Source organism: Lissotriton helveticus, chromosome 11 (genome assembly GCF_964261635.1).
Source record: "Lissotriton helveticus chromosome 11, aLisHel1.1, whole genome shotgun sequence".
Taxonomy (NCBI): domain Eukaryota; kingdom Metazoa; phylum Chordata; class Amphibia; order Caudata; family Salamandridae; genus Lissotriton; species Lissotriton helveticus.
The window spans coordinates 927,790,581-928,078,938 of record NC_136072.1 but is presented as its reverse complement, the minus strand read 5'-3'; the positions used below and the strand labels follow the sequence as shown (position 1 = coordinate 928,078,938).

The 288,358-nt window shown below is 45.3% G+C and overlaps 1 protein-coding gene across 2 annotated transcripts; it reads left to right on the top strand.

Moving 5' to 3' along the window:
- Positions 1–54,898: 54,898 nt before the first annotated feature.
- Positions 54,899–200,605, top strand: CASTOR1 (cytosolic arginine sensor for mTORC1 subunit 1). Of its 2 annotated transcripts, XM_078667238.1 has the most exons (9): positions 54,899–55,188; positions 97,525–97,595; positions 123,398–123,591; positions 123,719–123,851; positions 156,660–156,780; positions 162,272–162,382; positions 163,930–164,012; positions 164,310–164,404; positions 198,695–200,605. In XM_078667238.1, the coding sequence occupies exons 1-9, from the start codon at positions 55,076–55,078 to the stop codon at positions 198,758–198,760; spliced, it is 987 nt and encodes a 328-aa protein (XP_078523364.1). In that variant the 5' UTR covers positions 54,899–55,075; the 3' UTR covers positions 198,761–200,605. The 2 variants fall into 2 exon arrangements, with proteins under 2 accessions (XP_078523364.1, XP_078523365.1); XM_078667239.1 differs by lacking the exons at positions 54,899–55,188; positions 97,525–97,595 and adding an exon at positions 99,156–99,261 and having other exon boundaries at positions 198,695–198,907.
- The last annotated feature ends 87,753 nt before the right edge of the window (positions 200,606–288,358 follow it).

The following is a 288,358-nucleotide window of genomic DNA, read 5'->3' as shown; positions in this document are numbered from 1 at the left end:
ATAGTCCAGACAGCAAGCCAATAGCTGGAGGAGTGGGAAGCAAAGCACATACCTACACCCTGACCCGGCACAGCCCGTCTCAGGGTCGAAAACGGCATCTGCCTACTCTCACCAAATAAGTAAATGACATGGGTCGCCAAAGTGCCACGGGAACGAAACAAGCACCGGTCGGCCCCCGATCAACCACCACGGAACTAAAACCCACCCAGTCAAATGGGGAGTCATCCCACTCTGATTTCATGTTGGCTAAATTAGATAAAGTACTAGTGGCAATTGAAAAATTATGGGTGTCCATGGAGCACAAATTTGGAGAGCTAGCCACCGATTTAAATCTGCTCCGGGATGACCACAGAAAATTGGCGGACAAGGTCAAGCAAGGGGGAAAGACACTCCAAACGCTAGAGCCGCAAGTACAATTCCAACAAAAGACTATGAAAGAGCTTCAAACATGGATGAATATCCTGGAAAACAAGGCGGATGACTTAGAAGGGCACTCCCGCAAAAGCCATATTCGTATCCTGAATATGCGGGGAGGAGTTGAAGGATCTGATCCAATTGGGTACATCGAACTGTGGCTGAAAACGTTTACACCAGAACCAGACCTCACCCCCTTCTTCACAGTAGAGCGAGCGCATCGGATTCCGGCCTGAAAACCGCCTCCAGGATCACCACCGCGACCTTTCCTACTGAAGTTGCTCCACTATCAGGATAAGGACACAGTCTTGCGGGTGGCACGTCAGCGAGGGCCATTACGAATCGAGGATAAGCATGTCATGCTATTCCCAGACTACTCCAGGGCAGTACAGCGACAAAGAGCCACTTTTATGACTGTTAAACGCACACTGTGCCAACAAAAATGTCCAATATGCCCTCTTGTTCCTGGCCCGCTTCAAAATCATCCAGGATGGCACCACATACTTCTTCTTGGAGCCCACGGAAGCAAGTGACTGGGTGTAGCAACGACTGGGGGCCCTCAGCAATAATGAGACAAGACACAGCCAATGATTTCCCAGAACTCAAAGGCGGCAATACCGAAAAGTCTTCCTCAAGCAATTGAGTCCAAGACCCGCCCCCTCTGCAGAGAATTTCCCTAACCTCGAGCAGATTATAGCAGAACACAGAAGAGTACTGAAAGCGGTTGAACAGTTAGGTCAATCCCGGAGCGACACTGATGATGAAAGAACCCCGCACATCTTTACGTCTGAGGAGGAGAACAACGATACAGGTACCTTCCATGAAGGTTCTGTCACCCTGCCGATAGTGACCCCACAAACTGCGGACACAATAGTGTGAACACCGAGTTGACAGGAGACAGTCCGGAGAGGAAACAACCATCAAGGCATTGGGTCCTCAACCATGACATTTCTAGCCTAGTACGGCACCGAGTCGAGGTATCTCGAACATTACCGAACGCTCTGCTGGTCTGGAGAGCTGTGGGAGGGAGGCGAGGGGAGGATGCTCCTTGACATCATTAATGTATCCTTCTTATGGCGGGTAGCTGCAACACCCAAGACTAGTGGAACAATAGGAAACCCCTCCCCCTACGAAGTACGAGTTAAAGACACTACCAGATGGTTAGTTTGGAGGTGAAGCCTTGCGCTTCAGCTCCTTCTACAGTTGGGATTATAAACCTTTGTTTAGTTATACCTTTTTCCAATATCCCTTCGTCCCCTACAAATCCCAGTAGGAAACATGAGCAGCAACACAAACCGAGGGGTTGGCGAGAGGCAGAGGGGGGGAAGACATGGAGACTAGACCAGACAACAAGACACATAATTCACTGCTAAGCGTCAGACAGCATGGTCACCAAGATTCCTAACACAGATATAACAATTTTAACACTGAACGTTTGGGGTATGCACACCACTAGTAAGCATTATGCTGTATATGCATATATAAAAAGACAACAGGCACAAATAGTTCTCCTGCAGGAGACGCACCTGACGACATCTGAGGTGGAACGCTTACGCAGAATATGGAGAGGTACCATATGTGCCATGACATACTCGGCATTCGCCATAGGCACTCTCATATGGGGTACGACCCGGGATTCCTTTTAAAGAACAGGAAAGAGTGGTAGACAAAGAAGGACGGTATACTCTGCTAGCCGGACTGCTAGAGGGTCAGTTAATTCTAGTAGGAAGCATATATGCCCCCAACATAGAGCAGGACAAATTTTGGAATCACCTCACGAAAGTATTGCCCCAATACACTACATACCCATGACTTCTAGGGGTGACGACAACTGCAAGTTAGATATACATCTTGATCGATCCCACCCCCCACCAGCACGGTTGCCTGCGCATCGGCTGACAGAGCGGTATCGTACTTGGGTGCAGCATTGGGCACTAGCGGGCGCCTGGAGGGAACGGAACCCCACCACTAAAATATACTCCTTCCATTCCATCCCTCACAATCTGAGAGTTCGCCTTGATAGATTCCTGTGCACAGCAGCTATACGCCAAACAGTTCAACACACAGACTACCTCAGTAGGATCCTCTTGGATCACGATGCACACATAATAACGCTCCAATGGAGGCCACCTCAGCCCCCAGTGCTTACCTGGAAATTGCCGCGTGAGTGCCTCACAGACCAGGTGTTCCATCACGAGCATGAGACGTATATCGGCATCCAGACTGGTAGAATGGGATGCATTCAAGGTGGTTGCCAGAGGACACTGCAATGAACAAATGGTGGGGGTACGTCACACTAGAGAAATAACTAAAACATGCAGAAACAAGATTAGCAACACTGACGTAAAAAGCAGACGCGGCCGAGGCAACCCCAGCCCAGGTGGTGGAAGCCAGGACAGCCCATGCAGAGATACTGAGGGATCTGCGTAAATATAACTTTAGAGAGTATGCGGCCAAGGTACATAGAGAGGGTAACAGGGCTGGGACACTCCTGGCATAGTTAGCCAAACAGGAAATGGATGTAAAGCCTGCCACGGAACTCCTGGACAAAACCGGGAGCCCCCAGCATGCGCAGATCGATATCCTGAACAATTTCTATGACTATTACACGCACCTATATCAGACACCGGCGCAGGATGTGCACAGGGAAATATCTCAATGTTTGCATCCCATACCATCGCCTTGTATACCGAAAGCGGACAAGATCACCTTGGAGGACAAAATTAAATCCCCAGACGTCGTCCGGGCCATTACAGCATTAGCGCATAACAAAGCACCCGGAATAGACGGTTTCCCCCTAGAATACTAAGCTACCTTCTCAACACACTTGACTCCCTGCATGGTAATGATGTACGACACAGCATTAGAGAAGGGCGTGCTCCCGGGCTCGCTCAGGGAATCCATCCAGGTCACCTTCCCTACCGCATAGAGACCCCACGCTCCCAGCCTCCTACCGACCCATAACGCTGCTAAACACAGACTGTAAGATTTTGGGGGAAATATTGGCAGACCGCTATGTCAAGGTGCTCCCACCCCTGATACACCCAGATCAAAATGGTTTTGTTCTGGGACGCAATACCTCCCAGAACCTGCGCCGGTTGTTCCATATTCAAGATAGAGCGAGGGCCCCATTTCCTAACGCAGCATGCCTCATCTTAGACCTAGAAAAGGCCTTCGATACTATCTATTCGCTGTCCTTCGCAAGATAGAAGTGGGACCCATCCTGATGTCCTACACTCAACTTTTATGCAAGGGTCTCACCTCAAGAGTCCGGATGGGCAATTACATCTCGGCCCCATTCCCGATAGAGCATGGCACTAGACAGGGGTGCCCCCTACCGCCAATCTTGTTCGTGCTGGCGGTGGAGCCCCTAGCAGCACGCCTGCGTCAGGGAGGCGAAGATTGGGGGATTCCGATAGCAAATACTATACATTGTGTCTCCCTGTATGCAGATGACCTCTTGGTCTATGTCTGGGACATCACTAGTGACTTGACCCCGATCTGGACAACACTGCAGGACTTTGCGAGAGTTTCCGGCCTGCGTGTTAACAGGAAGAATCGATGATTTACCCACTCAGTTCCCACTTGGCGCCACTGGATATCTCCATCGGAGCTCAGCAGCTGACCTGGAGTGCTGCTGCGCCCAGATATCTAAGACTATATCACACCCCGGAGGACATATACGAGGGGAATCACCGCAGAACACTAGCGGGGTTAAGACCGGTGGTAAACTTTTGGAGAACACTGCCCCTAGCCCAGGTAGCACTTTCGAAAATGATCATGGTCCCCAGACTACTCTACCACTTTGCCAACCCACCAGTAATACCACTGCGCCCTTTTTTCCGGGAACTGAACACAATCCTCACCTCCCTGATATGGGGCGGAGGGAGACATAGGGTCGCCCTGACCACCCTGTGCTTATCGACAGACCAAGAGGGACTGGGAGCCCTGGCTTTTGAAGCATATTTCCTAGCTACCCAGCTTCAATGGTTATCACACTGGACAGCGGAGCGACACGTGGGGGGGACAATAACATGTGACGGACAAATACCCCTTCCGGATCTGCGGCGGTTACTAATGCCGGGTACCAAGCCCGTGCAAACCTATCCATTACAGGTAGCTATTGCTCTACAGTGTATGCAAAAAAAAAAACGCATGTCCAGAGGTACACCTATGTACTCTCCCCTGTTACCGTTGGTGGGATTACCCAGACAAGAAAAATATTTCATGTCCCCCACTTTGCAGGTATGGACGGAACACTCAATTATTGAGATGGAATCCCTATTCATAGATGGCCAACTTAGAACATATGACCAATTAGCAGAGGAGTATGCCCTTCCGCCGGGACAGTTCCTGCTACATCGACAACTGTTAGATAGTGGCCGCCGATTCTGGGCCATAGACGAAGGAGATCCCCCGACACACCAAGTGTTGCACGCAATTCTACTCATGGGAGCAGGTAGACATTTAGTCACCTGGCTCTACAAAGCTGTCAGGACACTACTTCTGCAACCACTGTACACATTAGGTCAAACATGGGAAGAAGACGCTGTGAGAAAGGGGCTCTATATATACTGGACCAAAGTAAGGTACAGTGTGTATAGAGACCACAAACCCCAGAGGTATAACAGAGGTTAAAGTCAGGGCTGACCTTACTCTCAAAAGGGTAGCTTGGTCGAGCAGTAAGGCAGTACCAGTGGACAGTGTAAATCATTTGTTGTACACACTCAGTCAGCAAAAGGTTTCACACACTCAAGGACTGAACTCCAGGCAATTGTTTTTATATCAAAAGATATAGTTGTTTTATTTTTAGAACCAACGGGTATCAAAATATACTTTTCTCAATTATGAGTGATCTCAGGTAAGTACTTTGCAGAAAGGTAATAACTTTGTAAACACAATAGGTACAGGGATGCATTAGGCAACACAATTCTAAACACAATCTAACATTGATCTCAAAGGGTTTTTCTACAAAAATGCAGTTAATTACTTTGTAGATTACTTTTGTAATTCCAGGACTGGATCCTAGATTCAGTCCTGGGGTGTAAGCTGAAAACAGTTTAGTAAAAACATTTTGGTTATTGCAATGTTTTTTAAGGAATATAAAGGTATTTTAAAAGTTCACACTTAGAAACTTTTCAGTGAAAATCTAGCAATGATATCCAATGGGAGAAAATTCAGGTTACAGGTAAAGTACGTTCTCGTTACTTTTGTAATCCAGTACTGGGCTCCTAGGTCCAGCACTGGGATCTCTACTTAAGACAGGTAAGTAATTACATTTCAGTAGTTGGTATGATTTTTAATGAATATTTCAAGCTTTCAAAAGTAGACACTGAAGAAATTTCACATAAAAGCAGACAATGGATTCATATGGAGAAAATTCAGGTTACTAGCAAACCGGGCTAGGATTACTTTTGCGGTTCAGTACTGGGCTATAAGGTACTGTACTGGCTTCTCTCCTGATCACAGGTGAGTACTTTGGAATTCGGTATTCGGCTGATTTTATAGGAATATTTTAGAGTTTCAACACTTCACACTTAGAAGATTTTTCGAGTCAAACCAGTCAATGTTATCCTATGGCAGGAAAGTGAGTTATCGGTTTCCAGGAGAGTACTCGACCAGTGATGTTAAGGTCCTGGGCATAGACTCAGGGGTCCCCCAGGGTTAGGTAGGTACAGTTGGTACACCCTCAGTGGCACAGGGGCAGCCGGGTGCAGAGGTAGTTAGGCCCAATGTTATCCAATGAGAGGCAGGGGCCTTTGGTCGGTGGCTGTTTGCCTGCAGGCCACGCGGCTGTGGGAGCTGGGCTCCTGGTCACTTGCTCAGGGCAAATGGGGAAGTAGGATAGGATACAGGGTGCACGGCCAGAGGCACTCAGGCGGCTGGGTGCAGGGTGCTTTTGAGCAGTCGGGTGCTCAGTGTTATTCAACAGGAAAGGTAAAAAGGGAACAAAGGCTGCAGACTCGGGGACGGTGATTCTTCAGGTGCGACCACCACTTTGAGAGGTAAGTTGGGATCTTGGAGAAGAGTTAGGTACCCCAAAGGAAGGCACAGGGCGCCGGGTGCAGGGGTGTCTTTGGACGCTGGGAAATCTTACCCTCGGCTGGTCGCGGTTGGAGTGGTCCCTGGTTCTGAGGCTGCAGGCGTCATCTGGTTTGTCGAGAAGGGTCTTTGGGCACTGGACTCTGGGTCCCAGTTGCCGGGGGGTCATCCTCGTGGTCTTGGATCACTCGGGCATGGGCCGGGCTCGGCAGGTGCAGAGTGGGTTGGTCTGGTGCTTCCTGACTGGCAACAGGGGTATAGTTGTTGAAGCGGAGCCTCTGCTTATGGGAGTCCCAGTCTTCAAGAGGGTCAAGGCAGGCAGGTCCTCCGGGGGTCCCAAGAATGCTGTCCGCAGGAGTCGCTGGTATTAAGCAGGTTACAGGATCGACAGGCCGGTAGGGCTGGGGCCAAGTCAGTGGGTGTCGTCCTGTTGTTAGCAGCTGCACGGCAGGTCTTCTCCTTCTTGATCTTCTTTTTTCTTTTTTTATCGGGATCTGAGGAAGGAAGGTTCAGGGAGCCCCGAAATACTGAATTTAGGGGCGTTACATGTGGGGAAAGGGCAGGGACCAATAGGTCCCTGTCCTGGGACCAATAGGTCCCTGTCCTGGGTACACCCCCTAGTCTGTTCCTCTCCGGTGGGAGGGGGGCAGGATCCTAGCTGTGATTGGGCAGGGCTCCCCATCCTCAAGATGGCCAGAGCCCGGGGTCGTGCTTCACCTCGCCTCTCCCACCTGAGCACATGCTGGCACCCCCCCTTCCTGATAAAGGGTTTCCCGCCAGTCTTCCCGCCAGAGTGGGGGTCAGAACCGGTGGGGGCCAGTTGCTGGGTACAGCAAATGGTCTGGAGAAGCTCACAGAGGTGGCAGGCCTTTGAAGCTTCCCCCTGCCCATCCTGGGGGAGGAGACCTAGCACCTCGCCCAGGATGTGCATTGTTGCAGGCCCAGGAGAGTGGGGGGCTCTCCACCTAGGGGTCCAGCAACATGTCTGCTGTGTGGCAGCCTAGGCAGCCTCTCAGTCCAGATGTGGATTGTAGGTTAGGTTTCAGGGGGCATCTCTAAGATGCCCTCTGGTGTATTTTACATTAAATCTCACACTGGCATCAGTGTGGGTTTAATGTGCTGAGATGTTTGATACCAAACTTCTCAGTCTTCAGTGAGGCCATCATGGTGCTATGGAGTTCGTAATGTCGACCTCCCAGCACCATATCCACTTAATGGCAGTGATCCAGCGCTCCTATTGAAAAACTGTCTCAATAACACAACCTATCACCTCAATACTCACCATTAATCATGAAACACATACAAAGGCCCATACTACCTATGAGACAATTTCCGAGAGACTGAATCAGGTGGTATGATTAACTAAACTACTCATATATTATTTACAAAATTATTTACAACTGCAGTTTATCGATTTTTACCATGGTTTAAACATTTATCATTTATTAATCAGACCACCAAGGCGATTGAATCAACTGATGGTAACTAGATCATGAATAAACAAGACCAGCTTGTCATTTCAAATCTAATTTTATTAACTTTATTTTTCATAAAGAAAAAGCATTTACGTTTAGAATCCTTATTTTATGAGCAAATAAGAAAGCAGCATTTTAATATGGAAATGAATGAATAAACTGACATTATCAAAGCAAGCTCAGAAACATGAAATATTAGCAGAATAATAGTTCCCATTCCCTAAATCGATTTCCCTGTCTAATTCTCACTTCACCTAGAAAGGAAAAAATCATTTAAAGTCTGCTGTCCTTACGTGCGCCAAAAGTCCAACAGCATCTCACATCAATCAGGAATCGGAAAGAAGAGAGTTTTTTCCCTGCTCCAAGTGTCAGGTTTTATACCTTTCTTTCTAGCTAAACTTTCTACATTTTACATTCTTTAGAACTAATCCGAGCTTTTCATTGGCTGTCCTGTGTCAGTCCATGATAAAACATAATGTCATCTCCGTTTTCTTGACCAAGTCCAGGCTTCACATAAGCCCTATTGTCTTTTCATTTCCACATCTTTCTGCTTCCTCAAAAAGTAACTTTTCCTTGAGTTTCGAACATTTACTTCCTAGCCTTGGCAGACACTTTAAGTTTCTGTCCTTGAGCCTTTTCTCCGAGAGCACGTTCAACTCAGTCAAAGAACTGCTTTTTAGGTTTCGCCTGGCGTCGGAGACCCTGGCTCCGCCCAGAAGAAATCTTATGTCCCTACAGTGTAGGGCTTAGTCCCGCCCTCTGTTCCATTGGCTAGCTCCATAAATGGAGGCTAGCCATTGGAACAGAGATCTGTCCGTCATGGCCGGACCAGATTCGTGGGCGTTCCCGAGATTTTTACGCTCTCCGCCTCTGCGATGTCGTCATCGCGGCGGTGGGCGGAGTTTCGTTTTTTTTTTTTAGGGTTTGTTTTTGTCATTCCATGCCGACCACGGCTGCCGGAGGAAGCCCAGGTGAGTGCTTGTTTTTAAATCTTGCCTTCCCGCCCCCTCCTCCCGCTGTCCGTGTGTCTGTTCCGCCCCCCTCCCCGTGTGTCCGCTCCGCCCCCCTCCCCGTGTGCCCATTCCCACCCCCCCTCCCCTTTCACTCTCCGTTGCTTGTTTTTAGCATACCATAGTTACACAGACGTGTGCACAAACGTTTGTGAGTAGTGCATCGGTTAGTCGATTTTTGTACTATAGTATGCCCAGATGTGTGCCCAAACTACTTGTACTACAGTTATTTAGATTGCACATCACCGATAATGTCTTATGTCTGGAATATCTTGTCTTCCCACTCACAAAAGATGCTGATTAGCAGACTTGGATGGGCTGCAAAATGGAGTGGCATGCCTCGAGAGGAGCGCCTTACATTTGAGCATCAGGGACAATTTCTTAATTCTTGCCTTCCCGCCCCCCCTCCTCCCGCTGTCCGTGTGTCTGTCCCGCCCCCCTCCCCGTGTGTCTGTTCCGCCCCCCTCCCCGTGTGCCCGTTCCCGCCCCCCTCTCCTTTCACTCTCCGTTGCTTGTTTTTCGCATACCATAGTTACACAGACGTGTGCACAAACGTTTGTGAGTAGTGCATCGGTTAGTCGATTTTTGTACTATAGTATGCCCAGATGTGTGCCCAAACTGCTTGTACTACAGTTATTTAGATTGCACATCACCGATAATGTCTTATGTCTGGAATATCTTGTCTTCCCACTCACAAAAGATGCTGATTAGCAGACTTGGATGGGCTGCAAAAGGGAGTGGCATGCCTCGAGAGGAGCGCCTTACATTTGAGCATCAGGGACAATTTCTTAATAAGTGCAGAGGGCTCCTAGATGGGAGTAAGGAGTCACTTCTCTGCGACTCGGCAGCCCATGAAAAAGTGCTCCCAGAATGAGAAGACGTGCACACATTGGCAGACTTGTCAACTCACCCGCATCTGACCTGTGCCAAGGTTTTTTCACCGCCTAACAAACAAAATGTTTCCAAAGACTTCACTAGAGTTGCCTGCTATTCAAGTCAATATCACCCTTCAAAAAAGTGTCTATCCTCCGTCGACCTTAAAGGGAACACGCATCACTCTCTGAAATGCCTGACTTCACCTGCATTTTTGAGGCAAGAGGTTGACAGGGGTGTGTGAAGCTCCCAAAATAACGTCGCATCTTTCTTCTGCACCACACCACCAGCCTGATCTGCCTGGTCGGCACCGGCTCGCGCAGCTTCCGGTGTGTTGTCAAGCACTGTCAATTCACGCAAAAGTTTTCTGGAGTTCATGGCAGCACCTAAGAGGTTTTAAGAACACAAAGCCACAGAGGGCGCTCAGCTTTGACTTGCTGCTACCTCGTACCCCGACCTTCAGCAAGCTCTGTCCTACTCAACCCTTTATTTCTGGCTGTTTCAGGGGAATTACTTTCTTTCTCTGAGTTAATGTATATACTGTCAATTCTGCGATTAATGTTAGCAAAGTGTTGTTATGTTTCTCAGTGAATGTGTGGGGGGACGCCCCCCCCCCCTGCTCCACATCACGAGGGAGCGCACGTTGCTTCTGGTATGCTGCAGCACATGCGGGTTCACACCGACACCTTGCAGTGTTCGGTTCAAGGCACTCAGATAAGGCTGCAGGAGCACGCTGGTACTCAGGGACAGTGGCGTCACTAGGGTTGGTGTCACCCGGTGCAGGTAACTCATGGTGTCACCCCATCACGACTTACCACATGGACCTCCTCCGCTCCGAGTCCGCCAATTTCCATTTGTGTTTACACTATCAATTCTTTCTGAGAATTTTAATCTTGGTGTAAATCAAATAAACCATTTTCACTATCACACCTAAAAATTGTGAGGAAAAGTCCAGAACTGGAAAAGTTATGTTGTTGTGGCATTGGATAATATAGCACTGCACTCTGTGTGCCTGGTCTTATTTTCTCTCATAGCGCAAAATCCTCTCAAGCATAGTGTTATGAAATAGTGTAACATCGCCTGTGCCTTTTTAAAATGTTGCCAACATGCCTAACATGCCTAAGTAATGTCCCAGAATCCTCTGCTGCGAGTTACAAGTTTAACGCGTGTTTGCCCACAAACAGCAAAAGCCACAGCAGCTCCTACATCTGTAACAACCGGTACATGCCAGGCACTTTAAGAAAAGGGTGCGCCCTTGGTCCACATTGCATAGAATTTGAATCTGACCCCTAGTCCAAGAGAACCAACTAAAAACTCCCTCTATGCACAATGCTGCGACATGAAAGTCCAGAACACGGTGATCCGATTAGCCAGGGTTTTAAGTGTGATGAAAAAACTGGAGGGTCTCTCAAAGGGGAGGGAGTGGTCGATATAATGAAGGGTGTGGCTTAAAAACACCTGAGCTAAAAATCTTTGCTGAGCATAGTGTGCCACCGCACTGGTATTTTGATTTTTGCTGTCACTGCAGTGCATCCAGATATATGACACACCAAGAAACATTACACAACAAGCCAGGACTATTGGCATTGTCAATTGTTGTTAGTTGCATAAGATAAATACGCAAAAACGATGGCTTTGTCCTTTGTTGTATATAACTTTGACAATGCTTCAGTTCTGAAATGATGAGACTGTGCATAACGAGTCTCTTTGAAGTTACATCAAAGGTTGTGAAGGATAGCACTGCTGCAGAGTTTGGATTTATTTTTCATCCTAAGTGTGAGGGTAAAAAAGGAGAGCCCGATAGGGACCCGTTTTTTGGCACCGCACCTGCTATTTAGAATCGACGGTGCTGAGCACCAGCAGGACCCGGCTGACTTAAAGCCATGCGATTAGCGCATGTGTTACATTAGGATCATATTTCTCGTCAGACCGTATATCACATTTAGAAATACCAATACCAAGCCAAGCAGATGAATGATTAACTGTAGCTGTGATGACATTTTACAGCGTGCTTTCTTAATGCTGCTTTAAGAGATTTCTTCTGAAGGGTTGCGGGGACGGCCGGGTTGGGCAGCAATTTACGACACAGGCGTACTTCTGCTTCCTGAGGTGGCGTGTCAGGTGTGTGTGTGTTTGTGCTCTGTGTGTGTGTGCAAATGCAATAGGTCTCGCATTTGTGAGAGATTAAGGTATTGGCATTGTAAATGACAATGCCATTTATTTATCTGTTTTCAAAACCAAAACATAAATACAAAATTTGTCATTTACAATGCCAATAGCTCTAACTTTTACAAAGACGAAACCGTTGCATTGTAAATGCTTGTTTATTAATGATGACTGTGCAGTAAAAATCTTCACAGCTACGCATGTGCAAGACATCGCTCTGGACAAGCTTTCGCGTCTGCAGTTCAGTCAGCCATGTTTTCCGAACCACCTTTAGGCCTCACTTTGGAAACTATTATTAAACAAACACAAGACATCAATTAATTAAAGAATTGAGACCCATTCTGTTACCCACCCCCTTTACTAATTAATTATGTTACCTAGCAGAAGCACAAACAAGCAGCATTATATTTACTTCTCCTTTGGGAACTGCACGAACTCCTAGAGCCTTTGTCACAGAATAGACATAACATAAGCACACAAAATAAGGATATGCCATTAGTTAAACAGCCGCATTTAATACTGACAAAGACAACAGACAAGGTTAGTTTATTATTTTTTTTGCATTTGCATTTGCAACATAAAGCACATTAGTTTATCCCTCATGTATTTATGAATGTATTCTTAAACTAAGTTGATTAGTATTTTCACCACAAGCTTAATAATTCAATTATTATTATGGGAGATTAACTTCACAAGTTTGAACAAAATCTTGTTCATCACCTTGCTCCATCAACTTCCTCATCTGGTGATTTCAAAATCACCAAACAATACCCAAAAATGTATACATTTTCAACCCTTGAACATGTTTTGGACTTTCTTAATATTAGTATTTCTAAACTTTAGTTTCATCTGTTTTTCTGCATTTATCATATTGAGTTCTCCGAAACTCTTCTAATTCTATTTCTTTTTCTTTCTCTTTTCTAAGTTTGCAAATTCTTTTCTTTTCTACTACATATTTTCTTCTCTTGTGTAACATGCAAATAATTTTTAACAAAAGTATTACTATAGCTATGACTATAATTGAACTACCAATCTCTTGAAACCAGTGTTTGATTGCTGCAAATCTTTTACTTAAACGTTCTGAAAAACTATCATCTTCTAAGGGTTCTACTTCATTATGTAATTCAGTGATATTTCTAATGTACATTTCTATATTCTGACTTTTGTCAGGTATGTAAGTACAACAATGTTGAACATGCAAAATTTCACAGACTCCACCCTCTTTTGCTAGCAAAATGTCTAGAGCAAGACGATTTTGCATTACCATAGTTCTCATAGCAATAAGCTTTATATTCACTAATTGAAATCCACTTGCAGTATCAGTTGACAATCTATCAACAATTGTAGACATTTTTCTGATTTTGTTTGCATTCAAGGTTATTCTTACCATAGGTATTAATGCACCAAATATGTCTCCCATTATTTCTGAAATGCTTTCTCTTCTAAATCTATTCAAGTGATTGCTAATTTCAAATGAACCTTTTGCATTTCTATCTACATGAAAAAATTTTGGAAAAACTAAACCTACATAACATGTCCCATACCAGTGGTCTGGGAGATTGTAATAAGCTTTATTCCCACAAACAAAATAAATTCCAGGAAAAATTGGATCTTTGCCTCCTTTAAATCCCCAACCCCATATAATACGATAAGTGTCTTCACATTGACTTGCACCAACAAAATAATTATCAAACAAAGTATTATCTCTTCTTATACAGAATTTTCCACTAACAGGTTTATCTATGTGAATTGCAACATTTTCATTTCTACCATTGAGCTTTTCACCTTCCATCTGCCAAAATTTTGACTTAGTATGTTTCATCATCTCATTTCGCTTATAAATTGCCCTTCTCTCTTCTACCATATTCAAGAACGTTTTCTCTTCTGTTCTCAATTTACATGTTAAATTATTTCTAAAAGCATACTCATAAGTGAGTTCACTAGTCACTAGGAAAAATTCCCTCATCTGTTTAGCATGTTTCACTTTATTCAGGCTATCTACAACTTTTAAATTTGCAAAAATTTCATCATAATTTGAATAATATTATTCAAAGCGTCCAGTTTGATAAAACAAACTAGCTATCACACTACATGTAATGCCATAAGTAAGAGGAAGCATATTATATGTAACACCTTCAGACACTGAAGTAGGTAAGTTTACACAAATGTAGCAATCTTTTACATCCATCACCTTAACATATTCAGATAAAAGTCTTGAAAACGTATTACTAGAAAAATCTCCAACAGATCTATCTTGATGAATCTCTGGTTTGTGTACAATAATGTTATCAGTCTTACCAACTTTATCATGATTAACCACAACTTTACTAGTCATGTTAGTTTTATACATCTCTTTATCTATTCCAAAAAGAAAAATGACAGCTAAAATTAACCAAACTAAAATTATCAAGATTACACATATTGAAGACAATTTGCAACATCTTTTAAAAATTGAGCATCTCGAATTATTATTAGTATAAGGCATCTTTTCTTTCAAACAAGAGCCCTAAAAATAAAAATTAAAAATTAAAAATTCCTAAATATACTCCCCTCTTTTTCAACTAACAGATAACTTTATTTTCTAACAGTTTTTCTTCGACCGTATGTCATACAATGATATGTTTCCAGCTAACACAATTTCTTCGACCTTGTGTCACCTAACACAATTTCTTCAACCTTGTGTCACCTAATGAACAAAATCAATCATTATCACTTGCATCATCAAAATTTCTTTGACTACTGTTTACCTCTACCACCGGTGGAATAATGATGTAGGTCCACTCAGGTGATTTGTACTTCTGATTTGGCTTTATTACTCTTTTTGCTCTCCTGTCTATCACTTCTATTTTCTTTCCTGCTTGTTTTTTCTGATTTGTGCTTTCCTCCTTTTGACTTGAGATCTCATTTACCTGCTCCTTTGCTTTATTCACTAATTTAAATTTTAGGCCTGTGTTTTCATTTGGCCAATTATCTCCTTTTCTTGATAATTTTCTTTTTGGTTCCGCTAGATTATACTCCACTCTCCAAGCTCTTTTCCTTGATCTTTTCACTTTTGATTCATCTCCACTTTCATCTGTTTCACTTTCTGTGTTATCAGCTGATTCATTGATAATCAACTTTACTGTATCAGATTCTTCTTTAGATTCAGGAACTTCTTTACTCAGCAGTTTTACTCTGTTAGGAACATCATCCTTATAGCTGGTACTTGGTAATTCTTCTTCTTCTTCCTCAATTACTTCCAATTCACCAGTTTCAGAATTTTCGTTCCTTCTTCCAGAGCTTCCAATCTGCTTTTCAATACTCTTCTGATCTTGATCTTGAATCACTACTTGTTCAGTTTCCTTTTATGCTTCTTGGTCTAGCAGATCTTAATCGTTTTCATTTTCTTGAGAATCTTGTATCACAACTTCTTCATTTTCTTCATTCAATGCCTCATTCGCAATTGAATTTTCCAGATGTCGACTTTCTTGTCGATCTTCAGGATCTGGATTTCTTTCAGGTTCTTCTTCTGAATCTGAATCAGCTGTTGTATCACCTTCGGCGGGATTCTCAGGTGCTGGAACTCATATGGTGTAGCTAGCATGAATCCATCTCTTCAATCCCCTACAGTTTGCTGCATTTGTTGTTACTAATATCACCTGTCTTGCCTTCTGTCACCTTGGTACTAGGCAGTTTCTTCTTCGATGTACTTTTGTCCTCACCCAGTCTCCTGGTAACAGATCATGAGCTTGTTCTTTCTCTTTTGTAATTACTTCAGTTCCCACCTGATGGAACACAGAAGTCACCACATCAGATAGATTTTTGCAGTAATCTATAATGATGCTATCATTAATGCTCAACAGTTTATCAACTGGAATAAATGCTTGCCTCATGACCCTACCCATAAGAATCTCGTGAGGGCTCAAACCTGTTTTTCTATCTGGAATGCTTCTCAAAGACATCAAAACAAGTGGAAGTGCATCTGTCCACTTCATTCCTGTTGCTAAGCACATCTTTGCTATTCTGTTTTTTATTGTACCATTCACTTGCTCAACAACACCTGATGCTTCTGGTCTGTAAGCAAAATGCAGTTTTTGTTTTATATCCAGAGCTTCACAAACCAATTGTAGCAATCTGTTTTCAAAATGTGTGCCACGATCTGTCTCGACCTTGGTATGATTTCTCTCAAAAGCAATTTTGCCACAGTAATTGAATCATTGTGGCGTGTTGGGAATGCTTCTACCCATCTTGAAAACAAACAGATTATCACCAAGACATATCTGAGTTTGTTGTGAGGTGGCATGTTAATAAGGTCAAGCTGTATTCTGGTAAATGGACCACCCTCCCGTCCTATGGTCCCCATGCTGACAATAATTTTTTCTGTTTGGGTTGATCTGCTGGCAGATAAGACATCTCTGACAAAGAGACTCTGCAATTATTCTGAATTTTGGAATGTACCATGTTTGTCTGGTAATCTAATCATTGAATCTCTGCCAATATGTCCTGGACCATGGTACATGCGTGCCATGTCAAAAATCATACTGTCTGGCATTACTGGTCTGTCATCTTTGTAAACCCAAACCTCAATTTCTTCTCTCTGTCTGCATCCTGCTTTTAACCATGTGTTCTTCTCCTCATCATTTGCCTCATCTTGTAGCTGTTTTACTCCCTGCCAAGTCTCAACTACAGATGTTAGCATAAGCGAGTTCAAAACATGTTCATTTTCTTTTTCCCGATTAACAGACACATTTTCTTTTGCACAGAATTTTGCTATTGTGTCAGCATATGAGTTTCCTTTTGTTATGTAATCCTCACCTTTTTTATGTGCTGTGCAGTTTACCACTGCAATTTTTTCTGGCAGCTGAATTCCATCAATCAATCTTTTGATCAATTGTGCATTTCTTATTGGTGATCCAGCAGAAGTTAAATAACCTCTTTGAGACCAGAGCTGACCATAGTCATGGACTACGCCATATCCATACTGACTATCAGTCACTATGGTAATCTTTAACTCTTTTCCCAATTCACATGCACGAATCAAAGCAATCAATTCTGCTACTTGAGCTGAACGAATTCCTTTGAGACAGGAAGCCTCAATCACATCTGCAACTGTACACACCGAATATGCTGCACTCAGAACACCTTCATCTGTTCTCAATCATGAACCATTAACAAATAAAACATAATCTGATTCAGCCAATGGGGCATCTTTTATGTCCTGTCTAGGTTTAGTACAATATTCTAATACATCCAGGCATTCATGATCAACAGCCTCATCCCTGATTTCTGATTCAGAAGTGTCAGGTAATAATGTAGAAGGATTTAAATTCACACATCTCGCAATTGAAACATTGTCCGAGCCAAGGATAACCTTTTCATATTTTGTTAGCCTACTATTTGTCAAATGCTGTGTTCTGCTTCTTGTGAGGAGAATATCAACTGAATGTGGTACATATACGTTTACAGGAAATCCCATTATTATTCCTTCACTTTGTTCCAAACTTACATTGGTTGCAGCTACTGATTTTAAGCAACCTGGTAATGCCTTTGCAACTAGGTCAAGAACAGCTGAGAAATATGCTATTGGCTTTCTCAGTTTTCCATGTCTTTGAATCAGAACTGATAATGCACATCCTTCTCTTTCACTGCAATACAGCTCAAACTCTTTTTCATAGTCAGGCATTCCCAATGCTGGAGCTTCACACAAACTTTTTTTTAACTGTTCAAAAGCTTGTAATTCAGTTTCTGTTAGGCTAATCGGATCTTTTATGTCTGCTTTTGTCAGTCTCTGCAGTGGCTTTGCAATTACTGAAAATCCACTAATCCATTGACGACAATAACCTACCATTCCTAGAAACATTCTAACCTGTCCCTGTGTTTTTGGAGGTTGTATTGCTTGAATCATTTTTATTCTTTCTGTTGTCACTTGTCTGACTCCCTTTGCAATTCTGTGACCAAGATATTTTACTTCTTGTTTGCAAAACTGTAATTTTGCAGGAGATACTTTGTCCCTCATCTGCCAGATGATTTAAAAGAGTAATGATATCTGTTACGCAATTATCTCTTGTTTTTGCAGCCACAAGGAGATCATCAATATACTGCACCAATGTAGATTTTCCAGGTAAATCTAGATTTTCCAAGGATTACTTTAGCAATTGATGAAAAATAGATGGACTTTCGGTGTACCCTTGAGGGATTCAACACCATGCTAAAATACGCTCTTTGAACCAGAACGCAAAAATTTGTTGGCTTTCTGGATGCAATGGAACAGTAAAGAATGCATTACATAAATCAATAACTGTATACCATTCTGCACCATGCGGAATCTGATATAAAATTACCGCTGGGTTTGGTACAATTGGGCAACATGGAACCACAATTTTATTAACCTTTCTCAGGTCTTGAACAATCCTGAAAGTTCCGTTTGGCTTTTTAATTCCCGTAATCGGTGAATTACATGGACTACTCTCAATTTCTGTTAGAACACCTTGTTTTATGAATTTGTCTATTACAGGAGTTACTCCTTAAATCACTTCTGCTTTCATTTTATACTGAGGAATGTTTGGAAAATCTGCTCCTTGCTTTACTGTTATTTTTACTGGATCTACATTTTTCATCAAACCCATTTCATCTCCAGTGAAATCCCAAATTTTTACATTCACTGTGTCTTTTAATTCTTCAGGTAGATTATTCTTATCAGACACGGGAAATAATTTACTTTCCTCTGCCTCAATCATTGACATTGTTAATTTGTAAAGCCCATCTTCTTCTGGAGTTTGAAGCTCAATACCATCCGGTGAGCAATATATTGCACAGTTCATCTTACAAAGGATATCCCTACCTAAAAGATTTACAGGACTACTATCACAAACTACAAATCTATGCTTATCCTTAAATATACCTATTTCAACTTCAACTGGTTCAGTTAAATCTGTTTTTATTTGTTGATTAGCTACACCTACTACTTGGATTTTATCTCCAGAAAGAGGAATGTTTTCTATTTCCACTGATCTAACAGTAAAACGGGTAGCACCTGTATCCATTAGGAAAGTAATTTCTACATCATTCACTTTACCATTTACAAATGGACCAGTTGGATCTACCTCAAGAGTGGCTCCAAGCACACACTCTTCCTCCTCTCTCAAGAACCGTCAGAAGTAATCATCAGATTCACTCCCACCATCTTCTTTCAACCAAAATTGTTGTGACACATTCGACACATTCACTCTTGGTGATCTATTTACCTGTTCACCTCTGCTGAATCCTGTTTCTGCACTGTATCTCTGCACATTTACACAGTTTGGAAGTGGCGGTTGTGGTAACTGACTTTGCTGATTCACTGCCTGTCGCTGTAGCTGTTGCTGCTGATTTAACTCATTCTGCATCTGTGGATTTAATGATGCATTTTTTAAATAATTTCTGGGCGGATTCTTGCATTCACACTTCCAGTGTCCAATTTCGCCACAATTAAAACATGGGAGTTTCTGCTTTAACTCTTCTATATTTCCCATCAATTTTGGTTTATTATAATTACCTTTAAATTTTCCTTGATTCTGGTCAACATTTTTGTTTCCTAAAGTTGCTAATTGCTGTTCAGCCACTTTTACCTGTGCCCACATAGCCTTTTCTTTTAGCTTCTTTTGTTTAGCATCTATTTCATCTCTACAGTATTTCGCTTTTCTCAAGATTTCATCTACTGTGTTTGATTGCCATCCATCTATTCCAGTTCTTACCATTTCACTAATTTCAGGTTTTAAGCCATATACAAATCTGTATATAAAATGACTCATGTCTTTTTCACTTAAATTTTCATAACCACTGTATTGTTTAAATACCAGCAGTAATTTTTCATAAAATGAATGTACTGAGTCTTTTGGCTCTTGGGTAGTTTTATCTATTTTAACCCAATCTATCTCTTTTGGGGGAATCTTGTTTTTCAAAAACACAATTACCTGATCGTACTTTCTCATTACCTCTGGTGAAGGAGCACCTGTTACTTTATGTCGAGGGTATTCTTCACTAGGCCAATTTATAGTAATTTTACATTCTGCCCAAAGATCTGATGGGACAACTATGTCAAAAAATCCATCAAGATCAATCCACAAAAGTTTTGAAACTTTCACAAATCTGTCTATCTGTCGATACCATTCTACAGGTTTTTCTCTTAATCGAGGAAAATCATTTGTGAACATTAAAATGTCCTGTCTTGTCCATGGGACATGCACATACCCTCCTCCCGGTATTTCTCTCATTGGAAATTCGTTTACTACTTCTTCCTTCTTTTCTCTGATAGGAAAAGCTAAGCTTGTTCTGTCTTCATCTCTTTTCTTTGTCCATTTCACTCTCCATTTACTTAATTCGCCCCATTTTCTCAAAATCACAATTAAGTCTTTTATATGAATTATTCTTCCTGTGCTATTCAAATTTTCAATATCTTTTTCAGAGAAATCCACCCTGTAAGTTTTCTGCAAATTCTTTTGCTTACTCAAATCTACTTCTAATTCAGCAGCCATCTCCTCTAATTGATCATATTTATTTTTCGTTTTCCATGTTATGCTTTTGCAAATAAATAATAATTATTCATCGTGATATTCCTTCAAACTGTCAGTTCCAATCGTTCCAATTATTAACATCAAGTAATTTACATTCGGGGGTTTGTGTTAAATTTATTTTACTCTGACTCTTTTCCGGAGTTCCAGAGTCAGATTCTGCACCAGATGGAGTTTTACTTGACAAACTTTGATTAAAAGTTAAGTCAGGCATCATTAATTTTTCTCGATGTATTTCAGACAAGTCTGAATAAAAATTTTCAGTCACTTTTTGTATTTCTGAATTTAATGGAACAGTCAAAGCTGAATGTCTAATTTCTTTTTGATGAAATACTGGAAGAACAGGTCCAATCGTTACAGGTACTGTTACTGCTTCCATGCTTTTAGTTAACTGCTGTATTAAATCATTCGTTGAACGAATATTTTCTGAAGTATTTGGTAATTCCTCATACCTTTCTGTTCTAATTCCATTTCTTAGGGTTTCATTTCTTTGGACAGGGGTTTCTATATAATTTGTACTTTCTCCTGATATATTTGAATTACATCTTGTTTCTACTCTTTCAGGTGTTTTTCTATGATCCGGATTTGTTTTAGGAGATATCTCATCAATAATATCTCATGGAGGGGCACTTGGAGAAGACCATGAACAAACTGGTTGATAAGGTGGCGGTTTTCTAGTATAAATCTCTTCTAATACCACATCTTCTGAATCACTTTCTTCACTAATATTATTTTTCTTTTGGGCACTCTTTTGTCCAGTTACCTCATCAATTAGTCTCACTGGGTACAAACCATCACACATGTCTCCACTTCTCCATCGACGCATTCTATCCTCATGTGTTTCTCTATTAAGACCTAATCCTGTTCTCCTTGATATTCCTCTACTCTCTCGTTGTAATTCAAACATTTCATCCTCCCATTCAACTAGAGCTTCAAATTGAGTAGGTCTAGGCTTTGGTACAAGTTTCATCATTTTTTCTCTTAAGTTTTTCAAAACTGCCATGTTAAAAGATCCATCTTCCGGCCATGCTAACACACCATCGTTCTCAGTATACTTTATCCAATTCTCAATCCAAAGACAAGTATGATAACCATATTCACCCAACATATATGCTGCAGGTGTTTTGTACTTATGAATTAATCTTCCACCTCGTGTTGCAATTTTCTTGTCAGGTTTAAGTTTGTTTTTCAATTTCTGAAACCATGAAAGCTTCTTTTTCTCCTTCATGTAATAATAATCCATGTTTTTAAAAGATTTCCCTTACTTCGGTAAAGTTCGTAACAACTTCCTTGTTATTCCGCAACACCAACCAATCCGTGCGCGAAACTCACCAACAAACCAATCAAGTTATGCTACGTCACTATTTTGCTCAACCAATAGGATTACTGTTTTTCAGGATGAGCCAATCAGCTGTAAGCTTGCCTTAGTCACGTGAACCAATCTATGCGCGAACACTGTGACGTATATTAGCCAATCACAGCGCGACGCTTGTGACGTATGCTGCCGCTGCAGCTTCTCTGTCCCTCGCTCCACTCCTTAAACTAACACCTCCTTTACAAAATTTTCAAAGCGCCATATTTACAAATCTTTCAATTGAATTCTGTTAATAACTCCACAAAAAACAAACCATTTGCCTGGTTCTCTAAATAAAGTGATAGCTTTCCCAGTCATTCAAGTATTCTTTTCACGTGAAATAGACAACGCTATTTTCACAGAATATTTAAATTCGTCGATAAAGTAAGGCTACTCTACCCTTCTAGCAGGTGATAACAAACTCGTTTCTCTCTAAATGCACTTTGACAATTTAACTCAATCGTGTATTACAAATTCATTTACACACATCCATACGGAAAATCCCTAACCATGCATACAGAAAATCTTTAGTAGGACTTTAACCCACCAAATGAAATCCTCACTCGCCAATAAGATAGACGACGCTTCCTTACCCTTCACACAAGCTTAGATAAATTCTACTACTCTTTTCACAGTGAGTTTTAAAACAGGCTCCAAGTCCCTATACTCGAAAGCTACGATTTCATAGACAATCCTCACTATGCATTCTACCGTACACACCTAAAATCCCTAAACTTGTGCTGTACGTCCACAACACTGATATACGGCGATACCACTATTTTGAAACAGAACAAATGCACTGTGTAACTTCACCTGTCACACTTCTCATGCCGGCACAAACCAGGAATTTTCACACTGCTGGAAAAAACCTTTCGACTACATATAACAACTGAACAAACTTAACATGTTTTAGACATTAATCCTATGTATTACCATGTAACATACCAGTTACCATAGTAACCGAACTCTGCTACCAAGGAATTGATCCAGCGCTGAGGTACTGGGTTTTTAAGAACCGGCACAGAACCGGTAACCCAGCGGTGTCAGGGAATCAACACCCAGAGACCTCGGGTTCTCCTGAGTCAGACCTACAGAAACTCAGAGTCTTCGAGGTGAAGTCAAAGATTAGTTTATTGGCTGCAACCAAGGTAACAGGGTCCTAGAAGTACAATACGGGTATATTCTCAGGAGACTGCACACTTTCACGAAGTCAGGCTTCTCTCTTTATACATGATTTTCAGCCTTGGGCAAAACATTCCTTGAATTCGTGGTATTTCATTTATAGTTACTGGTTACAAAAGAAAAGCAGAGTCATGATGACATGTACATATTTCATGTCGTGCTGCCCATAACAAATCATCCGGCAAGGCCCAACATTTCATCAGATATCGCTGGACCCCCAATAAAAACGGTCACCTCCCCATCATAAAGCAAGTAAAGAAAAGGAGTGGAGAAAAAGATGTGAGCGAGATATGGCAGGTGTGCGTGCTCAAATGGTTTTATGGCCGGTTTAGCCTAGATGCTATCTTGCTCGGCCACTGGGAGGGAACTGACCTAACGAGTTCGGCCTGGGGCAATGGTTCTAACTTGTACTGAGGTCAGGGAGAAGTCGATTAAGGAGTATGTGTCCTTGTGGAATCAAATTCAACTGGATTAAGGCCTATGTAAAGGGCAACATGTAAATGGGAGCTAAGGGTTCAGAATGTAAATGACGATTTCGAGGTGGAATCGTCACTCGAATACGCCGAAAAATACATGTACATGATGTACTCGTCATTCTCGGTCTTTTGATACCAAATTCGTCCTATTTCGACGAAGTTTTTATTCTCGAGTCCAGTACTATTATATGAATCCAGATTTTCAGAACCACAGACCCTCCTTTTGCCCTTACATAGGCAATTAATCTATCCTCATGTTAGTCTGAGTCCAGATCTATATTCCTAAAGTCATTGAGATGTTGCTGTAACATCATTCTAGTGCTGAGTTCATTTCTTGACACAGGCTTCCTTACACATGATGTAGCACAGAGGCCACATATTGCAGGAGCACACTGTATGCATAGACAGAACAGGAAAAGAATGGCTAAGACCATCCCAATGACCATCAGAATTTTCCATCCCCCGGCAGATATCAGTTCCCAGAACCATCCCATTAACGACCAATCTCCTTTATCCACATGAATAGATTCGGAAATCTTATGCAGTTTGGAGATGGCCCTGTACACTGTTGGAGCATTATCTGGGATGAAAATGCAACAACTAGACTGGATCAATTTGCATACTCCACCTCGGTCCGCAAGTATTACATCCAAAGCGACCCAGTTCTGAAGGGTCATAAGTCGATCCGACTGGAGCTCAGCAGTCAAGTTACTAAGGGCACCAGCAGTCTCAGTCACGGTGGATTCAACTACCCTTGTCAATTGCCTTATGTTCCTGCTGTTAGCTATGGCTCCCCAGAACGGCAGAAAACCCATTGCAAAGTCACCAAATTCTTGACCTGCAGTGTCTTCTTTACTCAAAACACCTCTAACTACCCTTGTCCGATGGTAATCCGCCGCTGCTGTGTAGGTGGGAGGTAACAGGAATGAAACAAAACATGAGCCCGAGAAGTCAGGGGGCAACCATGTATAGGCTCTATCATGACAGATGAAATAAGTACCCTTAGCGGCTAAAAATGCAGGGGAAGTCTGAGATCCAAAAACATACGTTTCTGTACAGACACTCTTCCCTAGCTGAGCTCTGGGATTCTTGCCAATACCTTGCAGACACAGGTGACCTTGATGGGGTACGATCCAGATAGGGGACGATCTCTTGGCTTGCTGTTTCTCACTTAATGTAGTGCCATATCCGGTCACGTTCCAACCTACATATGCAAGTATCTCATCATCCGGGGTACCTTCGTAAGAAGTTACTTCCTTGATCATGTCAACTATACCTTTGACTAGGGCGCTAGTCTTGAGGTTGTCTTTTACAGAACGTAGGGGTTGGATTTCTCGTGCATATATGAACATTGTCCTATATGCCCAGACTGATCCATTGTGACTAAATGGCAGGACCAAATAGGGGATACCTTTATCCGTGGTGTGGGGCATGAGACCACACACCCAACAGTTAGTTGTGTTCATTACAAGTTGGTGTTGTTGTAATAACTGAACGAAGGAGTTATTAATGAACTCTAATCTCCTATTTGATTCGTGGTCAGGCAGAGGGTGGAAAGAATGAGAGGAAACAGTAGGAGGAGGTATGGGTGATGTAGTGGGCGCAAATGTCACATGAAAAGAGAATAAAACATAGCTTATCAAAAAGACCATTACGCTGAATAGCATAAAAATACACACTATTATAAAACCTTTCTTCGTCATCGTGTTAAAAAGTCTCTGCTTAAAGTTCATTTGTTTGGCAGGCCTCTCCACATCAGGAAACTCCATCCTCTCTAAGGTGCTGCCCGCGGTGGTAGGTTGCCTCTGCTAAAGGATGCTTCCGTCAGTCTAGGGCAACTCCCTTGGACCAACCAGAACCAGCGACCTAACGTCGTCAGCTGCACCCAAAAGTCTTTAATCAACCGCGACCCTAGCAGCGGAACCCGGATGGCGGTTCGAAAAAACAAAAATAAGCAATTTACCTAGATGGGAGATCTGCACTTTCAAAAATAGGATTTGGGGAAAAACACATTTTTTTATTAGTCCACAGGTTTTTCTCTCGGATCATAAAAGAAATCACTTTTACTTTAGTCTGTTTTTCTTGGTCGCAAATTGTAGCGTCTTTTCCCGGGTACTGTCTGGTCCAGAAATAGTAGCTCAGGTTCCACAGAGTTCGATTGTTCTGGTGGTGGCACAGTTTCTTGAAAAATGTTCTCACTTTCACAATCAGGGTTAGCTTTTTTTACACGTTCATCAGTTGTGCGCTCTGAGTCAGTGCCTCCTTTCTGGACCCATTGGTCATGTGGCAGAGGGAAGGGTATCTTCTTACAATGGATCCCGTGGACCCAATTGGCCTTCCCCTCCACCCTAACAGCCGACCTTGTAGACAGGAGGACGAGGTGAGGCCCGGTCCATCTGGGCTGGTCGTTTCTTGTTCTTTGAAAGTTGCGGACTAGGACCCATGAACCGGGTTCAATGGAGTGACCCGGAGTCTCAGAGACCGGAGGCAAGGTGTTGTGGACCTGTTGATATAAAACACGCAATTTAGCCGTCAATTCATACAAATAGTCAAGCAAAATAGGGTGTTGCAGCTCGCTAAACTTCGTGGGCCTAGGCACTCCCCATATGTTGGCTGGCCGACCAAAGATTATTTCATAGGGGCTGAGTTTCACTCGCGAATGCACAGTCATTCTGGTGGATAGGAGTGCTAAGGGTAAAGCGTCAGGCCATTTAAGACCTGTGCTAGCTTGGATTTTGGCCAATTTAAGTTTAAGCGTGCCATTGTAACATTCCACTAATCCAGCTGATTGGGGGTGATTTGCAGCGTGGAACTTCTGCCTAATGCCTAGCCCTTCACACACTCTTTTCATCACACGACCCACAAATTCACTTCCGTTGTCAGACCAGACCATTCTCGGCATTCCAAACCTGGGGAAGAACTCTTTTACAAGGGCTTTCGCTGTGGACAAGGCAGTATTGTCTTTTAGGGGATAGGCTTCTACCCATCTTGAGAAGGCACAAACAACCACGAGCACGTATTTTAAGTTGTTGCACCTCTCCATGTGTATGAAATCTAGCTGCAAAACCTCGAACGGATACGTAGGAGGTGCAAAATGACCAGCTGGAGTTGGGGTTCCCCTACCAGGATTGTGTTTCAGACATACCATGCAATTCTTGACTACGTTCTCTGCACACTTGGGAATCCCTGAATTCTTCCATACTGGGGCCAACAACTCGCAAATCCCTTTTGCGCTGATATGGGCCATTCCATGAGCCATTGTAACCACTGCAGGCACATATGCATCGGGTAACAACCATCTCTGTTGCTCTGTCAATTCAATCCAACAACCATTTGCATCCATTCTCCCTATACTTTCTCTCCACATGCTTAACTCTTTCTCCGTGGCCTCAGCTTGGATGGACTTCACACTTTCTATTGTGTCTTCACATATTCCAACATCACCAGTCCATCTTTCTGGGCTCGCAACATACATTCGGCTCATCACATTCTTTGCAGTTTCATCAGCAAAGGCATTTCCACGACCAACATCATCAGTCACCTTCTTGTGTGCACTACATTTCACAATCGCTATTTGCAGGGGCAACGTCAGTGATTCAAGAAGCTCATTCACCAACTGACCATGCTGAATCTTAGCTCCATGCGAAGTCAGGAACCCACGTTCTCTCCACAATCGTCCAAAACTGTGAGCCACTCCAAAAGCATACTGGCTGTCGGTATAGACAGTCACTTTCATTCCTTTAGACAACACACATGCTCTCGTCAGTGCAACGAGTTCTGCGGCTTGAGCTGAACCATGTGGTATTCGCGCAGTTTCAATGACTGTGTGCAAAGTTGTGACAGCATATGCTGTAGTCACGTTACCATTTGGGAGCTTAAAGCATGAACCATCCACCCATAATGTACCATCACATTCAGCAAGAGGAGTGTCGAACAAATCAACTCTCCCTTTCGTCTCTTCCTCTGTTCTAAGAAAACAATCGTGCTGTTCTAAAGCATCTGATTCCTCTGCAATTGGTAACAATGTGGCTAGGTTCAAGGTACTGCACCTTTTTATGTGCACATGGCTCGCTAGCTGCTTCAATTCGTAACTGGACAGTCGAGCACTAGTTAAGTGCTGTGTCTTGGTCCTATTTAACAATGTGTCTACTGCATGCGGGACCATCACGATTAGTGTATTATTCATTACTAGACCAGCAGACTGTCGAATGGAAACAGCTGCTGCCGCTGTGGCCCTTAAACAACTTGGCAATGCTCGTGCTACCGGATCCAAAGTTGACGAAAAATAGGCGCATGGCCGCTGTCTATCTCCGAATAACTGAGTCAGCACAGACAATGCACAGCCTTCCTTCTCGTGGACATACAATGTGAAAGGCTTACTGTAGTTGGGGGTACCTAACACAGGGGCCGAACATAATGCTGTGCGTAATTCGAGAAAACTTTTCTGACATTCTTCCGACCAAGGAATGGGATTGGGTGTATTTTTACACGTTAATGCCACCAATGGTTTGGCTAATAACGAAAAATTTGGAATCCACTGTCTACAGTACGATGTAATGCCCAAGAAAGCACGTACTTCTCTCTGTGTTCTTGGCACACTCAATTTTGCAATTGCCTGAATTCTTTCTGGGGTCAGTTTCCTTCCCTCCTTCGATAAGAGATGACCTAAGTAGGTCACTTCTTGTCGGCAATATTGAAGCTTGGAAAGTGACACCTTGTGATGCAAATCACATAGATGACGCAATAATGACAACGTGGCCATTTTACAAATTTTCTCAGTATCCGCAGCGATGAGCAAATCGTCCACGTACTGTACGAGAGTGGCACCTTTGGGCAAAACCATTGTGTCAAGCTGACTTTTCAGAGCTTGACTGTATATTGAGGGGCTTTCACAGTAGCCTTGAGGACCGCGTTTAAAGCGGAAGCTTCGACCTCCTAAACTAAAGGAAAAAATATCCCTGCTTTCCTCAGCAATTGGGATACTGAAGAAAGCATTCTTCAGGTCAATCACCGAAAACCAGGAGGCAGAGGCTGGAATCATAGTCAATAATGTGGTAATGTCGGGGACAACTGGGAATTGTGGCACAACAATTTTATTCACCTCTCTAAGGTCAATCACGAATCTGTACACAGGTGGGTGAGAAGGGTCAGTTCGTTTTAAAACAGGCAGAACAGGACTATTGCAAACATTGCCTCGTGTTTCTTCAATCACATCCTTTTTTAATTAATTCGTAAACGATCGCTAGCAAAGCTCTTTCACCCTCATTAGATATTCTGTATTGGGGAATTCGTGGCATTCTGACATTCGACTTCAATGTTACAACATATGGTGGAATTTCTAAAAGACCTACATCATTTGGACCAGTAGCCCAAAGAATATCTGGGAGAATCGACAATTCTGCTGGAAGTGCATTTCTCGACAAATACATGGGAGAAACCACTTTCTTACCTAAAGTAAGCTGTACTCCTGAAGGAGAACAGTACAAAGTCGCATACAATCTTTTTAGCAAATCTAATCCTAGCAAATTTTCACCACAACCTGTTGTCAAAATAAGGGGCGCTTCGAATTCACAAGGACCAACAGAAAGAGATAAAGGGTCAGAAATCGGATTTCTAACTGGGGCGCCAGAAAAACCTACAGAAACGTTCATTTCGCCAGACAAAGGTGCGCCAGGGAGTTTGGAGTGCATAATAGAACTCTTTGTAGCACCAGTATCCAACAAAAAAGGTTCTGACACACCTGATGTAATCACCTCAACGTAAGGTCCACTCTGATCTACTGGAACTGAAACGACTCCCTCTCTTCGTCTATGGCTGTCCTAGCAATCCTCATTTTCCCACTGCTCATTTTCTGTGTAATACTCATCGACGTAGTATTGAGCTGTCTTGTCAGATACGTTATTTTGCTGATCAAACCTGTTCATAGAGTTTTGTGGTGGAAGGGGACGCGCGTCCTGAGGGGCGTTTCCACGCCCTCTACCTCTAGGCGCTTGCTGACTGCCACGACCTCTTACACCAGAAATTCCATTTGCACGTTGTGGTATGGCAGGACAGTTATACTTGTAATGACCCTCCTGTTTGCAATATAAACACTGGTTAGGACCTACGCGGGGTTGAGTGTAATCGAATCTTTGCAAGTTTCTCTGATATTGTTGAGGCTGCTGAAAAGTATTCTGGTAGTGATTCTGACCATTATTATTTTGATTACCACCACCACGTGGCGGATAGGCTTGCTGTAGCAAAACCTTCGTTTTGAGTTCTCTAGTTTTCTTTTCTACTTTATCTTTCTCATCTTTGTCTCTATTCTCGTAGTACTGTGCGGTAGCTAATATCTGGGCTGAAGATGAGACTGCCCAAGAACTTTCTGAATCTTTTAATTTCCTACACAATTCTGGAAGCAGATTGTGCACAAATTTATCGACAAACAATCTCTGACCACCTTCTGTGGTCATATCTTGACCGCTGTGGTCAATGAATGTTTCTTCAAATCTGGTGAAGAAATCTGAAACAGTTTCTTTTTTCTTTTGCTTGCATGCAGATAACTTATCCCAATTTACGCGTATTGCAGGCATTATTGTTTTCATGTAATCTACTATTCTACCAGGTAGTTCTGCTATCAGAGGCTCAGGCTTGGCACCACCAACTTGTCGTGCATCTGCAGCAGTAATATTAGCCCACGTGTCACCTAATTCCTGGTCATGATCTACATGACGAATTTTATCCCATAAAGGCTGTGGAACAACGTTCCCAAATAACATATCGATATCGGCCAAATTCATTATACATGACCCAGCAGTTTGCGACAATTCTTTATAGTACCCTGCAGGATTTTTACGCGGATCTGGTAATGTTTGTTTGAGTGCTAAAACTTCAGCTCGCTTCCATGGGACATGTACCCATACACGGTGAAAGTGTGGCAGGACAGGTGGGACAGCGGTCGCGTCACCCTCTCTCCACTGTGGGGGAACTTCTCTCATAGGGTATTGTCGTGCCTTTTTCCTACTAGATGCACTAGATTCCGATGGTGACCCAGAACTGTTTCCCTTACTTCGATATGATAATAACATTTCAACTGCCTTTTCCACGTCGGGACCTACAATCATACCCTCTCCAAACTTAAATCGTACACGACACATCTCTTGTGGGATGCATTCTTGATCATTGTCTTCTAAATCCTCGCCAAGAAAGACACACATCTGTTCGAAAACATATCTCTGTGTCGCTGCTTTCCATTGATGGAAGACTTCCATGACAGACTGTACATCATATTTTGCAGTGTCCATGACCCATTTCCGAGCTAAACTATTCAGGGAATCTCTCTCTTGATAATCATGCAGTTGACTTCGCAACTGTCTTCTTCCTATGTTAGGGGTCGTAGCAGGCGACCCGAAAAGAGGTAAAAGAAGATTAGTAACAGTGCTGGCCATTTTCTGCCGAATAGAAGGTGATACTGAAGGAAAAATAGGTGGAAGAACGGGATGTGATAAGGTAGGGGTAGAGATAGCAGAAGAGGTATCAGGGGAAATAGAGGGGGCACTAGGCAAAGTTGTAGAGGGAGCATTAGGAGACGTAAAAAGTATAGTAGGCAAAATCGTAGAAAACACAGGTGAAACAGAAGTGGTCGGTGGGCCTGGAGGAGGCTGCACCGAAGAAGTAGGAGCCAGCTGAAGAACAGCTGGTGGGTGCTGTGGAAGAGCAGGAGGCGCAGCTTGTGCAACTAAAGGTTGCGGGGGTGCTGTGGCATTCTGCGCATAGGGGGGTGGTGAAGTTAATAATTGCGACATTAATGGGTCTTTTTCACGCTCTTTTGCTGCCTCTTGCTTAAGAGACGGCAAAACTGGATAACACTTATCTATTGCCATTTTACGTTGCCTGTGCAACTGCTCATTTATCTGCTCTTCTTCATTATCTTTAAACTGCACGGCAGCTTGCATTACCGAAAGTCCTCCTTCTCTCTTATTTTTCTTAGCTAATTTAATTTCTTTTTGTTTGGCTTCTTTGCGCCATAAGCGGAAAGAGTCAAACATCGCCGGCCGGGCTTTCTTTTTAAAGAGTTTAACTTCAAGGTTGTCTAAGATTTCAGAATCAAAGCTACCATATTGGGGCCATTTTAAAACACCATCTTTCCTAGTGTATTTAATCCATACTTCGTTGTAAACGATGGGGCCTACCCCATGTTTAACATATAGCTCGTAAGTCGGAGTTCCAACTGGAGGAACCGGACATGAGTCCTCCAATCGGGAGTCCCTATTATTACTATCAAGACAAAACAAATTCCCAAGTCTAAGACTAGGCATCCTCGCTCTCTAGTCTAGTTCCAAAACTTCAAAGGATTTATCGATTACGATATTTCTCGTGAATACACGAGTCCTTCGGTTATGGTGCTTGCAAGTACCAATACAAAACCTTTTGTATCCCAAAGATACCACAAAGTAAGTCCAACTAAGGACTGGGAGACGCTCCACTTATACTTAACTGAAAATATCGATGGCGTCACCAGAAGACTCGTCTCAGTGTTTCGCTCTACCGAAAACTTCAAGGGTCCAACATCAGGGCGATAGCCAGGGCAGCAGTCCTTGTAGCCGTCGGGAAGCGGGGAACCTCGCAGCAAAGACCTTCGGACCACGTCGACATGCAGGGGTCGATGAGGTGGTGGGCCCTCCTCCGGAATTTTCACACGAAGCTCCTCACGATCTTCAGGCTGACTGGTACCACTGGAATCGCCCCAAACGCTGGGCGCCAACTGAGGTACTGGGTTTTTAAGAACCGGCACAGAACTCAAATTGAGTAGGTCTAGGCTTTGGTACAAGTTTCATCATTTTTTCTCTTAAGTTTTTCAAAACTGCCATGTTAAAAGATCCATCTTCCGGCCATGCTAACACACCATCGTTCTCAGTATACTTTATCCAATTCTCAATCCAAAGACAAGTATGATAACCATATTCACCCAACATATATGCTGCAGGTGTTTTGTACTTATGAATTAATCTTCCACCTCGTGTTGCAATTTTCTTGTCAGGTTTAAGTTTGTTTTTCAATTTCTGAAACCATGAAAGCTTCTTTTTCTCCTTCATGTAATAATAATCCATGTTTTTAAAAGATTTCCCTTACTTCGGTAAAGTTCGTAACAACTTCCTTGTTATTCCGCAACACCAACCAATCCGTGCGCGAAACTCACCAACAAACCAATCAAGTTATGCTACGTCACTATTTTGCTCAACCAATAGGATTACTGTTTTTCAGGATGAGCCAATCAGCTGTAAGCTTGCCTTAGTCACGTGAACCAATCTATGCGCGAACACTGTGACGTATATTAGCCAATCACAGCGCGACGCTTGTGACGTATGCTGCCGCTGCAGCTTCTCTGTCCCTCGCTCCACTCCTTAAACTAACACCTCCTTTACAAAATTTTCAAAGCGCCATATTTACAAATCTTTCAATTGAATTCTGTTAATAACTCCACAAAAAACAAACCATTTGCCTGGTTCTCTAAATAAAGTGATAGCTTTCCCAGTCATTCAAGTATTCTTTTCACGTGAAATAGACAACGCTATTTTCACAGAATATTTAAATTCGTCGATAAAGTAAGGCTACTCTACCCTTCTAGCAGGTGATAACAAACTCGTTTCTCTCTAAATGCACATTGACAATTTAACTCAATCGTGTATTACAAATTCATTTACACACATCCATACGGAAAATCCCTAACCATGCATACAGAAAATCTTTAGTAGGACTTTAACCCACCAAATGAAATCCTCACTCGCCAATAAGATAGACGACGCTTCCTTACCCTTCACACAAGCTTAGATAAATTCTACTACTCTTTTCACAGTGAGTTTTAAAACAGGCTCCAAGTCCCTATACTCGAAAGCTACGATTTCATAGACAATCCTCACTATGCATTCTACCGTACACACCTAAAATCCCTAAACTTGTGCTGTACGTCCACAACACTGATATACGGCGATACCACTATTTTGAAACAGAACAAATGCACTGTGTAACTTCACCTGTCACACTTCTCATGCCGGCACAAACCAGGAATTTTCACACTGCTGGAAAAAACCTTTCGACTACATATAACAACTGAACAAACTTAACATGTTTTAGACATTAATCCTATGTATTACCATGTAACATACCAGTTACCATAGTAACCGAACTCTGCTACCAAGGAATTGATCCAGCGCTGAGGTACTGGGTTTTTAAGAACCGGCACAGAACCGGTAACCCAGCGGTGTCAGGGAATCAACACCCAGAGACCTCGGGTTCTCCTGAGTCAGACCTACAGAAACTCAGAGTCTTCGAGGTGAAGTCAAAGATTAGTTTATTGGCTGCAACCAAGGTAACAGGGTCCTAGAAGTACAATACGGGTATATTCTCAGGAGACTGCACACTTTCACGAAGTCAGGCTTCTCTCTTTATACATGATTTTCAGCCTTGGGCAAAACATTCCTTGAATTCGTGGTATTTAATTTATAGTTACTGGTTACAAAAGAAAAGCAGAGTCATGATGACATGTACATATTTCATGTCGTGCTGCCCATAACAAATCATCCGGCAAGGCCCAACATTTCATCAGATATCGCTGGACCCCCAATAAAAACGGTCACCTCCCCATCATAAAGCAAGTAAAGAAAAGGAGTGGAGAAAAAGATGTGAGCGAGATATGGCAGGTGTGCGTGCTCAAATGGTTTTATGGCCGGTTGAGCCTAGATGCTATCTTGCTCGGCCACTGGGAGGGAACTGACCTAACGAGTTCGGCCTGGGGCAATGGTTCTAACTTGTACTGAGGTCAGGGAGAAGTCGATTAAGGAGTATGTGTCCTTGTGGAATCAAATTCAACTGGATTAAGGCCTATGTAAAGGGCAACATGTAAATGGGAGCTAAGGGTTCAGAATGTAAATGACGATTTCGAGGTGGAATCGTCACTCGAATACGCCGAAAAATACATGTACATGATGTACTCGTCATTCTCGGTCTTTTGATACCAAATTCGTCCTATTTCGACGAAGTTTTTATTCTCGAGTCCAGTACTATTATATGAATCCAGATTTTCAGAACCACAGACCCTCCTTTTGCCCTTACATAGGCAATTAATCTATCCTCATGTTAGTCTGAGTCCAGATCTATATTCCTAAAGTCATTGAGATGTTGCTGTAACATCATTCTAGTGCTGAGTTCATTTCTTGACACAGGCTTCCTTACACATGATGTAGCACAGAGGCCACATATTGCAGGAGCACACTGTATGCATAGACAGAACAGGAAAAGAATGGCTAAGACCATCCCAATGACCATCAGAATTTTCCATCCCCCGGCAGATATCAGTTCCCAGAACCATCCCATTAACGACCAATCTCCTTTATCCACATGAATAGATTCGGAAATCTTATGCAGTTTGGAGATGGCCCTGTACACTGTTGGAGCATTATCTGGGATGAAAATGCAACAACTAGACTGGATCAATTTACATACTCCACCTCGGTCCGCAAGTATTACATCCAAAGCGACCCGGTTCTGAAGGGTCATAAGTCGATCCGACTGGAGCTCAGCAGTCAAGTTACTAAGGGCACCAGCAGTCTCAGTCACGGTGGATTCAACTACCCTTGTCAATTGCCTTATGTTCCTGCTGTTAGCTATGGCTCCCCAGAACGGCAGAAAACCCATTGCAAAGTCACCAAATTCTTGACCTGCAGTGTCTTCTTTACTCAAAACACCTCTAACTACCCTTGTCCGATGGTAATCCGCCGCTGCTGTGTAGGTGGGAGGTAACAGGAATGAAACAAAACATGAGCCCGAGAAGTCAGGGGGCAACCATGTATAGGCTCTATCATGACAGATGAAATAAGTACCCTTAGCGGCTAAAAATGCAGGGGAAGTCTGAGATCCAAAAACATACGTTTCTGTACAGACACTCTTCCCTAGCTGAGCTCTGGGATTCTTGCCAATACCTTGCAGACACAGGTGACCTTGATGGGGTACGATCCAGATAGGGGACGATCTCTTGGCTTGCTGTTTCTCACTTAATGTAGTGCCATATCCGGTCACGTTCCAACCTACATATGCAAGTATCTCATCATCCGGGGTACCTTCGTAAGAAGTTACTTCCTTGATCATGTCAACTATACCTTTGACTAGGGCGCTAGTCTTGAGGTTGTCTTTTACAGAACGTAGGGGTTGGATTTCTCGTGCATATATGAACATTGTCCTATATGCCCAGACTGATCCATTGTGACTAAATGGCAGGACCAAATAGGGGATACCTTTATCCGTGGTGTGGGGCATGAGACCACACACCCAACAGTTAGTTGTGTTCATTACAAGTTGGTGTTGGTGTAATAACTGAACGAAGGAGTTATTAATGAACTCTAATCTCCTATTTGATTCGTGGTCAGGCAGAGGGTGGAAAGAATGAGAGGAAACAGTAGGAGGAGGTATGGGTGATGTAGTGGGCGCAAATGTCACATGAAAAGAGAATAAAACATAGCTTATCAAAAAGACCATTACGCTGAATAGCATAAAAATACACACTATTATAAAACCTTTCTTCGTCATCGTGTTAAAAAGTCTCTGCTTAAAGTTCATTTGTTTGGCAGGCCTCTCCACATCAGGAAACTCCATCCTCTCTAAGGTGCTGCCCGCGGTGGTAGGTTGCCTCTGCTAAAGGATGCTTCCGTCAGTCTAGGGCAACTCCCTTGGACCAACCAGAACCAGCGACCTAACGTCGTCAGCTGCACCCAAAAGTCTTTAATCAACCGCGACCCTAGCAGCGGAACCCGGATGGCGGTTCGAAAAAACAAAAATAAGCAATTTACCTAGATGGGAGATCTGCACTTTCAAAAATAGGATTTGGGGAAAAACACATTTTTTTATTAGTCCACAGGTTTTTCTCTCGGATCATAAAAGAAATCACTTTTACTTTAGTCTGTTTTTCTTGGTCGCAAATTGTAGCGTCTTTTCCCGGGTACTGTCTGGTCCAGAAATAGTAGCTCAGGTTCCACAGAGTTCGATTGTTCTGGTGGTGGCACAGTTTCTTGAAAAATGTTCTCACTTTCACAATCAGGGTTAGCTTTTTTTACACGTTCATCAGTTGTGCGCTCTGAGTCAGTGCCTCCTTTCTGGACCCATTGGTCATGTGGCAGAGGGAAGGGTATCTTCTTACAATGGATCCCGTGGACCCAATTGGCCTTCCCCTCCACCCTAACAGCCGACCTTGTAGACAGGAGGACGAGGTGAGGCCCGGTCCATCTGGGCTGGTCGTTTCTTGTTCTTTGAAAGTTGCGGACTAGGACCCATGAACCGGGTTCAATGGAGTGACCCGGAGTCTCAGAGACCGGAGGCAAGGTGTTGTGGACCTGTTGATATAAAACACGCAATTTAGCCGTCAATTCATACAAATAGTCAAGCAAAATAGGGTGTTGCAGCTCGCTAAACTTCGTGGGCCTAGGCACTCCCCATATGTTGGCTGGCCGACCAAAGATTATTTCATAGGGGCTGAGTTTCACTCGCGAATGCACAGTCATTCTGGTGGATAGGAGTGCTAAGGGTAAAGCGTCAGGCCATTTAAGACCTGTGCTAGCTTGGATTTTGGCCAATTTAAGTTTAAGCGTGCCATTGTAACATTCCACTAATCCAGCTGATTGGGGGTGATTTGCAGCGTGGAACTTCTGCCTAATGCCTAGCCCTTCACACACTCTTTTCATCACACGACCCACAAATTCACTTCCGTTGTCAGACCAGACCATTCTCGGCATTCCAAACCTGGGGAAGAACTCTTTTACAAGGGCTTTCGCTGTGGACAAGGCAGTATTGTCTTTTAGGGGATAGGCTTCTACCCATCTTGAGAAGGCACAAACAACCACGAGCACGTATTTTAAGTTGTTGCACCTCTCCATGTGTATGAAATCTAGCTGCAAAACCTCGAACGGATACGTAGGAGGTGCAAAATGACCAGCTGGAGTTGGGGTTCCCCTACCAGGATTGTGTTTCAGACATACCATGCAATTCTTGACTACGTTCTCTGCACACTTGGGAATCCCTGAATTCTTCCATACTGGGGCCAACAACTCGCAAATCCCTTTTGCGCTGATATGGGCCATTCCATGAGCCATTGTAACCACTGCAGGCACATATGCATCGGGTAACAACCATCTCTGTTGCTCTGTCAATTCAATCCAACAACCATTTGCATCCATTCTCCCTATACTTTCTCTCCACATGCTTAACTCTTTCTCCGTGGCCTCAGCTTGGATGGACTTCACACTTTCTATTGTGTCTTCACATATTCCAACATCACCAGTCCATCTTTCTGGGCTCGCAACATACATTCGGCTCATCACATTCTTTGCAGTTTCATCAGCAAAGGCATTTCCACGACCAACATCATCAGTCACCTTCTTGTGTGCACTACATTTCACAATCGCTATTTGCAGGGGCAACGTCAGTGATTCAAGAAGCTCATTCACCAACTGACCATGCTGAATCTTAGCTCCATGCGAAGTCAGGAACCCACGTTCTCTCCACAATCGTCCAAAACTGTGAGCCACTCCAAAAGCATACTGGCTGTCGGTATAGACAGTCACTTTCATTCCTTTAGACAACACACATGCTCTCGTCAGTGCAACGAGTTCTGCGGCTTGAGCTGAACCATGTGGTATTCGCGCAGTTTCAATGACTGTGTGCAAAGTTGTGACAGCATATGCTGTAGTCACATTACCATTTGGGAGCTTAAAGCATGAACCATCCACCCATAATGTACCATCACATTCAGCAAGAGGAGTGTCGAACAAATCAACTCTCCCTTTCGTCTCTTCCTCTGTTCTAAGAAAACAATTGTGCTGTTCTAAAGCATCTGATTCCTCTGCAATTGGTAACAATGTGGCTAGGTTCAAGGTACTGCACCTTTTTATGTGCACATGGCTCGCTAGCAGCTTCAATTCGTAACTGGACAGTCGAGCACTAGTTAAGTGCTGTGTCTTGGTCCTATTTAACAATGTGTCTACTGCATGCGGGACCATCACGATTAGTGTATTATTCATTACTAGACCAGCAGACTGTCGAATGGAAACAGCTGCTGCCGCTGTGGCCCTTAAACAACTTGGCAATGCTCGTGCTACCGGATCCAAAGTTGACGAAAAATAGGCGCATGGCCGCTGTCTATCTCCGAATAACTGAGTCAGCACAGACAATGCACAGCCTTCCTTCTCGTGGACATACAATGTGAAAGGCTTACTGTAGTTGGGGGTACCTAACACAGGGGCCGAACATAATGCTGTGCGTAATTCGAGAAAACTTTTCTGACATTCTTCCGACCAAGGAATGGGATTGGGTGTATTTTTACACGTTAATGCCACCAATGGTTTGGCTAATAACGAAAAATTTGGAATCCACTGTCTACAGTACGATGTAATGCCCAAGAAAGCACGTACTTCTCTCTGTGTTCTTGGCACACTCAATTTTGCAATTGCCTGAATTCTTTCTGGGGTCAGTTTCCTTCCCTCCTTCGATAAGAGATGACCTAAGTAGGTCACTTCTTGTCGGCAATATTGAAGCTTGGAAAGTGACACCTTGTGATGCAAATCACATAGATGACGCAATAATGACAACGTGGCCATTTTACAAATTTTCTCAGTATCCGCAGCGATGAGCAAATCGTCCACGTACTGTACGAGAGTGGCACCTTTGGGCAAAACCATTGTGTCAAGCTGACTTTTCAGAGCTTGACTGTATATTGAGGGGCTTTCACAGTAGCCTTGAGGACCGCGTTTAAAGCGGAAGCTTCGACCTCCTAAACTAAAGGAAAAAATATCCCTGCTTTCCTCAGCAATTGGGATACTGAAGAAAGCATTCTTCAGGTCAATCACCGAAAACCAGGAGGCAGAGGCTGGAATCATAGTCAATAATGTGGTAATGTCGGGGACAACTGGGAATTGTGGCACAACAATTTTATTCACCTCTCTAAGGTCAATCACGAATCTGTACACAGGTGGGTGAGAAGGGTCAGTTCGTTTTAAAACAGGCAGAACAGGACTATTGCAAACATTGCCTCGTGTTTCTTCAATCACATCCTTTTTTAATTAATTCGTAAACGATCGCTAGCAAAGCTCTTTCACCCTCATTAGATATTCTGTATTGGGGAATTCGTGGCATTCTGACATTCGACTTCAATGTTACAACATATGGTGGAATTTCTAAAAGACCTACATCATTTGGACCAGTAGCCCAAAGAATATCTGGGAGAATCGACAATTCTGCTGGAAGTGCATTTCTCGACAAATACATGGGAGAAACCACTTTCTTACCTAAAGTAAGCTGTACTCCTGAAGGAGAACAGTACAAAGTCGCATACAATCTTTTTAGCAAATCTAATCCTAGCAAATTTTCACCACAACCTGTTGTCAAAATAAGGGGCGCTTCGAATTCACAAGGACCAACAGAAAGAGATAAAGGGTCAGAAATCGGATTTCTAACTGGGGCGCCAGAAAAACCTACAGAAACGTTCATTTCGCCAGACAAAGGTGCGCCAGGGAGTTTGGAGTGCATAATAGAACTCTTTGTAGCACCAGTATCCAACAAAAAAGGTTCTGACACACCTGATGTAATCACCTCAACGTAAGGTCCACTCTGATCTACTGGAACTGAAACGACTCCCTCTCTTCGTCTATGGCTGTCCTAGCAATCCTCATTTTCCCACTGCTCATTTTCTGTGTAATACTCATCGACGTAGTATTGAGCTGTCTTGTCAGATACGTTATTTTGCTGATCAAACCTGTTCATAGAGTTTTGTGGTGGAAGGGGACGCGCGTCCTGAGGGGCGTTTCCACGCCCTCTACCTCTAGGCGCTTGCTGACTGCCACGACCTCTTACACCAGAAATTCCATTTGCACGTTGTGGTAGGGCAGGACAGTTATACTTGTAATGACCCTCCTGTTTGCAATATAAACACTGGTTAGGACCTACGCGGGGTTGAGTGTAATCGAATCTTTGCAAGTTTCTCTGATATTGTTGAGGCTGCTGAAAAGTATTCTGGTAGTGATTCTGACCATTATTATTTTGATTACCACCACCACGTGGCGGATAGGCTTGCTGTAGCAAAACCTTCGTTTTGAGTTCTCTAGTTTTCTTTTCTACTTTATCTTTCTCATCTTTGTCTCTATTCTCGTAGTACTGTGCGGTAGCTAATATCTGGGCTGAAGATGAGACTGCCCAAGAACTTTCTGAATCTTTTAATTTCCTACACAATTCTGGAAGCAGATTGTGCACAAATTTATCGACAAACAATCTCTGACCACCTTCTGTGGTCATATCTTGACCGCTGTGGTCAATGAATGTTTCTTCAAATCTGGTGAAGAAATCTGAAACAGTTTCTTTTTTCTTTTGCTTGCATGCAGATAACTTATCCCAATTTACGCGTATTGCAGGCATTATCGTTTTCATGTAATCTACTATTCTACCAGGTAGTTCTGCTATCAGAGGCTCAGGCTTGGCACCACCAACTTGTCGTGCATCTGCAGCAGTAATATTAGCCCACGTGTCACCTAATTCCTGGTCATGATCTACATGACGAATTTTACCCCATAAAGGCTGTGGAACAACGTTCCCAAATAACATATCGATATCGGCCAAATTCATTATACATGACCCAGCAGTTTGCGACAATTCTTTATAGTACCCTGCAGGATTTTTACGCGGATCTGGTAATGTTTGTTTGAGTGCTAAAACTTCAGCTCGCTTCCATGGGACATGTACCCATACACGGTGAAAGTGTGGCAGGACAGGTGGGACAGCGGTCGCGTCACCCTCTCTCCACTGTGGGGGAACTTCTCTCATAGGGTATTGTCGTGCCTTTTTCCTACTAGATGCACTAGATTCCGATGGTGACCCAGAACTGTTTCCCTTACTTCGATATGATAATAACATTTCAACTGCCTTTTCCACGTCGGGACCTACAATCATACCCTCTCCAAACTTAAATCGTACACGACACATCTCTTGTGGGATGCATTCTTGATCATTGTCTTCTAAATCCTCGCCAAGAAAGACACACATCTGTTCGAAAACATATCTCTGTGTCGCTGCTTCCCATTGATGGAAGACTTCCATGACAGACTGTACATCATATTTTGCAGTGTCCATGACCCATTTCCGAGCTAAACTATTCAGGGAATCTCTCTCTTGATAATCATGCAGTTGACTTCGCAACTGTCTTCTTCCTATGTTAGGGGTCGTAGCAGGCGACCCGAAAAGAGGTAAAAGAAGATTAGTAACAGTGCTGGCCATTTTCTGCCGAATAGAAGGTGAAACTGAAGGAAAAATAGGTGGAAGAACGGGATGTGATAAGGTAGGGGTAGAGATAGCAGAAGAGGTATCAGGGGAAATAGAGGGGGCACTAGGCAAAGTTGTAGAGGGAGCATTAGGAGACGTAAAAAGTATAGTAGGCAAAATCGTAGAAAACACAGGTGAAACAGAAGTGGTCGGTGGGCCTGGAGGAGGCTGCACCGAAGAAGTAGGAGCCAGCTGAAGAACAGCTGGTGGGTGCTGTGGAAGAGCAGGAGGCGCAGCTTGTGCAACTAAAGGTTGCGGGGGTGCTGTGGCATTCTGCGCATAGGGGGGTGGTGAAGTTAATAATTGCGACATTAATGGGTCTTTTTCACGCTCTTTTGCTGCCTCTTGCTTAAGAGACGGCAAAACTGGATAACACTTATCTATTGCCATTTTACGTTGCCTGTGCAACTGCTCATTTATCTGCTCTTCTTCATTATCTTTAAACTGCACGGCAGCTTGCATTACCGAAAGTCCTCCTTCTCTCTTATTTTTCTTAGCTAATTTAATTTCTTTTTGTTTGGCTTCTTTGCGCCATAAGCGGAAAGAGTCAAACATCGCCGGCCGGGCTTTCTTTTTAAAGAGTTTAACTTCAAGGTTGTCTAAGATTTCAGAATCAAAGCTACCATATTGGGGCCATTTTAAAACACCATCTTTCCTAGTGTATTTAATCCATACTTCGTTGTAAACGATGGGGCCTACCCCATGTTTAACATATAGCTCGTAAGTCGGAGTTCCAACTGGAGGAACCGGACATGAGTCCTCCAATCGGGAGTCCCTATTATTACTATCAAGACAAAACAAATTCCCAAGTCTAAGACTAGGCATCCTCGCTCTCTAGTCTAGTTCCAAAACTTCAAAGGATTTATCGATTACGATATTTCTCGTGAATACACGAGTCCTTCGGTTATGGTGCTTGCAAGTACCAATACAAAACCTTTTGTATCCCAAAGATACCACAAAGTAAGTCCAACTAAGGACTGGGAGACGCTCCACTTATACTTAACTGAAAATATCGATGGCGTCACCAGAAGACTCGTCTCAGTGTTTCGCTCTACCGAAAACTTCAAGGGTCCAACATCAGGGCGATAGCCAGGGCAGCAGTCCTTGTAGCCGTCGGGAAGCGGGGAACCTCGCAGCAAAGACCTTCGGACCACGTCGACATGCAGGGGTCGATGAGGTGGTGGGCCCTCCTCCGGAATTTTCACACGAAGCTCCTCACGATCTTCAGGCTGACTGGTACCACTGGAATCGCCCCAAACGCTGGGCGCCAACTGAGGTACTGGGTTTTTAAGAACCGGCATAGAACCGGTAACCCAGCGGTGTCAGGGAATCAACACCCAGAGACCTCGGGTTCTCCTGAGTCAGACCTACAGAAACTCAGAGTCTTCGAGGTGAAGTCAAAGATTAGTTTATTGGCTGCAACCAAGGTAACAGGGTCCTAGAAGTACAATACGGGTATATTCTCAGGAGACTGCACACTTTCACGAAGTCAGGCTTCTCTCTTTATACATGATTTTCAGCCTTGGGCAAAACATTCCTTGAATTCGTGGTATTTCATTTATAGTTACTGGTTACAAAAGAAAAGCAGAGTCATGATGACATGTACATATTTCATGTCGTGCTGCCCATAACAAATCATCCGGCAAGGCCCAACATTTCATCAGATATCGCTGGACCCCCAATAAAAACGGTCACCTCCCCATCATAAAGCAAGTAAAGAAAAGGAGTGGAGAAAAAGATGTGAGCGAGATATGGCAGGTGTGCGTGCTCAAATGGTTTTATGGCCGGTTGAGCCTAGATGCTATCTTGCTCGGCCACTGGGAGGGAACTGACCTAACGAGTTCGGCCTGGGGCAATGGTTCTAACTTGTACTGAGGTCAGGGAGAAGTCGATTAAGGAGTATGTGTCCTTGTGGAATCAAATTCAACTGGATTAAGGCCTATGTAAAGGGCAACATGTAAATGGGAGCTAAGGGTTCAGAATGTAAATGACGATTTCGAGGTGGAATCGTCACTCGAATACGCCGAAAAATACATGTACATGATGTACTCGTCATTCTCGGTCTTTTGATACCAAATTCGTCCTATTTCGACGAAGTTTTTATTCTCGAGTCCAGTACTATTATATGAATCCAGATTTTCAGAACCACAGCGCTCCTATTGAAAAACTGTCTCAATAACACAACCTATCACCTCAATACTCACCATTAATCATGAAACACATACAAAGGCACATACTACCTATGAGACAATTTCTGAGCGACTGAATCAGGTGGTATGATTAACTAAACTACTCATATATTATTTACAAAATTATTTACAACTGCAGTTTATCTATTTTTACCATGGTTTAAACATTTATCATTTAATAACCAGACCACCAAGGCGATTGAATCAACTGATGGTAACTAGATCATGAATAAACAAGACCAGCTTGTCATTTCAAATCTAATTTTATTAACTTTATTTTTCATAAAGAAAGGGCATTTACGTTTAGAATCCTTATTTTATGAGCAAATAAGAAATCAGCATTTTAATATGGAAATGAATTAATATACTGACATTATCAAAGCAAGCTCAGAAACATAAAATATTAGCAGAATAATAGTTCCCATTCCCTAAATCTATTTCCCTGTCTAATTCTCACTTCACCTAGAAAGGAAAAAATCATTTAAAGTCTGCTGTCCTTACGTGCGCCAAAAGTCCAACAGCATCTCACATCAATCAGGATTCGGAAAGAAGAGAGTTTTTTTCCCTGCTCCGAGTGTCAGGTTTTATACCTTTCTTTCTAGCTAAACTTTCTACATTTTACATTCTTTAGAACTAATCCGAGCTTTTCATTGGATGTCCTGTGTCAGTCCATGATAAAACATAATGTCATCTCCGTTTTCTTGACCGAGTCCAGGCTTCACATAAGCCCTATTGTCTTTTCATTTCCACATCTTTCTGCTTCCTCAAAAAGTAACTTTTCATTGAGTTTCGAACATTTACTCCCTAGCCTTGGCAGACACTTTAAGTTTTTGTCCTTGAGCCTTTTCTCCAAGAGCACGTTCAACTCAGTCAAAGAACTGCTTTTTAGGTCTCGGCTAAAGCGAGCGAAGCTCGCTCTCGCCAAAGACCTATAGTTAGCGTGTCAGCGTTCCAGGAGGACAGCACTGGCCGCGCGCGGTGATTTGTTAAGGTCACGCGCACGAGAACGCGCTCGCGGCCAGGTGCTGTCCTCCTCGAAAGCTGCCTCCCTTCCCCGTGCAGGGCGGGCCGCCGCGCTGCCTGCGGCGACCCGGAAGCATTGCCGGCCAAACCGGAAGTAGGTGCTCAAATATCACAGCTCGATTTAAAACAAGCCCTCTCACTTATGTTCATATTTGCTCGTCTGCCCCAGAGCTTTGAGGGACACTGTGTCTGGCTCTCAGCGTCGGTGCTGTGAGGCTGCTGCGACGCTGGGTCTGAGACTACAGGGTCTGGAAGCAGCAGGACTGAGTAGAGCATGCACTGGAGGAGGGGGCGGGCTACCGAGGGTGATAGCTGCGGCGGCGGAGGAGCGGGGTGAGTAATGCCAGAGCGCAGACAGAGGCACACTCCAGCCTTGAGCCTGCACGCACACACACACGGCCAGGCACCTCCAGCTGCTACTCTGCGGGAGCGCAGCCCTGCCCCACCCCCTCAGCCGGAGAGCAGCCGCGCACAGACCGCGGCCCCTCCGCCTCCAGCGCTTCTGACAGAAACTTGTGCCTGGACCCGCCGGCGCCCCGGACGGACCAAGGAGGTGCCTTCAGGGAGACTGACCCATGCAGAGGGTACCGAGGAGCCCGCCGGGGACACCCCGGCATTGTAGAGCAGCAGGTAAGGGCCGGAAGCTGCTTCTTTAAAAAGTGTCCCATTTGGGAGTCTTACATCTACTGCATTAGTTATTATTGCATTTTTTTCTTAATTGGGATGTGGGAGAGCGCGCCACAACTGCCGAATTTTCTGATTAAAGAGCCTACTCTACAGACACATACATCTTTGATTAATCCCCTCAGCGTTTGGAGATGCTTCAGGAGCGCGATTTTGCAGCAGAGTAAGGCTCTATTTGTATAGCGAGCTGCTTAAAGAGTAAAACAGATAGAATTAATTATGTCCCAAAATAATGATGCCTATTACACAGGTGCCTACAGATAAAAAAAATGTGCAGGCTATCACGATGCAATAATTCACAATATATAATGTTCATTGAGCTTGGCAACGTCGTATATTAAATAAAGTACTCCTTGATGTCAATGAGGTGTAGTCAGGGGTAGTGGCTGCAAACCCTGGATAGACCACCGGTGCGACAGCAACAGGCAGGTTTTTAAGCCCTATTTACTGTTGTCTGTTACCACACTTGGACAATTCCCTAGTTACCACATCTATTTTATTTATTTTTGTAAAAATGTATTTATCTTGTGATGTTTTATTATTGCTCTAGTGGATTTCGAAGGAGTCAAAAGTTTGAAATAAACGTGCCTTGTTCCTTCCAGTTGTCACACTTTGACAATTCACTAGTTGCAACACTTTGACACTGACTCACTCACACTAACTCTCTTACTCACACTGACTCTCACTCACACTGACTCTCACTCGCACTGATTCTCTCACTCAAACTGACAGACTCTCCAACTCTATCACTCACTCACTGTCACTACCAGACTCTCACTGGCTGACTCTCCCACTCAGTAACTCACTCACTCACTGTCCAGACTCTCACTGACCGACTCACCCACTCTCTCTCACTCACTAACTGACTCTCTCACTCACTGACTGACTCGCCCACTCATTCTCACTCACTGACTCACTCACTCGCTCTCAACACATATTGCAGTACAAATGCAATAGGTGTCACATTAGCCAAAGTTATAACTATTGGCATTGTTATACACAATGCCAATAACTCAAACTTTAATGCTGCGAGACCTATTGCATTGTAAATGCTTGTTTATTAATGATGACTGTGCAGTAAAAATCTTAACAGCTACGCATGTGCAAGACATCGCTCTGGACAAGCTTTCGCGTCTGCAGTTCAGTCAGCCATGTTTTCCGAACCACCTTTTGGCCTCACTTTGGAAACTTTTATTAAACTATTATTAGACACATTTATTTTCCACTCAGTAGCCCTGCATTATCATTCAGCTCTGTTCCTGGATTCTACTGTCTACTCAATTCTCGGATAGAACAAAGCGCGCTGATATCTCTTCGGAGATCGAATTCTGCGCTATACAAAAATCGAAAATAAATAAATAAATAAATATTAAACAAACACAAGTCATCAATTAATTAAAGAATTGAGACCCATTCTGTTACCCACCCCCTTTACTAATTAATCCTGTTAATTATGTTACCTAGCAGAAGCACATACAAGCAGCATTATATTTACTTCTCATTTGGGAACTGCACAAACTCCTAGAGCCTTTGTCACAGAATAGACATAACATAAGCACACAAAATAAGCACATGCCATTAGTTAAACAGCCGCATTTAATACTGACAAAGACAATAGACAAGGTTAGTTTATTATTTTTTTGCATTTGCATTTGCAACATAAAGCACATTAGTTTATCCCTCGTGTATTTATGAATGTATTCTTAAACTAAGTTGATTAGTATTTTCACCACAAGCTTATTAATTCAATTATTATTATGGGAGATTAACTTCACAAGTTTGAACAAAATCTTGTTCATCACCTTGCTCCATCAGCAGCAATGCACTTACAGTGTCCAGGAATGGCCCTGGGTACTGTAGGGGCACAAGGCTCATGCACCTGTGCCCACACCACTGGCATAGGGCACCCAGCTAGAGGGGTGACTGAGGTATGCCAGGGCAGTGGGTCTTGTGGGCATGGCACACAAGGATGTGTGCCATGTCGACTCTTTGTTTAGTTCTGTACTTAGACACTCAGCCTGCAAAGGCAGTGTGTGGGTGTCAGGGTACAGGGACCCTAAGGGTGGCACAATAAGTGCAGCAGCCCTTAGGGGTCTTCTCTGATCACCATGCCCTGGGTACCTAGGGTACCATTTACCAGGGGCTTACAGGTAGCCAAAGATGCCAATTGGGTATTAGTTTCAATACAGTTTTCGGGAAGGAACACAGGCCCTGGGTACCTGGTTGGCAGGAGCCCAGGGCGCACTCAGTCAAAGCACATCAGCAGTTCAGCAAAAAGTGGGGGCATACCAATGCAAAAAAAGATGGCACTTTGTGTGCAGACGTGGGACGGGTATTTCATGACAAGGAATGGGAGAGGGCGCTTGAATATACGAAGAAGGTATATAGGAGCGCCCGGTTAAAGAACATTCAATTTAATATTCTCCATAGAGCATACCTCACACCGCAACGTCTCCATCGTTTTTATCCCGACACGCACTTTGCATGTCCCCGCTGTCAAACTCCTGAGGCAGATTTTAGGCACATGTTTTGGGATTGCCCCACGATACAACATTACTGGCATGTAATTCACAGGGCACTTAGAGCGACGACAAATCTTACAGACATATCCACCTGGGAGGTGTGTGCCCTCGGTTTATTCTGCAGGTGAAAAACTGAGAAGATACAGTGCCGCTTTGCATCATTAGCCCTCCTTTTAGCGAAGCAGGGATTGGCAATGTATTGGCGAACCCCGGCGGGCTACCCGAGGCAGCCTGGATAGGGGCAGTTCAAAATTGGGGCAAGGCAGAAGAAGAGGTACTGAGGGAGGAGGAGGTCAAAGGAACTCGGAAACATCCTATATCATTGGAATGGGCACAACTGCTACACCAATATACCCATGAGACAACGCAAGTGCCCTCGCCTAGGACCCCCCAGACACAATCCCCACGTTCACCTCCCCTGGGGTCAAATGGCCCACTCATCGGATCAAATGTATGCATGTAACGCTGACATTACGGGAAGATACTACCTAGAGGCCCTGAATATCAAAACACATCGTAGGAATACGTCAGACACAAACCCCCCCTGCCCCCTCCCCCTCGCCAGCTCGTATACATCAACTCATCAAGTAATGACAATATGACTGACATGCTGCCAAGCACACCGGTGCCCTGTGTAGCCACTCCCTACCCGCTTTCCCAGTTTTACCCCCCACAAGTTTAGACCACCAAGAATACATTGGTAGTTTAAGAACCAACACCAACACACGCAGACACAGGCACCTTACATTACACGTTCTTATACTGCGGTGCTGATGTGGGAGTGACGTAGCAACTCCCGGGAAGGGGCCATCCACCTGGCCACACCCCAATATGAGAGCCACTGCAGATGGGACATTGGACCAGTACGATGCATATAATAACTGTTGTTGTATAGTATACATGTGCCCAACCCGCAAGGCCCCTGCATGCTTAGCGGTACATTGTAAGATGTAATATTACTGCGTGTGTGCATCAATATGCATGACTTGTACTAATCTAACCTGTGTACTTCCTGAAATGTTCAAATTCAATAAAAAAAGATTTAAACTTCAAATAAATAAATAAATAAATAAATAAGTGACACTGTTTGTGAAACCAATTGAGATTAAAACCGAGTAGAATGAGTCCCCTGTCACTCAACAAAAAGCTCTATGAATAAGCACTACATACTTTTTGTTCAAATGTACTTATGTGCACTGAGGTAGCGATATTCACTGTTGGCATGCTGTTATTGAATTTAAAGTTACCTGTTTCTGCACATAGTAGAGAGCACCAACCATCTGCCGCTAAAACCATTGCACAGCATGACAGCTGTGAACCTCTCTTCTACCCAGGAGGAAGACACTGGTAGCATCTGAATGTTGACTGTCAAAAGCTATTTGTCAGTAGGATGAGAAAGACACTAACATTGGGTGACTTACAAAGAACAACTGCTGTTGAAGCAAACAGGAGCTCTCAAAATGGTGCAATATTGTTGCAGTTAGGAAAGCGGGAAAGATTAATGAATTTATGGCACTTGGTAGGGCTGTTACAATATGTATAGTGCAGAATCGTTCCCTGGTACAAATTAACACCACAGGTGCATTTTATTCAAGACTCCAAAGCAAGATCTTTCTTGCAAATTCAAGCCTCTCCATTCTCGAGGTACATTAGATAAATAGCTAAACATTTATACAGCATTTATCATTAAGAAATGTGTGCGGTAATCTATAACTTTGCGGGATATATGTTGATGCCCAAAGACAATAGACTTAAAGGCGTAGTATGTAACCTTGAATTAGTACTTTTCCTATCTGAAATTTTTTGATGGCTATCTGATATTTATAAACTGGGATAAGGGAAATAGGGTTTGATTCATGTGCCTAACAGCTTATAAATGGAGCTTGTTTAGGTATAAAACCGAATTTAGCATTAAGAGCATGCAGTGTTGAGGATCTTTGTGGAGACTAGAGTGCACAGGACCTTATTGACGCTTGTACACCTGGTATTGGTCTGGAACTCTGCTGCTCTCTGTCTGTGTCAATAGTGCAAGATGTAGAGAAATCGTTAGCTCTCGACAAATGGTCATGGACAGTGGCGGCCACCACAACACGAAGGTGGGGGGACGTGGGAGAGAGGGACGGGAGGGTGGGCAGGGGCGAAGGCAGAGACTGCTCAGCCAATCCTGGAGCTGCTCTAGGAGAGCAGTGCTAGGATTGGTCTAAGCAGTATGCTCTGCCACTCAGGCACTGCCTGTGAGCTTGCAGCATTTCTCCAACCTAGCTGTAAACACAGCTGGGATGGAGAAATAGAAGTGCGCATGGTATGTTTGGCCAGGCTAGGACGGCCGGCCAAACATACAAGCACACTTCTAAGTGCCACCACCTGCCTGTCATGGCCCATCATGTCAGAATAAGTCAAGGAAAAATTAAATGATATTGTTTCATTATCGTTGTATTTTTCTGTGACTGACTGACGAGTGGGGCGACACTCCTCCGCCATTAAGGAGGAGCCACCCCATGTCATGGAGATTGATTAAAATTGTGCCTTTCTAAAAATTCTGCATTTTTTAATTATATGATTGCTCCTTTCTGATATCTTGTCTTTTACTCTTTTTTTGAATTTGTATGATCTACAGTCTATCCTTAGGAAGTTGGTGTGGGGCTCACTGCAGGCGGCGTTGAGTGCATCTAGGCAGGAAGAGGCTCTCGCAGTGCTCAGTGCACAACAGCTTTTAGTCTGTGGACTGCATTTGAGCGGATGAAATACAAAGTTACTCCGGTTGTTAATCAGACACTGCGCTGTCACAGGATCAGTTGCCCTGCCGGAAAACAACAATAAGCAAAGAGCAGCTCCCAATCCACGCACGGGTACTGCTGGGTCCAAACTGTATAATGTTTATGAACATGACCAGATGCACAAACAACACCACGGAATATGTTGATAGCTGTGTTTGTCTTAAATTGTGAGTGATAATGTTTCCCTGTGCAGGCTGTCTAACTGAGGTCTTAATTGATGATGTGTGACGACTTACATAATAAAAGGAAACAAGATTGTGGCAAGTCAGTGTATTTTGACTGAGCGCACTCACTGCCAGCACAGCTCGCTACAGCCCTTTATAGTGCACCAGTGCGCCCCGAGGGTGGTCCCACGGTGCTATAATATGCGTGACTAATGCATTTTAGTGCGGTGATGTGGGCACCAGCACTAAAATGTGTTAGTATAACCCCTGATGCGTGGTGCTAGGCAGGGTTGCACAACCACAGCTTGCAACCCCTGTGAACAAGCATAACAGCCCACATAAAGGTAGTAATCACTGTGCATATACTAATTCATACATGCTTACAGACCCGATTCAGGCAGCAGACTCACGGTTTTTGAAGGCCTAAAATCTCCTCTGCTTCAATAGAAGTCAAAAGGGGTAATCACAAAAGCATCCCCTCCCCCCCAAAACCTCCGTCCTACCAGCTTGAAGCTGTTGACATGCGTGCAATGTAATACAATATTGTAGTTTTCATCACCACACAAGCGGCAGTGACATAACTTCATTTTGAGGGGAAATCGTGGATGTGAGGTTGGGCACCATCTCTGCTGAAGACCTTAGTTAGTTACTTCTACATCTGTTACACCATAAATTACAAGCTTCCGTGTACTGAAGCAGAGCAAAAGTCCCGAACCATAATGTCGGTAAACAAGGTCTTCAATATAATTTCTAATCTTAAACCTTCCTCCCACACCATGGACCCCCTTCCTTCCACAATTATAAAAGAACTCAACCACACCATTAACCCTTTCTGGACAAAAATCATCAACGCCTCTCTAACCTCAGGCTGTGTCCCAGACTCCCTTCAACTAGGACAAATGACACCCATTCTCAAGAAACCTGGGGCTGACCCTAATGATCTTAACAACCCCAGACCTACCTCTAACCTCCCATTCCTTGCAAAAACATTGGAGAAATGTGTTTTCCTCCAACTCTACAAACACATTGATGAGTTCAACCTCCTTGACACCTTTCAATCTGGTTTCAGAAAAGGCTGTAGCGCGGAAACAGCTATGCTCAACGTCTCCGACGACATTCACAAGGCCCTAGACGAAGGTGATGCCTGCCTACTCATCCTTATTGACCTATCTGCGGCATAAGACACAGTAAACCATCCAGCCCTTTTGGAGACCCTGTCGAAACGTTACGGCATAAATGGCAAGGTACTAAAATAGTTCACCTCCTTCTTTCAACACCGCTCGCAACAAATTAAAATCAACTCCAGTCTCTCAAAGCTAACTAAAGTCACACTTGGGGTCCCGCAAGGCTCGATCCTCTCCCCGTCCCTCTTCAATCTTTTCCTGGAGCCCCTCACAATCATATTGAAAAAAGCCGGAGTGAATTACCACCTTTACGCGGACGACACCCAAATCTATTTCAGGATCAAGTCTCCCAGCGACATCCAAACTTGCTTCTACGTTAACCACTTAAAGCTCAACCCAGACAAAATGGAACTAATCCTATTCTCTCCAAAAGTAACCATTGTCCAATCCAAGAGTGGCTCAAGAATCTGGTTGCCCTAAACTGCCCCCTTACCCTATCCGACTCAGTTAAGTCTCTAGGCATCACCCTTGACAAGAACTTAACAATGGAGGCCCACATCAAAAACGCTGCAAAAAGTGCTCTTTTCTCTCTAAAACACCTCAGCTCAAGAAACTGAAACATTTCCTACCCCGCGATGACCTCAAAACTGTAGTCCAATCCCTCGTTCTCTCTAAAATCGACTACGGGAACGCCATCCTTACAAGGACTCCAAAAGCTCACCTAGCCCCTCTAAGGGCAGTGCTGAACATGTCCGCTCGACTCGTATCTGGAGTTAAAAGATTCAAACACATCACTCCAGCTCTCAACTGCCTCAATTGGCTTCCCATGGAAGGGATGTGTATCTATAAATTGGCCTGTATCACACAAAAAACCCTTCACTCTCCTGACCTCAACTACTTAAATAACAAACTGATTAGAGCAGGTCAATCCAGAACACTTTGAAGCTCCAACTCACTCCTTATTCCTCCGAAATTGAAAAAGAAAACCACCCAATACCGATTGTTTTCTGGCAACGCTCCCAGGAGTACTCAGATGCAACCCCTACATCTCCTGTTTCAAAAGGGACCTGAAACTCCATCTCCTAAACAAATACTTTCATGACCAACGTCAACTAACCTAGTCTTCTTTATCCGAGTTGTCTCCTCTCTCTCTGGACATTCAAGGATAGTGGGTGACCGGACTATGTCATTCTGGCCTTTTCTTTTATTGCTCTCCCCCCTCCGCTGCACTGTATATTTATTTTCCCATGCTGTATTTTTTCTGTGGTGTGAGTATGAAAGGGGTGAGCCCTTAAACTCAGGACCTGGGTCCGTTTGTCAGTACATATGAGGATGGTCTGAGTATGGCAAATATAATATACATATATATACAATTTTAGATAGAACCACGTTCACCTTTAGAGTTGATAACAATCAAAAGAATATCTCATTTTTTGTTTTCCATTCCTTATGGCATTTTATTCATTCATAGCCAAGATTGTGTAGAACAATTTATGGTAAAGACATGTAATTATTGCATCATTACATTCCGTATTCGAAATCGGTGCTCTCTGTGAAAAGGGAAGGGTAAGTGAATAAGTGAAGGGGACAGAGTAAAGGTGTTGTGACATAATAGTTGCATCCAAGTTAAAAATGAAAAACCTCTACAACCAGATTAATGGGCAAAGGTTCCCAATTTTACATCACACATAGATTATGAGAATACATCTCTTATTTAGCTCCTATGGTGTGTCAAGGAAAAACGGCGTATTTCTACGTTTCGACCCCTGATACGCAAGAAGGGTGATTCACAGCCTCATTTTGGGGTCTTCATCAGGAAGAGGAAAGAGAGCATCAGCAAACGGTCATTGAATGTGCCGTCCGCAGGGGGGGCTTCTGGATGCTCCAATGGAATTGGTGTGCCGGCGAAAACTGGGCACAGGTAGATCTGTCCTCGATGGGTATGTTGGTCTTACAGGGTTAGTGGTCAATGCCGCCCTGTTACTCCAAACGCGTGTTCAATCGCGGTGGAAATCTCGGTGCCGGTTTGTTTCACTTCTTAGATGGGAACGCGCATCAACGCTGTCACTTCCCCGGCGGCCTGCATCCGAAGAAACTCGCGGTATTTTTTCTGTGGTTTGCTTCCTTACTGCCGGCTTACTTTGTAATGTAATGTCCTGCTGTTGTTTACTCTGTGTATGTAAAGCGCTTACGGGTCAAGCTAGCGCTATATAAAAGTTTTAAAATAAAAAACTAAAATAAAAAATCCTAATCACAGGGTGGCTTTAGGCCGGTGCCTTCGTTGGCTACATACAGCATGTTGGAACTTGGAAGGTCCCGTTTTGAGATCAGAGTCTAGACATTTCGGCCGCTCGTCATTCGTGACGCCGTCCCCCTCATGAATATTGTGCAGAGGCACGTCCATCTGAACCATGCCTCTCGCTGATGCAACCTCGGTGAAGACAACGCCCTCTCAACCTAGCCACTCAGATCACAGAGTGCGCCGAGCCACGTCCAATGAGGTTCATCCTCTCTAGCCCCGCCCCTGGGGGTGGTGCTTGCGTCACGCTGCTGGCTCCGCGGAGTGTCGGAAAGGCCTCCCTGGGTTCGTGGGGGTTCCAGATCCGTATCCCGGTGGATCTGGGGCTTTTGCTGCTGGAGCACGAGGCACGGGCACTGCCTGCTAGAGCTGCTGGGTGGCGGAGGTGAAGTGCGCCTGGGGGAGGGTGAAGGCGGCACGCGAAGCGGTGCTGGAGGGTCAGCATGGAGCTGCAGCTGATGGAGCACCGGGTGCGGGTGTTGAGCCTCCAGAAGTCTGGCCTCTGGCGGTGCACCCACTCACTGATCAAACTGCTCCTCCTGCCCCAGCGCACCAGGTATTGAGGGTAATGGTGGAGGCAAACAAGCAGTGGGGTAAAGTTTGGTGGGAGATGGGAGGGTTGGGAGAAACCGTGGCTGTTGTTGAGTCTTGCAGCACGGGAAAAGGGAGGCTCTGGCATGAGTTGGTGCAGATTCTAGGATGGGGGGGAATGGGAGATTTAGGGGTGAGGTAAGGTGTGGAGGGAAAGCAAATGTTGGAGGGGGCAGGGCGTTGGAGAGTCTAGAGGTTTAGGATTCTGGGGATGGTTTGAGACTTGTAGTGTGGGAACAAGGATATAGGGATTTATTTATTTTAAAGGTTTTATATAGCGCTGGCTAGACCCGGGGGTATCAGAGCGCTTTACATGAATAAAAAGTATGGTACAGGAGTAACAAATATTGTACATAAAGAAGAATTCAAACAGTTTAGAGTAAAAAAAGAGAAAATAGAATAAATACAATTTACATATGTTAGAGAGGCAAAACAGAGCTAGCTACCAAAAAAGGACATGGATACAGGCAAGACAGAGCAATCTACATCAATGACATGGATCCAAGTAAATCAAAATCTGTACAGTTATGGCATGTATATTTGGTAACCAGCAAGCTGAGGTGGGTCTTAGGCGCTTGCCCCGGCTCACCGTTTTAGCAATGCTGAAAAAACGGAGAATCTCTTTTTCGTCAATACTTTTTCCAGAAACTTGGCACACTTGGGGTGAGGTGGCGAGGAGGAGTCTAGGGAGGGATAACTGGGGTGTGGATGACTAGGGTTGAGGGAGAGAAAATGGGGAATGGACACGTGGGGTTGAGGGTAGGACACCAGCTGGAGTTGAGTATCCTAGTATAAGTAGAGGGGGTGATTGGGAAACGGAAGCATGCTGGAAGAAAACTACGAGATGAGGGAAAATATCGAGGTGTGTATGCCAGTATGACAGCAGTATCCTATCCTATTACGAGCTCACAGGCTTCGCTGTGAACTATCTACAGTGGCATCCCTTAACTCTCGCCCACTGATCAGCACGAAATTGCTTCTTAGCTCAGATCACGCAGTGTAAATACCTTAACATACACACATACATACATGCATAAACAGCAGCAAAGGTGTAGTTTGAAAAAATATGAAGTACTGGAAATCTTGGGGAGGGTTTAAATAAAATTGAGAGCAGGTGGTAAACAGCCATGAGCAGGGGTATTCAATTCTTGATATAGCGCAAATCATGCCCTTATAAAGGGCGTTAATATCCTTTCATTGCCGGGAAGGGATCATTTTATTTTGGGGTCCCATAAATTTGGGGTCATAGTGTGGAAGCAGAAAGTGGAGGGATGAAGTCACGAGCACCGGAATTTGACAATCCGCATATACGTATATTTTTTTAAATCTCTGCCCGAGAGAAGTCTGTAACCAGGACAAATGTGACAGGAAATCAGTTTTGTCTTACTTGATTTGTCACAAAGAAGATGCTTTTTTAAAATATCCCAGAGGGTTAAGGCGTCTGCGGCACAGATTTTTGTATAGCATTAGCCAGCATTTTCCAGGTTGTAACAATGGTAACATTTCTGGTGATTACTACACACAGTGGTGAGATCTGTTGCAGCCTGGTCACGGAAATGACTTGTCAGAAAATGACTTAGGGGGTTAATGTGCCTGATTCAAAGCATACTATTTAGCATGCGATTCAGATTTATATTTGATGTAGATAGATCAGTGGGTACTGGTAGCTGCTTTTGTTGCAGAGGTCATTGTATTACTCTCAGGTCATAACTTACAGTCCTTGTAATACGGTATAGTGAGTCTTGAACTGGCATCAGGGAACTGCATGCCAACAGGAGGCCTTTGGTTTAAAATCTTATTTTTTTCCAACCATCTTCCATTAGTCTAAGGTCCTAAAATGGCTCCTTTGGGTAGTAATAGAGACTTACTAGTACATACAACTCCAGCCACTGTTTGCAGACCCCACACACATTTTAAATCCTTACTTTGTGCTCTTCACTTTTATTGCCTACCAGTACGGCTTCTATTCGAGTCTCATGGCCTGTAACCCTTAGTGTCTTGTGTAACATTTCCTCTATATTGCTTACACACTTGTATGATTCATATGCAATGTGTAATATCTGTGTGATGTAAGTCTCTGACATCCTAAACTGGAATGAGTAGCTATATAAAAATGCAATAAACTAATATAAATTAATGCTTTGTCAATGATTATTAGTACAAACACCCCCGCCTCCATAGACAAATACAACCGACATTATTACACTGTATGCATTTCCCTTACATATTTTGGAAAAAAAGTCATTGTTTCTCTTAAGCACTTGTGAAGTGAAAAATAGCTTTTTCTCACAGTGACATCAAGGGTTTAGCTCCTGTTAGCTCCCAGCCAGGAGGAGACTAAACCAAAAAGGTTAATGATGAAACTTTCTAACTGTCATTTGCATTGTGCTCAGTTGGAAGTGAAAATAAGACACCTATCTCCTCCCATCTCCCATTTAGGTAGATGATCTAATCACAAAGTATGGCATGGCAGAACGTATCCATGTGTAGGCCAAGTACACTAGGACAAAGTCAGCATTTTTCACTGTGGCTGGCACAGATCAATAATAGCTCACAGATTCGGATTCCCAATGGATCAACTTCATTCCCCATCCATCCATGGGAAAATTCAAGGCATGCAAAGATAAACACGGCAATGTTTTGAACCACATTACAAAAGCATGTGAAAAGGAAGAGGTATAATTAGGGATCAAAATAAATGTTTATTATGTAGATTTGTTATGAGAGATGAGTCTGAACAGATTAAGATGGACTTGTTGAAAGGACGGCAGAGGACATTCCAAATTGCAGGGTTCTTTGTCAGAGAATTAGCAACTTCGAGTCATTGTCTTTTTACAGCGAAGTTTCGATGAGGGGAGATTTGCTGCGCACTGTGCTTTTTCCACTACACATCCTTTACATTTTTTTTCATAGCTTTGGTACTAGATATCTGGGAAGTATTTTATGTTAGAACATAGATTTCAGTAATGTTGACCTGCATCTAAATCAACTTCACACTAATCAGTGTATGTCAATGTAAGCATATATGGGAAAGTGTATATTGACTATTCTAACTCTACATCTACTTACCTTGCTGATGTAGTGGTTGTCAATCTAAGTGCAGGTTGATACTAAACGTATAGTGCTATGGATCTCTACCATCTAGGAGTGCTCATGTAGGGAACTTTAAACATTGCGTGGTCTCTTTTGTAGGTTTCTTGATTCAACCATCTTAGGGAGGAAGAACGGGTGATGTGCTAAAATATTTTTGTATTTCAGAATAGTCTGGGATCAGAATAATGAGGAGCATTGAGAGGCGCTAGTCATGTTTTAGAGAGTGTAGTGATCATAACATTTCCATATTCTTTTTCTGATATGACTATTGATTAGACGGCGAGGTTACAGGCTGTTTGGGGATTGATTAAGTTTAGGGGCTGGAAAAAAGACCAACTTAATTAGTGTGTGGTGACAATTTTGGGTCCTATTTACCCCAGAAATGACTGCATCCACACACCTAATGTTTAGCTGTGTCGCTTGTTATATAACATCACGATTTAAAGATATTCTGCTATGACTGGTGGAAATGCTTTCTAACAATGCCATCACCATAAAGCTTACACCGCAAAGTAAAGCAGCTGGAACATGTCAGTCACTTCACAGTGGTTGAATTGAAAACTATTATGGTTGGGTAGAACAAATGGCTATTCGATTGTCATATTGCTAGGCATACCTAAGCAGCCGTTGCTTTGCTGAGTGGCAGTGCAGGCCTTTCAATTCAACGTTCTGCACACCTCAGTCAATCAGTGTGACATGTACTGTGCCATTACAAGCACTGCCTCCCAGTACTCGGACCTTCACTACATACAGGGTCCTGCAATATTGCATGTGCTACACATGTTCTGGACATAAACAGAATGTCAACACAAGGAGCTGGGGTTCATATCAAAGTGAAGCCTTACACAAGAGGGTGGTCCTTGGATCTTGCTGTTTTTTGACACTGGAAAAATGAGCTGGTAATACTATGCATTATAAAATCCCAGTATGCTGCCACCACTGCTTTATGTGAGTTATTTATTTTTGAGTTTTTTAGAGCGCGAACCAGACCTGTGAGGGTATCAGAGCGCATTAAAGGATTGACAGGTCGTATGAACGGACAAAGGATGGGTGGATACAATTGGGATAAGAACAGGTGGGTGCATTATGCAAGGAAAGAAATAATAGGCAGTAACATATCCCGGATACAGTTGGGATAAAAACAGGTAGATACATTATACGAGAAAACAAGCTGTCTCAATTCCCGGGTGGGATGCAAAGAAGTGCCGGGTAGGTATCATCCGGAAGGATCATGGGTAATGCTGTAATAGAAGGAGAAACAAAGTCACTGAGGTGACTTACTGCGGGCATGAATAGTAGTCCTTTGTCAAGTACGCTGGCACGCTTCGGGCACCCCTCTTTGCAAAGGAATATGTCTGAATTGTCACTTTACCATAGAGATACCTAGGCCTCTGTGCACCTGCTAAATTAGCATGATTTCAGTCACAAACAAAAAGTCAGGATACCAGTTTCATATGCAGTTGGGTACTCACTGCAGGGGTATGTGACAGTTTTCCATGCAGGGCTCACTACCATTCCCATAGCTGCAATCTCACTAATAGGGGCCAAACCACCAGTGTCCCTCTTTTGATTTTCTGCTCACTGGTAAGTAAGGCCTTTCCTCTGTTTAGTGCATAAAATTGCACGAGGGTAAGGTGCGATATAAATACTATTCATTTAATTAAAAAAAATTCAAAATGGTCCAGTAGTCCAGAAAAGAGGGAGTTACAACGTTTTATCGTCAACTACACTACTCCTACGTGTTCTTCTGGGTTTGGAGATACACATGCCGTTATAGAGTTATGCACAGCTATGAGCTCTTTATTTTTATAATGAATCCATGTTCTACTAATTGCTAAGAAGTAGACAAGAATAAGTACTCCGGCCTAGAAGAACTCCTATGGGTGTCAGATTTTATCAGGTTGAGCTATTTTTAGGACCTACTGGTCCATTCTGTCAGTGAACTGGAGCTGGAAAGGAACAGGTGTTCTGTCTATTTAAAAAGTGAATGAGCATTAAAGATGCCTTTTAAATCTTGTTTTTGTCTTGACACAGTTGCTGTCTGTTCAAGGGCAGAGGTCAAATGTCAGTTTGTCTTTTTACTAATTGCTGCTTATCTGTCTGACAATCTTGGTGAAACAAAAGGCTGTAGGATGTCAGTATTTTTTCTAACACACGTTTAAATAGCTGGCAAATGAATAGTACAATTATTTCAAAATATATCCGGGTTTACAAAAGCACTTTTTTGTTTGTATTTCAGAAGTGTGATACAAAGATTTAAGTAGCAAAGCAGAGCACTTCTGGTGATGTGCAAATGACAAATATTTGCAGAAACTTGAATCACAAACATTGTTTACACACTGTATTGTTGTATTAGTAAAACCGAATGTCAGTGGGCCATTTTGCGGCCGTTTCAATGGAAAATATGCTGATCGCAAATTACTGTGTGCTACCACTTTATGCTTTGGTTATGTATTTATTGAAAGTGATAATTTTTAACATGATTTTAGAAACATTCTTGCCCCAGTCCTGACAACAATGTTGCTAATGAACTAGAAGGCAATTCAAGGGTCATATGTATCCTATATGGGGCTAGATTTGTATTATATATGGAGCGAAGGTTTAGTCTATTAAATCAAACAAAAGAGTTTTTTGTACAGCAGGCGTATTTGATGGTGCTCTCATATGTGATAATGAAGAAAATGGCAGCTCAGTGAATACAAATATTTGCCCAGGGGCACATAATTTGAAACCATTTTATGGGTCAAGAGCATTACATTTAGGTCGATTTAATTATTAAGTCGCTAGACCTCTAGGTCTGGTAAACTTTGTTTGATTTTTTTTTTTTGAGGCTTGGTACTGATATCAAAAGTAGTCATTATTCTGATTGTTTTAATATATATGGAATGAGCATTCTGGTTGTTAGGTAGTCTGTGGTCACTTTGCTACTGATTATTTTCACTACCCGAACATTTTTGGAGTAGTATGGATGTGTAATGTTTACTCTTGAGCGACTGAGGTAGTGTGCCATACTGTGTGAAATCAGGACTGCAATCGAACACTGGTAATCCTGGGAATACATATACATATAAAGAGGAAAGAAGCCATTGTGTAAGTTAACCATTTAATTTACAGGTAGAAAACAACAGTACTTACAGCGAATGGTGTTGTTGCAGCGTTTTGCGCAGATAATGTTTCTATATTACACATTAGACTCAGATTTCTAGGCCTATTTCCTAACTTTATATTAGTCCGATCCAAATCTCTCAAACTCAGATACCAACGACCATTACCATGTTTTAGGTCTTCCGATGGATCTTGTGTTGAGCTATAAGGGACTAGAATACTCGGGGAATGAACAATTATCCTTTTGAGGACATGGAATAGATAATTGTTAACACCACTCAGATCATATATTCTAGCTTAACACTTTCACCAGCCATGGATATAGATTTCCTGAGATGAAGAAAATCACCCAATGAATGAGACCGATTTGGTAGATAATTTAGCAAAAACACTTATCTAATGTCTCAAGAATAGTGGTAAGAGCACACATACATTTCAAGATCAAATTTAATAACTGAATGTTAATGCAAAATTAACCACACAGCACATTACAGTCTTCCTCAACTGAGGGTGATTTAAACTATTTAGCATGAAGTTACAAGTTCAGTTGATGCTCATACAAACCAAATCACTGTAGTTCGTTACAGTTTCTGTCCTCGGGTAATTCAGTTTGTGTCCACCTTGCAGCACCAATTGCCACAACAGGAGTCGGGCAACCTTTTAGCCAAAAGGTTATTTACCTGCGCACGTTTCCCAGCGGGCAATAGCACAGGATGGAGTCACAGTTCGGTTAGGGTCCAGTTTGTTAGAGTCTATTCCACCCAGAACGAGTGGAAAGGGGCAAGAAAAAGAGAGAACTAAAACAAAGCAAACAGGAGTGGATCAAAGGACAAACCAACAGCATGCTAGGGTATGCAAGAAAACCAGAATAGCCAGCCCATGACTCATCCCTAATTTAGACAATTATACTCCAATATTTTCCAGGTTTACATCCCTTAACGTATCAATTCCATCAGCCCATGGGCTTTTCATTGGTCGTTTGCGATGGGCTGTTATGGGATGATCTGTAAAATATACAAATCCGTAAGAATTAAGTAATCTTTTTCTCATGTTATTCCTTAAGTTCATTATATTCTTTTTTTGTTAGTGCCTTGTAACATCCTCGGAAGTAGGCGGTTCTTTTACTCATCTGTTGTCAGTCCGTTCCCAGGTGCATTTCTCTGGGATGTAACCAGATTTGTTGTAAATTCTATCAATTGTGCTAGAAGTAAGAAGTGAGCCCATTGATTGACTAGATAGAACACAAGTGGAAACTTCACAAGATTTTTTTCATGCGGTTTGGGAGACAGCTTTCACATGATTTAACGTTAGCTAAGGAAAGAAGCCTTTCTGATGCCTAAATGGGAGAACAGCTCAATCACAACAGTATTAATATTATTAAACATCACACATTTATGAATGCTTTAGCTTTTCAAGTAAATTCAAATGCATTTGCTCATGTAACACGTCAGTATAAAGCACTACTGAAAAAGTTTTTAGGTCTCGCATATGCAGCGCGCATGCGATGCATAGGAGACCATTAGCCGTCGTTCAGCTCTTTTTCAAAGCACATACTCGCGGCATACACCTTGCGGGAGCACGCAGGGGCGCGCCACAAGCACGAGTGTGTGCTTAGAAAAAGAGCAGACTGTTCTCGCAAGCGCGCCTGCCTCGTTCAGCCTCTCCGTCTTGCTTGCGCTTTTTGTTTAGATTGCATCTTTCCGAGTTCTTTCAGGTGAACCTGCAGCACGGGTTAAAAGCATTTCATTTAACTGTCCAAGGGGGCCGCGGTTCCCACCTTTTCAGTTCACAATACAGTGATTCGTCTTCACTGAACAGTTACCAAGCAGCAAACACAAGGTAATGCTTCCTGTCCCTCCCTGCTTTACCTCTTGCTCCCTAGTCTCCTTTAAATACATCTCTTTGCCCTAAACATTACCAGTGCTTCTCCCCACAATCCCCCAATGTCTGAACCATTGTCTTCCTTCTTCCATAGAACTACAGCCCGTCATGCTCTCTGTGTTCCTCCTGTCCTCTGCCCGCTGTTACCTCTCTCCTTGCTCTGTCCAGCTTACCCTTGTTTAATAGGTGTGTGCATATAGGTCCGCTGGTAGTTTCTTCTTTGCACAATTGCTTCGGGGATATGCAGTTCCTTACTTTGTGTGCATTTGGTGTTTGTGATTGCACATATAATTTGAGTGGATCTGGGGTGCTTGTGTTTGTATGTGCACGTGTGTGATTTGAGACTGCGTATATCTGTGGTCCTTATGTTTGTATGTGCACGTGTGCGATTTGAGAATATGTATATCTATGATGCTTGTGATTGTATGTGAATGCGTGTGATTTAAGAGTGTATATATCTGCAGTGTTTGTATTTGCACAAGTGTAATGTCTGTATATCTCGGGTGTTTGTATGTTCACAAGTGCGATTTGTGAGTGTGTATATGTATATCTGTGTGGCTTGTCTTCTTCTACCATGTCTGGTCATCTCGGACAGGGCCCCTTCTCTATAAACCCTCTCTACCCCACACATTCTGACGTCTCCCTTTCTTTGGCTGCTTTTGCTCAAGTACTTACAAGCCCCCCCCCGCCCCCCTTAACTCAAAGACACACAGGGCATTTGTTGTGCGCTCGCAGAAAATAATATTCTTATAGCGGCAATCCCCCCGCCCCCCTCGAAATACCCGGCAGCCTTGAGGGGACAGGCCTGGAGCTCAGAAGGAGATGCTTTCCTCTGTTCTTTGACCCCATATGCCTCGACTTCTCCGAGTGAATAAAAGTGGTCCGCGGCGCCTGCAACCAGCTCGGTAGGAGCAGAGGCTCTTGGCAGAAACTTGGCACTACCTCAGGAGGAGTTACAGAGCGTTTCACTCGAAGCACACAGACTTCAGGGATAGAGCTGAAAGCCGGGCTCGTCCTGCTTCTGGCAGTGCTGCTGAGCTTTGCGGGTGAGTCCGCCGTTCTCTAGTCTTCTTGTGTGCTGCTACCTGCTGCCTGTATAGCTCACGCCTGCCATGTGATGACAGACTATTGTAGCGCTTAGAATGCTCATAGTCCTGTTCGAGGTGCTGAGGGCTTAGGTAAGGAATGAAACTACACTACTTGATTTATTATTTTGTCTTTGCGGTGCGAATTCTGCCACTGGCCTCTCATTTTATCCTGATTTTGTCATTTTCATGTTGTTTGTGTAGCACTTAGAATGCTAATGGCACAAAGGGAGTAGAGGCGCGGTGAAAGTGCTCTGCTTGCTATGTTACTCAGTTTTTATAAAACACACTTCTGTGATTGGTATTGCCTCGTAGCGCTAGTAACTACGGCCTTTTGTTTTGAACTGATATTGTTTTCGCATATTGGTAGGATAATGCTTAGATAACCCAGGACCCTTTTAAAAGCACCAGGGAGGAGACAAGGGACATTAAGTGTTATGTTATTTATCTATTCCATTCTGGCTTCTCTTAATTCTCCCCTATATCCATCTGCTACGTGTATTATAATTCAAGCACTATTCCCCAACCTCTACCATCCTGTTGTTTATATCTCTCCTTCGCCCAAAACAAAACCTTAAAAAAAAATCAATCTTTCAATTTCTTTTTTTTAATAAGGTCGTTCACTTATACGTAATAACATCTTAATTGTAGATAAGGTAACAAAAATACTTATAACATTTTTATTTTTTTATAACTTTGGAACATGCTGTACACAAGCCACTCTACTGTACAATATAACCTAAGCACATTAGCAAAGTCAGTACCCCTGACTAAACATTTATAAGGTCCCAAAGACGAGACCTGTTGGCTGTGCCAATAGGTCTCGCCTTTGGGACCTTATAAGTGTTTAGCCATGCAACACTTGATGTTGTTGCACCAAGGATATTGTGCTGGATAACTAAACACGTATAAGGTCCCAAAGGCGAGACCTATTGGCTATGCCAATGCTTGTCTTCTTTTCACGTAGTATATCAGTACTATTTTTGTACATTGCCATGGGAGTGTATTTCAGTAGGTTACTTTTCAATACATATATTCATTATACACGTTACAAAAACCTAAGAATCTGTACGTTTTTGGTTATATGTATTCTCTACCCTTTATTAATGTCAATATGCATGTATAATTTCAGTTAAATACAATACATTTATTTGAATACACAGTAAAATATTGTCACTATAAAAAGTCTCCAGATTACTGTTTGTTTTAATCTTTGCTCATAAACACGTAAATGCAATTTAATGAAATTATCGTTTTTCAACATTTTTCATCAGCATATAAACATTTTCCAACATTCTGCATGCCTTTACGATGCAGTATATGAATCATGACTTTGCAGATATGATTTCTCTCAATAGGTAAACATATACGTTTTTTGGCTCATTCATTTAATCAATGTTGTAAATTAATTTCTTAGGTAGGAATTGATGAAGATAGATGCAAGATAACATCCATGCTCCATCAATTCCTCCTTTGATGGCGAATCAAGCCATCACACAATTTATCTTATCATCATCTGATGTTTATCTGATGTCACTGTAAAATACAGTTTGTTGGAACCGGGACTACCGGCCTACTGAGGGTAGCAAGGCACAGAGTGGAGACACTCAATCCAGAAGGCAATTGTGACGTACTTGCGCAATACTCACTACAACACCCCAGTGCAAACCCACCAAAAATGACACCACACCGTCTTGGTTACGTAGAAAATAGTGAGGCTTTATCTCTGTACTTTAAAAGAAAAAGGGGTATAAAGATTCCAATGTGTATTCAACTAGAACTTAGTCATTTCACTTTCAGGAATTAATCATATTAATCAAACAGTATTTCATATTTCCTCACAGTTGTCAAGCCACAAGTTTCTGTATACATTCAGTGTGACAATTAGTCGGGTAGAATATCACCTAAAAATCAATAGAAACATGGGACAGGTTTCCCCAGTTGGATCAGGATATCAATTTCTACTTTATTAGGCGCAAATTTCCACTTGGGCAGGCACTTTAATTAATGAATTTTAATTTTAGCAGGCCTCTGAGTCCATTCAAGTTAAGCTGGACAATATCCTAAGACAAGAGTCGTAACAATTTCTTATACTGAGCGTGCTGTTCCATCCTCACTCCTGTGCGCAGTAGTATACATAGAGGCTTACTCCAGAGGAGGGAAATTAAAGTCTGGGACCTACTCTCAAAATAAGAGCTTGTCACGATGTCACCAGCAGCAGGGGGTTTGCTAAGGGCAGCCTCGTGGCACCCTCAAACACCATAGTCCACCCCCTCCTTGTCTGTCTCTCCTCCTTCAGTCCCTCCCTTTTGTATTTCCCCCAGATACCTGCGCGCCCGATCAGCGCCTTTGGGATGTATTCTCTGAGGCAGTTATTGAGGCCTCGCTTCCCCCCCGTCCTCCCGCTCAGGTCTATGCCGATTCGCCTGAAGCGGGGCGGGCCGCAGCCGAGCCGCGACGTGAGAAATCCTGAGGCCTCAATGCGGACGGGCCTCCGGCACCCACTCCCGTCTGCTGGAGCAACAATCGGTGAGTGGATCCGGCCTTCTGAGGGCCGCTGCAGCTTCTGCTCTGAAGAGGAGCTTCAGACTGACGAGCGAGGTGACAGGCTGGGCGGGAGTCTGATTACCCAGTGACCCTGCCCAGGGTCTCTCGCGGGGCCTTGCGCTGCTTCCCCTTCCACATGCCTGTCACCGGGATCGCTTGGCCCAATTCAGCACCTAGGCCAGCGGTGCAGTAGCGCCTCAGGATGGGGGGAAGAGCAGAGAAGGGGTGGGGGCTCCGACTAATATCGCGCTGGTAGATTTCAGCGGCACACAGCCCAGTTACCATCTGCTCACCTCGGTACTGTCAACAGGGCAAAGGCTAAGGTGGGAAGCCCGCTTCACTTCAGGGGTTGTGACTCAGGCCCCTTGTTCTGCGTTGCCCTATGAGCCCACGGTGCCACCCTTCAAGGTTTTCTGGGGTTGGGGAAAGATCACTCTCACCAGTAGTTCGAGGGAATTAGCTTTCTTGATGATTGGCCACTCTGGGTCAGGATGTTCATAGATCTTCTCTCATAAGCTGGGCCAGATCAACAGGGAGGAGGCAGCACTCACAGCTAACTCGCAGCCCCTAGGAACAGTCAGAGTAGCCTGAGGCACCACCCCCCTGACTCAGTTGTCTACAGCCAGCCCAGCAATGACAAAATGGCTGCCCAGTGTCCTCTCTTATATAGCCTAGGCCTAGGTCACTAGAGTGGACTGGAAGGTTCTGAAACCCTCTAATGTAATCCAATGGGCCAGAGCTCTGAGGTAATTTCTAGCAGGCGTCCATCTTAGAAACCCACTCTACCCACCATTTTAGGAAGGCGCACCTGTACCTCAGCACTGGTTAGCAGTGTTCGGGCACCCGGTGCCCTAAGGCAGCACAAAAAGGGTTGTTGGAAAAAAATAATGGGAGGCAGAAAGGGACAAAAATAAGGGGAGACCATCCAAAAAGCTGACGGGTCTAACACAGTTGTCTTCATTTGTTTCAATCTAGATTGATCTAGTTTCTTTAATTCATCATAGTATCCACATTGTCTATCCTCTAGTTCAATTTCTGCGTTATTACTTCTTCTTTTCCCCTGTTTACTTTATCAATTTTTGTTCGCTTGCAATAGCGATAAATCATTACTATTATTATTAAGCCAATAGCAATTGTTAGTAAAGGTGTTATTATTATTCTCACTAAGCTTCCTTCCAATGTTGCAAACCACTTTCCCACTGATGAGGATCCCTTCCCAATTGATTCCCATGCACCATCAGCTTTTAGTTCGGATAGTTCTTTTCCTAAGTTAGTAATTTTGCTAATATATCTGTCAAAACCCAAGTAACCTTTCTTGCTGCTTTTATCTGAGCCAACATCCATTTCTCTTTCAACTTCTGATGCCGAGAATCTGTCATCTCCACAATATTTCGCATGCCAAAGAATTTCGTCAATTGGTTTGCTGTGCCAACAAATCAAATGTTGCTGTATCATCGCACTTATTTTGGGTCTTAGACCATACAGAAACCGATAGACAAAGTGTCCCATATCTTTATATTGTTTAAATGCCTGTAGAAGTCGCTCATAATATGCATGCACTGTCTCCTTTAATTTTTAATTCGTCCTGTCTATTTTTACCCAATCGGTTTCTGTCGGCAAAATCTTTCCTTTTAAATAGGTAATGACCTGATCGTATTTCCTCATTACTTCTGGTGGTACAAAAGGGGGTGGTGATGGACGGAGCATCTGAATCAATCAAACACTCACACCCAGTCAAAAGATCTGGGTTTAATCCATCACCGTTCTTTAGCCCACTCTGCCACCCCAGTTCAGACATGGCTATATGCAAATCAGTCTGACCCTGTGCCTCATGGGAACAGTCCAGCCCGAACTTCCAAGCCATGTCTTCCCTGGACCGGAAACAAGCTTCCGAGGACCGGTTTCTGGCATTCCAGCCGTCTTCAGCCCGGCTTGCTTGAATCCAGTGGCAAAGTGAGCAAGGGACTCACGTCTGAGCATACCCTGCCACACTTATGGCGGCCAAAAGCGGTACAAAAGGGGGTGGTGATGGACGGAGCATCTGAATCAATCAAACACTCACACCCAGTCAAAAGATCTGGGTTTAATCCATCATTACTTCTGGCGACAGTTCACCCGTTTTTTAATCTCTTGCAGGCTCTGTTTCTGGCCAATCAACCTCAATCTTACACTTGGTCCATAAATCGGTCGGAACTACAATATCAAACAAGGCATCCAAATCCTTTAACACAACCTTTGAAACTTACACAAATCTCTTGACTTGCTTATACCATTCAACAGGCTTGTCTCTCAATATTGGGAAATCATTTGTAAATGACAAAATGTCTGACCTAGTCCAAGGAACATGGACATAACCTCCTCCTGCCACTTCTCTCATAGGATATGTTTTTGTCTCTGCTTCCGCTCTCTCCCTTTCAATCATGGTAAAAGCCACTACTGTTCTTTCTTTTAAGCCCATCTGCCTTCCCATCTCTTTAAGGTTGTTAATAATTCCTTAATCTGTAGTCTTTTTCTCTGATGGGTTTAGGGTCTCTAAATCTTTATCACTGAAATCCAATAGATATGTCTTTTTTGAAGCCTTTTATTTCTGCACATCCACTCCATACTTCTGAGCTACCTCAGCAAATTTCTCATGTGTGTTGCTTGCTTTTCTTGAACAGTAATTTGTCATCACGGTAGTTCGCTAACCTCTCTGGACTAATGGTTCCAAATATCATTTCTTCCAATTCTACCTTTAGCCTACTTATGTCTACGGTGCTATTTGTGCTTTTTTCCACCTATTTACAGTTTCTTCATGCAGTATTCTTTGCAATAGTTGTTGGAGCTATATCCCTAATACAGTCATCAAGTTCCTCTGGGGTGGGCCCTCTGGATGTATTCATGACTGCTCCCTGGGGCTCCCCACCGATTTCCCCTAATCGCGGTGCAACAGGGGTCTCTAATCTTTGTGTTCCCATTTGTAATACTTTCCATGCTATAGCCTGTAGACTCTATCTGGTGTTTTGGGATTTCTTTCAAGAGGTACTAGTCAATGGGTCTGATCTTTTTTCCATTGGGGGTATCACACTCTCACTGGTTCCCATTCCATTTTCTTATGTCACAGCTTTTTCTTTTGTGTATGCTACATTCTGATTTATTTGTTCCCTTTTCAATTCTCATAACTTGAGATTAATTCCTGATAACCCAGTAGGCATTGTCATTGCATGTACCTGTGATGCTCCTCTTCTTGTCTGATATAAAGGAACACCTGGACCTATAGTAACTGGGACGGATAGAGCATGCAGACCAGTAGTCATAGCAGAATTATTAAATTCTACTTCTCCAGGTGTCAGTCCTCCGGACAAAAAGAGATTCCCAGGACCTGGACTGATGGGTAAAGGTAGTGCATCTGGTGTATTTCTCATAAACGGGTTGGTCCCTGAAATTGTCTGCTCTTAATTATAAGGTGATGGTTATCTCCATTTATTAAAGCCTTTGATCGCTTAAAGAACTTCATGATATCCTGTTTTCATTCCAAATCAATCGTACTTCAAAAACCCTTTGATGCCGTAATTATCGTTTCAACCTCCAATCACTGCACGATCTCGACAGCCAATCCCAGCACAGTTCTAGACCAACTGTCCTATCGCAGTGTGGCACTTTATGATGTCAGTCCAACTCCCCACAGCGACTGACACTCCCTTTACAGTTTTTAGGTTTCGCCTGGCGTTTACTGCGCAAGCAGTATCGCACAGGCGAAAACCTTTGCAAACAAGTATGGAGCTTTCTCCCGCCTCTGTCTTCCATTGGCTAGCTCCATAAATGGAGGCTAGCCATTGGAAGACAGATCTGTCCGTCATTGCCGGAGCAGATTTGTGGGCGTTCCCGCGATTTTTACTCATCCCACCCCTTTTTGTACGTCATGCGGCGGTGGGTTTTTTTTTCTTTTTTTTTTCCGGTCATGTTTTTGTCTTTTTTGAAGTGTCTTTTGTTGGAGTGGGCTGCGAAATTTAAGTTGCCATGGAAGTAATAGCACCGCACTTAACCCGCCTTATGTTTTTTAGTAATCAGTGCAATGTATATCAGCGGTAACGCATATGTCGTCCAGTTTGTGTGTGTCAGAATTCCACCACTGCTCTCAATTCGAGTTGCACTATTTCTTGTTTTTTTTTTTTAAACATCCATCGTGCGTCGAGTTCCCTACCAGGGTAGTACAACACTCCGTTTTGGTTATCAGCATTCACTCCTGCCTCCGCCGGGCCGCATTCAACTTACAACTGCCGTTACTATCCACGTGACCTGGTCGTTTTCCTGGCACCGCGTCTGTTGCGTAGCTCTCGCCTGCCGTTTCTATGTATATCTTATGAGCGTCGCGCTGCCATTCATCCAAGGGTCCACGCACTCTGCAGCAATTACGTTAATGCCCCGTAGTCACCCCTCTTTCTCCTTGCCTGTTATGCAGTGCACTCGCCTCTGGCAGTCCTGGGTCTTGGGCCGATCTCGACAGTTTTCAAAACGGCCGCCTCCCGGTTGCCGCGTAGCATAAACCAACGATAACGTGATTTTCGCCAGTTCCTTCCCTTTAAAAGCTGGGCGATTTTTTTTAAGGGCAGCACAGTGGGGCATTTACCTCTATTTGTCCCCGACCATCACAGTTACTGTTGCGCAGGTGACACTTTCCTCCCCCGCGCGGCCTGCCACCCACGGGGGAACCATGACACTCGCTTGATTGCGGTATCAGCCCCGCGCTCCACTCTGATTCCAACGTCTCTCCACAGGCAGGCATCAGCCGTCACCGACACCTCCGATCTCGCAGTACGGCCAGGTCGCTCTCTCCGTCGGGTGCACTGCACATTATGCTTTCATGGGCAGTGTTTAATGATGCAGCAGAGGATCGAAATATACAGGATAATTAAAATATAATTAGCCGGACAGCGGGAGCCTCACATAGATGTGGCCATTTCGCTCGTGTGCCACCTAGCACCCCCACTTTTCAGCTGTTTATTTCATTTTGCTATTGGACACAATAAGAAAAGATAGGGGAGAAATGTAGCAGCGCACTTCAGTCACTGTTTCTCTTGAACTGTGAGTGAAGGATTTTTCCTCATCACATATGCACATTCACCTAAAATAAAGTGCACTTCAGTGCCCTGGCTGGTAAGCTAGTACTTTATTTCACCAGTGCTTTTGCTCTTTTTCTTTTTTTTCTTAAAGATTACCTTTTCCATACGCCAGTAATTTTTATCATATGCCTGCATGTTTAGGCAGTGTTGTTTTTGTATTCTTTGTATAATTGTGGTACGTATTTGTTTTCAATATAAAGTAAAAAATAACCACTATGCCACCCTGCTAAGGCCAAGCCGATTAGCTTTGTCAAAGCTTATTGAATTTTTATCTTGCAACCCAACCTAGCAGGTAGCTTTTTAGGATTTATCCACCAGTCAGTGCAAGCTGTCTGGTTGGAAAACACCATTTGTAGGCTTACCAAGAACTTACAGCTCTGCCATTGCTTACCATTGGATGGCTTCATTGTCACTCTCATGTTTTGTTTCATAGTCGATGGCTTTCCTTGTGCATCTTGTTCTTGTGTTTGTTCCTCCCCTGTAGCATAGACTCTTTACCTTCCTTTGACTTGTATGACTTGTATTCTTCCACTGCTCACTTTAGAGAACTATTTTATTCTTTTTGCTTAAGCACCCCCTGAGAATACATATTTTCCAGCTCTCTCCCTCATGCACTTTCCACATGTTTCTGTCTTCGTCCTGTTGCAAGCTGTTTCTCATGTGCTTCTCCCACTGGCAAACTATCCTTCCCCCCCGAGCTTCAGACCGAGACCCTGTCATGGCGACTTGGATGTAGCTTGTTCTCTTGTGCCTGAAAAATGCGAAAGATAAATAAAAGTGTAGGTTTCAGTGATTTTTATTTTATTTTTTTAAAGTAACAAACATTATAAATGGAAATGAAAATTGGGTTCTGTTTTGCCTGAGATGACTCTTGTGGAATACAAACCTACTACATACCCTGTTTTCCCCTCCTGTGTGGGAAAGGGCACGTTGTAGGTAATGGCTTTGATAACTTTTCCTTTAAATCTGAATGTTTTTTGGAGAAAGAGCTGTTGATATTTCATGTCCTAAATTTCAACCTTGTAACTGGCATGACTGGCTTTGCCTAGGTTTGTAGTAGTGTCTGCCAATACCTTTGCAGCTGAGTACATACCTGAAGACACAAATCAGCTAATTTGATGTGTGTACCATTAATGGTGCACCTAACCCCAAATGCCTTGGAAGCTCTATCCGTTATAGTGTTAGAAAAGTGACACACTGCATTAGAGAGCAAGCCTTTGATTTCTGGAGCAGATCCACTCACTTTATGCTGTGGTTCTAGGCCAATAAGGATCAAACTCTGTGTGTGTGTGTGTGTGTGTGTGTGTATGTGGGGCTCTGTTTGTGTGTGTGGGTCTGAGTGTGGGTCTGTGTGTGTGTGTGTGTGGGTCTGTGTGTTTTTGTTTGGCATTTGCCAGAAATTAAACTATTGGCATTGTAAATGACAATGCCATTTATTTATCTGTTTTCAAAACCAACACATAAATACAAATTTTGTCATTTACAATGCCAATAGCTCAAACTTTTCAAAAGGCGAAACCATTGCATTGTAAATGCTTGTTTCTTTCTTCTTTTTCCTTAACACAAAACATACATTAAACATGAAACAACTCTTGTCTGTTCCACTAAAAGAAACTATAGATTCCCATTAGGAAAAATCCCAACGGTCTTAACTTGTCACACTTTCGCAAAGTTCCCTTCACTGGTGGTACTGGCGACAATGTCTCACAGCACCCTCAAAACAGCAGACACACTTATTCAGTCTGTGCCACACTGAGACCCACCCGTAAGTGTATATCCCGAGATCTCAGACCACGTCGGATCCGACTTCAACTTCAATACAACACCTCTATACTAATTTTTCACGAAAAGGCATAACACTTCTGTGATCACAATTTCACAATCCTATCTATACTTTCACCACCTGTTGGCGTCATCTCTTTGTCCTCAGAATTAACATTTGGTCAAAGAAGCTTACTGAACCCTAAACTACAAAGGAATCTATATAACAAACATCCCCCCTTATATCCCTGTTTTGACAGTCCATACTAACCATCCGACACACTACCAGAAAACTGTTGCAGTATTTTGCTCAGATAATTTTTCTATAATACACAATAGACTTCAATCAATTATTATTATTATTATTATAATCAATAATTTTTGTATAGCGCGCTACTCACCCAGTAGGGTCTCAAAGCGCTGGGGGGAGGGGTCCGTTACTGCTCAAAAAGCCAGGTCTTGAGTGGTTTCCTGAAGGAGAGGTGGTCCTGGGACAGTCGTAGGTGGATGGGGAGGGAGTTCCATTTCTTGGCCGCCAGGGAGGAGAAGGATCTTCCTCCAGCGGTGGCTCTGCGGATGCATGGTACGGCGGTGAGGGCGATGCTGGCCGATCGTAGCTGGCGGGTGGGTGTGTAGAAAGTGAGGCGGCTGTTGAGGTACTTCGGGCCCATGTCGTGGAGAGCCTTGTGTGCGTGGGTGAGGAGTCTGAACGTGATCCTCTTGTTGACGGGGAGCCAGTGCAGGTCTCTCAGGTGGGTCGACATGTGGCTGTGGCGAGGGATGTCCAGGATGAGTCGTGCGGAGGCGTTCTGTATGCGCTGGAGTCTTTTCTGTAGTTTGGCAGTGGTTCCCGGGTAGAGGGTGTTTCCGTAGTCCAGTCGGCTGGTGACGAGTGCATGGGTGACTGTCTTCCTGGTTTCGGTGGGGATCCATCGGAAGATCTTACGGAGCATGCGCAGGGTGTTGAAGCACGATGACGATACGGCGTTGACTTGTCTGGTCATCGAGAGGGAGGAGTCCAGGATGAAGCCCAGGTTTCGTGCGTGGTCCGTTGGCTTGAGGGTGGTGCCCAGGGCAGGGGGCCACCAGAAGTCGTCCCAGGCGGAGGGCGATGATCCCAGGATGAGGACTTCCGTCTTGTCAGAGTTCAGTTTCAGGCGGCTGTTCTTCATCCACTCGGCGACGTCTTTCATCCCTTCGTGTAGGCTGGCTCTGGCGGTGGCGGGGTCGTTGGTGAGGGAGAGGATCAGCTGGGTGTCGTCGGCATAGGAGATGATGTTGAGGTTGTGTTGGCGTGCGATGGCTGCGAGGGGGCTCATGTAGATATTGAAGAGGGTGGGGCTGAGTGAGAATCCTTGTGGTACGCCGTAGATGACTTCGGTGGCCTCGGATCTGAACGGGGGGAGGCGGACTCTCTGGGTTCTTCCGGCGAGGAACGAGATGATCCACTTCAGAGCCTTCCCTTGGATTCCGATGTTGTTGAGGCGCTGTACTAGGGTGCGGTGGCAGACAGTGTTGAACGCCGCAGATAGGTCCAGAAGGATGAGGGCCGCTGTTTCCCCGTTGTCGAGCAGGGATCTGATGTCGTCGGTGGCTGCGATGAGGGCGGTCTTGGTGCTGTGGTTGGCTCGGAAGCCGGACTGCGAAGGGTCGAGGGATCCGTTTGTCTCGAAGATGGCGGCGAGCTGTCTGTTGACGGTCTTCTCAATGACTTTGGCAGGAAAAGGGAGGAGCGAGATGGGGCGGAAGTTCTTGAGGTCGGTGGGATCCGCTGTTGGTTTCTTCAGGAGGGCGCTGAGCTCGGCGTGCTTCCAGCTCTCCGGGAAGGTGGCGGTGTTGAAGGAGATGTTGAAGATGTCCCGGAGTTGGGGTGCGATGATGGAGTCAGCCTTGTTGAAGACGTGGTGGGGGCAGGGGTCGGTTGATCCGGAGTGGATGGTGTTCATCGTGCGGGTGGTGTCTTCGGTGCTGACCGGGGTCCAGGTGCAGAGGGTGGTGGTGAGGGGCATTGGTTCGGTGGTTGGGTGCGTGGTCTGTGCGCCGAAGCTGTTGTGTATGTCGGCGATCTTGCGGTGTAAGAAGGTGGCGAGTGAGTCGCAGAGGTCTTGCGAGGGTGTGATGTCGTTGTTTCCGGCGTTGGACTTGGATTTCCAGGCCCATTTCCTAACTTTACATTAGTCCAATCCAAATCTCTCAAACTTAGATACCAACTACCATTACCATTTTTTAGGACCTCCGATGGATCTTGCGTCGAGCTGTAAGGGACTAGAATACTCACGGAATGAACCATTATCCTATGAGGACCTGGAATAGATAATTGTTGGAACCACTCAGATTATTCAACCTAGCTTAGCACTTTCACCAGCCATGAATATAGATTCCTTGAGACAAAGAAAATCACCAAATCAATGACACAGAATCAGTAGAGAAAATTTTGCAAAAACTTTTATCTAATGCCTCGATAATGGCGGTGAGTGCAGAAATACATTTCATGATCAGATTCAATAACCAATTGTTAATGCAAAGTAAACCACACAGCACATTACTGTCTTCCTCATCCAAGAGTGATTTAACCTATTTTGCATGAAGGTACAAGTTCAGCTGATGCTCATACAAACCAAATCAATGTCGTCGTTCCAGTTTCTATCCTCTGGCAATTCAGTTTGTGTCCGCATTGCAGCACCACTTGCCTCAGCAGGAGTCACCAACCTTTCAGCTAAAAGGTTATTTCTCTGCACATGTTTGCCAGCCGACAATAGCACAGGATGAAGTCACAGTTTGTTTAGGGTCCCGTTCATTAGTCTATTCCACCCAGAACGAGTGGCACCTGGCAAGGAAAAGAGAAAACGAAAACAAAGGAAACATGCATGGATTAACCCCTTACCTGCAGCCGCGATTTTGCGACAGTGCGGCACTTCCGCAAACTGGGCGGGGCCGCTTCGGCCGTTGGCTGACGGCAGCACTAGCGAGGTAGTGCTGCCGTCGGCCAACGGCCGACAGAAGCAGGCAAGGGGTTAAAGGACAAATCAACAGCATGCTAGTCAAGGAATGCAAGAAAATCTGAATAGCCAGCCCACTACTCCTCCTTAATTTAGGCAATTATACTCCAATATTTTCCAGGTTTACACCCCTTAATGTATCTATTCTATCCGTCCATGGGGTTTTCATTGGTCGTTTACGGTGGCCTGGTATGGGATGATTGGTAAAATATACTAATCCGGAAGAATGAAGTGATCTTTTTCTCATGTTTTTCCATTTGGTTAGTGCCTTGTAACATTCTCAGAAGTAGGCGGTTCTTTTGCACATCCCAGTCCGTTCCCAGGCGCATTTCTCTAGGATGTAACAAGATTTGTTGCAAATTCTAATAAGTGTGCTACAAGTAAGAAGTGAGTCCATTGATTGACTAGAACACAAGTGGAAACTTTAGAAACATTTCTCATAGGGTTGAGGTTCCGTGAATCCTGAACCCGTTTCATAAAGGTCATGTTTTCATTATGAATTTGATATTAGCGAACCGTAACCAGTTAGTACGGCAAGCATGAGTGTTTTCGTCACGTTACACCGATGGATTCACTACGTATTTAGGGATTCGTTTTGAACCCTCGGGTTCCATTTTGTGTACGGCAGCCATTTTGTGGTTGCCCTCACATAGGCCGATGACTACGGCCGAACGAGTCTTTAGCACACGTACACTTTAACTGACTTCTGAATGACCCGAGCAAACTGACCCTCTTGCCTGAAGCCAAACTTGTTAGGCCAGTTCCTTTCCCAGTAGCTGATCAAGATTGAGAATCGAGGCGCAGGACATCATAAACCTTTTATTGCACACAAATATGTCTTATCTTACTCACACCTGTCTCTGCTCCCTTCTTTATGGTCCATTTACGAGGGGGATGTGCCCGTTTTTATTATGGGTTCGATCGACCTGTCTGATGAAGAATGTTGGGTTCGACCAATAATTGATCATGGGCTGGGCAACTGAAAAGTGGGTTTTACCGTCATACGATACCTCTGATCTGGATACATGTGATTGGACAGTTTGTAAATGTAAGGTATTTGTCTGGAATGTGATTTTTGGCATAAAAAGGATGGCCTGCATTGTAAAAATGGAGCAGTCTCCTGAGAACTCATACCGTGTTGACTTCTAGGACTTCTGTTACTGGCTGCAGCCAATAAATTCGATCTTTGACGTCACCAAGAAGATTCCGTGTCTCTGTAAAGGAAAGACCGGTGATACCCTTAGACTTTGGGCGTGACCCCTGACGCCGCCGGGTCCTAAATAACCCGGTTCTTCAGGGTTTGGGTGACAGTTTTCACAAGATTTAGCGTTCGCTCACAAAAGAAGCCTTTCTGAGGCCTAAATGGGAGAACAGCTGAATCACGACAGTATTAATATTATTAAACATGACACATTTATGAATTTGTCGTGGCCTTGAGTAAATGTTCAGCCTCTATCTCAGTTGTTAACCTGCTCGAACACCCAAAGTCAGATTCTCATCACTATGGGTAATTCATTTGGCACATAATCCAAAACGTTATCACAAATTATTCTTAATATCGCTGAGCAATCAATACCATGTGAGGCAAGATGCAGGCGGCTTAGTCAGTATATATCTGATACCGAGTAAGATGCCTGCATTTTGCCCTCATCTTTTTTTATTTGGCACAGAGGTTTAAAAGTAATTGCACTTGACGATCACTCAGCGATATTAGGAATAATATTGGATAAAATTGTGAGTTATGGGCTAACATGGAGTGAGGCAAATTGGTGGGCTGTACAGCTTTTATTGAACTACAGTTGCTTCTCGTTTGGATTGATACTATTTTAAGAAACATTTAGGCTTCATTAGGGAGTCTGATACTTTGTCCTGAGGAGGGTCTCTAGTGCTGCCTCCCATAATGATTTATAATCTGGGTCTGCTCTGGGAGCTCAGAGACTCCTCATTACACCATCACTTCCCTGCCCTAATCACTAATGGTGCTGATTGCATCTCTGGTGGCTGCGCAAGGCAGGTATGTAATTTAGCAAAATAATGTCACCCAAAGTTGATTTTCTAGACTACACCTTCACCAGTGATGCCAGCTGAGACAACTGGTCTACCCCTGCTCCCCCAACTACTTTTCCTCACACACCGCTACCATGTTTGTTGTTTGGGTGACCTGCAGATGAAGCCATGACTTGACAAGTTCTGGCAATGGCCCCTTCTCCTTGGCTAAATGCCAGGCCCTTCGGAGGACGCATACAAGTTTTTAGATGTACACTCTCTTCCTTCAGGCCTATTTCCAAGCCATAGTGCGGTATTGTTTGGTTACTGTGTGTTTGCTCCTGTCTCAGTTAATAGTACGTGTCTGAATGCTCGTGCAGAAATGAGGAAGTGGCGTTTCGGCCAGAGCTACCAACTTTGTAACTGGGGAACCAGGGTTGAGGCTTGGCTCAGCTCAGCATGATGTGATCCTGTGCAAATCACGTAATCTGCTAAAAATGTGTCCTTGTCGGGTGTAAATGGTGCTCATGTAAAGCGCTCCAATACCTTCAGGCCAAGTGTGCACTATATAAAACTGCAAACAAAACAGCAATCAGTTTCAACAGGTCACAATGCACACAATATGAGAGGGCTACCGATTTCTGCCTCTCAAATGGGGGAAAAACAGTCATGGCACTCTGGTGACTAACAGTCAAGCCTGCAGCAGGGCTCGCTTCAGCCATTGTGCACTTATTAGACTAATTTGTTTAGCTGAACCCAGTCTCTTTGAAGTGGCTGCAAATGTTACCTCCCCTTTCTGATAAACAACACAGCAGGGCGGATCCATCTTCTTGGCACTGCAGGGTCCTGTTGTATCTCTCATACCACCCCTCCCGTGCCCTGCGCTTGGTTCCTTCCCCTTCCCTGCGCGTGAGCTTCCCCTGTGCTCTGACCTCCCTGATTGGTTCCCCTGACGTTCTATGCTTCCCTGGTTGACCCCCTGTGACATGTACCGTTAGTACAGATGTTCCACTGACCCACGCATGACTACCCGTGTGGGGCTGTTTCTAATAAACCTACTTGAGGAACCTATGAGTGATTGAAGACTCTTTTGTAACAGTGGCGACGAGCGGAACTACAGCCTCGCATCGTGGTACATCCAGGTACAGCTGACGCACAGAAAACTTAAATGAAATGTAGTTACAATCTACAATGTGGACTGTGTAGAACACCGGAACAAATACCTTCTACCTTGAAAGCTGCTTCGTTTTTTAATCGGAGGCTGTGGAAGCCTTGTGCGAGATTTGAGTATCTCAGGACGTCCGGTTCCTTGCAGTCCATGATCGGCTTGGATTTCGTCTTCGTGACAGCTGCAGCATCGCACGAAGGTACGGCCGCACGGCACTTTGGATTTTCTCCCCTCGGGTGTCGTCTGAAATTGCCTATGTTCGCCTCCGCTCAAAGGCATACCTTGGCGAAGCATTCCTGTCAGCGATAGCCGTGCGCATCCACACAAAGGTATTCCTGTCAGCTGTTCGCGCCTTTACTTCAACCACTTCTGCGCATGCTCGGTGACGTGTGACGTCAATGAAACGCAGCGTTGGAGGCCATTTAAAAAAAAGCAATTGAAATTGATCGTGCTGCCCGAGTCTCTGTGTTCGAGTCTGCATTAGTGAACATCGCGAAATGTGACTAAAAAGGGGCCGACAATTTTACAAGGGCAACTGGATGAATACTAATTTAAGTAAAAGTGACTATTTATGAACTGTGATGGTAACAACCTCCACACGGCTCGGCTTCAGGAACAACTCAAAAAAAAAAAAGTGCATGTTTTCACAAGTATATTTGTAACTTGAGCACAACTATTCATATAAAAAAAATAAAGGGGGGAACAGACAAAAGTGAGATCTTGAGCAAGTAAGTTCCTATCGCGATGTGTGCTCTTAGTTCCTTAAATCTTTCGCAACCTCAAGCGTTCCTACCTCTAAAAGGTGCACCATGCATGCCTTGGAAAGAGTGGAAAGAATACTTTATTAATTACATTGAGACAGTGGAAGATGACGATTTCACGGCTGAAAAGAAAAAAAAAGTACTGTTGTACTGTCTAGGTCCAGGCGGTGTCAAGACCTACAACAACATAGAGAAGAAAGTGAGAACGGCTGGTGATGTATATCAACATGCCTTGGACGATCTGGACGACCACTTCTCGCCTATTGTGTGCGTCGCTGTTGACCGGTACAAATTCTCAAGAAGAAAGCAAGGGAAAGAAGAGAGCATTGAAGATTATGTTGCAGCCTTGAACAACTTACCTTTAACCTGCAGATTTGGAGCACTGCAAGAGGAGTTTGTGCGTGATCAAATAATTATGCACGCAAGCAACCCCAATATCCAGGACAAACTTTGGGTTAATGGTGAGGCTTCTTTGAAAGAAGTTGTTGCTCTGGTCAAGAAAGCTGAACTTACAGGCAGATGCGCCAAAGCAGTCATGGATGAACCTGTGGAAGTTAAGGCTATAAGATCCTCTAATGCAACCAAACTAAAACACAAAGGAAACAAAAGAGAAGTGAGACATGAATTTCACAAAAGAAGTGAACCAAGTAAACCAAAACATAGCAGTGAAAGACGTGGTAGTACTAGAGGCAATGAGTTTGCTGAACGTAGATGTTATCGTTGTGGATCTCCAACCCATTTAGCCGATTCAAAAAAGTGTCCAGCCATACATCAAAAATGCTTGTCATGTGGAATGACTGGGCACATTGCCAAGGCATGCAATAGAAAAATGTATAGACAAAGCAGACAGGTCCGACAAATTCATGAAGAGAGTGATTCCACAGACGAAGATTCTGAGTATTCTGACTCCGACAGCGTCAGTTATGTCTTCTCTATCGAATATGATGTGTTAGAACTCACGCCAACTAAGAAGAAAAAACCCATGTGTGATGTAAAATTGGGTGGTGTGACAGTTAATCTTATGGCAGACTCTGGGTCTCCCTTCACGATCATCAACGAAAATGTGTGGAAGCAATTCACGGATAAAGTTGGCTCAACTCTTGAAAAATCAAAAGTCATCGCCAGAAGCTACACGGGAAACAACATAGAATTCTTAGGAACTCGTGATCTAGAATTTGAATTTAAAAACAGGAGAGCATTTTGCAGACTTTATGTTGCTAAGAAAGGCCCTTCTGTCCTTGGCTGGAGTGACCAAGCGGATCTGGGTATCATGCTCGATCCCAACAGTGATGATCCGGTGTTGTCTATTGATGATTCTAGTAAACTGGCAATACTAAAAGACTTCCCAGAAGTGTTCTCAGGTAAAGTTGGTCTTCTCAACAGCTTCGAACATAAAATTGAACTAAAAAACTCAGCTGTTCCTTGCATTCACAAGGTAAGACATCTACCAGTGTCGGTAAGAGATGATGTCCAAGCAGAATTAAACAAACTTGTCAAAGATGGTATTATAGAAGAGGTGGAATCGGCGGAGTGGGTTTCCCCCTTGGTTGTTGTGAAACGTCCCAATGGGAAAATTAGACTTTGCATCGATCTCAGGGACCTCAATAAGAACATTATTGTAGATCAATATCCCCTACCACGTTGTTTAGTGCCACCAATGATATGTGTGTATTTTCCATTTTAGACCTGAAATCCGCGTACCACCAAATTCCACTACACGCTGACAGCAAAAAATTCACAACCTTTATCACACCCTTTGGTTGTTATCGGTTTACCAGGGTACCTTTTGGATTAGCCTCTGCTGCAGCACTTTTCCAAAGGGTCATGACATCCATTCTGGAAGGTGTTGATGGCATAAGGTTTTTCCAGGATGATATCCTGGTCATGGGTAGCAACCAATCGGAACATGACATACGCCTTAGGCAAGTTTTTAACAAATTGAAAATGCATGGTCTAACTGTAGAACTTGACAAATGTAAAATCTCACAAGACAGAGTGATTTACCTTGGGCACACCATCAGCCAGGAAGGCATTAAACCCAAACAAGGTTTAGTGGACGCTATCCTCAATGCTCCGTGTCCCTCAAGCAAAGAAGATGTGCGAGCTTTTCTTGGCTTGACTGAATATTATTCCAAGTTCATTAGGAATTTCTCAGAAAAGACCTACAGTATAAGACAATTACTGAAAAATAAAACCAAGTTTGTCTGGTCACCTGACTGTCAGATCACCTTTGATACCATCAAAAAGGAAATCAGTGAAGCACCCTTTCTCAAAGGTTTTGATCCCAAAGCAGAAATCTATCTAACCACTGATGCAAGCAACAAGGGAATTGGTGCAGTCCTAGCCCAGAAGGACACATCAAACCAAGAATGGGTTGTAGCTTTTGCCTCCAGGTCACTCACCTCTGCAGAAGAAAAGTACTCGGTAATTGAGCGTGAAATGCTGGCCTGTTCATGGGCGCTCAATTACTTCAGAGCATATGTGTGGGGATACGAAATTCATCTTCGCACAGACCACAAACCGTTGATCAAGATACTGTCTGCCTCGGGTCTACAAAATGCTTCACCAAGACTGAGCAAAATGTCAATCAAGCTGTTGGATTACAACTACACGGCGGAATATTGGCCAGGAGTGAAAAATAAAGTTGCAGACTTCCTCAGCAGACTGCCTCTGCCTCACATTGAAAGCATGGCCACACAAGAAGATGAGGAGAAAGTGGCTCTGCTCTTCAACACTGACCTGGATGGAATATCTGCGGAAGAATGGAATCAACACATGTCGCGAGACTCAACGTTGCAAGAAGTTTGCAAATTCGTCAACTCTGCATGGCCTGAAAAGCGCAACCTACATGACAATATCAAGGCATACTGGGAAACAAGAAATGAACTCAGTTGGGAAAACGGTGTGTTGTACAGAATTGGTAAAGCAATAGCCCCAGTCACACTCGGGGACAAAATTCTAAGATTGTGCCACATGGGCCACCTTGGCATCACCAAGACTAAGCAGAGAGTCAGGTCAAATTATTGGTGGCCGGGTATTGACAAACAAATTGAGGTCCAAGTCAGGAACTGTGTAGAATGTTGTGACTCTGACAAAACCCTCAGAACATCGAAAATCAGTCTCTCTCCAATTCAACCCCCCCTCATGGCATGGGAGAAATTGGGCTTAGACATTGTGGGGCCCATCGAAGGACATGACGGCGAAATCAAGTACATCCTAGTGGCGATAGATCATTTCTCCAAATGGCCAGAAATTAAAATTGTCGATGAAATTGACACCGCAAAATTTATTAATTTCTTGGACAAACTGTTTTTGAGTGAAGGATTACCTAAATCAGTACTCACAGATAATGGTCCACAATTCTGCTCTGAGGCATTCAAGTCATTTCTAGCAAGAAACTGTATTACTCATCACACCACTTCTATTTACCATCCAGAAGGTAATGGTCTCACTGAACGATTCAACCGTGTCTTGAAGGGACATATACAACTATCTAGAAACGCAAACCAAAACTGGGAAGAAGAAATTTACAAACTCATCTGGGCATTCAGGATATCTCCGTGTGCCAGCACATGCACAGCACCATTTGTTCTCATGAGAAGCAGACAGCCTTTAAGCATCGACCTGGGGTGGATGTCCAAATCCAAGCAAATAGAATGGTCACCGAATAACATCAGGAGTAACATTATCAAAGCCCAGAAATACTACAAGGAATGGTATGATTCGAAACACAGTGCCAAGGAACATGCATTTAGAGTCGGCGATCTTGTGAAAGTTCGTTTGGAAAAAAAAGTAAAGAAAGGAGATAGCAGATTCACTGCCCCTCTTTACATTGATGAACTGTTTAACAATGCGGCAAGACTCAGTGATGGAAAAGTTTGGCACATGAGCAGATTGGCAAAATATCATCCGGGGGGCAAGACTCACAACCTACAGCAACGTGTTACGGTTAACAATGATCTGTGGTTGGATGTGGATAGGGCTTGTGTTGAAGAGAGTAATTTGTCTAGAAATGTCATCACACAAGATCTCCAACCTGACACTGGCTCTGATGATGGTCAACCAACAGGTCGGTCTGTTGGTGTCAATCCTAGCACTTCGACATACAATCGGAGTGGTCACGATGACCCACATTCTGACTCTGAAGTAGCGTCTGACGGTCACAGGTTCAGTAGTAGGTTCGGTAGAACTAGCCATGATTCCCATTCTGACTCTGAATGTACACCTAACTTGCCGTTGGTCACCGGAAGGTTTGGCAGAATCATCCGAAGACCAAAACGCTTGGATGACTTTGTATGTGACTAGCAGCCTCCTGTTTATTCACCCCCACATAATGTTTACCTCTCACCGTGGCACCGTTGTCAAAACTCTCAAGAGAGGAAGATGTGTTGTATCTCTCATACCACCCCTCCCGTGCCCTGCGCTTGGTTCCTTCCCCTTCCCTGCGCGTGAGCTTCCCCTGTGCTCTGACCTCCCTGATTGGTTCCCCTGACGTTCTATGCTTCCCTGGTTGACCCCCTGTGACATGTACCGTTAGTACAGATGTTCCACTGACCCACGCATGACTACCCGTGTGGGGCTGTTTCTAATAAACCTACTTGAGGAACCTATGAGTGATTGAAGACTCTTTTGTAACAGGTCCACTTCCCCCTCTCTCACCAGATCACCTGTACAGCGGCATGCAGCAGAATGTTTGTGTTCATTGTCCTTTGCTGAGTATTGCTCCAAGAATTATTTCTGGTGAGCGATTAAAACGTGTAAACTGGAGCTTGAAAATGTTACACTCTTCCCAGGTGATTTGTTTCCCCCTAAATTTCATTAGCATTTATTTGCAGTGTAAGTAATGCTTTATATGGTGTCAATGACATTGAAACAATTAAACGTAACAGTCTTTCAAAGTTAATCATGTTGCTGGTTAAAAGATATTGACAAAGCCAATAGGTTTCGCCCATTCGAGCTCTATTGGCTTTGGCAATCTTTTTTCGACATATTGCACAGCAGCCATGGCTACATGGCTTAATAAATGAAAATAATAACACTATAACACAACCTGTTTTGACCTCATCATAGCGCTATTATTCTCTTTACTTTCAGCTATCTTGCACAGCAATGCGATCGCTGCTGTGCAACCTGTCTAAAAACATTGACAAAGCCAAAAGTAGTGTGGCTCACTGGTCAGAGGCGGCAGGCCTGAGAGCAGAAGTCAGCCCGGGACCAGGGTTCAATTCCCGATGCGGCAGGGTCGTGGACCTGGGTCAGCGGACTCGATAATTCTCGCTTCGGTGCTTACTCTAATCAGGGGTTCCACTCGGAAACTCTGGGCATTAGCTTGCCTAATCTCCACAACGGCCCCACCAATTCCGGGGATGCCTGGCTCCACCTCGGGGACTCCCAGCAAGGGACCATCCCATAGGGAAAGCCAGGACGGGTTCCCCAGAGTTATACAGCGCCGGGACGCCCCGTTGCTGGGGCAGCTGTGCGCTTTACAAGTATACTACATTTACATAGATGAAACCTATTGGCTTTGCCAATGCTTGTTAAATATATGACCATCCTCTACGAGGGTATTCAATAGAAAAAAGCCTAGTCTTTAGCCTTCAGATTTTTCTGGCCGGCTCCTGATAGAAGATTGTTACTTTTCTTTTCCCTAAACTTCCCTAAATAAAGCTCATGGCAACAAAGCTTTTTTAGTCGCTGTGCCTAAACGTAGGAATTCCATGCCTCTCTCTCCCTTCATATGGTTTTGGGAAATTATTGAAGACTTGCTTTTTAGGTCTTGCCTTCGACAGTGACTGAGACATTTTGTTACCTTACAGGGGGCTTAGAGCCCGCCCATTGCTTACCAATGGTTGGCTTCATCATAAGTCTCATTTCCTTGCTTCTCTTTTGTCCGCACATGCAGCTTTTACTTCCTCTTTCTGTATTTTCCCTCCCTTGGAGCTTTCCTGAATTACTGCTTCTTTGTTCCAGTGTGAGTCTTTCCACTGTGTGCGCTTTTGGAGCTGCTCTTTTTTTTAAATTCTTTTAGTTTGTCATCTTTGCTTGTCCTGCCCCTCTCCCGCATTGTTGCTCTTGTCCCGCCCCTCCCATTCCTACCCACATTTTGTTGCTTCTGTTCCTCCCACCCCCTACAGCGTTGTGATACTTTTCACGCACCTCCTGAGTTATTTGCCTAACTTGCCAGAAGAAAGGTTCTGTGACACAGCCATCGTTGGCCACGTTAGAGTGCTTTCTTTCCCAGATTTTGATCCACGCTGCAAAGACACATTGCTGTTCAAGGTAAAAAAAAAATATATATTGGCATAGCCAATAAATCACATAGGTGAGACTTTACAACAGAAGAGAAACTTGAACGGTGGACTGTAATTTCTGCACCTCATGCTAGTTTCATATGTAGTAGAAGTCCTGCGCAACCAGCCTGGCACCAGCCGTCAAGTGATGCCTCTGTGTTCCAGATCCTAATTTGAAGCGAGGGGTGGGCGTGCATCAGGTAATGAAGTCCAGAGAGTCGATATCTAATTTCAAAAAGTCTTTATTTTGAATCGCTTAGTTCATCTGATTTAGGAGGATTAAACTCAGCCAACCTGTTTCGTTCTGACATGAAGAACTTCATCAGTGCTTAAAATCAAGGCGAGTATTGTAACAGTAATGTATAATCGTTCACAGCGGCGCACTCCAGGTAGGTACACTGGGCGCAGAGGAAAATCACAGGACAGAGTTCGGCCTATGAAAAGCTTATTAGGCAAATGAGTCATGTAAAAAGATGTACTGGGTTGAAGCTTCATGCAGTACCACTGGATGCAGAACAGGAGTTCCCCGGGCGAAGTTCGGCCTCTCTGGAGTTGGTATTGCATCGGAGTCGCTGAAGGACACGTTGGCTGAGTGTAATGCTCCTATATCGTATGAACTAAGCAATTCAAAATAAAGACTTTTTGAAATTATATATTGACTCTCTGGACTTCATTACCTGACACACGCCCACCCCTCGCTTCACATAGGTGAGACTTATTGGCTTTGCCAGTGCTTGTTAATCAGTAGTGTTTACCTAGTACTCGTCTACAGGGTTGTGTTTAGGTTGTTTTACTTCTGTAGTCCCAAGAGGTTTTGGTGTTTGTGCGCTGAATAAATACAATTACTATAAAATACTGGAACAACTCACTTTTTCACCCTTTAGATAGCAGTGCCCTCCTCTAAAGCATAACACTAAAAATATCTTTAATGCCTGCGAACACTTTAAAGTATCCACTCCAGAGCAGAGATTCTGCGCTCACCCAAAGCCCTTTTTAGGTCGAGCATTCAAGACCTCTTGTGTATATACTATAGTGTATACTTATATGTGTATGTACTTTGTGGGCTCTGAAGATCAGCCCTAGGACTTGTCTGCTTCCGCTTATGGACTTCATTTCTGTTCAATTGCCTCTATTTAACTGTCTTGATGGAAAACATCAGTAGAGGTCAGTAAAATACCAGAATTCCTTTATGCTGAGGGACTTTATTTTTTTATTTTTCTGGCAACTGCCTCTATTTACCTTTCTTGATCGAAAACGACCAGCAGAGGTCCGTAAAATACCAGAATCACTTTACCATCTCCAGATTCCATTCCATAGAAATTGTCTTCCACGAGCACCCGTAGACCATATTTTTTTGAAATCTTGTATTTTCAATGATATGACCACCGCAGGCCCTGATTTTATATTAAAAACAGAGCTTTGGCTAAACCATTTCCAGCTGAAAGTCAATATTTCTCTCCATGTGTTTCCAAAACTGGTGTGTCACGCAGTTTGGTGCTTTCTTTCCCTCCATGTGAAAGAACAGTAGATGTTTCAGCACCCAGGCTAATGTGCTGCATAGCTACATACATATAAGGTCCCAAAGGCGAGACCGATTGCATTGCAAAAGCTTGTTTTTTCTTTTTCAAGATGCGACTATGCGTCCAAAATTTGAGGTCAGCTAAGCTTACTAACGTTGTTGTATGTTATGCCTTTGTTTTATAATGCGCAGTGTCCCGCAGGAGCAGTGTTGGAATGATTGCAAAGACTTAATACCACAATGTTATTACCATATTTTCCTTTGTTTTAGTGCTGTCCCTGTTATAGTCCCAGGGGGAGGATTGTTTATGGAATTAAAACCAGACGTAATCTGGGTAGTAGGGATTGGGGGTGGAATAGAAATCAGACCTAAATGTGCGGCTGCGAAAATATAAGAGCGTGGCAAGATTCAGGGTACAAAGGACATTATGGGAACTAAGGGGGTGCCTTAGAGCCAAGGTTGCCCCAGTAGAACCACAACAAACCTATTGAGAGAGATATAACAATTCATGTATACAAATGTAGATGACGTGTTCTCTTTTTGATGTGTAAACACCGTCATTGTTGCAATGTTTACAGTAAAAAGGACTCCTATATTTAGAAAAAGCCACCTCAAAGCGCATAGACAGGATAAGGAGTGACTGAGAGTATTGAAGGTGTTCGTTGGAATGGCCAATGCAGAGATTGAAACAGTTGAGTTTTGTGCAGATGGAAAGGCGAAAAGTAAACTGACCAGGTATTTTTTGACACTTTTTCTTAACTAGAGAAGTTCATGTTAGTCTTGTGGAAATGCCACTAGAAGTGACAAATAAGTTGCATTCACTAGGGGATACTTTGATAGTGAGGGCAGGGGATTGAGGTAATCCTTTAGCCATCCAATTTTCTAGAGCAAAAGTTGATGCCAGGGAGTAAACTGATTTGGTAAAAGGCACAGTCTGGGCACGGAGGGAGCTAGACGTGAGGGAGAAGATGTGCTTGCCAGCAGGTTTAAGAGAACTTCTGAGTCTCCGCGGCTGGAGTACCCTTTTTAAACACACTGTAATCTTTGGAAGTCTCTGACTTTCTGGCTCTTATTTTAGAAGTTTGTGGAAGTTTTCTTGCTTAAGAATTTTGAAGGAGGCCTACCTGATGCATTGGGTGAAAATAGAGAAATGGCCTGGGGTAGCAAAGTAGCACAAATAACAGGTTTATTAACAGAAATATTAGGCTCTTAGTTGAATGCATGCTGTGGGTAGACAAGGGGGTATTAATGGAAAGGGTGACATTTAGGTACAGTAACTTACTATAGCCTTAGAGTCCGACGTAGTTTGCTCTACCGGCCATTAAAAGCCTTCGGCTGGGGCATTTAACACTGGAGCGGGCTTTTATGGCCAGTAGAGCCTGCTACGGAGTGCACCAAGGCTATTAGAACATCCCGCCTCCATAGGGCAGAATGTTCTGATTTGTAAAACAAAAGCCCTCACGGAGCCTGAGGGGGTTGAAATCTCCTCTGGTACCAATGAGGCCTTTGTTCACAGCAACAGCTGTGAACAAACATTGGAATGTTGATGCTCCTAGCTTCTGCAAGCCATTATAAGACCGAAGCACTCTATTGTCTTCAATGGAGCGCTCAACATTCCATTGTTCTAATATAAGAAATAATATTCCGGCGTGGCCAAGATGGCGTCGGAGTAGGACGCTTCTTCAGGTCTCTCCGGCGCCGATCCGAAAAAAGCTACTAACAGCGCGGTCCTGGTGTAGCTGCCCGGGTCCAGAGGGGTGGCGGAAGGGCCCCCAGCGCAGCGGAGTGCAGCGGTGCCGTCTGAGGAGCGGAGTGACCCTTGAACGTCCGCAGGGATACCTCGCCTCTGGGGCCTGTGAAGCACCGGCCTCGCGTAGTCGGGGAGCCGACGTGGTGACTTGCTGCGCTCGCGGCACTTGGGGAAGTGCCGCCTGTGTTTATTCAGCGCCTGCCGGAGGTGGGGGCAGGGGTCCTGCCGGCAGGGACACGAGCCTGGGCTTCAGAGCCCTGTTGCGGAGGACGGCGGGGACAGCAAGAAGGTGGAGGTGCCTCCGGCGGCCGGACAGTAGAGGTGCGGTGAGCACGCCACGGAGCGTCCAGAACCGGCAGACTACCGGCGGGCTGCGCAGACCGGGGCCACTGGAGGAGCGTGGTATCACGCGGGGCCCAGTGCTGATGTGAACAGGCGGTGCAGGGTCGGAGTAAGGGCCCGGCTGCGGTGCCGACCCGAGCGAGGGCTGTCGGCAGGGTGAGTGCCTCCCCAGGAGGGGGCGTGAGCGGCCGTGACACCTGGGGCAGCGGGACCTGGAGCTCTCTACAACTGCTTTGGCTTATAGGCGGGGGCTGGCTGGACGATTGCAGTTGCCACGTGGTGCCAGGGCGACCGGCGTCGTGATCCACGGCCTCGAGTGAGCAGTGCAGAACCGTTTGGATCACAGACCCCGTTAGGGGACCGGATTGCTGGGGCCGGACTGCTGCACCCTTGCCCCCTGGGTCCGCATCTCATCTGCATCTGACGCAGTTCCGGTTCAGTTACTTCCCGGAGGCCACGGCGTGGACAGCGCTACCCTTGGAGTGGACTGTGACTGCCTTGCCCTGAGGAGCCCTGCCTCCTGCTCGCACCTAGTTGGTGGTAGGGTCCCCTGACCCCCAGCATGTGGCTCGCCTGCTTCAGATCTGCCTTCCGGTGATCCCTGGATAGTGAGGGGGTTCCATTCGAGCTGCCTGGTAAGAAGCGTTGCGATCCTCGGGCTCCACGAGCTCCCATAGCGCCTGTATCCTGTCTGACTGGGGGGGTCTGTTCCCCCGGTCTGCGTGTCACCAGCCAAGATGACCACCGTGTCACGCAAGGGGGGTCGACAGGGTAAGGATGGAGCTTCCAAGTCCTCTCAGCAGCCGGCGTCCCCGGGGGCCAGTGGCTCGCAGAAGGTGTCGGATGACGAGGCGCCTGCTACTAAGGCCTTCATGTCTGAACTATTTGCATCCATTAAGGAGGATATTTCTGAGCTCAAGGCTCAGTTGGCCTCTGACCTGAGGGAAGTGCGCAGAGACGTGGACGGCATTGGCGAGAGAGTGGCGACCCTGGAGGACCATGATTTGAGCATGGCTAACGATGTGCACTTGCTGCAACAAGATATCATCCGCCTCACCGAACAGAATCTGGACCTACAGTTGCACACGGAGGACCTGGAAAACCGTTCCAGGAGGAACAACATCCGCATTCGGGCGGTGCCGTGGGATGGTGAGGCGGGAGACCTGCGTGGTTACGTCCGGGACTTGTTTTTACAGATCTTGGACGAGGAGGAGGTGAGGGAAATCGAGATGGATAGAGTACACAGAGTGGGTCTGCCTAGGCGAGGAAGGGGTCCCCCTCCTGACATCCTCGTCTGTGTTCATGATTTCCAAATCAAAGAACGCATTCTCCGCAAAGCCAGGGCCATCACGTCACTGCAATTCAGGGGCCATGCCCCTCAGCTGTTCCAGGACTTGGCAGCCTCCACGCTGCGGAAGAGAAGGGAGTTTCGCCCGGTGACTACCTTCTTGAGAGAACGTAACATCTCCTACTCATGGGGCCACCCCTTCAGGATCATCTTCCGATGGCAGAATCGGCTGGCACAGATTAATTCTCTTCAAGCAGCAAAAGACCTCTTGGGTCTACAGGATGTCCCTTCCTCACAGGAGGCGAGTGCTTCGCCATCTAGGAGACGCCACCGCTCGTCCTCATGGCATAGGGTTGGGGCTTCCCCAGACCGGCGGCGGCCGGATCGTGCCTCTGGTTTGCAGGAAAGGGCCGAAGCAGTGGCTTCGGTGGCCTCAGCCACTCTGGCGGATACGCAAGAAAGCTCTGGAGCGGCATGACCACCACGGATTTGATCTGACCAGGATCGGCGCTGGGGGGGCTTCGTTGCCTTGGTCTGGGTATGGATGTACTTTTTGGGAAGACACCTCAGACCATGGCCGCGGGGGTTGACCAACTGGCACCCCTGCTCCACTTCCAGTTAGGAAGGCCCCTCACGAACTTTGGACTACTGGACCTGATGAGTATTCTCTTTATCCTTTATGATTTCCACTTCTTTTGTTTGTTGTTTCTTTCTCTACGGGTAGGGTTGGGTGTTGGGGAGTTTGGGGGCTCGGGGTTGGGGGGGCTCTGTGACTTGTGCTATGCTTGGATTGCTTATCTACTGGGGTGGGGTGGGGATGGGGGTTGTTGGGGACGGTGGGGAGGGACCCGTGACGGAGGGCCGAAGGGGATGTTTGTTGTGTGTCTGCTGCTGAGTACGTACTTTACTGCTGGCACCTTAGTGCCACGTACGTTCTGGAAGCTACTGGTTGTCTGCTGCCTGATGGCGGGGCTGAATGCGGGGTGGGTGGCACTTGGCATGCTGAGAGCGATTTTTGGGTTTTCTTTCCGCTATGCCGCTTAGTGTAGGGACGTGGAATGTTAAGGGCTTGAATTCGCCACAGAAGCGGCAGAGAGTACTGAAGTATGTGATGGATCATCAACTTGATGTAGTTGGATTGCAAGAAACCCACTTGGCACGAAAGGATGAGGCGAGGCTTCGCCATAGGGCATACCCCATTGTTTACAGGTCCTCTGCTGTTACGAAGCATCGGGGGGTGGCGCTTCTGTTCAGGGCTACGTTGCATTTTCAGCCGGTGGAGGTCCGACATGACAAGGAGGGTCGATGGCTGATGGTTAAGGGGCACATTCAGGGCAGGTTGTGTACGTTTGTGGTAGTATATTTGCCCACTGCGGGTCAGAACAAGTATTTGCAAGAATTGCTGGAGAAGATTGGGGACTTTGCGGAGGGGCTCTTGCTCCTGTTGGGAGATTTTAACTTGGTGTGGGACAGGGACTTGGACAGCTCGGGGGGGCGTAGGGCGGACACAGGGGTCTTTTCGGATTCCACGCAGCAAGGGGTGGGGGAGTTGGGTCTAGTAGACGGATGGCGAATTTTCCACCCTGCCATGAAAGACTACACATTCTTTTCACATGTGCACCACTCCTACTCTCGCTTGGATCACATTTTTCTTAGCCGGTCCCTCAGAGGGAACATTTTAGATGCCGCCATTCTTCCGATTTCGGTATCGGACCACAGTCTCTTGGTGCTCACTCTCCGTTGGGCGCCACCCGACTCCGCGAGCCGGAAGTGGTACTTCCCGGCGTCAGTGGTCAGGGATGAGGTTTCCAATCAAGCCTTACGCCTGGCCATCCGTGAATTTTTCGAGTGCAATCCACCGTCGGATACTTCTCTGACGACTACATGGGACGCCTTTAAGGCGACGATCAGAGGGACGTGCTTGGGCCTCAACTCGCAACTTAACACCCTGCGTAGAAAGGAGCGGGACGCACTGGAAGCCGAGGTGCTTGAACTCGAGAGGGCTCATAAGCTCAATCCCTCGAGGGTGACCCTGCGTCCGCTTACGGCGGTTAGGGGCAAATTGAAGGCTCACTATGCAAATAGAGCCGAGCTTACTCTCTTGCGATTGGGGCGACATTCATACTCTAGTGGCAATAAGATTGGCAGACACTTGGCCCGGCAATTGCGGGACAAGAGGGAACGAGAATATATAGGAGGGATCAGAGACCCCGCAGGAGTTCTCCATCATCGAGACGGGGCGAAGGCGGACATATTTGGCCGCTTTTATGCCGATTTGTATACGGGCGAGGAGTTGGATGCGACGGCGCAGCGGGAGTTCCTGCAGCGCTTACCGCTCCCACAGGTCTCCAAGGCGTGGAACGATCTGTTAGAGGCTCCGATCTCGAGGGAGGAAGTCCTCTCCGCCATTAAAAACTTGAAATTACATAAAGCCCCCGGCCCGGATGGGTACACTGCTGTCTTCTATAAAACCTACGCAACTGAGGTGTGCGACTTTCTAGTTGCCCTCTTTAATGACATGGCTACGTCCGGAGTGAATACCGGGACTCTGGCGGAAGCGGTGATTACGGTCCTGCCGAAACCGGGGAAGGATCCTGAGCTCTGTCCCTCCTTCCGCCCCATAGCCTTGCTTAATATTGACGCGAAGCTGTATTCGGCGATACTAGCGAGCCGCCTCCAGGACTTGTTACCGGCGATTGTACATCCGGATCAATCCGGTTTTATCAAAGGCCGCCAAACGCACGACAATACGCGCAGGGTGATTCATCTCATTGAGAAGGCGAACAGGTTCCACATTCCGGCGGTATTGGTAGGCCTAGATGCGGAGAAGGCCTTCGACCGCGTGGACTGGAGCTTTCTATTCCACGCGTTGCAGGCGTTTGGGTTCTCCGACCGGTTCATCACCATGGTGAGGGCTAATTTCTGTAGCCCGCGCTCGAGGGTGGCGGTGAACGGCCACCTATCGGCCTTCTTCCAGCACTCGCGAGGTACCAGACAAGGATGCCCCCTCTCTCCCTTATTGTTTGCGCTTAGCATTGAACCCTTGGCGATGGCGGTCCGGGAGCATGAGGGGGTGAAGGGCATTCCATTCACAGGGGAGCAGCACAAAATCTCTCTCTTTGCGGATGATGTTCTGCTATCAGTGGCTGACCCCGCTAACTCTCTCCCATGCGTGCGGGATCTTTTGCTGGAATTCGAGGGAGTGGCTGGCTTCAAGGTAAACTACGGCAAGTCTTATGTCCTGAATTTAACCTTATCACAAGCCGACGTTGCTCGGGTAGGCACTTCGACGCCGCTACCCTGGGCTTCGGGCTCGATACTTTACTTAGGAGTCCACCTCACCCCCACGGTGGGTGGCTTATTTGCAGCCAACTTCCCGCCCTTGGTGGCTAAGACGCGGGCCGAACTGGAGAAGTGGAAGCCCAAATTCCTGTCATGGTTGGGTAGGGTGCATGCCATTAAAATGGTCCTTCTCCCTAAATACTTGTATCTCTTTCAGGCCCTACCGATTCCACTGAGCACTTCATTTTTTGGACAGCTCAGAACATTGATCTTAAAATTTGTCTGGCAGGGAGGTAGGGCTCGGCTTTCGTTTGCACTCTTGCGACGGTTGCGGGCTGACGGAGGGGTCGGCCTCCCGGACCTACACCTCTATTATAAAGCTGCCCAACTAAGAGTCATGGTGGAATGGTCACAGCAATTTTCCGACAAACACTGGTTGCATATGGACCGGAGCGTGACTGGCCGGTCCATCTGGGATTTGGCCTGGAAGCCCAAGCGTGATCGACCGTTGAACGCGTACATTAGTACGCCCACAGGGACTACACTGAAAGTGTGGGACACCCTGGCGGGGGATGAGCGATGGACGACCTTCCCGTCTCCATTCACTCCATTGCATTTCAACCCGGCGTTCCAGCCGGCACTCGCCGAGGGTCCCTTTGATACTTGGAGGGAGGGAGGATGCCGCGCATTGCTCCATCTGTTCCATGGCTCTGATCCCCTGACTTTTGAGAATTGCATGCGGGATTACCATGTGCAGCCAACTGAAAAATACAGGCATATGCAACTGCTCCACTGGGCCACGTCACCAGGAGTTCGGGAGGCTGCCACGAGGCCTCTCTCCGAATTTGAGGCCTTTCTGCTGAAAACATCTGCCATGAAGGGGGCCATCTCCTTTCTATACCAACTGTTGCTTCGTTCTGCCCTTTCTCCTAGACCGCGTTACATGGAACAGTGGGAGGAGATGGTGGGGAGGGACATCGCCGATGGAGAATGGTCGGCGTTGTGGAGGGACATGACGCAATTTAACCACTCAATTCTACTGAGGGAGGCTCATTTGAAGACTCTCACACAATGGTACATGGTCCCCGCCCGACTTCACCGTATTTACCCGGTAGTTTCGGATAGATGTTGGAGGGGCTGTGGCCTACTGGGGGACTTCCGCCACATCTGGTGGGATTGCCCGGTCATCAGACCCTTCTGGGACGAGATTCTATCCCATATTAAAGATATTTTGCAGTATCCCATTGATGACTCTTTGGCATCCGTGGTCCTGGGCCTGCGGGATCCTGGCCTTGAGCACCAGACGCGCGCAGACAAGAAGATTCTATGGCTCTGCCTCGGCGCTGCCAAGCTCACGCTGGCGGCCGCATGGAAGCGGAAAGAGGCACCGGCGATCTCACTTTGGCACGCTAGGCTGTGGAGGCTTCTGAGTCTTGAGAGAATGGCGGACATCTTCCTAGGCAACTACAAAAACTTTAAGCACACATGGGGCCCCCTGGTGTCCTTTCTCTCTACTGGTTTACCCTCGGCAGTTTGCCCGGCATCGCTGAGGACCCTACATCTGTTTCAGTTCTAAGTGTGTGTGATGGATGAATGAGGAATGGATGAGGCGCCGTCACGGGAGGGGGGGGGGTTGGGATGGGGGAAGTTAAGTTTGTGTTCCGCTATTGGGGCATATGTGCCGCTGGGACGAGGCTTAGTTTGATGGCTTTGTGACTCTGAACTTCTACCGGCTGGACTAGACGTATTCCCCAACTGGGGTTACATTCGAGACTACATCTTTTCTGCGGATGTTGGAGCCTGGCATCTACTCGCTTCTCTTGCACTGCATTATTGCCTCGTCTTGCATTATTGCTTTCCCACTGTATGGGACCATCTATGCACCCGATGCGGTGACTTTTGTTTACTGTTTTATCTCTGTGTTTTGCAAAATAAAAAAATTTTACAAAAAAAAAGAAATAATATTCCAGCGGAGTGACTGCTTCTCGTTCTCATGTTTTGGGATCCACACGTAGATGTCTTCCTGTACCATGTTTAGCATGCTATATTCCGAGTCGAAGGGAGAGTGGTTATTTTACTATCTCCTCCCCCTAGATGCAATAGTTGTGTATGGACTGGCCTTGTAGAGAGTTGTGTTCCTCTAATGCTGCTGTTAAATTTTCTCTACATGTAGTGAACTGTATGGACTTTATTTGTGGGAGTAGTGTGCCCAGCCCTACCTTTAGAGAGAAGCATTGTCTGTCTTGGAAGAACTTGGTGATTTACCAGAAAGGTGGTGTTTTTGTAGAAGGGACAGAGGGGGGCATGTTCTATTACTTATCTTTCACTGGTTCTTTCTGCAGGTGCAAGTTTTTCAGCCTGACTGAAACCCCTGAGGACTACACAATCATGCTGGATGAAGAAGGCTTTAAAGGTACGGGGCCTATTGAGACTTTCAAACAATTTGCCTGCTGTAAACTTTCCAGCATGTTGTTAGAATTAATTGACCTTGGTATTTAAATGCTTCCAGCTGCCAAGGGTTCCTTATCTCACGGGAGCACCATGTGATAACATGTTCTTTCGGTGTGTGCGTGTTTTTCTTCTTTCCATTCCTCCCATCTTTAAAATTTCCTATTCACTCTCGCTGGGTCTCATTTGTTCCCGTTGGTTTTTCTAGCCACTTACTAGCAACATTAAAAAAAATGTAGCCACGTGTAAAGAAAGGAAAGCATAATTTTTCGCTTTTTATTTTGCTTTTAACAAAAATATAATTCTGAAAGTATCTCTCTATCCAGAATTGCAACCTCGTTTTTTAAAGGAATCTTGGTGCTGAGGAAAACATAGCCATAATATTTTTAAAAGGACCGCAGTTTTTGGCTCTGCTACTGCATTAGTACCAGGTGAGGGAGGGATGGATGGTTTAGGGCTAGATATAAATCGGGGATATTTAGCAGGAAAAAAAATGTCTGTACTCTCATAAAAATGTTTTTAAAAACTTGCATTTCCTATTAACACAGTTTTGTGTGCAGCTGGTACCAAAAACAGTCTGTTGAGACGCAGGAGTAGTGCACACATTAATGTAGAACGTATCCTAAACAGTAATTATATATTGTTTTTTAACAAAACGCTATACTGGACGTGACGTTCTTTTTAAAATCACTAATGCATGTTTCTTCTTTTAGTAACTACAGTTACTTACATTCTGTGGCGTGCATTTTTTTATGCCTTGACCATCGTACAATTTTTTTTGTTGTGCTGCAGTTACAGGTGAACACACTCTGATTTGAGAGGCACTGCGCCACTCGCAGTGTTGGTGTCTTAACCTTCTGAAGCAATACTACCTCCTTAGTTTTACCAATACCTGGACATATGGGAAAAACCTGGAGGAACGAAGGATAGTTTTACATGAAGCAGATGTTAGCTGCTGTAATGAACCTGAATTAGCAACACTGAATTGCCAGACTTTGGTTATAGCATTCACGCTTAAGCCTGCCAGGGCTGCTAATACTGACATATAGGGGATCTTTTATGCTCTCTTTTTATTGGCTCTGATCTTCTCAGGATCCGAACCCACTAACTACTCAGGAGTGCTCAGACTGCCATTGTACATTGGGCAAATTAAATATTTCCTATTATCTTTATCCTACTCGGTTATTTAGAACCCTTTGCCGAAATTCATTTTAATATATTTGCCCATGAAGCCTTGAAAAACTTTACTTCAAGAACATAAAGCGTGTTGCCTGATGAATTTCTGACATATCCCAATTTGCTGTTGAATTTGAAATACATTTAAAAAAAATTAACAGACAAGTTTAAATATAAGGAGTAGCACTAGCCTGGGCATTGAGGCGACGTGTCCAAGATGGTGACTGGAACAAACGCGGAGTGAAAGAACTCTGTCTCAAGCCCGTTGGCATCATCCTGTGAGCTTCCTCCCTGTGCTGCACGTGATCCAGGTTTAGGGCGGACCTAGCCGGATCAGCCCTGCGTTTATCGACCATAGGCTGGTATGTTTTGTCATGCGATGCAGGCTGGGAGGAGACAGCGGCCTACAAGCGCGGCTCGCTGGATTCTTCAGGGCCGTATTGCAACAGCATCAGGTACCGCGCTGCAACCTTTTCTCCTGTGGACTGCACAACAGCCAGGGAAGCCATGAGTCCTTTGATTTGGGAAACACGCACTGGGAGTTATATGGTGCGTGCTGAGGTGGGGCACAACCTTTCCCTTACAGTGGCTGCAGCGTCCTGCTCCCGGATAGACATTAAGGCCATAAGGGGGAAGGCTGCCTGGCATACATTCTCCCAACCCCAATACTTAGACAATTGCTAGAGGGTTGGTCCAGAGCTAAGCCTCATTGATCCTTCGTTACTCAGAGGGCCATAAACTGGACTCCCTGGTGTGATGGGCCCTGTCCACCCAGCCCTTGGCCTTCAGTTTGCGCTGGCTCTAGGCACCCTCTTGAGGACTGGAGTCCCTAGGAATTAAGGCGGTTGCGCAGTGGATGGGAGTTGGCTGACGACTGAAAGGAGGAAGCGGTGGGGAGGCCCTGTGATCAGGGCTCTCCCATAGTCTGCTGAACCTCCACCCCTGTTTTTTTTAACATTTAGCACCCCCACAGCACGTGCAACTGAAGACTGAGGTGGCTTGGATCTTCGGCCCTCTGAAAGTGGGTGTGGTTAAATACTGTACTTTTGGACCTAATCTGGACTTGAAATAACTTTTTTTCGATCACCAGGACCATAAAAATACAGTACGTACATAATTTAGATAAACATAGAATAAAATATTAAAAGTCTGCACGTGTATTGCAGCTTAACATAAACAATTTCCTGATTAGAGAGTATACAATTATCATTAAATAAAGGTAAAATACAATTTCGTATTTAAAAGTAAGTAAAGGATTGCTAACAGAAGATGCACATTTCCTACTCAAATTCCACTTGGCACCCAAAAATTGGGAAAGCAGTTTAGTATTTGGTGAGGAACAATCGGATCTCAAAATAGAAGAGTCAATAAATGGCTTCGGTGACTTATTCTCCTGCAAATAGGAGCCAGCCAGAGCTTGCGCAGATGGGCGTAAGCAGGACAAGCGAAGAGGACATGTGGAACACTCTCAGTCTGAGACTGACAAGCAGGACAAGTATCCGTAGCCTCACCCGACCAGTTCTTCGTGAAAGCTTTTTTTTTTAACATATTTTATTGGCATTTGGTTCATGTTCAATTCCATTACTTTCATGTCAAAACATTTACATACCCACATGGTTTACACTATTGTTCTCGTCCTATTTTCTGCTTTATTGCCAGTTCGTACGAAAGAAAATATTTCATTATACTCCTCTTCTTCCCCTGTTCTTCGCCCGAATAATCTTCGTGAAAGCTCTTAACGGCAAGGTACCCACTCTAAATTGGAAATATAATTTGCTATCACAAGATATGGTCACATGGTCCCAATAAGACTCATAGCTGTTCCGGGCTTGATGTCTAGGAACGTTTGTGTTAAGGCAGGCAGATCTGTTCTTGCGGCTTATTTTGCCTTGACCGCTGACCAGTATAGCTTATTTAAGATAGTTTTAGAAGGGAAGTTTATAGTGGCTGCTTGGGTTAAAAGTTCGGGGGCCCTAAAATAGTCTAGTGCAAGTTTGATGTGTTTAAGCCGGGGGATAGATACTGAGTGTCGAGCCGCAATGACATCCTAGAGGACTGTGGTATAGTTCAGGAGTGGACCAAAACCTCCTCCAATATAACAATGGATGGAGTCTGGTTTTGTCCTGGAGGTTTCGTAAGGCCAGGTCCCTAAAAAAGGGGATCAAGGGCGTGCTAGGAGGAAGAGAAACCAAATTCTGTAGGAATTTGTTTTCAGCAATAGTTAGTGTTGCAAGACAGGAAATGCCCCATAATTCAGGCCCATATAAGTTTGACCCTAAAGCCCTAGCTTTGAATATTTGGATAGCGGGCCGAATAAGTTTAGAAAGAGAGGCGTTGTATTATTTTTTAATTGCTGCCGTTATTTGCTTACTTTTCAGAGTCTCTTTGCTAAGATGCGTCTTCCATGCCATATTACTGCTAAAAGGGCCACCCAAATAAGTGAAGCTAGTCAGGACCTCCTGTTGTGTGCTGGACGTCACTTTCAGTCCCAGTCATGGTGAAGAAGTGCCCTGCCAAATGCAGCACTGACGGGGGAGGCAAGCTCTACCTGCTCAGATTATGGGGCGCATCCCCTCTGGTTGCACAGGTGCAAAGTGACCACTTTGAGCAATTGCTTCATGCCATTAAAGATGTGAAAAACTCTCTGGAGCCCAAATTGCATTGGTGTTTGACATAGGTCTTCTGCGGACCGTTCAAGCCAACTTTAGGAATAACATGGAAGAGCACGAAACTACGCTTGCGGAGATGCACCCCTTGGTGCTGGAGATGCAATCCCAAATAAAAGCTCTGCAGGCAGAGGTTTCCCACCTATGTGATAGATAGTAGGACGCAGAAGGTCGTTTGCACTGGAATAATATCTGATTGGTGTGCCTCCTAGAAGGGTTGGAAGCCCTAATACAGAACTCTTTGTAGAGGACTGGCTCCTTCATACAGAAGTGGGTGGCAAGAGATCCACATTCTTTTCTGTGGAAATGGCCCATAGAGTCCCGGGCCGGGCCCCACCGCCTGACTCCCCACCCAGGCCAGTGTTGGTCCACTTTTTATAGAAACAGTTTCATGCAGGTCGCAAGAATCCAAGGCCCCCGGAGACTGGGCAGTGGGCATCTACCCAGACTACACTGCAGAAGTGCAGATACTTAGGAAGGTCCTTTATGCCGATCAAGCAGTCTCTATGACAATTGGAGCTAGAGTATTCATGTATGTTCCGGCCAAACTACGTAGTGGATGCTGGAACTATACACTTCTTCACAACACCGAAAGCTAACTGGTAATGGCTAGAGATGAAAGGATTATCTATGCCGCCTTGCACTATGTGCCAAACTGAAGGCTGAAACCCATCGCACTTGAGACGCCAACTGTGCAGACTGCCCAGGGGCAATCCCACTATTGAGCAGACAACACATGAACGCGTATGGCAGTTGCGAAGCGGGAGTCTTGGCACACCTTGTCCCTGGCGTCCACCAGCCCTGTCTCTGTTTCACCTGAGTGGGTGCTGGTATTCTCCCTTGAACATTCAGGTAGAACTGCGAACTGGTCCTGAACTTGCACCAATGACATCCTGTCCAGTGATATGAGGCCCTGGGCTGGGGCCTCTGACTTTTGTAATCTCCTTATCAAAGTATTGGTTTGGGGGCCGTGTGATTCTCCCCGCGGCATAGGGAGGAGGTCTTAAGTAATAACTGCATGCAGCCTTGGTTCAGTCACCGACCACCCTCCTATTTACTATTGCATGAACCCCCCCCCCCCCCTGCCACCCCCAAGTGGTTACTGGGTTACTGGTTGTGGTTTCTATATTGTTGTGGAATAGTTATTGTCCCGACCAGGGAAGAGAAGTTGGGGTCTTAGTTATGAGTTTACACAGCAAGGAACTACGGTATCATGACACTGCCACAATAAGGGGTTTGGCTATCAGGGAAGACTCTAGTTGGAACATTGATACAACATGACAGCGCGCCACCTGAACAAATAACCTCGTTCAATATTTCTCTTGGAATATTTGAGGAATGGCCACCCCTGGACGTCCACATATTATCTATTCCTATTTGCGTCGTAAGCTGATGCGTATTGATCTTTTTCAAGAAACACACAGGACCGTCCTAGACCTTCGTAAACTGCTGGAGTGGGACGCCTTTAAGATCGGTATATGGGCTCTGTGCATCAAAACCTCCTGTGGGTACAACGCACTTTGCAGATGCAACTCATTGGTCTTGAATATGCTGTGTAGGTGCAGAGGTGCGGGTAGGGACGGGAGCAGGGAGTTAAGAGATGGTCACTCGCCTCAGAAGGGAACACAGGGAGGCGGGTCCGGAGCCGTGCTACAAGGCTATGTGGACTTTGTGGCCAAGCAACATGTGGAGGGGGGCCGAGCAGCACAGGTATTGGCATGGCTCTTGAAGTCTGCTGTCCTTAGGCCCCACATAAACGCTATTAGATCCCCAACAGGGGAAATCTTGAGCAACCAGACTGACATCAATTAAGCACGTTTTAACTATCATACCACACTTTATCAGGAGGAGCCAGGTCAAGGGGGTGTCACATTTCTGGAATATTTGGACAACTTACCCATCCTCATGACTTGATCCCTTACAGCGTCATACCCCAGACGAAGTGTTGACTGTTTAGGAGGTCGGCCTAGTAATTGAACAGATAGTATGCACTAAAACTCCTGGGATGGATGGATTCCCTGTAAAGTTTTACTCTACTTACAGAGCCACTCTTGCTACAAAATTCCTCCTGGTGTATGAGGGTGCACTCCCTCCGTCTATGTGAAAGGCGATAATAGTCCTGCCAAAACCGGGAAGGGGCCTGTTGAAAGTCAGCTCATACAGACCTCTGTCCCTTCTGAATACAGACTATAAGATCCTCAGGAAAGTCATTGTCAATAGACTTCTGTTATACCTCCCCACTCTGGTTCATCTTGCCCAGAACGTTTTTTTCCCAGGAAGAAAAACCTTCCTAAACCTAAGATGTCTCTTTCGACTTACAGAAGAAAACCGACTGGCATTACCTCCGCACACCCCACTTTCTCTCGACATTGAGAAGGCATTTGACACCCTAGGTGGCCCTACTTCATGGAAGTGTTGAAGAGAACTGGGCTTGGCACTGAGATATTATGCTGGATAGCCCTGCTTTACACCACTCCAGACAGAGAGCTCTCGGCCCATTTTGGAATATACAGGGATGCTCGATGGGGCTGTAGTTTTTCACTGATCATTTTTACACTTGCTCTGGAGCCACTTGCAGGTTTATTCTGCCTACAGGTCCCACAATGGGTTATCCAAAGGGGGTCAGACTTGGGAAGCGGTCTCCCTATATGTGAATGACGTGTTGGTGTACCTCTGGGATGTCAATAAATCAATCGGTAGATTTATAGAGCACTACTTGCCACCAGTCGCGGCCGGTGTGACTTGCGGGCTGGGTGGGGGGTGGGGGGGCATATGCAGCCTACATAGAGAAAATGCAGAGTGCGCATAACTGGTTTGGTCAGCCCTGGTTTGGTTGGTCCTAGTTTGGTCGGCCCTAGGGCTGACTAAACAGTCAGTGCCCACAACAGTGGGCAAGCCACTCATCCCCTGCCTGGGCCAGGAAGCCCCACCCTCCCGCCCCCAAGCAAACCCTGCCTTCTCCTTCTACTTCTCGCACTGCGAGAAAGCAGTGGGGCGACACTCCTCCACCCACATGGAGGAGCCGCCCCTGCTTGTCACTTGTCAGGGAATCCAGGCGCTGGCACAGGGTCCAGTTGATTAGCCTAGCTGGGACTTCAGGGACTTTTGGAACTCTGCAAGAGATGGGTAGGTCCATAGATAAAAAGGTAGCTTGTTCCATGTCTTTGCTGCAAGGTAGGCGAATGGGGCGATCTCCGCATCTGCTTCGTCCGATGTGGTGGGTGTGGGTCAGCGAAGGGGACGCAGAGTGGAGGTGTCTGGTGAGCTGATGGAAATTCAGGCAGTGGTTCAAGTAGGTGGGCCTGCAGTTGTGTAGGTGCCTTGTATGTATTGGTCAGGAATGTGAACTGGGAGGATCTTTTCTGTACAGGGAGCCAGTGGAGTTCCCTGATATAGGGGGTGATGTGGGTTCATCTAGGGAGTGCTAGGATGAGTCTGGCTGTGGTGTTCTTTAGTCATGTTAGCTGCAATCCCTGCATAGGGAGCCTTGCGGTAGTCCAGTTTTCTGAAGACGAGGACCTGGGTTATTGTACGTCTTGAGCTTTGGGGTTAGCCATTTCAATATCTAACGAAGCATGCAGAGTATGAAGAAGCTAGTGGAGGAGACGTGGTTAGCTTGTTGTCCAGAATTATGCCTAGGTTCCTAGTGTGGTCATTGAGGGTAGGAGTAGGTTCCAGTTCTGAGGGCCAGCAGGATGGGTCCCATGGGGAGCTTTTGTTTCCAAAAGTCAGTACCTCTGTCTTGTTCGTGTTGAGCTTCAGGCAGTTGTCCTTCATCCAGTTGACGACCTCTTTCATGCAGTTGCAGAAGTTGGTGTTGGTGGTGTCTTCGGAGAGGATGAATTTTGTGTTGTCGGCGGAGGATATAATGTTGAGTCTGGGTTTTGGCGATGTTGGACAGAGGTGTTGTTTATTGAAGAGGGTGGGGCAGAGGGATGATCATTGGGGTACTCTTGGTTTCAGAGGACAAGGTGAATATTTTGTGTTTTTCCGGTGAGGAACAAGATGATCCACCTGAGAGCGGCTCCTTTGATGCCTATGTTGTGCAGCCCCCGGATAACACTAAAACATCCGCGAGCTCCTCCTATACACCAGCTAGCAGTTGTAGCTCCTTGGCTGCACCAGGTTGTAGCCAAGAGGAGATCCCAAATGATGAAGCAAGCCACCTTGGTGGGTGATGGGATTCCATCCTCTTAAATAGGACTTCCTTGATTTGCTATTTCCTGTTGGTTTGCTCAGGTTACTAGTTTGTATTTGTGCTCTAGGGACCCACGAATTCAATGTTGTTGATCTATACGGAATGGGGATGTATCCGCGCAGGTCTGTAAACTTTCCTTAGACCCTCTTGTTTACCTGGTAGTATTTCACTTTACATGCACACCAGCTGCGTTACAGAAGAACACATTCCTTTTTTAGGTCTCGTGGTGTAACAGCGCGTAAGCGCTGTGTCCGCCAGGAGATCTTTTGTCGCTGGGTCTGCTTCCCATGAGACAGCACCTGGCCGCGCGCAAAGGCGATCGGCGCAGGCCACGCGAGCGAACGCGCTCAGCTGCTGTCTCCTGGGAAGCTCCAACACCCCACACGCATGCGCATACACAGAGACACACACACACACACACGAGCGCCCATGCACGCGCGCACCCACACATAGAGAGAACCCACCCCCGCTGTCGCATACACACACGGCACACACACACACAAGTGCACCAAGCGCCCCGCCCGCCCACTTACCGCCACTCCGGTCTTCAGCCGCCACCGCGGGGCTCTCTCTAGGGCATGGGAGCCCCGCGTCGCCGGCACTGCTTCTCTCCGTAGGCGCGGCTTCTCTCTGTGGGCGCGTGCGCGGGCTTCCGAAGCCGGAAGTCCCGCCCTCTAGGAGACAAGAGGCAGCAGAGGGGCTCTCAAAAGCAAATAAACAATGTCAAAATCTAGGGTTTACTTGTTGGTCAAATAAAAATTACCACGAACAATGCATACACGTTTTATTGGACTAGCAGCACGCCGACACCCTGCAGTGAACTCACAGGAGTAGATAAGGTTGTACCCGGGCAGTAAGTCCAAACACAAGTTTGGTAAAGATGCTGGCTTCGGACCTCCGGCTGCCACAAGCAGTCCGTGCACACTGTAGGTAAAACGAGAACTTTTGTGCAAGATGTCCGGGTCCGCCTGGCCAGCCAGGAACGGTGCCTTGAACGAGCAAACAAATAGATCCCACTCCAATTCAGCACGTCCATTCTCACTGGCGCTCACAAAGCGCCAGGACGCTGCAGCCCGGCGCCTAGGCGCTGCTCTCTGCTCTTCGCGCTGCGGACACGGGCTCGCTGCTCGGGGGGAGGCGGCGGACAGCAGGCTGCCGAGGTCCAGGCTGTGTGTGGTGTGAGCAGGGGTCCACTCCGGGGCATGCCCGGCCGTCCGCAGCCAAACTGACCACAACAGGTGCCGGGCGCGTAACCGAAGCCGGCGCGGACGGGGCTTCCAGGAGCTGCGAGCGCGGCCCCTGCAGCTAAAATAACCCCAATACACGGAAGTGTGGGAGGTGATGTGCATTGAGAGGGCTCAAGGCATGCATCTTTACAAACCTACTTTCTGAGCTTCCGCTTCTGATTTTTTACATTATCATAACACTTGGAGAACATGATTAAATATGTGTTTTGCCAGTAGGGGGTGTGAATAGCAATTGTCACGAGTAGGGCTTTCACTCCAGAGCCATTGATGGCTCAACGCTGAGTCAGCACCCGTGGGATTGGACTTGGAGATCAGAAAGCACATGAACCCACCGAGCTACCGCCTCAGTTCTCTTCTCATTCTGGCCTGGCAGTCACGACTCTGCACACGCTCCTCTTTCCACACCTGTCAGTGGAATTCATGTCTTTGTCAGATGGCATTTTTCAATCTCTTGTTATGAACATCCACTATCCCAGTGGTTCACTCAATCACCCCACCATATAAATGATACCCAGCCCTGGCCTCCAATGTTAGCCATAAACAAACACATACCATCAATAGGAAAACATGTGAGCTAACAGACCCACGCCAGAGCACCGAAGATCCCACCACAAAGACATAGAACTGTCCTCACGTCAACGGCGGCCTGCCACCGGAAGACGCTCTAACTGTGACACCCCTAGGGCTGAAGAGGGTTTCTACGCAGCAAAAAAGTTTAATTGGGTGAATTTTCAGCTTCAAATAAAGGAAAGGTTACAATAATGGTTTCACAATGAGAAAGTAAACTCCTTAAATCTACTCGCGGTAGGAATGAAGGAATGTGATACATTTATGTACTCCCTGAGAAATAAAAGTACTCACATCTTCCATTAGGAGGGAGGGACCTGGTCCCTCTTCTAAACCTGATCTGGACCCCTAGCTCAACACACCACTGTGTAGGCATGCACAAGCAGTCAAAAGGCAGAACATGTTGTATAATGCATATATTGTGAAGCTCCCAAATCAATACATGTAAGTCACGTAAATACAACACATATTGCATTACAAATGCTATAGGTGTCACATTTGCGAGAGTTATAACTATTGGCATTGTAAATGACAAAGCTATTAATTTCTCTATTTTCAAAAACAAAACCTAAATAAAAAATGTGTCATTTACAATATCAATAGCTCTAACTTTCCTAATACGAGACCTATTGCATTGCAAATGCTTGTCTTAGATTTAAGGTCGAATTCCTTTGTAAGATCATGAAATTCCGTGGCGACCTTCCGCGTTCTGTTACCACACTGCAGAGGGTATTTTATTGCACTTGGTCCCACCATCACCATTCACATAAGCCGATTAATTCCTTGGTCTTTTGTTCCTTCATATGAAAGAGAGAATATGGTTGTAGACATAAATAATAAAAGAGGAGTCGGTAATGCAAAATCAAGCGCCAAAAAGTTTGTAATTCGTTGTTTAAACATGTCTGAATCAGTTTGATGCAACATCAGATTTTAACAAGGTGTAGCGCAGGATGAATATTCACTTGCAAAGAGATTGTTTCTTTTTATGTAATTAATTGTGGGCAAAAATCTCTTCTTTCTTCTGAATATTGTGTATTTTGGCGAACAACTTAGAAGGACCAAAAGCCGTTTTTCATTTTCATTGCTTGAAAAACCGCTTCAGCGATGCTCTGTTATCTGCCTTTAACCTTGGCCGTTTACCGCAGAACTTAATGACCTTGTAATCCAACTCTAACAAGTTATTACATTGAATCGGCTACATCTTTTCCTGTCCTTCTAGCAGGTGTGCAAATAAGTCCCGACTCTCTCTGATAGAAATGAGACCGTGTTTTATCCTGCGATTGCAGGCTTCCATGTGGTACGAAACAATACATTGTAGGGAGATTAGTCACTCGCATGATACATTATAAAAAGACAAAGCTGTTATTTTATTTGCACTTTAAATGTACGCTGCAAAGGAGGATGCAAACCAAATGTTAACATTAGGAAGTCATGGATTTACTTCAACTGCTATTGTCCTTTTATTCATTTTGCTGTGCTTTGCGAAAATAAAAGATTATGGTTACAAAAGCGTTAATGCTTGAATTTGACTAAAATCTTCGAATAGCTAAAAGGGCTTGCAGGCTCAAAACGTTAGAGGTACTGCAGTAATGAGGAAAACACGCGAAGTTAATAAAGTGAGGGGTTTGTTGGAATTTTTCCAAGCCTGATAAAAATATTTCTCAATAAACTGGAGTTTCCGTGAGTGTCTATGAGGGCTTGTTAATTTTTTTCATTCACTGTAATAGCTAGTAGAAGCATAGCTGTCTATTTATACATGATCATTTGTGACCGATAGCCGGCTGGTTCAATTGGCCTTTCATCCTTTGCAAGTAGGTACATTGTCTAACAGTGATGCTATGAAATGACTAAAATCTATGCTAGCAAGGCCTGAACACAAAGACCATTTTACCCACCTTCAAAAAGCTCTTTCTGTTGGACACTCTAACTCTAAACACAGATTCCTGACCTTCGATTATTACCCCATGCCACAAACTGGATGCAGAGACCTTTGTAGCAGTGCTCCCATGCAATGCTAGGCGGTCTTGTGTGGCTCTTCTGTTTGCCTCCATTCCGCTTCAAAGTGATGGAGCAAAGCTGCATAAAAGCCCCACCCCTGTACTATGATCAGTTTCTTGTTTTTTCATAGATGCACTCTCAGATGCAGAGTTTTAACAATTGCTGCTAACAGTGTGCTAAGTGCTAACTTGGGACTTTTTTATATGCTAAAAAGGGGTCGCTCCACGGAACGGGGTGGTGGGAAGGCAAAGAGCAAACTGTGATCAGATAGAGTATCCACCAGAAAAAGAATTACTGAAGGTAAGCAACTTGTTCTTCTGATGAATACTTCTAACCACATGTTCCTCGCCTTAGAACAGATACCAAAGCTGTGTCTCCCCAGGATGGGAGGGTCTGTTGAGTGGACTCTGATCAAAAGTCTTCCAGAACCAAGCGGGAGAGGCGTTCTTCCCGCCGGATCTGCCTGTCATGGGAGTAGTGCTCTGTGAACTTTTACACAGATATCCACGTCGCAGCCTGACATTAATCACGCCAAAATATCAGCCTTAGCCCTGGTGGGAAGGGCTTTCAGACCTACCACGGGCTGCAGCTTGGCCAGTGCGTGGCAACAACCTAATGCAGAGGATATCCACATCGACAGGGTCCTGTTCTGCAGAGTATGCCCTGTCTTTGCTCCAGAAAAACAAAAAGTTGATAGTCTGCCGCACGGTCTTTCATATGATCGATGTAAAAGCTTAAAGCCCTTTTGGAGTCTTTTGAGGGGGGATGAATAGCAAAGAACAGCGGCAGAGTCTTTGATTGCCCAACGTGTAAATGAGTGTCGATATTCAGTAAGAAGGCTGCATGGGTCCTCTGCCCCAAATTGGAAAAAAAATGGTGGTGTAGGGGGAGTATAGTTCACATATGGAATAAGCTGACATGATTAATTGCAATGAGGAAGACGGCCTTCAAGGTCCAGAGATGCAGTGAGCAACTTTGCATAGGGTTAAAAGCTGTGCACAAGAGGATTATCAAGATTAAGTTAATGTCCCACTGGGGCATTGCAATCTCTTTTGGAGCATGTGTGCCACACCCTTAATAAACCTCATCACAACGGGCAATTTGAACATAGATGGTTGATTTCGCAAACACAAAAATGCTGAAGTGGCCGACAAATTAACTTTTATGGTGCCACTGCAGGGTCTTGCTGAGCTAAAGACAAAGCAAATAAAACGACCCCTAACGGCTTTGCCAGTAAGGAGTCCCTGTCCAATGCATCACAGGTTAGACTTGGCCAAGTGCCGGGGTAAATGAAATTCCTGGGGGGCATGTTGACAGCAAGGATGACATTCAACACTTCAGGAAGCAAATCTAAGACCGTCAATTGCCACCGCCCTGTCTCTATTCATCGAGGTGTAAGCTGCATGGATTTGGGTGGTGAGCCCTGCTTTCCTCTTGAGACAGGAGGTCTTCCCAAAGTTGTAGCCCGATTGGAGGTCAGATGCCTAAGCTCAGGAATATTGGGTACCAAATCCTCCAGGCCCAATCCAGGGCCACTAGAATGACTTGGGCATGATCGTTCTTGATATTCTTCAGAACTCAGGGCAAAAGAGGTACTGGCGGCAAGCTTACAGGAGTCCCCTGTTCCAATCCAGCTGGAATAATGAGTGCTCTTGAGGAAACTCCAACATGCAAAATGGTGGTCACTACAATGACGAAATGATCTATTTTGGCCACTCCTTCCCCCCTACTGGGAAAACATATCCTTTGCCACCCAGGGATGTAGAAACCACTCAATATCTGCCCAGTTTGTGGGCTCTGGGATCGGGGATCCCTGCAGGTGGTAGGCAATTAGTAGGATGTCATGGCACTCTAGCCACCTCTGGAGATGTAAAGCTTCCTGGCTAGGAACTCTGGATCCAGCACTGCTTGGTAATACTGCATGTTGTCCCTTAGAACCTGCACCCTCGCCCCCTGATGGAGGGCAATAAGGCCTTTAGGGCTCGATGAATGGTCCCCAGCTCCAGAAGTTCTCTGACCTCCACTTTCCAACCCTGCACCCCCCTCCAACAACCAGCAGTGTGGCATCCAGCAGTCTGTCACCACTGTCCGCGCTGGATGCGGAAGGGAGTGTGGCATGCCTCAGGACATATTGTGACCTGTCTGCCATCACAGCAGATCGTGGGTCATCTCAGAGGAGATCGGGATAGTTTCCGAAAGGTGGCCTTTATACCGGCACCAGGCGGCCTCTGACTTCAGAGATGGGCAGTGACCACCACCATCATACACTCAAGGGGACTGCTGAGGCTGAAGATGAGCAAGTACCACCTTAATTTGCAGTAATCAAACGGGTATATGAAAATATGCATCGTGCAAGTCTAAGGACACCATCCAGTCTCATAGGTCCAGAGCAGAAACAATGTGAGGCGATGTGAGCATCTGAAATTTGTTCTTTTCTCAGGAAGGCATTCAGAACTCTGAGGCCCCAATCTTTTGTCTGGACGTGGAAGCACCTGGAATAACAAGCTTTGTCTTTCTCAGAGTCTGACTCCTCTATGGAACATTTCGAAAGTGTTCGGCATACCTCATGTAACAGAATGACCAGATGCTTTTCTGAAATATGTTTAGAGGGATATTTTATGGGAAGGAGAAAAAAGGTAGTACATAGCTTTTTTTAACAATTTGAAAGACCCATCTGTCATATATGATGGGTCACCAACACGGAGGAAGTTCTGAATCCTGCTGGGACCTGTGCTGCTAAGGGAAATCTTAAACTGTTGGTAGCAGGGGAAGAGGAATTGAGTGAATTGATGCCCCTGCTGGCCGACACGCTGTCTCCCTATTGTCTGAAAACTCTGGGCTGCCTTCTGCTTCACTGTCTGGGAAGGCTGTCTCGGCCTATACACCAGCCCTCTCAGATAACCCCAAAATTTCTTGACCTGGTTCGGAAACTGTTTGGCAGGGATCAATAGCCCCACGGAACACACTGTGGCTCTGCTGTTTCTTAAAGCATTCCAAAGTGAAGTCAATATTCTCTCTAAAGAGGTGAGACTCCCCAAAGGGCATATCAATTGGGAAAGCCTGTACATCATAGAACTTCATTCAGGCATAGCTACGAAAGAAAACACTGGTACCAACAGCCATAGCAGAGCAGTCCATGGCATTTAACCTGGTACAAATAATATACTTAGCTGTTTCCTGCTCGTCATGGATTGTCTGAGCCATAGAGGCAAAAAGATCATGCAGCACTGCTGGCAAGGTCTCCCTGGCCATGCCTAAATGAGCACGTTTATATTTTTTCAATAGGCAAACTGCAGTACAGATCACGGTGCCAGGCTGGCAGAAGAAAACATATGTTTTCCAAAGGCATCAATCCTTTTGTATTCTCTATGCAGATAATTGGTTGGAAAGGAGTTGGTTTTCATCTTACTGGTTGTGGCCTGTACAATGAGACTCTCTGGAGTGCTTGGTAAGAAAATTTAGACCACCAGCCAGTAATGTCTAGCCACCTGCTAACAGTTGGACAAGAACATGGTTTCGACTAGGTAGCCATTAGAGTATTTGTGAGCTCAGCCCAGCTGTGTTCATAATCCCTCTTGAGGCGGAAGCCGAGAGGTTGTGTTTTTTTGTACTCTGTTAATTATTGCTTTTTAAAAACAACTTGCACTGCATTATCTGCTTAAAGACTAAGCTTTTAAATATTTTACTCTGCCCATTGCAAATCCGCTGACATTGAAAGCGGTTTTCACCTCTTAATATACCACCAGCTACCGCTTGCTTGATGTTGAGAAGCACGGTGAGCCTTACAATCCTCCCCCGCACCGCCCTGCGACCCGGATTTACATCAGCCTTCTCAGGGCTGAGTCAGTGGTGTTCCGGTCGGGCTGAATTAGAGTGCGGCCATCTTTGTTTGGGGAAAGACTACTCTCGCTCTGTAGCGGAGACTATAAATAGGGAAAGACATGACTCCGCGCAGCGGACGCGCACTGCGGACACGCCGGACCTGCCGCTGCGCGGAGTCGTGCCAGAGTCCTGCCCGTCTGCGCCTGTCTGCGACCAGACCGTGGCCACGGCCACAGACCATGTTGTTCCTCACATATATAGGTATGATAGGAATACATTATTTAATCTACGACCTTCCCATTGTTTTTTCTCATTCCCTCCCCTCTGATTTGACCACTTCTAACTTTCCGTGTATTCCCTGCGATTTCGATCAGGCAGATGGCATCCCTGTATCCCGTTGTCCCCTTACTATGAATCGTAAGCGGTCTACTCCGATTAATAAAAATGTCAGGATCAAGGCAGGCCTCATTAATTGTCGCTCCTTAGTAAAACATTCTCTTGATATAGTATCGTCCTTATCTGATAATAACTGGGACATTCTCTTCCTGACGGAAACTTGGCTCGGAGAGGATTCCAACCCCGCCCTAGCCCTTGCCATCCCTGTAGGATACAACATTCTCTGTGAGAACAGAAACAGCAACACCCACGGCGGCGGCCTTGCCATAATCTAAACATCAGCATGGACCATTTCCTCATTTCCCTATACTCAAATAGACTCTATTGAGGCCCTCCCTTTTTGCATTAATTTTACGGCTAATATCACCCTCTCAGGCCTGCTAGTCTACCGACCCCCTAAATCTAAGACCTCTTCCCTGCCACATCTTCTAGACTATATTCTTCAGGCCAGCTCGCGTTATGCAAATTTCACCCTACTTGGAGACTTCAATCTCCATGTGGAGGATACCTCTGATTCGACAAGCTCCAACTTCCTCTCCACACTTTTGGACGGTGGTTTAAAACAATGGATCCGTTACCCCACTCACAAGGCGGGACATACTCTTGACCTGATTTGTTCTAATTTGTCTGACTTAATCATGGGTCATCCTTACCCAGTGATTTGGTCCGACCACTTTTTTATCCCGTTTTCTCTTTGTTTACCCCATCAAAAACGACCTTGTGTTCAGGCCAAAATCCTCGGGCGCAACTGGAGTGATGTTTCTCCAGACAGTCTTGGAGCCCATCTGGGTACCACAGCCCCGAGGGAGGCCATTGATCTAGACTCTAGGCTGAACAATTTCAATAGCTGGATTTCCTTGGCTATTGATTCAATTGCTCCTATTAGGCCAATTAAAACATTTCGCTCTGCCCCCTCTGCACCGTGGTTCTCTGAAGAACTACGTAAATGTAAATCGGCCTGCAAACTTTTGGAACAGCGCTGGAGACTTTCATACTCTCCTGACAGTAAAATAGAATATAAACTAGCACTTAAAAGGTACAGGAAAAAGATCATAGATCATAAAAGAACACACCTTGAGGATAAAATTAATAAACTCATGGTTCTGCAAGGGAGATTTTTCAGACGGTGAGATCATTTACCGATCCTCTGGCCCTCAAACGCCAGTCTCCTGTCTCTCAATCCCTCTGCAATCGTCTGTCCGACTACTTTGAGGATAAAATTATCACCATCTATGACTCTTTCCCCAGTATAAATCTCCCTGACCCTTTTCACAAGTCCACACTGATCACCACCCCCGACTTAGCACCTTCAAAGATCTTTACCAACTTTGAAGAAATCTCCCTCGATCTCTCTCTGGCAGAATTATCCAAATGCAGATCGGTTTCGCCGACCGACCCACGGCCGGCGAAACAATATAAAGCCTTGGCTCCCCTACTCAATCCTATCCTGAACGGCATTTGGAATGACTCTCTCCAGACTGGCATCTTTCCAGAATCGTGGAAGCATGCACGACTAGTTCCTATCCTGAAAAAGGCTAATGCTGATCCCAATGAGCCGGCGAACTATAGACCTATATCTTTGTTACCGGCTCCAGCCAAGGTATTGGAAAAACTAGTACAAAAACAACTTGCAAATTTTCTGGAATCCAATGGGGCCTTCCATGATTAACAACATGGATTCAGACACGGCTACAGCACGGAATCAGCTCTGATAGAGATGGCCGATGCTGTTCGCTGGAAACTTGATGGAGGTTCGAAGGCGGTGTTGGTGCTGCTTGACTTGTCGGCAGCATTCAACACCGTCTCTCACCCTGTCCTGCTGGATCGGCTCCATTCCAAGGGTATTCAAGGCCAGGCCTTGAGGTGGCTATCTTCCTTTTTGACTAACAGGACTCAGGCGGTCTTCACCCCTCCGTACACGTCCAACAGTCGGCCGCTTAAGTGGGGAGTCCCTCAGGGCTCCTCCTTAAGCCCCCTTCTTTTTAATGTTTATTTTTCCCCGCTTGCCGAGATGATCGCCCAGTCCGGAATCAAAGCCACTTCATACGCGGACGATATCCAACTGATGTTCGCCTATGATAAACTCTCCCATTCCACCTTTGAACCTTTAAAAGACTGCCTGCGTAAAATTTCACTCTGGATGCACAACAACTGCCTCCGACTTAACGCCGGGAAAACCGAGGTCCTATTTTTCCATCAGCCTACCCCCCTGGACCCCAACCTTTGGTGGCCACTGGATTTAAGCTCCCCCCCTTCACCTAAGGAATCTGTAAAAAACTTGGGTGTCAGATGGGACTCCAACCTCTCTTTTCAAAACCAAGTACAGACCGTATCAGCGGCCTGCTTCTCCAAAATTAGGATGGTAAAAAAATTCATCAATTTCCTCCCCAATAACACCAGGAGAGCTATAGTCCAAGCGTTGATTACCTCTCACTTGGACTACGCCAACGGTCTGTACATCGGTTTGGCCGCAGGGCTATGCCATCGACTACAGACAGTTCAAAACGCAGCGGTTCGTTTAGTCTGTGGCATTTCCCTAAGAGAGCATATTTCCTTTCATCGCCACTCGCTTCATTGGCTGCCAATACAGAAGAGAGTTGAATTCAAAGCCCTCACATTGACCCACAGGGCTATAAAAGGTCAAGGCCCTGCTTACCTGTCGTCCTGTCTGCGCCCCTACAAAAATGTGAGAGCTCTCCGTTCTGATACCAAAAATCTTCTGATCACTCCTAGATTCAACAAAACTCGCTCTGGAGGGAAAACCCTTCCAGGTCTGTGCTGCCTCTCACTGGAATGAACTGCCTCTTTCCATCAGAATTATTCCTGATGAGCTCCCCTTTCGCAAGGCCCTAAAAACACTCCTCTTTTGCTGATTCCCTCAGGAGTAAGATTCATCTACACTCTCAGAAGCGCCAGGACACCCCGTTGGGGTAGCCGTGCGCTATATAAAACACACTAAATAAATAAATAATAAATAAATAAATATTTGTGAGGTTATCATTAAATGGGAGCAAGAGCTCAGACATGGCTAGCCCACTCTCCTTCACTTCTGGATCAGTATGGTAACATGGTGGAACCCCACAATGCCACCTACCGACGTACAGGGTCACTGCTACAAAATTCTATAGATCCAGTCTGGTGCCTCGGTGATATTCTGTGGTGAGGAATCTGTGGTTTGAAATATCCATCAGAAATATTCATTTAATGTGTCACCTCAACTGCCTTAGCTTGGTAAATACAATATATGAAACCTAATCTTTACCTAGAATCTTAAAGGGCACTTCGGGGATGAATTATGGGACATGCAATGTAAGCAGAGGGGAGTATAGCGGCAGCCAAACCAGATTTTATAGTTGATTTTCCTTCCCCGGACCGAGCTCCATGATGAATGAAGGTCTCTGCACAGGCTCGCTCAGTGCTTAGGGTTGATACATTTTCCCAGAGCTTGCCCCCACTCCTCATTATGTTTCCACACATCGGGCAATTCCTGCCATAAGAGAAGTTTACAAAGCCCAGTCATTGCCTTATTCCCTTCCCATGTTGGCCCCTAGAGTCAACATGGCAAGGGAATAGGATTTTGAAAGGGGCCTTGTCCGTAGTAGCAGCAAAGGGATGGGTGATCCAGTTGTGGATCTGAGCATAACGCAGGCGCTCTGTCTTTGAAAGGTCAAAATCTCTCTTGCATTACAGGAATGTTTTAGAGGTCTCTCCTTCATACATATCTGTAACCATGCAACATTTCCCCCACCCATCGTTGAATGGCCAGTACCTCGATAGCGGAAGTAAAAGTAGTGTTGTAATGGATTGACATACATGGTGAAGGCAGTGTCACCTTAACTTTCGAGGCAACATATGTACCCCACAGGCACAATGTAGTGCTTCAGTGAGTACCCGGGTAAGCATTGGGGACCCTATATGGCTTTTGCGACCAGACTATGCCCCAGAGGGTTCTGAGAACTATAGCGTGGTCCGTCTTCCAGTGAATATACCCTTATGAAAACTGTTGTCAAACCTATATACTTTTAGTTGTGGCCTCCTTAGGGCTCATCACACGGGCTGTTCCGTGACAATAAGGATTTCCATTCCAAGTTGTCAAATTCATAAATATTTATTATATTTTATTTATAATATATTATGGATTCCAGGCCCTCCAGCTCATCAAGGGATCCCTTCAGCTGCTTTTCCTGGGTTGTGCTTGTATCCCGTGTTGCGGAGTTGCCCGAATCATGCCTGTCCAACTTGGATTCCACATCTATTACCCTTTGGCTCACCTAGTCTATATCAGTTTGTTGATCTGTATGTAGATCCTGCATTTTAGCCCCCAGATTGGAGTGCAGCTCTGCCAGGCCTTTTACAAAGTATTGGCACAATTTCACGAAGTTCAGCTTTAAACTGGCCAGGTCCCACGTTTTCCTGCTGCTTTTCTGATCCCCTGCCTCCGGCCGGAACAGGAAGAAGGCAGCCTCCCTCCCCTCCGTTAAAAAAATGTAAGGTATCCAAGTTGCATTTTGAGCCATTTCCTGTCGCAGGAGGCCTACCCACACACAATTGAGGTACCATTTGTATCAGAAGACATGTGGGAGCATAGAATAGTAGAATATTTGTTATTACCAATTGGATTTTGCTGCATGTGTGCCTTTCAAATGTAAGGCAGTGTGTTAGAAGAAGACAGTTTAAAAAATGCCTTCTAAATCATATGCCATCGATCCTGCACGGCTCTCGAACAACCCTCCCATTTCATCTCAGTTTACTCAGGAGCTATCTTACTTCACTCGTCGGTTGTTCCCATAGCACCGCGAGTCACTGATTCACACAATCGCACCGCTCCCAAGATCAGTGAGACTAGAAGGCGAGCTGCTGGACAACGGAGCACCTTATTAATTTAAATGTAAGAATGTGTACATTATGTACATATGCATATATGAACAATTTCTCTTTCTCTAGATTCATAGGAAATAACATCAAGGCACCCCGCTGTTTCAGTTGATGGACCAGCTAGTAGAAGTTAGTTGATGGAAATCAAGACCAGCTTAATTACAATTTTTCCCATTTATCTTTATTATTCTATTCTATCATGACTTTTATTTTAGACTAACACTTAACTCATATAAATCTTATTAAGAAACATTTATCTAAATTTTAGTCAAGTAAAATAACTTTGAATTAAAATCTGACATTTATTAGCACATTTAAGAAATAGAAATGTAGAACTTATATTACCAAGTTTCATTAGACGACAAATACAGGATTAAAACGACACAGGTTCCCAATGCTGACTGTCTTTTTATCATCCTCGATGTCTACCTCCGATCAGGACTCCGTATTATTCTTTGCCCCATCGAAAGTTAAAGTCCAAACATAATTCAAAGTCTTTTTGCACCCAAAAATTATTCAGTCAGATTGCATGTCGTGGTGCGAAAATAAATTCAGGACCCAGCTATTTTTCTCTCTTTTGTACCGGCTCTTTCAGACCATTTTCCCCTAAATATCTTACTACAATTTGAAACTTTAGGGACCAAACTCACTTCTAATTGGTCCGTTAGAGGGGTGGTGAAGATCACCTCATATCCTCATTGTCCAAACTTTGCAATGTCATCTTCACATTTCTCACACGGTCAAAATTGTCCATTTTGCAATTCGTCATCCTGTCCTTGTATTTTTATACATCATGTAGTTACAGCATGCAACTTTCCCAGGCTCACAAACTCGAGCATCCTTTGTCACCGCTCCGGTGTCTTAGGCCAAGCTGACCTTGACATCTACAGTCCGAGCACAGGCCATTCAAGCATCTCTCGCGTACAGTCGCGCATGCGTAGTGTCATACTTCTCGAAGTCTTGCATAAGCAGCCATTTTCGAACTAGGCCTCAACGGGCCTCAATGGGAACTAATATGAAAACAAACACAACAGACGTTAGATTTTAGAAATAAAGCCCTTCTGTTTACCTCCTGCCATTCTAATTTTCCAATGTTAGATGTTACCTAGCGAAAAGCAACATGAATGCATTATTTACTTACCAAATTTGTTTGTTTTGCCACAAAAATACTCCATTAAAAAATAAAAGCATAGCTCTATTAACATTTTAAAGCGTTACCGCACCATATTAGTATGACTTCTTCACGTTATTAATACATTAATGTTAGCAGATCAGTCAGTTAGTTTTCCCACGTGTACCTTTTTTCTGTGTATTTTTCTTTTGTTGATTAATTATCATGTTTCACACGGTTAATACAGGTTAGGGTTTTGAGAACTTGACTTCACACGGGGTATAAAACATGTTTTGTCATTCCCCTGCTCCATCACCATTATGGGTACCCACAAATTCAGACACTTACAAATAGCCCCTTCTCCTAAACTCCATATCTTGTGCCCATTTCAAATACATAGGTTACCTTGATACCACTGTGGTCTGTACTCTGCATACAATGGAAAAACAATTGTAAAATGTAGCTCAGTTGTTATCTCGGGTTCTAGGAGAACCTACAAATTCTATATAACAGACAGCCAAAAGGGTCTAGCAAACGTTATGGTTCATTGCTTTTGTAAATCGCCCATCGTGACATAAAGTTACAGATGGAAACATTGTCACAAATGGCTGTTTTTCCTACTCATTTTCAATATTTCTTTATTTCAACAGTTCGTTTCTTTTGGGAAACCTTGAGGGATCTATACATATGGCCATTTGCTGAATTTGAAATTGTGTCTACCTTTCAGAAATATATAGCTTTCCTGGATCACCCATGGGTTTCACACTGCCCCCCCCCTTCAAACTGGAAGTAGATTGAAAACACGAATAATAGGAAAACTGAGCTATCTCTTGGAAAAATGCTAAAACTGTGGTAAAAATTTAGTTTTTTTGATTCAGCTCTGCACGTTTCTGAAAGCTGGGAAGATGGTGACTTTAGCACAGCAAACTGTTCGTTGATGTCATTTTTATGAGAAAAAACTTACCCTTTTATCCAGAGCTTTTTTTCTTATTTTTCCCCTAAACTCTAAATGTAGCTATATATTGGCTATTTTCGTGGTGTCCTAAAGGAAAATCCACAAACCCTGGATACCTTTAGAATCCTCATGATGTTGGAAAAAAAGGTCGTAAAAGGTTATGAGGCCTAAACTGGAATTACTCCAAATTGCCTAAAAAGGGCTCCACACTGGGGGAGAAAAGGCCCAAGAGTTAAGGGGTTAACCTTTTACTCTTTTCAGTAAATATAAAAATATATGAATTTGTTTATTGGACTTAAAAGTCCCTATAAACACACAGTGCTCGAGTTGAATTTGACATCTTAATGTTCCTGAATTTTGACTTTGAAGACTGACTTACTCTGATATGTGTATTAAAAAAAATCTTCAATGTATGGGTTGCAAAACTACTACAATATAAAAACTCTGAAATTCACAAATAAATGTATTGTGGAAAAACATCAAGTTATAAAAAGCCAAGAAAATGGACCCTGGCCTAAAACGAAGTACAGCAGTAACTAAAGTCACAGTTAATTAGGCGGTGCATAAGTTTCTCCTCAAAATAATTTCTACCAACAGATTCTTATGAACGTAATAAAACTGGCAAAGGTTGGTGCAGCCTTCAAAACAAAATCCTGCAGGTCTGCAAAGTGTCCGGATTTCAAATCCAGTACAGTAAGGCTGTAAATAAATGAAACGTTCGATTAGTTAACCAAGACATGTACGATATGATTGGGATATGTATTCTGTTTTGTTGCTTAATAACCTGTTGCTCATACTTTCATTAACCCACGTATCTACATTTTTAAGTTGATTATGAACCAGAGCGAATCTTTTTAAATTCTTGCATTATTAAAAATGAGAGTTTAAATGTTTAAACTCAGGTGTCAACAATTGGTATGATTCAGACACGTTGCTCAGTCTTTTTCTCTACAACCTTTGTTCCAGTGACACGGATAACGTATTCACTTATGTCTTCCAGCCCTGCTGTGCTAGTCAGATTGAAGCTAGACTTGAGCTTGTGGGTGGGACCAGGAGAGAACTTGCTTTGCACATGGTGTGTGTGACCTTCCTGAAAGGAAGGAGGAAAACCAAGCCGTCAGTTCCTTCCTGGCAGTTCTGAAGGTTAAGAGAGTCCCAGAGATGAGTGTGTTAAAGGCTCCCGAGAGAGCTAAGAGAGCCAGTAAACACAAACCACTGCCATCCATGATTCTTTGGGAGAGGGGAAGCGAGTCAGAGCAGCGGTTCTTCTTAACCTGTTGACGTTTGTAGACACCCATTAGGCCACTATTTGTAGCCAGGGGCCCTGGCCTAAACAATTTTTGCAATTTGAACTTGCAACAGTAGACACAAGCACAAATATACGTATACAAAGAATACATCAAACAGATATGCAAACTAAACAGCATTTAATTCACAAGCCAAAAAAAATCAAACGTTTAATTTTAATATTGCAGTTTTTCAAAATGTAGTTTTATTTCTAATAGAGTAAACTATTTGCTAGACTCCAGCATCACTTTCTTTTTTGCTCCTCCGCTGCATGCCCTCTTTATCTGCACAAACTAGTGCTTCCATTGCGGCCACTAATTATCTATACTAGATTCTATTTACTGTACTTGTGCTGCTCCCCCAAATCAAGCTGATACCAACTTAATTTTTAACTTCCAGTTTCAAACTCCTTTGCGTTTACAGTGTTTTAAATTTTTTGATTTTACATTTTGCTTTTAAGTTCATTTTATTTAGTTTTCAGAACAGTAGCAGACCCCAGGTTAATAAAGGCTGACGTCGAGGAAAGAAGACCGATGTAACAGGCAGAAACTGTATCATAAAGCAGGATTATTGTAATATGGTATTTAGCCCATTCAGGAAAGAAAAGAAAGGTATTGGATTAAAGGATATTGGATAGTACATATTGGGTGATAGAAATTAGAGGAGAACTATGTGAATTGAGAATTGGTTCTTCTGCAGATGATGTGATAGAAGCAGTTTTTCGTTCTTTTGAAACATGTTTAGATGCTAAGGCGCCAACCCGAGGCTTTAAGTGCTAGTCAAATCATCCGACCGGTTAGTTTAGTTGATTAATAATGGAGCAGGTGCTACTCCAAAATTCATAATGACACCTTCACTAGTTACCTTTTATATTTCACAGTAGTTTCCCGTAATAGGAAGAGAATAGGTAACCCCTCCTCTTAATAGTAGTGATGTACACAAGAGAGTGATTGACAAACGAGATAAAACCTCAAGAAATAGAGTATTCCAAGGTGAGGAATGCCACATCAGAACTCCACCAACATCCTCCATCTGTGCAAAGATGGAAAAACTATACCTCTCATTCCAATTCCTCATCTTGGGTAAAGGTGTATTAGGATCTAAATTGTCAGTCTTGCAGCTGTATTTATTGTTTGACTTAAATCTTGCAGTCAGTGCACAGAATGTTGCTGTTGGTACCTCTGACGACCACCTTGCATCCCTTTGCTGCTTGTTCCTGAGCTGGGCTTCATTCCCCAAATAGTTTTATTTACTAAAAACACCAGTAAGTGCAAAAATGTAACCACATAGTACTGATTGATGTGTGCATATTCACAAATACCTTGTGTAGCTAATGTTCAGTTCTAAGCTTTTTATCCCTTTACTGAAGCGCCTATTTCCAAACAAAAGATTTGAAACAATGCTGGACAGATCACCTTTGTTATTCTTTTTGCCATTTAGTGCTGATTTTCCTCCCTCTTGTCTTCCAGAGCTGCCCGCTTCAGACTTTCTGCAGGTGGTGGATGCCACATGGCTAGTACTCAATGTGCTGACTAATGGCTGCTCCACGAATGATGCTCAGCCGGTTGGTGTGACCAAGATTGCCAAATCAGTGATTGCTCCATTGGCAGAGCACAATGTCTCGGTGCTGATGCTCTCCACATACCAGACAGATTACATTCTGGTGAGGACAGGCTTCTGGGCTAGGATGTATGAAGTTGTCACACATATTCATCATTTTTAGGACTAAGTGTAGTAATGGGTTTAAGTAGTTTGTATGAAGTTTCTCTGTTTTATATCCTCCTTTTTAGATCCGGGAGCAGGATCTGTCTACGGTGATCCACACACTGGCTCCAGAGTTCAATATCTTCCAGGAAGTGAACGGTGAACTCCTCCGTGTGAAGCACGAGGAGGCCAGTAATGGCTTCTTGAAATCGAAACCAGGTGAGTTCATGTGAGTCCCAAAGCAAAGTGTGGGCAAGTAGGAAATCATTTCCAGATCATGGGAAGGATTAGACAGGCTGGATTGCATCTTGAGTTCGAGGTAGGGGATGAGTCTTTTAGGCAGAAATACAGTGTCATAGGAGGATCTATTTGATAGAGAGAAAGTATATGGTGGAGCTTACCACCTGGAAATCCAGAGAATTGAGGGTGTGTAAACAGTGTGCTAGGGTATGGCTCGGAGAGTTTTAGAAATCCTGGTCAGGTGGTGGAAGTAGGTATTTGGGTTATGATTAGAGCTTATGCATGTAGCTTCACTGAATAAAGGAACCTTGTCTGCTTTCTCCTCGTAAAAATGTTCTTTGTCTGCCTATGAAAGCCAGACGGAAATGCAAGAGCTTGACACCCTCATTCAAGGCATCTTATAGAAGTTCCTGAGAGCGTCTGTGGTACTTGTGCCTGCTCCGGACTTAATGCTAATCCTCATGGACTGCCACAGAAAATATCGTACCTGTGCTGGCTGGTGACCTTTGGAAGCGGTAGGGTGCAATGCTTGCCTCAAATTCAAGCAAACAAGTCTGACTTCTACTTTCCACCCTTACAAAAAATGTTTTACAAAATGGGGGCAAAAAATGCTTTTTTAACCACAATTTTCACATAAATTTGCTCTGAAGTCATATGCTTTGAAAGGGCACTCATTAAATATTCAAGTCCTTCCACGATGTGACAAACCAATAAAACCTGATGCTTCCAAGGAGCTGACCCCATTTTCTTCAGAACATACTATGGGTACACCAACATGTCAAAAATTATCTCCATTGTCCCAGGAACAACATTTAGTTATGGCTTTCTCCCCATATGCCATGGGTATCCCCATGCCAAAAACTACATACAATATGCCAGTTCCATAATTTTGCCTTGCAATATATATATATATATATATATATAGCATGGCAAAAGAACTGGTGCATCATCACTCTGGACATCGAGTCCTTATACACCTGCATCGAACACAAGAAAGGTATTGAGGGTATAAGACATTTTTTGGGGCGCAAATCTTGCATGTATTACAGCCACAACAAAATGATTTGTAATTTGGTACAATGGTGTTTGGAGAACAATTATTTTTTGTTTGGAAAAGAAATTTGGAAACAGATACGTGGTGTAGCCATGGGTTCCTGCTTCTCCCCCAGCTACGCGTGCTTGCACGTGGGGCTGTGGGAGGAGCAGGAATTACCAGGCATTTGTGGATTTGAATGTGTCAAACATTGGATGCGCTTCATCGATGATATTTTTTGTGTATGGGAAGGGGACATGGCGAGTGCTAAAAATTTTGTGAATGCACTTAATGTGAATCAATTTAATTTGTTTTTCACCTCTAATATCAGCGAAACTTCGGCTGATTTTCTTGATGTCTCTATTAACATCATGGGCAACAAGATTATCACTTCCCTACATAGAAAGTCCACTGCTGGTAACAGTATTTTACACGCCAGCAGTGGCCACCCCAGACATGTCATCATGAGCATTCCGCTGGGCGAACTATTACGCCTTAAGCGAATATGCAATACTCAGGAAAAGTTTGAGGAGGGGGCGACGGCAATGCTTGAGAGATTAGAGGCCAGGGGCTACAGCAAAACCTGTTTAGCCACAGCATTGCAAAAGAGCAAACAAAGATCTAGGGACTCTTTGTTCGTACCTAAACCCCCTGAAGACAACAGCGCACCTAATGTCACTAGATTGGTAACCACGTACAGCAGACAGCATCGCAAGATAAAATCCATAATTAACAAGCATTGGGCAATTGTAAAAACAGATGGAGTCTTACGCGACAGGACCCCAGACAAACCGGTGGTCACATTCAGGCGAGCATACAGTATGCGCAGCAAGTTAGTACAATCTAGCCCTGAATTGCCGAAGATCACCAACTGGTTTGGAGGTAAAGGCTTTCACAAATGCGCCTCATGTCGAGCGTGCAAGTTCGGCCAGAATACCACCCATTACCGCACTCCTTTTTCTGATTCTGATTCCTCAATTCACGGCAATTACAATTGCCGTACGGAGTTCGCGGTGTACGTCCTTACTTGCACCTGCGGCCTGCGCTATGTAGGCAGCACTGGCGCACAGGTGCATGTTCGAATATTGCAGCACCTTCGTGCTATAGTTAATTACGATGCGGCATATCCGGTAGCACGCCACTTCAACAGCAGGCACAACAGGGATCTGTCATGCCTTAAATATTTCGTCATTGATGCTGTTGCTCCGTTGAGACGGGGTGGTGATCGTGAAAAACTATTACGCCGTTTAGAAACGCAGTACATCATCAAACTCGACAGCAAACAACCCAATGGGTTGAATGCGACAGAGGACATGCACAATTTTCTGTAAGTGCATTAAATTCTTTGTATATATTCTGCACAAACAGTAACCAATCTGAATTACCAGCAATAATCATTCAAGCATGCAGCATAAAGCAATGTGTGTTCTCTTTGGATGCAACCATTGTATATAGTCACTGTAAATAGATGCACTATGCCTTTAAATTTCTTGCTATCTGGTATCAGACACAACCATATGATTCACGTGTGGGAGGTGTGGCCCAATGGGCGGGCTTTCCCCAAGCAGATAAAAGAACTTTCCAATGTTTGAAATGTGGTGTGTGAACAAGAGTACGCCAGTACTCGAAACGTTACATTTTGGAAGGCACTTAAAATAAACAACATCTTGCCTGGACTACGTGGGGTCTGTCTCTTCTCTCGCCGCTGCTGTTACCGCTGCATGTGGAGGTTTGAAGGATTCTCTATATATATATATATATATATATATATATATATATATATATATATATATATACACATACACCAACTTTAACCCTTGCGTCAAAAAGTATCTCAAGTATGTCAGGGCTAGCACTTTGTCATGCTTGCCTCCCTCCTAGATGTAATAGTTCTTCCATAGAATTACCCCCAGTGTGAAAGCACCATCATGTTGCCTCGTATATGAAGACTTTTCTGCAGTATGTCAGTGCTAACATTTTTCCTATGGGTGGCCCACATGCTAAGAATTAACTCCAGTATGCCAGTGTCAGTATTTTGCAAGTGGTACCTATTATGGCAAGAATTGCTGCTAGTGCCACATTTTACCTGTAGTAAGTTAGTGCCAAGCATTACTGTATGGTGCCAGTGCAAAGTATTTCCTTTTGTATGCCAGTATCCAGTATTATCTCTGGCATGCCAGTGCCACTTAATACTTCTAGTATGGCACTGCTAGTTTTTTTTTCCACATGCACGGCTTCTGTTACGAATTACTTCCACTATGCCAGTAATAGCATTTTGCAGTGGGTGTCTCTGTAAGCCCAGAATTATCTTCAGTATTCCAGGGGCAACTGCAGACTTGCAAATATAACACCACATTCTCTCTCACTCACTCATTCTGATGTGCTTTCATTCATTCATGCCCATATTCACTCATTCACACACATTCTCACTATTACCTCTCTCACGCATTCACATTCACTTGCACTCACTCCTACTCACTGTCACTTAGCCTCATTCACTCACTTTCACTTACTCTCATTTACACTAGCACTCACTTGTACCCTCACTCGTATTTACTCACTTGCACTCATCCTACTCACCTATTCTCGCTTATTTTCACTCACTGACTTATTCTCACTCACTCTGTTGTTCTCACTCATTTTCATTCTCATTCATTCTCACTTACATGCCCTCAAACACATTTATACTCACTCGCTTTCTAACTCTTATTCATTCAAACTCTAGTGACTTGCATTCGTTTGTACTCATTTTCACCCACACTCATGTGCCCTCATTCGTACTGTCAAACATTCTCACTTGCACTCAATATGAAGATCACTCACTAATTTTCACTCAGACTTGATCATACTCACTGTCGCTCCATCACTCACTGCCTCACTTTCACTCATACAGACATCACTTATGCACAGGCTCTTCCTCACGGACACACACATTCACCCACAAAACTTTTTTAAGCATTTTATTTTCCTAACTTGCTGTCTGTGCAGGTCCTGTTTGGGCTCCACAGTGCTCCTTCCCGCTTCAACCAGCTCTGGAGCATTAAACTTCAAACTGCACAGTCTTGTGATTAATTTGGAAAGGGTGGGGTGACAGGCTGATTGATGTGCAGCCTGTGCATTGCAGGTTTAAGCCTACAGCGTCCAGGACCACCTATAGCTGTGATGATTCAGAATATCACAGCTGGGGAGGCACTGAGGCCATGGTTTCTGGGCTGGGACTTCCTCAGCCCTGGACAGTCTCTATGATGGCTGGTGCAGATGCCCTCATGTGTATGCGCCAGCATCAGACCGCGTCACTGGTTGCTGCTGAACTTGAAGTTAGGCATTCTTTTTTATTATACCAATAGTGAATAATAACCGATTATTCATCGTTGATGTAATTTAAAAATGGTTCACTAAATAAGGAGGACATAGCCCTGAAGCCCATCCGGGTGCGCCACCACTGTATCACACCCCATCCCCTTCCTATTCCTTCCAAGTCCAGTCCAGTAAGATGTGCTGCACCCCAAGGATCCTCAACATCACAGATTATTTTGAATGTTTGAAACAGCTGCTTACTTTAATCCGATCCTTGGGCTACAGTTTCTAAATGTATTCTGATAGATTAGTCAAAACATCCTCTCTGCAACATGAATCCCAGCTGATGACTCTTTCGTTCATTCTGGAGGATCTGTAGAACAGATTTAGTTGGAACAACCTTAGAGTCTTGGGCATCCCTGAAGGAGCAGAAGGGGATGATCTGCAGGGATGTATTGTCCGCTTGTTCAGGGAGGCTTTCCCGGCGTTGCACAATTGGGACATAGATAGCGTGATTCAAAGAGCTCATTGGTTTCCATTGCACCCACCTGAGGACTGCAGTAACTATATTTTGGGACAGGAGATCTTCCATGTGGCCCAACCTAGGTCTCCAATCAAAGCCTGTGGAGTGGAGTTCTTCGTCCACTCTGACTTCTGCCCCATTGACTGTGATTCAGTGGTGGCAACGCCACGAGCAGATTCCTGGTTTTCTAGAATTGGGAGCTTCAGTCTCGCTAATGGTGCTTGCTACGTTATGAATTAGGCATGAAGGTCGACTGTATTATTGTTTTGACTTGGTGAAGGTCGCAGAGCTACTGCAAAAATGGAAATCTTCAAATTGACCAGCAACTAGAAGTAGTTAATTAAACAATCCCTTTTTTTAAGGAAGGTGCAGAGGAGCTTGAATGGGACCGGTGCCTCAGAGCAGAAATAGTACCCAAAACTTTGAATGGTCAGAGAAGTGTCTGTTAAGAGGTGGCATTTGGATCAGACAATCTCTTGCCCTATGTGATAGGGGATAACGTCGTCCTGTCCCATGACCATTCAATTCCAAACAGGGCCTTAAGAGTGATGGAACTGCTAGGGGATGTGTAGGCAGGACATAGAGAGGTGCTAGATAAAGACAGTTATCGTTTTATAACCATTGGTCAGGTCAGATATCACCTGAAGAGTGGTGTCCAATTCTAGATTGTGAAATTGGGGAAACCCCAAAGAGAAATACGAAGAATGAAGGAAGAATCTGCATCTTAAGTTCAAGAAGAATTCAAACGTATTTTGTTTTATGAGGGCTGGTGGAGAAATGTGCTAGTGACATCTTATTATCTAACAAGTAAATGGAGAAGATGCAAGAAGGTGTGGTTCTAGAACAAGAGAGCATGAAAAGGCTTGGAGTTGAAGAATGGGGCAAGCTCGAAAGAGTGATCAGGATGCTATAAATTACTGGATTTTGTGTACAAGTTGTGTTTACTTAGGCAGATGAGGTGTTGTTCTTCAGCACAGGAATCCTGGTGGTGTACTTTAATCCAGTGGCACTGGTCAAATCTAAAGATGCCAGCAGCAATGTGGCATTTTGCTTGATGTTATTGTGAATCACATTGACTCCACCTATAGAAGTCATCATATATTTAAAAAAAAGCTCATTTTTAAGAGTGATTTCAGAGCCAACAGCAAGATGGAGGAATAAGGTACAAAATGTGAATCTACACGTGGTTCAAGTTGCAGAGGATTGCTACAGATGAATTAATTGCTTTTTGCAACAGTAGATTGTCACTTTAGTGTGGAGTCTGTTGTTTGTGTTGTTCTTTAGGCCATCCATCTCCTCTTCAGTGCTCCCCGGTTCTCTCTTGAGTATGTTGTTTCAGTATCTCATCAACCCAGAAATAGGTGTCTGAGTAGTACTGCTGCTAACCATCACCGTTTTGCAAGTGAACGCCTTTTTCCTCATGGGAATCATTTTGGCCAGAATGAAGCAGTTGCCCTGGAGTACACCCTAGCTGCACGTTCCATTGTCATTTGCCGTGTACAGCAGTAATTATTTTATATTTGCAGTACATGCCGTATTTTAGAACACACCTATTCGATTCCTTCGGCCTGCAGCACAGGGCTAATAACCACTTCAAACCTGTAATACAAGGTGGTGTCTCTTGAATGTGTCACCACTGGCTTAGTGCTATAACTCATGCTATATTTAAACATGGTTACAAAGTGAGCTGGTTTCCTGCAGGAAAGGGTTAACATCTATGATCTGTTGCTTTGGATGCAGGCACCCGCTGCTGGTGCATGTGGGTCATATGATTATGCTGTGGTTTCTTCACTGGAGATTGAGATCCTGTGTTGCTGCAGCGTCACCCACAGAAGGAGCCTTTATTGGGAAGGTCGTGGGAAAGAGTCATTACTCTGTGACCCATTCAGAAGTTTATCTGTAAAATGTTGCGCATCGGGTGCGAGGTCCTTCATTGGGGTATTTCAGTATCACATGGCAATTTCACCTAACTTTGTGGCCCCCTTTTTTTTAGTTCACATTCTTTATTACATTTTCAAGAAATATAACAAAATAACAATTAGTTAACACATTTGGAGTACAGGACAGATTAACTGTGTGTAATGAAATTATAACCTAGAAACCAATAAACAATTCAAATACACCCAAATATAATACTCAAAATGCAACTCCAAATTTACAGTTTGGTAAAAATACCGCTTACGAGGAAGAAGGAATACTACAAAGATATAAGAAAAAGAAGGAAAAAGAAAGAATGAATGAAACAGGAAAAGAAAAACACCAAGGAGAAAAAGAGGAAAGATAAAGCCTATATAGAGAACGACAAGAGCATCCTAAGCTAAAACAACATAATCTTAACATACAATTATAAAGCGTATTTACCCAGATCAATTGATCACTGTTAATCCAGACCCCATTGGCCAAAATACACAACCATCACTGCCCTTCTCTGCCTAAAAGTCGGTCGTTCTTCGTGGAACCAAGATGGGGAAGCCACCAGCACCCCTCGAGTCTTCGGCCTTCTTAAAGCTTTCTGCATCACTTTGTTATACCTACCGTCTATTAAAATGAATATTTTCCCTGCAATTCTACATGTCCCCTGAGGCAGAGTAAGTCGTCTGTGTCATGGAAACTTTTTTCAGTGTACTCTATACTCCAGTATGCGCCGGGTAGCCGGGCCTTTAAAAAGACAGCTTCTCATGGTTCAGCCTTGGCACCAATACAGACCCAAACACAGCACGTGACAGCTGAGCTGTTTGCTAAATAGAAACAAATCCAGGCCACTCGTTTGTTTCAGAAGCACACTTGGAAACTTTGCAGCGGCTCTGGCAGGAAATATTTCAGCATCCTCTCCAGCAACCACGCATCCGCCACGCTTGCTGATGTATTCTCTCTTATTAGCAGCCATTCACATGTTTTCATAAGTCGAAGTAGGCCTGTTTATGCAACCCTAATCGGTTGTGAAATGGTAAGGTTCACACCCGTCTCACTGAACAGCAGGACTCGATGTTCCAGCGATAATCTCGTATTTACAAAATAAAAATAATCTCCTCCATCACCATTAAATGCATAAATTACACCGACGGGAGAGAAGTACTGCCTTTGTTACGCTAGATGCGTGACATACATGTCTTCAGGGTGATGTCTGGCATGAGGAAGGTAGGTTCTGTAGGATTCATAGGCCAACGCTAGTGGGTCGCGGCTGCTTAAAAAAAAAAATGAACCAAATAATAAGGTGAGCCTATCTGAAAAGCTTCCAGGCAGGTGCACGTCAAAGCAGAGTTTTAATGTCACGTTACTCACTAATGGCCACGTTGTGGATTTCGGAAAAGGTTCAGAAGTAGGACTCTGGGTTTTATGGTATTTTTTTTTTTTTTTTTGCCTTTCTGTCTGTATTTGTTCATATTTTTTTTGTCCATCTTATTGGTGTTTATTCGTATTTATTTTGTGTTTTGAGAATACATTGAGTTGTAAAATGTATATTTCCACATTGATCGAAGTGATAAACATGCACTTAAACTTTGCCAGTCACGTTTTAGCAAATGAGGCAGACTAATACAACAAAACACTACACCTACATGTACATATGAGCTGTATTCAAATATATGTTAACACATGCCTGCATTTATGGAAATCTCATCCTCCTGCTCTCTATCTGCTCAGCTGTTGGCCTGGAATTCATGAAGGACAGCATGGAGAGTTCCTCACAAGAAGCAAACCTTTCTGTATTTTTCTACGTTTAAAAATAAATACCAATCAGAAACACATGGTTTACTGTCTGTATTCATCTGTAAAAATCAGTAAAAACGGAAAACTGTGATCAGTTGCAACTTTTGTATTGTCTGTTTGTAAAATAATTTGGAATTGTGTTGCTTTCACATTTAGTTGTCCCTTGTGTGCACAATGTGATCTTCTGGGTAGCCCTCAGATCATCAGATGTAGGTCTGTGAACGAAAGGCGTGTCACTGGTTGAAAGGTGGCTTTGTAATAGCCATTCTCTCTTCATGGAAAGAGCTAGCAGGGGACATGGCAGGTCAGCATGCTGCTGTGTAGGTTGCTGGCAACAGTATGGAAAGGAAGAGGAAAGAGCTGCTAGCATGAAACCCGGTGCCGCTGTGAAGAGGTCCAGCTCATGTGTCTTGGCTGGGATGTGCTAGATGGGCGTAGGGGTATTGGGATTACAGCCATTACAAAAAATAAAATTAATATGCAACTAAAGTAAAAATTCTTATTTTTATAATTGATATTCTAAATAATTAATATGTATGTGAACTTAAAAAACAAACATTTTATTGGATTTTCGATGCGAAAATGCCATTACATAATATAACCACACAATGTTGCATGCAGTACATAGAAGATACAATGATACATTTGAGGTGAAGTGCAGCGCACAGTAGTTACTTATCAGGCTTCAGGCTACATTCACTGGGGTCCCTAGGAGCGGTAAGCTACCACTGGCATCATATCCAAGAAAGAAACCTTAACTATCAACTTGGGATGTAAATAGGGGATTGTGCGGTGTGGGGGAGAGGGGGGCCGGGGTTCGGGGTGAATGTTGCGACTGCAATGAAGATGACTGGGAGCACAGGCGCTGATGCAGGGGAGCGTGCTGTGATGTCCTAGCTACCTTGACTACAGCAGAGGCATTTACAGGGTAAGACTAAGGGGACCTCATGAGGAGAGCAGTTCTCACCCTGGGGGGGGGGGGAGGGGGTAGGGGGGGTAGTAGAGGGAGCAGGCATTTATTTGGGCAAGCTTTGCGTGTTTTGTGACGGTGGTGGGGGGGGGGAGGGAGCAGGCATTTATGTGGGCAAGCCTTGCGTGTTTTGTGACGGTGGGGGTGTAGCATATTTGGCAGTCATTTGGTGGAAGAGCATGAGAAGCATTGCCCACTCGGGAAATGGGGCGATGGCGCGCCCAATGCACCTCCTGTTTTGGAGCACGGCTTCCTCTGCTACGCCCCACTTGCATACAGCTCCTATCTATGCCTCTAGTGGGGCGGGGGCGGCGCTGTTCTGCACCAGTGCACAGTGATGGCTCGCTTGGCTAAAAGAAGGGCCAGAGCTGCAAAGTGTGTCTGCACTTTAAGTTGTTTCCTATGCCTAGTGAAGAGGCTTTCCAGGAATCGATGTCTGGGAGTCCTGTGACCTCTCGCATTGTAGCATTAATGGTATGCCAAAAGTGCTGCAAAGTTGGACAATCCCAGAACATGTGGAAGAGCTCCACATTAGGGGCGTGACAGCGAGGGCAAGCAAATTGTGACTCCGGGAAGTACCCATGAAACTGTGCCGGCGTCGAATAGGCCTGATGTAGTATGAAATACTGTATATTCTTGAAGCTGGAGTTCCAGTAGACTTTTTTTGGGAAACTCGAGAGCTCACTCTCATTCTTTGTCATGAATCGGCCTTCCTTATTTATCCTCCCATTAGTGGCGAAGTGGGGCGAGAAGTACGTGTGACAATTCTCATATGGCCTTATATAACAAGGTAATGAGATGGCGCCCGGGACCCATAGTTAACACAACGTTGAGCACTGGGTTAGGGGGTGGGCTCACCTCCAGAAAAATCCCGGAAATGCCTGCAGGCATGTATAAGCTGTCGATGGAGGAGGAACTGCCACGGGTGGAGCCTGCTCTTCTCAGCCAGTTGGTCAAAAGGTAGAAGCTGGCCCTCAGAAAATAGGGCTGCCAGTTCGAGAAGTGAGTGATCAGTCCAGGATCGTATTTCCCAGGCTGTGTAATAGCCCCCCACCTCGAGGCAGGCCAACTAGCGGCCACACTGGGGTGTATTGTGGAGTCCCTCAAGAGAGTTGGTGAATCCGGAGCATACCTGCCTGGGCTTTAGTGGCCTGTATGGGACTGGTTGAGGTGGGCTGGGCTCCTAGAAAAAAGTAAGCGACAAATCCCTGGCAGTGTCTCCTGAGATAGCTCCCTGCTGCCCAACGAGACAGCCACTGGAGCTGCGCTACCAAAAAGTATGCCTCAAATGATGAGGCCTGAGACCTCCCCGATTCAGCTGCAGCTTCACCAGAGCAACTCGACGACACTCATCCCCCTCATACAAGGGAGCAGAGCAGGGTGCCCAGTTCCTTAAATAAGGAATGGGAAGAATGACTGGGAGGTTTTCAAAGTAATATAGGAGGCGAGGCGGAATGACCATCTTCACCAGCACGATCTTCCCTAAAGAGGCTAGGGCAAGGGTCCTTAAAGTCAACCTTAGAGCGTATACCTGCTAGAGCCCACCGGTGGTTGCCCTCATACATGTCTCGGGGCATATGGCACGGACAATACCCAGATAATGAGGTGCTTTCACATGCCAGGCGAGGTGAGAGTCGCCAATGCACACCTTTCGTGGGGGAAGGTCGGGGCAGAGCGGATATACAGTGCATTTTGTCCATTTGACCCGCAGGCCAACTGTTCCCTCAAAGTTCGACAGTGGTACACAAAGAGGGTCGAGGTTGGCCGAAACATCTCATATGAAGAGTAGCAGGTCGTCTGCATAGAGGGACACACTGTGGTTCTTACCTGCTAAGGGGATACCCCAGTCCTTCCGCCTCCCACCGAAGGCGCACAGCTTGGGGCTCCAAAGCCAGGGAAAAGAGTAGGGGGGAAAGCGGCCATCACTGGTGCGTTCTATGGCCCACTGAGAAGGGGGTCAAGGTGTAGCAGCCCAGGCACATCTGGGAGGAGGGCTTAGAGTATAATAGCTTTGTGTATGCAAAAAGTTAGTGTCCCACTCCCACACGGCGGAGCACAGTAAAGAGGTAAGCCCAAGACAGGGTCTCAAACGCCTTCTCGAAGTCAAGGTCGAGACAGGCGGCGTGAGGAAAATTTATCCCCCCACCGAGTCCTTAACATGAAAATGCGACTAATATTTTGAGAGGTGCTTCTGCCGGGGACGTAGCCGTTCTGGTCGAAGTGTACCAGCCCCGGGAGGACCTGGGCATAGCAGTTGGCTAGTATTTTGCTCAGGATTTTACAATCCACCCCTAGGATGGTTTCGGCATCAAGACCAAGATGGACTCTCAAAGTGAGTGGGGAAGTTCACCTTTCTCCAGGGCCGCCCCATACATTGCCGCCAACCTAGGCACCAAGGGAGCTGAAAAAATTGTAGTATTCTAAGGGTAGACCATCTGGGCCTGAGGTTTTATTTTGAGCCAGGTCAAGGATCGCCTGCTTTACATCAGCCGGCGGGATCTCAGTGTCCAGGGAGGCCTGCGCGAGAGTGGGAATCTGGGGGTAGATCAAGGCCGCCTAGGAACTGATCCACTTGTTCCTACTGGTCAGTCAGCCGCACGCGGTATATGACATCGTAATAGTTGTAGAAGGCTTGCAAGATGCCAGATGGGTGCAGATCTTGTCACCGGAGGTGGTGACCACCTCTGTAACTGGGTGGGACTCAGTGTCCTGTCGGATCAACCACGCCAAGAGCGCGCCAGTTCTTTCGGCTTCTCGGTGTGAGCTGGGGACGTGAACCTTAATGTTCTGGGTATCTAACAATCCTGCCTTCCGAAAACAGCTAAAGAACTTGCTCTTTCCCTAGGGTTCTGTTTCCTCTATTCACTGCTCAGCGCTGGGATGTTCCCAGGTGGCCATGCGCTATACAAATGCCATTTCATTCATCAATTTTTTCATTCTCAAGTGTTTGAGAAGTGTCGTGTAGGCGGTCTTTGCCTCCACCAGCCTGGTCATGGAAGCTGGAGTGGTGTCGGCTGCCTTACTAAGGACAGCCAGATTGTGTCCCGCCTTCTTCAGGTCTCTCTCTAGCAGTCTACGTGCTCCTGCTATCTGTATGATACAAGCACCCATAGTCACAACCATGAAGGGGTCCCATTCCAGAGTCCTGGTGGACGACGTGTTGTGATTTCCAGAAAAATAATGGCGGATGTTCGTTTCATGATCCTGACGGAAGACCTTGTCCTCAAGACAATCATGAGGTAGTGTCAAATTGGGAGTAGGTGGTAAGCGGGGCCTTCACCCAAGGGCCAGCAGATGCGTGTTGTGGTCACAGAGGACCCAGCCTACGTAATCCGCATGCTGGATTAGGGGGACTATCGTGGGAGAGCAGAGGAAGCGGTTGAGGCGCATGTGGAGGTTATGTGGGATAGAGTGAAATAAGTATAATTTTTTGTCGGAATCTCCATGCGTCAGTTAACGACCATTGGTGTGCCCAAGCACGGAAGTGCTCCATCTGCCCATAAGGCGGGAAACAGAGGGGGACACACATCTAAGGCAAGGTTGAGTACACAATTGTAGTCTCCCCCTAGTATCCATGGCGTCTCGGTGTAGTGGGCCAACGTGCTGAACAGGGATTCCTCGAATTTCCCCTGATCTGTGTTGGATGCATAGATACTACTTAGGACTACAGGTTAGCTGTCTAAGTGTCCCTCAAAGAGTGCGTATCAACAATCGGTGTCAACCACCCTGCAAGTTTTTTGGAAGGGACCCCAGGACGACTCCATACCATGGCTCCTCGCACGAACGCTAAGTAGGTGGTGGCGGCATAGAAGATGCCCCTCCGTCGCTTGGACAGTTGGTAATACTCCCCGTTGGTGATGTGCGTCTCCTGCAAAAACTGCATGTGCGCCTGTTTATGCTTGATGTAGGAGTGTACCGCGTAGCTCTTGCTAGCAGTATGCATGCCTCAAATGTTGAGTGAGGAGTTGGGCGTCAGCGGAAGGAGTCACGACAAGGTGTTATGGGTATGTGTGAGAACACACCGGAAGGTCTTGTATCCCAGGAGTTGCACCAGATGCCAAGGCCTGGTTCTACCCACCCACCGTATTGTTGGGAATGGAAGGAGGAAAGAGGCAACGGGGTTGTGTAGCAACTGGGGAGCGGAGTTTTCCCAATACTGGGGACCTACCGCAAATGACACTACTTTCAAACGGAACATGATGCAACTACTCTAATATATTGTGGGGAGCAAGGAAAGCATGTGCCTGGAGCAAACAAGATGAGCTTCTCATAAAAAGAACATCAGTATGAAAGAAAGGCCGGTAACGGCAGGGAAACATAAGAGCAGTATCAAAGTGGTACTTAAGTTGAGGCAAGGATGAAGCAGATAGGGACAATTAGATGAGTGTCTGCAGTCTGAGGGGGGGTCACAATGGGAGGCGTTGGCGAGTCTTGCCGGGAGGTGCCTGACCTGCTGGGGGCTTCCTCAGAGGTGAAAATGTAAGGGCTCCTCATCCGTGTCTGCTGAGACTGGTTCCAAGTTTGTGTCTACGAGCAGGACACACCTCTGGTCAGGGATGATTTGTTCCAGGTTAAGAGCGCTAACTAGGGAGCCCGGGTAAGGACCACAAGAAAAGTACCCAGGCAGTACCCGTGCCTAAGTACTTTTCTTGTGTTGACACTTGTCCCGGGATCCTTGGGCCCACAAGGCGCTATTAGCGTCTGGCAGCCAAGAGTCTTTCGAGAGCCGATCAGTCCAGTCCCATGCTTTGGCAGTGTCGGCGAAGAAGAATGTAGCTCCCTCAAAGATTATCTTCAGGGGTGCTGGAAACAACAATGAGTATTGTATACCCCGCTGGCGGAAGCGAAACTTCACCTCCAGGAAGGAGGATCGCTGGCGCTGAGCAGCGCGAGTGTAGTCTGGGAATAATATGATGTGCTTGTTCTCCACTTGGAGAGACCCACTCCGCCTGGCGGCTCGAAGAACCACATCCCTGTCTTTGATGTGAAGGAGTTTTGCCCAGCATTAGGTGAGGGGGGTGCCCGGAGGCAGGCGCCGCGCCGGGGCATGATGAGCCCTTTCAAGGGTAAAAAGGGGGTAGCTGCGAGGCAGGCATGAATGACTTGAACCAAGACTCTAGGTAGGCCACAGGTCAGTTCCTTCGACCCACTCCGGGAGTCCCAAAATCAAAATGTTGTTGCACCGGGAGCTGCCCTCCAGGTTGTCTGTCCTGCATTCTAGTTGTGTAACCTGGCCCTGGCATAGGACGAACCCATGTCGTCAGCTAGGGGCCCGCGGGGTACATCTGACGTGGGGTAATTGACGTTGCGCACTTGAACCAAAACTTGTCAGAGAGACAGGTAGGATGAGTGACCCTTCGTGTCCAGGGCAAAGCAGTGGCTCGACCTCAATTGGGCAATGGCAGGCACCTGCTTCTACTCGTCCCCAAAGGATTGGCATCCACGCCAGTCGGGCCTCCACATGGAGCAAGTAGAGGCCGCAGCCCCGGCCACTGGTAGACAGTATCTGAAAAGAGGGCAGGGCTTTGGACCAGTGAGGCAGCCCCCATGGATCAGTTGGAGCGTTGATTTAGGGTATCAGGAGTCTTGAAAGGCCACTGCCAGCCGCTCCTTGGAAGACCTACCAGCGAAGGTCAGGTTGGGTTGAGCAGGGCTCAACAGAAAGGCAGCAGCAAACCAGTGCATCACTGGATTTCAGCCATCCAACAGCCACAAATCCATTGCGCCTCTATTAGGGCGCAGAGTCGGGAGCCAGACTTGGCAAGGGGGCATTCCCTGGGGGAAGGAGGCAGCAATACTCCCTCCCCTCCATTGTACTCTGGGCCAGGGAATCTAGGAGCAGAGAAGCATCTGGAATAGGCAGGGCCTGGGTCTCCAGTCGAGGATTTAGCCTTGCACCTCTATTATGGTGCCGACCCTGGGGCTTGAGAGTGAGTGCAGGCCGGCAGACCCCGCCCGGGAACACCGCAGCTTTCCTCACCTGTCCAGACCCAGTGTCTGATGCTCAGTAGGGACACCCCCAGGGCGTATGCGCCTCGGATATGGTGCCGACATAGGGGCCCAAATTAGGGCTGAGTACAGCAGCCCCTGCCGGGGCACACCACCGGACTCACCACAGTGTATTATTTCTTGGAAAGATGGTAACCCTATTTGCTGCATGTATCTATTGGAGATTCTCATGCTTTACACACTCCTGCCATCTAGCGTGGAGTCCAATTTTATTTTTCTCAAACTTTGTTTTGGCTTCAAACTTGGCTCAGTTGACTCGCCTTTTTGTTGTATTGAAGCCTACAGTGCATTGGAACTGAGACTGTTTTTGCCATTGAGTCTGAAAGTATAAAGGTATGCACTAGTATTTAAAAAAAAAAAAAAAAAAAAAGGACTTTTCAAGTGATCCTTACTGAGGGCATGGAAGAGGTGTTTTAAGACCTTGGTGTAGAGTGTTGTTTCTCACAGCAGGGTAGTCTCCAGCTGTGACAGGAGAGGCCCCAAAAAGTTGAAAAGTTTCTGCACCAGGCTGCCATCAGCCAAACTGAATTGCATTGAAGGACAAAAGGCCAACTCCACACCTAAAGGTTTCCTCATCTTGCACAACAGAGTCTGCATTGCCACCCTTCACCAATTTCAGCAGCATACCGCACATATACTCGGTTAGATCATCTTTTACCTTTGAACCCAATTGGCAGTGAAGGTCATCCACTTATTCTATCTGCATATTTTTGTCCGATCACACCCACATCTAGTGAGCATAACCTTGACCACGAGACAATGGAAATAAAGCAATTGGTTAATGCATGCAAAGGAGGTTAAGGAATACGTTTAGGAGTCGCTCCAAATGGTGATGTGAATGATAACTGCCTGTCTGTTTCTGAAGGCAGTTGTTAGGGAAACCATCAATTCAAATTTGACCAAATTGAAAACAGATAGCAATCAAATACACAAATAACTGGTGAACTTGAGGCAGACCACAAGAGGACAGAGTCACTCAAAATATGATGAGACTAGTTGACATGAAGGGAACAGATATCAATGTTGGGGATGGACTGGGCCAGATATGCCTTAATTATAGGCAGCTGACGAAGACCCGATCCTTGTGATGGAATCGCGGGACTCGGAAGAGTACGAGGCTGAAAGGGAAGAAAGCCCCCTGCAAAAAAAAAAGATTCATAATAATCGGCAAAAAGCCCACCAATGTAGAGAATGCCATTGAACAATGTATGGTTTAGTTCTCCTGTAAAGATATTGAGAGAAATTCAAGAGACTAGTTTGATGTTAAGAAACCAATACCAATGAGTAATTCATCGCTCAGAATGCCTCGGTGACCACTCCCATTCAATATTAATTTAAGAGATCACCATTTTAACAGATATAAGTGATGTGAACTGGGGGGAGGAATTCATAACCGATCTTGCCAGGCAAAACTGGGAAAATTGCTGGAACCAGACTGGCTTACCCCATTATTTTGCAAAAATGTTCTGTTGCAGCCTAGTCATTTTACTGACACAACTGTACAGCAAGGTCCGTAAAAGAGGATCCATGGCAGAGATTTTTTTAATCCGATTTAAAGTTTTTTTTAGATATAAGCTGGGTATACAGATACAACTCTTGTATATCATGAGCCACCATAAGCGTAAAAAATCAAGGCAGCACTGCTCGTCTTCATTAACATAACTTTCCCTTCCCTGTGATTCGATGCATCATCTCCTATCTAACAATAGCTGTGCTAGCAATGAGTGTTTTGGCATCTTTAGGTCCCTGGTTCCCGGGGTGCTTACTCCCGTGCCCAGAGTCGGCCCTGGTCTGGTTTCATGAAGGGTCAAAATCTGGTCGGGCCTCTAGTTCTGATTGTTCAGGTTATCCTAGGGATCTTGCAGGAGAGCTCGCCGGTGTGTCCGACTCTGGGTTAGTCATGCAGTCCACCAGCACTTCCCAAGCTGGGGTGCCATATCTTTTGCCCATACCCGCTGTCGATCCCCAGGAGGATTCTCCCTTCACATCCCGCTCATTTGATCAGCTCTCTTCCCCCAAACCCCCAGTCGTGGGTCCGTTGCTGCCTTCCAATTTTGAGCCATCTTACATTTGGCAAGAATACATGCCAAGTCCTGAAACCTCCCTGTGACTTAGTCTTAGTATGGGAACCAGGCCAGTAGGCAGTGTCCTGGGGTGCCCGTAACCTCCCTCCCATTGCACTTGGTCGTTTCTATGACTCCCTACCAAAAAGTGTGAATTGCGGGACATTCCCAGAACATACGGAGGATGTGAGCCCCTACTTCCCCACATTTGGCACAGGGCGCATCCAGCACCCGGAAGTGCCTGCCTATCCGTTCAGGTGTCAAATATGATCTATGTAACAGATAGTAATTTATCAGTGTAAAACACGCATTTCTAGAGACCTTTAGTGTCCGTTCCATTATCTTATCCCAATCCTTTGGCTCAATCGGTATGCCCAGGTCCTCCTCCCATGAAGTTTTCAGCACATGTCGTGGGAGCTGTTGGTCGGTCTGCACCGCTCTGTAAAGACATGAAACTGTTTTAATGGTACCTGTTGAAATAGCCATGTAGCGGCAGCTCTGCGAGGATGTGGGTTTTATGGTCCCCACCAATGTTTCCGTATTGCCGACGTGAGCCCCTTGTGAAGGAGGAAATGCTCTTGGGGTAAGTCAAATTTCGCCCTGAAGTCCTCGAATGGAAGCGGCTCTGAGTACCTGTACAGGTGCCCCACCTTCATCACTCCTGCCTCTCTCCATAGATTTAACCCTCGCTAGTCGCCCCGTGTGGAAATGCATGTAGGAAATCTAGAGGCATATGTCTGTGGAGTATGGAATCTTAATGCACATTCTTTGTAATCCCTGGTTTCAGCAGCTTGTCAGAGTGCGGATTTCTGTGGAGTCATTATGGTCAGAGTGCCGCACTCGAAGGAGAACCCGAACTAAGTTCCACTGTATGTTCGTTTGCTATGTTTGTTTTGTTGTTTTATGTATGACTGCCCTACTTTTCAAATGAAAAACATATATGAATACACTTTGTAGTCTTTGTGGTGTGTCTAGACCTACATGTAGGCTACGTAATCATTACTGTCTGTTATTCAAAAACACTGAATCTGTCTAAGCAATTGCTTAACCCCAACAGAATGCATTGTAGACTTTACAGGAAATCCTTCAATAGCAGTGATTTAGCTTTGATCTAATAGCCATTTCCTGAGACATCAGGAAATCAGGATGTTATTACACTGCATGCACCTTCTGATCATTGACACCGGGTGCATCACAAAGAAATTATGTGTTTGAGGCATGTGAGCTGTAGATCAAATGCTTTGCATACTCCTACCATCTAGTGTTGGGTCCAGAGGTTTGTACTTTGTTTATCTTAGAAGAAGTCTTTCCAGCCATGAGGAAGGTGACTCCTCCTTTCGGTGATATTGCGCATGGATATCGACTCCATTGTTAGATTGTTTTCTTTCCGCCATTGGGTTCGGACGTGTATTGCTCTTCTCTGCTTTGAAACCGTTTCTTCGGGTTACCCTCGGTGCGCAATCCACTCGTTTCAGACATGTATTCCACTTCTCTGTGTATTGTATCTGTACAGGAAAACCTCTATTTCGATTGCGATTCACTTTGCGGTCAATGGAACAGGCACCGTTTAAATTCTGCCCTCGTGACGCGCCAAGTGTATGTACACTTGCACAAAGTGTGCAACTTGTGGTGGTCTGGAGCACAACGAAGAACACTGTGAGGCGTGCAACTCATTCCGATCGTAGAAAACGCTCTCTGATCACCGGGCTCAACATCGCGGGATGAGGACTAAATGTTGAATTCACGCCGTACATCTTCGGTGAAGGATCCGAGCAAGGATTTGACGCACAAGGGGCCGAGGAAGAACAAGAGGAACTTGTCTCCATCCCGGAATTGGACTCTGAATGGGAAGAAGCCTTGTCACAAGGTCAACGTACCGTGAGTACCGAACGTCCCTTAACCCAAAATCCAACTCAGCTGAAACAAAAGGCTTCGGTCCCACCTCAGCCTTCAGGCCACGGTCGGCACCGACCAGATGTTTCTGATGCGCCATCCTCTGGCTCGGCACTGAAACATGTCTCTAATCCTTCCGGCTCGGGATCGAGTTGGCTAAAGACTGGCACCGAGCCGAAACCTTCAGGCTCAAAGCTGAAAAACGCTTTGGAGCCAAAATCCTTGATGCCGAAGACAAAGCCTCATTTGGCCCTGAAACCTTCGGCGCCCAAAACTGATTCCAACCCGGCACCAAAATCCTCGGCGCCGAAACCTAAAACTGTGCCTCCGAAGTGGCAGGATCCGATTTTAGACACCCCAACACCCAAATCGGACCCAAAACAAAAGGAACTCTACATAAATCCTTATACAAGACGTGTTCTTTGTAAGTCACCTCAGAAACGCAAACCTGAGTCAGAAGAAGAACCTTTCTTTATTCCTTTCAAGAGGTAGAATGTGGGTTCTCACCCTCCCCCTCCTCCTCTTTTACCACGTTCCCCTACATCCACCTCTCCAACTTTGCGTCATTTACTAATTACCCCAACTAACTCCACCACCACATGATGATGATGATGATGATAGGGATGGTGGGGACAATATTGTACCGATAGATCCCTGGGAGGATTATCACGTAGATCACCTACAGATAACAACCCATATCTTTACCCTGCAAAGCCTTCCCCTCCTGACGACAATGTAGGGCATCTAGATTTGCTTGCTAGAGCTGCAGAATATCATGGGGTGCAGTTACACAAAGAATCTTTAGAGGAAGATTTCCTATTTGAAACACTCAGTACCATACACCGGGCTAGTCACACTCTGCCTATGCTTAAAGGCAACATGAGACATGCTGATGACATCTTTAAAGATCCAGTGCGGGCTCGCATTCTCACCTCCAGGATTGATAAAAAATATAAAGCTGCTCTCTCGGATCCAGTCTTTATTAAAGGTCAGCTACCACTAGACTCTTTGGTAGTCTCTAATGCCCGAAAACGAGCCAATTCACAGACTACAGGTGATGCTCCCCCTCCAGATAAGGTCACAGACTACAGGTGATGCTCCCCCTCCAGACAAGGAGTCAAAACTATGAGACGCGCCTGGTAAACGAGTAGCTGCCCAAGCAACAAATCATTGGTGTATTGTCAACACTCGGGCCCCGCTAGCCAGATATGATAGGGCACACTGGGACGAAATGGTGCAGTTACTACAACACCTCCCAGATGAACACAAAGCAAAAGCCCGAGATTTAGTCTAGGAAAGAAAGCTCATATTCTATTCCTCAATAAGATGCGCTTTAGATGCTGCAGACAACGCAGCTAGATAGATCCACACTAGTGTGTTATTAAGAAGACATGCATGGTTGAAGTTTTTTTGGTTTCAAACCAAAAGTACAACAGTCTATATAAATACTCCTTTTGACAAGGAACATCTCGTTGGGCCCAAAGTAGATAAATCATTAGAAAAAATGTAAAAAGACACGGAGGTAGCCAAGTCAATGGGAGCTCTGCAGTCTCCCTGTACTCGGGGCTCCTCTCGTTGCTCCTTCTACTGTGGGGCGTCCAAGACCATTCTTGAGATAATGCTGCCACCTCTTACAAAGGCAACAATCAATCTTCCTCTACAAAAAAAGCCTGTTCCCCGCAGTAAGCCGGCAATTGTTGATTGTTGTGCGCGCTGCTCGCTGATACCGCGCTGCTTTGACTTAATAAGACGCGCTTGTGGACAAATTGATACTGAAATTGTGTGTGCTTGTTAAAAACTGTGTTTTTTAAAACTTGCTATTTCACTCACCCTCCTCGAATCGCGATCCCTAAGCTCTACCTAACACTCCCCATGCTCCCTTCCCTCAGGCCTCAGCCAATCGGCCTTGACGGGGCGGAGCCTGGAGGCGGGACTTTAGTTGAAAAGCCTGTTCCCCGCAGTAAGCCGGCAATTGTTGATTGTTGTGCGCGCTGCTCGCTGATACCGCGCTGCTTTGACTTAATAAGGCGCGCTTTTGGACAAATTGAAACTGAATTTGTGTGTGCTTTTTAAAAACGGTGTGTTTTTTAAAACTTGCTATTTCACTCACCCTCCTCGAATCGCGATCCCTAAGCTCTACCTAACACTCCCCCTGCTCCCTTCCCTCAGGCCTCAGCCAATCGGCCTTGACCGGGCGGAGCCTGGAGGCGGGACGTTCAGGCCAAGTGCAGATCTTCCCACGAGAGCGCAGCAGGCGCGCCGGTGGCGCGCCAAAGGCACGCCCGTCTGCGCCCGTCCGCGCCAGACCGGGCCCAGGGGCCACGATCTCTGTGCAATTTCTCTCCTATTCCGCCAAAGCTCTTAGAGAGTTGCAGTCTCCATCTATATTGCTCCCTCCTGGCGTACGCGAGATTACCTCGTCCTTAGCCATCTCACACACCACCCTGAGCTCTCCTGCCATCAGAGAGCACGCAGCCACCCCCTCTGTCAACACTCCGCCCCATGCGCCAAGCAATGATACGTCTCTCCGGGTCCTGTACCTTAACACGCGTTCCATGGTGAAACACCAGCTAGATATATTCATCTTGCTGACCACTGAAAAACCTGACATACTACTACTCACCGAAACGTGGCTTACCGCAGACCGCTCTCCCCCCTGATTACTATATTCTCAATGTAAACCATCCATCTAGCCGAACTGGGGGTGGGGTTGCAGCTATAATACAAAAGAGGCTCAAATCCTTTGCCACTGCCTCCCTAGCCCTACCAGAGGTGGAAAACCTAGTTATTATTCTTGAAACTGATGCGGGCCCCCTTGCGCTCATACTCATTTACCGCCCCCCCCACCCTATGCCCTTGTTTCCCATCTCTCTGGCAGAACAAATGGCTAGCCTGATGACCTGCCACACCAGAGTCGCACTCTTTGGAGATTTCAATTACTGGTTTGAGGACGACCGTGTGGGACCCCATGCCACTGAATTATTTGAACTATTAACCAGTCTCAACCTGGCCCAATAAATTACTATTCCCACTCACTCTAAAGGTCACATCCTCGATCACATCTGGACACACAATCTAACACTGTCCAGCCCAATCCTCTCCCCCTGCATCTGGTCGGATCACCACCAGATTGATGATACTTTCACAATCCGAAGCAGGGTAAAGCCCCTCACACAGGCAGGCGGGCTTTCCCGCAAATGGAGTTCCTACGACTCCCAAGGTTTCTTACATTCCCTGGCCGCCACCTGCCCTACGACTGATGCCAACTCCAATGTCGATCTGATGGAGAGGGATATTGTTAGTTGGCTTCAGACAGCCAGTAACAGGTTTACTCCCCTTACCAAATACGTGCGGGCCAAGCATGGCAACACGCACAGATGGTTCTCGAGCGACCTCAAGGCACTGAAACTTAAGCTACGCCAACTCGAACGCAACTGGAGACGCGATTACTCCACCTCCGACAGACGACTTTTTGTTGCAGCCCGCAAAGAATATAAAAGCGCGATTGTCCTGGCCAAGACCACACATATCTCAGAAAGAATCCTCTCTGCCCATAGCAAATCTAAGGAAATTTTTAAAATTCTGAACGACCTCTCTTCGGATGACAGAATTCTTCCAGCTCAGGCCCCCACACAAGAGACATGCAACGCGTTGAACACCTTCTTTATCGAGAAAATTGTGGATATCAAGAATACCATCTCTCTCTCCACTCCAGTCAGTCTGCGGGACCCTGCCTTATCCAACCCCCTATCTTTCACTCACTTCCCTGCCATCAGCCCTGGCATCCTTGTAGAACTCACAACCCGTATTAAATCAGGGTCCCCCAACGACTGTTGCCCTCCTTCTGTTCTCAGGGATGTCTTTCTTTCCCTACCTCACAGTATCCTCCCCTTCCTGAACGCTTCCCTCAGCACAGGCACGGTCCCCAGCCCCCTTAAAGAGGCCATATTGGTCCCTCTGCTGAAGAAACCTGGTGCGGACCCTACCATCCTCTCCAACTATCGCCCCATCTCCCTTCTGCCCTATCTAGCTAAGCTTCTTGAGGCTCACGTAACTACGTGTCTTTCAAAATTTATTGAGAGCTCCAGTTTCCTAGAACCCAACCAAGCAGGCTTTAGGCCGGCACATTCCACCGAGACCGTCATTCTGGCAGTGCTAGATGCACTAAGGGTTAATGCCGATAAGGGGGCCCCGCAGGCACTAGTGCTCCTGGATCTGTCAGCCGCGTTCGACACGGTGGATCACAACATCCTTCTCCACCGTGTCGGGCAGGCTGGCATCCAGGGTCCTGCCTTCGAGTGGATCAAGTCATTTCTTTCAGGCAGAGTGCAAACGGTCTGCCTAGGTCCATTCACTGCGTCCAGAGCGCCTGTCACATGTGGAGTCCCACAGGGATCTTCACTCTCGCCCTTATTATTCAACCTGTATCTCCGGCCACTGATTCACTCGCTAAATAAGTGGAAGATCACGGTCTTCAACTATGCCGATGACCTGCAGATCATCTTCCGTCTAGGTTCCCCCAATGCGGCCACTGAATTCCAAACAGTGATGCTCCATATACAGCAGTGGATGAATCACAATTAACTCAACCTTAATCCCGGGAAAACCAAACTCATCCTGCCAGGAAACAGCGTAGCAGTCTGGGGCCCCCAGTTCTGGCCAACTGAGTTAGGCCCCTCCCCCACACCCTCAGGCTCGGTTAAAAGCCTAGGGGTGGTCATTGACTCCGATCTTTCCCTCAAAACTCATGTAGGGGCAGTGATCTCATCCAGCATGTTCCAGCTACGAAAAATCCGTAAGATCTACCACCTGCTCTCGCATGCCGCATTGGGTGCAAGTAGTGATCTCCCTGGTTCTATCCAGGCTTGACTTCTCCAACTCCCTCTACCTAGGTCTACCTAAATCACTGCTTAACCGCCTTCAAATCGTACAAAATCAGGCAGCAAGACTAATCCATAAAACCCCGAAATGGCAATCGGCAAGGCCTCTGCTGCGTCAACTGCACTGGCTACCAATTGAACAAAGGGCTGCTTTTAAGACAGGCTGTCTGATATTCAAAGCTCTTCATTGCAACAGCCCGGATTTCCTAAAGACCCTTACCACTAAGCATTGCCCAGCTCGCAATCTCCGCTCGGCCTATTTACACTTACTGATCATTCCCACCATCAAACTCGAAAAGCTAGGAGGCCGCAGGTTTGCTCACTTGGCACTGAAGCTGTGGAATTCCCTCTCCCTGGCGATCAAGACCAGCAGCACTCTATTGAGTTTCAGAAAGACCTTAAAGACCTGGTTATTTTCTAAGTCCGGTAAGCCCGTCTCGCCGCTCCGACTTCTCACAATCTCAGCGCCAGGAAACTTATGGTGTCAGTGCGCTTTACAAATTCAGGTTAACATAACATAACATAACAAGGAGTTTCTTTAGAGAAGGATATAGAGGTAACAATAACAAAGGTCGAGGCAAGGGTTCCACACTGTGTAATTCCCCCACCCCCAACAAGCAGTGACTTGCCTACACTCCCCCCGATCATCTAACACCTGACGTGGGACGTCTTTAACAATTCCTCCCCATTTGGCAATCTATCACCACAGACAAATGGGTGCTAGGAATGATCTAACATGGTAATTGCCTGGAGCTTACCAACAATCCTCCAAACAAACCGCCATGTTCTCACAAAATGTCTCCAGAATATTTACATCTACTTCAGCACCAAGTCCAGTCTCTCCTCTCCAAAGGAGCCATAGAGCCTGTACCGTTACAACATCAAGGGACAGGTGTGTACTCCCTGTACTTTCTCATCCTCCTTGAGACCTATTCTGAATCTCAGAGAACTAAACCTCTACAAACTGTCCGAGCATTTCCAAATGGTAACACTTAAACAAGTGATCCCGCTTCTACAGCAGGGCGACTTTGTCTACTCTAGACTTAAAAGACGCATATTTCCATATTCCAATTCATCCGGTTCATCGCAAATACCTCAGATTCATCATAGCGGGTCACCATTAACAGTTCAAAGTGCTACCGTTTGGAGACACCACTGCTCCCAGGGTACTTACCAAATGCCTGGCAGTTGTCACAGCATATCTGAGAAGACAACAAACACATCCATGTCTTACCTGGACGACTGGCTCATCAAAGCCAGTACTTACCAAATGCGTCTCCAAACCACTCAAACCACTATTCACTTTCTTCACCAACTAGGGTTTTAAAAAGTTGCATTTTTGAACGTCATCTCACATTTGTAGGTGTTTCATCACTACTAGGGTGAATGCGTTGAAGTCTTATCTACAGCCTTCCAACACGAAAACTTATTTGGGAGCCACAATAGAGGCTCAAAAAGCTCTAGCCTCTCCCAAAACAGCCAGGATTCACAGTATTCAGTCCCTTCCCACTCAATTTCAGCCCCCAACCCATCATTGCCAGCAAGAGGCTTCATGCAACTGATAGGCATGATGGCGTCTTGCATTACAATTGTTCCCCATGCAAGACTTCACATGCATCTCCTTCAAGAATGCTTAGCAGAATCAGTCACAGGGTCGATTAACCGATCTAGTGTTGGTAGACGGCCGCACCCATAGCTCTCTGCAATGGTGGAACCCTCAAAATGTATCCAAAGGGTGGCCGTTTCTCGACCCAGCTCCACAGACAGTGCTAACAGCAGACGCATCACTCCCTGGTTGGGGTGCTCACCTACAAAGCCACACAATCCAAGAATGATGGACTCTACAGGAGCCTTCATATCAGTCACCTAGTGCTATTAGCACTGTTTCTAGCGCTCAAAACCTTTCAAACTCACCTAATAGGCAAAACTGTCCTAGTCCTTACAGCCAACATGACACCTATGTATTGCATACAAAAACGGGGGCACACACTCTCCAACTGTCACGCCTAGCACAAGCCATTTGGAAATGGGCCACACATTATCTCTTCGCACAACACCTTCCAGGAGTAAACAATCAAATTACAGACCTTCTCAGCACACACAAGCAGCAAATCCACGAGTGGGAACTTCATCCCCAAATCCTTTTTCCCTACTTTCAAGGAATGGGGGTTTCCTCACATAGACCTGTTCGCCACAGAGCAAAACGCATATTGCCCAAGCTTCACCTCCAGGTTCCAACATCCACTTTCCAAAGGCGATGCCCTATGAATGCACTGGTCGGGTATATTTTCCTACACTTTTCCGCCTCTCCCACTCATTCCACTGGTAGTTCTGAAGCTCAGACAATCATCCCTCAAACTCATTCTCATAGCTCCCACATAAGCATGTCAACCTTGGTTCACCACCCTGTTAGAGCTCTCAGTAGTTCCACACCAAAAGCTGCATTTCAACTCCAGTCTCCTCACTCAGAGCCATACAGAAATCGAGCATCTAAATCCCAAGAAACTTAACCTGGTGATTTGGCTCCTGAAGTCACAGAGTTTGGTTATTTACTATTACCACCAGACTGTACTAACATCCTGAAGAAGGCTAGGAGACCTACTACTAGGGCGTGTTATGCAGCAAAGTGGAAACGTTTTGTTATATACTGTAACAATATCAGTCCCCTTGATGCTTCAGTACAAAACATTGTAGGTTATCTTTTACACTTGTGGCAATCTGGATTAGTTTATACATCCATTAGATTGCATTTAGCAGCAATAGCTGCATACATATAAAACAGACAACACATCTCTATTTAGAGTACAAGTGATTAAAGCCTTTGTGGAAGGACCAAAAAGAGTAATACCACCAGGAGTTCCACCTGCACCAGTATGGAACTTAAACATAGTCCTTACAAGGCTAATGGGTCCACCTTTTGAACCAATGCACAGGTGTCCATTACAATTCCTCTCATGGAAGGTTGCTTTTTTTATTGCAATCACTTCCCTGAGGAGAGTTTGTTTCAACTTCACAAATACAAGGTAGTTCTTCGAACCAATCCTTTCTGCCTAAAGTGTTTTTTGCTTTTCACATCAATCAACCTGTTAAGCTACCTGTGTTCTTTCCTCAACCTCAACCTGTAGCTGAACAAGCTCTACACACACTATATGTCAGAAGAGCTCCACTATATTATGTAGAAAGAACAAAAGATTTTCGGAAAACAAAACAGCTTTTAGTTGCTTTTTCGCCACCACACAAAGGCAATCCCAACTCTAAATCAGACATTGCAAGATGGATCGTGAAATGTATCTAAACATGTTATGTGAAAGCGAAAAGAACCTTGACAATACCCCCTAGAGCACATTCCACACGCAAAATAGGGGCTACTATGGCCTTCTTAGGGAATATTCCCTTAGCTGACATATGTAAGGCAGCAACATGATCTACACTGCACACATTAATCGAACACTATTGTGTAGATGTGTTAGGGAGGCAACAAGCTAATTTTGGCCAGGCAGTACTTAAAACACTTCACACAACTGCTACAGGTTAGCCACCGCTTTGGGAGAATACTGCTGTTTAGTCTATGCAAAACATGTGATCTACAGCTCATATTCCTCGAACGGAAAATGTTACTTACCCAGTAAGCATCTGTTCTTGGCATGTAGAGCGGTTGATTCACATACGCCCACATGCCTCCCCGAGTACCTATACCTGTTGCAGTTATTTCTTATCTTGTATACATACGCTTGGACATCTCTATTCCACCTTTACTAGCTCCCTTCTGACCCTCCGCTGGAAAACTCTCTAACAATGGAGTTGATGCCCATGCGCAATATCACCGAAAGGAGACGTCGCCTACCTCATGACTGGAAAGACTTCTTCGAAGAAAAACAACTTGCAAATATCCTGACCCAACGCATTCGACACCATATCTCATACCATTCTCCTAACAAGATTAAAGGAGATCGGCGTAGAGAAATCTGCCCTGGCGTGGTTCACCAGCTTTCTTGCAGACCGTACCCAGCAGGTTAATATGGGCGCCTTCAGTTCCATCTCCACCAAAATCACCAGAGGAGTCCCGTAGGGCTCCTGTCTCAGCCCTACGTTATTTAACGTTTGTCTCCTCCTTAGCTGATATTATGAGGTCTTTTGGGTTTTCACCCATTTCATACGCTGATGATACACAGCTGCTGTTTACCTTTAAAACCTTTACCCCGGAGATAAGGCAAGCTTTCTCGAATGGCATGACTGCGGTCGCCGGCTGGATGGCCAGGAACTTTCTCCAGTGCAATGTGGGGAAGTCGGAAGTCATGCTGTTCGGGGAAGCAAAAATCCTGTGGACCCCTGACTGGTGGCCTACAAGTTTGGGAGAGGCCCCTTCCCCCAAACAGGTGGTGAAAAATCTGGGGGTCCGTCTGGACCATGACCTCAATCTTGTACATCATGCCAACACCACGGTGGGGTCTTGTTTTGATATCATCAGCCTCCTCCGGAAAGTGTTCCCCCCTTCTCCCTGACAGCACAAGGAAGACCTTGGTCCAGGCCCTCGTATTGAGTCGCCTGGACTACTGCAATGGTCTACTTTTAGCGGCCAATGAAGGAGTGCTTAACAAACTTCAAGTGGTGCAGAACACCGCGGCACGCCTGGTGACAAATGCCCCCCCCAGAACACCATCTCTGCCCCTTCTTAAACTGCTCCACTGGCTTCCTATCCGGAGACGGGTGGAATTTAAGACCTGCTGTGTGGTGCACAAGAGTCTCCATAACCTAGGGCCGCCCTATCTGGCCGAAAAATGTGTCCATCATCACCCCCCCCCCCGTAATTTACGGTCCAGTAACCAGCTGTTACTACAGATTCCCCGACATAACAAGACCAGACAGGGAGGACGTGCTCTTTCTGTTATGGGTCCGCGTCTGTGGAACAACCTCCCCCTCTCCCTTAGACAGTGCTCTAGCCATCCAGCCTTCAGGAAAAGTCTTAAGACAACCTTATTTCAGTATTAGCGCCTGCTAAGATCTGTTTCCTCCTACAGCACTGCGCGGAGATACACCTTCGGGTGTGATTCCGGCGCGTTATAAACCCACATATAAATAAATAAATAGATGGCAGAAGTATGCAAAGCATGTGAATGTACAACTCTACATGCCAAGAACAGATTTTTATTGTGTAAGTAACATTTTCCTTTCCATTACTCTATATAATCTTGCTTCTCAGACACCCCATACTTTTTTTTTCACAGGATCCATGCCCTAAATTTCATGTGCCAGATCAAAATTTAATGCGGGAGGGGGATGTGCAGCCCCTCCCCTTCCTCTGATTTCTGCCCTGGGGACCCCATCCCCTGAGGCCGGCCAAAAATAGCAATGGAGCAGAGGGGGCTGTTTAGCCAGAGGCTTTTTGAGTAGAATCAAGATCAATGACATCCATCTTCACTTCAAAAACTCAATAAGCAAAACTGATGTCCGTTTCCTCGATCTCAAAGTGTACGTCATATCCGACAGACATGAAACAAAACTATATAGAAATCCAACCTCTGGGTACACTCTACTAGTTTTCACCACAACATCTTAATTAGAAGCATCTTCTATGGGGAAAGTTTATGGGTAAGAAGAAACTGTCGCGAGGAATCAGAAGAAAGTACAGCATTGGGCGATTTCACGAGATTTATAGCAAGAGATTACACAACCATAAACATTGAGGAAGTTAATCCAAGGCTAAAAGCAAGCAAACGGAAGAGCTCCTGTTTAAAAAACAATAGGCAAAAGAAAAGCAACGTTAATGCTCCTTTCAAGCTTATCAAACTTTCAGTTTACAGGAAGGGGCAAAATGTTCAATACTACAGAAGCGTGGGGCACCTAATCCGAAACGATCCCACTTTAGGCAAAGTAGAACCGAGGAGACATGGGGTTACTTTTAGAAAAGCCGGATTGATGAGGGAGGATTTGGTGAAAAGCAGTACTGAGTGTAGAAAACTACACAAATAGCCTGGCTAAATCAAAGTCCATGTTTTAGAAAATGTGGAAAGTGCAAAGCACGCCAATATGACAAACATGCCACTCAGTACAAATCGCCTGTGGTAAAAAAAAAAAAGAAGCTAAAAATAGTCAGTACAATTGTAAAACTGAATACGTGGTGTACATCCTTAATTGCCCCTGTGGATTGCAGTTTGTGGGAAGTCCCAAACTGCCAGTACACAAAAGAATACTCCAACATTTAAGAGCCATAAAAAAACAGGAGCAGTCATACCCGGTAGCTATGCACTTTGAAAAAGTACACAAAAGTAAAGTGACAGGGCGAACCTACTAGAAAGTGGATTCAATTGCAGCCAATATCAGAGGAGGCGATGGGGAGAACTTGAATCCAGGTATATCTTAGAGTTGAATATTAACCCCTTCCATGCTCATGACGGAACGGTTCCGTCATGAGCTACGGTTGAGCTGTGCTCATGACGGAACCGTTCCGTCATGACCACGCCCGTTTCTATTACCGCCCAGCACCGGAGGGGGAAACGCGGTCGCGCTGAAGAGGTTAAGACACGGGTTGGTCTCAATGCAGAGCAAGATTTGCACACACGTTTATGAAGATCCAGATTAAATCTATGCCACCAAATGGTTGTTAGCTCTGAAATACATATGAATTGTCAGTGACTACTACTGCTAGCTATCTTAAGCTTTACAATATATTCACATTTTGCACTGAAAATCACACAATGCACGAACTAAGACACTTTATTCTAGAGCGAGGCTTTTGTACATTTATTTAATTTGTGTTAGTTAAAATTTGCCTAACTGGGCACAATTGCACTGTATCTCACCAAAGAGCCAACATTGTGTTCTTGCTATGCGAAAGCCAGAAATTTGTAAATGGATTTAATTTGTAATAGTTGATCTTGCCCACTTGGTAGGTTTACTACTGAGCTAATAATGTGTCCACACTAATACAATCATGTTGTTAGAGAATGCAGAATAATGTGGTGCACTGCGCATGTCCACAGAGCCAGGTTGTGGATGTTTAGGCCAGGGCATAATTGACTGGCCGAATGCGTAATTAACGCACCATTATGAAAGCACTACAAATCACTCCAATTGTTGGACAAACAACAGATTATTATGTTGATTTTGTAAATAGCATGTGAACATTGATAGTTAATTTCTTTTGGTGATTCATTTTAAAGTAGAATGAATTGTTGATGTATAGCATTTACATTGTACACATCACGAGAATCCTGTAATGTGGAAACAATCTGTCTTTTGTGGCCTTAGCACTTAGTGTGGGGAAGAAACATTGTATGTAAATATGGGGAAAAAATAGTGCTCCTTCATCTGTGATCAAGGCTCTAGGGAAGATGAAGCGCATCATGGTAGCACAACAATAAAGGCTGTTAAACTACTCTCCTGTAAGAGTTGTCTTCCTTGGTGGTACGAAGACACTAAGCTGAATTACGGACATTGCCCAGTCTGTGTGTGACGACGCACCCTGTGTTTGGACCACTGTGGCGGCCAGCAGAACACGGAGATATATATAGATATAGATATAGAAATAGATATAGATGTATGTATGTATGTGTATATATATATATATACTGTTTAGTATTTTGTCTATGCCTATGATTTTATTAATTGCAATGTCACTTTAAATAGCTTCATCAAGCTTGTGTAGTTTGTCATGTGATCAAGCCTCCCTGGAGGCGAAACGCGTCATGGCGGCAGCGCTGGCTTTACTGGAATAAACTTTTCTTTGCACCAGCAATCTTTGGGTCGGCTCTTTGTTGTGGAATACTGAAGGTGAGCCCTTGGTCCACCAGAAGCAACAACTTGTGGAATATATATATATATATATATATATATATATATATATATATATATATATACACTCAACAATCCCTTCCACCCTCCCACGGGTACTTCGAGTCAGACTTCTTCATCCATTGATCTGTTGTTGGGCCATTGACATATGTCCATTGACATATGTCCTCCTCCCACTACTGCATGCTTCAGCCATAGGCTAAATTCACTGCGAGGGAAGGCATTGTGCTCTTTCATAAGGAGTACATCTACCCACAAAGTAGTTGCCTTATTATCAGAGGCTACTTTAGCAATGTGTGCATTTTAAGACAAAAAAAGTTTTGCTTTTAGGATTTTTTTGTAGTGGCGACAGCTACCCCAGCAACACAGCTTTATAAAAGCCTTGCCGAAACAAGGCAAGTATTGTCAAAGCCAGAAGACTGACAACCAGAGCCACCTCTCGCTTTGCCTATTCCTGTTAGTAGTTACAAGCCCCATGAGAGGGCGGTAGACTATTCCATATAAAGGGGCCCGTTACAGTAGGCAGTGCATGGGTGGCACATAAGGGGGGAAAACTGCATTCGAAAGTCTGAATTTAGCAGGGCAGTTGCTAATGATTTTTTTTGTTTTGTTCCCTGTAGTCCAGCTCACTGTGCATCCGGTGCAGAGCCCTCGGAACCAGTTCTGCATCTTGTCTTTGAATCCAGATACGTTGCCTGCTATTGCTGTAACCCTCATCGAAGTCTTGTTCTATTCCGCCAGGTGAGGGCACAAACAGTGATGCCATTGAGATCTGGACTGGGTGCTGTGGAATCAGAGACATGTAAGATCTGTCTGCAGGGCTAAAATGATGTAGATTTTGTGTTGGAATCACTTTTTTTTTTTTTTTGCAGAGTTTTATATAGCGCGAACTAGAACCGAACCGAATCAGTTATCAGAGCGCTTTACATAGCACCAGTTACGTTACGTGAGGACGGACACACATTCATTTTAGGCACGGGGAGATTAAGTGATTTGCCCAGAATCACAGGGGGTTTTTGGCGTCGTTACCGAGACTCGAACCGAGTTTCCGAGGTCGAGCGCCTTAGCCGTTAGGCCAACCCCTCTCCCCGGGACGACTTTGGGACGATTGCTGCACCTTCAGATGAGAGAAATCGGTCAGTGTTCGCTGTTTAAGTACATGCTTATATTTGACTGGACACATCTAAGGCCAGTCTGTGTGATGTCTTTACTGAAACATAGGAAACAATGGGCTTTTGGTCCAGTGCAACACTGGGGTTTGAGAGTTGCCTGGAGGTGTAGTGCAGCAGGTACGTTTATAATGTGAACCAAGGACAACAAGTACCTCTGAAGACGGAGGATATCCGTGTGGTGGTGAGGTGATGGCCTACTACAAGGAAATACAAACTTTGCTGAGTTCTTCATAGCTAGAATTTTGACCTGCAGTGGCTGCTGCCTCTGTACTGGATCCAGCGGTGTGTGCTTTGCTTCAAGGAAAGGAATCCCTATTTACCAGTTGCCACAATGGTCACTCTGGTAAAACTGCTGCCTTTTTTCTTAGTACAGATTTGGCAGGAGAATGTTTGACCCACATGTTTTTACAACATAACGCCTAATGTTCGATTGCTTGCAGGACCTATTTCTTACTGCATAAAATGTAATGTGACTTTTACGTTGTTTTTGTTAGCAAAGTGATATCCCAACCAGGTTTTCTAGTTTATAGGTAACTTAGAGTGAAAATCCAGGTATTGAAGCATTTCTGAAAGCTCAAATATATTCTGGGTTAGGCGATTCTAAATGAAGGGCGTACACATTTCTTTCGGGGTGTTTAGTCATTTCACGTCTCTTGATGACCTTTTTCTCCATCTCCCACTTCAAAACAATGACCAAAGACTACCCAGAGTTGGACAAAGGGGGTCAATGAGCCCTCAAGTGGGACATTTGTGACTGAATCAAATCTGTACCAGCTTTCTTCATGCAGAAGTCAAGGAAAAACTGTGGAGCAGTGTGCTGCTAGTTTGTACTGCGAGGAGATTTCCATTGACTCTCGAGGGCTGAATTGGGATTGTGTGGGGTGGAGGTGGGTGGCAGGGTATAGCTCAGCAGAGCCGCGATAGGGATCACCAGTCAGTATTTTTGGTGTATGGTATTCTGGGATGGGTTTGATGCCACAGATCATTTACCCAGGAAAGGAAGTGAGTTCTTGGCTGCAAAACTGGGAGTCAAAGCCTTGATTTGTATTCAGTTTGGCCTACATCTCGATAACAATGACTGGCTGGTACTCTTCAAACCACACTGCTTGACCGAGTCAAAGGAGATAATCTGCTGGGATCAGAAGGGATGATAAAATCTCTTGGACAGCTGGACTGAATTCCTGGCTGCCGTCTGGAGATCATTGCAGAGACCTGGTCCTCCTGTGGCTGAAATTCTGCTTCCAGCATTTTGCTCCCAGGTTGATGTTTTCAGTCTCCTTCTGACTCACAGGGCTAAATTGGATTGAAACCTGATGGCGATGAGGAAATTCCCTAGAAAGGTGATGGGGAGAAAAAGGTCCTGAGGCAGAGGAAACACTTACCTGCTTGTAAGAATTCCAGTTGACTGGTTGTTACTCAATATTTTATGTGGCTCTGGACGCCAATTTGTGGGACCTTCACCACTTCAGCTGAATGGAGTTGACTAAAGTCTGAGTAGTCATTACTAAATATTTGCTCAATTTGTTTCCAAGTTGGCCTCTGACAGACTTTCACTGGAAGACCAGGTCCAGCCTGCAATTCTCCCTGTAAAAGGCATGGCCTTTCGAGACTCAACTTTGCTTTTCACGCTTTGAGTCTTTCAACAGGAAGTTGGACACCATTGCTGGACTTATTGATCAGTGTGAGAAACGCCACTAGCGCTGTCAAGAACTGCTGTGTTAAGAAAACCAACTTGTGTATTTTTTTTTTGCCTTCCTAAGTTGTCCTGGAATTTATAACAATTACCTTTGCATAATCTGTTGGACATAGTTGAACCAGCAGTTAATTACCAAAAGTGCAAAAATGTTTTCTGTAAGAAGGGGCTAGCTGTACTATTTTCTGGTCGCAATCAGCTTTTAATATTCAGAATTGTAGTGTGTCTCAGTCAGACGTCCCTCATGAATATTAATGAGGTAGGTCGCAGAATGCGACTCGCTAAGAGTAGAGACCGTTACAGGTTGGGGGTCTTCTAGGGTAAGTAAACCACCATCCTTAAATTTGTCCTTCATTAAAGTAAACTTTTTTCTTAATGCAGCCCATTTTTAGGTTTCGCCTGGCGAAAGCTGCGCACCGCGCAGCTTTTCGGCGCAGGCGAAATCTAATGTTTACAATATGTGGCTTGGGAATCCGCCCTCTGTTCTATTGGCTAGCTCCATAAATGGAGGCTAGCCATTGGAACAGAGATCTGTCCGGCAATTGCGGAGCAGATTCGGGGGCGTTCCGGCCATTTTTACTCATCCTGCCCCTTTGACAACGTCATTGCGGTGGTGGGCGGTTCCTATTTTTGTTTTTGGGGGGAAGGTTTGTTTTGGTCATTGCAGGCTGACCGTCGCTGGAAGGAGTCCAGGTGAGTGCTTTTTCTTGCTGTTTGCCTTTCCCGCCCCCCCTCCCGCTGTCCGTGCCTTTCCCGTCCCCCCTCCCGCTGTCCGTGCCTTTTAGCTCCACTTTAAAGCCAAACGTTACTTTCTGCAGTTACACTCGTTATACAAAAAGTGCTGTGGAGCCAAGTGCTGACCTTCTTTTCGGGAGGAGAATCCCTTAGTGAACTACATTTATTAACGTGCTATGTATGGCCTGGCAGCAACAAACTGGTGTTTATTGTGCGTTAAAAATGCTTTCCTCAAGTAAACACAATTAATTACGGTTAAAGTGGCTAAACTCAAAATAAAACTTCACCAAGTTCTAGAAAGTAATCTTCATAGGCACAAACACGAATCGTGGTGCCCAATGACCTTTGCAAACGGAAGAGTCACTAGGGTTCCCGGAGTAGCCAGACACTGCCAAGGAAAACAGCCCCGCGGCGCTGGCGAGCAGGCACACTACAAGCAGAGACCGCTGAGCACAGGCTTGTAACGTCACATGAAACAGTCTCTCACCTGCACCGCTTCACGGAGTAAAACAGATCTGAAACTTGTTAAGTGCGTGTTCAGGTCCGTACTCTAGGTGGCAGGCCAGCAGGGGCTGTGTCGTTGTAAGAATAACACAAACCATGCCGTGAACCACAACAGTTTGGTGCAGACACAGTGCAGCGAGTCCTCCCGGGAGATGTGCGTGTTCAGATGGTCCGTCCCGTCCCGCAGAGACACCTCCCGGGGCCAGAGGCTGTCTCTGGACCCACACGTCATCCTGTTCAGTGTCGTGGGCCTCGCACAAAACCCTGAGGCACGGGAGAGAAGTCGGGTTCATTTAATTATGAGTTGCAGCTGTCGGAAGGAAGGGTATTTAAACTGCTACGGCTGCTCATTTGCCTCAAGCTGCAGGCACAGATGGAAGTATTTTAAACGAGTAGGCGGGGACCTTCAAGTCATAAGTATGTTGTAGCGGTATGTAAGGTGGAGACTTTAATTCGCAAGAGGACCCTGCTAAATGCTTTCCTCTTTTTCCTTTCGCACTCCAGTGTGTGCCAACAGGCCCGCCTCTCCGTGTACCTATGGAACACTATTAAGTGCCTTAGTATGTATGTACCCACTATGTGTGTTTTGGTGTGCTGTCCAGAGTGCATGACACTTAGTTTCGCTCTGTATGAGCCCTAGATGTGCCCACGTTTGCATTTGTTTGTTCCCACAGGGACGAACTTTTAATGTTTTATTTTTCTTTATTTGGCCTCACGATTTTAAATTACAAACATGATACGGGTACGTTATACTGCTGCCCCGTTCTACAACAGAACAGAAACAGAACAGAACAGAAACATGCCACCAGGGGCTACCCCTGGTGGGTGAGTTATTTTAAGCAAAAGGATTCTTTTCCCCTTGGGTCGATGGGAGGGTTGATGGATTGATCTAATCAAGTTGGTACTCTAGTATGTTCATAGTTGTTTTCTCACCAGATTAAGCCAGTTTAGTAATTTGGATGCATACAGAGTTGCTGTGCCTGAACAAAATAGATTCCTGATCATTTGCATTGTGCTCAGCATACTTTAAAAAAAGGAATATTAGTATGTCTAGGGAGCTTTCTGTTTGTAGATGCATGCAGAGCAGTCCAGTCCACATCAATTCAAGTGTTTACACTGTGGGTATTAAAGCTAGAAAGACTGAAGCAAATCAAACTGAAAGATACTTTACTTGTTTCTCTGCTACTTTGCAGCACCATCGCTTTAGAGGGCAAGCATACTGCTTTCCAGCTTATGCATGCAAAATGTGATCCAAACTTTGCGAACTGAAAACATTACTTCCCTATAACACTATGGTTGCAGCTTTGAGTGTTTTAAGTTGAAGTACAAATTCCTCGCCAGCCCAACGTCGAGAAAGTTGCATTTTGAAATTAAAATTCACACCATCGTAAATACTCAGTACATGTACTCGGACAAGTGCAGACCAGTTCAGATTACAGGAGAGAAATGCTTATCTAAAACGTAGCTTGTGTGCCTGTGCACTGTAGTTTATAGAGACTTGCTCAAAGTTCATACCACTGCACGACGTTCACTCTTGCCCTTTTTTAAGCTTTCTGAAGCTATTGGCATTGTAAATGACAATGCCATTTATTTATTTATTTTCAAAACAATCACATAAATAAAAATGTTGTCATTTACAATGCCAATAGCTCAAACTTTTCAAAAGGCGAAACCATTGCATTGTAAATGCTTGTTTTTAAATGACACTGGGCTGCGTTTAAAAAGAAAAGTACTAATTTTTAAGAGTATGCAGTTTTTCTGTGGACCACTGCCTACTCCCACACAAACTTTATTTCTGCTAAAGTGGACATCAGGGATGTTCTTTTGTTTTTTGTTGCTTCAATAGTTTTTTAGGCAAACAATGATTCTGTTAAAAGTAGTCGGTAGCATCCTGTGTTACATGGCATGGACACTACTTGCTCATTTAAGAATGTTGAAATTTGACTGTTTATGTTTTCACCAGAAATGACACAGTAGGAAGGATACAGATGTTAAGTTGCATTATGTCAAGTGCTGTTATGCTCTGAATGGGTTTGAATATGAGCCAAGTTAAAAATATCTTTAAAGCCGCAGATGTTATACAGAGCCTCTATTTCCACTGCTGGCTGAACTTGTGTTTTTCCAACAGATGCCACGAAAACCCCTCTAACACCCAAGACCTGGAGTCCATCCGTTTTTTCGCTATCTCTTTAATTGAGGGTTACATCTCTATTGTCATGGACACGGAGACGCAGAAGATGTAAGTGTAGATCAAAATGCTTACAGCATATTTGCTGTTTTCACACGACTTGTGTATCTAATTTTGAAACATTCTTTTATCACTGCATAGTACTATAATCATGTTTATATTTGTCATCATGTGCTTGTTTGAATACATCATTATCCCAATAGTATTGAGAATCAGGCTAATACTCACATTTCATACTAACTCAGCTCAATGCATGATCTTAAAGGTCTCCATTCTGTGCTGCTCCCTCATTGTTAGCAGAGTTCCTCTTCCCAAGTTTCCTGTGTTTCAGGACCACCACAATGTTTCCTTATCAGAAGCACCCAATTGTGTTCTGAGTGGATTAGTAATTTCCTTTTGGTGTATTCAGAAACCGAATATACGCAAACAGCAGGACTTTTGGGTTAGTGTCTTGAATCGTTCACACCTTTGGATGCTCGGCTGGTTATTTAAACGGGATGTTCTGCTTGATTGAAGTGCACCAGTGTTTAATATGTGGCACCCTACTATATGCAGTTTGTTTTCTTAGGCTTTCGTCAACATTAAGTGACACAGTCAAATTCTATTAGTAAACATATATTTGATGCAGATTTTTTTCAGTTTTATTATCTATTTCTGTAATCGTAAATACTTTAAAAAATAATGTTCAGGTAATTTAATGTGAATTTGCGCTATTTAAACCATACCAAGGTCCCACTTGTCAGTCTCTCTTTTTCTGCTACTGATATTTGTGACTCAGCAATTTGTGTTTTATTTGATGCACTTAAACTTCATTTTTTACGCCAATTACAAAAGTAGTTTAGATATTTTTCATTTTTTAGTTCATCCCTACCCTAGCTCCATGAAAGTTTAGGTTAAGATTACAGAAATTGACATAATTATGAACTAACAGAATAATTAGCTGTAGAGGAAGTTGCTATTCTAGTAATAATTGGCCTCCAGGGGCCGTATTGTAGAATACAGTGCTCTGTCCTTGTTAGCGCTGAGTGCACATTTCAAAACGAACGCTCTACGCTAACAAAGAGAGTGCGCCCTACTATGTTGAATTGGATTCCCTCAGGGCAGCAGCAAGTGGTGCTGCCCTCGGTGCTGCGCATTTAAGTGAAATGCTGAGCGACTTTGAAGTAGCTGCACCGTATTTCACTGTGCAGGCGTCAATCCACCTGCACTTCTTTTAAGGGGATTAGAGATCCCCTTGCAGGCGGATGCAGTCAGATCACCCGCCTGCAATGGGGTATCTGGGGGGGTCCATAAGACCCTCTTTCCCCATCTAGATTGATGCCATAAGGGGCCCTTTTTGTGTCTATAATACAGCGCAGAGGCAAAGGGTTTCCATCATTTGCATGAGAGCGCTTTGTATAATACGGCCTCAGGTGTTGTAGTTTAGGAGCATTATCTGTGTAGAGTGTATTTATGAAGCAACCACAGGCATACCTGTGGACATTCTTTAGTGTAAAAGGTATCTATGGGAGGCATTTTTGCCATCTGTGAAGTTGATGTTTTTACATCTGCTCTTTTGTAGACGTGTGTAAATCTGTAATTGCAAACTTACTTTCCAGGTTTCCTAGGGACCTCCTTTTGACAAGCTCCGCTGGGGAGCTTTGGCGCATGGTGAGAATCGGTGGGCAACCTCTGGGTTTTGGTGAGTATCCAACCACACTTATTGTAGATATTTTGTGGATCAGTTGTCCTCAGACCAACCATAACTAACGTATCCCAGAATCTTCACAGACTGGTATAAGCTGATCGAAACGCCCAATATTAGCCCTTATCTCATCTTCAAAATTTAAGCTCCATATAGCTCCCTTACAGGTATTTCTTGAGCTCAAAGCATAACTGAATGCATACCTCGCCACAGAGAATTTGATAAGCTATTTAACTGATGTGTGGTCTAGCATGTTTGGTAATTTTCTCTTACAGCCCTGTTTTTCTTTCTCAGACGAGTGTGGGATTGTTGCACAGATTTCTGAACCCTTGGCCAATGCGGACATATCTGCTTATTACATCAGTACCTTCAACTTTGACCATGCATTGGTGAGTAGTGCTGTATAGTATTAGGCAATATTCTGGAGAGATTACAGTTATTTACCTTCAAATCACTTTTTTATTAATCCATTTTGTTAAACATAAATTGGGATTATATATAAAAATATACAGAAATATTAAATAATATTGAATAACAGTAAAAATATTCTATATTGTATAAAATCTCATGTATTGTATAAAATATGAAGTATTGTTTAAAATATTATATTTTCAAGATTAGAATATCTACTAGACAATTAGGAACCTTAACACCAGATAATCTAGTCCTCTTTTTAACCTACCATAATTTTTTAATGATTCAGTACAAAAAGAATTACACCTGAGAGGGAATATTTGGGTAGAGGATCTTACAACGTGTACCAAAGTTATATTTTGTGTTAAAATTGTTAAAGGATATGTCACATATTGTAACGGTCTAACTTTCCATTCCCAAATTGAGAACTTTCTTATTGAAGGATAGATGATGTATTAAGCTCAACCTGGCCATCTATTTTGTCATTGTCCAAAATGTCAATACTTCTAGGATAATTTTTTTGCCATTATCATACTTCTGTAGAACCATGCATGCTTACTGATTTGATAAGTGCAAATAGACAATGGCAATTATACGTGACTATCCCCATCTGGTAAATTATTACCGAGATTTCTTAAAAAAAAATACAAACCCCTTTTTCTTTTCTACAAGGCCCGCACCATTAATTAGCATACAAGGAATTATTATAAGCTTTTTTTCTGGGTATATAGGAAAGCTAAGTCAAACTTAAACTTTACTAATAATTGACACATCTAGCATCTTTGCTAATGTCGCTTCCCCTTTATTGTGTCTCTCACTTGTATCAAGATAGCGGACATATTACACATTTTTTTTTTTAATAGTAGCCACTTTTAAACAAATGGCTTTTAAATCTTTTAAAACGTTAAAGGATATCAATTGGGCAAGGTAATCTCCCTGCAGAAAAGCAGAGTTATGCTTTAACACTGACTCAGTCTTGCTGTTTCAGTACTTCTTATCTTTTACTTAAAGTTCAGCTATAGAATACTTAATATTGGGCTTCCAGTCCCCTCATCTGTAATATTCACAACATATATATGTATATGCTCTGCATACTCCTGCCAGCTAGTGTTAGGTCGATGTTTGTAAATTGTTTTTCTTTGAGAAAATTCAAATCCGAACACCTATTGTGACTTCACCCCTGTTTGCAATGCAACAGCACACTGGCTCAACCTCAGATTGTTTTTTCCGCCTTTGCATTGGGCCCTGACGTTTGGGAACACTGCCCTAAAATCGATGTGTTTAGGTACTCCAGGTCTCAGAGATTTGCAGCTCGGCTTCTAGTCCAGCCTCTCCCTTCTCAGCTCTGCATTGGAAAACAACTTATTGCATCAAGGGAGGCTTCCTTTCGCACTGACGGGTCTTTGGAACTAGCAGCCATTGCCCTGGCACCTTGATGCATCAGGGCCTTGAGACTCCATTTCTTCCCGACTCTGTCTTAGGTGCATTCTCGAGAGCCCCTAAGTAATGTTATGGAATGCACTTCATCCCACTTTTGTCCTAGGGTAAGGTAAAATACTCCTGGGCTTACAACCACGAGTCCTGCAGCCTCTGCCTCTCCCCATAGCACATTGAGACATCCTGCAACACTTGTCTCACCTTCCACAGTGAGAAGTCTCTCAAGCATTGCAGGGCAAGAAGGTAGGCACTTCACAAATTGAAACAGCAACTATTGTCAGAGACTCCTGGAATTTTCGGTGCTGAAGACTTGCTGGGCATTCTGGAGTAGACGGCCATCTCCTCTGGCATTCTTTCTTGCAAAGCATCGGAAGATCAAGAGGTATGTTGCTCTGACAGTGCCGACATCGAGGAGGCTATCAAGTTCCTTAAGGCAGAGGTGCAGCACACACCAGCCTTGGGCCTGAAGACGAAATTCACACTGCATGCACCAGTGGTGACTGAAGAGCAGTGTTAAGCTCCCAAATGCCCGAAGGATGAGGCAGGGCACCATCCCTACGAGTCAGACATCGGGCCTGTATCAGAGCCAGCCAGGACACCTCTGACTCAAGAGGTTACGTTGACACCCACAAATGCAAAAGAGCATCGTAGCTCACCATTCTGTGCCTCAAGCTTCGCACCGAAAAGCTGCACTCTTGTCGCGGTGGCAACAATCTGCCCAGTCTAAAACTGTCCCTAAGGCTGGCACCAAAATTACCCTTAACTCCAAGACTGACATTTCGGAAGATTTCATCTTCGAGAAGCTAGTACCGGATGAAAAACAAAAGGTCTTCATCCACATGGATACAGGCAAGGGTCGTGCCAAACCCTCAGCACTATGACTCTGTTACATACCTACAAAGAGACTGTTTGCCTCTGAGGAAGAGCTGTAACGTCTACCGCCTATGCCCGTAAGCCCAGAAAGTGATCAAGGAACACTGCAGCAAGGGGCGTTAATACCAGTATCTTCCTTCACAAACATGGCTGGGTTAGGGTATCGGGGTTGAGGACCGAGGTGCAATAGCACCTATTAAATGTATGTTTTTTACGGTGAGCATCCGTTCGGCCTTCCAGTGGACCAGATGCTTGAGAAATAACTGAAGTAACTATAACTCCTGTCCCCTCCATGCACAGTGTTGTCATAAATGTAATTTCATATGTAACCCTTGACCTTGCTGATAGGTCGCTCCCCCACCACACAGCTCCGCCTGTGTGTCCTGACCCTGGCCCAGCTGCCGCTGCTGTAGAAGTTGAGGCCCTCCTCCACCTGCAGGCTACCACCTGCGCCTCATCCCTGGTGGCCAGTGGTAGGCCTTAGGTTTGTATCACTGTCGCTGTCTGTCTGTCTTCCCAGTACTGCCCATACTGTGTTCTGGTGTCTGTGACCGCTGTTGCCTGTCTACCCCCTGTGCCTGCATTCTTATCTGTGCCCGTTCTGTTGCCTTCTGCTCCCCTCATTGCACTCGTTTTTCTTGCCCTCTGCTCCCCTGATTGAGCCCGACCCCAGGTCTGATCCCCGCCCTCCCCCCCTCGCTGCAGCTCAGCTCCACCAGAGCCTTGCATCCTCGGTCTCTGCTGCCCATTCCTGGGCGTTGTCTTTCCTCGCCCCCCGTGCCCCTGATTGCCATTCCCGCCGCTACTGCCCCTGCGGCCCCGCGCCCATTCGTTAACCCCTGCCTCCTGCTCCTCCCTCCAACTTCCCCTTAAAATGATGTCAGCTGCACGGCCGCGCCGCTGGTGCACCGAAGGTGCGCTTAAGGCAAGCCCGTCTTCGCCCGTCCGCACAAAGACCGCGCCCAGCACCAGAACCCCTGGACCCCGTGAACGCCACGACACCAGACTCCACTACGACGCCAGCAGCCTCCACGCACTCAACGCCAGCCCAAACCACCCCTGCTTCCAGGCCACCCCAAAATGGACCCACGGACCCTTCTCCTGCCGCACCTGCAGCTTCACCTGCGACAGAACCACCAAACCTCCAAGGACTAGACCCAACCACCTCCGCTGCATACTCCTCAACACCCGCTCCGCACGCAAACACGCCGTCGAGCTCAGGGATCTGCTCGACACCTCCGCCCCAGACGTTGCCTTCCTGACCTAGACCTGGTGGAACGACTCCTCGGCACCCGGCATAGCCATAGCCATCTCGGATGGCTACAAGATCACCCGCAGGGATCGCGCCAACGGAACCGGAGGAGGAATAGCCATTGTCCACAAGTCCACCCTAAAGGTTGCCACCCACGCAGACGACATACTCAACACCGCTGAACACCTACACTTCCGGATCCACACCGACCCGAACACCACCCTCAGAGGAACAGTCATCTACAGACCCCCGGACCCCGGGCTCAGTTCAGTGACTCCATCGCCGACCTCGCCAGCACCCATGCACTCACCCCCACGGACAACATCCTCCTCGGGGACCTGAACTTCCACCTCGAGAACAACAACAATGCTAACTCCGCCACCCTGATCGACAACCTAGCCAACCTCTGCCTCAGACAACTTGGCACCGCACCCACCCACGCCGCCGGCCACACGCAGGACCGCGTCTTCTCCACAAGCACCCACGTCGCCTTCGACCACACCACCGAACTCCACTGGACCGACCACCACTGAACAATTTCACCTTCAAGAAACCAACCACGCACCACCGCACCCAAAAGCTGCCTTGCCGCTGCTGGGGCAAAGTCACCGAAGACCAGCTGATCACCACCCTCACCCAGAACCCACCCACCGATCCCACCAACCCAGACACCGCAGCCCGCAACCTCAGACAGTGGATCGACGACTGCGCCAACACCCTCGCCCCGATCAAGAAACCCTCCAACAGCCACGCCAGCAAGAGAGCCACCTGGTTCACCGATGAACTCCAGACCTCCAAACACGCATGTCGGAAACTGGAGAAAATATGGCTCCACGAACGCACACCGGACAACCACGAAGCCCACAAGGACGCCACCGGCAGACATCATCACCTCATCAGACTAGCCAAGAGATCCTCCTTCAAAGACCGCCTGGAAAACAACGCACACGACAGCAAAGAGCTCTTTAGCATCTTAAAGGAACTCTCCAACCCCAGTGCCAACACCAACGACATCCCGCCCTCGCAACAACTGTGCGACTCACTAGCCATCTCCTTCCATCGCAAGATCGCGGACATCCACGGCAGCTTCAACACCACGACCGCCCTGACTACGCCAGACTCTACCTCCCCTGTGAACACCACCAGCGCCATCCGCCTGACCTCCTGGTCCAACGTCGACGACGATGAGACACGCAAGATCATGAACTCCATCCACTCAGGGTCTCCGTCAGACCCGTGCCCACACAACGTATTCAACAAATCAGACGCAGCCATCGCACCCCAGCTACGGAAGGTCATCAACATCTCCTTCGAAACAGCGACATTCCCGGAAAGCTGGAAGCACACCGAAATCAACGCCCTCCTCAAGAAGCCCAAGGCGGACCCCAAGGACCTTAAGAACTTCCGGCCCATCTCCCTGCTCCCGTTCCCGGCAAAGGTCATCGAAAAAATCATCAACAAGCAACTGGCCCGCCACCTGGAAGACAACATCCTGGACCCATCCCAATCCGGATTCAGATGAAACCACAGCACCGAGACAGCCCTCATCGCCGCCACAGACGACATCAGGCGCGAACTAGACAATGGCGAAACATCAGCCCTCATCCTCCTGGACCTGTCGGCCGCCTTCGACACGGTCTGCCATCGCACTCTAAAGACACGCCTCCTAGAAGCCGGAATCCAAGAGAAGGCCCTTGACTGGACCACGTCCTTCCTCTCCGGCAGAACCCAGAGCGTCTGCCTCCCACCCTTCCAATCCGAAGCCACCGACCTCATCTGCAGCGTCCCCCAGGACTCATCCCTCAGCCGACTCTTCTCAACATCTACATGGCCCCCCGCGCAAGTGGCCCGCCATCACAACCTCAACATCATCTCCTACGCCGACGACACCCAGCTCATCCTCTCCCTCACTAAGGACCCACACACTGCCAAAACCAACCTTCACAAGGGAATGAAGGCCAGTCGCCAACTGGATTAGGAGCAGCCGTCTGAAGCTGAACTCGGACAAGACGGAGGTCCTCATCCTCGGACCCACCCCCTCAGCCTGGGACGACTTCTGGTGGCCAACCACACTGGGAACAGCACCAATAGCCACCGACCATGCACCCAACATAGGAGTCATCCTCGACTCCTCCCTCTCCATGTCTAAGCAGGTCAACGCCCTCTCCTCCTCCTGCTACAACACCCTCCGCATGCTCCGCAGGATCTACAAGTGGATCCCGACCGAAACAAGAAAAACGGTTACACAGTCCCTCATCCGTAGCAGACTGGACTACGGCAACGCGCACTACGCAGGAATCCCAGCCAAACACCTACGACGACTACAACGCATCCAAAATGCCTCCGCCCGACTGATCGTCAACGTCCCCCACCGCAGCCACATCACCCCCCGCCTGAGACCTACACTGGCTCCCCGTCGACAAGAGGATCACCTTCAAGCTCCTCACCCACGCACACAAAGCACTCCACAACGACGGACCAGCCTACCTGAACAGCAGATGCAGCTTCTACACCCCCACCCACCAGCTCCGGTCCGCCAGCCTCGCACTCACCACTGTCCCCCGCATCCAACGAACGACATCCGGCGGCAGATCCTTCTCCTACCTCGCCGCCAAGACCTGGAATACCCTCCCTACCCACATACGACAGACCCAAGACCTACTCGCCTTCAGAAGACTCCTCAAGACCTGGCTCTTCGAGCAGTAGCAGCACCCCCCCCCCCCCCTCAGCGCCTTGGGACCCTCATGGGTAAGTAGCGCACTCTACAAGTACTCTGATTGATTGATTGATTGATTGATTGAATCAGTGATGTTAGCAATGCTGTTATTGAACATGTCCTGAGTGATGTAATATCTGAGGGTATAAGATGTGCATGATGAGGGTGCAAGTTATAATTATTCCAGGGGTTTTCAAGGGGTGACTAGATCAATATCCAAAACAAGCCCATTGACTTTAAGGAATCCTTGTAATGTCTGTCAAACATTTAAATAAAGCATTTGTAATCGGAACAATATTAAACATGTGTTAATACATATTGCAGCCCTAAGACCAACCATAATGGGCCACTGCATTTTCAAGCCCAAGAGCAAAATCTCCAGCTCTGGTAATGTTTAAAAATGTTATCCAATGTTCCTGGAGTCATGTTATCTAGCCCCCAGGAATCATAGGGTTAATTTATTTTAAGTATTACTCTGGGGCTGCTGCACTCTCTACAGCTCCTAACTTCAACCTTCTGGAGCACCATGCAATCCGGCTGGCATTCAAAGCCTTTCTACCATCTGTCAAGGGAAGGCTAGTGTAGGTGTTCACGGATAATACCACCACCATGTGGTACTGCATCAAACAGTGTGGGGTAGGGTCGTGGATCTTTTGTCAAGAGGCCCTGTGTCTCTGGACATGGCTGGAAGATCAGGGCATATCCCAGGTCGTTGTACACCTGGCGGGCTCTCTGAAAGCAAGGGTGGATGAACTCAGCCCAAAATGCCTAGTGGATCATGAGTGGCGTCTCCATTCGGAGGTAGTGCAAGGTATATTTCAGCAGAGGGGAGAGCCTTGGTTAGATCTGTTTGCCACCGCTGAGAATGCGCAATGTTCGCAGTTTTGCTCACTGGAGTTTCCAAGGTGGCTCTCGCTCGGTGATGCTTTTCATCATGAGTGGAGCTCAGACCTCCTGTACACCTTTCCGCCCATACCACTCCTGGCCAGACTTTTCAAGAAGATCAGGAATGACCGGACCCAAGACATCCTTGTGGATCCAGACTGGGCTTGGAGAGTTTGGTATCGCGAGCTGTTGGGCATGGCCATCAGTCCCCCAATCAGGCTGCCCTTTTGGGAGTAACTTCTGTCGCAGCAGTAGAGGACGGTTCTCCACCCCAACCTGTCAGTGCTTTGCCTTCTTGCCTGGAGATTGATCAGCACCAGTTGACAGACTTTTTTTTTTAACTCTTATCATTTAGAAAAGCTAGTTTACAGAAAAGTGACAGAGTTTCCTACGCATGCTCCTGATCACTCACTTGCATTTACATATAGAATTATAGATGAGTAAAAGTGAATTATGGAGATGTTTTTCACAATGGGTTCTGAGTGACATCAAATAGACAACAAGAGCAAAACTTGATTTGTCTGTCCTCAGAACCGCGAGGTGAAAAACATCTCCCTTAAATCACTCTTTACCAGAGACATTTTAAGGTATTTATTTATTTATTTATTTATTTATTTATTTTATTTTTGAAATTTTTTATTGCGCAAACAATTACCCAAAGGTGTCTCGGCGCATGTGTAAGCTAGCAGGACCACAATAATAGAGTTCACTGATCGAACAGCCATGTCTTTACGAGCCTCCGGAAGCTCATCAGATTGGGGGCATTTTTGATATTTAGTGGAAGAAGATTCCAAAGTTTTGGTGCAGCCACTAAGAAGCGGCGGTCTCCCCAAGTTACCGTTCTGGTACGAGGTACAGGTAGGAGGCAAATGTTAGCCGATCTCAGCAGTCTTTTGGGGGTATGGGTATGGGCAAAGAGGACAATTGCCCAGGGCCCCCATCTATCAAGGGGTCCACTGGGAAACCGAACTTTTGGATTTTTCTCCTTTTCCCTAACTTATAATATCTCCCTGTTCTCTGCTAACCCTACCTCGGACACTGTGCGTCTCTGTCCAGTGACATCTTAAGGATTTGGGGGGCCCTTGGCAAGACATATCCTAACTGTTTTCGTGTGACCCTTTTACTGAACATTTAACATATGATTAGGCATTTTGTCCTAGTGCAACCATGATTTCAGATAAATAAAATTAAAAATAGTTCTGGACCGGGCCCCCCAAAATGTCTTGCCTAGGGCCCCCAAATTCTTAAGATGTCACTGCTTTTTACCAATCTAAAACGGTATATTCTCTATAGCTTCCAAAATAATCTGTCTCTGCTTTGAACAATTATGCATGGGCACAGGAGTAATGGGGGAGCATTAATTAAAATGGCCTCTCCTCCATGTCGCAAATAAAAATAAAAAAAGAAATACTCAGCCTCCTGCCAACCCCAAACCAACCAGCACTCTCTATGCCTCCTCTCCCCTACCCTCCAGAAGGTATGCTCCCTCCCTTCATGCACCTCTGTTTTAGGTCGAGCCTAGCGGCAGCACGCATGCGCTGCTCGCTCTGCAAGGCATGCTGTATTGTGGTATGCACTGGAAGCTCCTCCCACTCTCCACCCATATTTGTCATTAGCTTGTGTCATTGTCCTTCGAAAATGCTGGCTTCTGATTGGTAGATAGGCTTGTTAGTCCCGCCTTGATACCGACTTGTCTGCATTTATTACCTCCCGTAACGACTGGACCTTTTACTTGGCTTGTTACACGGTCTTCGTTATTTAGTGGGTTAGCACTATTTTATTTAATGGTCTTTCCTTATTTCAGCGCGGTCCGTTTTCACTTCAGTGGCCGCGCTGCTATATTATTAATTTACAGCGCGGTCCGCATCAGTTCAGTGTAGCACATGCAAACAAGCTTTTTTTGAGAGTGTGTTGGTCTGACCTGGAAGTCACCGGTTGCCACGTGATAGTGGTGAACAGCTCAGTAGAGTGCTTGGTTTGCACTGTCCCCATATAGAGCTGTTATGCATCCTCCTAAAACCTCTAACATAAACAGCATAAATGTGAGGTGGGTGGTAACTGTGGCTTAAAGCAAATTGTTTTATATCTAGAATTTTGTAAAATGGGTTGATATGAAGTTGCAAAGTTTTCGCGAAGGTTGCTAAAAGACATAAACACCTTGAATACTTTCATGAATAACCTCCTCCCCATTCCAAAAGGTGGTCAGAAGAGGACTTTGAGGATTCCAGTTTGCATCTTTTCACATAATACACACCCTAGGTCGAGGAAAATATTTTTTGTTGATTATTTTATTGTTTTGACTTATCCTTTAGTCACTAATAGAGCTGCTTTTCATTCACCTCAAGGCAGTTCTTCCGACTGCCACAGTTCAGCTTGTATGCCAGGGGAGTATTTAGCGAGTGGATTTCGAAAAGTATGAAACCGTCCTTACTATCGCATTCTTTGTCACTAAATTAATTTTGCAGCACGAAGTAAGGTAGATTCGCAGTCTGTGTTATACCGCCACCTAGTGGTCAGGCTCCGAAAAGTATGTAAACTAATGTTTTTGGGCATCGTCCGTAGGTATTGTGTTGTAATTGTATTGTAAATGCATTTGTATAGCGTTTACTACCCCTGAGGAGGCGTCGAAGCACTTTATGGCGTGTAGCACGCTACTCCGGGACCCATAGAGGTTTAGTGTTGAATTAGTATAGTGAAACATGCAAGTAAATTTTAAGTGGTGGATATGATAGTCACTTATTTGGATTTGGAAGGATAGCCAAAGGATAGAAGAGGAAAAAAGGTTTGTATTTATATTGCGCTTCTTACCCCTGATGGGTTGTTGAAGCGCTTTTTTTGGTGAGTGGCACGCTACTCCGGAAACCCATAAAGGATTAGTGGTGAATTTGTATGGTGAAATATTAAAGTAATTTGAAGGGTGGATATTAGTCAGTTATTTGATGTGAGAAGGATAGCGGAGGGATAGAAGGGAAAGAAAGGTTTGCATTCATGTGGTGCCTGTTACCCCTGATGGGGTGTTGAAGTGCTTTTCTGGCGAGTAGCAAGTTACTTCAGAATCCATAAAGGATTAGTGTTGAAAATTAGTATAGAGAAATATGAAGTAGTTTGAGTGGTGGATATGTTAGTAAGTTAATTGGATTGAGAAGGGTTGGGGAGGGGTAAAAAAGGGAAAAAGATTTACATTTATATATAGTTTGTAACCCTGATGAGGTGTTGAAACGCTTTGTTGGCCAGTATAACCCTACTCTGGAACCCATAAAGGATTAGGGGTGATTTATTATAGTAGAATATGGAATTGGAGAAGTGAACATGTTAGTCTGTTATTTTGATTGAAAAGGATGTTGGAGGGATAGAAGAGTGAAGGATCTCTTTTTTTGGATCATAGCAGTAGGATGAGGCTTTTGGATTAGTAAAAAGGGTTTTCAGAGGGGAAGAGTCAGAGCGAAGAGTTTAGATAGGTTTGTTTAGGGGGATCGGTATAGTAAAAGAGGTGTCAGACAGATGATGTAAGGAGGGGTAGAGTAGGAGAGAGTCCAGAAAGGGTTATTTTGGGGAACATAGTAGTGGTATGGGGTTTGGGATAGATGAGAGAGTGGATGTAGAGGATATAATGATAGATTTATAGGGTGAGAGATAGGGATTGTGCATCGGAAAGAGTAGTAGAAAGAAGTTTGAGATGAGTCAAAGTTGGGCTAGAAGGTATATTGAGAGAAGTATAGGCTACGAAATAGGGTAGTGCATTGGGAATGCTAAATTAGAAGAAAGTGATAAATATATAGATATATATAGATCCATACGTACATTAAAAGTAAAAAGATGCATAAAGGAATTACGTTTACGCAGATTAAAGATATTGATAGAGGTACAGGATGAGAAATAGGATAGTGCATTGGATGCTTTATCAGGAGAAAAGTATTAGACACATAGATCCAAGTACATGGGGGCACAATGGAAGCAAGTACATGTAGACCAAAGATGATATTTTTTTTACAACTTAGTTATTCTAGATGTTTATACAAAGAAATACACAAAGATAGGTACAAATCTATAGTGAAAATAAATGCTTATAATAAGAGGGACCCATACATAGGGTGGGTATTAATGAATGGGAAAATGGGCCGCATTATTGGCACAGGTCCCGAACAGTCTCAAATAGACACTCACCGTTGTCCTCTCCACCCTCGTTGCCCGGGCTGAGACGCCTTAAGCCTTAGCCGTTTATAGCCCTAGTAGTCAGGTGACCCCTTCAGCCAATGGGAACCCTAGCCCTAACACTATCCATTCACAACACTAGCCCTAAAATCTAGAACCATTAGGAGACCAGGACCTTACAGCCAATCTTAGCCCTAGTCCAAGCACCCAATCCGTTTCAAAAACCCTGATCTCTACGTCCAATAGAGACCCTAGCCCTACCGGTAGTCCCAACCCTAGTCCAAGCAACTAATGGCACCGGAAGCCCTAGTCCCTACTTTCAATAGAAAGCCTAACCCTACTCTTAGTCCCACACATAGTCCAGCAACCAATAACACCAGAAGCAGTAATCGCTAGTTCCAATTAAAGGCCGAACCCTAGCCCTAGTCCCACCCTAGTCACAACAACCAATAACACAGGAAGCCCTAGTCCCTACTTCAAATAGAAACCCTAGCCCTAGTTCCATCCCTACATTGATTGAATCACGGACCCAGAAACCAATATGAACCCTCAAATACCCAACCAATGAGACACTAACCCTAATCCTTTTTTATTTTTTATTTATTGAATTTTTTTCCCCCATTTTGTCCCGTGGTGGTAGGAGAGAGGTTAAATCAAACAACATTAATCATACATGATTCAGAGATAAGAAATTATACAATAATGATTAAAAAAAACATTATTAATTTGCCAACCATTTTTCAAATGGTGCCCAATTCTTAGAAGCAGTTAGACGTCTTTTCTTTCCTCTGAAAGCCTGAATGGCAGTGTCTAACTTGAACCAGGCCAACATCCTGGCCTTCCAATGACAAAAGGTGGGGGGTTCAGGATTTATCCAGAGTGTTGTAACACAAAGTCTGACCATAGCCATGGCAATGAAAAGAAACGCTTGTAAATGACTTGTTTTTTCATGGGCCGTAGAGTATTCATAGCCAGTAATTACCATTTCCGCTGAGATTTTAACTGAGGTTTGAGTAATCTGGGTAAGAAAATATTCAATTTGGTTAAGAAAAAAAGATAGCTCCGGACAACTATAAAAAATGTGAACAGAATCTGCAGACGGAAATTTACATCTTGCACAAAACGACCCTTTGCCCCCGCTAACAACCCCCCATCTAACAAGTTTTGCGGGTGTATAATAAAGATTAAACATAGCCATGTAACTTTGCGAGCGAAGAGAGCCTGAGACCAAGACAGACCTGGCTAACAACAGAGGAAGTTTTAAATCAATAGAAGGTACTCCAAATTTGGTCGCCCACTTGTTATTCTGGTCATCTAAATCATCAGGAAGTTGCAATAGAAAAGACTGATATAGACTGCCAATTTTTACTTTCTTTCTAACAGATTCAACAATAGTAATTGTTTGGAACATTATTGGATTTAGAGGAAGCTTTTTATCAAGAAAACTTCTCAATTGTAAATATTTGAAAAAATGATTGGACTGCAAATGGAATTTCTCCTTCAAAAAAACAAAAGATGCCATTTGCCCGAGATCGGCTAAATCGCCGATCTCCTTCAAACCATGAGCTGTCCAGGTAATTGCAACCCCCTCTTGAAATATCGTTGGGAGCAATCGAGAGGCATTTAATGGGGTATAATAATTGAGTTTAGGAATATGAAAATGGCGACGAGCTTTTTGCCAAACCGAAAATAATGCCCACAGAACCTTAAATATAGTTTTTTTTAAATAACTCGGTTCAAGGATACGGGTTAATATACCTTTTGTAGAATCCCCCAACGATATTGAGTATATTGATGGTGAGAGATGTACCGGAAGCTCAGCAGCATCACCTAGTAATGGAACGGCAAAATGTTGTACCATAGCTGCCCAATAATAATACATTAGGTTCGGGACTGTCCACCCCCCACGATCTTGCGGAAGACAAGTCCACTTAGCTGCCCTCCTTGATTTACGGTATGACCATAAAAATCGTTGACATATCCTTTCTGCCTTTGTTAAAATTAAAGTGGGAATTAAAAGTGGAATAGATCTAAAAAGATATAAAAATTTAGGGAGGACAAACATTTTGAGAATATTAGATCGGCCAAATAATGAAAGATGTAAATGATCCAGCCGCTCTAATTTATTATGGAGTGAATCGATAATGGGGGAATAATTCAAATCCAAAATCTGATCTATATCAGGAGAGATTTGAATACCGAGGTATGTTGCCTCCATAGTTGTAGGAACATGAGAGATTGGCATAGCCGGAGATTGTAAAATTTGCGTCTTTGCGATGTTTAATTTGTATCCAGAAATTGAACCGAATTGAGCTGCCAGGGTCTTCAATGCAGAAAAAGATTGGGCCACATTATCAGTTAAAACGATAATATCGTCAGCATATGCCAATGCCTTATATTCAATTCCATGAACGGTAGCAGGAGTGATGGTCTGAGATTTCTCTATTAACCATAAAAAAGGATCAATAAACAAAGCAAAAAGAAGGGGAGAACAGGGGCATCCTTGTCTGGTGCCCCTGCTAATGGAAAAATACTGTGATTCACTTCCAGAGATACGGATTTTGGCAGTTGGGGATATGTACAATGCTTGTAAAGCCTGAATAAACTCTGGTGCATAGCCCTTCCAACGTAAAACACCCCATAAATACCCCCAGGAGACCCTGTCGAATGCCTTTTCGGCGTCCAAAAGGATCACCCCGAGGGCAGAATTTGTGACTTTTGCCCAGTCTAATAAGGCTACTACACGCTTAATATGGTCCGTAGTATCCCAGCCAGGAATGAACCCATGCTGACGAATGGAGACCAAAGGAACAATTGTTTGGGTTAGCCGAAAAGCCAGTATCCTTGAATAGATTTTGCTATCTGTGTTGATTAGCGCTATTGGTCGATATGATGCTGGGTTTAATTCATCCTTGCCTTTCTTTCTAAAAAGAACAATCGTGGATTGTCGCCATGAATCAGGAACTAACCCAGTCTGGGCGAGACGAAAGACTTCTAACATTTGGTGCTTGAATAAATGTGCAAATGTTTTGTAGAATTCCAGATGAATAAGGTCTGGCCCTGCGGCTTTACCATTAGAGAGGGATTTCATAGCAATAACAACTTCCTCCCAGCTAATAGGTTCCGCCAGAGTTTGGTTCTGTTCATCTGTGACTTTTTGAGTATCCATAGACTGGAAAAATTTAAATAAACTAGTTTGTTGTTGTAGAGTTATATTCGTGTCTTCTGTATATAAGTTTGAATAAAAATTAACAAAGGTATTACAACACCACTAGTTGTGTCCTGAATTATACCGGACTGATCTTTGACCCTAATGATCTGACTGGCTACAGCCTTTTGTTGTAAGCGTTTTGCTAAAACCTTGCCAGAATTTTCCCCCAACTCATACATTTTGGTTCGAAATTGAAAATATTTGATCGCTATATCTTTATAAAAAGGATCTAATAAGTTGGATTTTGCTATATCAACTGATTTCAAACTAGCTGCTAAGTCTTCCCCCATACAAATATTAAGAGTTAAATCCAGTTCGGCTTGTTGAAGAGCTGCTAGTCTAGTTTTAACCAATTGCTGTTCTGACTGCCAACGATGGGAAGCAAATCTTTTAGTTTCGCCGCGCAATGCGGCTTTGAATGTGTCCCAAACGATACCATCCAAGGCAGTACCGGCATTAATTGCAAAAAACTCTGAGATCCAACGAGTGAGTTGTTCCTGATATCGTTTATCTAATAGGAGTTTCCTATCAAAAGTCCATGGTCTAATTTGATTAACAGGACGGACCCAGGGACAACTAAAGATGATAGGATTATGGTCAGATATAGTCCTTGGGTTGATTTCAATCTTGACAGACCCCACAATTTGAAGAGAGGTAAAAACATAGTCGATGCGTACCATTTTATTATGAGGTATTGAGTAAAAGGTATAGCCCTCTTGATTTGGATAATGGTGATGCCATAGATCAGTCAGGCCATGTTCAATTAGAAGAGTCCGAAGCGCCTTATAGACTTGGGGCTTTTGTCCTACATATATACTATGTTTTGCTATATCTAAATGACTAGAGATATTAATATTGAAATCCCCACAGAAAAACATTGGATGGGGCCACGTGGCTAACTCTAAATTTAAATTCCTCAGGACCTGTGGGTCGTTGAGGTTAGAAGCATATATCGAGCAAATAGAAAACAAACGACCATTGACCAATAACTCTACTATTAACCATCTTCCAAAATTGTCTTGCATTACTCTTTTAACATGCCCTACCCCAGTTTTCAAAATAATAGCGACACCCCTGATTGTGGAGGTTTGTCGGGTACAAGCCACTAATTCATAGCCCGGAAATCTAAGATAAGCCCGATTACCCCAAGGAATATGAGTTTCCTGCAGGCAGATTATATCCACCTGCATCACTTGCAACAACTTACTGAAAATCCTGCGTTTTTTAGGGTCATTCAATCCACAAATGTTCCAGGTTGCACGTCAGTCTAGAAACAGCCATAAAATTCGGTCAAAGAAAAGACAGCCCTAAAGAAACCTATTGAGCGTTTTATAACATACAAGATTACAACCAAACTAACTGCAAAGTTTTGTGTCAGTTCAAATACATTTAAGAGATACACCCAACTGTTAATAAGAAATCTGGTCATCTCCGTCCACCACCACAACACCACCCCACAACCCACCCAAAGTGGCCCACTCACCCCAGCTAAACCCACCCACCCACCCAATGAGCCCCCACACCCCCCACCCCCCACATTGAGCAACAGGACCGTGGTCCTTGTGATGGTTGAGTAAGCGTTTCATCACACTCCTCTGAGCTACAACTTCTCCCCCTTTCCTAAGAAATATCAGATAATCCGGAAGCGTCAATTAGAAAGAAATTTTTATATATATCCCTCAGGTCATCAAAAAAAAAAAAAAAGGGAGAAAGGATAGAAGACATAGAAATACGCTCCACCCTATGCTTTACCATCAGGATAATACATTGCCTAACTTCAAAAAACTATATTGAGTCCAAAAATTCCTTAGCAGGTATCTCTGACAGAAAAAACTTTGTCTGACCCTTGAAAATGATTTTTAGCTTTGCTGGAAAAAGTAAAAATGCCTGAGCACCCTTTGCCTGAAACAGAGGAATCTGTTGTCGCAGATGCCAGCGGCGAGTAACCGTCTCTGAGCAGAAGTCCGGACGGACAAAGAATTGGCACTCCATAGCTGACCGCTTCTTATTGGGTCTAGCAAGGTCAAATATACGTTCACGAGCAAGGAAATTGTTGAAGCATACCAAAATAGCACGGGGATAGGGATTATTCGCAGCAGCAGAGGATTGTTTTTTCTTATTTAGTGGAAAACGGTGCGCTCTTTGTATCTCGAGATTCCAATCCCACTGGGTGACTTCTGGGAAAGCCTCGGAAAAAAGCTCCACAATAAACTCCCGAGCATCTTCACCCTCTTTATTTTCCTCTATCCCCAAAACGCGAAGATTATTCCTTCTTGCCCGGTTTTCAAGATCTGAGAGCTTCCATAGAATGTCCTTACGTTGTTCTTTGACCTCTGTAACTAAGTCTTTCTGTATAGCTGCGGCATCTTCAAGAGCTGAGATCCTTTCTTCAGCTTCAGTAATCCTGGTAGTAGTCTCAGTACAGGTTTTAATAACCTGTCGTAGAGAATTCTGCATTTTGCGGCAGGTGCCCTGTGTACGCATATTTTCTTGCCTGGTGGTTTCTCTGTGCATCATTATAGTTTGGTAAATCGTTACCAATGAAACCTCTTCAGGGATTCCTGACATAGTCTCGCTAGTGCCTCCGCATACATCCCTCGAATTTAATTGAGACTGTTCAATAGACAATTCCTTCTGCAGGTTTTGCTGGTTAGACTGAGATGCAACCTTGATACCCGGAGCTTTACGAACTGTATCAATATTCAAATCTTTTGATGCCTGGCTGGGGCGCCAATCAGCAGAGTCGCTATCATAACCAGACCACTGGAGGTCTGGGCGATCAACATCATCGTCCCCAGACCAAGATTGATCAGAAACAGAATAAAAATTCTCTGTAGACTCACTCAGTACACTCAGCACAGACCCCCTGGTGTCATGGGAGGACTCTGTAGGTAGTTCCAGAGTAGTAGATATATGGCCGTTGGTAGCCTGAACTACATCATCCAACATGCATTGGGCTGAGGAGGACTGATGGGTATAGAGGTCTGGAGCTAAACCTGGTGTAAGAATTGCCTCCTTTAATGTACTATTATGATTAGTTAGCAGAGGGATTTCAAGAGAGTCGTTAAGAGGGGGAAGGGTTGCAGCGTCAGAAATCACAGTGAGAGATGCTGTTAAAGAGGTATTCACCCCCCCCTTTCCAACAGGAACTCCGGATGATCTTGAGTCTTTTCCCTGGACAAAGTCAGGAGAGCCATCGTTTCTGACCAAAGATTTACCCTTACCTCCCAGCCTGTCGAACATTGCCGGTAGTGTCTGTCCCTTGGCGGCAGCTGGAGTTGGGATAGCAGGCGAGGGCTTGTCCGTACTTGGAGGGCGAGTCTTCTCAGCCCCGGATGCAGAGCCCTTCAGATCCGCCTCCTGCTGACCGCGGGCAGAGCTGCGGGATTTGAGAGCGGCAGCCGCCGCTTTCGAGAGTACTTTCGGTGGCATCCCTTTTTTTTCGGCAATAGCGTTAGTCGATAGCCGGGAAAACAGCTACCAGATCAGAACGGAGAGTTTACTCACGGGACGCCAAACCAGGTGTGTTGCAGAACAAAGCCCGCAAGCAGCCCGACAGCTTCCGAGGGATACCAGCTGGTTGTAGTTCAAATGGAAGGTTAGTGCTGTGAGCAAAGTGATCGCTTTTTCACTTCTGAGAGGTGTTAGGCCATATTAGATAAGACGGGTGGAACAGTCGGTTCAGGGGGTCCGCTGCAGCTCAGGAGAGCAGAACGCCGACTCACTCGGCCGAGAGCACGGCCGCCATCTTGCCCCCACTAACCCTAATCCAATAGAAACATCAGATACAACCACCAATCAGTGTACACATGTACCAAACAATATCCGACTATATAAGGTCCCAGCTACCTCGGACAAGGTTTGCTGGCCAGGGAGTTGGAAGCTGCTCCTCCATTCAGAAATCTCCTAGGAGACAGGTAGGCTTAATACACACTTTCGACTTCTGCAGGTAAGGCCCTAACAAACTTGTCCTCTAACAACACTATTTGTATACAGCTTTACTCCCTCTTCTGGCCAAAAACCGAAGTGTACAGTCCCTATTAAACACAGTTTAAACAGATTACTCCTATCTCGGGGAGAAGGGGGGCTGGTTTCACTGACTTGTTAACACAAAATGGTCGCTGGGGGGTGCACTGCTTAACATACAGGTCTTAGCACAGTGCAAAGGAGACATTTGGAGGGAAAACTGATAATAGCAAATTCCACAATTCAACATGTTAAATGGAATAGTCACGGGCAGGAAAAACCACAAGTTTAAACACAAACACATGGGATAAATTATGCAATCACTGGCAGGTTAAAACTACAATTCTAAACTGTAACAACCACAGGCAATGACAAGTAAATACATTTAAAAAGAACAAAATAAGATGATGCAATCACAGATAGGGAAAATCGTTTTTTAAAACTTTTTTAGGAAAGAGACCACACTCGTCTACCTCCTTACCACTTCCTGGACTGTGCTCACGGCAATCTAGGCACAGGTAGGCTGCAACTCACAAGATGGAGGATAATGATTTGGGGTGCACCCAGCAAAGCCTTAAGGGGCCTGGGCAGGTGTGAGAGGAAGGCTCATATTTGCTTGGAGCTGGGGAAAACCAATAGCAGTCCTAGTTCTGCTGGCCTGTGGCTGGGACTGGGGAGCTGCTCTATTCAGAGATCTCCTAGGAGACAGACAGGCTCAATCCACACTTTGGTGAGGCCCTAACAAACTTGTCCTCTAACAACACTATTTGTATAAAGCTTTACTCCCTCTCCTGGCCAAAAAACGAAGTGCACAGTCCCAATTAAACACAGTTTAAACAGCTTACAGCAGATTACTGTTGTCTCAAGGAGGAAGGGGGGGCTGGCTTCACTGACTTGTTAACACAAAATGTTCGCAGGGGTGCACTACTTAACATACAGGTCTTAGCACAGAGCAAAGGAGACATTTGTAGGGAAAACTGATAGTCACGGGGAATGAGAGGGAAAAACTACAGAGTTTGGACTGCAAACCCCACAATTCAACAGGTTTAATGGAAGCAGTCACGGGCAGGAAAAACCACAAGTTTAAACACAAAAACATGGGGTAAATAAATTTAAAAAGAACAAAATAAGATGATGCAATCACAGATGGGGAAAATCGTTTTTTTAGGAATGAGACAACACTAGCCTGCCTCGTCACCAAAAGGACATCGTTCAAAGAGCAGCTGGACAACAACACCGACAACAGCAAGGAACTCTTCAGCATCGTCAAAGAGCTCTCCAACCCCAACGCCAGCAACAACGACTTCACACCGTCGCAAGACCTCTGCAACTCCCTCGCCACTTTCTTCCACCGCAAGATTGCAGATATACACGACCGCATCGGGCCCCAGACTCCGCCTCCAGCCACCAAACCAACAAACCCCACCACCAGCCTCAGCGCATGGACCCCCATCAGCACTGAAGACACCACCCATGTCATGAACACCATCCACTCTGGTTCCCCTTCCGACCCATGCCCTCATCATTTCTTAAACAAAGCCGACACCATCATCACACCCCACCTCCGGAACGTCATCAACAGCTCCTTCACATCAGCCACATTCCCTGATAGCTGGAAACACGCAGAAATTAACGCCCTTCTGAAGAAACCAACAGTGGACCCTAGAGGGAGGAGCTACGCTTGCAACCAAGATGGCCGCATAAGCTCCCGGCTCCGCCGACCTCCGCCAGCCACTCGTCAATCCTGACAAATATCCTGAATTTGCACCGGGCTCCCATGTTGCTGAAGAGTTCCTGAGTCTGGAGACGCAAACCCGAGATTTCCATCTTTACGGATAGTGAAGATATGCCGTGTGTCATTCTCGGCCTACCCAGTGCGGGAAGCCGGGGCCTCAATTTTGAAATCATCCGGGTTGGAAGTGAACAACATCGGCCGCGAGACTTGGGCCGTGTCCGGTCCCCCACAGGGGAGTATATCCTGCCTGGTTTGAACGGCGATTTGATGGTCGGTTGACTCCGAAGTATAACAGCGTGCTGCACCGATTGCCGTGGTCGGGGGTCCGTTGCCCGGAGGCTTTGCTGCCCGCCCTGGGTCGACGGGCTCGGGCCCTCGCAGGAGGCGATGGTGTTGATATTGCGACATTGAGAGCGCCCACTGTCTCCATCGGCCCTGCCTGTGCCTGTTACCCCGGAGTAATCGACCTCCGGGGTTCAAAACCTGCTTAGTTGTTTTGCCATAAGGGATGGAGTGTGTGGAGACTAAGCCGTCGTTGTTGACCCTAATGGCCGCCATTGGGGCGTTCCACTCGAGGGTCACCGCCATCATACAGAAGCTGATTGAAAAAGCTGACTCTATCAGTCCTACACCGGACACCGGCCCTTCGATATGTCTACAACGAGTTTTGTCACCTGCGGAAAAGATTATGCCCGTGATTGAGGGCCCCTTGCCGCAGCCATATCTGGTATTTCTTGCCCATTCCCACGTAACGGATTGTGAGCCCGTGACTACCATAAGCTCAGTACGATCAATACCGACACCGCCCGAGATGGACAGAGAAGTTCTTGTACGCTTTACCACATTTACCAGAGACCATGGGAGTGATTCATCGTCCTTTTCCCCCCTACTGCTGCAACCTTTCTCCTTGGACCTATCTTTTGCGGACGATTGCCGTTTGACTTGGGGGTCTTCCAGCACTGATGTCTTGGCTTCTTTCCGGCCAAATTGATTTTGGCTTTGTTAAACATTTCACCTTTGCTATTGATGTGGCGGTCCGAGCGGAGAGGGTTCGTACGAAGAGTCGACGTGGCCAGGGTTGATTTGACTACCTGGGTGTGACGGAAGGGTTTCATTCGACGCGGGATTTGTAGTTTGTACTAATGTGGGAGTCTGGTGATTCTTTTCAACTCCCCCGATGTCGCTAACTGATACTTAATATTGTCTTGTTTATGATCGGGGTGGTTTGCTTCTGGCGGGGGGTACGGGAGACCGGGGGCCTGTTTGTTCTCTCCTCCTCCACTTTCTTTCTCCCTTCTTTTAGGGCAAGTTCTGGGGCGACAGGCACGCTGCTAGTGGGTTAAGGCTGTAGCCATTGCAGGGGTGTAGGATGGGGGGTTTGGGGGGGGTTTGTTATTTTGTCTTTTAGTTCTATGGCCTCTTTTTCTTTTCTTTTCCCTCTTTGCGGGAGGTGCTTCGTATATCCTGAATAGTGTCCTCTCACTCATCTTGGTGTCTACTCTGGTCCTAACTATCCTGAGTCATGGGTGGAAGGGTTCTGCAGACTATAGTTTATCGAACTGGTTGACTTTATTGACTCTCCTGCTCATATAATACGTTCTGTTGGTATATTTTACTTTCATGTACTGCTTTTTCTGCATTTCCTCACAGGCCTGCCGAATATTGTAATGTAATTCGAGTATGACACCAGATTTGTGTACCGTTTATTCCTGCCTTTCTTCAATAAAAAAAATATATAAAAAAACAGTGGACCCTTAAGACCTCAAGAACTTCCGCCACATCTCTCTTCTCCCCTTCCTGGCTAAGGTCATCGAGAAGACCGTCAATAAACAGCTGACTGCATTCCTGGAAGCAAACCACTCGCTCGACCCATCCCAGTCTGGATTCCGAGCCAACCACAGCACCGAGACTGCCCTCATCGCAGCCACCGATGACATCAGGACCCTGATGGACAACGGAGAGACAGCCGCTCTCATCCTCCTGGACCTCTCGGCGGCCTTTGACACCGTCTGCCACCGTACCCTAATAACCCGCCTCTACAACACTGCGATCCAAGGAAAGGCCCTGGACTGGATCACATCGTTCCTCTCCGACAGAACCCAGAGAGTCCGCCTCCCTCCCTTCCGCTCTGAGGCCACCAAGATGATCTGCGGCGTACCCCAAGGCTCCTCACTCAGCCCAACCCTCTTCAATATCTACATGAGCCCCCTCGCCACCATCGCACGTAAACACAACATCAACATCATCTCCTACGCCGACGACACCCAACTGATACTCTCCCTCACCAAAGACCCATTCACTGCCAAAACCAACTTCCAGGACGGAATGAAAGATGTCGCAGAATGGATGAAGCACAGCCGTCTGAAGCTCAACTCGGACAAGACGGAGGTCCTCATCCTCCGACAATCCCCATCTGCCTGAGACGACTCCTGATGGCCCACGACGCTGGGCACCGCACCAACACCCACGGACCACGCACGCAACCTGGGATTCATCCTGGACTCCTCCCTCACGATGACCAAGCAAGTCAACGCAGTCTCGTCCTCTTGTTTCAACACCCTCCGCATGCTCCGAAAGATCTTCGGGTGGATCCCCACCGAAACCAGAAAGACGGTCACCCAGGCCCTCGTCACCAGCCGACTGGACTACGGGAGCACCCTATATGCAGGAACCACAGCCAAACCGCAGAAACGCCTTCAGCGCATACAGAACGCCTCCGCACGACTCATCCTCGACATCCCTCGCCACAGCCACATATCCGCACACCTGAGAAACCTACACTGGCTCCCCGTCAGCAAGAGGATCACGTTCAGGCTGCTCACCCACGCACACAAAACGCTCCACAACATGGGCCCCGAATACCTCAACAACCGCCTCTCGTTCTACACCCCCACCCGCCAGCTCCGGTCCACCAGCCTTGCCCTCGTCACCGTCCCACGGATTTGCAGAACCACCACCGGAGGAAGATCGTTCTCCTACCTGGCAGCCAAGACATGGAACTCCCTCCCCGCACACCTATGACTGACCCAGGACCATCTCACCTTCAGGAAACACCTCAAGACCTGGCTATTCGGGCAATAGCGGCACCCCCCCCCCCCTACAGCGTCTTGAGACCCTCACGGGTGAGTAGCGCGCTCTACAAATGTATTGATTGATTGATTGATTGATTGATTGATTGATTACCACTTCTTGGACTCTGCTCACTGCAAGGTAGAATCTGTATGAAGTATTATGACACTGACTGTAAGCCCACGAAGCCCCAGGAAGTAATCGCCGTTGATCTAGTCAGGATTTAGACATGTACATAAAAGAAAAAATGTAGACTTGTCTCAACCCAGCCATACCATAATAATGCAAGTATTCAAATCTAGCCTCAAGTCCTAAAAACATTGTTCCAGGTAAGTAACCTTTTCCTTCCTTCCCTAACTGTTTCCCTGCAGGACATGTTCAGACCTATAGATAACGCGTATCCCTATGTGAACCATGAGGAATCCTCAGAGTGTATGTACTCCGGGTTAATATTATTTGTTTCAGGGGGTCAAACCCTGTAAGGGGTCTTTTAGGGACACTTTTACAATTGCACTGTCTGACCCCCTTGTTTATCCATCAGGTTGTGCCCCAGACCCACTGACCATCTATTCAGAATAGTGCGTTACGATTCTCCTGTTTCTGCATGTCCACGTGGGTCTCCCAGGGAGCCAGTATGGTAAACCTTCAAAGGCGTTTGAATGAAACAGCTTAACTCAGGACTCTAAGGACAAAGATCAGATTTCGAATAACTCCTTAAAACCAATTCTATCTCATGACTTCGGTTTAGGAGCAGGGGTGCAAGAAGAACGTCATCCTCTCCCAGCTGTACTGGGCTTTCAAGCCCAGCTTCTGCCCTGTGATCCGCTTTGTCAGCAAATGCGAATTTAGTTCCCTTCCCTACCTGAGCTCAAGTAAGTATTTTATTTTTACCTGTGGATGACAGTCATCAGCGTCTAGCCGAAATGAAATGTTGTAGCTTTGCGGCCCTTGACCCTGCCTCCAAGCAGGTCGCTCCCCACACCGCGCAGCTCCACCTGACTGTGCCAGTGCCCCCAGCCCAGCTGGTGCCACTGTGACTGGGTTCAAGGCCCGTCGTAGGCTCTGCTAGTTTTTTTAGTATGTAATAATTGTACTGTGGTTGCTTTTCTGTCACTGTACTGTGCCTGGTTTTGTTGCCCTGTGACTTGTAGCGTTTCCCCCCCCACTTTATCCCCCTTTGCCTTCTGTTCCCCTCGACGTTTTTTTCTTCCTTTCCCATTCTCGGTTCCCGCCGCTGCGTCCACTGCTGCCCCGCCCCCCTCGTCATCCATTGGCCTCCCCGTTCCCGCCTCCCAGCTGACCCTCCCTCCCACCTCCCCTTATATGGCGGCCGCATCACTAGCGCGCCAAAGGCACGCCTAAGGTCTGCGCCCGTCCACGCCTGGACCGCGCCCAGCGCCGGGCCCCCTAGCCCCCGCAAGAGCCACGACACCCGCATCCGCTACAACTCCAGCACCCTCCACGCACTCAACGCTGGACGATCACGCACCTGCTGCCTAGCCGCCCTGAAATGCACCCATGGTCCCTTCTCCTGCCGGGACTGCGGCTTCACCAGCATCCGGCCCGCCAAACCACCTACCAAAGAACGCAACTACCTCAGAGGCATCCTGCTCAAAACCCGCTCTGCCTGCAAACACGTCCTCGAACTCTGGGACCTACTCGACACCACCGCCCTAGACGTCGCCTTCCTGACTGAGACCTGGCTGAATCCCTCCTCGGCACCCGACATCGCCTTAGCCATCCCGGAAGGTTACAAGATCACCCGCAGGGACGGCAGCAACGGAGTAGGAGGAGGAATTGCCATCGTCCACAGGAAGACTCTCAAAATCTCGACAAACACAAATGACACCATCAGCACCGCCGAACACCTGCACTTCCAGATCCACACCGACCCCAACACCACCCTCAGAGGAACCCTCGTCTACAAACTTCCCGGACCCGACCACAGTTCAGCGACTCCATCGCCGACTTCATTAGCACACACGCCCTCTCCTCCACAGACTACATCCTCCTCGGGGACCTGAACTTCCACCTCGAGAACAACGACGACTCCAACTCGTCCACCCTGATCGACAACCTCGCCAACCTCGGAGTCAGACAACACCCACCCACTCCGCCGGCCACATGCTTGACCCCATCTCCTCAGCAAGCTCCCACGTCTCCTTCAACCACACCACCGAACTCCACTAGACCGATCTCCGCTGCATCCACTTCACCTTCCGGAACCCCACCACCGCCCCCAACAGATGCTGCACCGCTGCTGGAGCAAAGTCACCGAAGACCAGCTTTCCACCACCCTCGCCCGGAACCCACCCGCAGACCCGACTGATCCCAACGCCGCCGCTCACAACCTCAGACAGTGGATCAACGACTGCACCAACACCCTCGCCCCGCTCAAGAAGCCCTCTAACACCCACACCAGCAAGAAAGCCAGCTGGTTCACCGAAGGCCTCCAAGCGAACCTGCCGAAAACTCGAAAAAAACTGGATCCGTGAACGAACACCAGAAAGCCACACAGCCCACAAGAACGCCACCCGCAGAAACCACCACCTCATCAGATCCGCCTAAAGAACCTTCTTCAAAAAACCGCCTAGACAACAACGCACACAACAGCAAAGAGCTCTTCAGCGTCGTGAAGGAACTCTCCAATCCTAGCTCCAAAACCAACGACATCCCACCTTCACAAGACCTGTGCGACTCGCTGGCCATCTTCTTCCATCGCAAGATCGCAGACATCCACGACCGCTTCAACGCCGTGACCACCCCGGCAACCACTGAGACTCCTGCTCCCACGACCACCACCCACACCAACCCCCTACTCTCCTGGACCAACATCAACGACTACAACACCATCAAGATAATGAACACCGTCCACTCTGGATCCCTGACAGACCCTTCCCCACACCACATCTTCAACAAAGCCAGCAGCACCATCGCCCCCCACCTCCCGAAAACCATCAACATCTCCTTCGAGACAGCGACCTTCCCAGAGAGATGGAAGCCTGCAGAAATCGACGCCTTACTGAAGAAACCCAAGGCGGATCCCAAGGACCTCAAGAACTTCCGGCCCATCTCCCTACTCCTGTTCCCGGCGAAGGTAAACGGAAAGGCCGTCAACAAGCAACTGACCAGCTTCCTCGAGGAGAACAGCATCCTGGACCCGTCCCAGTCCAGGTTCCGCAGCAACCACAGCACCGAAACTGCCCTCATCGCTGCCACTGAGGACATCAAGACCCTGCTAGACAACGGAGAAACCGCGGCCCTCATCCTCCTGGACCTGCCAGCCGCCTTCGAAACGGTCTGACACGGCACACTACGAACACACCTCTACGGCGTCGGAATCCAGGAGAAGGCCCTAGACTGGACATCCTCCCTCCTCTCCGGCAGAACACAGAGCGTCTGCCTCCCCCCTTCCGCTCCGAAGCCACCGGAATCATCTGCGTCGTACCCCAAGGTTCATTCCAACACTGTTCAACGTGTACATGGCACCGCTGGCCCACATCGCACAACGGCACGACCTCAACATAATTTCCTATGCCGACGACACCCAGCTGATCCTCTCCCTCTCCCTCTCTAAAGACCCCCACACCGCCAAAACCAACCTCCACGAAGGAATGAAGGCTGTCACCGCCTGGATGAGGATCAGCCGACTGAAGCTGAACTCGGACAAGATGCATTTCTTCATCCTCTGATCCACCCCCTCGGCTTGGGACGATTCCTGGTGGCCGACTGCACTAGGAACACCCCCAACACCCACTGACCATGCACGCAACCTAGGGGTCATCCTCGACTCTAGTCTCTCCTTGACGAAGCAGGTCAACTCTGTCTCCTCCTCCTGCTTCAACACCCTCCACATGCGCCGCAGGATCTTCAAGTGGATCCCCACTGAAACAAGTAGGACGGTCACCCAGGCCCTCGTCAGCAGCAGACTGGACTACGGGAATGCCCTCTACGCAGGAGCCTCGGCCAAACTCCTGAGACTGCTCCAATGCATCCAGAACGCCTCCTCACGCCTGATCCTCGACATCCCTCGCCGCAGCCACATCACACCCCATCTGAGAGACCTGCACTGGCTCCCTGTCTACAAGAGGATAACCTTCAAACTCCTCACCCACGCACACAAGACACTCCACAACACCGGACCAGCATATCTCAACAGCCGACTCAGCCTCTACACCCCCACCCGCCAGCTCCGCTCCGCCGACCGCTCCCTCCCCACCGTCCCCCGCATCCGAAGAGTGACCGCCGGTGGCAGATCATTCTCCCACTTCGCCGCCAAGACATGGAACACCCTCCCTATCCGTCTACGGCAGACTGAAGACCTTCTGACCTTCAGAAGAGTTCTCAAGACATGGCTCTTCGAACAGTAGCAGCTTCCCCCTCCCCCTAGCGCCTTGAGACCATCACAGGTATGTAGTGCGCTTTACAAATGTTTTGATTGATTGATTGATTGATTGATTGATTGCTATCTATCATCAATTTTTTGTATAGGTCCAGGACTGCTAAACTCCATTTAATAGTTGGGCTGGTTGGGTTTTTTGCTTTTACGTTTCTGCTTTTTTTCAGTCCATAACGTCTCAAAATCATAGCCCCTGCTCGTCCATGAATAGTTTTGACTAGGGGGTGAATTAATGACGCACAGAAATTTAGGTCTAATAAGCATTTTATACAGTGCTATAGTATCTGCCCGAAAAGTGTGTGATCTAATCAGTTTATAGGTTTGGGTGTCCTATGACTGTGTATCCACATCCACTTTGCATCTGCCTGATGCTGTGAGCTTCATCTGAAAGGATCTAATGTCACTGGTTGTGCATTTGTAAGATGTGCCATCAACCCATAGTGTAGTTCTGTAGACTGATGGATGCGCGCACACATCACACACACCCACACCGCGATAGCCACTGCACACTAGCCTCAGTCACATTGCCACCATATTGTCCCCTGCTATCGGAGCCTATCATGTTTCAGCTGTCCCTACAGACATGGAGTTTCTACAGAGACGCTGAGGCTGTCAACCATTGGTGATTGGCTGCTAAAGGTACAGCTTTCATGCAAGGCTAAGCTCTTGTCAAGCATTTTACACACACCTCGCCCAAAAGCAAATACTTGCTGCAGTTTGAGTGTCTCACTAGCAAGGCAATATATCTTTTTTTGTATGAATATTTTTAATATTTATGCAACCCAAAGGACATTGTTGCGTTGATCTAGCTTCTTCAACATTGTGAGCCACATGGTGACTTAGTGGCGGTTCTCCTGAGTACATACCTGACAGGGACACAAACTCCATTGAGGCCCATGGATGTATTAAAGTGCCCTGTTCTCGTTTGTTTTCTTTTATTGTAGCACATTATGTTCATTAGAAACAAACCACTCTAAACTCCTAGCCTGCTCTTCCGGTGGTTAATGTAAAGCCAAGAAAGTTATTAATTCTTATTTTTGTGTACTTCACCTACCTCTCTAGTTGCTTTTTGGACATTGATCGAGTTCTTGTTCTTAGGGATTTTGTAAGGGATGGCTGCTTGGGGAGCACCAGGTTGCTATTGTTGATTCCCAAGTGTTGGGAGCCCTTCCACCTGACTTCTGAAGCTCCTGGCAAGTAAGAATCTCAGGTCCTTATTCACTCTGTACCTGGTTCCTTTTAAATCTTTGATTATAGCTTCTCGGGTTCTGGAATGCTACTCCGAGTTTGTCAGTATCAAGTGATGTCTAACCCCCATCACGAGTGTTCTTTTTTGTCCGAACCCATCCAATGTTTGAGACATTTCAAATTGGGAAATTGTATGGCATGTCCGGTCTCCGTGTCTAGTTCCTTCATAGACTTCAAAGAGGCAGTGTGGGAGCAGGTCACTGATAAAATGCAGATTTTTCGCAGGTAAATAAAGTGCAAACTTAGATGATGAATCCAAATTTTTGTTCAAACCCGAACAGGTAGCGCCATTGGAAAGCGACTCTTAGATACGCAGAGTTTGCTTAGCTAAGAATCATTTTCCATTGTGACTGGCCCTCTTCATACCACATACGGTCTGCAATAAAAATGCCCCCTCCCGAGTCAGTCGTTAACCCTGCCACCTATTTGCAGTTCCGAAAATGTCTTCGGAATGCAGTTTAAAGCTTCAGTGCTGCTGGTACCAGGCACACGTCTGCAGTCAGTAGGGGTAGTTGGGAATCTCCAGCTGAGTGAAAACCTTGTACTACATCACGATTCTTCTTTGGACACCAAATGACTTCTTCCAACCATATCTATTCTCTAAGGACATGTGATGGTGTATTTCTGTTCCCATTAGTCAATGGTCTATCTAGGGCTGAACTTTGATTTATATTCTAGACGGTCCAGCTCCCAATGGCAGTGCTGTGAGTCTAGCCAACCTTCTGCAAAAGGAAGTGGAATCTTCTTACATCAGGAAGTAGGATTTGTCCAGATATCCTGTTACTGGCCAAGTCCCACCCTCCTCATGTGCCTGCAAGAGATTGCACCATGGAGTCAACCCTGCTCGCAAGGACACACTCACATACGCTTCATCCTGCTCTGGAATCACCTCTCTGCAGACACAAAGCCTTAACTTCCGGGGCAGGAGACAGTTGTGGAGCAAATGTACACCCTTCTTTGATCAGACACAACACCACAGGACCATGGGAGGGGCATAGTTGACCCTTGCCACAGGTACTTCCTTCCACCTTACAGTATTGAGCAGATGTAGGAAGTTGCATGTGGAGGCTTTTATTACCTGCTCGGGCAGGTTGGCTTGGTCAGTTCCATTAGTTTGTATGTCCCTTTAGCGACGACTTAGTTTTTATGTCCAGAGTGTGAGTAATGGTTTCCTCGACTAATTAAATCTGGGGGGTTTCAGATGTATTTTGTTTTTATTTCCTAAACATTTAATATTCGTTGCCAGAAGGGGCCGTAACTTTACTGTAACTTTCTTACTCCCAGTGTCCCCTGTAAAACTCCTATCCGGTATTGTGGTCCATTGCTTTGTACCTAGGCTCGCGCTGTATGTCGCAAACATACCTACGTACCAAGTCATCCCTGGGTTCACTGTCACCGTTATACTGTAACTCCTCATTTCAGCAGCACTATAGCATTCTGCAACTTATTGTAAAGATATCAATGGCTGCTGATGGCTTGCTTTTCCCACTCCCTTACCAGCTGCAGTCTCATACTGACTCCTAGTATTGTCTGCGCTCGGGTCCTATAGCACCTGCTCAGGATCCCCTGACCTTCATGTGCCCCATAGGTTGATGCCCTTCTCTTGGCTGTGTGTGCTCTTGACTTTTGTCTTCAAAATTAAAGGGTGTTTTTTCCTTCCTTTGTACTTAATATTTCATGCGACCTCTGTTGCGTTTCCTTTTGATGATCATTGTTTACCAATGGAATATTCTCTGTGCAGTCTGTGTACTTAGCTCTGTGAGGGCCCTCTTCATCATCTGTTTTTACTTGTTGCTAAGAGGGATGGGCCTTCAGCTGTCTTTCCCTTTTACCACCCTCTACTTTGCTTGTGTACCATGGAATGACACTTTGAACTGGCTGTATCTTGTGTACCACAGATACCATCTCTACCTTTGTGCACTGTCTGTACTTGATAACTTGTTGACGACTCTTCTGACTACCATAGAGAGACCCTTCTTTTTACTTTGACCTTTGTGGGTGTACGTGTGGGGGCGGGGGGTTATGTTCTTTCTGAGGATTTTACATACCGGAACGGTGTTTTGCTACCTGTACCCTCCATGTTGTGATAAGCCTCTTATTTCGTCTGTGCTGCTTGCAGCAGGGATTCCATTATGCTGCCCAGGTACTCATTACTGCATGGATCTTCCTACGCCCCCTCAGTTTGCAGTGCACATTTCCTTACATTTCCTTTTCCATGGGGTTCATTTTTAAGCTGCTCATGTTCTCTTTACCATAGGAATCCTCTTTCAGCGTCAGTGTCGTTCACAATGGGGATCCAGCTACCGTACCTGGTACCCTTTACTACGCTTTTCCTCTGAAGCTGCATGTATCCTTTCTCCCATGGTGATGCCACCGTCTGTGCCATGCACAGGTCTCTTACTTTGCCTATGTCCTCTTTACCATTGTGGTCTCTCACCCTCCTCATACTCTGCCTTCCAAGGAGATCCTCTCACATTGGAAGTGTAAGAGGAGGACCATTTGTAATGGATCAGACTAAGCATGTGAAACCCCCGCTTGAGCAGTAAATATTCATAAAGGCAAACTCTTTTTTGGGGGGGGAAGCAACATTAAAGTGGCACCGGTAAGCCCATCCTTTCCGTTTTAGCCTAAGTTGTAGATTTAAAAATACAGACCCCACTCCCCCCACCCCCCCCCATTGTTTCCGCTGACTGACAGTAGGAAATGCGTGTCCCTGGATGCTTCTTCATAGCTGCCAAGGTTTCAGATTGCTTATGTGTGACATTTTCATAATTTCAGTCTTATTATGAGTGACATTCAGTGCTTATGAGTGACACTTTCTCGCGAGCAAAATGAAGCAATAAAGATGTAAAAATAGCCTTGACAATCACCCCTCTCAACAATACACTCAGTGTCAGACGTTACAAAGCTCCAATTTTTACCTGATTCAGACTTGCAGTGTGCATAATCTAGTGCTTTCAGTCGCATACGGGACATTGTAGCAGTAGAATACAGACGTCACAGACCACCATTGGCACAACTAGGAAAAAATGTAGTGACTATAAATCAATCAAATAATTAATGCAAAAGAATGCTTTTCTCTTTTATTTTGCTTAATTTGTCAGGTCAGCTCTTCACCACTTAAGCTGCAGAAGCATGCAGGAATTGAAGGGTGTGTCTGAGCCAATGTTGGACTGGCATATAGGTCAATTAGGCAGTGCCCAAAGGCCTGGTCTCCTAGGTCAGCGTGTGCGCTGTGTTTTTTGTCTGTGGCCCTGTTTTGTGGTCTGCTGAGCCAGTTTTCACTGTTAGTTTGCCTGTTATTAAACACAATGTGGCTCAAATTCATTAAGTGTTCCATTTCTTGCAAAAAGCTTGTACGATGTGTCTGAAATCTGGCACCATGTGCAAAAATCGGTCTGGTCGCTTAGTGGCGTACTTTTATTTTGGTGCCTGCGCCTAATTTCTGACCCAGTCTGACTCTGGTCGGAGGAGACGCAGAGTCACAGGCCGTGTGATCTCTCTTCGCTGGGTAGTGTTAATTATCCAGTGTCTGCGGCCGAGAAAGACAATGATAAAGTAAGTAACTCTCACAGGCCTACATGTGCCCCCTCAAAAACACCCATGCACAGTAGCACGAGTGATGACCTCTTGAATAGTGGGAGAAACAAGACACATTTACACCCATGAAAAGAGTAGCTCCACAGTACCAATTGCTGGAAAACGTAGAAGGAGGCATGAGCAGGCATTTGGAGGAAGTTATTATTAAACAGATGTGCATTTTCTTAAAAATCGTCTTTACGAACTACGGGAGTATAATTAGATTAGCACACATGCTGCAGGTGACTGAGTTGAAACGGGGAGGGGGGTGACTCACCGTTCTGCTCTTTATCTTGATGTTTCTTCTGGGTGAAGCTGTTGTCTCCACTGTATTCCGTTTTTTTTAAAAAAGCTGGTGTCCGGGTAGTGCGGTTATTTGATGAACGGGGAAAGCAGGGCAGCCATGATTCTGCCTGTACCAGTCCCGCTGCAATCGGTGTTACTCCATGTTGGGATGTCAGTGACTGCAGAACTCACTTGGCCGGTCAAAGCTCCGGTTCGGAACTGTATCCGCCAGCAGCCATAATTATTCAGTGAGCCTCTCGGGGATCCGCGGCCGGCCAGTTAAGCCTTCAGCCGGGTATTTCCGCAGGCAGACAGCATCGCACCAGGACTCGACTATCTCAGGTTGAGTCCCCCGCCGTTTCTGTCCAATCGCCACTTCCTCTTGCGGACGTGACGACTCGTCACGGGGACACAATATCCGGATAACCCACCCCCACGGTGCCACAGCCAGTAGTAGCCACCACTGCTTAAGGCATGTCCCGCCCACGGGTCTGAATCGGCAGTATCAGTCCGTAACTGACAGCCGCGACTTGGACAGGATGCAGCGCCAGCAGGGCGGAGATGTATAACATTGTAGCAGTCTCAGCCAGAGCTGAGCCGACGAACATCTTTAATAGTTAACTGTTTGTTAACTGAGCCAGAGCTGCTGGCAAGTTTGCAGGGAGCAGAAGAGCCGGCGCACAGGTGCACAGAGGCCCCGGCACTGCGCACGTCAGAGTGGCATTAAAATGCGTGACATTACATTTCAGTGCGGTGATGCGGATCACCGCACTGAAATGCGTGATTGTCACACCGGTTGCGTGACGCTTGGCAGGACTGCTTCTTGCTGCTAGCAAAGGAACGCAAAGTTAAAGCATGCCGAATTGTGTCAGCGAGCACCCATCATCCAAGGAGAAAAAAATCATGATGGGTAATTCCTGCAAGTTTTGATATTCACTAGAAGGGGAGCTCGACTACTTGTACGTTTACTGTCTTCTTTTGCTGTCTAGCGCCCTTTTGTTACAGACATCCTTTTAGGCTACCTGTGTCCTCTTTACCACAGGAATTTCTTCTTGCAACACAAGCTTTTACCACCAATGTCCCTTTACTCTGCCTATACTCTCCCTGCTATGGAGATCCCCGATCAGCCTCTGCTCTCCCTACCACAATAATTATTTTACTATTCTTTTGCGCTCATCACCTGGATCCTGTTGACCAAATACTAGGTGCTTCTCAGTTTGCTTTTCACATGAGAAAAGTATTGTGAATGTAGCGTATTCTGTTTTTTGTTTTCTTTCAAGTTTCTCGTGACTGAAACCTATTGTGGGGCGGAACATTTCTAGAGCTAGACACCTGTCGTCTCAGGACTGTGACAGTGCACCAATAGTGCTAGTGTGCAGATGATGGGGTTAAAGTTACAGGCCTCTGAGTAGTCCTTCTCAAAAATTACAAAGGTATTGTCTTTTTTATTTGTTTTAGGTTCCTGAAGAGGACATCAGTAAAGTCATTCAAGTGCTGCAGAAGCGGCAGGAGAGTGGAAGGTAACACAGCCAGCAGTAGTGCCTCTCGACGACTGTGAATGGACAGACATTTGCCAGGCGCAGTCACAGACCACACTTACCTCTGCAAAGTGGAAAAGAGCAACGTAACGACCAGTGTGAACTTGCATTTCATCAGCAAGAAGATTGTAAATACGTTCTGAGGGAATTTCAGCTTTTTCTTTTCCAAGAAGTTTGCCAGAAGGACTTGCAAATCATGAGGTCCTGGCACAGTATCCAATGGAATAGTTCTTGTTGATGCCCAAGCTGTTGTCTTGGAAGACTGACAAACTGTGGGCCTTTTTGGTCCCCCTGATTCACTATGCAATCACACTGTGCCTTTTTATCCACACTTTGCAAGATGGAGCTCCGATGACAGTCAGGCGGCATATACTAGTCAGTGATAGTTAAGAAGGGGAGAGTTTAGATTGTTGGATTGTTCTTCCACTATTTTTGGGGTCCTGAACTGGGTCAGGGTTGAGTATTTAGTTTGTTTGTTGTTGGCAGGAGGATAGACTTTAGATTACAGTCTCTGACTTATGAGTGCTTAGTTTACAGTCTGTGACTGCGTTAGGAAATATAGTGGATAGTAAGAAAGTATATTTGAAACCCCGCTGGAAGAGGATAGTTTACTTGATTGGTGACTCTGAATGAGAATGTCTATTAGGCATGGTTGAAGGAGGGAATTTTTATTTACTACATGTGACCACTTTTAGTCTATGATGGTCAGATACGGACAGGTTGAGCTGGAAATCCTTAGATTACAGTGTTACAGTCTGTGATTGGTTTGCAGAATCTGCATGTCTTGTGTGCTTGATAGAGATGTGGAGCTGAGTTTGTAGTCTCACAGCACGACTGTTACAGAATCTCACAAGGGCTTACATTTTTTTCCTTCTTTGGTTCTTTGAAGAAATGTGACATTTTGTTCTTTTGGAGGGGCGGGATAAACTACAATCTGTAGTTGCATTATAGAGTAGGTGATTCATGGAAGGAACTGTTTAGAGTTTCTTAAGAACTAGGGTTTGAAGTCAGTGACTAGTTGCATGTTGTCAATGTAATGTGTATAATCCCCAAGATGATAACTGGTTTTATTGGATCATTGAATTTGAAGGTTTGTTTTTGTTGTTGGTGGCAAAAGAGTGATTGATTTTGAGGATGGGTGTTTCAGACCTGTGCCACTGGAATCCGCAGGTATATACAGAGCTACAACTGACAATTCTTACAGTATTACTGTGTCTAACAGGGTTAATGGAATTTCCAAACTGACTCACTGATTTTTATCTAAGCATCAAAGATCTTTCGTAAGCTAGAGTAGTAGGCAAGGATACCTCAATGAAATATAGGCTGTTGAGTATTTAACTTGTGCTCGATGGTGATGATAGAAAGAACCAGCTGGGTGAGAAGAGGCCTTTTTTCTAGCACTACAATTGACTGTTTTGACAGAGTAGCATAGCAAGGACACATGAGGAAGAGAGCCCTCTTCGACTGAAATGGTAACACTCCATAAACCACTCCTGCTGGTTCCCTATGTTGGGATATAGCACTTAGTAAATTTGAACCAAGCTAGCTGCAGTGCTTACTTGAGTTGCGTGTGCTGTGTCTTAGTGGGTGGCTATGTTAAGTTTATGTAACATGTTTTCTGGTGTAGTGGAAATAAGGTGACCACTGCATCCAAGAACTAAGGCAGAGACCAGGTCAAGCTGTTTCAGCTGTTATGTCTTCCAAACTATTTATCTGTTTGGTTTTTCGCAGGAACGGCAGATATTACTTGAGTTCACACAGCGAGAAATTTATATTTTTGTACTCGTTTATTTCTTGTATTTGTTATATGGAAATAAAATAGTTTTTGAAATATGTTCGTGGGCTGAATTGATAGATAAAGTTGTATGTTATTAATTCCACATCTGTACCTAAATATAACCTGCACACTTCTGTATATGTTACAACAGGATAATTATTCGCCTTAGTAAACAGACTTGTGCATATACCTGCTAGTTGATAGTTAAACACAAGAGCGACAACTCATCTGTATGGGAATCACAATGTGGCCTGACGTCATGACCATTCGCGATTGTAGGAGGCCTTGCTTATGTTTTGGAGGGAGATAATTGATTGTACTTTGAACATTGTCAAGCATGGTGTCTAGAAACTTCCACGCTGCAGTTATGATGCAATTGCTTCACCTAAATATGGGAAAAACACTCAAGACCAGATCGTAAATGGATTGCCTGAAGAATTCCTTAAGGTTGTGAGAGGTCAGTTAAAGTGAGGCAACTATTGCGGCCATACTTTGGAAATGCAAATCAATGAGCAATAAACTACTGCGGCCAAACTTAAATAATACAGACTAACAGGCAATATGGGACATACTTGTTCTTTTCACCACTGGATATAAATTCAAAATCCTTGCAAAGACTGTATCCCACAGACTAATAAGATACAGACTTGTAAGGGTTAATGAGATTGGAGTTACTAAAATGAGGAAGGCTATGAGCATGTTTGGAAGCCATTGTGTTCATCAGCACACCACTGTTTTACATGGCAAAGGCATTTAACTCCAGTGGAAATACCGGTTTGCAGTTGACCAAACCCTACAGACAAGGGTCTAGTTTGTTTAAGTCCATCTGACTGCTTTATATATGCATGCATTTATGTTCTTACTGAATTTATATAATACAGTGGAGCATTGTACATAGTAGGTTGTGCCTGGACACTGGTCATTGCTTTACCCAAATTGGATGGAGCCAAGATAAATGGCCAGCTATTTAAAATCATTAGTTGACAATGAGATGTTAGACAATGAGGCTGTTATCAACACTGCTTTTCACTATGTCGCAGGAGCTGCTTCTATAGTGCATCAGAAGAGATCCTATTTTGAAAAGGTGTAATTGGAAATTGACTATTCTGATAGAATACCAATATTTACAGTTGACTTATTAGTTTGCCTGTAGAACTGTATGTTGATTCTGCTCGTACATCAATGATTTTTTTTTTTTATGTATTCATACTGATTTTTTTTTATAGTATGCACCATGAACTGTTGATAAATAATTTATTATGATGATAGTGGGGTGGGAAGTATTGGGAGGGCAGAAGGTTTGTTTGGGTAGACCACAGCTGAGAAATAGCCTGTTGAATGAACTGTGGTGAATGACTGACTATTAGAAGAGGGATATTCTCTTCACAAGCCCACAAGAAAGTTGTTTCAAAGAAGTATCAACAAGGGACAGGCCTGGGCCTCTACGTGCATGCTGGATTAGCGTGACACGAGGACCAAAGTAAAAAAGTCAGCGTACCGTCTCAAAAGCAGTTGGGTTCTCATGGCAGGGGTACACACCCATTTACCATACAAGGGACTTTCTTGTCCAATGCATACATCCTATGAGCATGACCATCTGAGACCATTTCCTGTCTGAAAAATCCACCACCGTCCTTTGTTCCATTTGCAAGTCCTTCTTGACCAAGGAAGGGAATGCCACTCAGAGTACTTGAAGAGCTGCGGTGTTACCCGCACTGGTGTATGCATGCCAGTCAGTCTCCCAGAGTTGAGGTGGGCATTGTCTGAGGTCTGCAGCCTGATCAGAGGGATGCAGTGTCTGGCCCTGCAGGAAGAGAGATTGAGGAGAAGCAGACTGCTTTCTGGCATGAGAAACACCTAGACGTTGCTGACTTCCTGAAGGGACTTCCATTGCAGCCCCCGCATGGACCACATGCAGAAATCAAGCAAAGAAGTCAATCTGTGATTTCGGGCATCCCTGCGATGACCAAAGATTTGGTGGTGGTGCTACTGACTCGTCTGCAAATCGGAGTTGCTGTAAAACCCCATCACAGTACAGAGGTCACAGCTGTCTGAAGAAGTATCCCCTGCATGATCCCAGCCTGGAGACCGCAACAAGCATGTGTTGAATATTGGCCTGGATGTTGCATCGGCCAGAATGGGGTTCTGCCAAGGATACCTGCTAAACTAGTCCCCCAGTTGCAGCACCTGCTAAGCTACTCCCCCCAGCTGCAGCTCCGGTCCCAGGCGAACCACCACTGTGGTCCAATGCCAGCAGAGACTATGCTGATCACGCCAGCCAATGGCTCCCCGCCAGTGCTAGTTTGGTATCGGGCCATACATGAAAGGCTGATCTATACACGCCGATCAAGTTTTGCTTCAAGAGCAGTCGCTGTTCCCTGAAATGATCCTTTTAAATTTGGTACAACCTATTGACCTGAACTGCAAAATACACGGAGTGAGTGGAATCCTACGGAACTCTGCCTGTGTTTAATTTGTGCCTGTGACTTCATTAGACTAGATCTGTTAACAAATAACCTCTCCTAAAATGGGGAGACAGTACGCTACTAATCTAGGTGTTGTTGTTGGATTTACAACCTCACAACTGAGCGCCATTGGAATGTGTCCTATTACATTGTGTTGTGATAATAAAGTACTTTTGTTTTACTAAGATATGCACTGGATTGGATTAACACATTTATTGTGTCTGTTGGTTGACTCGGGAGATCTGAGCTCTTGCCCCACACACTACCTGCCTGAAAAGAATTTGACCGCTTTCCCTCACTGCCATGAGAGCTTACTGCAGAAAGGGTGTGCCTGGACCAGCTTGCAGAGCCAAAGTAGGGCACACTCCAGGGCACCAGTGGCAGATTACCTCAGCCACTATTGCTGGGGCCAAGTATCCCATGTCTGCCTTGTATTCCCCTGAATTGGGTCCGAGAGTATGTATTATTTGAATATCATAAACATAGTCAAAACGCTGTGGAGTGTTGCAAGAGGTCAAAGGTAAAGATATAGTCAACAGACGAATTGATCACTGAGTTCTGGCAGAAGTGAACTGATACTGCATTTTGATGTTATTTTCTTTAAAGAGGTGCACATTCAGATTGCTCCCAAATTGGAGTAAGGTTGGGACACTCAATATGGATACAGACGTTGTTTTAGATCCTCGGTGCATAGATAAAAAAAGGGCTTTAGCCTTGTTGATTTCTTTTTTCACTTCTTTATCTCCATGCTGATGATGTCCGGCCTGCTGGTGCACCGAGAGCCATAGTGAGCTTGTCACCCAAGTAGGCAGGGGGTTGGGTGTGGTGGGTTTTTAAATGACTCAGCTTGTTTTGAACATTGTATGGTTGAGTAAGGGGGGGGGGGCAGAAAAGTTTGATCAAGATGGAGGTGATGTGGTCATATTTCTTTAGGCCATGGATGAGATGTCCAGATAGATGAGTACAAGGGCAAAAGTTCTGAAGTTGTCCTCTGTGAGTAACGGTTTCACATTCTTTAGTAGAGCGCAGGCGCCAGACTGCCTTTGTGTTTTTTGGCAATGTGTTCTTCGAGCATGAAGTTTGTGTACAGGATGTAGGAGCTAGTCATCTAGGTATAGATGAGGTGCACGTTGTGGTAGTGTTGACAAGTTGGGGGATTTTAAACCTATTATCAGTGAGAGGAGCACCGATGGACTTCATGTAGAGGTTGAAGATTATGCGGGACAAGGTGGATCCATGGGGACTGCACAGGTGATGGGGATCCTCTGGCTGCTGGAGAGGGCCATGTGACCTAACCAGTGTCATCTGGATAGGTAGGAGAACTAGTGAAGGAAAATATCAGTAAATCCCATGCTAAACTTCAGGGTGGTATTATCGACTGCGGAAAAGGTGGCTGAAAATCGGTCAGCAATATCAGGAGCCATGTATTATCTTCATCTGTAGTCAGGAGAGTTTAATCTATGGTGTGCAAGGTAGCTGTTTTTGTGATGCAGTAAGATCTGAAGCAAGATTGGTAGTCGTGTAGGAGATGGTTGTCATTGATATGATCTAGATAGTTAGCATGGTACTCAAGTTATATTATGGATATGTTAAGGAGTGACAGGATCTTCTCTATCTTGTGAGCTTCTGGGAAGATGCCATAAGTAAGTGAGGCTTTGATAATGGTGAGTAGGGCAGAGAGAGGCTTATTCAGAAAGAGCTTCAAGGAAGGTCAATGCTAAGACATCTTGACATCTTCATTGAACATGGCTTTGAAGATGTTCACTAGGTCGGCGAGACAGAGCTTTGAAGGATGATCATTACAGACTGCTATGAGAAGGGGTGGTTTAAGAGTATCTCTTCTATATAATGTCACGAAAGAAGAGGTTGATGGATTTACACTTTAAGAGCCTGCTAGTCTCTTCATTAATGTTGTTAGTATAGTATTTGCTTTGGCTCTTGTGATGAGGTGTCTCTGTGGTGTGTGAATGGACTCTGGTATTATAAAGTCATTTGGGTTTCGGTTTCTTTTCCAATTTTTTGTTTATTGCTGTGACCGAGGCATTTGTTTTCAGGTATGTTTTTTAGAGTACCTCAACACCGAAGGTTTTTGTTTGTGCTTACTTGTTTTCATGGGAGTGTTGGTGCTCCCAAAAGTGATACAGTCTTATAGAAGGTTGTTCATGTCAGATTTGGAGTTGGTACGGTGAGAGATGAGTTAGAGCTTTAAGTTGGCAGTGAACACGTCTTTGAAGGATCATAATGCCTGTCATTCGCTTTTAGGTTGAGCTTTGCATGTTAATTTGATGCTGACCAGGGAGATGGGAATGGCACAGTGGCTACGTCAATCCAGGGTTATGCAGGATTTGCATTGGATGGTGGTGATGTCGAGAAGACAAGATCACAGACTTAGCATCTTGGGTGTGTTTATTGGGTGACTTGTGCAGGGTTGAATGTGTCAATGAAATTCAGAAGAGTGTCTCTTGTTTTTTTTGTTTTTTTCTTGGGCAGGTATTATCTGGAAGGTTAAAGTCAACCAGGAGGATGGTGTGGGAATGTTCTATGGATGAGCTGGTGGGAAGCTCCAAGAATTTATTTGTCAATTAAATAGTTATTTATACTGGGATGCCTGTAGATGAGGTGGAAGGTAATGACTTAGTTGCAGAGAGTGGGGATGTGACATTTGAGGAGCTCAGTTGAGTTGTCATTTGCTTGCCTGGAGTGCAGCACAATGAGTTCTTGTGGATAAGACAGAGACCTCCTCTCGTCTTATGTGCACTTTCATTGGATGGTCAGGTCTAGGATATGTGAGTAAGTGAGGGTGAACTAGTCTAGGTTTGTGTGATGAGTGCATCAAGCTTGTGACATATGATGAGGACTGATGCATGAGTTGTAATGTGTGCCTGATAGTTTGAGGGTGTGTGGTGTTTAGTAGGATATGTATGAGGTTAGGTCTAAGTGTTGTGAGGATCCAGTGAGCATGTGTGGTAAAGGGTTGTTCATGGAAATGGGCAGTGCGGCTGACCTAGACACTTGATGATATCTTACCTGTTCAGGTGCTCGCCCTGTGGAGGTGGACAGAGGTTCTTAACCGGCCTAAACAGATACATCCTTTGTCTCAGTCAGCCTTAGTTTTGACGCCAGGGCGGTAGGAAGTCCCAAGGAGATAATTGAAGCAGTGAGGATACTAGGATACCAGTGATGACACTTCCATAGAGGATGCTGCTGATATGTGTAATGGTTCACTTCTCTCCTCACCCCCACTAATCTCTTCTGTCTGAGAATAATGGCTGGCGTGTAGAGAGTGGTGTTTTATGCCCCAGAGTCCCTTCCTGCCTGCTAATTTTCTTTTAGCAAGACCTTGTCACACTAATCCTGCACATAGTCGGAAAATTGTATTTATCCTTTGACAGCGGGGCATGTAGCCCTTACGTTAGGAAATTATCAGTATGTTACAGAAGACACAAAGGTGACACTTTTATTTAGCACCAGTTGGTAAAATCAGTGTAGCGCAGAAAGTAGGAAATATAATCGGGCATAGAGGTCGGGGACACAATGTTGGAAAAAATAATCATGTGTAGAGGTAAAGGATTCAATGGATTTCACAGCAGGGGATAGTAGCAAGAACAACAATGAGTGGTAACAGTACAGGGCACACAGTCTGTGACAATAGGAGGAGAAACACTAATTGGTTATAGTGCCAGTAAGAAGGTGGAGGAAAAATCAGAGAGTAATACTAAGGTAACATTGAAAAATGTCCAGAGTTAAAGCATGGACACTCAGCAGTTATAAGCAGCTAGAAGATGGACGGAAGTATAATAGGTGGCCAACTCAAAGGGTAAGAGGCACTTGGGACGTAGATATTCAAAGGCTGGAAATTATTCTTGTACACATTCAAAGTGTTTAAAGATTGTTAGCACTTTTTAAAATATTGAAAGCCAGGCAATGGTGTGTAAAGCTGGCAGAAGTGAATTAGGGATTCTCATAGTGTTGACTGAAAATAATTGACTCATAGACGGCTTCTTATTTTTTTATGCTCAACGCTTAATGTGAAGAGTTTGTACTGCACAAGTGTCGTTGTCTAACAGAGATTATCAGTTTTCAGCCAAACCAAATAGATAGGTGTAGACATTTGTAAGGATTTGTGCTTGATGAAAAGTCATACATTGAGCTCTAGCTGCAATTGAGGACCATTGTAGAGTTATAAGAACAGGAGCAATGGGGTCAACTTTGTTGCCTCCAGAAAAACTCAGCTGATTTGTGTAACAGAGCTCTAAGTGGTGCCAAATGTAGTGTTGGTAACCCAGTGAGGAGTGAATTATTGTCATTCAGTTTGAAGATAAAGGATTGTACTTAGGTATTTAACATCTTGTTCAGGATTAAACTTCCTGAAACCCCAAAAGAATCGAAGTTAGCACGTTATGATTCTGAACATGGCATACATTTGAAACTATAGGTTGACTGTTGTTGAGGTTAAAACTCAAATATTTTGTTGTCTTCTGTAGCTTGTTTAGCGTCCAGGAGACTATAGGAATTGTGCCTCAATTGTAAAAGTAAGTTGATTTTTTTGCAGAGATTTACAAAAGTTCTGCTTGTAAGCGGGTCAGTTTTACATTAGTTCGCCATCCATCTTTGGGGACATTCTCATGGGTGTAAAAAAAAAAAAACTGGGAGATGTTTTTAGTAAAAAGTGAATTTGAGATATGTCTGTGCATTGTCTTCATATTGCTGCTAGAGGATCCCTGAACCCTAAGGATGGCCCCAGGTGGTTCCACATGGAGACTGAAATTGTAGAGAGCTAAATGGAGCCTTCATAGACCCCTTTTGTGAGATGTTTTCCTGTTTTAACCGATTAGAACTCGGTTAACCAGTAGGAAGTAAATAATTTTAGCACTACTCAGTCAGTGTCCACTCATTCTCCAAGGATTTTGATGAGAGATTATTGATTGACTACCAAAAGCAGCAGATGGGCCTAGAAGAAAAAGTATGCGTGAGTTGGAGATGCAGAATGCCTCATCTGTAACATGTAGAAGAGCTCTCTACAGGGGAGGAAGATGTATTGGCGACGGCTGATGGCTTTTTTAAAAAGGAGTGATACTTGTCCGATTTTCAGAAAGTCTGAACACACCTTGACCAAGCCATGTATGACCCAGAGTTGTCTTGTCGTGATGGAGCAAGAATTCGCACATTACGCGGCTTGCTCGTACTCATGATCCTCGCGTAACTTATAACCATATAATTCAACCTGTTCGTCTTACTAATTTCCCTTTATTCTGACATTTGGGGTGTCCTAGAGACGCTTGCCTATGTGTTTACTAACTCAAAAACGATGTGTTCCTAAAATGGCCGCTGCTTGGCGGGTTTTCGTTCTGCGCATGCGTTAGTCACACTCACGTGACATGACGCACTTGCAGTTCTGGTGGGAAACTTTGCGCTTGCGCACTTGCTTTTAAAATGGCTGTCTGTATTCTCACATGGTGAAGCTTGCGCAAATGTTTTATGTTGTTGTCTGTCTGCACTAAAACACTCACGCATTAGTATATTACAGTTAAAGGGGTATAGAGTAGCTATTCATGGTATACAGTGTATTCCTTTATTTTCTATGTTTTAATTTGTTTTCGCTTACTTTTCATGTACCGCGATATTGAGGGTCTGAGGGACACCCGAGCAGCCATATTGAAATACTTTTCTGCGCATGTCTGTCTTCGGCCGGTGTAATTGAACGACTGCCAACCAGAGGTGGCGGCCAAGATGTGCCTGGGAAGATGCACCTTCACCCAGCCGAAGCGACTAACTGTTCTGCAATAGATACTTTGTAATAGGTTTCATTGTATTCTGAAGAATATCTCATGGGAACCCCAAATTTGCTAGGCGGTCCCAAAAACATGCAAATGTGGTATTGTAGAAGTTTGTTCTGATTGGTGTGTTGACCTATCCTACTTTAGGACCAATCGAAATTGGGGATTCTGACACTTGCAACATTTGGGGGGGTGGTACACTGACCCGAAAACAGTATAACTAGCCTAGGTTTAGCTAGAGAAATTGTCCGACTTGTCCGAATAGCTGACCTGTCACTGACCCAACGCACTCAATAGGTGACTGAATACAGAGCGCTGCGGAGCACTCTGTCCGAAATATACCATAGACTCAAGAGGTTTTACTGACCGTAAGTGCTGGCGGAGCACTTTGCTGGGGAGTTCGATAACCCAATCGGGGTTCTGGCTGATAGCTGCAGAGAGGGTGGAGCGCATGCGTCGCTTCCAAACTGCAGGTGCTGGTCGTGCCTTGGTGGTCCTGTCCTGATCCTAATCTGGTTTTCCTGTCCTGTCCTGGGGTGTCCATTCTGCACCTGCTGTCCCATTGATGACTGTCCTTCCTTGGGGTTTTTCCTGTCCTTGACTGATCCGTGGCCAGGGTTGGTCTTCACACCATTCTAGGTAAATATATAGTGCTGAAACTCTATACTGCACTTTCTATTTTCTGTCTTTTACTTTAATAAAGACACACTTTTGCGCATAATTGATTTTCCATGCTTTCGCAAAGCTACTGAATGAAAGCTAATACGTTATTGCTGTTTTCTAGCATGTTCCTATGTTACCCTTCCTTTAAGTACAATTCTTCATACCGTTTATGAAAATATAGATGTGGCTTATAATTTTTCTCCTCTCGAATTGATTGAAGTGAGGTTTCTAGAACTATAGCGTGTTCCAATTTTTACCCTTCCTATAGATGTATAGGATTTCCAAAATTCTTATCCAAACCTTGGAGTATTTCCCGTAGTAAAACTCTAGTACATGCACAAATTTGCCCATTTACAGTTATACTTTCTTAAATTCCATTCATGAAATCTGTTTAGTATTTCCCATGTCCTTTTCCCTATAGACTCATAAATGGTTGCCCTGATTTATTTTCTCTATGGCTATGTGCTGTTCGTTATTTTGATTATTGATTGCCTTTTAGTTGTAAACTGTATGCTATCCGAATCTGAATTCTAGATAAAACTTTCCAGTAGTCTGTGGTCATTTAATGAAAGTATAAGAGTATATGTTGGTATTTTGGTTGTCTGCCTTTCTTTCACAGCTAGCTCCCTGATCCATCTGATCCATTGTGGTCATAGTTACCCGCAAAGGTGGATTGGTAAGTCGGGTACACGAGAAATAAATAGGAAAGGACTCAGGGTTACTGGTAGTAAAATGTAAGGTCACCTGATTAATGTATATGATATAAATTGGAAATATATGGGCCCGGTACGTGTATTGGTGAAATTATTGGCCGGGTGACCTGCGATCTCTATCAGTAATTTTCTGGTAGCAGAGCTATGGTTAGGGACTAGTTAAAGTTAGGTAGGACTAGTTAAGCTGGGTAGGTAGGTCGGATGCTGCTAAAAAAATGTATTGCTGCTAAAACGGTGAACATTTTGTGAACTGATCAATCACGTGAAATGTTTTACTTTAAAAATTATGAAATGTTTTAAATTGTTTTTTCTGCTTATATACTGATATATGTATTAACCCACTCGTTAGTTAATGTTACGTGTTTGTCTGGAATCCCTGGGGAATTGAATAGCGGGTGGTAAAGGGAATCCACGCCGTGGTGAGGTCACTGGCTCTAGGAAAATTGGTGCAGGTTAGGCAGAACTGGAAGCACTAATTAATGTTTTCTGAATATATGTTTGAATAAATGATAGCGACGAGGTCGCTGGCAAAACTTCTATTGTGATATAACCTAGTAAGGGTCACGCCGGAAGGAGTAGCAGGTTCGTCGGAGCTTGAGTGACAGCAAAGGGGTTCGCTAGTGAAACTTTAGACTTCGTATATATCCCGAAAAGAAGTGGATGAGTCAAAGAAGTAGCAGGTTCCCTAATGCTTGAGTGAAGGGTAGGCGGAAGAGATCTATCCGTAGTATGTGAAAAGTAGACAGAAGATGTTTACTTGCAGTAAAACGTATCTTTCTTTTTAGACACTCGAGTACAGTGGCGAATGTGTTTATGTTGTTAAATAAATAAAAGCACTTGCACTTTAAGAGAGAAATTAAGTTTCCGTTTCCTTGTAAAGGAGGGAGTCAGTTGCGGAGCTGCTCTGACGTCACTCTGTGCCGCGCTGGTATTGGTCGAAACAGCGGGTGTGTAGCGGAGCTGAAATTGTAAAGGAGGGGTGAGTGCCGAAGCGTGAGAACCTGTCTCGCGAAAGGCCGCGCACCCATTGGTCGAGATTATTTGAACCCGTGCATTCTATTGGTTGCACGAAAATAAAGGCGCATTTGGATTGGGAGTGATTTGTAAACAAAGTTACTCGCAGAAATCGTATGTGGCACACATATAGACCGAATACTAGACCTGATTCACGACATTTAGGGTTTGAAAACGATCAGTGGAACGGGCATTACACTAGCATTATGTACGGAAATAAGAGAAAATTGTCCCTTGTAAATAAAGTGAAGAATTATTTCAAAAAGGACAAACCTATTAAAACCAGAGAAGGTGTTGTCATGCCGCCACCTAATACTCCTGCATCTTTCATGATGTTTGATAAAGGGTACCACTCAAGTGTATGGTTGGAAAATTGGGCGGAATACACAAAAGACGACGGAATTTTGGCTTTTCCGTTAGAAGGAACATTTAATGGCAGGATTTTATTTAATTTGAGAACCCGAATGAATGATTTACATCCCAGACCTAGATTAACGCAGTATGAAGCATTAGAGGAATGGGAAATCGAGGCTTTTGAGAGAGACAAGCCCCGATTGGACAAGGGGTTAACAAACTTTTATCCGAAGTTAAAACAAGAGACCCGAGATAAAAAGATGAAACAGTGGAGACAGAATATGATTGTGGAAGGATTGTTTCCAATGATGCCAATGGGTGGTCCTACGGGAGAGAAAAAGACAGAAAAGTGCAAGCATTGGGTGCCCCTTGGGGAGTCGGATGATGAATTATTAGATGACATGTTTATGAAAAGTCCGCCTCCTTATAATGAAGGACCCAGATCATCTAGTGTAGGGGATACCTCCCAACGTCCCCCGTGTCAGGAAGGGAGTGGATCTGGAAACCCAAGAGATAGCTGTCAAATACCTTCCTATAGCGAGGGCCTAGGACTTATAGGTGCCAGAGACACCTGTCTAAGACCTCCATTTAGTGGAGAATCAAGATATTCAGGTGAAAGAGATTTTGGTTCAAGACCTCCTTATGAGGGAGGACCGAGAGCCTTAAACACAGGAAGCTGTTTCCCAAAACCTAATTATGGTGAAGGACCTAGTATGACGCATCCAACTGCCCCAACATTAACTCCGCAAATAGTACCTGAAATAAGCTTGGAAAGAATGCTGCAGGAAAAAGAGCGAGAGGCTCTAGCCAAACAGAGAACTGAAATAATTCAGAAACTCTCCCAGTTAAATACAAGCGCCGAAGCCTTGACAATCCCAGTAACTATTGGACCCGTTGTTCCTTTGTATGGGGATAGACAAGCGAGTCCACAAGCCCCAACTATTACCCCGATTGTAGTACAGCCCAGAAGAGAGCCCTTAATTGTAGATGACCAGACGAGTGAATGTGAATCTGAAGCTTCTTTAATGGATTTACCGGTTAGGAACCCGGGATGGAGTTTGCAGAAGAGCTATAATCGTTTCAATACGAGAGAGATTCAAATGGAATCGACTTCGGGCACCAAGAGTGTCACATTGGTAACTCCTGAAGAGATTGAGAGATGGAGTCGGGAATTAGAGAGACAGACTCCTCAGTCAAAACCTTTAGACATCTACAAGCTGAGATTGAAATGGAAGAACTGACAGCTGGAAATGTGGGGTTAGACAGATTAAATACCTTTTCCGAAGAAGAGCTGCTGTTTATCTGCAAGAGTCTTACCCGTAATACCAAAGTGCTCCATGAGAAATTAACGGACACTGCGGCTAGTATGGGAATAGATATTTCCAAATCAAAGCCATTACAAAAGCCCTACAGAGCAGATTTTTCAGACAAGGATCTGGAAAATATGAATGTGTCAGGAAAGAAAGTTCAGATCAGAGAATTGTTGACCGTGTCGCAAAAATGGGGAGATGTAGAAAAGTGGAAAGCCAGGTGGGCAAAGAAAAAGGAAGAGGTTAGGTCCAAACAGCCGACTTCAGAATTTGCTTTAAGGGAAGCAGACAAGCCAGAACAGTTATACCCCATGCGAGAAGTGCCAGGTGGAAAATATGTGCACGTTCCATGGTCCCGACAGGATATTGTCCTTTACAAATGACTTTCCAAATTGCGAGAAAAGCCTGTGGAATGGTACAGGCAAGTGGAAAGGTTTGTGAAGGTGCAAAAAATGCCTATGGAAAGACCTGGAAGGGTTTTTCGACATAGTGGTTCCTGTGGATTTATGGACCGAATGTAAAATTGACGTTGATTGGCCTAATAAAGAATACACGAGGGACCCTGCTACAGGAGCTCCCTCTGATGAGGTGATGAGAAAATACGACCAGGTCATGTTACACCTAAAGAAAAAGGTGCCTGCAAAGGAAACTGATTGGACCAAGATAGATAGAACCACGCAGGAAAGGGATGAGACTGTCACTCCTTCTATGAAAGACTGTTACAGGTGTTTAAAAAGTACAGCGGCATAGATAATATCGAGATGAAGGATATGACCCACTTCATTTACAGGTTTGTAAACGGTTTAAGACCTGAAATTTGTCAGTGGATCAAAGACAATAAAATCTGTTGGCAGTCTAAGAAAATAGATGACGTCTTGCGATACGCAAAGTATTGCGAGGACGAGATGGCAGACAAGCAAAAGGCTCTGAAGGAAAAAGTTATGTGGGCACAAGTAAAACTAGCGGAACAGCAGGAAAAACAATTAAGTAAAATGAATAAAAATTCCCAAAATCAAGGTTCTGGGGGAGGAGGGAAGCCCAGAGTGAAAATGATTCGAGAGGAAGCCAAAAAGAAATTTCCCTGTCACCAGTGCGGAGAAATCGGGCACTGGAGAGACGAATGTCCATATTTACAGAATGGTAACCTCCAAAACACTGATTTAAATCCACAGACGCAGAATGAAAGACCAAGAAAGACCCAGCAACAGGTAAAGGCGAGTCAGTTGCCCCGTGCACCTAAACCGAATTATAAGGGAAAACCACCACAGGGTGATGACATAGAGATTTGGGGAGGAAACGAGGATAGAAATGCAGCAACTTCGCAATTTCTGTTGAATGACACTTTTCTCTGTGATGAACCTTACTGAGGGGGCCTGAGAGGGGAGGACAAGGAGTGCCTGCTTGGCGCCTCCTTGCCGGTAGACCAGTCTGGGCCATACATTGAAGGAAAGGTTGAAGGCAATGATGTCACCTTTCTGTTGGACACTGGTGCTACCCGTTCTACTGTGAGAACAGCAGACGTTCCAAACCTACCCCTCTCGGGAGACGCAATCCAAGTAGTGGGTGTATCTAATCAATTGATTAGTACCCCAGTTACTGAGCACATGGAGATTACAATAGGGAACTTCAAAGAAATGCATAGATTTGTAGTTTGTGACACCAGTCTAGTAAACTTACTGGGACGTAATTTGTTGTGTAAAATGAACTGAACCATCTTTTGCACACCAAAAGGCGTCGAAATTCAAACCCCAGACGAAGATGGAATATATAAGTTAATGTTAATCAGACCTGACTCAGAAATTAAACAGTTGACTATACACGACTTACCCGAAGAACTCCAAAAGACAGTGAAACCAGAAGTATGGGACTTTACTGGAAAGGATGTAGGCTTGATGGCAAACGTTGACCCAATCAAAATAGCCATGAAAGAAAGTGCAGTTTACCCCAATACCAAGCCTTACAAAATGAGTGCAGAAGTAAGAGCAGGTGTTGCCATTGAAATAAAAAGACTATTAGAAGCAAACATCATACAAGAAGTGATGAGTAGCCCGTGTAACTCACCCATAATTGGAATCAAGAAACCTAGTGGCAAGTATAGGGTAGTGCAGGACCTGAGAAAGGTAAACAAAATCGTTGTTCCCTGCTGCCCTATTGTTCCGAACCCAGCAGTGATCCTGTATCAGATTCCCTGGGATGCTGAGTGGTTCACTGTGATAGACATATGTCACGCATTTGTTTCGATCCCATTGCATCCAGACAGCAAATTTCTTTTCTCATTTGCTTTCGACAGTCACGTGTTCGTTTGGAATCGCGTCCCCCAGGGGTACACAGAAAGCCCCTCAATCTTTAATCAGATCTTGAAAAAATGCCTTGAATCTTTAACTTTACCTGGAAACTCAGTTTTGGTGCAATATATAGACGACCTCTTGGTGGCGTCTAAAAGTCAGAAAGACTGTGTTGTTGACACCATTGCCCTACTGAACCATCTGGGTGAAGGAGGACATAAAGTATCACCTGACAAACTACAGTTCTGTACCAAATCAGTAAAATATCTGGGGCACCAGATAGAAAAAGGTATCAGAAAGGTTACTTCAGAAAGAATTAGAATAATTCAGAATATGCAGTTGCCCAATACTCAGAAAGAAGTCAGAATGTTCCTTGGAGTGGTAGGTTACTGTAGGCAGTGGATTGTGGGATTTGCAGTCCTAGCTAAACCTCTGATCAAAATGACAAAGAAAGGAGCAAAGGACCCAGTGGAATGGGATGAGGAGAGCGTGACAGCATTTACTAAATTACGAGAATGTCTGTGTACAGCCCCTGCTTTAGGCATGCCTGACTATTCTAAGGAATTTTCATTGTGTTGTGACACACGAGACAATTGTGCGTTGTCAGTCCTAACCCAAGCCCATGGATTGACTAGACGTCCAGTGGCATATTTTTCTGCCACTCTAGATCCAGTGGCTGCTGGATTACCTGGATGTCTGAAAGCCGTAGCTGCAACTTGCACCAGTCTTGAGCAAAGGGAGTCCATTATTATGGGACATCCTGTAACTGTGTATGTTCCACATGCAGTTGTAATCTTACTGACAAGAACTAAAACTCAGTACCTCACCCCTAGTCGGCTGACTAAGTACGAGAGGATTCTTGTAGGTGCTGCAAATGTAGTCATTACTCGGTGTAACATATTGAATCCAGCAACCTTGTTGCCTGAGTCGCTGATTGCAGAAGCAATGGGAGAGGTCGAGCATGATTGCATTGACCTAACAGAGTTCAGTACTGAACCACGCCCAGACATTAAAGAAGTACCCCTGCTAGTAGAAGATAGTGAGCTGTTTGTGGATGGCTCATGTCTAAGACACGAACTTGTAGGCCTAAGTGCTGCTTATGCTGTAGTCACGATAAAAGGCACTATAGAAGCATCCTGTTTATTTGGAGTGAAGTCTGCACAAGTAGCCGAGTTGATTGCATTGACAAGGGCCTGTAAAATTGGGAAGAACAAAAGAATAACAGTATATACTGACTGTCAATACTGTTTTGGGGTTGTGCATGACTTCGGCCAATTTTGGCTGCAGAGAGAGTTCCTGACTTCTTCAGGTACTCCTATCAGAAATGGAAAAGTTGTACAAGAATTACTGGATGCAATCCAGTTACCAAAGGAATTGGCAGTGGTCAAGTGTGCTGCTCACAAATCTGGCACTGATCATGTGACAGTGGGAAATAGATATGCTGATGAGGTGGCCCAACATTGTGCCAGACATCGAATGTCTGTTAATGTTAAGTTGGGGGGATATGGAAACAGCTGCCAACTTATGGTGTTTGAAGAGGTGCCTACATGGGAAGAATTGAGAGATTGGCAGTATGCAGCACCAGCAAAGGAAAAGGAAAAATGGAGAAAGCTTGGTTGTCGACAGAAAAGTGAGGATGGTATCATTGTGGGCCCTGATGGTATGCCTGTGTTGCCTAGACGCCTGCTTGCTTCTATGGCCAGACTGATACATGGAGATACACACGTTGGTAGGGATGCCATGATCCGTGTTTTTCAACAAACATGGTACAACCCGAAGTTCAGGAAAGTAGCAGAGTCACTCTGCCAGAGGTGTTTGACATGTCAGAAGCATAACGCTGGGAAGAGAACAGTAGTTGAATTGGGAAAAATTGGGAAATCGGGAGGTCCCTTTGTAAGAGTACAAGTAGACTTCATTCAGCTGCCCCTTTGTAAAGGAATGAGATACGTCCTTGTCATTGTCTGCCTGTTTTCAAAATGGGTGGAAGCCTACCCAGCCAAAAAGAATGACATCATCACTGTAGCCAAATTGTTACTGCGAGAACTAATACCAAGGTACGGGGTTCCAGTCACAATTGAATCAGATAGAGGTGGGCATTTCCAGAATGAAGTAATCGATCAGCTCTGTAAAGCATTCAAGATTACACAAAAGCTGCACTGTGCATATCGTCCAGAGGCTTCTGGAGTGGTGGAACAAATAATTGGCACCATCAAATCAAGATTAGGAAAGATGTATGAATCTACTGGCATGAACTGGATAGATGCTTTGCCTCTTGTTCTGATGGGAATCCGAAGTATTCCAGACCAAAAAACAGGCCTGAGCCCCCATGAAATCCTGATGGGAAGAGTGATGAGACAGGCATGGGTACCAGGATACAAACTGTTAAGCATTTCTGATGATTTGGTACTTGAATACTGCAAGCAACTAGGTGACCAAGTGCGTTCTATCTCTCGCCAGATTGGGGAGGACGCCGTCGCCAATCCAACAACTCCAGTCCATAAATTGGTTCCAGGTGACTGGGTTGTACTCAAGAAGCATACTCGTTCAAATTGCCTTGAACCGAGGTGGGGACAACAACGCCAAGTAATACTGGTGACCCCGACAGCGGTGAAGTGTGCCGGCGTTCCAAAGTGGATCCATGCCAGCCATACCAAGAAGGTAATAAGAGACGAAAAGAAGACTGACGCTGAAGGTTGCCCAGCTGAGGAGTCTCCAGACGCAGGTTCCGAAGTAGCTGATGAAGAACAACCGAGCTGAAGGTTGCCCAGCTGAGGAGTCTCCAGACGCAGGTTCCGAAGTAGCTGATGAAGAACAACCGAGCACCAGTCAAGATGAGTGGATACCCATAATCGACCTGACCAATGACCCAATCAGAACAAGAAGTCAAACCTATGCAGACAGAGAGTGGAATAGTGAGGACGAGACAGGAATAGGAGAAGACAATCAAATTATCGAAATCTCTGTCAAATCTGAAGGAGAAGATCAGATAGGGACAGAACAGGTGATCGACACACCTCCAAGAACACCTGATATCGAAAAGGGACAGACAGATATTAGGGCGAAAGTTCAAGCGGAAGAAAATCAAAGGTTCGAAGTGCTTGAACAGGACCAGATAGAATTGGAAGAACGTGTTCAGGACACAAGAATAGAAACGCCCAAAAGCCGAATCCAGTATACTCCTGAACCAGGCCAGCTTAGTGACCAGGCAGAAGAAACTGAAGAAAGACCTGGGACTAGTCAGCCAGGAAGGGAAGAAGCAGAAGAAGAAGTGCCACAAACAAACGAAAATAAGAGAGCATTAGAAGAAAGCCAAATTACAGTGCCAGCTAAAAGACTCAAGAAAAAGAAACATATCGAACCAAGATATATTAAGAGACTGAGACTGAGACTAAAAACAGTAGAAGAAAAGCTTGAGCAACGGAGAAAAAGTTCTCGTATAGCAGAGCAGGCTGGAGAAAGCTCCAAAAGAAGTGACCGAATAAAAAGACTAAACGAAAAATATCAGGATCCTGAATGGACTTTTTTGATATTGGAGGAATTTGAGGATCTTGATATAACTGACGAAAGTGACGAAGAACAGACAGCTGATCAATCTGCTGAAGAAGACAAACCAACCTGAAGTTGCTCTGTGTAAGGTACCTGTGCAAAGTTACAAAGAGGGGTTGAGAACTTCTTCTGAGCAGAAATGTCTGATTCAAATGTGAATGGAAGGCCTAGACGTAATTGTTGTAAAACATGCTGCAAAGTATGCATATGTAGTGTAGCTATAGTGTTAATATTATGGATAGGACTAACCGTTTTTATTCCTTATATGGTGAGCAAAAACACTAATATTGACCCTACACAGACTGACAATGGACACTGAAGAACTGACGACACGAAGTGTAGAAAGACGTGAGAAAACACAGCCTCAGACAAACAAAACCAGACTTAGAAGCATCAGATGAGGAAGGACTACACTATCACGGAATCAAGAACCAGACTCATCTAAATGTATTCGCTAACATTTTAGTACATTACGTAGAAACTATGGAGATAGAAGACTGCTATGTCTGCATGAAGCTACCTACTTCTGTAGCTGAAGGCGTGACTTATCATCACCTGCCCTTGACTTATGGAATTTCCTGTAGTATGTTAGCTAGTTTATTTTACAAAAGAGGACCGTTACAGTACTACTACTCAAACTCTGACGTAATATTTTCTGAACTTCCTATACGTGGAAATCTAAATCCTGTACATACTAAAAGTGACGTTACACGTTATATGGGAGAATACTTTCTGACTATAGGTACCATAGACTTAGGTGAAGCACACAGAGATAACTTGACCTGTTCATTACATGAACAAGAGAAAATGTTTTTAAACATGGCAGAGAAAAGAAGGGAAAGTTTCCAAAGAGAGGCAAATGACAAAAGGCAGAAAACTCCTAAGTGGGCTGAAAGCATGGAAAGCACCTCAAATGGTGGGAGTGGTCCTGCTTTGTTGCTGGATTTCGAGAGAAAAGGGAAACTCTTACTCTACCGTGAAAAGACTAGTTATTATAATAACATTTTCATTGGTTCCAGTCAATGTGAGCACAATTACAAGGTAATTGGAGGTTGGGGTTTCAAAAATGGGTCAGAACCTGTGTTTCCCGGAATTTATTATATATGTGGAAACAAGGCTTATTTCAAATTGCCGGATCACTGGTATGGAAGCTGCTACTTTGGCATTGTCTTCCCGAAAATATACCATGTGAATGAAATTGCTGGAAGCAGTGAAAACTAATGGCTTAGTGCGTAGTAAAAGAGAAAGTGTAGGTGAAATAATGGGTAGTATTTTTAGTGCACTGATACCTGGAGTGGGAGTGGTTCTGAACACACACAGAATTTGCAAATTGTCTACAGTAGTGGATCGGTTAGCTACTGACACTGCTAGTGGATTTCTGATTGTCAATACCGAAATGGTTGCGATCAGATCTATGGTTTTACAGAACAGACTAGCGCTTGACACCTTATTAGCAAAAGAGGGCGGAGTCTGCCGGATGTTGAAAGCGCAACATTGTTGCACTTACATACCGGATAAAAGTGTACAAATAAAAAAGTATGTAAAGAACATTACAAATTTGGAAAAGCAACTCAAACCACTGGAGGTTGACCGTGCCTGGAAGAGACTCACTGATGGTCTCTCCTCTGTAGGTCATTGGTTTTCTAGTTTGGGTAAAGGTTTGTTGTTTAAGGTACTGATGCCAATTGGAATAATAGGGTTTATTATATTCCTTATATTTGTCTGTTGCAAATGCCGCAAACACCAAAGGAAATATACTGTGAATAAAAGAGGTGTGAAACGGAGTGTGGATGAACTTGAACTAGAAGAACAGAATAATCAGATTTATAAAAGGGTGAAGAATTCTCACCCTACTAAAGACGTTAAAGAAAAATTAAACCGAATGTTGGAAGAAATTGAATTATACAAAGTGTGAAAAAAGTTGGCATCTGATTCCATTAGTTTGTGATGATAGTAAATATCATCAAAGAGGGGATTGATGGAGCAAGAATTCGCACGTTACGCGGCTTGCTCGTACTCATGATCCTCGCATAACTTATAACCATATAATTCAACCTGTTCGTCTTACTAATTTCCCTTTATTCTGACATTTGGGGTGTCCTAGAGACGCTTGCCTATGTGTTTACTAACTCAATAACGATGTGTTCCTAAAATGGCCGCTGCTTGGCCGGTTTTCGTTCTGCGCATGCGTTAGTCACACTCACGTGACATGACGCACTTGCAGTTCTGGTGGGAAACTTTGCGCTTGCGCACTTGCTTTTAAAATGGCTGTCTGTATTCTCACATGGTGAAGCTTGCGCAAATGTTTTATGTTGTTGTCTGTCTGCACTAAAACACTCACGCATTAGTATATTACAGTTAAAGGGGTATAGAGTAGCTATTCATGGTATACAGTGTATTCATTTATTTTCCATGTTTTTAATTTGTTTTCGCTTACTTTTCATGTACCGCGATATTGAGGGTCTGAGGGACACCCGAGCAGCCATATTGAAATACTTTTCTGCGCATGTCTGTCTTCGGCCGGTGACATTGAACGACTGCCAACCAGAGGTGGCGGCCAGGATGTGCCTGGGAAGATGCACCTTCACCCAGCCGAAGCGACTAACTGTTCTGCAATAGATACTTTGTAATAGGTTTCATTGTATTCTGAAGAATATCTCATGGGAACCCCAAATTTGGTAGGCGGTCCCAAAAACATGCAAATGTGGTATTGTAGAAGTTTGTTCTGATTGGTGTGTTGACCTATCCTACTTTAGGACCAATCGGGATTCCGACACTTGCAACGTTTGGGGGGTGGTACACTGACCCGAAAACAGTATAACTAGCCTAGGTTTAGCTAGAGAAATTGTCCGACTTGTCCGAATAGCTGACCTGTCACTGACCCAACGCACTCAATAGGTGACTGAATACAGAGCGCTGAGGAGCACTCTGTCCGAAATATACCATAGACTCAAGAGGTTTTACTGAACCTTAAGTGCTGGCGGAGCACTTTGCTGGGGAGTTCGATAACCCAATCGGGGTTCTGGCTCATAGCTGCAGAGAGGGTGGAGCGCAGGCGTTGCTTCCAAACTGCGGGTGCTGGTCGTGCCTTGGTGGTCCTGTCCTGATCCTAATCTGGTTTTCCTGTCCTGTCCTGGGGTGTCCATTCTGCACCTGCTGTCCCATTGATGACTGTCCTTCCTTGGGGTTTTTCCTGTCCTTGACTGATCCGTGGCCAGGGTTGGTCTTCACACCATTCTAGGTAAATATATAGTGCTGAAACTCTATACTGCACTTTCTATTTTCTGTCTTTTGCTTTAATAAAGACACACTTTTGCGCATAATTGATTTTCCATGCTTTCGCAAAGCTACTGAATGAAAGCTAATACGTTATTGCTGTTTTCTAGCATGTTCCTATGTTACCCTTCCTTTAAGTACAATTCTTCATACCGTTTATGAAAATATAGATGTGGCTTATAATTTTTCTCCTCTCGAATTGATTGAAGTGAGGTTTCTAGAACTATAGCGTGTTCCAATTTTTACCCTTCCTATAGATGTATAGGATTTCCAAAATTCTTATCCAAACCTTGGAGTATTTCCCGTAGTAAAACTCTAGTACATGCATAAATTTGCCCATTTACAGTTATACTTTCTTAAATTCCATTCATGAAATCTGTTTAGTATTTCCCATGTCCTTTTCCCTATGGACTCATAAATGGTTGTTCTGATTTATTTTCTCTATGGCTATGTGCTGTTCGTTATTTTGATTATTGATTGCCTTTTAGTTGTAAACTGTATGCTATCCGAATCTGAATTCTAGATAAAACTTTAAAACTTTCCAGTAGTCTGTGGTCATTTAATGAAAGTATAAGAGTATATGTTGGTATTTTGGTTGTCTGCCTTTCTTTCACAGCTAGCTCCCTGATCCATTGAGGTCATAGGTACCCGTAAAGGTGGATTGGTAAGTCGGGTACACGAGAAATAAATAGGAAAGGACTCAGGGTTACTGGTAGTAGAGTGTAAGGTCACCTGATTAATGTATATGATATAAATTGGAAATATATGGGCCCGGTACGTGTATTGGTGAAATTATTGGCCGGGTGACCTGCGATCTCTATCAGTAGGATAGGATATTTTTGGTCAGTTTCTCATATATTTTTACTTGCACAGTAGCAGTAAAGTGGTTTGAAGGTTTTATCTTGACTATAATTTTGAGTATATCAAACTGACATTTTCCCGAATTGAGACCAGGTCGTCTGAGCTGTTCAGTTACAAGGTGCAATTGACTGGAAGGTAAAGGCTGGAGTTAGTCAGTGCAATGGACTTCGCCTGTCAATGAAGACTTTAACAAAAATGTTACATTTAGGTTAAGGGTGGTTAACAGAGAAAGCAGATAATGGGCTTTTGAACAATTTTACAACTTGAAACTGACATTTTAAGCAGATTTTGCGGGTGTCCAGAAGCGATTAAATTTGGGTGGCCTTGGCCAAGTAGCTGTTTCTGGCAGCCCTGAGCTAACTTAGATTAGAAGACAAGGGTGATTAGCAGCATTGCTTCTTTAGCCCTCTCAGGGATTTTCTTTCCTCAAATAGGTCTTTTGAGAACCAAGGAGCAGAAGGCTTTGGACTATTTTCCTCAATGGGTCTCTTCATGCCATCCTTGTAATTAACTGTGGAGAAATTGATAGTTTGGGTAGTTCTAATAGGTAGTAGATTTATCGATGCTCTACATGCCATAGTTCTCCCAAAAAACAGTTTGTGTTTTTTTGTGAGCCACATCTTTTATACTGAGCAAAAAGCAAATATGAAAGGCATTTGTAAATGGCTGACAGTTCCACAAAGATAGGGTTATCCTGTGTTCAGTAAGGCGTACCTGGAAATGATCGGGTCAAATATGTCTTTATTTTCTGCGATTTGTAGATGTTTAATCTGATTGCTGAGGCATTAAGGGGAGAAATGACAAAGACAGATTTATTATTTTAATTTATTAATTTTACTTCGAACACAGACATAAAAGCTAAAGGGCAGCATAACATAAATCAACAAAATCAATCATGAATCATCTGTATGATAATAATAACAGTGTCTTAAAGAAGTAATGACGACTTCGGCTACTATGGGGGCGGGAAAAAAAGGGGCATGAAGAAAGAGCGGTGGGTGGAGTTAAGGTGTAAAAACAGGGGTCGGGTGATGTGGGTCTGGTAGGTAGAAGCAAGGGGGTTTTACATGCAGTTTTCCAGTCAATGTAAAGAAATAGTCAAAAATCGTGCAATTACAGAAGCTATGTTCCAGTACGTCTAAACCAATACAGTCAGCTTCAATATTTTTGGACGGTCCAATAGCTCTAGTTGACCCTTGGGTAGTATGCAGTAGCCGCATTCAGATGATTTACCAATGGTGCCCCAATATTTTGAGGGCTTGAGTCAGCAGGCATCAAGTCCCAGTAGTTTTGCAATTGTTCTTGGTAATGTGCAGCATCCTTTAGCCAGTCAATTCTAAGTGGGATTCTACGCCATCCCCAGCACATTGCGAGTTTTCTTTTGGCTATGAGTAATAACACACCTACCAAATGGCGATCAATATCAGGGATATCATTAACGTAGCCCAGCAGTGCAACCACTGGGGTCCACAGAAATACATGGCCCACAATGGGCCCAACAATATCAAACGCTCCAGACCAAAAAGTTTGCACTGCAGGGCAGGTCCATGTTAGGTGTAGAAAGTCCGCTGTGGGTGCCAATGTAGCACATGCAGCACGCGTCCGCTCGGAGAGCCAGACCGTGCAGCCATTCAGGGGTGTAGTATAAGCAATGCAAGAACTTAAAATAAATTAAGCGTAGTCTTTAGGTAGGGGGGAGGGCATGAGAATGTGCACAGCAATATCGCCAGCATGCAGCGGTGATGGGACTACTCAAATCAGAATCCCAGGGTTCTCAAAACCAGGAAACTACCACAGGAGCAGTTTCCTGCATTCTGAATGGACTCCGTGGGGATAGTTAGCAGTAATTCAAGTGCGTGAAGTGTGTCGGGGGCTGCATCAAAGAAGTCATGTTGTGATGAACTGCAGCGCAGTTAGAAATAGGTGAGCTGGTGCAAAAAGGTATCAGAAATTTCCAGTAGAGCTTTCCCAGGTTCAATCAATACATTGTATTCGATCTAGTTTAAAAGCATAGACCATTAAAATTTTCAGAATAAAAAATACAATATCAGTCTTCTAAATACACTAAAAGTTAATAAAAATTACCCATTAAAATAGCACAATTCAGGTCGCTATCCTCCAGACAGTGGGGTATAGTGCTATAGGGTTAAACTGTGCAAAAGTGCGCAGTTCAGTGACTATGGTTTGTGCAATATTCTCAGATTCAAACCACCAGGGTAAAGTGCACCGATGCTAGTTAGGTGTAGTGTTCGTTCGTGTGTGCCCGCATCTGTAGCGAGGGTTAGGGTTGGGTTGTCAAGACTAGGTACCGATGGGGTGAAAAGGTGATCAACATGTGTTTTACAGCAAAGTGTGCTCCATGCCCATGTCGTGCAAGCGACCGTGGCTGCGGCTGGCGAGGGAGAAGGTACAACACCATGAAGATGGGACATGAATGAACATGATCGTGCTCCAGGACTGTATTTGGCTGTGTATGGGGTGTACTTAAAAAAGCGCAAATGGCACTTGTGCGCAGTTATAATGGAGATCCCTATCGGGGACTGCAAGTCCAACCTGCTCAAAGGGCAGAGTGAGCAGTTTCCATGCCACGCTGGGCTGCTTCCCTGCCCAAGCTAGTGTGATAAAACAATGTGTGAAAAGGAAAGGTAGGTTCACGAACAAATAGGGACATTTAAGGAGCAGCACCATGTTAGTGAGAGTGGTAGTGACTTCCATTACTCCAGCCTCTCATTCAACCAAGTGATCACACACTGTAGTTCACACTCCAAAGCTCAGCTTGGTCCCTACTAAGCACACAGGTTCCGCAGCCCAACAGAGCGGAAACTCTGACTCCGTGGATGGTAACATCCGTCAAGGGAAACATAATGGACTTATTCTAGTTGATTGTCCCTCCAGATAAGCCACCAAAATGAACAAATTCCCTAATTAGGACATCAACATTATCCTGTGGTTCTTTAACGTAAACCTTGACATCATCCGTTTACATTGAAACAAGCAAATGCCAGGCCTCTATGTGTATAGTGATGCCGTAATCTCTGTCAGTGGTTCCAAGGCAATAGCAAAAAATATAGGTGAGAGAGGGCAATTCTGATGGGTGACGTCACTGGGAATTGCGAGGAAATGGTCCGATGGATGCCCAGTCGGTCGTTCATACAGGAGCCCTATAAGTCGAAGGAACTTTGCGCTAATGGCAGAACAAGCAAGGGGCAAAAAGAGATCAGACCACTCTAGCGAGTCTAACTCCTTGGTGGCGTCTAAAAATACTGCAGCGGCCCTGCAAGTCGCATCAATCATTTGGGCGAAAGCAAAATAAGTGCATAAATTGTGAGCAGTTGATCTACCGGGAATAAACCCGGATTGATTTGGGCGAGCGAAAATTAGCAGTAGTGGCAAGAGTCGAGATGCAACCAGTTTAGCCAAGATTTTATTGTCAATATTTATGACTGAGTGTGGGCGGTAAGTTTTACACCTATATGGCTCCTTGCCTGGTTTAGGGATAGTCACTATTAGTGCCTTGCGTTAGGATGGTGGGAGCTCTCCCTCCTCGAGTGACTGCATACATTTCAAGCAGGTGGGGACAAGGGGCTCTGCTTATTCTTTGTTAAAGGTGGCTGTAAGGACGTAGAGTTTTATCCCTTGATAACTTATTGATGACTTGAACAACATGCTTGACCACGAAGGGAGCTTCTAGGAAGTGTCTGTGGGTGTCTTCTAGCCACAGCAATTGAAGTGTGTCAAAATAGGCCTTAGACTATGTGTGACAGAGTAGAGCAAGGTAAAGAAGGAGGTCCTGGTATGTTGAACTGCCTCCATACTAACTTGCAGGACAGCGTGATGGTCCTCAAGTTCCACCACGTAATCACTGGCCTAGGGCTTATGCATGAGATTAGTCAGTGTTTCCCCCCCCCCTTGCCATATTGCCTGGCGCAGCCTTTGCGGCTCAGATAGTAGACTTTGTGCTGCTTTTCGAACCGGTCTATCTTGGACCTAATCTGCGCATGAGTTGCCTGATCCCTCACAGCAAAGTAGTGTCATTCGAGATCGCACCACTCAGTCTCTAGCGTGGTCAAATCCCTCTGCAATGTACAGCGGATCCCATACTGCTTCGCAATGCACACCCCCCCTAATGATTACTTTGAACACCTCCCAGAGGTGAGAGCGATAGTTAACAGAGGCCCTGTTGCGTTAAAATTAATCAAAAAGTTCTTTCCTCACCTCATCTCTGAAGCGCTGATCCCTGAAGGCACCAATGGGAAGGCATAAACTAAACGCGTGATGTATGCCAGCGGGGATGCTCAACTCCATTAGGACAAGTGTGATCAGAAAGTGTGTGCGGGCAGTGATCTCCTCAATGAGTTCATGAGTCAGCTTCTTGGGTGGCTAGCCCCTAATCGATACATGTCCAGGTGTTGTGTGTACTGGTTATAGAGGTGCCGTCCCTGGTCCTCCCATGTCAGGATCGCCAAGGGTCTACTAAATGATTGAATACCACAAGTAAGTGTAGCAGAGTAGATTCATTGGGGTGTGGAGGTCTAGTACTATTACCGTCAATGCTGGTAACAAGTACAAAATTGAAATCCCCACCCCACAAAAGGGCGCCTGGACACAGTGTCCAGGCTAAACACCAGACCTCAGTAAAGAAATTCAGTCAGTCTGTGTTGGGCCCATAGACTGATGGACGGAAAGGGCGGTCAAAAGTGACTCCTGCCAGGAGTGCATAGTGACCTAGAGGATCGCATATTACAGTGCGAGTGCTCCAGGTAAGGCAGATGAGTTTGTTCATCATGGGACCTGGCCATGGAATAACTGTAGTGAGTTTTCTTGCGGAGGAGCTGTGGTGCCTAAGGTTTAGGATAAGCCTGGGCAGGAAAGAGAGGAAGGGGAAGTAACACAGCAGAGGCCACAGGGAAGAAAGACCGACAAATACCCTACATTCCACCCACCTCTCATGCCATCCCCCTAATCAGGCAAGTGTAAAACCCACCCCAACAATACCTCATCGAACTTCTCAACAAATGAAGGACACCACCCACTTTGACTCCCCCAATTGAGCCAAAACATATCAGCCCACCTAGTATGATATGAAATTTCCAGCAGAACAGTTTAGTAAATGTCCAGGTACTTATCTTGCGGGGGAAACCAGGAGTTCACAAACCACCAGCTACATAGAACTGTGGTCCGGAGGGAAAGAAAATCAAATAGGCATGTTTACCATTCCAAATCATCACGTCCCGTCAGGACCGGTACATCCATGCCCCCCTGTATCAGCATATCGTACACCCATCATAACAGTAGGTATTTTGGATTTACATCCTCTTACCAGGAACAGTCTTAACCAAATCAGCAGTTCACCAGTGCACCTTGTGGAGAGGCTTCCACCTGCACTAGGAAGCCAGCAATGTCGCATAGTTCAGTTCCACATGAGGGACCAACTCTGGCAATTCTTCAGCATCAACACATCACACATACCGAATTCCCTATTTCAGACATTGTCGCTGAGGTGTTCCATAGCTGCCGTCAGCCTGCCGAGGACGTCAGTGACTGACTAGCCTTCTTTGCTGGAATGGTCCTAACAAATTTCGCTGTCATCTTTGGATCCGTAAAGTAATGTCTTACGCTGATGGAGAATTCACAATTTGGCAGGCCACAATAGAGAAAATGTTGCATCCGTGTGTTGTAGGACTTGTTTTAGTGGCAGGGAGTCCCGTCTATCAGCGTGCACAGTCATCGTGAAGTCCGGGTATATTGAAATCTGGTTACCCTGATAATGCAACGGTCGCCGTTCACCAGCTAGATGCAAGAACGCATCCCTGTCCCTGTAATTTGCAACCGGGCAATGATGGACCGGGCCTGTGCTTAGGCAGAGGTCTCTGGTCTAGGTATCTATGGGGACACTCCACCAAGAACATTGCAGAGGGTTAATTTACAAAGATGTTCTTCAGGATCCCCTCCACATAGTCCTCCTTCCTACCCCTGGGTGTGGATTTGGGTACTCCAAGAATCCGTAGGTTAATTCTCCTTGACCTTGTCTCAAGGTCTTCGTTCTTCTGAAGTATATTCTCAAACTCCTTCATTCACAACAATTTTCTATGATCCACTGTTTGACCATCCTCTTTCAGAGGTGCGGTGCTTAACATGGTCGATCCTGTCTTCGTGTTTAACATCCTTTTCCTTGAGGCGGTCATATCGGTCTGCTAGGAGACTAATTTTTGTGTAAATTGCCGTGAGGTTTTGCTTTAACTCCAAGAACATGGTTCTTATGTCTGACTCTGAGGGCACAGGGGGTTCATTGCCATGAGCCTGTGGGGGCTCAACTACTGGAGGATCGATCATGCGCGTCTGCCTCCATTGTTTAGAGGACAACCTGGCTTGATTAGTGTCCTCCTTTCTCATCATCTAGGTGTCTAAATAGTGTGAGCCCATCACAAAAAATTGGGGACCTAGAGTGCATGAAAGTCCAGCATAAATGCTCCATTGTTAGTTCTCAAAAGAAATAAGGTATGCTGTTCCTAAAGGGGACAAAGGACAAATGGAGTAGGTCAGAGAAAAAGAGAAAATTCCTTTTTGGAAATAGGACCCTCACACACCCTTGTGGGTGTCATACTTCATCATTGAGCATGGGGCAGCCATGCCTGACGGGCACCCTCAAGGGGGCTCTCTATTGGAGATCCTTTTCTAAAGCTGTGATGTGAAGTGCAAGTTAAGGGCCCTTTGTGTAGATTGATTAAACATAGGTGTCGATGTAGTGATTAGTGACTTAAAGCTAGACAAGTCTCAAATCCAATTTTAATCCTTATATATGCCTGATTTGTTAAAAACGTAATGGCATCAGTGGGGACAGTGATCCCAGGTGTTTCTTGACGTTTTATAGTCCAGATGTGTTCTAGGGCAATCTTCAGGACCGTAAAATTTACAACTAATCTACAGTGTCTGGGACCAAGGGTGCAACAAGTAGAGTCCAAACGTCACTAAGTACCCTATAAGTGTACCTGCAGAATGTTAAATCACTGACCTGGGGGAGGAAGATATGAAAAGAAATCATAAAATAGCGCCATATAGAGCAGTCTTGTATAGTACTTGTAGGGTCATGCAATACTAGCATGCGTGAATTCATGATTTGTAAAGAGTAGTGATAGGAACCAAGTTAGATTGAGGGATCCATTGAGAGTGCCCATTAGTTATTGCAGTGCCAGCCTGACCAGGAGCAAGCCTGATGAAGCATGACACCCCCAAGGGTGTGTGAAGGCCCTATTTCCAAAAATGAACTACTCCCCTTGTAGTGGCTCCTTTTCTCTGACCTACTCCCCTTTGTTCTTTGTCCCCTTTAGGAACAGCATCCCTTTTTCTTTTGTAAATAGTGTGGGCACCGGAGTGGGGGTATCCACCAAGTACAGAACTCAGTCTCCTGGCAGCACAGGCTCACAGAGCACCATCAAGGACCCGTCTCACCATTGCAAACTGCAGATAGGAAGGCAAGTGCAGAGCTCACCACTGCTCCGTCTCTGCCCCCCAACCTCTACTGCAATCGAAAGAGTGTAGCACCTTCCAGGCGAATGATCCCACATCACCCCATGTCCCGGGTGGCACTAGCAGGTCAAGGCTCCCCGACTCAGCAGCAGGCAGCAAACTGAGTTGTTTCTCACTCACATCTTCTTGTGCAGGGCTTCCCCCATGTTCTGCATGACCCTGCCATGCCAGGACTCCAGATAATGGGCTGCGGGGATCATGAACTCCACACGGCCTGTCTCTGGGACTGTGGCAGCTAACAAGCAGGCACACCTGTCAGAAATGGCATGCCCCAATTGGTGCAGTGGCAGGCGAGGCCTACCTACTTTTCCGCTCTCAGACCGCCAGCAGGCTCCCCCAAGGTCAGCACTCAATTCCTTCTCAACATACGTTGATTAATGTCATCCACAAAAGCAGCAGTTCACTGCAGGGCCTGTAGCAATCAGGAAGACTCCAAAGGGCTGAGGGGTTCATCCACTAACCCCAAAACACAACACAATACTGAGTAGATCAAAAACGGGGGTGGGGGGTGTTAGGACAGATCAGTACTGCCTGTGCTCATACACCACCCCGCACACCAGATGGGACTAGCAAGGCCACTCAACCTGGCTTCTGGAGCGCCTGACAGCGAGGTGGCCAAGCTTGTATCCCACCGCCACCCCGCTCACACAGAGGTCCTACAGGTGCTCGGGCGATCAACAGTAATCCGCACCATCAAAGGGAATCGTTGAGCTCAGGGACTCTGACTACAGTCTGCGCCCCAGGTCACCACTGCTGCTCCTCGACCCCTGGGCGATATCCGCACACGGCACCTTCTCAGCTGCACCAGCCCTGGGGGGCTGCAATCAGAAAAAGGTGGCGACCCATCGGAGCTATAATCCCTTGCAGCGAGTCTCGCTGACTCTATCTCAGACGGCAGCCCAAATACTCTTGCCGCGGCACTGAGCCTACCCAGCACGGTAGCATTCAGCAAAGCCCCTTTGCAGTTGTTAACGACTTACCGGAGGGGGGGACACCCAGGAGCAGACTCATATAGAGACTATGAGGCGGACCACCGGGTCAGGTCCCAAGATGGTGAAGCGGCCATCCGTCAAGGCCCCTATCCCGAATCGCACCGTCCTCTTGTCCTTTCAGGGCCAAATTTGATTTTATCGGTGCAACAGGGCGACAGCAGTGCAGTCCTAGTGTCCGTTCATTCAGATGGCCTAATTGTAGGAAGCTGGCTGTGTATATACTATACCAAAGTAAGGTATAGTGTGCACAGAGTCGAGGGAGTCCCCAGAGGTCTAGCAGGGGTTAAATTAGGTAAGTACTATCAGCTCGCTTTGTGATAGTGTGGGCTAGCAGTTAGACTTATCCAGAGGGTGTGTTAAGCATTTATTGTATTCACTCACTCAAGGACTGATTACACACACTCGGAGACAGAGTCCAGACTATTTGGGTAAGCTTTAATAAGGTATACTTGTAGTTTATTTCTAGAAATAAGCAGGACTTGATACAGATAGGTAAATGTACTTTCAATTGGAAACCTTTACACAAAAATGCAATTGTGAATGGATTTGCAATTGTTACAGGTTGGTATGTTTTAAAAAAACAGGTTATATTACACAGTAATTACTTGTAGACTACTTTTCTATTACATTGAGTACTGGGGGTGGTATACCTTGATACCACACCTAAGGATCTAAAACTCCAAGGCAAGTAAGACTTTTCTGGACTTGGGTTATAGTTACTGTTTTCCCCATAGAAAACAACAGTTCAACACTAGGAACATTTCAGGCCCAAAATCTCATAACCTGGGTTGCTAAGGCAAAAAATGGTTATTGGTTTCACAGGTAAGTTAACATCTTAAAAGTGGGGTTTTTGGAAGGTTAGGACCAAGGTTCCCCAAGGTCTAGGTAGCCATTGAGTTACACCACCAGCCGCACTGCGGCAGCAAGGTGCAGAGTGCAGGGGCTCATTGTTAGTTAATAGCGCTAAGTGGGCCTTCGCTTAGGGACTGCTTGCAAGCAGGCAACTCTGGTGTGGGAGCAAAGCTCCTGGGGTTAAGGACAGCAATGCAGGGGCCAACAATCAGAACAGGAACTGCACCACCAGCGGCACAGGGGTGGCTGGGTGCAGTGTGCCAAGGAGTCGTCGGGGACCCTGTGGTTTTCAATGGAGACCTTCGGTTTGGCATAGTTGCTGCAGGATCAGGCAGGTAGTCCTCCTGAAGGCGACCACTGACTGGAGTGGTAAGCTGGATTCTTGAGGGATTCCTTGACAGTCGGTTGGGCCATCCTAGGCCGTGAGGTGTCTGGTGCAGGGATGTCTTTTGGTGTCGGGTTTTATTACCAGCTTCGGTCGAGGGGGACCCTTCAGGCTGAGGCTGCAGGCGTTGTCTTGGAACTTGAAGAAGGTCAGGAGTTGCCAGATCCCAGGTCAGGATTTTTGGGGAGACTTCCTTGTGGTGTTGGGCCACTCAAACTCTGGCCGTGGGCATCAGGTGGAGAGTGGTGCAGAATCGCAGAGTCGCTGGAACCTGGATTCTGGGAGTGAGTCTTGGCTTGAGCAAATCTGGTGGTCACAGGAGACAGAGTCTGTAAGATGGTTGCAGGGCAGACCTCGAGGCTCCGGGGGTTGATGGCTGAAGGACTCACTGGGGTTCTTGCTGTAGGCAGGTTGTAGACGGGACAAGCTGGGGCCAAAGCAGTTGGTGTCCTCTTCTTCCTGGGTCAGCATGGTCCTTCTTGTTTCTTCCTCAAATCTGAAAAGGCAAGGTTCAGGGTCGCCCTCAAATACTAATTCTAGGGGCGTTAAAAGGGGCATGCTGGTCAGGACCAATGGATCCCTTCTTTGGGATTGGTACATCCCCTAATAAGCCACCCTCCGATTGGAGGGTGCATAAGCCTCTCTCTAATTGGCTGGGTCTCCTCATCTTCAAGATGGAGGGGACTGATATCTGTGCTTCAACTCACCTCCTCCACCTGAGGGGTGGGGTTGGCAAAGGTGAGCACACCTCTCTTGCTAGTTTGGTTTTCCTGCTGATTCTCCTGCCCAAAGTAGGGAGCAGAACTGGTGGGAGCCAGTTGCTGGGGGAAGGAAAAGGCAGAGGCACCTCCTAAAGGCGGCAGGCCTTTGAAGCTTCCCCTTCGTGGACCCAGCCCATCCTGGGGGAGGAGGCATGACACCTCTAACCAGGATGTGCTTTGTTTCTGGACCCAGAGAGTGGAGGCTCTCTACCCAGGGGCCCAGACACCTGTCTAATGGTGGCAATTGGCAGGTAACCATTTTGGAAACACACCAGGGCTGGTCGTTTTTGAGGGAGCATCTCTAGGATGCCCTCTGAGCTCATTTTACATTAAATCCCACATTGGCATCAATGTGGAGTTAATGTGCTGAGGCTTTTGCTACCAAACATCCCAGGTTTTAGTACAGCCAAAATGGAGCTGTGCAGTTCGGGATAACCAACTCCGAGGCCATATACACTTTATGGCTCTCCAACACTAACAATGTCTAAGAATGGACTTGGACACTGTAGGGGTACAAGGCTCATGCCACTGTACCCTCATCTGAGGGCTGGTATACCCTGCTAGAGCGTTGGTTTACCTAGGTCTCAGGCAGTGGGTTGTAGGCATGGCATACAGGGATGTGTGCCATGTCGACTCTACACTTTACTCTACACCAAAACACGGAACCTGCAATGGCGGTGTGTGGTGTTAAAGCACAGGACCTCTAAGGGTGGCACAATAGGTGCTGCAGCCCTTTGAGGCCTTCCCTGGTCACAGTGCCCTATGATACTCGTGGTATCTTTTACAAAGGGCTCACCTGTGGCGAGAGATGTGCCAATTGTGGGTACAAAGGTACAGTTTTTGGGAAAGCACAGAGGCCCTGGGAGCCTGAATGGCAAGGACCCGGGCCTCATCAAGTCAGGTTGCATCAGAGGTCAGGCAAAAAGTGGAGGGTAACCATGCAAAAGGGGCCCTTTCCTATACAAATTGTCTCAGGATAAATGTTGGATAATCAAATGTGGCAAGCAGAGTCTCACAGAGTGTTGGCCATCCTTCAGCCGGCCTCCCTAGCACCTGACAAAGACAGATGTTTAAATAAGGATTATTAGTCTGTAAGTAGCATTCTAAATGAACTCTTTTCCTATTATGAACGCTGGCTTCTCCCCAGTGCATCTTCATTTGCTTTCATATTGAAAAATAGAGTATTGTGTGATAAGAAGCTTGTTCCTACAGGTATGTGATGTTTTATTCATCCTGGTTTCTGTAAGAGTTGGGTATCTAGGTTGAGTCAAAAAATTTTGTTGACTGCCTCTTGTCAGTCAGAGAGTGCTTCGCTCATGGATTTGAACTTCACTGCCTTGTATAGCATCCACTTGTTATGGCCCTAGTTCATCCTAGACCATACTCTTTTCCACTCCATAGAATTGTTGATTGTGAAGTATTGTTTAATCTGTTTGTTATTGCCCAATGCCCAATACCAAGGTGTTCTTCAAAAATAAATAACTTAGCCTCTATACAATCATGATTACGACAGTATGCTCCCAGTTGCCAATACAATTTTACTCCCAGTGGAACAGAAGGTCATTAACTGCATTCTTTTCAATAGGTATAGACCAGATCAATGTGCACACAGAGTCGGTAAAACCCCCTACATTAAAGACTGAGCTTCTTTGTCTCCTGTCCATGACTTTATGGTTGACAGTCTCCCAACCTCAATCTATATTTACACCATGGAAACCATATTTTCTCCCACTTTTTGCTACCTCATCTTCCTTTATACGTCGTATCTTCTGCCCTCTGCCACCAGTCCATGACGTATTTCCACTCTATCAGTGAGGGCGGCAAGGGTGACCCCTACCTCCGTGTAATGTTCCTTTAAGTGATGCCGGCTGCCAGGGCTAGCCAGATTCCAGTGTACCTGGAACAATCGGAATCTCCTTTGATCATCAGGAGCAGCCATTTTACGTCCATAGGCACACTCTCGCCTGAGACTCTGGACAGTATACCTGTAACTTCCCACCAATAGCTAATTATCTTCGGGCACTCCCATAATATGTGAAAAAATGTACCCTCTTGCTGACAGCTGCTAATGCAGAGCGCTGAGTGTGTTTTACTCCAGGTGTACAAATGTGTGCACGGGTTGTATGTGCGATGCAGAATATATATATTTTTTTAATTGTTTTTATTGATAAAGTGCATGACAGACAGACAGACAGCAATTACATACAGTATTCACAAGTTACATTTAACACCGCATCTGGGACAGTGGCCGGAAAAGCATATATATATATATATATATATTAAACAGTTACTTCTCTGTCTCTACTTCTCCGCATTTCCAATTCCACCACAGGTGATACACATACCTCCCCTCTATAGAAATTCCACTTCAACCATTTCCTGTCCCACTTCTTCGTGCACCTCCTAGCTATAAAACCTTTTTTCTCCGCTACCATATATCTATCGAATTCTTTCAGCCATACCGCCACTGCAGGTGGTGCCACTCTGCCCCACCCCCTTGCTATCTCCCTCTTGACTAGCGTGTAACCTAGCATCCCCAATTGTTGTTCCGTTTCAGTTAGGTCTGTATCTTCCCATACATTAAGCAAACCCAGGCGGGGCATCAGGCTTAGCGTCTTCCCTAATGCAAATTGCACATGAGCTGTGGCCCTGTCCCATAGATCCCGCACGAGCGGGCATACCCACACCATATGATAAAAGGTAGCCGGCTGCCGGCAACCCTTCAAACACAGGCCATCTTGCCTAGACCCGATTTGTGCTAGTGTTATTCCTGTCAAATAGGAGCAGTGTAAGATACGAAGCTGTATTAATCTGAATCTGAGCATGACAGCCGCCTCTCTGGGCGACATAAGCGCCTGTCGCCAATCCTCCCCATCAATCGGCTCAAGGTCTCCCTCCCAGGGCTCCTTAAGCTTTCCGAAGGTATCAGGCAAATTATTACTACGTTTTTTATAGGTCAAGGAGATCGCCTTGGACTGCAACAGCCCATCCAACAAGCGATCCTCAAGGGGTGACGATTCCGGTATTTGTCCTCGCAGCTAGGGAAAGCCGCCTGCAAAGCATGCCTAATTTGCAGATACCTAAAAACCTCTCCTGGGGCCAAGTGGTAGGCCTTTTGCAGATCCTTAAATTTGAGAATAGCTCCTCCTTTAACCAGGTCCTTGACTGTCGAGATACCAATGACATCCCACCTATCGAACCCCGGGTGATAGCAAAGCATGCCGAGTTTCTGTGAATACCAAAGTGGCGTTGCCTTGGTGAGCACCCCTGCCCATCCCAGACGTGATTTGGCTAACCGCCAGATCTGTACCGTATGTAAAGTGGGGCCAATATACTGTTGCTTCTTAGTGCGGGAAAACATGGCCCCCAGATAGCCCGAGCAATCCATCTGATACCTATCTAGGGCACATGCCGGGTCATCTGGCAGGGCGTACCTCCATCTATTTACAGCCACCAATTGAGAAGCCCAATAATACAACCTTACGTCGGGCAATACAATGCCCCCATCATACCATCCTTTTATTAGGGGGTGCCAAATTGCGGCTATAAAAGAGAGCCAGATCTGGTGTGATAAAGACTCCCAGATACTTAAATCCATCCGCTGAGACCACTAGCGTACAGTCTTTAGGGAGACGGGGGTCTGCCCATGCAGCACATAGTGATGCAGAATCTTAAGTTGCACTAGCCTAATTCACGTCCATATTACTACCTCCCTCGGACTGCCTCTTGCCAATCCGTGTAGTCTAAGTTTCCCAGGTCCTCTTTCCGCGCCGCCCACAATGCCACGAGGGGGTCTGGCATGTTATTGATTGCGCTAGGTATTCTTGAACCTATACATGTGGGGTACCGTTTTCTAATGAGACACAGGGATACAGGATGGTAAGATGTTTGCAGGAAGTACCAAAGATTTCTGTCACCTAAATGGGAAAATTCTGTTTATTTTTTAATTTTTATTTTTTACCTCTATGTTGACATTTGCAGAGCATTTTCTGTAGGAAAACATAATAAGAACCATGCAATTGACACCACCTTGGATTCCTCCCATTGCCTAGCTTTCAGAAATCTTTCTGGGGTGCTGGCCTGTTACTACCCACATCCTAGAATAATTGAAATTCAACTGTAAAATCTTGATGTTTCCAAGTTGCATTTTGGAGCCTTTTTGGTACACACAAGTGAAGTGCCAATTTTATTGGGAAACGTTTGGTAATACTGAGTGGTAGAACTTTTATTGATCCCTGCACATTCCAGAACTTTCCTTCTCAGAACTGTGCGGAAAGGTCTGTGATTATAGCCAAAGTGTGATGTTTGCAGGTATTCTGGGAAAGAAAAAGTAGTGGGATCCACAAAAGCCACACCTCGCTGTACTCCTCTGGGTGTCTAGTTTTCAAAATGTCTGGCTTGAGATTGGTAGGTTTTTATAGGTGCCGGAAAACCAACCCAGGTTTGAATACTCGAATATTGCAGGGAGAGACCTCTTAGATACTGTTCTGTACCCTTGAATGCCATAATTCTATTCCTAAAGTAGGAAGTGGTTTTCTATTTTGGGCAATGCCCTAAGAATATGTAGTTAAAATCGTATTAACATTTGGAATGTTTATACAACAACAAATGACTAGGTTTGTCAAGCTGCAAGTAGAAATGAGTATAAGGGCCAGATGCATCAAAGGGTTTTGCCCTTTCTGTGTCTATGGGAAAATGTGTTCATGCATATGGCCCTATTTATCTCCTATAGCTTATTACACATAAATTACACATTTGTTTGTGGAAAGCACATAATAGAAGTACAAGTCCACTAAAGGCACAGGTATTGCAGTTTTCTGTACATTTCTAGTCCAGTGCTTGTCGTTACATTTTCAAAACTTTAAGGTCTTTTACCTTGTATGGCCTGGAAACCTAGGGGTTTTTCAAGGCTTTCTTGTATGGTGTAATAATTACGTTTCTATTGGAAAAATGAAGGAACAGATGTGCAGTCCTACAATTGATGCATATACATCACACGTACAAGAGGTTACCTGCTTTATTTGTTGGTCGCAATAGCCTTAGATTATGCGAGCAGGCTTTTGACATGTTGGAGTCTCTGCAGTCTGAAAAGTTCTCTATCAAGGACGAGGGAGAGCCTTCCAGGCTACAAACTCTTTCTTCATGGCAAATCCTACCACCATCATCTCTATGATATGGGAGCATCTCTCATCCTTTTCTTTTAACGTAATAGTTTAGGGCTCCCGAAGATGTAAAAAAAATGGTGATTTCAACTCTACTGTCATGTTACTCCACAATGTGTTGATGGACGTGCTACTTGATGATCAGTTGATGATTTCATATCACAGTGAATCAGATCTGTAATTTCACTGTGATATTAGAAATCTGATTGCGGGTGAGCGTGTCCTTCAATTGATCAGCTCTAGCCTATATTTCTGCAATTCGTTCGTTAAGCAGTTGTGTTACAATTTTTCAACGCATGTGTATCCAGGGTTTGTATTAGAAATTTGCTTTTTAAAAAAGTTCTGGAACTTGTCCTAAAATTAAGTATGAAGACCTAATAACTGCAAAATCTAGGCACAGAATTTTAAACCACTATTCGGGGAGTTTGAACTTTCCATGAGCTGCCTATTTTTTTCATATAAATACCACACAGGCATTTTTGTATAGATTTTCCAATCACATAAAAAACAGTGTGTCCAGTGGATAGTTTCAAAGGGAACAGTATGTGAAATTCTCAATCCTAAGTTAATATTCTCTGGTCTTATTTTTAAAGGACAAAAGTCCTTACCTACCCAGAGGAGGCATGCTTCATCAAAGGGCCCCACCTCACATTGGCTTTACCTACTGCAATAGCACAAGTCTCATCTATCTGATCACGTCTTCATGTAAACTGAAATTTGTGGGCATGACTACACTAAAAATTAAGACTCACTCTAATACATCAGAATAAAATTGGGTGCAGATGGTCTGTCACTTAACCCACTGCATACTTCCTCAATATGAAGCATCATGAGGATAATCTTAAATGGACTGTTATTGAAAAATGAACCACACATGGATGTCTGGCATCCCTTTCACAAGCACTTTTCAAGGAGGAACAACTGTGGATTTCTAGACTCCCAACACATATCCATGGTCTTAGTGAGGATATCCCTTGGATGTCAGTTCGGCAATACTTGATTGGAACCTGCCATTCTTCAATCACTATGAGCAAGTATATGATTATTATTTAGCTCTTGTTGTTGAAGAATCACAAATATGATCTTGTCTACTTAGGAGGAATGTGATTCAAGCTCCTTGGTTACATTTGTCTAATTGGAACTTATGCTGTTGATTGACTGCACCCCTTTTTTCGTACAGTATCTAATTCTGGTGCAGTCTGATCTGTGACTACTAATGACACTGCAGCAACATATACAGAAACCCATCAGTGCTAGTGTTGTTTGAGCTTGACTAGGGAAGTATTTTCTCTGCTTCCATTAATACTATTTCCTACTCCTGTCCATTGATGGGAAATTTGGTATGTAATACCCTTACATTTTCCTGGGACATAATTACCACAAAATCAATGATAATTCGTTTCCTAAACATGTTTGTGGAGGATAGGTATCCCTTATGGGTGAACAGAGGTCATGCCTATAAATCCTATGATCACCTGTAGTTTTCACTTAACACGTTGACAATCAGGTGATTCAGCAATATAGATCTCTATGGGGCATATTATCAAGAAGAGCATTAAAATTATCGCCGCATTAGCGACAGGAAACTGCCGCTAAAGCGGCGATAATGGGCTTGATAATATGCCCTGGAGAATTCCAATAGAAGCCCATGTTCACACCAGAACATGGGCTTCTATGGGATTTCACAAGGGCATATTATCAAGCCCATTATTGCCGCTCTAGCAGCAGTTTCCTGCTGCTAAAGTGGCGATAATTTTTAACGCTGTTTATTGATAATATGCCCCTGTATGTTTACGTCATTTCTCTCCTATAAACTTCCACCAAGAAAATACTTGATTCGTTTTACATTCACACATACTACATACAGCAATATGGACATACATTAACAAATATGCGTGACTATGAGCCTACATCTTCCATAATTCTCAGACATAGGCGCATATTTCCATACATTTGCCACATTTCTCACACCAACAGGTTTAGCGAGGTATGCGACTGTCCACGAGCATTAAAAAAAAAATCCTCCTGGAATGAAACTACTGACTCCAGAGGTCAGACGGGAAAAAATAAGAACCAGCACTGACAAAGACAATAGGTCTTGGCAATCCTAGTTCTATTGGCTTTGTCAATGTCTTTTAGCCATGCTAAATAGCAGCACTGCTATGATATTACTTTAGTAAATTGCATTTACTGTCCAAATGACGTATTTTCACAGAATGCTGTATTCTGCAATATTTGAGGAAATATTGTGAATTCAAAATCTTCACCCAAAAATACATTTTAAAAGGATGTACCATAAAGAGGTAATGGGCTTGTGTTGTTTGAATTTAAATTTAAAAACATAGCTTTATTATGAAAGTCTTTCAAATGTGAGGTTGCTTTAATAATCTAAACTAGAACCCCAATTTAAAATAAAAAAGCGATTAGGATAACAGAATATATAACACAATGAATATAATCCAGATAGCTAGATCGATCTCAGTACATTGCACTTGCACTACATTAAACAATGTGGGTATTGTAATCGAAGTCTATTAAACTATGCTGAGGTATTATTGTACAAAATCAAAATTGCGAACTTTTTTTTTCCTGTTACAGGAGGTACGGGGCAAGAAGTTTAAAGAGTTTTTGCAATCCAAAGCTGGCACAAACTGGTAAAATGTTTGACTGTAAAAGCCCATATCATGGGACACTAAAGTAGAATAGCAAGTTGCAGCTGCCTTTGTGACTCACATTGCAATTGAATGTGGATCACAAAGAAAAGAGAGCAGTAGCCACCTCAGCTCTTTGTCATTGCACTGACGGCCATTTGCAAATGAAGAGGTGTGGGTGTGCTGTCTCTTGCAGTCCTCCATCTCTACATTTGTAGCTATTCGCAATGATACACACCGCAATCCTGCCTTGTGAATATCAATGGAGCAGGATATTTCAGAATCCATGGGAATTTACTTTTTGCTAGTATTAACAAAAAAGGAGTATCACCAAAAGGACCTAAAGAGGTACTAAATGGGATGTCAGAAGAGAAAAACAAAAGGATATTTCCCTTTTGTTAAAAAACCCTCACTCACCAACCTGGTTGGTGACATGCTTCATCATTGGGGTCCACCCAGATGGCCGAGTGCCATCCGGGTTTGCTGCGACACCTGACTACAGTGGAGCTGGTTATTTGTGTGAGGTGCAAAAAAGGGGGTGTTAAAAATTGTCCTGGTATGATTTGTGGGAAAAACTTTAATCAGAAGCTACTGGACAATATTAAAAACAGTGTGTGGATACTGATAGGTTATAATGACCAAGAGTATCTATGTGATTGTTATATAAAAAGGGTCTACATGTTTCAACCTGTAAGTGGTAATCCCAGGATTTCGTCAGGACCAGTGAGGAAAATGGGTGGTATACACACACTAACGTGTACCCAATCCTAGATTCCTATAGACCGTACTGCAAAAATCTGCAGCAGGCACCCTCAAAAACCTAAATAGGCGAGGAAAAAAGAGAAACTCCAGATGTGGGTCTCGATTGCTCCAGGGGGCAGAGGGGAGGCTTGTTCAGAAGGAAACCTATTAGTTTAGCTGAACTACGTGCTCCGAGTACCTACTCGCCTCTCAGTTGTCCCCGTCATTGACTTTTTGCACCATGATCGATTGGTACTTGTGACATAGCGCAAGCCACAGTGTCCGCAACCCCACACGTCCGTTCATGCATCCGTCTCAAAGTGTTTGGCAAAGCACTGCCAACAAGTACAGAAATATTTTTCTCCCTATCGGAGGATGTGAACAACAATCACCTCTGAAATAAGTTATTCTTGAAGTACATTTGGATGCATGTCTATCCATGTGTAATTGTGAATGTAAGAATTAGTAATTTTTTAGGAGCTAAAGAGCAATTATTATTCCTGCTTTGTTTTTGGGCCTGTAAAAATAAATGTGAATTTTGTAAATGTGGATATTTGTATGGCTAAACTATACGACAGAGCAAACACAAGGAGACCATACATATCTGACAAACAGGAAATCAACCCCTAGAATGCACAAATCTAAACTATGCAAATAAATAATTGTGGTGTTTATATTTCCTCTCATTATTACCGTGCCTTGTATTATATGTTTTGTTGGTATTTCCACTGTACCTTTTTATTATATGACAGTGGCTGGAACCTTGTATTGTCACGGTTCTTTCACCTATGTCATCCTGTTAATTCAACTAGCTTTCGAGGAAAGAAGTATCACCGCAGGAAAAACAAAACACACAGGCAACAAGAAGGAAGTGAGGACAATATAAAAGGAAAGGCATAAGGAGTCAACCAACAAACATAACCGCACTTAAAAAAAACATACAGTGGCTGCTTCATCCTGCCCGGTCATGAAAAGAGAAAGAGAGTGAAGAAAGAAAGAAAGAAAGAAAGAAAGAAAGAAAGAATGGACGATGGTAGGACTCTGGTGTGGGGATAGAAAAAGTGGCCTACATCAATGAACCATGATGGGAGGAGGGGGGTAAGCAGTGATGTGGATGGGAAGGAACGGGTCAAGTAGCGAAACAGGAGTGGATGGTGAACGGTACAGGTGTCCTCGTAAAACGGCATCTGACATTTGATCTTGGTCTTTGAATGCACCACAGCAAAGGTGATGAGATAAGGACCAGATTTACAGGTGGTTTACAGTAATGGTGCTGGAAGCGAGTGAAAGCATACGCGCTTGTGTGAAGTGCTCAAAATCAATTTAAAAAGTAGTTCCTAAAACAGATGCTAAAATGGGAGCTGTGGATGGATAGTAGTCATTGGTCCATTCTTTCCGGGGTTGGGGGCTAAATACTTAGTGGCATGACAAATGCATACCATATACAAATGGGGAGAAAAAAATAGGCGAGTGACGATGGATCCAGCAAATGGTAAGCCTATGGGCAGGTTGACAGCTCACAAAGTATATCGAACATGTCTCTTCAAGAAGGTGCATGTGCGGTCTAGCTTAGACCTAGAAAAGACACAGTCAGTTATTTCAATATCAGTATTTGTATATGTTTTTAGTGCTAACAACTACTGTGTTGATACTTCTAGGACGTAACCAAAACGCATAACAAAGTGATATACTCACAATGACTTATTTCTGTTAATTGATGGTATTAGTACTGATTGTCAACTATTGAGACCTCTTTTTTTGGAGCTATGATGCTCATGATCTAAAGAAATGTATGAAGGAGTGTTGAATGCATTCCTTTTTACGTGCATTTATTGAGCACCTTTAAAAAGACCCCATCTTGCCTTTGGACTCAGTCAAAAAAATTGTCATCCACTACATCAGATGCATGCTCATGACAAACATTCCAACACTTTCATGTGTCACACTGGTGTCGCATTCAAATCTTGCCCATATCCACATTGTTCAAGAAGGCTTAGCCCTTTATTGTACAAGTCTATCCAAATGACATATGGTAGTTACCTTGACCTATTTGTTTTGCCAGTCTTCCATGGTATAAATTGACAAACATAATCCTTTTGGATATTGAGTTTTACACTGTTATTGACCATGTGTACATTAATGTCTTATTGTGGAGAGTTACTATATTTTCAGTTGACCTCTGCCCTCTGATGCGTAAGTGAGGAGGTAGTGTTACAACATAAGCTATGGTAAGACTAAATATGATGTTAAGCTTTTATACTCACTGTACGAGAGTTGAGTCTGTGTATGTTGCATGCTGACACGTGTTTATTTTGCAGTGATTCTTATTTCAATCAGACTTGAGAAACACAGAATATATACATAAACAACAACTTGTTATGGTCGCTTGACTTGGCTCACACTGTCTTTTACAAGGTCCACCTTAGATGGAAATGGTGTTCCACCGCAGTGCTTGTAGGCTTAGGATTGGCGTGTCAACAAATACACTTTTCCCACGCTTATGAGTACCGTAATCTGAGACATATGGTCCTGAAGAAAGATCCTGGCACCTGTCCATGGTATCTTGCTGAGCTGAAACATGTTGATCTAATAGGAATGCTAGAACTCTTCTCCCCCTGCCCCCCACGCATTCAAAATCCTGCAAACATTATCCGACATAGATCAATCTAATTAGGTGGCAGATCATAAAAGGTAAAAAGGAAAGGGACCCGGGCCCGAATGGAATTCTGTCAGCCCTTTCCAAACAGAGGTCGGCAGAGTGGGCAAGCATTCTTCAACCACTATTTTCGGAAGTGAGATCACTGGGAATAATACCATACTCTTGGAAAGGCTCCACAATTGTCCCAATTCACAAAAGCAGTGACAAGACCTTGCCTGGTAATTACCGACTAGTGGCACTGATTGACATGGAGGCCAAATACTTTGTGGGAACTGTGTTGGAGGAAATCACAACCTGGGCTGATGCCAACAACATAATATCACTAAACTAGACAGGCCTCCGCAAAAAAACAGGTACAACAATCAACATCCTATCAATCTCTTTGCTTATTGATGCAGCAATATCCAAGACAATGCCACTGCCCCTTTGTTTTATTGACTTCAGCGCTGCTTTTGATAATGTTGATAGGGCAAGACTGCGGGGGAAGCTAGCCCACTAGGGCAGTCCACAAGCCCTCTTAGAAATGTTAACACTCCTTCATACAGACACCTGGGTACAGGTGGAACTGGGAACAGGGACCCACATTTCGAGAAGAGTAAAATCAACCAAACTACCTTCTCCCAAACTTATCCAGGCAACTTCCCAGGCATTTGCCTGAATGCTTAGTCCTGATGATGATCCCATAACCGCCATCTTAACTCTAAACTATAAATTAAGAAATTGTGTGGAGCATAAGATGTCTGTGTTATTGTGACTACTGCTAATTTGTATCTTCAATAAAAGTCACTTTTAAGTCACTTGCCTGTGGTAAGGAAATTGGGTGATTTCCAAAACCCTGTCACGTCCTGCTCACTTATTGTTTGTGTATTGCCTTGCTTTTTATATGTTTAAATAAATTATCATCCATCTGGACACAATAAGACCCAATCTTGATTGAAGTATTGTGGCTATTCATATTGACACTTCATGAAAGGGACCACGGTCTCTTAAAGATCACAAAAAGGTTTGGAGGCCTTAAATGTCCACTTAGCAGTTCGTTGAAGATGTTTATACAATGATTCTAGCCACCCATCTTCCAAGCAGTTCGAATTAGAGGGGCCCTGACTATACTTTTGATACATTTTTATATGATGATTTTATACACATCCCATACTCAAAATTTCCAGGTCTATTTTCATTAATTGCCACACAGGTAGAGAAGAAATCCCAAGGGGGCCAGTAACTCAATCTTTATTTAGGGGGTGATTTTAACAGTAGACTACAAGGCTACAGTGTAAGGAGAGGCGAAACACCTGCTGGAATAGTTGACGATCGTGGGAGGGAGCTACAGAGTTTTGTTGCGTCCCTTGCACTATACAATATATTGGAGAGGGGGCGGAATTGACTCGCAGGTCCTACTCACCTTTAGATGGAGGAATAGCACCTCCATTATTGAATGTTTTTATTACTAATAATCTAAGGACTATTTTGATCAATGCCAAAATTATTGGCATGGATTTTGTGGATCACAACCCAATTGGGGCCACTTTGGAAATTCCTTATAGAGTGCCATATCATGAAATCCCTGATTTAGCTAACTTAATCCCAACTAGTGATAATCGTAGGCTTCGATGGAGGCTGCTCGATCCCATAAAATCTCGTTAACAGGCCGGTGGGAGACAATTTACAGCTAATAATGGATTGCCCATCTGAAGACATTATGGGCAAATTAATATTCCTCTCTTATGTGACCATTTGCAGTAAAATTACCTGCTTTATCAGATACCCAGAGCCATCGCTGGTTTGATCGCAAGTGTTTACTCTCAAGCTGCCAGTTAAGAAGGGCCCTAAATGCTGAACCCCAGGACAGAGCTTTGGTGTCCATTTTTCAGAAGGCATATAAAGCGGTCACACGTAACAGAAGGGCTGAAGTTATTACACAACAGTGGACCACGCTGCTTGTCACTGCTAGCGCATGAGACAGTAAAACCTTTTGGGACACAGTGTCCGCTATGCGATCTCTTGACTGTTGAGGAACAACAGTTGGATGTCATATAAATAGGGAGGAGTGGGTATCACATTTTAAAGAAATGTATTCAGATGAGGATCCAACTCCCTTAAGGCCATTGCAAGAAGCAGAATTCCCTCACTTAGTCTTCTCAGTACAGGAAGTAGAGACCGCTATTAGAGAAAGCGCAGGTGGGATGGCCCCAGGACCAGATTGCATACCTATTGATACCATCAAATGTAATATAAATTCATGGGCCCCCACTACTTACAAAAGTGTATAATAATTTGAATTAGTCCTCGATCCCTTCTTCTTAGACCTCATCGACCATTGTCCGAATTTTAAAAAATGGTACTACGGTGGATCCTAGATACTACCACCCCATATCCTTGATTGACATTCTGGCAAAAATACTGGGGAGAGTGCTGTATAAAAGAATATCAGAGTGGGCTAAGGAGAATAATGTTTTAAATGATTGTCAGTACGGTTTCAGGAATGGCATAGAAAATGTTGAGCAATGCCTAAATCTAAGCCTGATTATTGGAAAGTACACAGCGGCTAAAAATAAAACCTGTATCTTGCCTTCATGGATTAACAATAGCATTTGATTGTGTAAAGCAGGTAAAACTATTGGCAGATACCTATTAATTAAAACATGGATCCCTCATTAGTGCACTTGTTGATATCTTCACACACAGGTACTACAGCCCGTGTAAGGTTTGGAAATAAGGGGGAAGTGTCTGACGAATTCACCAATAACCGGGGGTCCGTCAGGGATGTGTATTAGCACCATTATTGTTTATTTTGTACAGAAATGAGCTGAGTGCAGAACTTATTAAGAGCACCCCCCAACGTACCCCCTAGTATGTGGTACCCCTCTTTCTGGCTTACTATACGTTGATGATGCTGTTTTAATTGCCCGAACCCTAAAGCTTTGCGACTTTTAATTCACTCTTTTGTGAATATTATGGCTAATCTTAAACTGTCAACAATTGTACAAAAAAAGGGGTACACCTGAAAACAGATATATTCCTAAATCAGGGCATAAACAACAATCCTAAAAAAGAACACCTAGGAAACTGTTAGAAATGTGGGCCTACTAAATAAGAACATTTTCAAAACCCAGATCTAAATTCATAAGCAAAACATGTATTAGTAGAGGGGGCGTGGCTAGCAGCCAAGCATGGCGGCAGCATAACGTAGGAGCTCCTGAGGGCACTGTGGCCTAACATCAATCCGACACACTAATCCGGCGCAAAACCCACCTGAAGCGGCGGCGGCTGGGACTGGGTCCGAAGCGGTAGCACCTGATCCGCTTTTGAAGAACAACAGACGCTGCGATCTACTCCGGCGCCGTCTGAAGCGGTTGGGCCTGCACAGGCGGAGGAAGCACCGGACTAACGTGAGCCTCCGGCCCCGGCGGAAGTGGGATCGGGCCGGCGTACTGGTGGGGGCAGCTCCCGGTGCCCGGCCGACACCTGCGACCCACCCACAATAGAAACCGGACAGACGGACAGGACCCTGCGATACGGCCCGGGGGCGCGGTGACCTGCTGAGCCTGCCGGTGAGTGCCCCATCTAGACGGGAAGAGAGGAGCCTCTCGGGGACGGGCGGGAGGAGGCGCCACAGGAGCCACAGCGGGAACCTCAGAGAGACGCTGACCGGCGGAGGGCGGTAATCGGTGGCAGACACCTAAGTAGACGCCGCCAGCCCCCCTGGGACTGTCGGGTTCCGAGAAGCGAGGTCCGGCCGACGGAGGTAAAGGCGAGTACCCCCGGGGGACTATCACGCGCACAGTCAGGAGGCAGGCTGGGACGGAGGAACAGCACTGGTCAGCGCGGCAGAGTCAGGCGGGAGGCGGTGGAGCCGGGGAGCTGGAGGGCACACCATAGATCTACAAATTTACTCTACAGGAAAAACGGCGCTCTTCATGCGTTCAAAATAAAGCCAATACTGCCTTAGTGTGGAGCCAGGGACTAAGACTTGGCAATAAAGGCACCCCACTGAGACCCTGAACGTTCGGACAGCACGCGTCCAGTGCGTGGCACACCAGCACTGCGACACATCCTACCAGGACGCCACGCCACCGAATTCACCATTCACCTGAGCCGACTTGAGGCACTGGCATTCAGACGGGACATTATACAACATAGAAGTGGGGGGGTCGCATTGCATGAAAGTGCGCGGGCAACCAGCGACAGCTGAGGATACTGAGTCACCAGGCGGTAGCGGAGCAAGGAGGGGGCTGACTACGGGACAGAGGGAAACGGAGAGAAGGAGTCCTCTGAGAGCGCGGCCGGACTTTGATCCACGGAGCCCAGCCCCAGACACAGTTTCCTACATCATCTCGGCAAGGGAGGGTCGAGGACACATCCTGCGGACCTCACGACATGACGGGCAAGACAAATAGGAGTGGCTCCACGCAGGCCAAGCTGGACAAGTTCGCTTACAGCCAACATGCACGATCTCAGCCCAGCGGGCGGAACTCCACCGGGACTTCTCAAGAAACGGAAGAGACCGCGAAGGTAACGTTGGAAGACATCATGAGAACACTATCGGATGTCAAAACCACGGTAGGGTCCATCTCATCTGAAGTCGCACTAATGCGAGCGGACTTTCAAAAGATGACAGAAAGAGTGTCCCAGGTAGAGGTGGTGACGAAGTCACTGGTGGAGGACACGTCGGAGCTACAAACGGCCATGGAGCGGATGGAGAAGTTCACCAAGCTTCTGCAAGACAAGCTGGACGACCAAGAAGGACGCTCACGAAGAAATAATGTGCGAATCCTTGGCCTTCCAGAGACGGAGGGCAAGGGAGCCATGGACCTCTACATTGAAGACCTCATAAAAACCAAATTGCAACCAAAAGGGCTGTCCCACTTCTTCTCCGTGGAAAGGGCACACAGGGTCCCAGGCGGAGTGCCCAAAACTGGTGCTGCTCCAAGGCCTGTGCTGGCTAGGCTCTTTAATTTCAGAGACAGGGACGCCATCCTGCAGGCGGCGAGAGTCTCCCCCCCCCCCCCATCAAGATTCATAACGCAACCCTGGCCTTCTTCCCGGACTACACGGCGGAGGTAGCCAGACGCCGCAAATCGTTCACGGAGGTTAAAAAAGCGCTGAGAGACAGAGAACTTCCATATTCCATGTTATTTCCAGCCAAACTGAGGGTGGTCGCCGACGGAAAGACTTGGTTTTTCGATAATCCGGAAGTGGCCCGAGACTGGCTCGATGGATGGCGCCGGAGTGGACAACAACATCGTACACACAGGGATCGGCCCGATCAACGTAACGGCAAACAACTGAATAAACAGGTCGAACACTCAACGCGTCAGGACGGTACGGACTAAACTGATCTTGAAACAACGCAGGATCTCTTCGATTCGGGGCAACCGGCCCCGGTCTGATGACTTCCTGAAGCGGAGCGGGACAAGATGAGACACGATGGACCTGGGTCCCGAAGCAGCTGAGTAAGGTGGGCACAGTTAGTGCCTGTAAGGAACTCACCAACCCCACGAGAAAGTAAGATAGTTGGGGAAGGACTAAAGCACTCTGCGAAGTTGGGGTCACGGGCGGGGTTTGTCCGTGGAGCAGGGGAGCAGGGAGGGGGGACAGAGTTAAAGTTATGTTATTCTTGTTTTTGTTTTTGATTCTAGCCATCACTCCAACCACGCACTACACTATCTCCCGAAGTGGAACCACACGCTTAAGATCTAGCGTTACACGTCAGGTCGGCATTGCCATAAGCGCCACAATACGCAATTCATTAACACACCAGTTCCATGACCCAACCACTGCATGTAACGCCCGCACGGGCTGACTCCAGAAAAATAAATGTGCCTCCTCTGCGCCTCTTAACTCGGAACGTCAGAGGCCTAGGGGACAAAATTAAGAGGGGGTTAGTGTTGCAAGCCATAAAGCGCCAGAGCCCAGATTTAGTCCTCCTCCAGGAGACACATATGGCAGGGACAGCATGTAAAGCACTTGATAGGCGCGGCTATGAGATGGCAACACATGCAGAATTTACCACCGGTTCGAGGGGGACAGGAATACTAATAAAAAAACATTCGCCCTTTATCATCACTCACCGTGTGACAGACGACCAGGGTCGTTTCGCCGCTCTACACGGCCAATGGGAGGGGAGATCGCTGAATGTTGTCTCTGTCTATATACCCCCGGCACTTCACTCCGTAGCTCTGCCTGTCCTAGGTAAATTCCTCCTGGACCTACCGGAAGGGGACACGATTATAGGGGGGGACCTGAATGCCATAATGGACCCAGAGGTAGACACATTACCCACTAGAGACAATCCAAGAAGAAACACAGCATTACCTGACTTTCTAGAAGCCCTAGGCATCACGGATATATGGCGGCATTTGCACCACACGGCGACACAATACACTTATTACTCAGCGGTACACAACAGTCTATCTAGAATAGACTACTTCCTATTCCTAGGGATGGGGCTGGGAACAGTGGACAAGCTCGATATCCTGCCCAGAGGTATATCTGACCACTCACCACTCATTTTATCGCTCACCACCGGGGACAAGAAGGGCGCTAGAATCTACCCACTATATCCGAATTATCTAAAAATCCCTAAGATCCGGAAACAACTCAAATTAGCGACGGCACACTTCTTTGCAGAAAACACGGGCACGCTGACTTCACCGTCAGTCTTATGGGAAGCGTACAAGACGGTCCTCAGGGGCGCAGCGATAGCATCAATAGCGGGACACAAACGGGATTCCCGGAGGGAACTCGCGGAGAAGGAACTGTTACTAAATGACGCTAACGCCGCCCATATGGCGAATCCCACCCCGGCCACAACGCACACATTGCAATTACGACAGCAGCAATATCAGAATCACCTCAAAACGACGGTTCAGGGTTACATCACCAACACAGCACACAGAATCTACGATGTGGGCGACAAAGCAGGAAGAATGCTGGCATGGTTAGATAAGAGAAGGGGAGGAACAAAGGGTATCCAAAAACTTCACACTACTGATGGCCAAGTACTGACGCACCCGGAAGACATTGTACACACTTTAGCTACACACTTTCAAGAAATATACACCCCGGAGAATATCATCACCGCTCCAATGGCATCGGAATCACTAAATGCAATTGACGTCCCCAATATCTCCCATGAGGCTCGGCTAGACCTAGAGAAAGACCCGACAGAAGAGGAAATACAATTGTCAATCCAGGCATTGCAATCAGGCAAGGCGCTAGGCCCTAATGGACTACCCATAGAGTGGTACAAAACCATGGCGTCGGAGCTTAGCAGACCATTGTTAGAAATGTATAAAGAGAGTAGAGACAGGGCGGAACTACCACTTGATCAGCGTATGGCAACGATCATAGCCATACCAAAACCCGGAAAACCGCCGACTGACTGTGCCTCTTATCGCCCAATCTCGCTGCTTAATGTGGAGGCCAAGGTCCTGGCCAAGATTCTAGCTACTCGTTTGATGCCACACCTACATGCCCTGATCCACCCTGACCAATCAGGCTTTATGCCTAATAGGAGTACAGCGTTGAACCTGAGGCGGGTCCATGGAGTACTGGCCCGTGCACACCTCCTCACAGAGGGGGCTGTCATCATCTCGCTTGACGCCAAAATGGCCTTTGACCTGGTAGAGTGGGAGTATCTCTTCGAGGTTCTCGCACGTATGGGCTTTGGGCCGAAATACATAGCCTGGATACGACTCCTATACACACAACCGGTGGCGCAAGTGACAGCGAACGGCCACATCTCGCCAACATTCCCACTGGGCAGAGGGACCAGACAGGGGTGCCCTTTGTCACCTTTGCTGTTTGCATTGGTGCTCGAACCCTTGGCTATCCTGCTTCGGAAGACGCCCCTGTTCCGGGGCATTAAATGGGAGGATGGAGGGGAAGACAAAGTGTCACTGTATGCAGACGACATGCTCGTCTATATGGTCGACCCTGATGCCGGGATCCCGGCCCTATTGGAGCTTTGCAACACACACGGGAGGGCCTCGGGCTATACTTTAAATTGGTCGAAATCAGTGATATATCCACTGAAGGGTCCGGCGCCAAACCTACAAACGGACTGCCCTTTGATGACGGCGTTGTCCTCCTTTAAATACCTGGGCATAGTTGTCACGCGGGATGCCACAGCCTTCTTTAACGACAACTTGAAACCGCCTATGGCACGCCTACGTGCAGACGTTAAACACTGGGCCACACTGCCCCTGACCCTCCTGGGGAGAGCAGCCTTATATAAAATGATGGCATTGCCCAGGTTTCTATATATATTAGAAAACACCCCATACCTTGTCCCACCACGTTATTTTAGGCAAATTGCGGAGTTGGTTTCCAACCTGCTCTGGAACGCTGGCCCGGCACGTATAGCCTATGACAAACTGGTAAAAAGTTGGTATGAAGGAGGAATAGCATTACCCAACATACAGCTATACTACTGGGCAGCTCAACTTAAAGTAATTAACCAGTGGATCCATGCCCCAAGGAACGACCCGGCTTACCAGGCAGACTGGACTCAACTGGGGACGGATTGTATGCTCTCGGTACTCTATAATAGACAGCAGCTTGGGCGCCTGACTGGCCCAACGCGACACACAGCGACGCTGTGGCACGTAGCGCAGGCGCGGATGGGTTGGAAAGGGAAAATAACGAAAATGACACCATTATGGGACACGAAGGCACTGGGGTCCCTGAGAATATGCAAGGGGTTTACACAGTGGGACCTTATAGGCATTTCCACAGTTGGGGATATGTGGGACAAAGACACAGTAATATCATTTCCACAACGACAACATTTATACGGACTTAGGTCTACGGAGACGTATAGATATGTCCAAATCAGGCATGCACTGCTACGGGCGATTCCGGCGGGCACGGACTTACCGGAATCCTCACCCCTAGAACATAGACTGCTAACTGATTTCATGCAGCACAAAGCGACCTCTCTTACCTACAAAAAGCTAACTAACAACCTAGCTGACCCCACGCAAAAACTGAAAGAGAAATGGGAAAGGGAAGTAGGGGAGATGGATGAATCAGAATGGAACGAGGCATTGGCCTCCCCAAGAGAGGTGGGAATTTCGACAAAGTTCAGACTGGTGCAGCTCAAGATCCTGCACCGCATTTATTATACCAGAACACTGCTTCATAAAATACACAGAGCGCCACACCCCTTCTGCCTGCGGGGATGCGGGGAGGAGGGTACATTGTTCCATACACTATGGGACTGCACACATATACAGGAATACTGGAGACGGGTGCTGCGTACTATCTCTCAAGCACTTAAAATCACTGTTCTGCCTGACCCGCGCAAATGTCTCCTAAATGTTTGGGAGCCCAACGACTTGGGCAGGTATGGAATACTGTGGGCTACGCTGGCCATGACAGTGGCTAAGCAAGACATCGCGCAGAAATGGGGGGCTCCAGACCTACCCACGGCGAGCAGATGGGCTAAAAATATGGACGAGCTAATGGTGACAGAGAGGGCGGTCTATGTCCTCAGAGCCTCCCCCCGAAAGTGGAACAAGGTTTGGATGGCATGGAATGTATATCGCGGGGACATATGCGAACCACTGCCGGAGGGAGAAGATATAGACTCAGAGGGGGAAGATGAGTGAGGGTGAGACTGAGGGGTAAGCACTGCTGAGGGCAGAATACAGGAGTGAATTAATATATGGAGCCTGAGTAGAGCTGGAAAAGGCTGCGGACTTGATTGAGAACACTGGGAGATAATAAAGTGAAAGTTATGATGGCTTAAGTTGGGGGGGGATGTTCAAAAGGTTCTTATGAGTAGGGGGGCATGCTGGGTACAGTGACTAAGACAACAATTAGAGATATTCAGTGGTAGTGCTATAAAAAAAAACACGAATGGGCACGCTCATACCGCGAAAAATGTATAGTACTATTGTTTTGAAATTTTGTGATACAAGGTACGAGATGCAAGACAGTCAACTTCTCAAAAGAAAAACAAAAAGAAAAAACTGTTGTATTGTAACACGATAACTGCATAAGCTGCCTATATGTCAATAAAGATAAAAAAAAAAAACATGTATTAGTACAAATATAGCATCAATCTATAATCAGTAAATACATTTTTTAACCGAATTGTCTGTGCATGTTTTACTTAAAACAAACTATTTATATTTACATCTACTGTACACATTCTTTAGTTAAAACGCTCATTCATACCTCCACACTCATCCAGTTTCAAATACATTTTTAGTTGCTGTAATACATAAATCTATGCACAAATCAAATATTCATTCCCTCTCTTTTGGTGTACTTCTATTTTACAGGTATTTCCATTCCTCTGTATGTAGATTCTGTATTTCAATGCATTTTATAATAGAGAATCCTCACTAATAAAGACTCTCAAACATTATCTTCACTGGGCATTTATGGTTTACAAACCAGATGGGAAATCAGTGGAGCTGGAGAATTTTATACAGCTTGACTAAGTGGGGTCAGAGCATAAATATATGTTGCATAGCTAAAGAAAAATATACATAACATGGCTTAGAAGCTGTGTCCTACGCGCGTTTCGGCTATACAGCCTTCATCAGGAAGCCATGGAGATTTGACATCTATAATACATTGAAAAAATTATCCGGGTTATACATAGTTGGCCCCAATTTATTTACTTATAATATTTTGTATACTAGTGATACAGTGTGTCACAAGAAGAGACTAAACCTTAAATCAATGTCATTAACCTAATAATTAAGGTGAGGACAGACCAGGTTTTTTAAATCCCACGTGTTTTCATGCAAACGGTGGATAGGAAAGCCCCATTTCTCCAATATTGTGCTTAGAAAAATAAATTGAAAAAATGCTCATGCAGGTTAAAAATTCAAATTTAGCACTCTGTGGAGAAGAGGCTGCCCACTTCTTTGAAGAGTACTGAAAAGTCGCAAGGTGTGGTTACCTTGCGTCTGCACTTGGCGCAGAATGTTGTTAGGTCGGGGTCAGAAGACCACACCCTATGTTGGGAATATATTCTTGAAACCAGAGCAATAGACAGTTGTACAATGACTAATACTATACCACAAAGATTTGAAATATGTTGCCAGGAGCCTACTTAATGTTTACCAGGTATGTTGCTGGAGAGCAGGACCTCAGGGAATGAACACCCCTGATGTACCCTGAATATGTGGTACCCCTCTTCCTGCCCTACTATACAATTATGAGGCTGTTTTAATTGCCCGAACCCCTAAAGCTTTCCGACTTTTAATTCACTCTTTTGTGAATATTATGGCTAATCCTAACCTGTCAATACATTTTACTAAATTATGTTTAATGTCTTGTGGTCCAAAGCGCACAAAACTATATTCTATTCCTGTAGGCACGAGCACTTTATTGAGCATTAACACTTTTATCTATTTAGGAATTAATTTCAGCACTTCGGGCTCATTGGGTCAGCATATAGCATAGTGTAGAGTAAAAATTGCAAGATCCATTGGGTCACTGCTTAGTTTGCCATCATTAAAGGGAGGAAGGCCCCCGAAACCCTTACTGCAAATATATCTATCACTGTGCATTCCGATTGCAATTTATGGTGTGGGTGTATGGGGACTGTGCTCTTACAAATCTCCAGAGGGAGGAGTAACCGCTTCCTGAGAAGGATAGTATTAGTCCCTGCATCTTCCTCCCACTTCATCTGCCACAGGGAGCTGGGCATAGGCTATCTGAACGACTCTCATCAGAGTCTCCCAGCAACCCTGTAGCTATCCATTTGGAATGCAGAAGGTGCCACACTAACAAAGAGCATAGTTAACGATTGTCTGGCCTGCGATAAGGGTCTCTCTATCCATTGGTTGGCCTATGTCAAAAAATCCTTGGAAAGCATGGGCCAAATTGATACGTTTTTGGTAAGAAAGCCAGAGACTGCTGCTTGTAGGAGGTAAGTGAAGCATTTTTTACTGGAGATAACTGAAGCAGACCGATTATGGGCCGAGAGTCAGAAAATTAGTGTGGTAGATTATCTGCATTTTAACCTGGGGGAGTGCAGCCAAGGTTACACGAAAATCACCTTGACACGGTCCTTATTGTTCAGCTTTAGGGCTGGAAAGATAAAATATCTTTTATGCTTCCCACGTTGGTATCAGCAGGGGCTTGAATTGAGGACATGCCCATGCAACAACTATTCAATACAAAATGTGCTGCAATTTATTTTCTTTTGTGGTTTTTATATGTTATATACTTGGAAAATTCTTCTACCATTTATGAGAGTCCGAAAGATACGACCCTGTACACATGCATATTGTTTTCTATGTACTCTGTCCGATGATGTAACACGTTGCTGCATAACTATGTTCCTTCAAACTGCTGTATTCTTTAAAGGTGCATGTATGCATTCTGAAGAGGGTGGGGTCTGGTGTATATGACATTCTGGAGGGGATGCATAATGATGCACGTGGGCAGGCTCGCATCGCTCATTGGGCTTAAAGGGCTTCAGCCCCCCGTTGTGTGTGGCAGCCCGCGCTGAGATAGCTTGCCGGGCGCACACACAGTCGCACTCGAGTACTTCACAGGTCTTTAAAAGACTAGATTGCATGTTAATGAGGCTTTGTTGTTTTTTCACCCCTTTTTAGAGCCCCTGCGCATCTCCACTCTGCCTATTGCTTAAAGAATTACCCCCCAACATGTTTTCTTAGCCACCTCTGAAATTTGCACCTCTGTATGTGGGCATTGTGAAGAGGGTGGGGTCTGGTTTATATGATAAGAAGAGGGTAGGGTCTGGTGTATTTGGCATTCTGAACGGGTGTGGACTGGTGTACATGGACATTCTGGAGAAGGTGAGGTCTGGTGTTTTTGACATTATGAAGGGGGTCTGGACTTGTGTATGTGGGCATTCTGATGAGGGCGTGTCTTGTCTATGACATTCTGAAGGGTTGAGTAAAGGTGTATGTGAGCATTCTGTAGAGGGTGGGGTCGGGGGTGTATTTCATTTCTGAAGGGGCTGAGTAATGGTGCATGTGAGCATTCTGAAGAGGGTAAGGTCTGGTATATAGGACATTCTGAAGGAGGTGTGGACTTGAACGTGTGGACATTGTGAAGAGGGTAGGGTCTGGAGTATGACATTTTGAAAAGGGGGACTCTGGTATGTTTGGCATTCTGAACAGGGTGTGGACTAGTTTATGTGGGCATTCTGAAGAGGGTGGGGTTGAGACTGGTGTATATGTCACTCTGGAGTTGGTGTGGACTTGTGTATGTGGGCCTTCTGAAGAGGGTGGGATCTTGTGTAACATTCTGAAGGAGTTGTGGACTGGTGCATGTAGGCATTCTGAAAAAGGTGGGGTCTGGTGTATACAACATGAAGGGGCGTGGCGTATAAAACATGAAGAGGGTGGGATCTGGTGTATTTGGCATTCTTAAAGGGGTGTGGACTGGTCTATGTGGGCATTCAATAGGGTGGGATCTGATGTGCATGACATTGTGAAGGGGGTTGTAGAATGCTGTATGTGAGTATTCTGAAGAGGAGAGTCTGGGGTATTTGACATTCTGAAATGGGTGCGGACTTGTGTATGCGGGCATTCTCAAGCGGGTGGGGTCTGATGCATTTGACATTCTGAAGGTGATGCAGACTGGTGCATGTGGGCAGGCACGCAATGCCCATTGGGCTCAAAGGGCTTCAGCCCCCCCGTTGTGTGTGGCAGCCTGGGCTGAGGCAGCTTGCCGGACACACACACAGCCGCACCCAAGTACTTAACAGGTCATTAAAAGACCATTTGCATGTTAATAAGGTTTTGTTGTTTTTTCACCCTTTTTTAGAGCCCCTAAATCTCCACTCTGCCAATTACTTGAAGAATTACCCCCCCCCCCCCCGAAATATTTTCTTAGCCCCCTCCGAAATTTGCCTCTAATTGCACCTCTGCATGTGGGCATTCTGAAGAGGGTGAGGTCTGGTGTAAATGGCTTTCTGAAGATGAGGACTGTTGCTTGCATGTGGTCAGTGTGAAGAGGGTGGGGTCTGGTTTATATGATAAGAAGAGGGTACGGTCTGGAGCATGTGGCTATTCTGAAAAGGGCACGCCTGGTGTAAATGACATTCTGAAGGTGTGGACTGTTGCATGTGTGCATTGTGAAGAGGGTGGGGTCTGGTTTATATGACATTCTGAGGGGGGTGGGGTCTGGTGGGTTTTGCATTCTGAACGGAGTGTGGACTGGTATAAGTGGGCATGCTGAAGAGGTTGGGGCCTGGTGTAAATGACATTCTGAAGGGGTGGAATGGTGCATATGGGCATTCTGAAAATGGTGGAGTCTGGTGTATATGACATTCAGAAGGCGTTGCAGAATTGTGTATGTGGGCATTCTGAAGAGGTTGGGGTGTGTCGTACTTGAAATTCTTAAGGGAATGTGGGCTGGTGTATGTCGAAATTTTAAAAAAGGTGGGGTCTGGTGTACATGACATTCTGAAGGCGGTGTGCACTGTTGTATTTGGACATCCTGAAGCTGAAGAGGGTAGGGTTTGGCGTTTATGGCATTCTGATTGGGGCGGAATCTGGTGAATATGGAGTTGCTGAAGAAGGTTGGACCTTGTATCTAGGCATTCGGAAGAAGATGGAGAATGGTGTATATGACATTCTGTAGGGATGCAGACTGGTGTACCTGAGCATTTGGAAAAGGGCAGGGTCTGGTGCATATTGACCTTTTTTGTGGGCTTGATCCAGATGGTTAATGTGATGGGGGGAATTTTAGCTTATATGGGTGTTTCAATGGGGCTGGGGTCTTGGGAATACTGACATTCTGCTATGGGTGTGATTGGGTGTAGATAAGCATTGTAATGAGGGTGAATTCTGGTGTATGTGGGTATTCTGATAGTGCACACCATACACATTAGTATTCTGAAGTGGGTGTGTCTGCTGTAAATGGGCATATTTGGTGTGTCGGGCAGTTATGGATATTCTGACGAGGAAAGGTCTATATTACACAGGCATTTTGATGGAATATAGTCCAGTGTGAATTGATATTCAGAAAGGGGTTTGCTCTGAGGTATATGAGCCATTCTGATGGCTAAAGTTCAAATTTTTATGGGCATTCTGATGGATATTTTATATCAACCAATCAATCAAAATTTGTAGAGCGAGCTAACCCCCCTAGGGGTATCTAGGCACTGTTTAATGTATATATGTATTGGGAAGAGTATGTGACCTGGTGTATGTAGTCATCCTGAAAAGGATGGTTTCTGGTGTATAATGTAATATTTAGTGACACTGGGTTTGGTGTATTTGGCATTCTGATAGGGCAGAGGCCTGGGGTCTAAATGTGCATTCTGTTGGATCTGGTAAGCGTTAGTATTCTAGTAGAAGTGAATGTAATAGTTATGGGCATTCTAAGGAATTTGCGGTGTTATAGGATTCTGGTCGGGACGGGGTCTAGTTCATATTAGAATTGCCAAGGAAACTGCTGCGTGGAATATGTGTCCATTCTGATCAGTGTTTAATGTGTAAAAAAATAATTGCTGGGGCCCAAAGTATTTCTTGGGAGTCCACTGCAACTGGCACAACCCCAGCTCCTGCCAAATATCAGTGACAGCAGTACCGACGTATATCAAATGGCCACTGAGGATTCTGTTGAAACAATAGGCACACAGCGCCACCATGAGGTGGCTAAATATTTGCTGCTGTTTAGAAAAAGGTGCTGGTACCAAGCATTGGCAATCACCAACACAAATTAAACACTGTTTCTGATGGTGTGGTGTCTAGTATAGTTTGATATCCCAAAGGAGACGACATCATCTTTGTGTGAGCATTCTGAAGGTGGCACAGTCTGGTGTATGTAGGCATTCTAGTGAGCCAGGCTCTAGGGCAGTGATACGCAAAGTACGGCATGGGGGCCAGATGCGGCCCTTCTGACCTTTACATGCAGTGCCCAGGTCAATTGTAATGGCAAATAATGATGGCTTTAACCCAGATCTGTCACTGGGGGCGAATATTAGATTTTTGTCCATAATCTGTTCTTTTTGCATTTGTCAGCCTAATTGGGAAGGGTATGCCCAGACGTGCGACTCACGCTCACTATGCCACCAGATTCAAGCTAGCCTGGCTGATGAGGGGTGATACTCTGAAACTGGTCCCAGCATGCTTGTTTCTAGTCCCGGGAGGACCTGGTTGGGCAGTTCGGCTCTAGAAAAAACGTGGGACATTGGCAATATTGACTTGGGGCATTTCATTAACCTACTGCTGTGCTGCACGAGTCCTCCCGCTGCCGCTTCTGCCATCTTCGTGGCCGCCGAGCGGATGACTCGGCTTTCCATCGACCCCTGCGGCGGCGCAGACCGCAATCGTCATCCCAGCGCCAGGAGGCGCTACAAAGGCTGCGAGCCCACGGTGGAGCGGGTGGGCTCTAGAAAAAACGTGGGACATTGGCAATATTGACTTGGGGCATTTCATTAACCTACTGCTGTGCTGCACGAGTCCTCCCGCTGCCGCTTCTGCCATCTTTGCGGCCGCCGAGCGGAGGACTCGGCTTTCCATCGACCCCTGAGGCGGCGCAGACCGCAATCGTCATCCCAGCGCCAAGAGGCGCTACAAAGGCTGCGAGCCCCCCGCGTCGCGGGACGCCGGGCTAAGCCCGGGCAAAGGGCGGGCCGTCTGTGGCCGTCTGGGGCCAGACGAGGCAGGGCCGGGCCTACCCTCTTCCATTTTGCTCAGGACTCATTGGACTCTGCTATAGTAAGCCGCCTCCAGTTTCTTTCAAACTTATTTGTGACTCTATTGACTGTTATTGCTAAGTGATTATCTCATTTCCCTGTCGTTTAACTTAGTGGCCCAGAGTGGCTTAGCATATTTCTATCTGTAGTGTCACCTGCTTACAATATGACCTCGCGCAACTCAAAAGTAAATCCCACTACTACAGGGGGGACAACAATAGAACCCCTAGACAAATATATCAGTAGGGCCACTTTAGAAATCGACAGAGAAATCGCGCTGGCTGAGCGGCGCGCCGAGCGACGGTTATCTGTCGAACTCCTCAAACATAAGTCTCCATCTTTGGGCCAAATACAACTATCTACTTCACCACATAACAGCATACAAGCTGAACATGTGGAGCTTGAGCTATCTAGCATTGAAAGTATTCCTTTAATCTTCCAGGATAGTTCTCTCACAACTCCTACTAATGTTATACACAGTGATATAAATATAAATGTTCCACCTTCCCTATCTAACTCATTAGTAGAGATGGAAGTAACTTCAGTTACGCACTCCCCGATAGTAGCTATTGTCCAAAAAGTAAATAAACGCAGTAAAAGGCATCAAGGAGCCCAAGGTTCTCCACCACAAAAAAGAAGGAGGAAGGGTGGGGACAGACAAGTGGGTAATTGTCCAAAAATACCCATACCAACAACCGATCTTACGCCGGATGCACCAAAAGACCCAGTGAGGGATGTACCATCTGGTCCCATAAAAAGCTTTCTTCCAGAAGGTTCGCCCTTAAAAGGTCTAATGGAGGCTATGGAACATCTCTTGAAATCCCTCTTGCTACCGCTCACAGAGAGAGTTAAGAGGCTGGGTGACCAAATGAATCATTTATTGGGAGCTTCCAAATCCAACGAGGAGGCGCCAAAGCAATCTACTTCCCAGGTAAACCATCCGCTACCTAAATGTCCTACACAGAGACCAACCAGGCCCCAAGCGAAGTCCCCCACACCCAAACAAGGGATTCCCCAGAGTGCTCCCTCTAGATCGGAGCTGCCTCAACAGCAACACAGAGAGAAAACCCAATTAGGTTCTTCAAAATTCCCTACTGCCAAAAGTATAGTTCCACCTAAGGCATCCGCAACTTACACGGCACAAAACAATAGCAGACATTATGTAGACTTACCCCCTGAGGCACCAAATTATGTTATTATTCTGACTGGAGTCCCAGTTTTGGCTGAAGGAAGAATAGAACCCGATGCTAACCTAAAAAACAAAGCCATTTATTGGCTACGCACTAACAGACCTCTCCCACCACACTTAAACGGTGATATAGTCTCTGTTAGACGATGTAACTGGGTGGGTCCCCGCCCAAAAGATATCGAGGGAGATGTTGTGATAGTTAATTTTAGGGATCATAGAGTTATCACGCATATTAGCGACTGGTTTTCAGGGAGAGGTGATGGCAGTATTTCAGCCCGCAATCTGAGCTATTTTATCCTAAAGCTCTGATGACCCCTCTAAATACTCAATCAACCCTGAATAGATTCAACCCTTCGCAAACCCCTTATCTCAATTCCCAAATCATAACATCAAGATCCGGCATCACTAACTTCACCCCATTTTTCCAACCCCAACGTCCCAAGAGGCTCTTTTTCCCTTCTGTAAGCAGGTACCATCAGACATACTCAAACTGGCGTTGGAATATTCCCTTACACAACCCATTCGTTCCCCTCTCTGGCCTAGATGAAAACGAATGACTGGTGCTACCTGATTCCCAAATAGGATGTATGCATGATCAATTAATTAATCGTATAATAACTCACGAAGTTACTACTGGTACAACTATCCCTATTACTGGGACATTTGAGCGCCCCCAATTAACATCGGGGGTTAACACTTTACCACAACCAGATCCTTCTTCTAGTATTGGAGACCATCTTGTGTCTTCGCACCCTGCTACAACGGGAAAAACTGTGGGTGTTCCCACGGTTAATGGGGCTATAGGAAGTACTATTGATAATAGGGACATGGGAGGCTCCAATCAAATTAATATCCACTTAAGAACGATATTCTGGAATGTGGCAGGATTACGTTCAAATATTGACCTACCGTCGTGGCTCTCTGTAACACGGCAATATAATATTCTTTGCTTCAAGAAACTTGGTTGACCACCTCTCTTCACCTTCAAGGCTATAAAACGTATAACTCCTTTGCACAACCTTCCACCTTTGGCAGTAATCTATATTTCTAATGATTTTCCAAATGTGGGTATAAAGGACCTAAGCCATGCCCCCAACTTCCAAGTTCTTAAAATAACACCTAACAAAAACATTGTGTACTATATAGTTAACTTCTATAATAACCTAACATCTCAAGCCGTACTCCCTGTCCTGGAAGAAATTTTCCTGCTCCTACTGGCTGAACGGGAAAACCTTAAAAGTAAACCCTTTAACTTGATCTGGGGAGGGGACTTCAATGTTAGCTTATGTAAGGATAATGGCTTAAAAACATGTGGAATTGTGGATGAGGGTGGGTCTAACTTAACCCATTTTCCACATACTAGTACTGGGAACCGTCTCACAGAGATCCTACTCAATCTGGATCTTGGATTTGCAAATGAGCTTGTAGCTCCTCCAGTAGCTTTTCCCCCAACATTCAATGGTAGAGGTCTCTCTAGCATAATTGACTTTATCTTAGTCTCTCAAACTCTGAAAGAGCAAATCCATTATTTTTGTACTGGAACTAATTCCATTAGCAAACATTTTCCTAATACTATGTCTATCATAGTACCCGATTCGCGCACGCGGGGCAATCGACCAACCCTATTAACACAAGAAGCATTGAGGGTGGACAAACTGAATGGTTATACTATTAAATGGGAAAATATCGATCCTGTTGAAACTACAGCTAGGGTCCTTAGAAGTACACTCCCACAGGTGGAAATATGTCTTAATCCTGATTCCGCTCCGAAACAAATATTAGCTAGTTTTCTTGTTATCACTAACACAATTAAAAATGAACTTTTACGTAAGTCTAAGGGTAACAAGAAACCTAAAAAGGGCTGGTTTAACCCTGCAACCAGGAGGGCCTACTCTCTTCTAAAGAAAGCACTGGTTGGGCAGTTCGGAAGGACTGTGCCTATGAGGCAGGATCAAGACTGATTTGCATATGGCTTGGTCCAAACTCCAATTGCATGGTGAGCAAAAAAACTATGGATTTAACCCAGATCTGTGCCTGCAGATGAATGTCTTATTTGTTCAGCATTCCGTCAATCATCTGTTCTTTTTGTATTTGTCGCCCTAAGTGGAAAGTGTATGTGAAGACATGGATTCCATGCTTGCTATGCCACTGGATTTAATCTAAAAGACACACAATTGATGGACGGAATGCAGAACAAATCAAAACATTCACCCCCAGTCAAGAGATCTGCGTTAAATCCATCATTCTTTTGCTCACCATACCACCCTAGTTTAGACCTGGCCATAGGCAAATCAGTCTTGACCCTGTGCCTCATGGGAGCAGTCCAGCTCGAACTGCCAAGCTAGGTCCTCCCTGGACCGGAAACAAGCATCCTAGGACCGGTTTCGGGGTTTCACCATTCTTCAGCTAGGATAGCTTGATTCCAGTGGCACAGTGAGCCCAGGACCCACGTCTGGGCATACCTGGCGCACTTAGGGCGAAAAAGCAAAAGACACACAATGGATGGACGGAATGCAGAACAAATCAAAACATTCACCCCCAGTCAAGAGATCTGGGTTAAATCCATCATTATTTCTGTCTGTAGCGTTACCTGCCGACCGACTTGTTCGGGAGCCAATCCGTCCGAACGATGAAGTACGATGCGCAAATGTGTCCAAATCCGGAGCGACAATTATGCTCCGATTCCATCCACATTTTCCGACAAGCCGGATCTGCAAATGCTGAACAGAGTCGCCTGGAAACAGTTTTCAATGCAGTTTCCAGTCGGCAAACTATGATGCGTAAGTCCTACGCTCCAAACAGGTCGCCACCTCCAACACGTCACAGCATCCGGAAGACAGTACATCAGGTCCGAATCGCTCCACTACATAATCTACGCCTATGAGATGAACCAATGATCTACGCCTACCAGACGAACCAACAATCTACGCCTACGAGATGAACCATCGATCTACGCCTACGAGACGAACCACCGATCTATGCCTATGAGACGAACCAACCATGAATCCGCTCGAGCAGGTCATCCCTGTACTGTATATCTATGACCGGATCAACAACAGAAACCGACGCGTACATCGCAGATGGTAAGTCAGATACCCACCGCACAATCAAACGTCACGAACCAGCGCAATGCAAAACCCACATAGGGGGTGGATATCCCTCTCCACCAGCATTGCACTACCCATACGAGGTGGATGGCTATCACTACCAGCAGTCCCAACTCATAGGGTGGGGGATGGCTATCACTACCAGTAGTCTCCACCCATAGGAGGTAGATGGCTATCACTACCAGCAGTCCCTACTCATAGGCTGGGGGATGACTAACACTACTAGCATTGTCAAGCCCATAGAGGGGTGGATGGCTAACACCACCAGCAGTCCCAACTCATAGGTGGGGGGATGGCTATCACTACCAGCAGTCCCAACTCATAGGTGGGGGGTGCCTATCACTACCAGTAGTCCCCACCCATAGGGGGTGGATGGCTACCACTGCCAGCATTGTCCAGCTCATAGGGTGGGGAATGGCTATCACTACCAGCATTGTTCAGTCCATAGGGTGGGGGATGGCTATCACTACCAGCTATCCCTACTCATAGGCTGGGGGATGGCTATCACTACCAGCATTGTCAAGCCCATAGGGGCGTGGATGGCTAACACCACTAACAGTCCCAACTCATAGGGTGGGGAATGGCTATCACTGCCAGTAGTTCACACCCATAGGGGGTGGATGGCTATCACTACCAGCAGTCCCAAGTCATAGGTGGGGGGTGACTATCACTACCAGTAGTCCCCACCCATAGGGGTGGATGTCTACCACTACCAGCAGTCCCCACCCATAGGGGGTGGGTGGCTACAGCTACCAGCAGTCCCAACTCATAGGTAGGGGATGGCTATCACTACCAGTAGTCCCCACCCATAGGGGGTGGATGGCTACCACTACCAGCATTGTCCAGCCCATAGGGTGGGTGATGGCTATCACTACCAGCAGTCCCTAATCATAGGGTGGGGGATGGCTATCACTACAAGCAGCTCCTACTCATAGGGGGGATGGCTAACACCACTAGCATTCCCATCCATAGGGGTTGTAGGCAAAAGAGCCCCCCTACCAACATGGCACGATTGTGTTTTGTGTGGAAGCTGCCTGCAACAGTGACACTGAATGGGAACACATACTGTAACTCACATCTCAGTTGTGACCAAAAGGTGAATGTGGGGCCCAAACCACAAGCATTTTGAGGAACATTGCGGGAATGTAGTTTAATACCCCTCACAACAGTGACAAAAAGGTGAGTGTGGGTCCAAAACAACAGCATATCAGGAACATTGTGGTAATGGGGTTAACCCCCCCACCACAGTGACCAAAAGGTGAGTGCGGGGGTCCAAAACACCAGCATATCTGGAACATTGTGGTAATGGGGTTAAAACACCCCTCACCATATTGACCAAAAGGTGAGCGCGGGCTTAAAAAGACCAGCATCTGCAATCCAGCATGTATGATTCCTGGTCCTAACACCACAAGCAATGTAGTGGCAAAGCAGTGGTTGTGTAGCAAACAAACATAGATCTGTTGAATTAACAAATTTTTCTTGTAGTATAAAAAACAATCTGCCATGTGCAGAAATGACTCACACATGGGGGCTGACAATGCCTCCAATGTCCAATTAGACAATGTAAGACGTGACCAATATAATGCATACACACATATGTTCACTAACAGACACTAAGGAATCCTGTGTAGACTGCAGCTTTGATGTGATCAATTCCCACACCATCACAGTAATGGGACACACTAACTATGATGAATTTGCAGACTGATGAGGTAGGAGTGCCAGGGACAGTAGGAAAAACCTAGTACCAACATCCAGCCATTGACCCACAAAAGCTATACCAATGCATGGGTGCAGATGCACAAACACAACCAGCCAGCCTCACACTGCATATCGAACACAACATGCCGTGACATACTAACTTCCATCACACTCACACACAGAATACTCACTGCGCATGGCCTGTAATTTAATGCCACCATGTAGGTAGGGGCCATGACATGAGACAACTCACATTTTCCCACCCTCAATACCACACACCTTGATCTGCAGTAATGTGCATCAGTTAAGCCCAAATGTACTGGTGACATTGCACATGCACCTATGACTATCCCAGGAGTGGAGGGGGGATCTAAGGTGTAGAAACTCATCATACATGGCCAGTCAACCCTTGTGAATGTCGGCCACACTGCATAGCATGAGGTACAAGTGCATGACGTGAAACGTATCAGACACATTGGGATCCCTGTCACAGTCCCAGACCAATGAAGATCTCTGGGAGACCTACAAAGAACACATGTTGACATCATCCAACATTGAAGGCTAGAATCTGATGAGTGTGAGCAGTAACACACACATACAAGTGACCCAGTCACATAAAGACACCACATAGTCAAAACAACCTGATGTTGCATTGGGAAATCCTGAATATGGCCCATGTGCATTTGCCCACATTCCAGGCCCTTACATCAAATGCACCCACGGATGACACCCGAATGACCAGTAGTTTTCCATGCACCTACATCCCAAAAACATAGGTCAATGATAAATACAGGACAGCTCAGCAAGCATCACAAGCAGTAACATCTGCAGGGAATACAGGCTGTGTAGAAAAAGGGAAGGGAACACACAGAGACATGCTCATAGAACACACAACAAGTGCTCAGTCAATGTCACAGAATAACACACTGTCATGAGGTGACTCCACTCATGTGTAAGGTCAGCTGTGCCAAACGTTGTCTGTGCAGGGCTCAGTCATGTCAGCGTAAAACTTGGTCAGTGATCCACCAATTACAACACCCTGAACGCTCTGGTCACATCAGCCTGTGTACAGGAGTGACCCTTAAGTCATCTGCACAACATCAAAACATATGTATAGCAAGTTGCAGTGATGACACAGATGACTTGTTCATCATTGATGCAATAATATGTATGTCCAGTGGAGATGGGCCCACAGTCAGGAAAAAGTACAATGTGCACAAATCTAAGCCCAACATATGTGCAACAGTGTAAGCCAAAGATGTTAAGTTGTGCAAAGAAGGTGACACTCCCTGTGCCAAGTTATTGCAATCATGAGTACCTTAATTTTCATTAAAGGATGACATGGCTGCATACTGCAATAGGACACACATACCATGGACCACATGCAGTCCATCCCATCACCAAATCACTTTTCTACAACAAACACAATTGCAAAAGCAACTTGATTACACCCATCAGCAACATCATGTACATAAAATGCAAAACTAGCAAATAACAAAAATTTGCTTTATTAAGCCTGCAAAAATAAACACTTTTAAACCAGGAGCAATCCAAAGGCCAATGGCCAGTCCATTGAAATTGTCCATTTCGTGTGACATGTGACTACTCGTCACACAATGCTTGCCTGCACTGCTGCAGCCAGGGGACATCTTCCCTTGGAGGGGCATACATAGGGACAGGATCAGGGGATAGCAGTATAGGGCAGGGGGGTGTGGTGGGTGCAGGAGTGTCAGTGGCAACTGCAGTGGATGTGTCTGATACAGTGGGCACCGTCACTACTGCAGTGCCCAAGTCAGACAAAGTGGACGGGGTCTCCACTGCTGTGCCAATGTACAAAGGTGTTGTTTGGGGCTCAGATAAAGTGTGTAGGTCACATGGGGGGACATGGTCTCCACAGCAGTCCTAGGAACAGGCTGAGGGTATGAGGTTGGGGTATAGGTGCATGTGGAAGGGGGAGGGCCTAATAATTTTGGGGATGTTGTACCTGTATGTGGGTGAACCTGGAGCAGGGTGTGGTGTGGGAACACTGGGTGCTGGAGGATGGAGACCATGTGGCGTGATTGTGGTGGGGTCTTGCTCTTCCTGGTCCTGAGGGATTTGTGGGTGGAGGCCTTAGTGTTTCTGCTCCTGGAGGAGGGTGTGTGTGTGGGGGGGGTCTACCCTCTGTGTGTGGTGACTTCCTCTTCACCTTGTGAGTCGGACCTGATGGATCTGTGGGCAAGAGGCCAAGCTCACAGAGGAAGAGCTTCTGGGAAGGGGGGGGGGGGGGGTTGCAGGTGAGTCACGGGAAGGGGTTTTGGAGGGAGAGGTATCTGAGGACTGCCGAGTGGTTGTGGATCCCTGTCTGTGTGTCTGTACCCTATCCACTGTGTGTGTGCCATCAGTCCCCTGAGTGTGCATGCTTGCGTGTTTTGCCTTGGACTGACATTGCTGTGTTGCTTGTGTCTGTTGTTGTGTGTCCATGTGCCTGTGTCAGTGTGCGTTGGGCAGGAAGGGTAGTGGGGATTGTGGGTGGGGCAGGCATAGGAGGGGTGAGGGACCGTTAGAGAAGGGACAATGCTGCTGTCAGTGAGGAGGCCATGGACTGAGTGGTCCGCTGTCGGGCAGACATGTTTGCTGAGCTGCCCTCCATGAATGACCCCAATTGTGTCAATAGACCGGTGTGAGCATGGAGGACACAAAGCATCGATGTCTGTCCCACATGCATCTGCTTCAGCAAGTCCACAGACTCCACACTCAGGGCAGCAGGGGAGACAGAGGGAGGGGGTGCGGTGCCTGGATTCAAGGAGACATGCTCCTTAACACGGGAGGCTCCATGGACATTTGGGATGGGAGCAGCTGGGATTACCCCAACATGGGATTACCAGGAACACTTGGCCGGTGGTTGTGCATCAGTTACACACATGCATTTCAATGCTCTGAGGCCCCAACATTGGTCTTACCTGCTGCATGGGTGTGTGGTCAATACCGCAGACACCTATGGTGACCCAGGTCGGCAATTTGAACATTAATGTATTGCCCACACAGAGTACAGGTCAGTTTTCTGTCAATGTGCTGACACACGTCAGACAATAGCCCCACTCATGAAGCCCACATCAATGTACCTGTAGCAGATGCTGTTCCCAACATCAACCCTGGACAACAGCAAGAACACACAACCCAATTGACACAAGTCACAGACCGAAAGGGACACACCTGGGTATCAGATGAGAATGTGGCATCACCAAATGTATCCACATGAGTCTTGTTTCAGCAGACAGACGAACTGTGGGAGTGATACCAGGCTGCAGGGGTGCAAATTGCATGTGAGACATAGTTCACCAAAAAGGCATGAACTTAACCCCTCCATGCTGCTGTCTAGCCTTCAACTGCCCATCCAGGTCTGGGAAGACCATCGCAGGATCCTGAGCATGCGGGGGTCACTGTCCATCGTCCGCTCCGTCTGTGTGGAGGCGAAAGCTTCAGCTGGACTCTGGCTATCCTCCTGGTCCAGCCATGAAGGTCCTGCCACCTCTTCAGGCAGTGGCGGATGCGGCATTTGAAGACCCCCACAGATCTTACATCCCGGACGATGGTGAGCCAAATCTCCTGCTTCTGATGGGCAACAACCTGCATGGATGACAAATATAGACACCATTGCTACACATGCACTACATCTGTTAATCACACGGTTGGACACACATGTTATTTGCTGAAGGGCATATGATGTAAACAGGGAGTGCAACTATGAACATGGGCAGTTGTCCTGTGTGCAAGCCAGCATGGACAACATGATAACAGTGCATGTTAATCCAAAGCAAAGTCAAATGCCATGTCTTACAAACTGCACCTGTACATTACTTGTTCCTACACACTTGGAGACTTACAATTACTCAGTGAGCATGCTTGCCCTTGGTGAACACAATGCTAGTAGTGCTAGTCAGACAACATGCACAATTACAAAGGCAGCGGACTGCACACTCACCTGCTCCCCTGGTTTTCAATATAGCTTGCTGTACTGTGGCAGAAGGCAGTCCAGCAGGGCCTGGTTCTCCTCCTCAGTGAATGGTGGGGCCCTCTCCACAGTACGTGCCATTGCAGTAGCCAGAGGATCCAGAGACAACAGCAGTGCTAGTGGTAGATGTAGTCCTGTGGCATGTAGTGCAGGCAAGTGTAGTCTCTGGGGAACAGACAGCCTTATATCTGTGATGCAGAGGCCGAATCTGTCCCATGCTTCCAAAGCAATAGGAATGAGACGTTTGCTTTTGTATGAAATTGGTCAATCCATTGCATTGCACGCTTCGTACACGTCTTCCGCATAGTTCAAATATTCCCCATCATGACACCATTGACTTTGATACGTTGTTGTTTGGTGCCAACTGAAATTTTTTGAACACCATTCGTAAAAGTATCAATACCATGTCAGTCTCCATGACAGTCAGGAGCCAATGTGTGCGCCGGGCTGGGCCTGTAAATGTACGTCACGTCTTTTGAAAACTCACATGCATCAATCTCCATGATAGTCAGGAGCCAATGCCTGCGCCTGGCTTGAGCCATAGATGTACGTTGCGTCTTTTGAAAACTCACACGCGTCAGTCTCCATGATAGTCAGGAGCCAAGGCGTGTGGCCGGATCAGCCCGTAGATGTACGTTCCGTCTTTTGAAAACTCACACGCGTCAGTCTCCATGGTAGTCAGGTGCCAATGCGTGCGCCCAGCTTGGCCTGCAGTTGTACGTCACGTCTTTTGAAAACTCACACGCGTCTGTCACCATTGCAGTCAGGAGCCAAGGTGTACGCCCGGCTCGGACCCTACATGCACATCGCGTGTTTTGGTAAATCACGTGCATCTGTCACCATTACAGTCAGGAGCCAAGCGTGCACACGGTTTGAACCCTACATGTACGTCACGTCTTTTGGTAAATCACACGCGTCTGTCACCAATACAGTCAGGAGCCAAGGCATGCGCCCGGCTCGGACCCTACATGTACGTCATGAGTGTGTTGGTACGTGTACATCAGACGCTACATCATGACAGTGTCCTTGTGGCAAGATAAGAACCTTGTGTGTGTGACTGACATAGCACTTGTCATGTGGGGAAAACATCTATTCTTACTAGTCACTGAGGTGTGTGTTTGGTATGTGACATTTGTGCAGATGTACTGTGACAGACCCCATAGATTGTTTCCGGCGCAGCATTGCACTTGTTGTGTAACCATGTTGGGCTGGGATGTCAGGTTGGGGCACATAGCTGACATATGTGTCCATGCCCAACAGCACACAAATCAAGTAATTGTGTCTTGCTATGATGTGGCATGTGATATTTTGCATGGTTATTGCAACATATGTAGGGAAACTGACAATCTTTCTTTGCTCATCTATGTACTGCAGGAGACCAGCTGTCCATAAACAATTCCCAGACCTAGCAACCATGGCTGAAAGTGACTGCATCTGAATGGCCTCGTGGGGATATTAAAGTGCAAGCAGCAGCCGACTCGGGTAAAAAATGGAAGCGTCTGCGAGGTAGCAGAAAGCTAAAGGTTGATGGTGTGCAAGCTGCTGATAATACTCCAAACGAACCCACTAATGTCTCTCTGTACAATTTACCAATGCCTCGGTGAGAACCCGTGAAACAGACGATGGCTCCGTGTTCTATGGTGATTACCTCCGTCTTCAGAAGCACACCGTCAACTTTTAGCTTTCTGCTACCTCGCAGACGCTTCCATTTTTCGGTTGCTGCTTGCACCTTAATATCCCCACGAGACCATTCAGCCAGATTGCCCCTGAGGAAGGGACATCAATGTCCTGAAATGCATCGGGCTGTTCTCAAGCATTTGTAAACTGTATTACGTTAATGTATTTGTCACTGCTAATCTCATGAAGTAATGACTGCACATGGTTAATTTTTTAAGTGTCTTCAAGCTATCTACAACCATTGTATAATCACTAGTCCATTATGATGTATTAATGTATATTCGATGAATACAATCGTTTCTGCAACTATACAAAGGATTTTCTTTATTGATATGGTGACTGTTTACTAATCATCAGTTCATTATATTGTTAAAGTCCTACGGGACATAGTGCACAGTGCACAGTGTGTGTTACCGTCTCCGGCAGCACCTTTTTAGGTCTCGGCATCGAGACCTATTGCAGTTGAGTTCGGTCTCAAGGGAGACAGATCTGGGCGCGCGGGTAGATTTAACATCGTGGACGCGCATGCCCAGCCTCCCGGCGTGCACATCTCCTGTCTGTCCCGCATTCACACAGGCCTCTCTCAATCATGCACGCAGCCCCCCCCCCTGAACACACATACAGACACGCACATGCACATATACACACATACATATACTTACACACACACACACACACACACCCACCACCCCTACAACTAAACCCCACTCACCGCATCGACGTCCTCAGCCGCCCCTCCTGACTTCTGCAGCCACCGCAAGACAGCTGTGACGCTCCCGAACTTCCGGTTGGGACGTGCACGCTCACGGCTTGTTTAAGATTGGGCTTTGGCTGCACGCTGGCCTGTTGAATGTTTCCTGCAGAGGGCAGTGTGGTACCTTCGTTAAGAGACAGAATTTTGCCGCAAGTTCAACTATTAGCCGTCATTATACTCAAGGTCGGAGTTGTAGACCGGGGTCCTATCATAGCACGATAACTGGGTAGGTACTGTCAGGTGACGATTACCTGTCCTCCTTTAATTTGACTGGCAAGGCGCACACACTTCTGCGTAGGCTTCTTACTTCTTATGGTAGAGTATTGGCACTTTTATGAAGCAACAGGTTACCTGTTACAGTGCCAGTACCTACTGTGTGCCAGTGGTTGATAGCGGGTCCACAGCACTTACTTTAGGGAGATGATTCTCTGATAGCAAAGCCGTCATGGTGGTGTTTCAGCACCCCCAAAATAAGCATGCTGGATTTCCGAAAGTGAATGAACGCTAAACATGCCTTTACATTTAGCTTTTATCTTGTTGCATTTGCAAAGCGTTCAAAGATAGGGGTCAAATGTCAGGTTATGTCTTCTGACAAAATGCTTCTCATTTTTGTAAAAGGGATATTGATTTTTACTTTTCATCTTATGACTGCAAAGTGAAAAGATTTTATAAAGTGACCTATGTCACAATATTGCTGTGGTATAGGGAGTATGAAAGGAAAGGCGGTAGGGTGCCCATTTTTTTCCTAACTTGCAACAAGATTTAAGTATCTGTAAATGGACTGTACCATTATTTCACGATACACTAGCAGCAAGGAAAGCTCAAATGAGGCACATTTTTATAGTTGTGAAGTGTGACGGAACAAAGATTTTAATATGATCAAAACGAACCGAGACACTTGGTGATACGCAAATGATGAATATACACTGAAACCCGTTTTCCACTATTATCATTTGTGCTTTATATATGGTTTTATCAATACAACTGCAAATTTATTGGTCATTTCAATTGAAAATGTGATGTCTGTAAATGACACTGAGCAGATACACCATTCTTTAGTAATACATTTACGAAAGTGTCCTCCAAATGACTCCATCCCCCTCACACAAACTACACCTTACCTCTACCCTGCTGAATGGGTGTGACCGATTTGTTACACTTGTTTTATTAGGTCTCGGGAGCGAGACCTATTGTTGTTAAAATGCCTCCCAAGGGAGACAGACAGGTGCACGAGCCGCTTAGGGTATGTGGACGCTCTTTGCGCGCATGCGCACACACACACACAGCATTACTGAAGGCCAAAGGCACTCACAAACACGCATACACACAGCATACACACACAGGCGCACACACACACACACACACACACACACCGCCGCCGCCCCCCCCACACACACACACACGCCGCCGCCTCCCCCCCACAATTAAGCCCCACTTACCGCATCAGCGGCCTCAGCCGCCACTCCTGACTTCTGCTGCCACCGCGGGGATAAGAATGCAGAACTGGATGACATCCCTTGACTCTGGGAGCACCCTGCAGATCCGAAGCGTCCGCCATCCATGAGGTCGCTGTAACTGCGGCCTGCATCGGGCCTCGGGCCGGTCCACACCGTGGGGGCTCCTCGTCCTCTCAGGCAGGGGCTGCGCACTGCTGTGCACGCCCCTGGCGACGTGCGCGCCCCTAGCGACCTTCACGCCTACTGCGCTCACTTCATCCCTATGTGAGGCAGAAGGTGAGTGTGAGTGCAGAGTGCGCAGAGTGCAGAGTGTGAAGTAGTGAGTGCAGAGTGAGTGTGCAGAGTGTGAGTGCAGAGTGAGTGTGCAGAGTGCAGAGTAGTGAGTGCAGAGTGCAGAGTGTGAGTGCAGAGTGAGTGTGAAGAGTGAGTGTGCAGAGTGCAGAGTAGTGAGTGCAGAGTAGTGAGTGCAGAGTAGTGAGTGCAGAGTGAGTGTGCAGAGTAGTGGGTGCAGAGTGCAGAGTAGTGAGTGCAGAGTGTGGGTGTGCAGAGTGCAGAGTAGTGAGTGCAGAGTGCAGAGTGCAGAGTAGTGAGTGCAGAGTAGTGGGTGCAGAGTGCAGAGTAGTGAGTGCAGAGTGTGAGTGTGCAGAGTGCAGAGTAGTGAGTGCAGAGTAGTGAGTGCAGAGTGCAGAGTGCAGAGTAGTGAGTGCAGAGTGAGTGTGCAGAGTGCAGAGTAGTGAGTGCAGCGTAGTGAGTGTAGAGTAGTGAGTGCAGAGTGCAGAGTAGTGAGTGCAGAGTAGTGAGTGCAGAGTGAGTGTGCAGAGTGCAGAGTAGTGAGTGCAGAGTACAGAGTGCAGTGTGTGAGTGCAGAGTGAGTGTGCAGAGTGCACCGTGAGTGTGCAGAGTAGTGAGTGCAGAGTGCAGAGTAGTGAGTGCAGAGTGCAGAGTAGTGAGTGCAGAGTGCAGAGTAGTGAGTGCAGAGTAGTGAGTGCAGAGTGGTGAGTGCAGAGTAGTGAGTGCAGAGTAGTGAGTGCAGAGTAGTGAGTGCAGAGTGCAGAGTAGTGAGTGCAGAGTAGTGAGTGCAGAGTGGTGAGTGCAGAGTAGTGAGTGCAGAGTGCAGAGTAGTGAGTGCAGAGTAGTGAGTGCAGAGTAGTGAATGCAGAGTAGTGAGTGCAGAGTAGTGAGTGCAGAGTAGTCAGTGCAGAGAAGTGAGTGCAGAGTAGTGACTGCAGAGTGCAGAGTAGTGAGTGCAGAGTAGTGAGTGCAGAGTAGTGAGTGCAGAGTAGTGAGTGCAGAATGCAGAGTAGTGAGTGCAGAGTAGTGAGTCCAGAGTGCAGAGTAGTGAGTGCAGAGTAGTGAGTGCAGAGTAGTGAGTGCAGAGTAGTGAGTGCAGAGTAGTGAGTGCAGAGTTGTGAGTGCAGAGTGGTGAGTGCAGAGTGGTGAGTGCAGAGTGGTGAGTGCAGAGTAGTGAGTGCAGAGTGCAGAGTAGTGAGTGCAGAGTGCAGAGCAGTGAGTGCAGAGTGCAGAGTGCAGAGTGCAGAGTAGTGAGTGCAGAGTAGTGAGTGCAGAGTAGTGAGTGCAGAGTAGTGAGTGCAGAGTGGTGAGTGCAGAGTGGTGAGTGCAGAGCAGTGAGTGCAGAGTGCAGAGTAGTGAGTGCAGAGTAGTGAGTGCAGAGTAGTGAGTGCAGAGTAGTGAGTGCAGAGTGCAGAGTAGTGAGTGCAGAGTGGTGAGTGCAGAGTAGTGAGTGCAGAGTAGTGAGTGCAGAGTGGTGAGTGCAGAGTGGTGAGTGCAGAGCAGTGAGTGCAGAGTGCAGAGTAGTGAGTGCAGAGTGCAGAGTAGTGAGTGCAGAGTAGTGAGTGCAGAGTAGTGAGTGCAGAGTGCAGAGTAGTGAGTGCAGAGTAGTGAGTGCAGAGTAGTGAGTGCAGAGTGCAGAGTTGTGAGTGCAGAGTGCAGAGTTGTGAGTGCAGAGTGCAGAGTTGTGAGTGCAGAGTATTGAGAGCAGAGTTGTGAGTGCAGAGTTGTGAGTGCAGAGTATTGAGAGCAGAGTGCAGAGTTGTGAGTGCAGAGTATTGAGAGCAGAGTGCAGAGTTGTGAGTGCAGAGTAGTGAGTGCAGAGTAGTGAGTGCAGAGTAGTGAGTGCAGAGTAGTGAGTGCAGAGAAGTGAGTGCAGAGTAGTGAGTGCAGAGTAGTGAGTGCAGAGTAGTGAGTGCAGAGTATTGAGTGCAGAGTATTGAGTGCAGAGTAGTGAGTGTGCAGAGTAGTGAGTGTGTAGAGTATTGAGTGTGTAGAGTATTGAGTGCAGAGTATTGAGTGCAGAGTATTGAGTGCAGAGTATTGAGTGCAGAGTAGTGAGTGCAGAGTGTGAGTGCAGAATGCAGAGTGAGTGTGCAGAGCAGTGAGTGCAGGTGCAGAGTGGTGTGTGCTGTTGAGTGCAGAGTGCTGTGTATTGGCAATGTAAATGACAATGCCATTTATTTATGATTTAAAGAAAAAAAAGAAATGTCATGAGCAATGCCAATAGCTCTACCTTTAATGATGCCGAGACCATTGCATTGTAAATGCTTGTTTCTATTGTTTAGTCCACACTTGATAGACAGCAAGTGTCACACTGTAGCACCATTGGATTACATATGTTACATATTTACATTGAATGATCAATATTATTTAATCAGCGGTGTGCTCTCCTACCCCAATTTCTTTGGTACCACCACAAGCACATGAGCAGACATACCGGAACCGAAAACATTTCTACTCCATTAATGCCCTGGTGATATGTCTGCAGGACATGACAATATCCCATGTGTGTGCATGTTTACCTGGTTCAGCACACAATGCTTACATCATGCATACTAGTAAGATGCCAACAATGATGTCACAGCTGCAGAACCAGCGTGCCTGGCTTGTCGGTGTGTAATATCTGTTTCTGTCATGGGGATGTGCCTTGTAGTTACACTGTGTTAAGTTAGCATGAGCTTATTAGAGGTTTAAACGCCATTTTTCCTTTCTGCTGCCTTTTGCACACGCCACACATTATTACAATTGTTTAGAGTCTAGCAGACTGTTTTGCTTCACACGAGAATATTATGTTTTCCTATAGTAGCAGCTTGTTCGGTAAGCTTTGTCTGAACAGTGAGTGCTGAGGCCTTCAAGGTTATTTCAACACAGTAGTTGTTGTTCGGTCAGATCAGCGCACGTTCTAGACATAACATATATGCAGCTGTGGCCACCTCTGATTTTGGCGTGTTTAATAATGCACTGGAGAACATTCGCATGCAGAGAGCTGGTGTAGGAAATGATGTGATCCATTTCTACTTGGACCAGAGGTATGGGGCCGCCCTTGCAAATCCAAGAGACCTTCTATAGATATAAAATAACCTACTAGCAAGGGAAGGTGAAATCTAGCTGTAATATAGCCTATTTCCATTTAGCATTTTAACATGCTTTCTCCTTTTGTATTTTATGGAATAGTAACTATGCTGATAATCTTGTTGCTTATAATATGTCTGCTTGTATTAGCTAAGATACTGCGCCTGAGAACACGGCATTAGAAATAAATATTTCAAACTTGCACGTGTCTTCATTTACTCCCCGTTTTGGACTGATATGAGAGTATAATGAAAGAGTGTTCATGTGTTCCACATTGCCTGAGGTATTCTAAGTTCCATGTTCTGGGCTGTCTAATCATTGGGGGTATGGGAGAACCAATGAGACACTGATTGCTAGTCTGGTAGGTAGGTGGGTTTTGGTACACCCTAATTCACTGAGATTCCAAGTCTCTATGCACAGTTCCGTGTATGAGCAGAATCCCTGCTACATGGCGCCCTTACGTTGGTGGTCTTATTACATGACACTTGAGTAGTACTTCATTCAGTCCTTAGCCCCTTCGCTATTGTTTTCGGATAATAGCAGCGTCGGACAAACCTACCTATAGTTACATAGGTCTTTTCAAGCTTGAATCTTTCCAAACGGTTTCCTTTTGAATTACTACCCAGTTGTGCTACTAAGTTTTACATTGTAGCTTTTTTCTTTTCTGTGTCGCTATGGCTGACATTGTTATACCGCAACAGAGTCGCATTGCGGTTCGCAATCATTTGCAAGCATACAATGTTGGTTTGGAGGGCACGGCAGTGATTTTGGTCGTAAGTGCTGAGGTTGCTTACCCGTTTGAGATATTCTACTCTAGGGTGACGTTTCCTGCAGTAGAAGCGGCTACGCAGGTTTTTCACACTTACACTCACACAGCCGTGCCCAGGGAATATGTCCCTTATAGGACACAGGAAATTCCGATTTCTGCATGGCGGCACCGTGTTTGGTTTGATGGCGCCCTTCCCCACAGTGTAACGGCGGCTAGATTGGGTCCTTTGTCCATTCCAGGCGCTTCCTGGATGAATTTGGCTGGATTCACCCCGCATCCTCGTGCGGGCAGGTCCCCGTTGCTGAGTTACGGACCCTATATGACTCTTCTATTAGTGTCATTCGGGCCCTAGTTCAATATATTACCCGTAATTTCCAGGGCGGGCCCCTGGTGTTGCGGCCCTTCCAGCTGGACCAAGCGGAATGAAGCTTAGTCCCGTGATAGTCAATGCAGTGATGGGCAAGCATCCCACAGACGAGGATGATATGCCTTTTTGGCTTGCTGAGAAATTTGACCAACTGGAGGCAGTTTTTCCTAATTCGAGTCCCGTAGAAAAACACAGGATTCTTACAATTAGTTTACCCAAGGATTTGGTACCAGAAGCCAGTGACTGTGAGTCATGGGGTAGGATTTTTGCTGCGGTGTACACGAGGTGCTTTGGCACTCCGTCAATGGCTGTCCTTCCAACGGTCATTAAGCGTGTTCAGGATGAACACGGACCTGAGGCTGCGTTTGAATTGGGAATGAGAATCATTGGCATGTTTGATGTAGTAGCCGATCTCGTCCTTTCTTATGTAAAGGGAGATGCGGCGAACTTTCAAGTGGCTAATGCCTTACGCGATTTTCCTGATGCCGACAAACCCCACCAGTTACCGAGAATTATTACGGCTGCGTATAAAACGATTGGCCGCAATAGTTTAGGTGTCAAGCCCTTTACTGCTAAAGATAAGAAGCAAACCCAGGGTGCGAAGTCTGAAACAGACGTTCAACCCACAGCTCCAAAGAAAAATTGGAGCAGAAATAAAAATCAGGGTAAACAGCAGCAGAAACAGGAGTCCCGTCCCCCATCACCAGTGCCTGTTTCTACTGAGCGCGTTTATGATTGGCGCGACCGCACTACGATTAAGTCGCCTGATAGATTTCAGGTTCCTGATCAACGCTCTACTCGTTATTTACAGGACACATCGGCCTCTTCATCCGGTGATGGAGGCGGCGGCAGAGGTTAGGGTGGCCAGCAGAGTAGCAACCAACCCCGCCCGAAAGACGGAAATGGCAAGCAGGACGATTCTTCACAGAAGAGACCCCAGTTTCAGAAAAAGAAAGTTGCCGCTTTAACAGCGAGATATGCTACAGATAGTGAGAACGCAGCCTCGGAATCGGACATGGGCGCTGACGTTGTTGGACAGCGCAGCCGAGATTACCATAGTGCGAGAGGCCCTGCATCCACTACTGAAGGTGACAGCGACTGACCGATATGTTGTTGTGGAGACAGCTGATACCAGAGTAGCTCCCCCTGATAGACTTCATGAAATAGTTCTTTTAATTGAAGGTGACATACAACGTACCATAAACATGGGAAACTCTTACAACTACCTATGACATTTTGTTAGCGGAGGCTGACTGGCCACCACCTTTTGTTCTCGGGGCTCCGAGAGGGGAGGATGTGATCCTCCCTAGTTTCGCGCACACAGTCTCGAAGGAGCATGTGCTGAATTTTGCAGAAGAGTGGACTAAAGCCCTTGCGCCGGCTCTGTACCGTAGACAATGTGGTTGGGATACATTTTCCCCACACTATGAAATTCCCTTACAGTCTATGCCACAGCCTCAACCTCAACCTCAATATCCCATCCGACGTGAAGCTAAGGCTTCCGTTGCGGAAATCCTTGAACACTTGGAATATCAAGGTGTAATTGAAACTTGGGTGTCACCGATGAATAACCCACTTTTTACTGTAACCAAGCCAGACGGTTTGTACCGTTTGGTATTGGATTATCGGCATTTGAACTCACATTGCCGGACCTGTGCAGTACAGAATACCGACGGCTCTGCTCTAGTGGATGGTCTTGTGAGAAAACGGTTTAAAAACACACTTGACATATCCAACTTTTTTTTTGCCCACAATTTGGATGGTCTAAATTCCCAATGGACCAGTTTCACGTGTGGCGGCAAACAACGTCAATTTAGACGCTTGGCTATGGGCTATAGGAATAGTCCAGGTGTGTTTGCTGCCCGTATCATCTTTCTCTTAGAGAGAGTTGACCCAGATGAGTGTTCGTATGTGGATGACATCTATCTCACAGACGACGAAATTTGGGTGCATTTGTGTCGCGTTGACTGCATAATTTGTAACTTTGCGGACTTCGGTTACAAATTCAACTTTACAAAGCCTCACATTCCAGAGTACACAGTGTTGTTCCTGGGCTACAAGCTCAACAATGAAGGTCGAGGATTGGCTTCTCACTTCTTGGAGAAATGCGCACAGCTGCGCGCTCCTACACCTCTAAAAAAATTAAAGTCCTTTCAGGGATTTTTGAATTTCGGGCGTACTTACATTCCCGAATATGCCCAGCGTACCAAGCCTTTGTATGCTTTGATATAACCTACTTTCACCAAATGGTGCTGGCTGCCTGAACATTCACATTGTAAAGGTGGTCTGCACTCAACCCGTAGTTTCGATTGAAGCTGTTAGTTTAGTTGACCCTTTACCCGCCAAAACAATCTGCTTAGTCATCCGTAGTAATTGCACTTTACCAGGCGTTTAAGAAAAAACAAGTCTAACTAATGCGGTTTGACTCAAAAAGTACTATTTCCCTTGCTAAGCATTATACCCTCTTAACAAAACTACACGTTTGCCTCCCTTTAGCACGAACTTTCCCCTTTAAACATTTATACAACAAATTAAAGCCCCGATATTGTGCTTAGCGTACCTGCTCATTATTTCTCCTCTTTCAAACCGCATTGCGCGCTGCAAGTAATTACATCCCTCCCATAGGCAGACCTGCGCTTTAACCACTTCCTGCTCCACCCACTTTCTCCCCAAGCCTGCCGCATCCACATTAGTGCACCTGAACTACGTTTCCCACAGTGCATCACAATGTATGTGCCGAATTTTATACTAATTTCATGCTTGCTTTAAAAATGCAACATTCGCTTGCCAGAAATGTCCGTAGTCCATCACTATTGAGAAATATTTTTACTGTCCTTCCACAAATTTGCGGTTACCGCCGCTGAAGATTGTTGCTCTGATCATGCTGTTCAACTCTATGTGGAGACCCGAATATTCATCAAACGTTTTTTCTTTTTCACTATTACCGGGTGCGACGACCAACGGGGGGGCTAATATATATATGAACATTGTAAAGGTGGTCTTCACTCCATTTCTCCTTTTATTCAACTTTATTTAATCTGAAAGCATTTTTGTCCAGTTGCGTGCGTCCCTGGATCGTGCAAGCCCAAATGCACCACTATTAAGTAAAGACATATGGGGAGCGCGTGTTTGCACGCTCCACTCCCAGGTGCACTGCTATTTTATGAGGATGCCATATCCAACTCAATTATAAACCATTCGACCTTTTCACAATTTATACAATTTCTTCATTAATGTTCGTCATTCTATTGTCATCATATTCATCAAATCCACATATTTAACGTTTTGCATTTCAGAAACTTCTCGTACTTTGTGATGCACTGTGGGAAACGTAGTTCAGGTGCACTAATGTGGATGCGGCAGGCTTGGGGAGAAAGTGGGTGGAGCAGGAAGTGGTTAAAGCGCAGGTCTGCCTATGGGAGGGATGTAATTACTTGCAGCGCGCAATGCGGTTTGAAAGAGGAGAAATAATGAGCAGGTACGCTAAGCACAATATCGGGGCTTTAATTTGTTGTATAAATGTTTAAAGGGGAAAGTTCGTGCTAAAGGGAGGCAAACGTGTAGTTTTGTTAAGAGGGTATAATGCTTAGCAAGGGAAATAGTACTTTTTGAGTCAAACCGCATTAGTTAGACTTGTTTTTTCTTAAACGCCTGGTAAAGTGCAATTACTACGGATGACTAAGCAGATTGTTTTGGCGGGTAAAGGGTCAACTAAACTAACAGCTTCAATCGAAACTACGGGTTGGGTCAATCGCATGCTTCGTAGATTTATTTGATATAGCCGAGGACTGAATGTTAGATTGCTTGTATCTGAAATGTCTTTTATAAAAAGTTTATAAAAAGATTGTGAATCAAATATTGATATTATTTTGAATTGTCCATTTACAGCTACCCCTGACGAAGGGCTGTATTTTAGCCCGAAATGCATTGGGTTTTGAAAATGAAATTAAAGAATGCTGCTCTGAATCAATCAGTGTATTAGGATCTTATTTCCAAAAGAAGTCTGGATGGACGCATGGAAGTACGAGAAGTTTCTGAAATGCAGAACGTTAAATATGTGGATTTGATGAATATGATGACAATAGAATGACGAACATTAATGAAGAAATTGTATAAATTGTGAAAAGGTCGAATGGTTTATAATTGAGTTGGATATGGCATCCTCATAAAATAGCAGTGCACCTGGGAGTGGAGCGTGCAAACACGCGCTCCCCATATGTCTTTACTTAATAGTGGTGCATTTGGGCTTGCACGATCCAGGAACGCACGCAACTGGACAAAAATGCTTTCAGATTAAATAAAGTTGAATAAAAGGAGAAATGGAGTGCAGACCACCTTTACAATGTTCATATATATATTAGCCCCCCCGTTGGTCGTCGCACCCGGTAATAGTGAAAAAGAAAAAACGTTTGATGAATATTCGGGTCTCCACATAGAGTTGAACAGCATGATCAGAGCAACAATCTTCAGCGGCGGTAACCGCAAATTTGTGGAAGGACAGTAAAAATATTTCTCAATAGTGATGGACTACGGACATTTCTGGCAAGCGAATGTTGCATTTTTAAAGCAAGCATGAAATTAGTATAAAATTCGGCACATACATTGTGATGCACTGTGGGAAACGTAGTTCAGGTGCACTAATGTGGATGAGGCAGGCTTGGGGAGAAAGTGGGTGGAGCAGGAAGTGGTTAAAGCGCAGGTCTGCCTATGGGAGGGATGTAATTACTTGCAGCGCGCAATGCGGTTTGAAAGAGGAGAAATAATGAGCAGGTACGCTAAGCACAATATCGGGGCTTTAATTTGTTGTATAAATGTTTAAAGGGGAAAGTTCGTGCTAAAGGGAGGCAAACGTGTAGTTTTGTTAAGAGGGTATAATGCTTAGCAAGGGAAATAGTACTTTTTGAGTCAAACCGCATTAGTTAGACTTGTTTTTTCTTAAACGCCTGGTAAAGTGCAATTACTACGGATGACTAAGCAGATTGTTTTGGCGGGTAAAGGGTCAACTAAACTAACAGCTTCAATCGAAACTACGGGTTGGGTCAATCGCATGCTTCGTAGATTTATTTGATATAGCCGAGGACTGAATGTTAGATTGCTTGTATCTGAAATGTCTTTTATAAAAAGTTTATAAAAAGATTGTGAATCAAATATTGATATTATTTTGAATTGTCCATTTACAGCTACCCCTGACGAAGGGCTGTATTTTAGCCCGAAATGCATTGGGTTTTGAAAATGAAATTAAAGAATGCTGCTCTGAATCAATCAGTGTATTAGGATCTTATTTCCAAAAGAAGTCTGGATGGACGCATGGAAGTACGAGAAGTTTCTGAAATGCAGAACGTTAAATATGTGGATTTGATGAATATGATGACAATAGAATGACGAACATTAATGAAGAAATTGTATAAATTGTGAAAAGGTCGAATGGTTTATAATTGAGTTGGATATGGCATCCTCATAAAATAGCAGTGCACCTGGGAGTGGAGCGTGCAAACACGCGCTCCCCATATGTCTTTGCCTGAACATTCAGCCATTTTGCAATCTTTGCTGGCTGATCTTCTAGAATCTAAATTCTTACTGACTCGTGATAACCACACCAACCTGGTGATAAGAATAATCCCTGGGTCGGTGGGTTTCACTTACCTTACTTTTAACGAAGGAGACACAGTACCTATTGCTTACAGGTCACACTTGTACACTTCGGCAGGAATGTGGTTTTCCACTGTGGAAAAAGTTTTGACAGCAGTCCAAATGGCGATTCTTAAAGAACGTGCACTGTCGCAGGGAAAATGCATGTTGGTTGTTATCCTGTTTCCTGCACTAGAGGCAGTTACGAAGGCCAGCGTACCAAATTATAAAGCTTTGCACCCACGGTGGATACAATGGGCAGCATCTTTGACGTCTCCAGATGTCACGTTAATTTTTTATGCCTCCTTACAGTCACAGGAGTTTTTTCAGTATGAATTTGTTCATCCTGCGCCATTGACTATGCGACCTTTGGAGGATTTCCGTTGTATCATATACACTGATGGTTCAGTGCGCCATTGTGGTAGGTACCATGGTGAATGAAGAATTCAAGTCCAAAGTCGTGCAAACGCAGACTTTAGCGGACTGTACTGCACAATTGGCAGAGGTCCATGCTCTGATGCTTGCATTTGAGTACGCTGATCCCAGTGTGACAACTCTTATTGTGAGTGATTCTTACTACTGTGTCCAGTCTTACAATGAGAACCTGTTCTTTTGGATTCAGAATGATTTTCGTGACTCCAAAGGTAGCACAATAAAACATAAAATGATTTGGGTTAGAGTGGCTGAGCTTAAAGAGCAGTTGCCACTCGTGTATGTAATTCACCCTCTCGGTCATCAGCGTGTGGGAGTTCACGCTGTTGGCAATTCTTTGGCCGATGAGGCCGCAAAATCAGCAGTATCGACATATTTGGTTGCAGCAGTTACACGTTCCAAGAGTAAGATTGATGATGATATCTTGGCGGCTGTAGCCGCAACTGAGAAGGGAAGTAAATATCCTAAGGGGTTCCCTTCGAAGTATTCATACCACTTAAGTCCTGATAAAGTTCCTTATGTGAAAATACCGGACGTTGGTGAGAGGTTAATTCCCAACGCGGACCGCAGGTCCACACTGATTACAGCTGCTAATGAAGGTGCTGCTTCTGTGCATGCGGGCGTTTCGGCTACTGTATCTCAGTTACAACAGCGTTTCTGGTGGCGGGGATTGTACAAACAGATGCGTGATTATGTCCTTCAATGTGACATTTGCCAGCAGATTAAACCTTCAACTGCTGCGCGTCCGCCCCAGACACAGTTGTACATTTCTAATAAGCCACTTGGTTGTGTTTACTTAGATCACTGCTGTCCTTTTTCTTCTGATACAGGGTATAAGTACATCTTAGTAGCAGTTGATTCATGCACACGCTTTGTGTGGGTGCGGCCACACCGCAGCGCTGATCCACGAACTGTCATAAGAGACTTGCTTGTCTTTGTAGGGATTTTTGCCTGTGGCACCTTCCATTCGGATCAGGGTCCTGCTTTCGCCTCTAAGGCGTATAAGGATGCCATGACTTTGTTGGGGGTCCAAGTCAAGTTTTTTTCTCCATACAGACCTGAGGGTAATAGTGTTGTGGAACGAATGAACCGAAATTTAAAGCAGTCTTTGATAGCTAGGGTTATAGGCACAGGCAGGAACTGGCTGGCCCACCTCAATAACGTGCATCGTGCCCTTAATTATCTCCCTAGAAGGTCTCTGGATGGGCGGACCCCATACAAAATGCTCTTTGGTATCAAGATGTTTGTCCGAGACCTTGACGGTCTAGACCAGGCGGCAGTTGCTGCCTCCTTTGACGTAGATGAACATTGCAATGTTTTACAGGATCTACAAAAGACGAGAGACAGTCTTGCAAAAGAACACTTGCCCTCCACATCTGAAGCTTCGTTGCAGATTCCGGTAGTTGGCTGGCTACCCCAAGTTGGAGAACTGGTAAAGAGAAGATCGAAAACAAGAAGGAGTTTGGTCCCTCTTATCGAGCTCCGGTTCCAGTGCTTGGCGTGAAGGGCACAAGAACAGTCATTTTACCACCACTTGCAGGTCGTAAAGATAAAAGGTATATCTCCATTGACAATTTCAAACTACACAGAGTGGCCTTTTCTTCTTAGTATGACTCCGGCAGTCTCATGTCCATCGATTTTGAGAAATTCTGTTTTAGCCCTGGCTCCTAACCCCAGGCCTGATGTTGCCCTCGAGATGCCTGCAGTTTCAAGTCCTTTATTGAGTTCACTACCTGGTGCTCACCTTGATGAGACTGAATATACTTACCCCACTGACTTATCAATGCCTGATTTGCAAACTTGTTTGGCTACAGAATCTAGATTTTCATTTGACACTGACTCTCACACATCGAAGACCCCTTCCAAGATTTCTGTTCTTGCAGCACTGTTTAAAAAAACTTTTTTGATTCCTCTTTGGACCTACATTTGGTTGGTGCTTTTTTCAATTTACCTGTTCATGTCTATTGGATTTGTGGTGTATTTTTTCCGCCTTGTCAACGGACACTATGTTGAAGAGAGAACATGAATTCGACATATTAATGGAACATTGGCTCCCCATTCCTCATCACACAGATTGAAGAGGGACCTGGCTTTTGTTAATATCACTGCTTGGCCCGTCTTAGATGGGATTGTGTGGGATGCTATTAGATTTCAAATCCATGGGCCCACTGAGGTTATAAATGTCCAGAATGTCCTGAGAGTTTCTATGGGGGATGTAATTAAACAAAATATACGTTCTGATGATTGGGATGTTCAGGCCGTGGAAGCTTTGTTTTCTGATTTGAAATATTATGCTGCCTTTGATGCTGAAGATTTGTATCTAGATTCTGCAAATTATGGTGATTTGTTTTGTTATCAACATTTTGGCAATCACTACCTGCATAAAGCAAATACCAGGCGGAATACTGTTAATTATACCCAGTGGGAACATTGTTCCGCTCCTGTACAAGGCAGTTCCACTTCTTTGTTAAAGAGATTCTCTTATTTTACTGATTTTAATCAGTCAAATCCTAATGCATCATTTTATTTTAAAATGACTGAAAAGTCTTCTTCCAAGGTTAGACTTACCCACACAAAATTATTGTATTCAAAGTCCTTTTTAGACCAATTGGCCGTTGAAGGCTACGAGTTGTGGAAAGATACTATTGATCTTAAATCTGTTTGGGGTTCTAAAAGTTGGCAAAGAACTGAAGCTTTGCATCGTGCATGCCTCATCCCAAACCATAT

Coding starts and splice junctions, on each gene's coding strand:
- CASTOR1 (XM_078667238.1), top strand. CDS start 55,076: ATGGAGCTGCAGCTGATGGAGCACCGGGTGCGGGTGTTGAGCCTCCAG. Junction 97,596..123,397: donor GGATGAAGAAGGCTTTAAAG/GTACGGGGCCTA, acceptor CTTGTCTTCCAG/AGCTGCCCGCTTCAGACTTT. Junction 156,781..162,271: donor GTCTTGTTCTATTCCGCCAG/GTGAGGGCACAA, acceptor TTTTTCCAACAG/ATGCCACGAAAACCCCTCTA.